At 39.5% G+C, this 218,078-nt stretch overlaps 6 protein-coding genes, 1 long non-coding RNA gene and 2 other non-coding genes across 15 annotated transcripts; 2 read left to right on the top strand and 7 right to left on the bottom strand.

Annotated features, from left to right (window-relative positions):
- Nucleotides 1-3,156: 3,156 nt before the first annotated feature.
- On the bottom strand, nucleotides 3,157-3,238 carry trnal-aag. Its single transcript has one exon. It is a non-coding gene; the product is annotated as a tRNA-Leu (tRNA).
- A 1,193-nt stretch (nucleotides 3,239-4,431) lies between these two features.
- Nucleotides 4,432-4,513, bottom strand: trnal-aag. The gene has a single exon. It is a non-coding gene; the product is annotated as a tRNA-Leu (tRNA).
- Nucleotides 4,514-5,153: 640 nt separating this feature from the next.
- Nucleotides 5,154-29,275, top strand: LOC121508799 (E3 ubiquitin-protein ligase RBBP6-like). 4 transcript variants are annotated; one of them, XM_041785886.1, is made up of 20 exons: nucleotides 5,154-6,275; nucleotides 7,762-7,861; nucleotides 8,015-8,054; nucleotides 10,577-10,618; nucleotides 10,746-10,834; nucleotides 10,967-11,063; nucleotides 11,152-11,294; nucleotides 11,421-11,593; nucleotides 12,053-12,156; nucleotides 14,460-14,845; nucleotides 16,354-16,417; nucleotides 18,026-18,083; nucleotides 18,176-18,230; nucleotides 18,316-18,645; nucleotides 20,169-20,264; nucleotides 20,397-22,011; nucleotides 23,174-23,787; nucleotides 23,915-23,985; nucleotides 24,101-24,188; nucleotides 27,037-29,275. In XM_041785886.1, the coding sequence occupies exons 1-20, from the start codon at nucleotides 6,110-6,112 to the stop codon at nucleotides 28,004-28,006; spliced, it is 5,301 nt and encodes a 1,766-aa protein (XP_041641820.1). In that variant the 5' UTR covers nucleotides 5,154-6,109; the 3' UTR covers nucleotides 28,007-29,275. The 4 variants fall into 4 exon arrangements, with proteins under 4 accessions (XP_041641820.1, XP_041641822.1, XP_041641819.1 ...); XM_041785888.1 differs by having other exon boundaries at nucleotides 20,166-20,264; nucleotides 24,104-24,188; XM_041785885.1 differs by having other exon boundaries at nucleotides 20,166-20,264; nucleotides 27,037-29,274.
- A 4,608-nt stretch (nucleotides 29,276-33,883) lies between these two features.
- On the bottom strand, nucleotides 33,884-45,745 carry LOC121507828. The gene is made up of 4 exons (XR_005991760.1): nucleotides 45,636-45,745; nucleotides 45,493-45,554; nucleotides 45,252-45,332; nucleotides 33,884-34,032 (listed from the first exon to the last, which is right to left on the bottom strand). It is a non-coding gene; the product is annotated as an uncharacterized LOC121507828 (long non-coding RNA).
- Nucleotides 45,746-46,209: 464 nt separating this feature from the next.
- On the top strand, nucleotides 46,210-157,371 carry LOC121508361 (voltage-dependent T-type calcium channel subunit alpha-1H-like). The gene is made up of 35 exons (XM_041785157.1): nucleotides 46,210-46,466; nucleotides 48,532-48,821; nucleotides 68,892-68,985; nucleotides 69,167-69,300; nucleotides 69,658-69,755; nucleotides 73,594-73,753; nucleotides 79,937-80,249; nucleotides 80,357-80,449; nucleotides 82,226-82,808; nucleotides 88,049-88,425; nucleotides 98,486-98,637; nucleotides 99,159-99,344; nucleotides 99,624-99,741; nucleotides 103,504-103,659; nucleotides 104,379-104,466; nucleotides 109,419-109,609; nucleotides 116,863-117,174; nucleotides 117,621-117,721; nucleotides 119,478-119,601; nucleotides 120,224-120,292; nucleotides 120,463-120,647; nucleotides 123,750-123,876; nucleotides 129,625-129,750; nucleotides 129,865-129,954; nucleotides 130,351-130,543; nucleotides 135,033-135,184; nucleotides 135,313-135,422; nucleotides 135,505-135,638; nucleotides 135,716-135,786; nucleotides 142,484-142,562; nucleotides 142,874-142,995; nucleotides 145,159-145,458; nucleotides 145,558-145,708; nucleotides 152,001-152,560; nucleotides 155,287-157,371. The coding sequence occupies exons 1-35, from the start codon at nucleotides 46,434-46,436 to the stop codon at nucleotides 155,968-155,970; spliced, it is 6,756 nt and encodes a 2,251-aa protein (XP_041641091.1). The 5' UTR covers nucleotides 46,210-46,433; the 3' UTR covers nucleotides 155,971-157,371.
- Nucleotides 157,372-159,219: 1,848 nt separating this feature from the next.
- On the bottom strand, nucleotides 159,220-172,585 carry LOC121508666 (synaptogyrin-3-like). The gene is made up of 4 exons (XM_041785659.1): nucleotides 172,387-172,585; nucleotides 167,897-168,131; nucleotides 165,562-165,707; nucleotides 159,220-160,161 (listed from the first exon to the last, which is right to left on the bottom strand). Exons 1-4 carry the CDS (start codon nucleotides 172,489-172,491, stop codon nucleotides 159,934-159,936), a joined length of 714 nt encoding a protein of 237 aa, XP_041641593.1. The 5' UTR covers nucleotides 172,492-172,585; the 3' UTR covers nucleotides 159,220-159,933.
- A 2,401-nt stretch (nucleotides 172,586-174,986) lies between these two features.
- Nucleotides 174,987-185,613, bottom strand: zgc:136472 (uncharacterized protein LOC678514 homolog). 4 transcript variants are annotated; one of them, XM_041784517.1, is made up of 13 exons: nucleotides 185,459-185,597; nucleotides 182,594-182,654; nucleotides 182,274-182,505; nucleotides 181,976-182,173; nucleotides 180,798-180,922; nucleotides 180,578-180,712; nucleotides 180,239-180,346; nucleotides 177,883-178,008; nucleotides 177,591-177,788; nucleotides 177,369-177,489; nucleotides 175,529-175,710; nucleotides 175,345-175,434; nucleotides 174,987-175,221 (listed from the first exon to the last, which is right to left on the bottom strand). In XM_041784517.1, the coding sequence occupies exons 3-13, from the start codon at nucleotides 182,443-182,445 to the stop codon at nucleotides 175,138-175,140; spliced, it is 1,539 nt and encodes a 512-aa protein (XP_041640451.1). In that variant the 5' UTR covers nucleotides 182,446-182,505; nucleotides 182,594-182,654; nucleotides 185,459-185,597; the 3' UTR covers nucleotides 174,987-175,137. The 4 variants fall into 4 exon arrangements, with proteins under 4 accessions (XP_041640451.1, XP_041640450.1, XP_041640453.1 ...); XM_041784516.1 differs by lacking the exon at nucleotides 182,594-182,654 and having other exon boundaries at nucleotides 182,274-182,370; nucleotides 185,459-185,613; XM_041784519.1 differs by lacking the exon at nucleotides 182,594-182,654 and having other exon boundaries at nucleotides 182,274-182,489; nucleotides 185,459-185,596.
- Nucleotides 185,614-190,241: 4,628 nt separating this feature from the next.
- Nucleotides 190,242-192,179, bottom strand: si:dkeyp-75b4.8 (lipopolysaccharide-induced tumor necrosis factor-alpha factor homolog). The gene is made up of 4 exons (XM_041786400.1): nucleotides 192,041-192,179; nucleotides 190,770-190,877; nucleotides 190,442-190,643; nucleotides 190,242-190,347 (listed from the first exon to the last, which is right to left on the bottom strand). The coding sequence occupies exons 1-4, from the start codon at nucleotides 192,177-192,179 to the stop codon at nucleotides 190,242-190,244; spliced, it is 555 nt and encodes a 184-aa protein (XP_041642334.1).
- Nucleotides 192,180-198,557: 6,378 nt separating this feature from the next.
- Nucleotides 198,558-211,187, bottom strand: pdia2 (protein disulfide isomerase family A, member 2). Its single transcript, XM_041785663.1, has 11 exons — nucleotides 210,868-211,187; nucleotides 210,012-210,218; nucleotides 207,564-207,697; nucleotides 207,338-207,475; nucleotides 205,268-205,384; nucleotides 205,058-205,183; nucleotides 204,752-204,946; nucleotides 202,402-202,522; nucleotides 200,305-200,486; nucleotides 200,029-200,217; nucleotides 198,558-199,939 (listed from the first exon to the last, which is right to left on the bottom strand). Exons 1-11 carry the CDS (start codon nucleotides 211,157-211,159, stop codon nucleotides 199,883-199,885), a joined length of 1,758 nt encoding a protein of 585 aa, XP_041641597.1. The 5' UTR covers nucleotides 211,160-211,187; the 3' UTR covers nucleotides 198,558-199,882.
- Nucleotides 211,188-218,078: the final 6,891 nt, after the last annotated feature.

Here is a 218,078-nt window from a genome sequence, read left to right as displayed (position 1 = left end):
AGAGCCTCACGTAATGCGCATTGAAGTGATCACTGGTGATCTGGATTTGGGATTCTTTGATTAGCTGGTCTTTTCCAGTTTGGACAAACTTTGAAACAACCAGGCCAGGGCAGAACTAATCTGCATCTATTATTTACTGTCAGTGGAGAGAAATGAGATTAAAGTGTAATTGTTTTGTTATCTGCAGAGCCTATGTGAAGTATTCACCCCCTTAGATGTTTTACCCTTTTATTAATTTTATAAATCAGTCATGGTCAATATAATTTGGCTTTTTTTTGACAAAAAAAAAGCTACTAAACAAATTACTAAAACAAATTAATGTCAAAGGGAAAACATATTTCTACAAAGTAATATCAACTAAATGAAAATGTGTAATGTAAAATGAATGACTGCATGAATATTCACCCTTTTCAAGTCAGTATTTAGTAGATGCACCTTTGGCTGCAATCACAGCACTGAGTCTGTGTTGATAGGTCTCAATTAGGTTTGCATATCTGGACACTGATGTTTTTACTCCATTCTTCTTTGCAAAACGGCTCAAGTTCTGTCAGGTTGCACAAGGTGCTGCCACCACCATGCTCCACAATGGGGATGGTGTGTTTGTGGTGATTTGCAGTGTTCGAGGTCCACCAAACATAGCGTCTTCTTGTCTGATGGCCAAAAAAAAGCACCACTTTGGTATCAACAGACCAAAGAACTTTTTCTACTTGACCATGAAGTCTCCCACGTGCCTTTTGGTGAGTTTTCTTCAACAGTGGCTTTCTCTTTGTCACTATCCCCTAAAGCTTTGAGTGGTGAAGGACTCAGGCAACAGTTGTTGTCTCCCATCTCAGCTGCTGAAACTTGTAACTCCTTAGAGTAGTCCTAGGTGTCTTGGTGGCCTCACTCACTAGTCTCCTTCTTGCACAGTCACACAGTTTTTGAGGACAGCCTGATCTAGGCAGATATACACATATGCCATATTCTTTCCATTTTTTAATGATGGATTTAACTGAACTCTGGGGGATGTTCAGTACATTTGAAGTTTTTTGTATCCATCCTCTGACTTATACTTTTCAATAACCTTTTCTCTGAGTTGCTTGAAGTGTCCTTTTGTCTTCGTGGTGTAATGCTTGGAAGGAATACTGATTAACCTGAGACTGAACCTTCCAGACACAGGTGTCTTTATACTAAAATCACTTCACACACATTCACTGCACATAGGTGATCCTCATTTCACTAACTGTGAGACTACTAGCACCAACTGGCTGGACCTTTGTTGAATTTGGTCCATCACTTCAAAGGAGGTGAATATTTATGCAGTCACTTATTTCACATTACATGTTTTTGTTTAATTGACATTACTCTGTCGAATTCTGCTTGTTTCTGTTTTTTTCCACTCAAAAAAAAAAAGATAAGATATATTTACCAAGATTGATTTATAAGGGGTTAAATACTTTTTATAGGGACTGAATGTACATCTTCCTCTTGGCTGGTACATGTCTATATCTCCAGAATATCTGTGTTCTAAGTGGTTGCATGAGTTTTCAGTAACATGGATGTGTGTGTAAGAATAACAGCTTATGTTCTTGTCTTGTTCTTCTTTCTGTGGACTAAATCTCAAAATTTAAAATCCACTGAATGATTTCTTTTTGTCTGTTTTTGTGTCTGAGTGTGTTGTATAAGCCTTTGTGTAACAAAAGGTTCTGCCCTCATGATTCTGTCAGTGAGTCTCTGTTTACATCAAATAAAAATTATAAATTGACACAAAATGTTCTTTTGAGAGACACGAGTGTGGTTCAAGGTGAAGTGCTGCTGCTTTTGTAGCGATCGCTCGTCTGTACGGAGAGAGAGAATTGAAAGAAGATATTCAAACGTCATTGAATAAGTGGGAACAGAGGAAAATGCCAGGTACAATTATGTTAATGAAGAAGTGCTCTATTTCAGAAATAATTCATCCCTTCTGTACTGGGAACATAAAGGACTTCATGTGTGTGAACATGCATGATCAAGCTGCGTTAAAGATGATTGGACGGTATGAATGGCATAACAGCAGGCAGACGAAGAAACCTGATGTGTTGCCATGGCAATAACATCATTCAGACGAACATCCAAGGCTGTGATGACTAAAGAAAAAAATCACTGGACAACCCCATCAACTGTGCATACATTATCAGTGTCTGTGGTCCGTTGTGTAAGTCTGTAGCCATAAGAAATAATCATATGTCAGTAAACGCGTTCTTTTCTTTCACATGTAATTCTGAGTCTTCGTATTTTGGTAGTTTTTATTGTCAGTTGCTATCATAAAAACCCTGACAGCAGTGAGGTTTTAATGAAGAACACTCTGGACTGTTCAGCCAACAATATTTCCAACAGTCACAATAACTGCTAAGACATTTAATCTTAAAATATTAGATCTTTTTGATATCTGATATTACCATGGAAAAATCCAAAAGACAACAATATCAAGAATAGCTGGAACAAGATGAGGTAAAAACGAACAGACAACTGTAAGACTCGGCTTTATTATTAAGGTATTTGAACCCTGTATAATTTAAAATAAGATTAACATAATCATTCAAAGCATCTTTAGTTGTTGTGTATTGAAAAGGTCCATCCCCAGCCAAGTTAGGAGGGCATATTCCCCTTAGAACATTGATATCTTTGTGGTTTCTTTCATCAGTTTTGAATTGATTTTGAGCTTTGAATGATGTACTGTGTGCCACATGCACGAGTCCTCAACATGATTAGTAGTAGAAGAAGAAGAAAAGTGGTGCTTTTAACTAAATCAGGGCTTCTGTTTAGTTGAAATGTTTATTTTGTGGTGGTTTATGGTATAACCCGTGGAGCAGGTCATCAACTACATTTTTACAAGGGCAACCTTATGTGTATGCAGACACTGTGAGGACCGGACTGTACTTTTGAACCCTCTGAACTCAAAGAGTTTGAAAGGTAAGCAATACAGATAAGAAGGCAAAGTTTGAGCATAGTTCAGACACAGTAGTTAAGTATTTCCTCTGGTTATGCAGAATGTAGAGAGACGTTCTTGTCTAGTCATCATGTAGTAGCATTAGCAACACTGTCACTTTTCAGCTACACTAGTAAGCATTTAGTTTGTGCATTATACAGCCTTTCTAACCAATGTATGATATGATGGTCACAATCATCACAAAACCCTGGCAGCGGTGGGATTCGAACCCACGCCCCCGAAGAGACTGGAGCCTTAATCCAGCGCCTTAGACCGCTCGGCCACGCTACCTCTTCAGGTGACTCCAAAAAAAGGCTGAAAAATTAAATTAAAGGCATCTAATATGACATGATAATAAGACATGTACTGTGCAGTGGTGCATCTAAAAAAAAAATAGAATATCATAAAAAGTTTTTCTTCCTGTGATTTAATTCAAGAAGGGAAACATATATTCTAGATTAATCTCATATGAAGTTAAATATATCAAGACTTTTTTTGTTTTTTATGTTGCTGATTATGGCTTACATAAACTGGAGGCTGTATCAAAGCATAGTTTATGCTTTGATACAGCCTCTGAGAACAGCCTTCCCTTTCAGCAGTGACCTTCTGTGGCTCACTCTCATTTTGGAAGGTGCCAATGATTGTCCTCTGAAAAACAGTCGAGTCAACAGTCTTCCCATGATTGTGGTTGTGTGTACTGAACCAGAGTGAGAGAGAGAAGCTTCAGGAAACCTTTGCAAAGTGGACTTTTACACAATATTCTAATATTTTGAGATAGTGGATTTTTTAGCTGTAAACTGTAATCATCAAGATTTAAACCAAAAGTCTTGAATTGTTTCACTTCTGAATGAGATTAATCTGGAATATCCAGAATCTAGAATTTTTACATGATATTCCAATTCTTTAAGATGCACCTGTAGTTGTGGATATTTGCAGGTATGTGGAGTATACCCATTTAATTTTTGATCTTCATGGAGTGTACTCATCCCTACGGAAGAGTATTAGGGCCATTTAAAAAAAATATTTGAGATGAAATTTTTTTTTCACTTGTGAGAAAAAAGTCAGAATTCTGAGTTTAAAGTCAGAATTCTGAGATTAAAGTCAGAATTCTGACTTTAATCTCAAATTTTTTTTTTCCCAGTGGCTTCCGTACATCTCTAAAACCCCTCTGATGCTCATCACACAGTAGAAGCCTGTACTGTGTTTTATTCCACAAATAGGAATGGCATCAGTGCCTCTAACTTGGGCTTGAAAAGGTAAGCAGTCCAAAAAAAAAGGCATATTTTGAACACAAATGTGCTAAGGCAGTAGCCATTAGAAATGATTAGCTATGACTGGTTTAGAGGCATGCTTTTACAGGAATTACATTGTTAATGATTTCTCAGGTAACACAGAAGGCCTGCGAATTGTGCATTATACAACCCTTCTATTTATCGTAGATGTTCTATTTGCTTATATGATGTTCACCAAACATCACAAAACCCTGGCAGCGGTGGGATTCGAACCCACGCCCCCGAAGAGACTGGAGCCTTAATCCAGCGCCTTAGACCGCTCGGCCACGCTACCTCGATGTATAACGTAATAGATCCAAAAAAATCAACAACAACAAAAAACAACACACAAATTGAGGGCGAATGATGTAAGTAGAAGTAAAACTTTGATGATATATTACCGGGGAATGCTACAACCACTTCAACTGCCAAGTATGGATTGCTGCGATGATGATACGGGTACACATGGCCTTCATGACAGGACATACCAAATCAAAGAGGAGAGGGTTAAGATGGTTCACATCTACTTTGACTTTATACGCCTAAGAACTATGTAGTACTGTAAGGGAAAACACGTTAAGGATGAATATACCCCAAGTCATCCGCCATGATTGTTTAATCAAAAGCACTTTTATTAACACTTAAATGGCTGAGGTCAGGTGCTACAAGTACTGCGCAGCTGTTACGACCGTTAAATTTATAGCCGACAATGCACAAAGCGCAAAAGGAAAGAATGACAGAACGTAGACTAGATTTCATGTCAAGTAATGGAATTAATACTGCAAAAGCTCTTCATGTTCAGTCTTTATTGAAACAAAATTAAATATACAGATTTTATCAGCAATGTTGTCACAGTAAAGCTGAAGGTAAACCTCTTGTCTCTGTGTTTAATCTTTGGATGGACCCTGGATACATCCGTTTCCGCCAGACGCCATTTTGATGAAACAGCGAGGAGACGAGCAGCTCGGACAACCGAAGTGGAATTTATGGATTAAAATTCAAGATAAAACTGGATTCAAATCTGTTTTTTTTTTCATGGAACACGTGAACGTAAAGAAGAGGAAACTCTACGCCCTGGTATCATAACTGGTGGATTTTGTATATATTTTGTTAGCTCTACGGAGCAGCACTGTAAGCATTTCCCCGTTGACCATTAGCGGTTAGCTTTTGTTTGGTTGGTTTTCATATTGTGTCGAGGTAACGTAAGCTAATCTGGAGGTGTAGCATGTTAGCCTCGGTGTTGGCTAACTAGGTAACAGTTATTCGATAAATTTCGTTTTACAAACAACATTTTCAAGCTGTAACAGCGACAACGTCAAAGTTGTGGACTTGCGGAGCCTGTCACATTGTTTCATGGACGCTTTGGGGAGCTCGGTAGTGTTTGTCTTGGCTTTTGAAGAACTGCTCCTGTAAGGCAAACATCACCCACACGGACTCATGCTCGGGAAACCCCAGGCCCGCTTCGAGCTACATTAGCGGCTTGTAGCGCGGCGGCCGGGGCTTTCCACCAAGGACCATTTACTACGGACTTGTAAAAATTCTCTATTCTGCTTGGACTCTTGTTGGATTTTGTGGCATCCTAATGTGTTTTATCGGACTCTAAAGAACTGTCGGGTACACTGCGCCGCTCAATGGCGCTCTGGCCTTACATCTCAATTATTTTTCTTTCGCAATAACACGGACTCTGTCGTCATCTGCGACATAAACCCTTTCCTATTTAGTCCCTTATTTGTCCGCTGTGTATTCAGTGAATATAAAGAAGGTTTACTAATTAAAGTCAGCAGATTTAGCCTCCTGTGTGTAGTGTTAACGCTGTTTGATTTGGTTATATCACAGGCCTGTGTTGTTCTCCTCTTGTGCTTGGTTAATTTAAGTTACTAGACCTGTAAAAATGTCGTGTGTTCACTATAAGTTTTCTTCCAAACTGGAATATAACACAGTCACTTTCGATGGGCTGCATATTACCCTCAGCGAGCTAAAGAGGCAGATCATGGGCCGAGAGCGCCTCAAGGCCACAGACTGCGACCTGCAGATCACCAATGCGCAGACTCGAGAAGGTAGGTTGTCAGCTGATTTAAAATAAGCGTGCAACAGACATGTCATGCGTCATTTTAGGGGCAATAGTGTTTCAATTGCGTATGTTTTTGTACATTTCTTGCAGATATGTGTCTTTAAAATGATGATTGATCAACGCAGCCTTTTTCAACCTTTTTCTGCCAAGACACCCTTAAAAATTAGGAAAATCTTAAGTCACCCCTTTCAAAAAAAAAAAAAAAAAATTAAGAAAATAACCACTTCACATCCCTATGACTGCCGAGGAATGTATGCAGAAATATAATCAATAAGATAAATCTCTGAAGCATTCTTGTGAAATTATCTCAATGCTGTGGATGAAATGCATTGTGGTCTTGTGTTGACCAGTGGTTCCTTACCTTTTCCACTGGAGCTGCCACTACATGTATGTGAAAAAAGCCCAGCCTCCCAAAGCCCCACACAAATTAAAAAAAAAGATAGATTGCTGTCAAAGATCAACATAAACTCAAATTTTTTAGAGAAAATTGTGAGAAAACACATGTCTACACATGTTTATCATACCAAAGGCATTTGTATGGACCATTTAAGTAAAGTTTTGCATGATCTTCGTTAAAATATGCCAATCTAATTGTGACAACCTGAGGGCAGAAAAAGCATCACGTCCTCCCTGAGATCCCCGGTTAGAAACCAATGGTGTAGACCTTAAAAACACTAATGCTTTTCTCACTCCTTGGCAACCTGCCCAAACAAACGAAATCCCTAAATTGGTGTGATTTCAGGAGCATATGAGACTATATTAATTGTTTGTACAGGATAGCTAATGACCTTAATTTTCATGATGATTCTTGGTTAATAAGTAAACATTTTGAAGGCACTCCCGGGTGCCATGGCATTGCTGTTGAAAAAGGCTGCATTCAATAATAATACTTCTTATTTTTAAAGGTATATTGTGTTGTTATTACACAAAGGGCTGTACTTATGACTTAAAGTTGCTGGTTTAACTGTTGTCAGGTAAATCAAAAACAGAAAATCCACATTGAAATTTCACAAAGCCCAAGATTGCTTTCAGGATTGCTTGTTTTGTTCTACAATTTCTCAAAATCCCCCAAAAATATCAGAAAATGTTATAATAGATCAGATATATGATTACATCTAAATCATGACGTCTGATTTGACCTGAGCTTCAACAATATTTATTTGTTTTATTTTATGGAAAGAACTTTGTACACTTGGGTTTAAAAGTGCTATAGAAATCTAAAAAAAAAAAAAAAAGTGTGCTTAATTTTTATATTTATTGATTAATTTAAAACTTTATATTGAAATTGGACCAATCCTCCAGTAAAAGTGATCCCATCAAAGCCCTCTGTGTATTTAACAGATGATGATTTTATACATTGAGATGCAATCTGTTTCTCTCAATATATCTGTCATATTTAGTTAATCTTAAATTTTTTTGAAGGGTGAAATGAGTGTTTTCTGTTTTCTAATGAACATTTCTCGTGTTTCTAGAATACACAGATGATGACGCCCATATCCCGAAACACTCATCCGTGATCGTCCGCCGCATTCCGATTGGTGGAGTAAAGCCTGCTGGCAGGACGTTCATTGTGTATGTATGATTTGATAGATAGTGAAAACAGAAGTAACGTCTCTACGACATAATGTCAATTCAATCCTATTGTGCCATTAATTCCTGGTTGGCTGAAAGTTGTATCCACAGCTCCTGATTAATTCCTGTCTGTTTGTTTGTTTGTTTCTGCAGAGATCGTTCTGACACAGCTGTGGTGGGATCTTCTAGACCCGTATGTAAAACAAACCCAAAATCAACACTCTCTCCTCCTCCTCCTCCTCTCACATCTCTCCCTCTCCCCCTCTTTCTGGCTTTAGTCACCTCTCTTGAGAACATTCTGTCAACAAAGATCAAGCTGTGTGTATCTTCTGTTCACTGTGTGTTGCTTACATTTGTGTTGAGATCTCAACCTCTACGTGTTATTTGATGTGTTTGGGAGGGTTTCTTGAGGTACCACACTTAAAGTAGTTTGTTGTTTCTCTCATTAAAACAGGTGTTTGTTTTGAAATGAGCAGATTAAAGTTTTTTTTATTGTGGTTTAATGAGATGCGACTGAACAGAGAAACAACAGACTAGCTACCATTTTTGAATGCTGCCAACATATAAATTGTTGAACTGTTTCCACTTTATAAGTGATTGAGACACTATTTAAACTGTAAATGAATGTTTTTCGTAATGAAATGGTTTTGTAGCCTGTTTCAGGCCAGGTAAATGTCTTTTTAAAGGGGTTTGTATACAGAAAATATGGTGCTTTTGTATTGATAATTCATGTCATTTTATTTTCTGTGAAAACATTTTATTTATTATGTGGATTCAAGAACCAAATGGTGTAAACTTTGGCTAGGATTTATTGTGTTTAACTTTTATAACAGTTACAAGACTCACCAGTGATTTTTATTTTAAACCTCACCCTGCTAAACTTAAATATGCTGACATATGTTTTCAGTAACATCTGCCAATGTCAATTGTTTTGTCCTGTACAATTTCATCATGAGGATGTTTTCTTCTGCATTAATATGGACTGCACATAACACTTAAACCTTAAAGGTTCACAGATTCATTTCTTTAATGTTTTGAAATCATTCCAATTCTTAACTGTCTGTTTTACAAGGAAGCAGAAGATGCTACATCTAAGTGTACTGTTATAACTGTAGTTTGGGGGAACAGTGAGAAGGTAGTTTTGACTGCTGAGATGCTGCCTGTGACTTTGTCACTGACATGATCACAAAGTATGACACATTTTTTAGTAAACTTAAATCCTTGTTAATCTCTGAAGGCCTATCATGGTTGCTGCAGTGAGACGTATACTGGTGTAGTGTGTCCTGTAAGCTGTAAGCTGCAGAACCTGTCAATAAAGTTGTTCAGTGGTTCTGTGCTAGAACCGCTTGCACCAGATCCCTGTGTGTTCCCTCCACAGCCTCTACAGTACCAGTCTTTCCTCCGAGTCCAACTGCTCATGACAGACTACCCACTTTGCCCGCTTAGATTTAAAAGTTTCTCTTCCTATTTTCAGATTTAGACATATTTTTCAATAATCAGACACAACCGTAATTTTGTTTTCTGTAAACACAGGATTTATTTTTGTTCTTGGGACTTCATGACAGAAATTTCATATGACACTGGTGTTTGAGGGTTTTTGTAGGTTTAAATCAGAAGTCTTGATCTGTAGTGATGATGTGCTTTTAGAGAAACATCACTACATTAGCTATTTTTATCAGTACCTTTTGCACCTTTTATAAGAGTTTGCTTTTTTTGGTTGAAGACTCTTGGCACCATGTCCTGCTGGCTCGTTAGCGTACAGAAAGCAGCATGGAAACTTTTTTTTATAAGTCTAGCATTTTTGACAACCTTTTCTGACAAGCTGGTGCGAAAAAAAGTTAAATCACAGCAGCGTGGTGAAGAGACACTGTCCTAGAATTAAATGTCAAGTATTTTCTCTGACAAACTGCCCTCTTTCTAGCATAACTCAAGTATCTCAACTAAAAGATGTGCAGGGACTGTACATTTTAAATGAGATGAGCTCAGAATAGACACAGGCCTCGACTTGTTAATATGGAAAAGTGGGTGTAGTTTGCTGTCAAGTTAAATGTACATGCAGCTTAATTTTAATGCAGTTTAGCGCTAAAGAAACTCAAGACTTTCCATAAAGAGGCCGTTTTCTTTTTTTAACTTTATAACTATCTGATTATTCTCTCACTGAGTTCTTTTCTTTTTCTAACCAGTGGTGAAATGCCTAAAAAGTTAAATTTTTGTGAGAGCTCTTGTACTTGACATTGGAAGGGAGTAGACTCTATGTTAAGTATGGATACAGCTTTTGAGAGTAAAAATAACTTATTGCTTATAAAACACCTTTATGTTAAAAGTCACCTTCATTTTTGTAGACAGCATTACAATGTTTCCAAAACTTTGGGACTTATTCTGCAGACGATTTAGATCTCACCAATCTAAACAGCCCTGAATAGACTCAGCCATAGATGAGGCTTTCAAAACATTTTCCTAAAGGATTATGACTCAGCGCTGTCAGCACAAGGATTATCATCATACAGCCAAGCAAACCCTGTCTTTATTTAAACCCCCACCCTCGTATACCTGTGTATTCCATGCACTGGAGTTTTTAATTTTGGTGAGAAGACGGAGACACAAAGGGACTGGACACAGATGTGGTGGGGAACTATCTGGGCTTATAGCTTCCACTGTGTATCCATTACACGATGTGTTAACACTTTTAATATCTGTACTCTGATTCTCCTGCAGACTGATTCTTCTCCTTCTTTGTCACTTGCCCAACTCGCTAAGGTACTGTTAGTATGCATGCGTGCTGTACATCCTGAAATAACTGAAATGAAACCAGTTTTTTCCTTTTTTTGTAGCTGACTTCTTTTTTTTTGTCTTTTTTCCTTCCTCTTTCTGTTTTGTATTTAAGACTGCTAACCTGGTCGATGCAAATGCGTCAGAAGAGGACAAGATCAAAGCCATGATGACCCAGTCAAATCATGAATATGACCCCATACAGTTAGTATACACAATCTAAGGGCTTTTATTGGATTAAAATCAGCTGTTTGGTGTGGCTCATGAATGAGCGTATTATCCAACATCACTTTCACATGTGTAGTTTTAAAATAATTGTTCAACTTGTCTGTTTAGTTACTCCAAGAAAGCAGTAGGACCTCCACCTGCACACTACACCTGCTTTCGTTGTGGAAAGGCTGGTCATTACATTCGGCAGTGCCCTTTATTGATGGTAATAATCGTTTGATTTTTGTAGCCTCTGGTGCTGTTTGGTATTCACTTTATAGATGGTGATTTTCTTTATGTGTGTAACTTTTTAGGTCCAGGATAAAAGTGTGGAAGGTCCAAAGCCTGTAAGAACTAGTAAGGGCATCCCTCAGAGCTTCATGGTGAAAGCAGAGCCAGGCACCAAGGGAGCCATGCTAACCAGCACTGGAGAATATGCTATACCTGCAATAGATAAGTACGTCTATACCAAATACTGTGTATTTGTGGGAGTTCTTGGTAAAATTGCATAGCACACTGAGAGGTGTCAAATTTGTCCTTTTGGATCGTCATAATTCAAGTAAATATTTTTCAATCAATACAGGGAGGCGTATGCACAAGGAAAGAAGGAGCGGCCACCGTTCGTTCCACACGATCAGTTGTCATCTGAAGATGATGCAGACCCAATCCCGGATGAGCTCCTGTGTCCGATCTGCAATGACCTGATGACTGATGCCGTAGTTATCCCCTGCTGCGGAAACAGCTACTGCGATGAGTGTGAGTTCTTTATGCACTTGTAGGAAAAACCCTAAGTGGCACAGGCCCAAAAGAGTCATGTACAAAAGGAAAAAAAAGATATTTTCCAAAAACATTAGTTCATATTTATTACCGTCTGCTTTACTGCTATTTCATAAGTGTCTTAAAGTGCCTTATTATGCACAAACAGGAAAAATCCCCTCTGGGAGAAGCTGAAACATCCATTTATCCAGCAGTGGCCGCTAGAGAACTACAGCCCTAGGACATACTGCATCTTGAGAAGCTGCTGAATATCGGTTTTAGATCTTTAAAAACTTGTACCACTTTATTCCTCAGTGCATTGGGTCAATTTAATGCTTATTCCCTGTGGTTCTGAATATGCTCTACAGAAATGTAGATTAGGCAGGTTGAGGGAATGTTATTTTCTGCTTAGACACATACTTTTTACAATGTGTTAAGACTTTAAATTATTATTTTCAGGTATCAGAACTACTTTGTTGGACTCGGAGGAGCACATCTGCTTCACATGCAAACAGTCCGATGTTTCACCTGATAATCTCATTGCCAACAAGTTTCTACGACAGGTAACCATCCAAAATATTCTTACTACTTTTTTCTCAGTTATGTGCAAGTCTCATAGTTTGTAATTTGAAATTTAAATTGGAGTTTACAGTCCAAAATATGCACTAGTTCAGTTTTTCCTTTTTTACTGCTCTGCCTGCTTGCAGTAAAAGAATAATTTCATTGTATTGCTCTCTCATCTGCAGGCATCTGCCAATTTAAGGCCACATACTGTTAACTTAAATGTTTTGGTTTTATCTAAATATAACAAAGACCAACTCAATACAGGAAACCACAAAGGGCTGTGTGCTTAGCTAAGATATAATTTAGACTAGGAATGGGCAGTAATATGGTAATACTGTATACTGGAGTATTAAAAAATAGCCACGTTATTGCCTCAATTACCGTCATTAAGACTGGACCATGTGATAAGTGCAGTTTTTTAAACAAATGCCTTGAAAACGTGTCCCTCTCCACCAGCAGCACCACTGCCAGTTAGTGAAGATGCTTTGACATGATAAATGAAATCCTGCTTATGATTTCATTTCAGTTTGGTAAATGATGAAGGCGCTCAGAGCTATACCGGAGTATTTAAACTCGTGCGTGCGCTGCGCACAATGGCCTGGCTCCCATAGCGCTGGCCCAGCAGTGTGCTCCTCGCTTAAATCATTGTTAAAGTGCACTGCTGGTTGTACTGTGATCCACGGTATTGTAAGTTTAAAAAACATGCTAATTCTTCATTTTGTGTGTAGATTAGTGATGAGAAATGTTCACATTCAGGCTATTAATAATCACAGGTGCTGCAGCAGCAAAGTTGAGCATAACTATCCCATCAACAGATTATAAAAACAAGGTCGATCTTTATCTGTTTTGAAGCACACGGGACATTGCTTGACACTCACAGATATAGAATAATAACAATTGAGGAATTTTATTTTAATTCATCTTTGTACAATAGGATAAAGATGTCATATGTAAGTTATTAAGTACAGAGACACAGAGAGAAAGAGAGCGAGGGAGAGAGAGAGGAGAGAGAGAGGAAAAGGGAGAGGAAGGATGATTTCATCCTGAAGTATCTCTGATTACCTGTAAGGTGTGAAAACAAAGGCTTCAAATTAAAGTCACTTCCAGCTAGGAATGAGCTATAATATCACATACCGGAGTACTAATAAACATCCACGTTATCACTTAAATCACAGTCATGAAGACAGTACTGCAAAGCGCACGTTTATAAAAAAATGCCTTGAGGGTCTGTGTCCATTCCAGCAGTAGCGCCACTGTGTCTGTGTGTGGAGATGCTTCAGAGGTGATGACAGAATTTCTGTTAATGCTGTCGGTCAAATTAAGCAAATGACGAATGCGCACATACATACCGCCGCATGGAAACTCGTGTGTCATGGCATCAGCGGTGGAAGTCTGTTAACGCGCTGCATCCTGCTGCAGCAGCAACGTCACGGTTTTAAAAACGTTCAAACTCATTTTTACTGCTTTGGATGTTAAATAGATTAAGTTAATTGTTGCTAATTGATTATGTTAGGCACTGAAATCCCCAAGTTTTTATAAACTTATAAAATGAACTCATGGCAGGACGGAGCTTGGCATTTTTGTGCTACGAGAAAATAATATCAAAGGCCAATCTTTATATGCTTAAAAACATGCTGGACATTACTTAACATTCCCATATCTTGTATGTTGATTGGTTATTATGTCTCATAATGATCTGAAAGGAGCGGAGGGAAGAGAGAGGAAAAAGCACACGTCTGTGTGGAGAGGAAAAGAGAAAAACGTCGTTTGCACCAGTGTCCTGAAGTAAATGTTTACTTCTATGATAAACATGTTCACCTGTTAATCTCTTCATGAGCCGCTGCAAACACGCCTCCCTATAACCTTTTTTCAAACTGAAGCGTTTTGATAAAGAAACAAATGAAGCACTGTAGAGGTGTGCGCTGTCCCTCTGCTCACATGTCGGGGGGGGGGGGGGGGTAATACCGTATACCCCCGTAAAATTTGGGGAGGGTATCATGGTGTTAAAAAGTGGATACTGCCCAAGCCTAATTTAGACATATCAAAGTATCACACATTATTTTACACTCTTTTCTTTCAGTATATGAGCGATCCTTGACTTTCTTTAGAGTGAACAATGCCCACGTTCCTCTTCATTACCTGAAAGTTGAACTGTTCAGTCCACAGTTTACCAAAAAGCACGAATGCAACCACTGTATGCTCTATTCTTCGGCCCATTTAACAAAAACTCGAACCTAAAGCAAATCTATTGCTTTTATTAACACCTTGATTTAAAGTGTCGTCTTTATTTCACTTTGTACAGGCTGTGAATAACTTCAAGAACGAGACTGGATACACCAAACGTGCTCGCAAACAGGTCCAGAGTGCAGCCCCGCCTCCGCCGCGCCCTCACCTGGTCCAGCCTCTGCACTCGAGACAGCAGGACCCATTGATGCCCAGCATCTCTCAGTCAGCTCCTACAAGCATCCCCCCTTCAGCCCCTCAAGCACAGCTCCCAACCCCAGCACCTACACCTGTGCCTGCACCCACTCCTGCTACCCCTGTTGCTGCTCCAGCTGCTGCTCCTACTCCTCCGCATGCAGCTGTTGCTGCTACTGAAGAACATGTGCCCTCACCAGCCCCTGCACCAGCTGTTGACCACCAATCTCCTTTGCACTCTACCAGCCAGGGTGAACCACCTCCACCAGGGTAAGTCTAAGATATAGTAAAGTACTCTCTAAACTACTGACATTGAACGTGAAGATCCATTCTTAAGCCCAGTTCAGACCAAAGATTCGCAATGAGACGAGTTGAAACTTGCAACTGCTTGCAACGTTCCACTCTGCAACGCTCTAAACACCTCCCAGTTCACACTGCTGCGATTGAATGAAACGATGCATAATTTCCATGGCAACGACTCTTACTCTCACTCACTTTAAAGAGATTTACCTAAGTTTTGCGCAATAAATATGTATCTAAAAGAGGGAAAGAACTGCACATTCACAGTTTTTGGCCGTCATGATCATGCCTTTATTTCACATGCAGATGCATGAGAGTGATTACTCCTCCTTGTCATCAACATCGTGCAGCTGTGCAGTTTCAAGGCACATATGAATACAATTTTTTGCCTCTTTGAAATGATTGCGTCGATCCTCTTTTTTGTTTGGTTTTACTCAGAAACTTTATTCTGTCAGCTGTGCATTTAACCCTGATGCGCTGTTGCTGGAGGAGACAGGAGTTTAGGCAGAAGTTTCACAGCACTGCAGCGCATTTAATGGCACATATAAACATAAAAATGCTTGTCTAGCTCACTCATGTCATAATGAAGATATCTGTTGAAAGCTATTATTTTTTCTTGACAAGTCGGGCTTCTACAGCCTTAGATTTCTCATGGATTTTCACATGAAGTGCAGCGCTTCCTGTGTACAAACACAGATGGAGAATGGGAGACTTTTCAAAAAGGTTGTTTCTATTTTCTTTTATCATATATCTACTCCTTGAAAATGACTGTATATATCCTTTTTTTTAGTTTTCACACGTAAATCTCAGTCTGAAAGCTGATGCCTCCTCTATCAGCTGTTAAGCCTGCTGTGCAGCCGATGGAGGAGACTGGAGTTCGGCAGGCTGAAGTTTTCTTGTTAAATTATTAAAAAGATCGACGTTTGCCTAATTATTTCCAAGACGCAGATAAATATGATAAATTGAAATAGAAGTATTGTTTATTTAGCGGCGCTCATAAGAAGGAAGCGCTGTGCTTTACAGGATAATCTATGAGAAATTCAAGAATGTAGGAACTGAATATGTCAGTGGATCATTAATTATTCTCAGAGAATATCTTTGTTATAACAAGGCTGATCTAGAAAAGCATTTTTGAGTTTATATGTGCCGTGAAATTTTGCTGCAGTGCTGCGTGGTGATAATAAGTCATCAGGAGGATTGATGAGAAAAGAGATATTTTTAAAATTAGTAGCAACGGAATTCGCGTCTATAGCCTTGTAAAACGAGATTTATATTTCCCTTTTCACGTTTCTCTGCTTGCTGCGTTCTTAAACTCGCTCTCTGTGACTTGACAGGCTGAATCGCTGGTGACTCCATCAGACGGTTTCATTCCAGCTGCAATGCTCAGTTCAGACTGCTGTGACTCATTCTAGAACCGTCTCGTTGCATGGCGAATCTTTGGTCTAAACTGGGCTTAACATGTCTTCTTTATTTTATAGAGAGCCAGAGTCAGAACCTGCTGTGGCACCAGACACATCCAAAACAGCTGACAGTGGATCACAGGTGAGTCTGCTTGATTTCATGCAAACATGCATTGATGGGTTTTCATCTCACTGACTTTAAAGATCTTTAATAGTAATCTGCAGTCACTCACTCTTTTTTTTAAACTCCAGTATAAAAAAGATCATAACTTAGGGAGCTGAGAGTTATCGCCAGTAATTTAACACCAAGAAAGTCAGGCTGTTAAAATCTTACTTTTTCAAAAACCACATGTCAAACCAATAGAATCTGTTATTTGAATGACCTGTGGTGTTGACAATGTTTTGTGAAATTTGGACAGCATGTAGGAGTCTGCCTTCAACTTTTGTTAATAGAAAACAAAATTACCCAATTTGTTGCTTAGGACTTCTGTTTATGTTACCTTGGTATCAAAACTTTGGCTACCCTTTAAGAAAATTTGATTCAATGAAAATGGTTGCCAATCCTTCATGCACTCTGTAAAGGCTTCAAGTACTTATCTTATATGTTCTGGAAATGCTCTCTAGTGGCCAGACCCCAGGTCAGTCCACTTTTCGGGAGATATTCGAGATTATTACACCTAATTTGCATGATAAGCTTATTTTAAATTCTCTTTAAATTGGCAATAACAAGGATGTTGTTATCTATCCACATGTGATGACATGATGGTAGATAATTTCTCTGTAATTCCTGTGAAGCCTGAGTCTAGTGCTGAACAGCTTCCCGTTAAGATGTTTTTTCTGTGTTGTTGAGACTGCAGGAACAAATGCTGTCTTTTTTTGGCCCATAGCATTGCAAAGTAGCACTCATTCATCAGTTAAGACTTGGTACAATTCAGTTGAACAATGCAAGTTACACAGTGGCTTCATCCTTCTTCACTTGAGTGATTTAAGCCCACAAATGAGACAAATTTTCTGTTTGCTGGAATCAATCTAGCTAAAATAATGTGAATTTTAGAGGAGAAGAAAACAGCTTTAAATCTTGGCTGATTGGAGGTCAGATCGATAATTTCTGATGCGCTTTAGGCTGTCAGAGAATCAGAATCTGCTTTGGCGGGGCAGTGTCATGCAGATTTGTGGCTCAGGTTGAAATGTTAGACAAATAAGGTCTTCTTAGCCTTACTTTTATGAAAATATTTGCTAATAGGGATAAATAAATCACTTTCAGAGCCAGGGTATTTCTAGGGCAGACAACGTCCGCCTGTTTTTGCTGTCCTCTACTGCGTACAACAAAACCTGCTGATATGCAATTGTCAATACAGCTCAGGCTTCAAATGAAATACAAATCAAAAGTAGAATACTTCTCTTGCTGATAATTCAGACCCCAACATTTTTAGATAGAATCCTGAAATTGTGATTAATTTGTACCAATTAGACCAATTACTGAACACATTATCTACTTTGTCTACAGGCTACAAAAAGATTTTCATTCTTGGGTAGTAGAGACAATGCATGTTGGCAGGTTTACTGAAGGCAAACACTATTCCTTGCTGATACATTTGTTAGGGAAAAAATGGAATTAGTTCTTGTTAAACTGATTTGAAGACCTGAAGGTGTTTGACTATCCTTAGTACACACTTATGTATCCCTAAATAAGAGAAACTGACACTAATGTTTGCACTAACTTGATTTTCCTCACTTGTTTCTCCCACAGGGCTACCATTCAAACTTCGTTGGCCACCAGGCATCTATGAGACAAGCTCATTCATCAGGTAAGAAGTTCAATGCAGGTCTTTGACAACAGACAAAGTAAGCTTTTAAAAAAACTACCAGAAGCTAACAAGCTCTCTCTTTGCTATGTTAGGTCACCAGTCACGGCCGCACCACTCTAACAGAGGAGGAGGCAGACACTGGGAGAGGTGAAACATTACTCTAGGAATACGGGACAATTAAAAACTCAACTGTAACAGGTCTTAAATTGTTTTGTTCTTGTCTTTACAACAGATCTTACAGAAATAGAGGGGAGCATCCTGCCACTCAGCTCCATACAGCTCCACCCCCTGCACCTGTTCCTCCAGTGTACCCAGCTCCATCCTTGTACCCACCCCCGCCGCAGCCATACCCCCCTCCATACACTTCTGGCCCTGGACTCATCCCTCCTAATGCCCTCACTTTCCAGCCACAGCCTGTTTTTGCCCCTGGACCACCAGTGCTCAATGCTCCCTGGGTGGCTCCTGGTGCTCAGCCTCCTCTTCTCCCTCTCCCTCCTTCCATTCCACAGCCACCCCTCTCTAAAGAGGAATTCTACAGACAGCGGCACCACCGACAGGACAAGTAAGTCTTTTCTTTGGGTCATTTACACTGGCTTTTGTGTGTTTTTTTTCTTTTTTTTTAAAACAAGTCATCAGCAGCAACTCCAGCTAGTATGCAGCGTTCTGTGTCTTACATGTGTTTGCAGAATCAAATATTACTAAGCTAGGCAGTGAGCATGACAAGTGGTACTTAACATGTACACAAACTCCTAAAAATTTCCATAAATGTTCTTGTTGATTTGAAAGTGTGAATGCAAACATTTTTTCTACCAGTGAAATTCTGTCTTGGTAAGCTAAACTGAGAATGTAGGAGGACACTGAGCAGTACGTGGAATTATTATTAATTCCATCAAGTGGATGGAATTATTGACATTTCTAGCACATGACCAGTATGATTGTTGTGAATGTAGCAGAGCTGCTTTAAGACTCATTTATACTCCCTTACTCAGGAAAATAGATGTCATAGTTCAAATAGTAAAACTGAAACAAACCTATATACTCATGCATGAATATTAGGGGGGACAATAAAACAACCCACCAGAGGTCAGGTCTCACACAGACCTCCACTTTTTCTTTGCTGCTGCTCCATACAGTAATTCTATTGTAGAGCCAGCTTCATACATATGGTCGTATTTTCTAACAGCTTGTACAAGTTTTGACAATATTTCTTCAAACTTTTATTTTCTTAAGTATGCTTCTTTCTTGTATTTGCTTCCTTGGTTTGAAGATTTTGCTACACTAGTCAAAACTTTACAGACAGTCATGTATGGTATTGCAGTTTTTTGTCTGTATCTGTAAGCTTCAGTTCAATCAGATATACAAATGAGACGAACATAACGGACCGACAGAGAGCCCCAACCTTAGGCGTACTAAAAGCAGAGTCAATACTTTATATTAGTTTTTGCAAGTGTGTTCTTTACATTTACCAGCTGATACTAAGAATGGGTTTGCACTAGAGCCCAACCGATTGATCGGCGGGCCGATTATAGCGTATCACAGATTAATCATCTGCCAATATGTAGGCCATATATTAACCCTTAGAGCTCATGTGGCACGGATACGTGCGGCAGGCACATCCCTTTAAAAATCACTTGGTAGCGTTTGAACCGTAAGTTGTGGGCACCAACATTTTCGATTGAGCCTGGAACTTGGCTGACTTTCTGGAGTCTCTGAGGACAGTGTTGTCCTATACAACAATACATAACACAGTTTATAAAAACCTTGATAACTTTTGAACCGTATGTCATAGAAACTTACTCTTTTATTCCTCTGAAAGCTGACCATTTTGCTGTTCGTTCGATTTCTAATGTGATGTTCTGCCTATCGAGAGCCCTCTGCTTAGCAGTGAAGCCTCCTACTGTTATATGCATGTGTGAACAGACAAATCAGAAAGATTTATCATCCTTTCTAGAAATTTTCTAGAACAATCAGAATTTCATGTATGACAAGGGTTTTAGAGTTAGGATTAAGAACATAGTCAAATAAAAATGATTGGTTGATAGAGCTGTAAATAAAGTGTTTCTGTTTTTTTTTTTTAATCAGCAGAGTCACCTCCAAACTAGATGAATTTACTAAAGACTTCCACAAAGAGCTTATGAAGTACAGAAATGCACCGAAGAGACGGAGACCATCCTATTCCAGGTAAATTCGCTAAGACTGCCTATCTAATGAGGTTTAGGTCTTACATTAATTACATACACATAATCCTTAAAGCCATTTGTTACTCCCTTCCTGATTTGCTTTGTTTCTGGTCTCCTGAATCCTCTTTTCTAGGTCACGCTCATACAGTCGCTCTCCATTCAGCCGTTCCCCTTACTCTCGCTCTAGATCCAGATCAAGATCTCGATCAAGATCCAGATCTTATTCCTATTCCCCCAGTAGATCACGCTCCCGATCACGCTCCCATGGCCGGTCTTATCCACGCTCCCCTTATTCCAGACGCAACGGACGCAGCTATGGACGCTCACGTTCAAGGTCCCGCTCTCGTTCAAGATCCTTTGGGTATCGGCGCTCTGGCTCGCCGAGGACTCCTCCTTCCTACCGGGGAGGAGCCTGGGAGGGACCAGAGGGAGCAGGACCCTACAGGTCAAGGTCTCGCTCTCCTGGTGGGTACAGGAGTCGAAGCCCTGGTGCACGAAAGCCACCTCCACGGGAGCTTGAACCATATGAACTAAAGAGTTTAAGTCCTGGAGGCCGTGAGCGCTGGGAGAGAGAGAGGTATCGACAGTGGGAGAAGCAGTACGCAGACTGGTACAACAAATACTACAAAGACTATGAAAACCAGCATTCCTCACTGCATCACAGAGGACGCAGCAGCAGAGACAGAGAGAGGGACAGAATGTCTCCCTTACCCAGAGATTACTCCCCCCAGGGGAGGGGGAGAAGGGGGAGAGAGGAAAGAGGTCCTCCACCTCATCCACCCCACCCACCTCACCATCCTCCAGCCTCTTCCTCATCTGGGACCAAGTCCAGCACCAAAGTCCTGAAGACAAAGAAAGTCAAAAAGAAGAGGGCTGGGGAGGATCCAGAGCTGTCACATTCAATGGACAGAGGTGATGCTACACCCGTCAGAGATGAACCAATGGATGAAACTCCTTCACTTGTTAAAACACCTCCCACCAAGTCTTCAAGTGGAACTGCAACCACTAAAGCTCCAGCCTCTAAAAGTTCAGCTTCATCTTTGAAACCCTCAACCAAAGCAACATCGAAGACTCAGACAGATAAGACGAAAAAAGAGAAGACTCAGAAGGTGAAAGCTAAAGTTAAGACAGAGGGTGTAAAGGCAAAGAGTGACAAAGTGAGGAAAAAGACCACAGAAGGAGTGGCCACCAAAAAGAAAGAATCCTCCTCTTCCTCCTCCTCTGCTGTCTCTAAACCTTTGAAACCTGTCAAAAAATCAGAAGAAGCTCCCAACTCCACCACCCCTAAAAAGGAGAAGAGTAAGAGCTCTACAGCGAGGCCGGCCCTCATTAAGACTCCTCCTCTGCCCTCCCACAGCCTCCCTCTACATCACCCTGCCCTTCATGATGGCCCTCGACTCAGCCACGACATCCGGGGGAGAAGAGATCTCCCCCAGGGTGGTGGTCTCCTCCCTATCCCCCATCAGCATGGACTCCCTCTCCTTCACAGACCCACCTCCCCTGTGGAGTGTAGGAGGAGGATGGGAATGGAGGGTCGTGGTTTCCTTGGACCTCCTCCTGGAAAGCTGAGGAGAATAGACGGATTAGTAGGTGACGCCATGCCCCTCTCACACTTGTCCCATCAGCCCCCCCTTCACAGACTCCCACCCCCCTCAGAAAGGCCCGGTCTTCTTCCTTTGCCTGGGACCCGTGAGATGAGCCGGGATGATGCAGATCGAGCATCAATCAGGCCTCTGATGGACCTTCAGGTGGGTCCTCTGCTTGTAAATTGGTTACAAATGTGTTCTTGGGGTGACCCCAAGACCCCTCTGTTACCTAAGGTAACAACAGTTTAAAGCCAAAATATATGTTTTAGATAACATCAACGGTTTGTTGTTGTGAAAGAGAAATAATTATTCTAAATAAATTTGACTTGGAGGAACAATTACATTATTTGTCAACAGAGATTATCCACCAAATCTTTAGAAAGGATTTCATATTCTTAATTAGAGATGCATGATATTGGAACATTGCTGATATCAGATATACTGATAATTCCAGATTCAGTTTGGGTGACAGAGATGAGGAGGCAAAGTTTGGACCTTAAACTTCAGTCCTTAGAAAACACTTTCAAGTTTATTGAATGAGGATAAGAAAGAAAAAGACTTCATCCGCCTGCCTATATCAACACAATATATATGGCTGATATTTACAGTCGACACAATTCATATAACAAACAACAAACTGTTCATATATGTCAAAACCAATGTGAAAAAAAAACCACTTTTATTAAATGTCTGCAAATCATGCCAATAACATCATGCAACCTCGTTATAAATATGAATTTCCTCTGTTTTTCCTCTCATATGAAAATAAAGTTGTTTTTAATTGGGGTTTTGACTGAATGGGAAATTTAAAAAATACTTTTTTGGCTTTTGGCTGACATTCTGTCATTTTATAGACCAAATATCTTATCAAATAATAAAAATGACGGATTAGACCCCAACAGATAAGGAGCTAGCTCACCTTTAAACAGGTGGTTAAACTGTTACCAAGAGCCCTGATTTGCACAATGTGGTAAAGTGTGACAAGATTGAGAAGCTGAGACTGTGCAGGGTAATTACAACCTCAGGAATAGGATAGGTGGGCTTTCCTTTTTCTGTGACAGTCTCATTGTCCATTTCAGGCTTTTCAGTAGAGGCTCTTTAGGTCAGTCTTGTGGGGACGCGATCCCCACACTCATACCAAGTATAGCGGCCAAAAGGGAACTTATCCTTAGCAGAAAAATCTAGCATTTAAATGGCTTGTTAAGAAAATTCCACTTGATCTGTAACCATTGGTTCTAAAAGGCTGATCATTTCAGAATTGATTAAGCAGTTTTTCTAATGAGAGACTGAAGAAGTCATGTTTCTGATGTTTTTCCACATCCAGGTGAAGCCTCTGGCCCAGAGGAGGATAAAGCTGAATAGAGACATGGGGAGAAAAGGCAGCACTGACACACCACCCTCAGACAGAACGCCATCTGGTCCTGAGAAAACGACTTCTACCTCAGATCGATCTGCTTCTCACACTTCTGATGGAGAGCGACCCAGCAGCAGCACAGCGGAAAGTGCTGGAAGGAAGGAGCGACCGTCGTCTGCTGAGAGGGGAGTCTCCAGAGAAAGACCAGGAAGTGCTGGTGAAAGACTTCAGGGCTCCGACAGAGAGCAGAACAGAAGCTCAGGACAGGACAGAGAGCGAGATAGAGCTCCAGGATCAGATCGGGAGAGAGACAGAGGCGGGGTGTCTGACAGAGAGAGGGACCGGGTCTCTGGTTCGAGCTCACACAAGGTTTCAGTTACAGTGGAGAGAAATGCTGACGGAGAGAGGTCAGTGAAGACGGAACGAAAGAGCTCCAGTGCAGGAGGGAGATCTGTCTCTCTGGATAAAATGACCATCGGGGAGAAATCTGCTGTCACCAGGAGAGCAGCAGAGCATCAGGAGAAACCAAGCGTAACCTCCAAAGAGAGAGGGGAGGGGTCAGAAAGAGCTGCTAAATCTGACAGGTCTGTTAAGTTTATTCCCTCCTGCTTGTCAAATCAGCATCCCTTATCAGTGATAGAAAGAAAGCGTTTTATATTGGCTCTGTAAACACAGTTATTAAATGTAATTACATCCTCCTATTTCTCCCAGGAGTGTTTCCAAGGACAGAGCAGAGAAGAGTGTGCCCTCAGGAGAGAAACTGGCTCCTGCTCACCGTGAAGGTAATTTGAATCTCTATGTATGTACGCCTCAGTGAAGAGATGATATCTTTGATATATTGTTTGGTGCTGTGTAGTTAAGCAGTTTTTCCTTTCTGCGTCTCCTTTTCTCTTCCAGCAGTGAGAGATGGTGAGGAACCTGTTGTGAAACGCAAACCGAGGATCAGCCGTAAAGTCCTGACGAGCAGTGCAGCCAGCTCAGTGAGGTGAGACTGTTAGGCCTTTTGTTACTCATAAAACTTCAGTTTTCATTTTCAAACCCAAAGTATATTCGTACTGTGTAATTCCTTTATGTTCCCCTTTGCGTTTTTGTGTTGCTCTGATGTGTGCTATGCTGGGATTAAAATTTCCTTCAAAATCACAACATAATCGAAGAGGATATAACTGGGGTTTCTTTGAAATGTCTCTTTTTGCTCTGACTTTATCCTCTGTCAGCTATTGGGAAGCTATAAGAAACAAAAAATAAACATCCTTAGAGAACATAGCAGTAGTCCTAGTCCTTGGATTTTGGCCTTTTTACTTTCCTACAGGTCTGAATGCTTTTTAAGTCTGATTTATATTTTCGTGTTGGTGTCTCTGCATTGCTTTGCAGTACTTCACAGGGGTGTAAATCACCAGTATCATCCCGATAAGATATCGATATTTTGGACAACAATATGACATTTCCTGATATCACAAAATCTGCTACGATACGATTTCAATTCAATTGAATATAGGGGCCTACAATCGATATCAGGCGATTTTGTGCAAAAAATTTCACACAGTTACAGAAAAATAAAAAACGTTTCTGCAATTAAATTATTGACAGGTGTCTGTTTTTAATAAAACATTTCTTTAACAAAACAACAAAGACCTGATTACCTTTAAATTTGTAACACAACTATGAACATTTTCTGTAGGCTACCAAATTTTTGTTTCCTCACACCTCCAGATCACTTTCAAGCACCAATATGGACTTTTTCTGCAACCCTTTAATATAATGATCCAAATATTTGGCCTGTGTTCCCATTTTAGATTTTTTCTTGAACTTATCTACACATGTTGACTTGAACAGATATTTCTGCTCTATGTCAGCCCTTCATACTTTACACAGGGGCCTATTAATGTGGCAGATAGTTCATTTGTAGTTTATTCACCTTATGAGATTTAAATGAGGTTAAATATGTGGCATATGATGTTATAGTGAGGAATTTTTCTTTCTTTCTTTCTTTCTTTAATGCAACATTGCTTTTAATAAATGGAGAGGTTAGATTGGAGCAAAAGTTTTATTATAAAAGACTCCTGTGATGAGCAGCCTCCTAACAGGAGCGAGGAGATGGGGGTATACAGAGAACAGCTGTCCTGCTTGAACCACATTAAGTTTGGACAACTTATATTTTCATTATAAATCTAACGTGAGACAACAAAATAAAATCAGTGTATCACAAGAAACTTGCAGCAGCGGACTGTTTATTTGGAGTCTGCTGCAGACAGCACTTGCCCTTCCTAAGCCATAACGAGATGAGTGGTTTTGTATCAGTGAACGATCTCATATGGCAGTTGTATACGTATGAAGATGTAGTCGTAATCGGCAAACTAACAGTCTTGCAGTAGTGTCTGTCTGAATTATGTCCACACAGCCGAGCAAGGACAGGATATCCTCTTTCTAAAACTTGAACCCACTGCTGCTTGTTACCTAGCTTGCAGATAGCTTGTTGAGGACGCTGCCTGGGTCAGAAACTGTCAACAGGCGTGCTGAGGAAATTTCAAAATAAAAGCGTAGCTTGAAGCATCGATTTAGATCGATGTTTTGACTTTCCATCGATCTGATTGGATCATCAATCATCCAATCGATGTACATCGAATTGTTACACCTCTAGTACTTCACTAGATATCCTTGGGATTTCTATGCTGGTTTAAACACCAGTCTCTGTTTCCATTCTCTGCTTTTGTGTACAGGAAACCATGACAACTGAAACTAAGTGTGTGTTGTTGGATTTGGAGCTTATGCATATTAAGCAGCAAATGATTATACTGTGGTTATTGTTAGGGATGCACCAATACTATGGCAGGTATTGGTGCTAATACCAAGCCGAATAAAACATCACAGATACTGTACTTCTTATCATTTTAACCCATTAATACATAAGGCATCCTAAAACAAAGCCTCTATAACTGAAGTATTTCTTTTGTAAATAACCTCCAAAACCAGGTTTTCTTCAAATCTGCACACAATTTAAAGGTTTATTCAAATATTTTTCTTGGCATTATTAGCAATTAGACATTGAATAAAAAAAAACATTTAAAATCTTCAACCCTTGGCTTTAAACAAGTAAATGCCTTTGCATTAACATTTGATAACATTTTTTAAAATCATTGATCAATCCAAAACCATCGACCTCCTTCTTCTCGTCAAAACATGTCTTCTTTCCACTAAACCTCAGTTGTCAAATCTTTGTTGTTCTTGATGTCTGAAGTTGTCAGTGCTCAGCTTTAAAAACCTTTCCATCCATTTACTTTTCCATGTGGTGGCTAAAGGAGCCTAAAACAAAATATGTGTGTTGTATCTGCCTTCTACATGTGTGTTTTAGCAAATCATGTTGCAGTTCATTATGTTACATGTCTTAAAAGCAATAAGATCATCCAAATCACACTGATGTGTCAGGTCCTAAAGGTATATACACGGGGAACGTTGCATCCAGTAGGCAGTGGAAGGTTGATGTTAGCCTCTGAGTAGATGAGTAAGTTGTCAAATTTTGGACCTGTCTCCAGTTTGGTGATATTGTAAAAGATGATGACAATTGTCTTCTACCACACACATGTGCAAACTGCATCTTGTGTTCACATGGCATTAATTTGTGAGGATGTGCACAGCCCACACATCAAACTGCTGGGGATGTGTTGCAAGTATATCTCTGGCCTGAGACTGACATAAAACCCAAATTTCCCTGTTTTACATTAAAAAAACACAATTGTTGGTGATGAGGCCATAACTCAGGCTTGGTTTCATACATTTTGATCATGGTGCTTAAAACTGTACATGTTGAGTCATACAGCTCTTTTCTTTTTACCCAGCTCTAGGTCAACTCAAGAAACTAAGCAGGACCCAGACAGAGACCAAAAGAGTGTCTCCTCCAAATCCACAGAGGAGCTGCCATCCAGCCCTGTGGACAGCAGAGACCGCAGCCCAACCGTCAGTCCCCCAGTCAGCCCAGCCAGAGATGAGCCGCTCATCCAACCTCCTCCTCGCTCCAAATGGGAAAGAGAGGATGACGAAGAGGGTCAGGAAAATGGACTTAGTGCTCCTAAAGAGCCGTCACCAATACCACAGAGGAGCCGAGGCAGAGAAGTGCAGTCTGAAGCACCAAGACCTGTCAGGAGTGAAGTCAGGGAGACCACAAGGGAGGAGAGAAGAGGAGTCGTTAGAGAGGAGAGAAAAGGGAGAGCACAGAAAGAGGAGGGAAGAAGTGGCAGGACAGCACAGACAACTTCTGATAAACCAAAAATAAAGCTAGTGAGGGATGATGGGAGAGGAGCAAGAGAAGAAGGGAGAGCTGCAACAAGAGAGGAGGGGAGAGGAGTGACAGTAAAGGAGGAAAGGGCAGCAGAAGGGAGAGGTGGAGGAGGACGAGAGGAGACTCGGGGCCCGGAGCCCAGGAGACAGCGTCTTTGTTCTGATCTGGGCCGTGAGACAGACGAGGCTGCGTTTGTTCCCGACTACAGCGAAGGAGAGGGGTCAGAGCCGGAGAGAGGAAGGAGTGACAGCCCCAGCCCCTCCCTCAGCCAGCCCTCCCACAGTCCCACCCTGAGCAACCACAGCGGCTCAGGAACCACCACTACTACCACCACAGACAAGAAGAAGAAGAAACACAAGAAGCAGAAAAAACACAAAAAGCACAAGAAGCACAGCAGCCAGGACAAAGAAGGGGAACACAAGGGACACAAGCATAAACACAAGAAGAAGAAACGCAAAAAGAACAAAGACAAAGACATGGAGGAAGAGGAAGAGAAGATGGATAAAGCAGAGGAAGGGGCTCCATCCTAACAGGGGCAACAAAAAAAAAAAAACTAACCTTGAGATAATGATGTATCTAGGAATAATGGCTAACAATGTCATGCTGCTCTATGTGCCACTCGAAGGGAAAAATGAAACGTCTCTTTGACAGTCTGCGACTCTGAAGGAGGGCTGTGTGACTGTTACTTTACACACTTCATGTCACTGCAGGACCCATACACTCACATGGTACTTTGTTGTGCCTGACTCACAGCTGCTCAAGTTTCCTTAAGTGTTCAATTTGAGCCTCTTTGGTGACTTTAGGTCAGGAATGACTGGAAAGACATGCTGTGCTGCACTATTGTGATCAGCCTAGAGTGAGCCAGAAAGGACTGGAAGATAATAACTGATCACACAGCTGTCTGTCCAAACGATAGGAATAAAAAACCACTGTACTCAGGGATGTGATTGCTTCTTTGCAGAGGAGGAATTGCTTTTTCTCTGTATGATTCATTTGTAAATAGCAATGAACTGTTGCTGCACATAATAATTTTTCCTGTTTGTTTTGCTCACATCCCTGTGTGCTGTTTAAGACTTAAACGCTGAGTAACCTTCACTGCAGAGAGGATTTTTCAAAGCTCTTTTTCAAGGATTTCTAGGTGTTGTGCATATTGTAGCACATTAACTACAAATCATGTACATTATCAGTTTCTGCTCACCATTTCTACATTGTTAATCTCATTTGTATGCAGCCATCAGTTCCAGTCAAAGCCAGTGCAGTGGTGGTTTGTTGTGACTGAAGTGATGTGAAAAAAAGAATGAGAACATAAGATAGCTAGGCAAAATTTAATCTCTGCAAATATAGCATTTATAATCCAGTTAACACCTGCAGCATTAAGAAGCTCTTAGGAAATGGTCCGCGGTAAAGAATTTGTGATTAATGTGCTAACAGCAGCAAAAACACCAGAATGGTCCTTAAGTTAAATCAAACCTTTATGCATTCATGCAACACTGGATTGTAAACATCTAGGATGTGTTAATTAATAATTGAAAATCAATCTGCATGTTTTTTGTTCCAAAGGTGCAGTAGTTGTCCATCACGTTGTCCGATTGAGTGAATGTGTGTGAGGTGGTGTGAAAGGGAAGTGTGACTTTGGGGCAAAGTGGAGGACTAATGTTCTTACAAATGAGTTCTTTTTTTTTAATTAAAATGTTTTGACCTCATGAAACTGTCAGAGTTTTATTTTAATCAGTGAGCTGTTTAATGACCGCACAAATGAAGGTTACACTGATGCACTGTCATCAAACATTTGGGCTTTTTAGGTGAGAACGTGTTTATGGTGAACAATTTTGACCTCTTTTTCTTAGATTTCACACTTGAAAGGAGACATTGCTAATGTAAACATTTATTCACAATGAATACAATCAAAGGTTACTTTCCTGGTGAAAATTGTCAAAATTAAGCCAACCAGTGATCAGTGATCCCTTGCGTCCTGGAAAACTTGGAAAATAGTTGACCAGTTTTCCAGTCACAGAAAATGAGGAAAAGCAAAATGTGCCAGGAAGTTATTAAACTTTCTCCTAATTTTAGGCGACTATTGCCTAAGCGCTGGGCAATTAATCAAGTTCCAATTTCAGGTGTTATTTTTCCCTTTCCTGATCATGAAAACAGGATAATTGAGATTCAGTCATTACTGTTCTCCAGAGAACATCAACCTGAGACCACATCAGGCCCTTTACAGCCTCCTTTCTAGCCCTCAGGGTTATGTGATGGAGAAAATGTGAGTAGGTTGTTATTTATGAAATGTATAAAAAAATCCCTGCAGCTACAAAAGCATCCTCAAAACTCCAGATATTACTGAAATGAGAGCAGGGATCAGTTCCAGTCCCCTGGACTTATAGAGGGCTAGGCAGTGTGGATCATGGCTGGATAGAATATATCACACCTTGTGACTGCTGTCAAGGCTGAATTAAATAAAAAGATTACATGCATTTAGGATGGAAATAAAAGTATTAAGCAATAAAATGTTCATTAAACCAAAATGTTAATTCAAGTACATGAAAGTCCAGACCCCTACAGCGCTTATCGAAAAAAATAATGGCCATCGAACAAATGTAGCTGATGAGCCCTCCACGCCTTGTGCTCATTTCATCCATAGTTTTCTTAATGGTGTGGCAAATGCTTCAATTGTTTTGGACACAAGAACAAATCACTACCCCACTGATTGGCTCTTGAGATTTTAAAAAGCCAATTATCAGAGAAATGAGAGAAAAATAGGTTATAAATCTGGAACTATTATTGTAGCATTTAAAAATGAGGTGTTTTATGTGTCTTGGTTTATTGGCATTATGTTAAGTATGTTAGAGTTCTATTAAAGCCACAGATGCACATCTTTTGAAATGAACTTCACGGAAAAGAACATAACTGTGTACAAGTACAACACTTCCCTGTCATACTAGCTAAACTGTCAATAAACATGATTTCTAGAAAAGCCTGGGAACTCTCTTCATGTGTACAGCTTTGCAATCCATCTTAAAAATGGGTCACTGTCTCTTTACATCATATCATAATCAATCACTGCCAGAGCAAACACAGTTATCACCTTATTATTCACACAAGTTACACCAGCAGCCCAAATACACACATAAACATAACAATAATTCTCTGACTGTTCATTATGGGCCGGCAGTGGTTTAAACAACTGAAACGTGCATTTAATGATGATTAAAGTGATTTAAGGGATTATCCTGAGGTAATACATGCAGAGGATATAATAAGGATTATTTGACAACAGTCTGATGTCAAAGGAATGATTCTGACTTAAATGGAGATTACTGTTGTGAAAAAGATAGAATACAGAAATGAGAACAGGCATTTAAGAGGGCCATGTTCTGATATGTAAATGATTGCGATTAACTCCCATACACAATTTTACAAGACAGAAAATAATAAATGGACCTGCAAGTCTGACAGTCACCTCTACATTCAAGAGCTTTTTAGTGATTATAATGATACATTGGTTTGTTGAGCACCTTACAAACTGGCTTTAAGCAACACCAAACTATCCAGGACAGACTGTAACATCATAGGTTACAGTGTTGTTAAGAATTCAGGCAGTCAGCAACATGAACAGAGACCAGAAGGATCAATCATGTAAAAATGATGTAAGTAAAAGAGATAAAAAAATCCAAACATAAAATGATAACATTTTCTACACATGATGTGAGGTTATCTTCCCATTTTAGATAGAAAACCCTCAGAAAAAAAAGCTTAAATATATTTTTTAAATAAAGTCTTTGCTGTTTTTTGATCAACTACAATACATTTTGCTGCAATGAATACATAATAGGATAGCAGCTATGCAAAAAAGTGTAGGTAAAAACTATTTATTGTGCTCTTTACTGGAAAAATGTAAAAGCTCTGTATCCATTCAAGCAAAACTACAGACATACAGATAGACTCAGTGATCACTTTAATGGGTACACCTATTCAACTGCTCATTAATACAAATATTTCATCAACCCTGCATCCATGTTGGCAAGACAGTTGGTTTAAGAGAACATAAATGTGCATTTATTGGTTGTGCAAGACAGGCTGGCTGGAGTATTTCAGAAACAGCTAATTTAAGAAGATTTAAATGCAGCGCTATCTTTAGACTTAATAAAGGATGGTGAGAAAAAGAGAGTGGCAGTTTTCTGGTCCACAATGCCTTGTTGAAGCCAGAGGTCAGAAGAGAACAGCCAGGGCTGATAGAAAGCAACAATAATTCAAATAACCATTTATCACACCTGAGGTATGCAGAAAAGCCTCTCTGAACATACATGTGATACCTTGAGGCAGATGGGCTACAGCAGCAGGCATCCAAACCGGATGACACTCCTGTCAGCTAAGAAGAGGAAATGAATGATACAATTCACACAAGCTCACCAAAATTGGACAATAGAAGAATGGAAAAACCTGGCCTGGTCGGATTAGTTCTTTACATGCATGCTTCCTCGTCCTCTCTGAAATTTTGGACTCAGTGTACCATGCTGCCTTGCGATTTGTCACTGGTCTGAGTTTTCGGACCCATCTTTGTGTTTTGAATGAGAGACTTGGTTGGTCTCCCTTAAACAACTAGAAGGATGGAACATTGGTGTATCTTTCTTTATAAGGATTTTTTATATGAATTACCTTCTTATCTTTGTTCTTTATTGACTCCAAAAGCTGTCAATAGCTGTAATCTTTGTTCTCATGGACTGATCATGTATGAGTTTCCGCTAACTTACTCTGTCTTTGGTCAAAGAGCTTTTAATGTTTTTGCTCCATCGTCTTGGTCTGAGTTAGGAGGGTCATCTTAAACTTGAGCGTTGTGTTAGTTTAGGAGAGTTCAAAGCTAGAATTAGGGAACATTTGATCAGTGTGTGCACATATTTTTCTGCTAAAAGCCGCTGACTTGTTGATTGATGTAACCTTTGTTTTTATGCCCTGTTTAATGTCATATACATGACACTCATGCTGCTCTTTTGGCCCAGACTCCCTAGTAAAAGAGATATTTGTATCTCAATGGGAATACCCCTGGTTAAATAAAGGTTAAATAAAAACTAACATTAGTCATATTTTCTGCAGCATTTAAATGGTAGGTCCTGACTTAGGTGTAAACACCATGACTTCCTAGAGACCACCAACAACCGTGGCCCAACTAAAATCTGTTACAACACTTTTTCCCCCATTTTGAAGCTCAGATTGTACTAGAAATCACGACCCAAGTTTCTCTTTTTTTGCCGATCATAACCAACCATTTGGCTGTTTGAACTTGAGATGGAACGAAAGATGTGATGTAACAAAGAGATAGTGACATATCCTCCAAAATAATGGTACATCACTGACTTTTTGCCACACTTCTTCCTCAATCCACTTTTGAATCCTGACCCACCATTTAAAAAGCAAGGCATAAGACATTTTCATTAATGAGCAGTTGAGCAGGCGTACCTAATAAAACGATCTGTGAGTACACACATACATGCATATGCAGGAAAGCTGACCTTATGATATATGATTTTTTTAACTCTTTTTTAAAGACTTAATTTAAGTGTTTTTTATGCCTTTATTGTAAAGATAGGACAGCAGAAAGAGTCTGAAAGAGGGAGTGGATAGGAACTGATGTACAGGAAATGAGCCCCAGGCTAGATTTGATTCTGGGCTGAACCCTCTGAGGACAACAGCCTCTGTACATGGGGTGAACAGACATAACTTCTATTTTACATGTAAACTGAATCTAGTGTTTGGAAACTTCTTTGGTATTTTATTTTTATTTTTTATATGTTGTTTAAATTTCTATTCCATCCCTCTTTTTCTTCTCGCACGTTTGAAATAAAGTTTTAAAATATTACCATATAATATAATTATTTTACAGTACTTAAAGCACTAATGGTGATTTAAAAAAGAGTAGAAAACCTGTTAGTTGTCTGTATTTCAGTTATTTTTCTGGCTTTGAAATTAGTTAAAAGTTTTTCCTGAGATCATTGAAAAACAGACAACATAAGTAGACCTTTTGTCTGTTTTTATCACGTATTTCTGTTAATATTAATGAAAAGGAGGGCCACATACAGCCAACACATATGGGTGATAATGGAACAAAGATGAAGTGCAGCCTCGGATTATCCGATTTATTCACAGATAACTGGATTTATCTGGTAGGGCGTCCTCGAAAGCAGCTCTCTGTCACAATGCTGAGTTTCATGGTCTTTGGCAGCTCATTCCTTTACAAACATGAATAATTTAAAGCAAAAAGCCCCAGAGGGAAGCGGCTGCAGTGAGATGGACTGAACACTGTGTGGAGCTGTAGCTCCTGCATCTTTAAACTGGGGAGGGGAGACAGATTAACAATATCATATCTTCTCCTATATGCATCAGCTCCCAAATACAGCCCTTTCTACCAGCCCCTCTCTTCTCCATAGCACACATCAATAAGCTTCAGTTTTTTTGTGTGTGTGTTGTTTGTGTGTGTACCCAGTTAGGGGGGGATGGCGTGACTGGTGGATCACAGATGAAGCAGGTTGAAGGCAGCAGAGTTCACAGGCAGGTTGAGGGAACTCTGAGGAATGAAAGAGCAGCAGATGCATTTTTTCTCAAACATCAGAACATAAAAGCACATTGTCAGCTTAGGCCATGCATTCTATTGCATGCATGTGTATGTGTGTCTCAGGTCATCCTTAATGGACTCATGGATCAGTGAGACCATTAGAGAAGATTAATATATTGTTTTAACCTCCACTCAGATTATCATCACGACTCATTATTCCTCTCATAGACCCACCCTGTCAGGGTCACTCTGCATGTCTGCATGCCCACACGTGCCCGCGCATGTGTGCACCTGTTAGCCGCCTGTGCATTTCTGTGTCTGCTTGTGTTTTGTCTTACAAGCGTGACATCATTTCCTGTCATCAAGGCCAAAGGTTGCTTAGCAACTTCACTTCTGCCGACTGTCAGAAAAGATGCTCCTCCGCTGACTCGCTCACAAACTAACTCTGCCTTATCTCTCCGTCATAGACGCTGCTGTGTGTGCTTGACTGCCCGTGCATCTGTATGGACCGCTGTGCATTTGTGCTTGTAAACACGATGCAGACAAAAGCTGAGAGAGAGAGAGAGAGAGGGCTGTGGGAATGTATTGTCTGGTAGATTTCTGTTTTTCCAACAACTAATAAAAAGCATGAGTCAGTAATGTGGCTGCATGCCGGAATCACTGTTGTTTATGATAATATACAGGGAATGTGTGAGTATTACAGCCTGTTATCCTGGTGCGAAAGTTACTAGAGAGTCTTCTATTCGTGACTGTAACTTTTGTTGCACAAAGGCTTACTGTGATCAGAAATACAATAGTTTTATATTGCATGCTGTAGATTATAGTGTGTAATATAATAAAGTGTCTCCTGACAATATCAAAGCTTGAAGCACATGTAAACTAGAATGAACATGAAGGGATCACCACTTAACTCTAAAAAAAAAAAAAAAAATCCCTAAACAGTTTTATGGTTATCAATAATTGGTGGATATTAGAGTCTCCAAACCACCACTTAACACCATAACACTGCAAGTCTTGTTTTTCAAAGCATAATCAACTATGCAAGAGCCAAAACAAGTGTTTCTTGCACAACCATTGATTTAACTTTGTGTATCGACTGTGGGTGTCACTGCACAGGGCTAGTTATAAATTCTAGGAGGTCAGTGTCTAGGTCACTGGTTCACTTTTTCCCCTGGAGCTCTATCCCCTCCACACTAGTATCTAAGAAAAGCTGCCCCCTCCCCATCCCCATGACCCACACAAAAAAAGTGCTACATTTCGTAAAAAATTAAAATTGCAATTACTAGTGTTTTTATTGACAAAATCCCAACAGAACAGGCCTAATCACACATTTTCTCACAAATGCACTCAATATAAACTACTATCATGGTTTAGATCACATTTATAATATAATTTTGAAAAACTCAGACTAGACAGAGCCTTGCATCCCCCCCAAGGGGTCCAAAAGATGCAATCCAAAAAACAAATTACAATTTAAAGCAACAATATGCAAAATAGTTTGCCTTCAAATGTCAATATCAATTTCTAAAATGAAAACTCCTACAATATGGGTAAAAGTATTCAGCCGCATGACCATTAAACCAACCAGGGCTGTAATGATATTGCATTCAAATACATGTGCTTTAATATGGAGTTGGCCCCCTGTTTGCAGCTATAATAGCCTCCACTCTTCTGGGAAGGCTTTCCACAACATTTTTGAGTGTTTTTGTGGGAATTTGTGCCTAATCATTCTGTAGAGCATTCATGAGGTCAGGCATGAAAAGGCATGGATCACAATCTCTGTTCTAGTTTATCCCAAAGGTGCTTTGATGAGGTTGAGGTCAGGGTTCTGTTTGGGCCAGTCAAGTTCTTCCACACCAAACACATCAAACCATTTCTTTATAGTCCTTGCTTTGTGGCATCAATCACTGTACCACGCTTGAAGTCACTGAGCTCGACATTTTGTATCAGAGATGTTTGCAAATGGAGAATGCATGGGTAGATGCTTGGCCTGTGGCAACAGGTCTGATTGAAAAACCTAAATTCAATAATAAACAGCTGTGGACAAATACTTTTGTCCATATAGTGTATTTATAGTGTGCATGAGACAATAACTTGCATGCAGAACATAAAAATGTTGACTTTTCAGGACATCGGTGGCAACATACATTTCTGTTTGTTATTTCTCACAGTTATTTTATTCATATAGCTGCACTGAGGGATTACTAAAGGAGCAATTTTAAGTGTTACCCAGTTTGGATTGTCATATAAAAATGTTCACTTCCGTGACAAGTTAATCGACTTGTAAATCAGCAGAAAATTGTCAGCCTCTTTTGAGAACCCATTAACTGTGTCTTACATCTCCAGTCAGAAATGCCGAACATTAGCTGCCTCTTGCCGTGTTTGTTTAAGTACATCATTTTTGGCTCTAAAATAAAGAAAATAGCAAAGTGGATAATTTCCTTGACTTTCACTTTATCCTTTGTTGTTGCACTGATAATTACGTGTTTGCCAGGTAGTTTTAAGTCCTTTCTGTGTTCATTTTTGCAGCATCCTTCCTAACTGCAAATTTTTACCCTCCTACATCCTGTGCTTCCTTCCCTACCTCCCAGCAACTGAGAACTCATGAAAGAACATATCCTAAGTGTATCTTGCAGGCTGTTTAAGAGAGAAGTACACAACACATTTCCAGTTGTTTGATGAGACACATTGAGGTAAAGACTGAGACTGGAAAAGACAGTCAACAGAGACAGATAATGACTTCTGGGTCCTTTACCCCCTGCTCTGAAAGCTGACACTTTAAGATGACACTGCCACGTTTGTGTTTGTGCTCTTTTAACCTCTTCGTGCTCTACGACTCCAAGCAGATCAAGTGTAGTAGTATGCAGGGGCTCGGTGTCACACGACTCATGTGTTCCTGCACATGTATGTACAGTATGAGTGTGTGTTCACATTCTGTATCAGGATGTGCCCTTAGGTGGTTGTCATGGCATTTTCAACAATTGATCAGCATTATTGATCTGTAATCCAATTCCTACAGTGTGTGTGTGACAATGGGACGGAATAAAACACTTCCACATATATAATGTTATATGATGGTCACCATGGAAACACACCCAAGGGGCGCTTACCACACACTGATAATAATGTTTGGCCTAGATACCCATCCTCAGCCGATAACAGAGGAAATGTATTTCTGGCCGTGTGTATTCAGTGACTAATGTAAACCATCATTTGAACAGCGCACTTTCAGAGCTCCAGTAAAAAATGCATGAAATGATCCCGTGGAGCAGAAGGAGTCTTGCAGGAGTTACACGAGACAGTAAGTGTGAGCAGGCTGAGACGAGCTGGAAGCAGAGGGGAAAACGAGCGGGAGTGGGAGTGGGAGTGGAATCACACAGCCAGGGAGACCCAGTAACAACCGATTACTGCCAACGCACACACGCAGAGACACACAGATACACAGCGGCTTCCTACAACGCTCATCAGTTTTCTTCTCTGTTAGCAGTGGAGGTCTGTGTGAGTGTTTGTGCGGTTCAATGTGTCCTAGATATCTTAAACTGTGCTGTTGAGACACACTAAATGTTTGATGTGTGCTGCTGCTGTAAGAGCTATGATAGCAGAAGGAGTCTGTCTGCTGTGGGCGTTGATGGGGTATTGCACGGTGTTTCCCTGCTCTGAGTAGAAATCTTATCTTAGTGTTAAGTCTCAGCAGCAGTAGGGAATCTGTTTGTCTGCAACTCCAGCAATTTGGTCTGCAGAAAAATATTGCCATTTTTTCCAATATAGTTTGGAGCAGACAAAGAAATAACAGGATTGACTGGGATGATCTCCTGACCTGATATATAGCAGATAATGACTCTGATGAGTTCAACTTGTTTAAAGAGTTCACAGCATCAAAACTGATTCATTAAACAAAATATGCACGTCTACAGCATAATGTTGCTCCACTACGTGACTGCAGAACCACCAAGTACTTCTTGACATAGTAATTAAAGTCCCTGAACCCCTAATGGGCTGAAACAACAAAGGAAGAGAAACTGCAAGAACCGCAAACAAGATAGGAACCAAAACAAAAACATGACAACATTAGACCTCAAATTTCATCAGAGCACAATATCAGGACTGGAACAACCTAACAACCCTAACTACAAAAGAAGCCAAACCATATAACCCAAACAGCAGTCCAAATAACAGATGAACCCCAAACAAAGGAACCTTTTTTGCAAAGTGTCTTTAAGAGAACTTTGATTACAAATTTGCTCTATACAAGTAAAGATTGATTATTGATTGACTGAAACAAAAAACAAATAGAAAATGAAGCCACTAAAAGAACCCAAACTACAAACTAATATCAAATAACCCGAACACCAAATGATCCAAACAGGTGAAGAACCCAAACAGCAGACCAAATAACAAATAAACCAAACAGATAAAAAACCTCATCTGGAGAAACCAACCCCAAAAAAACCAAAACAAAAACAAATAACAATAAACCTAAATAACAAAAGGACCCAAATAAAATCAGAACCTAAACAACAAATAAACTGGATGTCTGGAGGGATCTTGAAGTAGAGCCATTGCTCCTTTACCTCGAAAGGAGCATGTTGAAATGGTTCATCTGATCAGGATGCCTCCTGGTCATCTCCCTGTGGAGTTCTTCTGGGCACACCCAACTGGAGGGAGACCCTGGGGCTAGACCCAGGACTCGCTGGAAGGATTATAGACCTCATCTGGCCTGGGAATGCCTCTGAATTCCCCAGGACGAGCTTGAAAATGTGGCTGGGGAGAGAGATGTCTGGGTGGACTTGCTTGGCCTGCTGCCACCGCAACCTGACCCCGGGTAAGCAGAAGAAAATGAATGGATGGACTTGAAGAAGCTAAACAATACAGAACCCAAACAACAAACAAACCTAAACATCTAAATAACCCAAACAACAGAGAACCTAAACATCTGAAGAACCCAAACAACAAACCAAATAAATAAACCAAAACAAAAAGGAAACCAAATAGGTCAAATCAGGTATTGGAGCAAATGCCAGTTTGCTGCTTCACCATATCAACCTTCGTCCTGTGCTGCTCTGGCTTCCTGATGTACATCCCTCAGGCCCTTGCCAGCCCCAATGCTCCATCTCTCAAGGTATCCTCCTAGCTGCTCCTTCCACAATCCATGTAATCGCTCCCGGCATCTGGACCAGCCAACCGAGTCCTGGGAATGCAGTGAGCTTGATCAGGCCTGGTACCCATAAAAGCCCAGCTGCTGTTCCGGTAGCAAGCAGCTGACCCTTCTCATCCCTGCTCTCCTGAGCACGTCGGCATCAGACACGTGGTCTTGCTAACATACTCAGATATGAGCCAAGAAGTGGTTGTCACAAAGGAGTCCAGTCGGCACCTCTGGCTATCAGCCAATGTCCAGGATGCACAAAAGTAGTATAAAGTAAGTTTGATGGCAGCATCCAAGGAATCCTCAAATGCTTGGATCTTTGTTTTGGCCCAGAAGCATTCCAAACTATGCACATTGAGAATTTGGACATCTCCAACTGACACTTCACAGTTCGAAATCAAATAACAAACCAAATATCAAATGAACCCACACAACTAAAGAACCCAAAAAAAATAAACCAAATAACAAGCCAAACAACAAATGAACCAAAACATCAAATGAACCCAAACAACAAACCGAAGAACAAATATAACCCCAAACAACAAAGAATCCAAATAACAAACCAAACAACAACTGAACCCAAAAAATAAATCAGATAACAAAAGAATCCAAACACATAGAAATATGAAGATTCAGTCAATGCATTTGTGTTTTGTGGATATTGTCAGAGAGCAATGTCTGAAACGTCAGGCAAATATCTTTTCTATATGCAGTATTCATAAATATAACTCTTGGTTCCCTCTATGCAAGCTCCTGCATTTGTTATTTTCCTTACTCATTATCTCTGCCATGCGTAAGCCTGGAGGGGATCATACATCCGGTGGAGTGCACGAGTGTGAGTATCTGTCAGTCCGCTGCTAATCCTGCATACAACTGAACCCATCAGCCTTATAATGTTAGTGCAAATTAATGTCTTTAGGTTCAATGGCCTATAGAGTCCATGGTGATTTACAGTTCGTGGAAAAATGGATTTAAATGACTATTTTAAACCATCGCTTCTTTACCAATCTCTACGGAAGTAACAGGACCCCACCACTGGGGTCCTGTTACTTCCGTGAACATTATTTTAAATTTTGCAGACAAAGTAAATGATGCTCTTGGCAATTTTATAAGTATCACCACAGGACCCTACAGCAGGAAACATTTTTAACAGCGAAAAAGACTAGCACCTTTGAAACTAAGACAACAAATAGGAGTTGTCATCTTTTATAAAATCTTTTATCAATCAGGAAGCTTAGGTTTCTTCATTCTCCATTACAAAACCTAGATTGTGGTATTGGTTGATACCAACAACCCTTTTTGATAGTACTTGTATTAACAAAAATGGCCTGGTTTGGTGGCCTGCCCATCAGCACTGTGCTAACTGTAAAGTTTAGTGGAAGAGGGATAATGGTATAGGGCTGTTTTTCAAGGTTTGGGCAAGGCCCCTTATCCCCAGCGAAGGACAATTTTGGACAATGCGCTTCCAACTTTATGGCAGCAGTTTGGGGGAAGGCCCTTTTCTATTTCAACGTGACTGTGTCCACTGCACAAAGCAAGGACTATAAAGACATGGTTTGATGAGTGTGGTGTGACAGAACTTGACTGGCCCCTTGTCCCATAGCCCACCTCTGGGATGAGCTGGAACAGAGATTGTGAGCCAAGCCTTCTCCCTACATCAATGCTTGACCTCATAAATGCTCTACAGAATGAATGAGCAGAGAGATGTGGACTACTGACTTTTTCTTTTGAGATCAAGATCTCGAGAAGTATCACCTCCATAATAGGCAACTGACCATCTACCAATGGGTCTTTATTGTATGTTCAGATTAATACTTGCATATCAAGATAATACTCTCTAGTTATCAGGCTAAAGGTTTATATGCAAGAGCTAAAAATCTTACATAAATGTAACCATTAACAGCTGAGGCCTTAGGCAAAATTTTCAGCTAATACTGTGTACACATTTTCCTTCCTAAAGCCCCCCATAAACAGATAAAATATTGATTGTGCAGCCTTGAACTGTAGCTGACAACAGAGGCTACACCCTGAACATTTGCTTGTAATGGATCTTTGAGTAACTGGATCTTGAAATCAGACCAAAACTTTAGCTTCTTTAACATTCTCTAGTTTTCTATCTTTCATGAGGCATTGTGAATCTTTCTGTACCTCTCTCATTAGGACAGGTTTAAATTCTATGGCTTAAGTTGAGCTTATATGCAGTCGCTCCTCCATTAAATTCTGACTGACGTTAAGTCTGATCACACATAAGGAATGCAAGGGTTGAGCTGGAAAGTCCAAGATGTTTAAAATTTGCCACTGCACAGATGGTAAAACCTTTTAATTTAAGGTTAAAACATCTTCCTCCAGCACAGCTAGTGGGATCTAAGAATAGCAAAGTTGTCTATTTTTAATCCATTTAAATTTGTTTTCTAGCATGTAATGAGCATTATGGCCCCTCAGAGTCACAACCGTGGGACTCTTGTACTCTGTGTAATGGAGTGTAAACATTAAACAAAACATCCCCAGAAAATTATTTGGAGGCTATATGTAGATATTAAAAAATTAGCAGGAGAGTGTCTAAGACAATTGCTCCTAGTAAGCTGTTTGCTGAGACCTTCTGTACACTGTACTGCTTAGGCTATATTAGATCCTAAAGTGGAATCCAGAGACTGCTAGGGGGGCTTTAGGGAATTGGATGGAGCCCCCAGGAAAAATGAGCAGTAGTTGAGTTCAGTGCTATTTTAAGATGTTAAGGATGCCTATTCTGCCGTTTTCCCTCTCTGCCTTGTTGGCATCAACCCAGTCACAATTAGTGTAAATAGACCTCTTTCCCATGCTGAGGGAGTCTAAAATAACTGCAAATTAATAATATTTACAGTCACATAAGAATGCGTGCACTAAAACTTTAGTACAACATGAGGTAGGCTGGTTTTAAATGTCTGTTATATGCCACTTCTTTGGCTACATATCAACCAATACAACAAGATAAAAACAAAACAATGTGGGTGCAAAACACTTTGACACCAATAGTTTAAGTTCATGGACCACAAAAAAGAATTAAAATAAATGTAGCATCCAACCAACATGGAAAAAACTGATCTACTGCTGTGAAAGATTACAGTCAACTTGAATTATTTTCAGTGCTGAAATACCAACATAACAGGCTAACACATATTTGTCATTTCTAAAAGGCCCTTTGTATGAATCATCCAGTAAGTAGGGTTAGTTCGGGACCAGTTATCGGCTTAACTGGCCATTGAGGGTGGTTTCTGGCATTCAGCTGGTTATCGTATCTGCATTTTATGAAGTAAATTCATCAAAAGGCGCACTTCTTTACTTCAACTACAAAGTGTGTCTTCCCGTCTGTATTTATTTTCACTCTCCACGGTCTCATCAAATGTCCTGTATACAACACAATCTGATTGGCTAGATGCCCCATGAGAACAAGCCAATCAATTCTTGGTGCCACTGATACAGTGAACAAATGGCAGCACCTCCTGTTTTCCTGTTTCTACTGTGTTGCTTGTTGCTTATACTAATAGAGCTAGGGCTAAATTGTTTATTTTCCTTCATTTTTTTGATCATGCAATTTTAATTTTGCCACATAAAGTACATTGTGTACATCATAATAATTGCATATTGGTTCCAAATATCTGTTATCAATCTTATACTAATAATCAGTATCGGCCCTGAAAAACAGATATCGGTTGACCCCTAAAATGCAAACCTAATTTAGACAACCTCAGAGCAGATAAAGTCTTGTATTCTCAGGTCATGGTTCGATGTTTGATGATGTGCTGTGACGATGCAGTCAGGGCAAAATCTGGCTGAATCTCTGTAGTCTGAGCCGGCCTTTAGGCGCTGCACACTCAAGGAGCTCTACAGTGAGCCCTGACCATTTTGAATCAGGCCCCAAATTTAAAACAACAACCAGACTGTCTACTTCCCTTCTCCTCTCTCAGCTCTGCTTTACTCAGTTCTTTGCACTGAGAAAAAAGAGGTATAGTTATCAGCAAAAATTAGTTTGGAAATGTTGAAATATCGACTAAGCAACTTTAATAATAACCCAAACAACAAAAACCAATAGAACATGTTTTATAATCTCTATATGTCTCATTCTAGGCTACTATTGGTCAGTACTTCTTAAATTTTTAATTTTTACTTTATTGACTTTTAGTAGGGGGGTTGCATGGTGGTGCAGCGGTTAAAGCTGTTACCTCACTGCAAGAAGGTCCCTGTTTCAATTCCTAGTCAGGGCCTTTTGCCTTTTGCATGTTCTCCGTGTGCAAGCATGGGTTCTTTCCGGGTACTCTAGCTTCCTCCCACCACCAAAAACAAGCTCAGTAGGTTAATTGGTGGCTCTAAAAATTGTCCGTAGGTGTGAATGTGAGCGTGCCTGATTGTTTGTCTCTATATGTCAGCCCTGCGATTGACTGGCAGCCAGTCCAGGGTGTACCCCGCCTCTCGCCCAATGACAGCTGGGATAGGCTCCAGCACCCCCCCCCCCCCCACCCCAACGGAATAAGCGATATAGAAAATGAATGGATGGATGGACTTTTAGTAGGCTAATTAGGGCTACTTTCTTAACCTTTATCAAGGGCACATTTTCAGTCTGTATAACAAAACATGTAGTGTTAGAAATAATCAGAGGTTAATATTGCACTCAAGTTATAGTTACTTTTGTTAAAATCTGAATTTAAATGAAATACGACCCACAGTAGACCATGAAGCTTGTGCTGGACTGTACCATACGTTTATAGTTTCAACACTAGATGGTGCTGCTGTGCCACTTTTGTAAACAAACATTTTGACAAGAAGAAATCGAAATTTTTTTTTTCATGACTAAGATGAGATAGTAGGGTAATTGGAAATCATATTGACAATTGAAATAATGATACCTCAATTCATAACACCATAATGAACGAAAACAAGAGGATCAGAGCAGCCAATAACAGCTATCTGCTCCGTTTCACAGCCAGATTTGCTAACCATCTTCAAGCACCAGCACTGCTATAACGTGTGGCTTCTTTATGTAGTTTGCTCTTGTTTTGAGTCTGAATGTGGAGATGAGATGTCAGCATCTCCTCACCCTGCTGCATGGGGCATCTTTTTCATCTTCACCAGGGTGGATCTAGTTGTACAGGCTGGCAAGGACCCCCCTGAAACCTGATCAGATGACCCAAATGTTGTCAGACATTGATGTGGCTATTATTTTTCTTCCAGCACACTTAATCATTAAGCATATCTTAAACTACTGGGACATCAGATTGGTTTTACTCATTTTAACACACTAAAGTTGAAATGTGTCAAAGTGGACTAGTGGGCCTGATATTTTTCTGAATGCAGCCCTCATTGAAAAAAGTTTGGATTCCCCTGACCTAAAGTAAATGCTAGAGCTGTTTTTGGATGATATGTAGGATCATTCTCTTGCTGTGTGCTACTGACCTTCACATGTTGTGAAAGTCAAACTACTGGCCAGTTTCTTGTTGTTAGGGTTTTGGCTTTTAGTCTTTATTTTTCTACTCAGTACTTTGATGCTTTTAAACTGTATAGTGAAGTACATTGTTTATCCCAAAATATTCTTAAGTAAAAGTATAGATTTTCAAATGTACTCAAAAAATACAATTGCAAAAAAAAAAGCTACTCAATTACAGTGATTTGTGTAAATGTTATTAGTTCCCTTGACATCATTGTGTTCAATATGACCTAAAAGATATCAACATACTACAGACATGTAAATCCAACTGTAACAATAAACTTGTAATATGTCTAACAAGTAACTTTATAAATGCAGTATATTTTTATTTTTGGAATAGCTACTCATATCTAGGTTTGGGATCTGTATTTCTTCCCCCATTATTATGGAAATGATATTCTATACTGAACAGTAACTGTCATAAGTAATTCCTTGTCCTCTGAAACCTGACATGACATAAGCTGATTCAAAGGTATTGTGTTGGAGCTCTGCCACATCCTTGGGTTTAGTGAATCGACATCCCTGCTGAGTGTGACGGTGAAGCATCATGTCTTGTATGACAGCAGCACCCACCCACCGCCCACACACTCATCCACCCCCACCCACACCCACTCAAATACACGCACTCACTGTCCGGGGTCGCAGGCTGGTGAGACTACCGCCCGGCAGGAACAGAGAGAGGGATATTGGGATGGGGTGTAGCAGCAGGTACTGTGAAGCGGAGGAAAGGGGACAAGTCACATGCTTTTACTAGCTCCATCACTGTCAAGTTATCCAACATTCAGAATAAGGCTTTCCAGTCAAAACTGTCAAAATAAAGCTCTTATAGTGAAGGAGATAGTGTCACTCTGACTCTTTCAAATTCACTCACCATTAGCAAGCTTGACTGTGTGGGGCGATATTCCACGGGGTTGGAGCTATGAGGACGACTCACTACAGGAGGTAACAAAGGCCAAAAACACCAGTTTACCAATAAAATAAAAGGTGCTGAGTAAAACAAGTTAATTTACTTACTGCGAAAACTTTTGATTTTGACGGTTAATTGCAAGGGTAACTCATGTAGCCTAGCTTACTTGGTGCCAACCGTTAAATTACCCTTTAATGGTCCAACGGTTTTGTCTGAGACGGCGACCCGTTTTAATAATTTTTTAAAATTACGTTAAGAACGCTTTCAGGACTTAGAAGCTTATAAGACGGTGAAAATTTGACTTTCCCTTCGTCAACAACCAGCAAGTTGTACTGATAGCCAGCAACTTGCTAAAACTAATGGTCAGAACTTGAATACCATTGCATCTGTAGCATTAGCTGAAGTAACGTTAGCATACAAGGTAAGCTAAAGCTTTTTAACTGTCATTTAACAGAATAAAAGACCATGCTACGTGACTATTTCGAGTTTGTAATAGTCTAAACACCAATAATCAATACTGTGGAGTGTAGCTTCCGGGACAAGACTATTATTTTGAAGGCAATCTCCGAGTATATCCGACACGCCTCATTCCTGCAAGCTTGACGCGGCTCTCCGTCTCCCCGGTGCGCCTGAACTCCGGTACCTGACACCGCAGAGCGTGTCCAGCGGCTGAGGGGACGCGGACGCACGGAGAGCCGCTTGGTTCCATTTAACTTAACTTTTCCCGGTTATTAAAACTTCTGCGTCACATTCCCTTTTCATTTTCCCCTCTTTTTTTATCATCACCCCGACTGGAGGACTGAGTTTGGATATCGGCAGGGGGAGGAGGCAGAGGAGCAGCGGGCTGCTCTCAGATGGAGCAGCAGGGCTCCGGGAGCTCAGGGCGCACGGCGGACCCGGAGTGAATGACGCTGGTGGATGGACGCTGCACCTCCCAGGTAAGGACGGCAGATAAAGTTTTTCTTTTTTGGTGCTATAATGTACTTTTTATTTCCTCTGTCCCGGGGTATGCGCTTGGCAAATGCCCGTGGCACAATAGAAAATGCCAAGAATATCCTGTATGATGTCGCTCTTTGTCAATGGCGGTGTGTCTTCAACAAAAATGACAAATGAAATAACACTCTGCTAGGCGATTATAAAGTGTCAGAGGCACCATATAACAAGCCACTTAGCTTATCTTACTTCCTGGAAGGTGTATTTGTAAGCTTCATATGATAAATCACAAATGATGAGACTTGTTTCCAGCTTTATTTCATTTTATATAATGCTGTAGTTTATTATAGGGTTAATTACACTGCTCCATGTCTGTGTGCAGCAAACCTGTGCAATTCTGGGACAAGCTAGAGCCACATATGTCATTGGAATATATGAAACAGGCTGGCCTTCTGGAGGATGTCACTGTATAGTAATTACAGTGAAACTAATTGATTTTATGAAAAAAATGTCTGTTTCATTGTTGTTTTATTGAGCTTAAAGGTACAAATCCATTGTCAGGATTTCAGGCAATTTGTTCACTTGTGTGTGTGGTGCAAATGCAGAACATAATGGGTTACAGAGGTCTTCAAAATGTGTGAATATATTTTGTCCTGGGGACTGGTTGTGATTTAGTATGATGATTTCATTTCCACATGGCCTGGCTGTTAGCAAAGGGAGGCTCATAATGAGTTTTTAAACTGTTTTGAAAGGACTCATCAGCAGGTTTTTAACTGCGCAGAAGAATGCTTTTCCTTTTTTCAACAGGCAATTGATGTTTGTCCAACAGCTACTATTCAAACACAACAAAAAGCCTTAAACTGTGCGGCCCTGGACTCCTCTCCCAGTCTAGGCTATGTGCCCGTAATGGAAATACACAGGAAAGAAGGATACTGGCAGATTCAATCTCATTATTTTCATCAAACGCACTCACACTGATACACTCCTCCCTGCACTGGGATCTTGCATGCCAGCTCTCCTGTTGTCCTGTCACTCTGTTGGGGAGAGTGTGTATCCCTGCATGGACTCATGGTTGGCTCGACTTCTATTGTCCTGAGTCTTCTTTATATTCGTTATCCAAATAATCCAGCTCTTGCTCCAACTCGATAACAAATTGGTATCTTTGGAATAAATTTGCCAGAATCTCTCTGGGGATCAATAAGCTATTGGAATGAGCAGACTGTGGACCTGGGAGAAGCGTTTGCTGTGTACTCGTGACAGCGTGGACTGTGTCATATGCTCAAACTCCTATCCTTTTACTGCCAAACCCCACTGTTTACAGCCCGATATAGCAGGAAATGAAATAACATTATGAAGGAAAAGCGATCTATAGTGAGGCATGCATCTGCTCTCATGATCATGCTGTTAATTTTAACTTAGATGATCATTCAGTTCAACATTTTCTACATGATATGAGATTTTATCACAAAATGCAGCTTCAAATATATGAGAAATTAATGTAAATGACAAAAGAAATAGCTGACAGTGTTAATATTAGACCTCGTTCTATATTCTCCTCATTGCAAAATGAAAAAAATGTCTAAGCTACTTTATCTCTGTATGTCCAGATTGTTCAAAGCCAGTCTGGATTAAAGACATCAGCAGTAATGGCCTGTTGTTATCACTGAGTTGTGCAGCTGTTGGATTATAATGAAGGGGTCGTAGTGCTTCCTGTTGCCTCCTCTGAGTCTCGTGTTTGCACCTTAACTCATCGTCTGTGTTTGGGTTTATTCAGATTTATATTTCCTGCACTGGACTGCCTGCTGGCTCTACTCCTGAAGGTCGCTTTTTTGTTTCAGAGAAAGAGAGAGAAGCGTTTCTTTTTTTGTTGTTTTCTTTCTGTGCTGCTTTGCTAGAGGGTGAAGGGTCTCACGGACAGGATGGCAGCCTTGACAGTCAGCACAGTTCTGGTTTGTTTTGCGGAGCTGCAGTGCCAGCCAAAAGGCAACACAAAAGAAACGCACACACATGCACACACACATGCATCCATATGTTGCCATGTGCCTCTATACCACCCACTTTTTATTTTAGGTTCAGGCTGTTCCCAGCACGGCCATGACGGGCACCCAGGACCCAGACCTGCATGAGCAGCACAGAGGACCAACGCAGGAGGAAGGGGATGAGGAGGAAGAGGGGGAGAGGGTGCACGTGTCAGTCGAGAGAGAGGAGAGGGAACGGGACGGGGAGGAAGATGAAGAAGAGGAGGAAGAAGAGGAGGAAAAAGAGGAGCTGCCGTACCCGTCTCTAGCACCAGTGGTTCTCTTGGCTCTGACCCAAACCAGCCCACCCCGCTCCTGGTGCCTCCGAGCCGTCTGCCACCCATATCCTTTACCTGTGCCCAAAACACTGCGAACATGTGTTTGTGAGCAATGTGTTCTTAGACGGTTTTAGTCTTCTTTTAGGGGTGCTCTAGCCTTCTAAAATTTAGTCTCAGCATCCTTAAAACATAATCACCAAATGCCCTACCAGATATTCCAAATAAGACAGGTATTTTTAGAATATGGTTTTATCTCCCAGCATTTATTTTGAAGGCAGCGTATTAATAATCACTACTATTCCAAATTTATGTGACAAATCAACTGTCCCCCACCTGGGGGAGAGACCCCCACCTCCCTCTGTAGTTGGTTTAAAAGTCATGCTCAGACCAGCACATAAATAGGTATGAGTATTGAAACTCGGTACCCACACATCAGAATAACAACACAAATTTCGGTGCTCCATTTTGGTACCTTGCCACCCCAAGGCAATCCCCCAGCTACTCCAAAAGAAAGGCACAAAATATGTTATGTGATTTATGTGCTCTTGTTTTATTTCAGCAGAGCATGTATGTCCTTTGTCATTTTGCTGTCTCTGTCGCTGCTGTTACTACCGGGCAACCAGGAAATGTGTCAGTCATGCTGACTGACACATCAAATTTTTTATTTATTTTTTTGCCACATCAGTGTATGAATTTAGTTTGAGCCTCTTACATAGGCTCACACATTTCCTTTTCTAAATTTTCTACTATCTTTTTTCAGATATTCCCGAATCATTCATGATGCCTGCCTGGTCAGCTTTTATTCACAGGTTATGTTTACAGACTTATAGAAAGTATCAATTCAGACACTATTTAGGTACTGGTACCGTGTAAGTAGTATCAATTTAGCACCAGTATTATAAAAAAGCTAAATGATACCCAACCCTACACACAAATGGACTTTTATCACAGGCAGGCGTGCTTTTTTGTCTCCTCTTTGAAATGATCTTTTCAGACCTTGCAGAGGAGGATGTAATGGTGATGTGATCAGGCAGGTAAAGGTCCTAATAATGATGCCAACTACATGAAGATGGTGATATGTAGAATTTAATATGTAGCAACAACATATTACATAACAATGTGTTTTTTGGTTGAAACTTGTATAACTTTGCTTTATAGTTAATTTAAAGGGGCAGTGTGCAAAACTGGAGATATTAGCATCACCCAACAGTCAGTTTATAGATTGAAGTGCTCACTTTTGGTGGAAACTGTGGCAACCAGTGGAACTGATAGGACCAGTGCATTGTGGCTCCCGTGCTCCAGAGTGACCGCGCCCCCTGTCTGGGTGGAAACAAGCTCTGTAATTAAATTACAGTCTTTGGTAAACAGTGGTACCAAAGCGATTAAAAGCTATTACATTGGGTTTTGAGCGTATGATAATTAAAAAGCCATAATTTACCACATTTTTTTATCCTCAATTGACAAAGGAGAGTCAAAGAAGAGCTCTGTGGGCCAAATCTAGAGGGGATAATAGTGGTCAAATGTCAGATCGTTATTGTGTTTCTTATGACTTTAAGCAAGCAGTCACTCTGTAACAACAGGAGCTGCAGCCAGCTTACCTATTAACAGATTTTTCACACATTCACCAGCATATTAGTGAAGTTTTAAAAGATGAGATTTAACGTATTCAACATGGTTAAAATACATGCATAAGGCATGTGATGTTGGTTTATGACATCTGTGGTCACATGATGGTGTAGTTTGTTCAGAGTCTGAAGAGACGCTCATATTTACCTCAAACTTTGTTCATTTATAATTTTAAGAGGCCAATCATTACTCTTAAATATGATATTTTTATGCATAACTCACTTTCTATTTGATTTGGGCTCTCAATTACTGTTAAACTATTTGTCATATTTCAAGCTTTGAATTCCTGTTTACTGCCTTTCATTATGATGTAACCTTTTCACCCAGAAAGAGGAGGGGCTGACATTGTTTGGGCAAAGCACCTGGATGGGTTGAAGCTTTGAATAAAAAAAATTGTGCATTTTGGTCCTTCTGTGGTGCTGTAGAAACATGCAAGATAACGTGTGGAGCTTGGAAATGCTTCATGGTACTACTGAGGAAAGGACTCTGTTATTGAATTAATGTTGGACTAATGAACTGTTAAAGGACTACTGTGTTGTTTGTGGGTTTTCCTGTTGTATTTTATGCATTGTGTGTACTCTCTACTTGTTTTATGTTGGGGCTCCCCACCTAAAAGCTTTTGAAAGCTGACTGGGGTGTGCTTTTCATGCGTCTTTGTTTTGCTGTGGTTGTTATATTGGATTCTTGTTTTTCTAACGTATGAAATTAGATAATCCATCAAAATGAAGACAATTTTGTATATCCAGGTACTTAACACTAATTTAGATCAGCCTACTTATTGATATTACATGTATTTTTTGGGGCTGTCAAGATTAATTTAATTAATTGCTATTTACACAATTAGTGCACTAACATTTTTTAATTGTGATTAATTACTTGCTTTATTTTTGCCTTCAACAAACCTTGTTTAAGCCATGTCAGTGTCTCCTTGCAGTCACTGTGATATAAAATAAGTCCACCACTGATCCTTCGCGTCTCATTTCAGTTTGAAAAACTCTCAGAGCAGTGGACAAGTCAGAAGTCACCAGAACCATGTGTTATCAAACATTTACTTTTGTACTATTCATGTATTTCACCGTTTTGCAGGCATGACAGGCTATATGTCACCAAAAATTGAAATAGTAGTAAGCACTAGTGATGTAAAATGTTGGATTTTTGCCGATATTTGATATGCAAAAATTAATCATAGCCAATACTGATATGGATACCGGTATTTGAAAGTAGTTCAGACCTAAAACTTTAGTTTTTAAAACAAACTTTAAAGTTAAGGAATGATGAATAATGAAAAAGACATGAGCTGAAGTTGGTCTGTTGGTCCAGCCTAAAACTCTACACGCTTATTTATCAATATGGCCAGTATATACAGCTGATAAAGGCAGGTTTTGACAGAAATATATCAGAAAATATTATCAGAAACTTATTAATCTGCAGATACAGATATATCACTTTTTTAGCTTCTACTATAGCCTGATACCGATATCATACCAATAATATTGTGCATCCCTAGTTACTAGTACTCCTTATTTGATAAAACTGACTTCACAAAATACCTGTCAAATTTTACAAGTCTGAAACTACACAGTGCACCATGATAAATGTTAAGTTGAATTCTTGTTTTGGTGGACGCACTGAACACTTGCAAAGATATCTATGTCACGTTACCTAAAAGGGGCTGAACACCTCTGAAGGTCTGGTTCTAAAACCTCCCCTGAGTGTGTTGCTGTATAACATGTGAGAAGGCTCATGTTTGTGTTTCAGCTCTGTACTTTCTCAAAGCTGTTGTACTGACAAGGCACCTCGCGCCTTAATGTTTACTCTACATTTAAACACAAGAGAGATCGGAAGAAGGTCAGTGCAGTGTGTGTCAACGTTTGTGTATGTTTGGAATACCTCCAGGTATTTCCTCGGACCCATTAGCTGTAGGAAAAGATGGCAAACATTTCCCCCTGATTGGAGGTTTCCATAGTGACAAGGCCTAATGAATCTCCAGGGTTACAGCCGCCTGTCAGTCGCATTGTTACCGGCCTCCATTTTTACAGGAGGAAGAGTCACAAATAGTAAAAAAACTCACATCACCACCTGCACCTCGCTCTGGTTCTGTCTTCATCGTCTCACCTCCTATTCCCCTCCCTGTCTCTCACTCTGCTTCTCAGCCACTTCTGCTGTAAATGTGAAGGTGCGAATGTGAGTGTGTGTAGTTATCAGCGCTGCAGCGTGTGTGTTAGCAGCTATGAATACTCCGAAGCATGCCTAAACGTCAGCAACACCTCAGGGATTTGTCAAGGCTCTCCAAATTGAATATTTTCCTCTAGTTCTGACTCCATGTGTGCCTGCATGTGTGCAGCTTATGCGTGTCGCTGTGCCCGTCTGCGAGTATTTGCCATCGTCAGCACTCTGTGTACTCCATAAAATATAAATACATAATTGCTGAATAAATAAAATGTACACCAAGAGGATAAGAAAAAGAATAAACTACAAATGCCACGCTTCTCAGAACCCTGCTGGGCTATAACCAACAGCAACTTACCGGACACACTTACAAACGCACACACAAGTGAATGCCCTCACACAAGTGAGGGAATCTCCCATGGAGAGGCTCTTTAGAGGAATCACCTGGTTGCTTGGCAACAGCGTAGCTCTGCCCCAACGGCCCGGTTACTTCCGATTGCATATCTGTTTGTTTTTGTGTGCCGGTGTGTCTATCTTCCTACAGCTGTCCATACAGAACAGCCACTGGCATGCCTCCCTTTTTGTGTTTATCTGTATTAACTTTGAACTTGTAGTGTTTGTGGCTGTTTGTGTGTCTGTGAGTGATCTGCGGGGGAAGTAATGTGGGTGGACGTTGTTCGACAGGGACATTAATGTGAGCTCGCAGGGGTGGGGGCAGCCCCCGAGAGGTGGAAGTCACATTTTCCCTGAGGTGACCCCTCCTTCCTTTCTGCTCCCTCTTTTTTTTTGCACTCAGAACATATTACAAAATTAATTTCCTATCTCCTTTGCTCCCATTTCCTCCCTCTCTGAAAACACACTCATCCTCCTTTTGTGCCATGTTTACAGCGTACTGTACATCTCTCCACCCTGGTGCACATCTAACAAATTTATTTGGAACAAAAACAAGATTTGCTTTTGCTATTATATAACACTCTCTTGTATTCCTTCCAAGCTACATTGATTTCTGTTATTTCCGGTTTCTTCGCTGTGAGAAGCCTACTTTGTGAAGTGCTGAGCTTTCCATGTGGCAGTCATCTCGCTCCTTTTAAGTGTAACATATGACACACAAAGAAACGCGCGCACACATGTAGGCAGTTGCGGGGGAAGACACACACACTCACACAGGACATAACTTATTCAGCAGTGCATGAAACATTCAGAGCGTTTCCTTTTGTTTAAAGATGAGAAAAGCTGTATCTGTCACTCCTATACAAGTACCTTTCTCTTCCTGCCTTTCTTCTCCTGCTCTCCCTCTCTTTTTATTCTTTCTCTCATCCCTTTTTACTCAATATCAATCCCCTGTCCTCCTGCTTATCCCCCTTCCTCTCTGCTGTTTCATAAACTGCCTCTTAATTGGGCTGAGTGTGAGTGCGTATGTGTGGGGGGCTGATAGGGAGACAACGATGGATGGGAGGAGGTCTTACTCAAAGTAGGGTGAGCTGTCAGAACCATTTCAGCCAATTAGCATGATTTCAGCAAGTGTTACCATGGTTACCAGCTGTCACACTTGTAGGGGGTGGAGCTAGAGGAGTTGACAACTTGACAGTAACTTTACTTGTTCTTTGGCTCTCTCTCCTTCTCTCTAGCGCCAACGGCACAGAAACATTTACTCACCACACGTCAAACTTAAGTAGGTTATTTCATCAAATCTCTGAGTATGGAGCCCAGAGTAAAAGTCCAAGCAGGAAAGAGCATGAGGAAACTCCTGAGCATGCTGCTCATTCATTCACAGATTTTAATAGTTGGGGATTACCAATTAGACTCATTTTTATGGATTATTACCATCATTAGATCAATAACAGAAGCTTAATGATACCCCAAATGACACGCCAGAGAGACTGCTTCATATATCCATTGTCTGTCTGTCACATTCATTACAGCCAATCAGAGCAACAAGACAAACTGAGGTAGACATACGCTCGGCAGAAAACTGCTGTCATAGTTTCCAAATGGTGGAGTCTGATTATGGATAAAACCTGTGATAAGGCCAGTCGGGAGGAGTGCAAGAACAACTTCCATGCCAAGAAAAGCTTTCAATGTGGCTCTTTGCGTTTGTTTTATAAAGAAATGTGGACTAGTTCCGATAGAGGTGCTGGAGGAATAAATGATGCACATCAGAAATGCATATATTAATTTCTACGATTTTGAATTGATTCAGAATTTCTAAGAATTGCTATTCTTAAAATTACATTATTGCATCAAAAGTGCTTTTTTAAAAGCAGACCATTTGAGCACAACATAACTGGTACATGTATTTTCCTCTGTATGTAGTTTCCACGTTTCCAAGGCACACGTACAGCAGGAGGATGCATGGCATGTTAGCTGCGCTGCTAGCATTGACAATATTAGCTGTTAGAGTCGGTAATGTTTTTTTTTTTTTTTTTTTTATTGCAAGACAAACAATACAGACAAAGACCAAGACATGTAACAAGACAGGCTAGAGAACATACAAGCAGGCTAGTTTTACAGTTTTACAAAAGTTTTACAAAAAGAGGCTATTCTCTGTATGAATGAGGGTATGCGTGCGGGTGTTGGTGTGTGTGTGTGTGTGTGTGTGTGTGTGTGTATGTGCATGCAGATTTTCTTGAAGAACATCAAACTTGTCAAAGCTGTTATAGATGGTCAGGTGAAGACATAAAGGATGATCAGTAAAAGAAAGGTTGCAGCTTTGGTGATTATGGAGAGTTGGCAATGTTTATGTAAGGGTTAATGCCTGATGAGGTGTCCAGGGATTAACGGACTTCGTGGAGGCAACGTTGGACGGTTCAGGCCTCCACGTCGTCCATTAGTCCCTGAAAATTGGACACCTTGAAGGGCATTAACTGTCTAAATACCATGGTCACTTGCCAAAGAATTAATAAAACTACTAATTTATCATTTTATAAGTTTTGCGATCAAAATACAAAGTTTTACTCAAGCAACGATTCCTTTTCCCGAGCAATACCTGAGGGCTTGACTTATAACTGGAATAATCATTCCAATCCCATAACGTTCTTAGGGAATGTAAACATTGTACAGTACTCCTGTAAATAGGACGGGCCATAGATTCAAAGTCACAACAGAACAGAAAAACTAGTACACTCAGTGAACTTTCTTAACAGATGTATCAATGAAAAGGCATAAAGACGAGGGAGACGGAGAGTCATCTGTGATCAGACTGTAAACCTGTAAGTTAACATGGACGGTCCTCTGATAGAAAGCTTCATTTTAGCAGACCAGCTCTGTTTGTATAAACAGAATAATTCCTCCTTCTGCACTACAAGGTCACAGACCACCACTGCAGGTGCTGATTCTCTGTGAGACACCTCAATTTCTATCAGATATCATCATGCCAGTTTATCAGAAGTGTTTCCTTTGGCTCTACGAAGAAAAAAATAATGGCTTCTTTTATTTTGTTTTATGTTATTTGACTCTTATGACAATAGTTTATAGAAGTTATAACAGGACGGACGTGAGTTTTTCGCACTCATCTCTCAGTGTTAAGGTGGGACTGGAAAAGACATACGATGGAAATGGGAGATAAGACCATCTTGGTCTTAAACCTGGAGTCTGTCATTATGTCAGTTAAGTGACGGTTTATGCCGGTCCGCAGGCTTCTTAGGCTGGCGACACTGTACTCCCTGCTCTGAAAATATGACACCTCAGGTTGCTATGGTTACTTCTGTCATCTAACAGCCGCTGTGCATTAATTTGGAACAGCATAAAGATTTTTTGACCGGAACTAGTTGAGAAGTTCAATCGGTGTCTGTATATCAGAAGCAAATGGACACCGATGGAGCTTCCAGAACCAATCAGAATCGAGTATTCACCAAGACAATGGTATAGATATCTGTGTCTGGCACACTGTCGAACTGCCTACACTTGTAACCGAGGCATCAGCTAACTCAGCCTGTGCTGTTTTCCATAAAGAAATATTTACTAGATAAAGTTGGAATATGGTTGCTGTAAACATGTGAAAACACAGAGATCTACATTGGATTCAGACCATTAGAAAGTTTTTCACCTCTTTCCTGGTTGGGTTTAATTTGGCCAGGGCAAATATAGGAGCCCATGATATCACCAGTCCCTTTGGGGAAGGAGCCTGCCTCTCTAAGGCTACCTAGCAGTTCATCTCAGTCCAGCTTTGATTAAAGGTTAACATAAAGTTAACCTGTTGCTGTTTTTTTTGTTCATTGTGAGGTAAATTTCCCCACATCTATCAGCCTCAGTGGCCTATGGACCATTTAAAGCATTATAGCAGAGATTTGAGCCAGAAAACGGACTTTGTCTCCAGGCAGCTGCACTCTGATCATAAGGTCAATGTAAGGTCAAGGGGCAAGCTAAATTCTGGAGAGTTCATCTAGTTTTTACTTGAACCAGATGCAGAAGTAACAAACATCTTACCTGCCGAAGGTGTGTTTTAATCATTATTTCACTTGTCTTTATTCCTGGATGATTAAAAGAAGCCAACTGTAGCTGTCTCTCCAAGCAGAAACAGTTTAATCCCTCCTGTCTGTTAACATTGCGATACTGAAGTTTAGTAAAGTATCTGTTGATAGAAGCAGTCTGTTCCCGTCAAGTCTCACAATAAAAGCCAGCAATGATAATCATCATTGAACACTTTTACTTTGAGGAGCAACATCAGACAATGGAGTGTTTTCAGCAAAGAAAATTCAGAAAACTCAGAAAATGAGATAAAAGAAATACTAGAAGAGTTAGATACAGAATAAGAAAATGAAACAGAGATTTTTCAGCTCCAAACTGTCTGCCTGTCATGAAATAATGTGTTTTTTACTTCTGGTGGCTGACACAGCTGACAAGTCCCGCTGACTTTTTTTTTTAATTTTTATTTTGAGAGGATCGTATTTCACGTGAGTGGGTATGGCTCATTCAACCAACATGCCCACAGCATCCTTGAGCAAATTTTACTGCCTCATTTTTCATGATTTTTAAGCTTAATTTTATAAACTTAGAGATGGGATTTTTTTTTTTTTAACTGAAATTTGACCTGATGGTTTATTACATACTGGCTTATAATAAAACAAACCTAAACACAGATTTATTATCACTTTACAGGGTCTTTAAGCCTCAGTGTGAATTCTAAAAAGAGGAAGCCTGACCCGACATGAATGTTAAGTGTGCTAAACTAAAGTCATGTAGCCTACTTCAGTAATGGTTCATATGCCTGAGATCACATCATAAAAAAGCATATACCCATTGTAAAAATTAGTAAAGCATCAGCCAACAACTGCTGACCGGCACAGACAATAGAAATAAGAGGCTCTATCATGTATGTCATGTCAAAGACTGCTGTCATGGTTTAATAAGTGACCATGCTAACTGGTGACTACATGTCAAATGCGTCCGTTGTCTAAATAACACAGCTTATAAAAATCTTAAAGGGACCCCCTTGTTAAGTTTTTCATTAAACTCATATTTTGTGTTGATACATATTTTAGACATAAGAGAAAGTGTTCAGTGTTTTAACAATGTTAGTGATACGCCAAACAACACCACATTCAGCTGAAAAGTCAACTGTTAACACAGTCACTAGTTAACACATAACACCTGCTCTCCTGCAGCATCATCAACAGTGAAGGCTTTAAACTTATATTTTTTTTACTTAATGTATTTTCATTATTGTAATCAGCATTATCCTGAACACATTGTATTATCTTTTTTATGTCATAATTATTTACACCTCCTTAGTGCACAGTAGGCAAGAGAAAGCCCTGAAATAATAATATATTTTTAACAAATAGGGACTGTGTTGTGAATTGGGGTATCTGTTTGAATTGAAAACTGATTCTGAATTGAATCTTGACCCCCATAATAGGAATTGAATTGAATCATGAGACGCTGAAAGATTCACCTGTGCCATCCTAAAGCGACATCCGAGGTAATCGCTACACCAGTGGAAGCCATCGCTCTCAGCTTCCAGTACAACAAAAGATGGTAGCTCGGACATAACTGTAGAAAACTTGCAATTTAATCAGACTTGGACCACGCTTCTTTATTAAAACAAGCAAAGAGCCACAATGTAAGCTTCTCTTGCGGGAGTAGAAGTTTTTGCTCTTCTCCAGATCTGTTTCGGCATAAGTTTTACCCACATCATGCCCCACGGTTCATTGATACATAGCATTCATTATGCATAGCTAGTGTCTGTGACTGAGAGAAGCATTTTGTGTCCTGTAGTGTAATTTTATAACGGAACTACCAGCCAATAAGTAGTAACCACATAGGCACTGTGAGGAAATTACCTGCATAATACATTTAAGTACTTGTTCTGAGACGTATTCTCTTATATTTAGTAGACTATTTTTCCTAGGCTTAATAGTTTTTTCAGTCTGTTAATATTTGTGTCAATTCACATAAATTAACTCATGTAATGAATGAATCATTACCTTATTTAATTCCTTTGTCCTTACTGTAGTTTACTTGTTGCATTGCTCCTTCGGAGATGTTTTTGTACTGCGTGGCTGAATAAAGTCAGTCAAAGCATGTCATTGATTGAATAAAGATGACTTTAATCTTCCTTATATCAGGTTAAGCTGCCACCCGTATGAGGTTATACTACACTACAGAGCTAAATAGACTTCCTAACCACTCAGCAGCTGTATTATTTTTTAAAAAACATGGTTGTATCGGCTGATCTCACACAAAGACAATCAGTATAACAGTATCTGCAGAAACAGAAAACCTTGATCAAGGCGTCCCCACTTAAATTGCATTGCAGATCAGCTGAATCTTTCCATAAGAACAGAGTCTGGCTGGGTTTTGAGGCTCCTTTAGTACTGCTTTGTTTTCAAGGTCTTTTAAACCATTTTTTTTTTGTAAATATTTTTGCCTCTTTTCTATAGGACAGTGTATCTGCAGACAGATAACAGATTAATCGAGAGATACTTGAATGATATGATCCATTGTTTCAGAGCTACGATTAGTCAAAACTTGTGTGAAAAAGATGTTTTTCTCTCCAAAACCTGAAGTCAGGAGTATTATTCCTACATTTCTATCCACTGTGTTTTCATCTTGGGTTGCTGAAAATACCAAGGCTGTGTCATGCCTTGTTTTTACCTAGCATAGATGTAAAAGCAGCATGCTGTGTAGGGAAGAAAAGTTTTTAGGGGCTCATAACTGACAGGGGAACCACAGCTATTTTGCTTTCAAATTTAGGTTATTTACATTTCTCCCAAGTCTCAAATTCACTGGTAGTGCCCCTTCATACAAGATGGCTTAAGTTTTTATCTCACAGTTTTCTTTCACTTCACTTAAAACACCCTATTTTGTTTGTTTACTCACAAGAAGTGCTTGGCTGTGGGGTGCTGGTTTAGCTCAGCTGGAGAGCAGGAGCCCCATGTACAGAGGCCACAGTCCTCAATGCGCTAAGTGAAGGTCTGACTGCCAGCCTGAGACCAAAACCAAATACTTGATGTTGATGCTTAAAAAGAGCAAAACATGGTTAAATATGGAGAAACATCACTGGGTGGTTAAACAAAAACACTCAAAATCAATGTTTTTTGTTCCGGTAGGCTTTGAAAAATAAGGTTTCCTGGGTGAAGGTCCTGGTTATTGTTTATTTGTAAATGTATTTATAAAGAATATGATTTGATAAGTTGATATAGTGCTATATCTAATGGTATTATTTGTTTACAGTAAAATAAAATTGGTTGAGATACATTATGATACACTATGATATGATACAACACCATACAATACAATTCAAAACATTTCATTATGATACCATACATGTACAAGGTAAGAGCTGATAAGACGCAATGACAGCTTTTCCAGACTTCAGTGGTCCAATAGTCCATTCTAGAGGTCTTACTGATCAACTTAAGAGTTAGCTAATGGGACAAACAGGTCACACACCTGAGGAGGGTATTAAAGATGGGGTCTTTACAGCCTGCTCAGAAGCTGTTCTTCATAATGGCTCTTAACTGATATATAAGTCTGTAAGACACAACCTTTAACCTTTAATAAAGGCCGTCTTTGAGACAGAGGTACCACTCAGGGAAAAACCCACTCAGGCATGCAGAAAGAAAAAGAAACTTGTCTTATCCTGCTTACATCCAGACGGCTCATGTGTCCCGAGGGATGATCCTTTTAAGTTAATGAATGTTGCATATGAAAACGTTTTCAGCACGCTGGCCTTAGCATGTGTATTAGAGCCAAGGGTGCAGGATGATGCCAGAAAGATCAGTATGATGTGATTTGATTTGATTTATAATGTCTGCCTGACCTTTATTACCTGTTCTGGCACTCAAGGAGAGAGTGTTCAAGAGGGGGAGATCATGGTAGATGATGATGATGAGGAGGGGATGGGTGATTCTTGGAGGAGGAGGAGGGAGAATAAGAGGTCAAGAAGATGAAGCAATTAGGAGGAGAAGAAGCATGTGGGCGACGTTACGTTTTTAGTTGTTTACACTCAAATCTCGATTCGCCGGGGTCTTAACCTCTCTCATGCTGCTGCTCAGCTTTTTCTTCTTTCGGCATCAAGCCAATTTTCTTCACTTCGTCTTTAATTGCACTTTTTCTTGGCTTTCTCTTTCTTTTTCTCCACTTTACTTGTATCAGAATCTCAATCTCTTACCCCTCCATCTCTCTGATGATGTTGATTTTTAAGTGTAGATGAAGTTTATCAGTTGGCTGAGACTGAGGTTCCTAAAGCTCTACCTAGAGGCGACCATATGTGGATGACGATATTGATTTTGTCAGCTGTAGTCTTCGACCCTATTCCCATGGGATTGGTATTACTTAGGGGCCTCTGGTAATTTGTGATAATCACACAGAACGTCTGTGTTTTGAATCCTGTGCGGATTGACCATATCTGTAATTTGCAGAGTGAAAACTCAAGGGTCAGTTACTGACACAATTCAGTGCACACAGAAGTCCACAGGTAATTCTAATCCCATATGAATCGGCATCTCTGTGATTTAGGGTGGAAATTTTGTTTTTGTTTTTTTTTTTGTTTTGTTTTTTTTTTTATGGTCTGTACGGCTTTTGTTGCGCCTTTTTCTGACTGGAAAAAACAAAATTATATATGCTGGGTATGAGATGTTTTAAATATAGTTTTTATTTCCAAAAATCAAAACGTATAATTTATGCAGTTTTTTGCATTTTCTGATTAAGGATATAATAGATAGCAAAAAGATCAGTTAAGGAGTGCACGTAAGAAAAAGAAGATAAACATTGCAGGTGTAGGAGATTGTTAGCATAGTTTCGACACATATAGGCTAGGTCAGACCAGGCTAAGCAGCACCAGCTGATGACTTCAGCCCCGTAGAAGAGGAGATGTTTATTAAAGTCAACTCAGATTCAACAGTATTGCAGTTCAAGTCCCAGACATTGACCGCATTTTGGATTGGAGTGAAAAAGGAGTGGTCGTAGCGAAGCCTTTGCCACACTTTTTCCCTTTTGCATCATCCTACCTGTGAGATGTTGCAGAAGGCTGTTGCCTCTACAATGCAAAATCAAATCATAGCTGGACATCGAAAATAAACTGAGAGTGGCAGTCTCACAGCTGCACCCAAGATGCAACAAGATCTGTAGCACCAAATAAGCCCACAGTTGTCACTGAAATTATTGCAGGAATGAGTGTATTAGTCTTAAAGATGATGATTAAATTTTTATTTTCAGGGAATTGTTTATCATCAGGGAGTCAGGTTTTTAGAACTCAACATTTTTAGGTTTTATGTTCTGGTAATTGTGAATAACGGTGTGTTTGTCGTACATTTAGATGTTTTTACATGTGGATACGTTAGATTAGGGTTGGGGGGGCTATATTTTCATCTGCCAAAGGTGGGCCTGATAGAAAAAGTTTGGGAACCACTGGGCTAGGTAATAAATAGTACTTGTCTTTCATTTAATTTCAGTTTATGTTTCAGCATTGGTTTATTCTACGTAACAGTTATTTTAACTCTGCTGTCCAAATGTGCATGGGTGAACTGCTGCTCTCTTCATACACACAGCTACTCTGCTTCCTACAGTTTCACTTTGCAAGTGCCTGATCTTATATCAGAATTATTCAGCCGTACATTTCATGCTTAACACAATTAACTTTTTTGAAATGTGTTGCTCAACATTCAGGGATTAGGCTTCAACAGCTGATCTGTGCATGGAGGTTTGTTGTTGGTGCGTAACAATCTCAAATTAATAGAGTGCAGAAAAACAGCATCAACTGCATAAAACTGCTCAAAGGAACAGGAGAGGTTCATATTTAATTCTTTTAGGGAAGTTGGGAACATTTAAACGCCTTTCATTCTTCGTTTTTAGATAGGGGAGATTAGATTTTGGCTGTTTTCATGTCTAGGGCATAAATTTTTGCAAGATTGTGTGTTTTTATTTGATCTTGTTATTTCCAGCTCAGCTCCTACAGTAAGTCTAAAATACACTGTTTACAATCAAAAGTTACACCCAAGCTGTTGAGTGCCAAAAATGCAACATTGAAACCCATTCAAACTGCAATTTTGGATCTCATTTCTATTCAAGCATGATACATGCATTTTATTATGTCCTGGTGTCAATCTGGGCTTTTGCCTTGGAATTTTTCATTTTTATCACTCTCTGCCAGATGGCGTGATTTTGACCATATTTGCCATACGACATGCAAAAATAATAATGCATAAAAATCAATGCTGATTCTAATTATTGACATTACCTAGTCTAATAATTTAACACAAAAAAATCGACCTTGCATGTTGTATGTTGAAAATAATTCATTTTTTGTTTTTCTGATGAAAAACGTGGCATCATGACAAAAACCTGGCATTCAAAGCATGAAAATCTTTAAAAATGAATGAATATTTGATATCAATAATTACGTTAGTTACAGGTGAAAAAATTAGATCAGTAAAAGGAGAATAAAATATTAAGTTATGATGTTTGTATAGCTTCTGTATGAAAAGCGCATTTCTTGTGTGTAGCAGCTTGAGTGTGACTTACATAAAACAATCCCTAAGGGTTAACATGAGACGTCTCACTGTCCTATACATTAACAGTCCCCATCATTAACAGTAGGGATGCTCAACTTTCTTCCTCCTCATCTCCTCTGTCTGATCAGCTGTTGATACGCACAGGTGACTTACGTGGCCACAATGCATAATGAAAGAGTTAGGAGAGACTGCTCACGAGTTTAATGGTCATGAACAGTCTGGAATTTACTGACATTATTAATGAAAACATGCACATGCTGCCTGACGGTGGCAATGAAAACATGGTGAATTTTTATTATTAATTCCATACAAAAATGTTTATGGTAGGGTAACATTCATGCATCCTACACAAACTGTTAACCAGAGTTTACAATAGACAACTTAAACCAAAGTATTATTAGTATTATTTTTTTTTTTTTAGGATTAATGTTTGGGCTTTTTGCCTTTATTCAGATTGAACAGCTTGATAGTGACAGGAAATGTCAGGAGATAGTGAGGGGACATGCACCAAACAGCATAGAAACTGTGAATCGATCCTGTGACCAGTGAGGCCTTTTTTGTTTTGTTTTGTTTTTACATTTTTATAACTACTATACTATACTTTATTCAGTTCCTTAGTACCAAACAAGCGCCGTTTAAATGCCATAGCATACCTGAGTGTTGTTGTCCATCCCTTTATGACCACAGTGTCCCCATCTCCTGATGGCAGCTTCCAGCAGGATAACACACAATGTCCCAGCGTTCAGATCATCTCGTTTCTTGACCGTGAAAATGAGCTCAATGTACTCCAATGGCCTGGACAGTCACCAGATCTCAGTCTAATGGCGCACCTTTGGGATGTGTTGGGACGAGAGGTTAGCATCATGGATGTGCAGCCGACAAATCTGCAGCAACTGCGTGATGCTATCATGTCAATAAGAAACAAAATATCTGAGTAATGTTTCCAACACCTTATTGAAATTATGCCATGAGGAATTAAAGCAGTCCTGAAGGCAAAGGGGGTCCAACCAGTACTATCAAGGTGTACGTAATAGAGTGGCCATATACATAATACATGCACAAAATATATGACTTATCTATATGATATGATAATATTACAATATGATGCAAAATGAAATAAGATGATCAGGATAAGATGATACGATACAGCATGATTGAAAATGACACAAGATAATACAAGATGATGTGATACGAAACAAAAAGACGAAATAAACTGCTGGAAAAAAAACGACACATCTGAAATGCACAATGGAGAAATAAAGGGGATTTTGAATGTCTGACAGTCCAGCACTAACATTTTGGTTTAATTTGAAGTCTCCTTGACTAAAACTAAACGACTTTCGTCAGAGTTTTTATCATCAAAGATCTAGTATTAGCTGGTCTTAGTCTCATATTTCTCATGGAGAAAAAGTAGTAGATGAACATTTTTAGTCATAGTTTTATTCAACAAAAATGAACACTGGTGGTGGCTGATGGCAGAAGGAGATGAGGAGGGTGGAAAGGGGAAAGGAGAAAAAGGATAAGAGAGACCCAAAAAAGGATATGCAAGAAATGATATGGAATGAAGATGGGAAATTATACGGGGCGATATAAAGGAAGAGGGAGAGACAGAGAGCAGGAGGAGCGGAGCAGAGCAGAGCAGAGTGGAGCGTAGAGAAAAATAATTGGGCCAAAGAGAGGGGAAAAAGGCTGTAGAGGAAAATGAGAGATGATAGAGGGAAAGGTTGAGTGTTAAGAGGAGGAGAGATAAAGGAAAAGCAACGGAGGGAGTGAAACAGAGAGACAGGGAGGACGTCCCCTCTGTGTTTCATCCTGGATGTTGAATGATGGGCCAAGCGTGGAAAAACTCCCATCTCATCCATCACTCACACCTTGACCCTGCCCCGTCTAGTGTTTAACTATGCACGCTTGTGTGTGTGTGCCATCTTTGTGTTTGTGTGTTTTATAGACGCGCACAGGGTTATCTAAGCTGCTGTAACTTAGACCGATAAAGCGGGATTAAAACGACCCTCCTCAGCTTTGAAGGATGCTGCAGCAGGAGTTGTGCTGAAGGGCAGCATTTTCTATTGTGTGTTTGTTTATGTAAGTGTGTGTGTGTGTTTGTTTGCGTGTGTATTAATTGTGTTCCAGTCGAGACAGGATGCAAGCGGATTGTGAAACTCAGAAGTCAGTTCCCACGGTGAGATGGGGGTTCCCATGGCAACCACAGCAAAGGGAGGACACTGGATTACCCCTGCTCCCTCTCTCCCTCCCTCTCTCCCTCTCTCTCTGTCTCAAGGGTGATAAAGGATTGTACTCTCATTAATTTTTCCGCCCTCTTGAGAGCAAAGTGTCCGGGAAAGGGGACTCTGTGTGTCACATGTGTCCGTGTGCATGCTCCTGGCTTTGTTATGTATGCGTCCTTGCTTCTTGAATGCACTGCTGTCAACCGCTCAGCAGTTTTTCTCATTTGCGAGAAAATGCGAGAATGTGTGCGTGTTTGTTTGAATTCAACACAATCATTCATTTAACTTTCTACTTCAGTCTATTTCCCCCTCTCTTTTAAACCTCCCCTTCCCATTTTCCACTTCTGAGCCTCTCTCTCTCTTCCACTTTGACAGCAAGCAAGCAACAAACACACACCGTATGCAAGTTTACACTTAGTCTGACTTCAAATGTGTTGCAGTCTGTTTCATGGTAGCTGTCTTTCTTTGTAGTTATGAACATGAAACACGTCAAAACGCCCTGTCAGAAGTTGTGCTTGTAAATTAAAGTTGATACATTTAGGCCTATTATTGCAAGTTTCTACCCTTATTAAAGTTGTCATTTTTTCAGGTTGGTACATTGGGTTCTGTGCCCATGAATTGGATTTTTCAAGCAGTGAGGCACAAAATTCCCACACAGATTTGTGTCTCCATGCACGCTCAGATGGATAACATCAGTCCTTGATTGTTTGCTGCACTGCATCATGAACACAGCTAGACTTTCCATGTATACCTAAGTTTCCTCTGGGTGACTTCAGACATTATCACTGCCTAATGCCTTCTTATGGAGGGGAAACGAGTCAAAGGCAAACGCTGAATTAAAAAGAGAAATGTAATTAATGCAGATGATTCCACATAGGGCGAGAAGGGTCACTGAATCATTTGATGAGAATGAAAACTATGTGAATAATTCTCTGTGGTCCTTTCAGTTAGCACATCCCAGTGCTCGTATTAAGGAGGCTATACCTTTCATCTATCAAGATCAGGAGGCACATTATGGTTTGATATTAATAGATTTATGAATGCATGCTGGTTGCTTTGCTCATTTGTGGAATTCATGACAAACTTGTGAATCTGTCACTGCAGAAGTTTAGACAATTTCATGTAATGAGAGGGCCAGTTCTGTTTTAACTGAAGACCTGTGTGTATTTTCAGCTCTAAAAAAATGTTGCAGTTGGATTGGCCAGATTCCATGCCCTTCTTTAGGCAGATCCATCTTGCCAAGCTTTAAACTGATGTGTTTAATTGGACCAATCAGCATCATTTCAGGAGAAAGAGGCATTAGCTACAGGTGTGGTTTAGTTGAAGCGACTGCAAGCCTGTAAACATTGGTGGTTGGGGAAGAGATTAGCATGGATGCAGCTATAGTGGCAGCTGTATCAGAATATTTCTTTTTTAAAAGAAGACCAAGAAACAGCACTGAAAGCTTTTCCCTGTGTAAAAGAAGCTTGATTTATCTGGCTCCACTGACTGTTGTGAACTGAAATGACAAGTGCATTCGAGCATTTAGTTTACTCCTCAGTGCTGGCAAATGCCTCCTATGTTATGCACTACATGGGCAAAAATATTTGTGCCACATCTGTTAATTATTGACGTCAGGTGTTTCAATCAGACCTGTTGCCACAGGTGTTTAAAATCAAGCACCTAGCCATGCAGCCTCCATTTGCAAACATCTGTGATACAAAATGAGTCATTCTGAAGACCTCAGTGACTTCAAGCATGGTACTGTGATGAATTCTTTGCAATAAGATGGTTCGTGAAATTTCATCCCTGCAGGATATTCCACAGTCAACTGTAAGGGATATTAGAAAGTCGAAGAAACAACAGCAGCTTAGACACAGTAAAATCACAGAGCAGGGTCAAGACTGCTAAGACAAATGGTGTGTTAAAGTCACCAACGCTCTGCTGATTCTATAGTTGAAGAGTTCTGTACTTCCACTGGCATCAATGTAAGCACAAAAACTGTATGGTGGGAGCTTCATGGAAGGCCTCTTATCTCCAGTAAGAGCCAATCTTAAGGCTTCATCAAACTAAGACATTTTGGTACACAAAGCAAGGATTATAAAGACATGGTTTGATGAGTTCAGAGTGAAGCAGCTTTACCAGCCCACACAGAGCCCTGACCTCACCCCCATGCAGCAGATTGTGAGCCAGGCCTTCTTGTCCAGCATCAGCTCTATAGAATGAAAGGGCACAAATTCCCACAAAAACACTCCCAAATGTTGTGGAAAGCCTTCCAAGAAGAGTGGAGGCTGGGGGACAACTCCATATTAAAGTACATGTATTTAAATACAATGCCATGACAGTCCCTGATGGTGTAATGGTCAGGCGGCCAACAACTCTTGTCCATCTAGAGTACCTGCAATTAGGGTTGAAACAAAATATTAATACAGCAGTGTATCATGTTCAAGACTCCTGATTTAACTATCCTGGTACTATTGCCAAATATTTGTGTTTTGATTAAAAAAAATTGAACTGACTTAATGACTTCTTACTGCCACACTTATGACATGAATGACAAAAGATTAAAGGGGGAGATTAGAGAAGAAAAGAAGGCAGTGTGATATTGTCAGACAGTACTAACAAGAAGTTAAAGGATAAAGCATAATGAGAAGTGAAAATGACATGAAATTGATGTGAAAGTCAACTCTGATCCTGCACTCTCAGTAGTTTCTTTATTCTTCAGTTAATCTGTTATGATATATTAATATATCAATAATCCCAGAATTGTTGAATCATATTATTGTCATTGCGGTTGGAACGGATTGTATCTCTTATTGCATCTTGTTATATCTAATCCTATTGTATTGTATTGTATCATTACTATGCATTTTCCGTTCCTCAGATATTTTAAAAATTTAAGTTTTCCTCTGCTGCATTTCTTTTCCCCTCTGTCATCATGTTCTGATATCTCGTGTGAAGCCTTTTGAATTGCCTTGTGTCTGAAATGTGCTATACAAATCAACTTGCCTTGCCTTGCAGCAAAGAACTCAGCTTGTTCTGACTGGCTGAGACTCCTGTCAATCAATCTGTTGAGCTTTCGTTACACCCACAGCTTCATGGAAAGTGTTTATATCGAGTACTGTGACTGTAATCAATGCCTAATCTCTGCTGTTACATTTGGCCTTAACTGAGTCTCACATGGTTTGAGCGTGTGAGCATTTTGGCCATCCTACTGAACTGTGTGACTCTGGGGATGTTCCAGCCCTGTGGCCACACCCCTTTCCTACTGCAGGTAAAACCCACACACATTTGGACACACAGACACATTCACACACATAATTACAAACTAATTATGTTCTGCTGTGAGACTTTATTATCAAGGGTCTGGAAAGTTTTTGCTTTAATTTTTTCCTTCTTAATCTGTTGACGCTAATCCTCTCCGCGTGTGTGCACGTGTGTGCGTGCATGCAAAGGCTCTGGATGATGGCATCTTCGTGTTTTTCGCCGGGGAAATGGTGGTGAAGATGGTGGCCCTGGGGGTCATAGGTCAGAGCGGTTACCTTGGCGACACGTGGAACAGATTGGACTTCTTCATTGTTGTGATTGGGTGAGTGTTTGACAGGCTCACGCACGCGCACACACATGCACATGTGACATTAAATATGAGCCAAAAGTGTGTGTGTAGTGTGTGTTTGTGTAAAGCTTAGACACTTGTTTAATGCCAGTTAAATGTCAAGTGTGTGTATGTGCATGCTGGTGTTGTGTGTGCGCATGTGGTGGCTCTGTAGAATGACAATGGCATCATTCGGTCCTAAGAGACAACGACCTCAGTGATTGGTAGTTAAAAGGCGAAGTATCCCAGAGACGCTGCTCTGCGTTCGCCTGGATTCCCTACAGACATTCAGGGTTTGCCAAGGTCAGGCTGATCAGGATGCCACTGACACAACGTGGCTTTCCTTCACAGAATGCTGGAGTACTCCCTTGATGGACACAACGTCAGCCTATCAGCAATCAGGACAGTCCGAGTCCTCCGCCCGCTGCGAGCCATCAACAGAGTTCCCAGTGAGTTTCTCTCCTCCAACTTTCTCTCATAAAGTATTATAAGTTTTATTGTCTTTCATTGTTTTGGCTCTGCGCTCACCCTCATTGTGTTTTAAATTAAACAGTGACTGTGAGGTTAAAGTGCTGACTTTAATTTTCAAAAGCTTTAGAGTGTGTTCACATCCAATTTAGGAGTGTAGGACTCTCTTGACTTTAGGACAATGCAGCAGGTCAGAGATTGTAAAAGAGAGAAGTAAGAGGGCGGCTGAGGAGATTTTTATGGTCAAAGCGTGTAATGTTCTTGACTGGACAAGTCGCTGACCTGACAGCAATCCAACACACTGTGTGTTTGACTCACTGAGGAGCAGATTTAAGCCTCTGAAACAAGCGAGGAGTGAAGCAGACTGCAGTACTGAGCTGGCAGAGCATACACAGAGTTTCTACTGGAGACTGTCGGCAGAGAGGAAATTTCCCATTGGCTATTAAACTCATTACAACTCTGGTATTGCTGAATAAACTGGACATTTAACAAGTACCTGTTATTTTAGAGGAGGCCTGCAGAGAATACCGGCAACAGTTATAAACAATTGACCCAGTAAAACTAAAAAATAATGTGATATTTCCATCTTCTGTGATAGCAAATGCTCGCTCATTGTAGCTAAGTCCCTAACTAAGGTTTTCACAATTCACAGATCTCTAGTACTTTTAATATACCACATAGAATTGTCACTAGGGATTCACAATATTATTGGCATGATATCGGCAGATATTACCTTAAAATGCCAATTATTGGTATCGACCGATATGAGCATTTCTGCTGATATTTACAACCAATGTTTCAGCTGTATGTACGAATAAGTTTAAGTTTTTGGGCAAAACCATCAGACCTACATCAGCTGAGGCATTTCTTTTCTTAAATTATCCTCTTTCCTCAAATTTTAACACATCTTTAAGGGCTGAACTTTGCTTCTTTATTCATCCTTAAACTCTACAAGTGTGTATAAGAACTGAAGTTTTAGGTCATATCATTATCAACTTAAATGAACTTGTAAATATAGACATGTTGGTTATTAGGAAAATCCTATATATTGTGCACCCCTAGTTGTCACGATACAAGAATTTTGAGTTTGGCTAAAATACTAGACACAGACTTCCTAGACACCCAAAACTGGTTACTTTATTTATTTATGATTTTTAAATTACACATTGAAGAGGGTCACCAAACATACAATATATCAAATGAGACACTGTTAATAGTCTAATGAAGGGCAATATATTTTCCAAAAATATACTGAAATAAAATGATTCTCCCTCAGTGACCCTTTATAATCCAAAGGACAGGTATAAGGAGAGTCTTCTCTCTGTCTGTAATTTATTTGTTTTGACCAGTAAATTAAACCGATTAGGCAGCAAGATCTGTGACGGCAGGTGGAGCAGGGCAGAAATCAGCATGTCCTCTGTGTCAGTCAAACAAAAGCTTTGATCCTTCCGTCATGTATTTTCAGAGGTGCTGGCCTGCTTTAAAACAATCAGAAAATAGTATCTTATTTCTCTGTATCACCGCTATGTTTGTCTCTAGCAGTGCTTGCTCTAATGTGATCTCCCACCACTAGGGCTGGGCCATTAATTGAAAATTAGATTAAATCACAATATGGCCTGTTGCAATTTTCAAATCACAGAAGGTGCAATATTTCTTTGACCTGAAATGTCAAAATTGCAGATTTAAACTTTTTTTGCAGCAGAAATGCTGTGCATGATATATCATGCATTCATTCATGACTTTTTTTTTCTGCGAACTTTGTGATTTTTGTACTATCAAAAGGATATTGTATCAATTTAAGCATGTGGTATTAAAAAGTATCAAAGAATGGAAATTTTTAACATCTGATTAAAAAAATACAATCACAGTTAATTTCCTGATCAATAATATTAAAAGTACTGACCAAAAAAATCTTTAGCTCTTTAGTCTAAATTAACTTCCAAAAAACATTTTTTAATCATGAGTTGCTATTGATCTTTGGCTAGTAATTACAATTTGAAATCAAACTTTAGCAATCATCAGTGATTGGTTATTGATCAGGATTCGCTTTTGAAATACAGAGACTAATTGTGGCATTAAGTCTGGAAATTACTCAATCAGATTGGCTATGGAACTGTGACAGTTAATCGGAATTGGATTTTGACATTGTGCAGTTAATTACGCTTAGCTATCGGAATGTGGAAATTAATCACGGTTTGCTTTTGATGCACGGCGATACCGTAACATATTAAGTTTTTGGTGTTGTTTTGGTTCTCCTTCCCCCTTTGGGTCAGCCTCAGAGCTACTTAGCCTATGTGGTCAATCCTAAGAACATCCCTAAAATAGCCAAGCCATCCATTTAGATTTTGCCTTTCTGTTTTTTTTTTAAGTTAATAATTGTTGACATACCTACCCGTTTTATTTTGATTTATAGTCCTTTTTGATTTTGGTATATGCTAGTTTAGGGTGCACCTTGGGACAGCTTTTAAATGATGGTTGTAAGTGGATATATACTGGATTACATAATCACTATCTCATCAGGATTCAATTTTTGTCCTCAGGTGATTTGTTTAGTAAATGCTCAAATTTCCTTTTACCTCCCTGCTGATGATTTTTGGATTTCCAGCTCCACATTGTGACAATTTGTGTTTACACAGCTCCTTCAGGGAGAGCGTTTCTGGCAAAATATGCAACATACTGTATCTCCTGTAGACATCTGTTGTGGATGTAATTATTCTGGCGTTCTTTATATTGAGTAAAATGTTTGTCCTTTTTTTCGGTACCATAGAGAAGCTGCTGTCCATCTGCTGTCTGCATTTGTACGTGAGAATCCAGCAATCTCAAGTTAAATTCTAACCTTCGCCGTAGTCCACTCCATCATCTGTTTATTGACTTTGCTCTGGGTCACTCACTGTGTGTAATAAAAGAAATCTGACTCTTGCTACTTAGAGCTGTGACTCTACTGCTCCTGGAGCGTCTGTTGGCTGACTATTCATAATGATTGCACAATTTAAAAATGGCAAAAGGAGGGCAATTGATTTGACCTGCCTGAGTGAGTCCTTGTTGGTTGTAGAATTTACAAAGCCTTATTCGGAGAGAATGAGCAAATATGATGACTGTGCAGGCTTTTTTTAGCGTCTGTTAACTTGTCCAGTCAATCTGTCCTCTATAATTGGTGGAGCATGTTTCAAATGAGATGCACTTCCTACACTGATCATTGGATGTGGAAGCACCCTCAGCTGAAAGTCAGAAACCTCGTTAGTCAGAGCCCAGACAATGAAAAAGTGTCACTGTCCTTGTGCTCTCTGACTGCACTGTAAATTCCACTTTATTTTTTTAACTTACTCAAGCCGCTGAACTTTAAACTGCTGCAGCTCTCCTTTTGATGGATGCATGTGTAAACAAATCAGGGCACAGGGAACAAAGTCATGGGAATCATTGTGATGCTTGTGTAGTTCCTAACAGCTCGATGCACACCGGCCGGCCAACTTGAGTTTTTTTTTTTTTTATTGTGCACCATGACCTTGGCAGAGCGCAGACTTTTCTTCTGAGTGTGTTGGAAGTAGCCAAGTCAAGAGCAGTAAAGAGGAAGATTTCAGATCTGTGCTCTTCAGCAGAGTGGAGAGGAGGCCAATTATCAGTGTTTGAACTCTAATTATTGCCCATTCAATTAATTGCACTGCTCCAGTTTTCTGCAGAATACATTAAGGGATTTTCTCCTGGCTGGCTGACACTTCTTATGATTGACATTTAGTCTTAAAGGCAGTTTTTCATACACTGTGGCATCTGGTTAATTATATTGTTTTTACTCTTTATGTGTGATTGTTTGTGTGTTGGTAGGTATGCGTATCCTGGTCACTCTCCTCCTGGACACTCTCCCCATGCTGGGCAACGTGCTGGCACTGTGCTTCTTTGTCTTCTTCATCTTCGGCATTGTTGGCGTCCAGCTGTGGGCGGGCCTTCTGAGGAATCGCTGTTTCATGGGAGAGGACGTGAAGATGTGAGTAACCATAGTAACCGACAGATGTCACATAGCAGGACTCCCTGGCCTCATTACTCCAAACCTGGAGTCAGAAGTTTGCTCACAACTGATTAGCTTCTTTCACCCAGCTGTTATTTGTAAAAGGGGATCAATATCACGGATAGTCTGATCCTGTTTGTTCTCTAATCAGCCTCGTCCGGGAGGAAGTAAATGTGCAAATGTGTTTCCCGCTGGAACCTCAAGCATTACAGATCACAAATCAGGGGATTAAAAAGGCTAAGTGAATTCTGAGTGATGTTATTCAAAGAGTCAGGGGCTGCATCTGCACCCACCTTCAGAGTCTTGCTGCCACTCCTGTTCTCTGCTTCATGACCCCTCATGCCAGGCCCAATAACCATCTGACTGAGACTGCAGTGCCCTCCCCGCCCCCGTCCTTCTCACACAGTCTCAAAACAAAGTCATATAATATCACATAACATCAGCTAACACTGTGTTCACCTCCTGGCCTCACATCTGGTCGACCATCCTGCTCGGATATTAATCCCTGACATTGGTGTTCTGGCTTATGTCATTTTTGGGTGCATTTTGGGACAGCTTTTACTTTATGATACTAAGTGGATTGGTTACAGTAGATTAGTAGTATTAATAGCATAAATTGTTACATAATGAGGATTGGCAGTAATTTTATTATGCCAATTTGGGATTTGTTTAATTATTGTTCAAATTTTGCTTTCCAGTCACGATATAACTGAGGTGCCTTTGAATAAAGTGGCACCAGGGATTGTAGCTCTTTTGGCTGATGGATGTTTTTTTTTTTGGTCCTTTTTAGAAAAAAAAGGACTAGTAGTCCTCAATAAGAAATCTAATGTAGTGCTTAGTTCCCACAATAGGAACTAGAACTAATGCCTGATGGTTATAAACCACAGCGAGGTATACAACTGAAATAACAGTGGTAGGTAAAGAAGAAGGGCTGGGCTGGTTTCTATGGTAGCATCTTCAGCAAGTGATGAACACATGACCCAAACACCATGACCTTTGACCTTTTGCTTCCAAAATCTAACAGGCTTACCCTTGAGTCAGAGCAGACATTTGAGGAGAGTTTGAAGAAAATCCCTCAAAGCATTTTTGAGATAGCTTGCTCACAAGCAAGGGATGAATATGAGACCCAGTGACATTTAGTGTATATCTAAAACCTTGGTTCCCAACCTGGGGTCCCGGACCCCTTAGAGATTTCAGGGGGTTGTAAGGCTCTGTCTGCTTTGAGGTTGTAAAAATTAGGTTTACAGATATTCATCATGATAGATCACTTATAAACAAAATTTCTGAGATACCAGTAGGGTGGGCTAATCCTTTCACCCTTGAAGACATTTAGGCAAAATTGGGGGAAATGCCTGAGAATGTTTTTGCTCTATGTTCACAAGAAAGGGGTTAAAAATGAGGCCAATCCGCTTGAACTTTAACTTAGAAAATCAAACCAGTTCATCTTTTAGTCAGAATGGACATTTTTGGGGTAGTTTAAGAAAATACTTCAAAGCATTCTTAAGACACGGTGTTCACAAGGAAAAGAACATCTGTGCACATCTTTGAAGAGAATTCCTCAGAGCATTCTTGAGATATGGTGTTCATAACCAAGGGTTGATAAAAGGCCAAATCACTATGACCTTTGACTTTTAAAATCTAACCAGTTCATCACTGAGTCAGAGGAGAGATTTGTTCAAACCTTTGAATAAAATACCTCAGAGGGTCTTTGAGATATGTTGTTTGTAAGCAAGGGGTTAACCTGGGACTTGATGATCGACCTTTGCCTGTTGACCTCCCAAATTTTATTAGTTCATCCTTGGAGAGTGGACATTTGTGCAAATTTTGAAGAAAATTCCTCAAAGTGATCATGGGCAATCATGTTCAGAAACAAGGGGTGAAACTCTGAACCCTGACCTCCAAATTCTAATCACTTCACCCATTAGTAAGAGCGTTTGAGCAAACTTTGGAAGGGAAAGGAAAAGGAAATATTTCAAAGGGCTTGAGATGTGGTGTTCACAAGCAACGGTTTGGCTTCCAAACTGCCAGTTCATCCTCTAGTTGGAGTGGGTATTTTTGCAAATTTTTGGAGAAAATACTACAGAATATTCTTCAGATAACTTGTGCATAAGCAAGAGTTGAACATGAGGTTTGAGGAAATTGACCTTTGACCTATGACCACCGCAATCTAATCAGTTCAGTCTTGTGTCATAGTGAAAATTTGTGCAAATTTAGAAGAAAATACATCCCTTGTCGTGATGAACACGAGACTAAGTGATCAAGACCTTTGGCCTGCAAATATGTAATGAACATCAGGACAAATTGCCTTGACCTTTGGCTGACGACTTCCAAAATCCAATTAGTTTATTTTTCAATCACAGTTGACATTTTTGCCAAGTTTGAGGGTTTGAATGTTTGTGAGTTATTCTTTATAAGAATAGCTTGGATGAATGAATAGACAAACGGGCAGACAACATGAAAACATAATGCCTCCCCCTGTCTCAGCTATTGCCCGTGCAGAGGCATAAAGTAAAATAAAATTAAACCAGCAACAACAAGTGCATATAGACCAATCTTGGACTTGGTTATGTTTGATGTTATATTTTGGCTCTGGCAGCAGTGGACAATGTTAAGTTATGTCAGTGTAGCTAGTGGTCAGCAAGAAGCAACCAGGTGTTTAGATTAGATGTCTGCAAAGTAAACACAGTAATTTATTGTTATTACTCTTGGAGGACTGCCTGCTCCTTTGTTTTCAGTCTTTTGCACTATTTGGATCGGATAAGTTTTACCAAGGGAGCTCTGGAAATTTGGGATAATTGCACAGGAAACTGTGTTTTTAATCCTGTGCAAATTGCCCATGTCTGTAATTTGTGGAGTAAAAGTTCCAGGGCACATTACCTACCATATTTCAGTGCAAACATGGTCCAGAGGTAAATCTAATCTCGTGCAAATCAGTATCTCTCTAATTTAGAGTGGTAGTTATGTTTTGTTAGGGTCCCTGCAGCTTATCATACACCTTTTTCTGATTGATAAAATTAAAGAGACAGCGTAGGAGACAAAGTTTTGACACATATAGTTCATTTCAGCTCATAAATGTCTTTGTTTTACTAAACTTATTAATTTAACTCTGCTGTCCAAATGTGCGTGCATGCACCAATGCTCTTTTCCACACAGCACTTCTGCTCTGCTTCCTACAGTTTCTCTTTGAGCTTATAACAGTATCATTTAGACATACATTTAATGCATGACTCGATTTACATTTTGAAATGTGATGCTCAACATTCAGTGGCTAGGCTGCAACAGCTGATCTGTGCATGGAGGGCTGTTATGGATGCATAATGGTCCTAAATTTAGAGTGAGGAATAACATCAACAACATAAAAACTGTTAAAAGTAACAGGAGAGGTTCATATTTAACATTAGACGTCTCTCTTTCTCACACAGTTATGGGAGGAATGCTCTCTCATCCTCTGTCTGATCAGCTGCAGATGCGCACAGGTGACTTATGTTACCTCGATGGATAATGGGAGCATTTAAGGAGATATTTCATAAGTCATTGACAGCTTACTTCAGATCTAAAAAACAAACACAAAAAAAAACACTTAAGCGCATGTTGTCTATTGGAAAGTCTGGTTAACAGTATGTAAAGACACATGAAGGAAAAGTCACCTGCAAAATGTGATGTGCATAAATGTGCATTTTTTTGTATGAATTTTAGAAATAAAAATTGTGCAGCATGAAGCAACAAAGTTGTGACAGAGGGAGAAAGTACACTGATGGCATATTAAACTGATAATAATAATAATAATATGTAAGTAAATCAATGAATAAATAATAGTTTTGGCATATATATTTTTTACTCAACCAGTCTATTGAAGCAGTGACTACTTGCACCTTATGTCTTTTGTAAATGTTTCTATTTAAAGTAAAGATTCAGTTAGCACTTTAATATAATATTGTCATGAGTTTTTTTTGATAATGTGTGATAAGTTAAAAATTATAAGTTGACTGTAGTAAGAGTTAGCTACTTGTGGCTGCTGATGACCCTTATTATAGCCATCTTATTTTAATATTTGTTCACCAAACAAACAAATGCAGATGTAAAAAAAGCTTAACTCACGGTGTAGCAACATCTTTTGATATACCTTACATACCTAAACCCCCCTCCCCCACCGAAGAAAAATGCGCCAATGGGTTAACACTAGTCTGGTGTGAATAGTAGTTTTGTTTAAGTTTAAATAGTACTGTAGCTAGATGAGGCTGAAATGAAGCCATTTTTTTGTGTTATTTACTTGGAAATAACTAGTCTTAATTTGCCTGAAATCTCTAGGAGGAGAAGAAAACATCTTTCAAATGTTCTCTTGTTAAACTGAGGTTGGATCGATCATTTCTAATGCAGTCAAGGAATCTAAAAACTGATTGGCCTCTGGGACACAGTGTCAAGCAGATTGTTTGAGAAAGCTTTTGCTCTAAAATGTGTTATTGGCTGTATAGCTCATGTCTGTTTAGGGAGATATGGAAGGTGTTCACACATTTCTGTTGATATGATGTTGCTCTTGATATTGTTCCGCCTGCTTTTGCTCACCATATGGACTTGTTTTTTTTTTTTCTACATACATTAAAGCCTGCTTATGTATGATCGTCCATACTTCTCACACTACAAACATTCTACAAATAGAAACCATAACTCTTCCTATACTAAAAACAAGACCCGGGAGTAAAGATCTGCATAATAACAAACATGTAAATGGGATTAAATTTATTCACATTCCTATATTATGATAACATAAAAACAGGAAAGTAAACAAAACACTACAACATGGGCTTAAATTGATATAATAAGTCTTATGATATGGCTTTGCGCTTAGTTTCCAGTAATTCTCTGTTGTCTCGCTAGAGTAGTTCACTTCATAATGACTGCAGCACAGCATAGTGAATGATATTATGTTTTTAAGATGTTATTATGTGAAACAACTTTTCTTGCACTTTCTCAAGCCTCTTCTTGTGATTTTATGATGTTTTTTATGTGGAGCAGCAAATCAAAGCGCTCAGCCTGAGACTAAATTCCCCTCAGGGATGATGAAGTTTACTCGCTTTTTCTCTTGATGAAAAAAAAAACAGACAGAAACAAAAGCAGTGAACTAAAGTGAGGTATCCAGAGTCTGTGATTACATTTCAAACATACCACAGCTGTATCAAGACAGGCGATATCATGCTGTTGTTGGCTCCTGCTTTGCTCACATCTGGTCACTTCTACCTGCTGCATTTGCAAACAAAACTTATTCTACTATGGATTTTGTGTTCAGTTGGTAATTTGGATTTCTTTCTGCTTCATAAACAACAAAATGACCTTTTCTAATAATAAGAGAGAGAGTAGCGCTCCTTTGTGACCCCTCTCTACAACACACATGATTGATTGTTTATCTCTCCACTGCACCCGCCCTCTCTTCTTTTCCCTTCATCTGTGATTCTCTCTCCGTCTCCTCATTTCCTCCTTTAGCACCTCGGTGTATTTCATGCTGTCTTTCTGTTTTCTTCAATAAAAGAAGACCTTTTGTGCGAAATAAAGGTCAAGGAAATGATTCACCCTCCAAAAACAGTTTAACTTTACCTGAATTTGCCTATGAATCTGTATCTCTTCAGTTTTGTTTTCTTTGAGCCGTTTGGAGAAATAAATCTAGTTCTCTAAATCTCACAAATCCCATCTAAGGAATGAAACCAACACTATATTTACTGAACTTACAAGTATTTTTTTGCAGCTAGACCCATTTCTCTGTTCCATTGAGCTCAAATATCATCCAAAAACTATTAAAACACATCAGTGGATCACATGTTTTTCTTTGAAATTTGCTGGCTGCTTCAGTTTATTTTGAGTCACATACCCTGCTGTTCTAATTACCCCTAACAAACCAAATGTTGCTCCTGAAAATAGTCCCAAACAACTATAATATTTGCACCTGTCTGTGAAATTTCCACTTACGTCCCTTCCCAGCTCTTTTCAGAGGAAGAAACATCTGACAAATCAGCTTAGAGGAAAAAAGGCTGTGAATGGCTTCAAAACTGACTCCAGCATTGTTGGTTTTAGTGTTTTGGGGCATACATGCTGTTGTGTTTGGCACCTTAAATTTATTGAGATTAGCTTTAAAAGGATGTTTTTAATTCATATTTCACCTCTCTTCTTCAGGAGATATAACATTTCCTTCCTGAGTGGCTACTATCGGCCAGATGGCACTGATGACCACCCATTCATCTGCTCGACAGAGAGAGAAAATGGGATGCTTCGGTGCACCGATGTGCCTCGTCGCCGTGTAGCTGGGACTTCCTGCTTCCTGGGTGCCGAGGAGGCCCCACCAGAGATCGGACCTACAGTAGATAAACCAGTGTCATGTGTAAACTGGTACCAGTATTACAACGAGTGCCGTGCTGGGGATGTAAACCCACACAAAGGAGCTATAAACTTTGATAATATTGGATATGCATGGATCGCCATTTTTCAGGTAAACAGCTGCAGTATTCATGTGCAGGATGCACTTTTTCTAAAAGTGTGATATGAACAGGACAAACTACACAGCACTGTGACAGTGGTGTATGTGCTTTTATACAGGTGATCACACTGGAAGGTTGGGTCGACATCATGTACTACGTTATGGATGCACACTCTTTTTACAACTTCATCTACTTCATCTTCCTTATTATTGTGAGTACACACACACATTTACAGTTAGTTGGATAACACTGAGATGTGATGTGATGTGCAGGCCTGCCCAGAAGAGTTGTCAGGGCCCCTGACAAACCCAGAGAGTGGGATCTTCTCAGATGTGATTTATTGATGGTTTCATTGTAGGTGTATTGAACCAGTAGCATTGATGCTAGCATGTGTCCTGTCTGATTGTTCATTTTGGAGCTGAAGAGTGTCAAGCTATTACTGGTTTCTGATGTTGAAATTAATCATTAAGGCCATTTTAACCTCTTTTTACCATTTTTTTTTTGCCCATTTTTGGCACTTTTAACCCCTTTTCACCACTTTTCTACCCATTATTGCCCCCCCAAACAGTTTTTGTCACTTTTAATCCAATTTTGGACACTCTTCACTTGTGTTTTTGCCTCCTTTAACTCATTTTTGCTACTCAAAATCCTTTATTTGCCACTTTAAACCCATTAAAAAAATAAATTCAGTCCAGTTTTTGTCATTTTAAAGCTATTTGTACCATTTTTAAAATCCCATTTCACCACCTTATCCAACTCCCATTTTTGGCACTCTAAAGTAATTTTCATCCAATTTACCCCCTTTTACCACACAATTTTAATGCTTCCTCCCTTTTCTTTCTCTGTTCTTGCCACTCTAAACTCCTTTTTTTTTTTGTTTTTTGTTTTTTTTGTTTTTTTTGTTTTTTTTACCAGTTTTGGTGCCAAGTTGTGTCCCATTTAATCAGTTGTTATATTTTTGCCCCTTTAAACAGATTTTAACCACTTTAGACTTATTTTTGCCACTTTTTACCTAGTTTTTTGCCTCTGTTAACCAGTTTTTTGTTGATTTTAACCCCTTTTTGCCACTTAAACCCAACTTTTGACACCTAACCAGTTTTTGCCATGTTCAAAATCACCATTTCACCCCCTTTCTGCCCATTTTTGCCGCTTTTTGAACCTCTTATTTGCCACTTTATGCTAATTTTTTCCTTTTTTGTTGAGATGATTTAATATTTTCCCATTGAAGTTGTCTCAGTTTCTTCTCTGGGGCACATTATGGCTAAGCTATGAAGTCAGTCTTTACTTCACAAATTGTTATGTTTAATGTGCCCAACCACATAAAATTACCATAAAGAGGTCATTCTGTTTCATGAAAAGTGGTTTACATTTTGGAGAGGGCTTTATACCACAGTAAAAATAAATGAAAAAATATGTTGCTTTGATAAGAGTGGTTGTTACTCAGTTATAAAATGAAATGTGGTTATCACACCTTAACTTTATAATGGACCATAATTTTCCTAACCTCCATGGGCCATACATTTGGCAAGGCCCCAGAAGGCTCTCCCCTTTATCCCCTCTTATGGGCAGCCCTGGTCCTGTGCTACAGTGAATTCGATACAATGTTCATTTTGGCTACTTTTAAAATTTAGTCTTAGTCTTTAGGTGAAAGATAAGATCAAATTTACAGTCCCACTAAGTGAGAAATTTCTCTTGGGCTCTTCACCCATTCTGCAGCCATTAGACAACATTCACATGAAAAACTGTAACATAAGAGATTGATAAATACCATAAGAGAACCTTACTGAAGTGAAGAAGCATCAAGGAGTTAGAATGTCCAATTGTCAAGCATAACATTTTAGTCTCATTTTAGTGTCCGACTAAAACTGAAATTACTTTTCATCAGAGTTTTTATCACAAAAGATCTTTTTTTTGCTAGTCTAAGTCTCATGGAAAGAAAGTTTTTGACAAAATTAACACTGGTTTTATATGTGTGTCTTGTGACCAGGTGGGCTCCTTCTTCATGATCAACTTGTGCCTGGTCGTCATAGCTACCCAGTTTTCTGAAACAAAGCAGAGAGAACACGCCTTAATGAAATCGGAGCAGCATGCCCGCCAGCTCCACCAATCAGCTTCCACGTTAGCCAGCGACAGCCAACCAGGAAGCTGCTATGAGGAGATAATTCGCTACATAGCGCACCTGGGCCGCAAGGCGTGTCGGCGGCTGTCGCGCTGCTACGCCCAGAGACGCAAGCACTTCCACTGCGTGTGCATATGCAAGAGAGACAGGGGGTTAGGATCCGCCAGAGGGAGTGCTGTTGGAGAAATGAACGGACTCGCCCACAGGCACTCGGGCCACGCCCCAAATGACCTGTCGCACCTTCATCAGCTTTATCATCATCATCAGCAGCATCATCAGCAGACTCTGCCGCTGCCGCAGTCAGAGCCAGCTGTCAGTAAAGGAGGGAACGGTTTTAATTATCCCTTCATAGCGCCGCTCTTCAATCCCCTGGATGCAAAAGACCAGGACCAGAAGAGGCCAGTTGCCACGGAGACTGTCAACAGACTGCCTCAGCTGGTGGTGGAGCATGGTGAGAACGAACGTGTGTGAGTGTGTGTGTGAGTGTGTGCATGCTCCCAAGGTCATAGCTTGCCAACACGAGCCTTGCAGGAATGGATGCACAGATGTGGAGGCCCGTGGCAAAGAAAAACATTGGGCCCTCGTATTCTAGCAACTTTAGCACTTTTATACTTTGGCTTCAGCTTCAGTGTGCCTCTGTTTGCATAAATTTGTGAGCGATTCAGGCATTTTTTACTCTTCACTCATTCCTTTTGAGAAATAATCTTTGAGGTTCAGTTCACCGAAGTTACAAAAGAACATTTTTCCCTCTTACCCTGAGTCACTTTAGACATGCAGATCACAGACTTCTGACGCCTCTGACACAGCAGAGGTGAATTTAATTTAGTTTTTTATGTGCTGAAAGCATTTTTATATGAAAGAAGCACAGTTCAGCAGGCTAAAGGCTGCTCAGTTTTCTTATTACATTGACAACCTTTGGGTCACAGACATGATCAGGTCTACAAGGCAAACAGAGGTGTCTGACTATTTTCAGGTAATCAGCCCTAAGCTAACACATCTGTGTATCTCTTACATAAGATCACACCTGGGGTATTTTAGTCCCTTGGCCTTTGTGGAAGTGTAAATACTTAGAAAAGGGATTAAATGTGTAAAAGACAGAAAAGGCAAACATGCATCTACAACAGATGCACACTTCATAAACAAAACTATCTGACAGATGTTTTCATACATAACACAAAAAAGCAAATACATGGAATTAGAGCAGAACGCTTGAACCAAGTCTCCAGACGACTGAGCCCACATCATTTCTATCTGAATTAACTTTCTGTCCAGATCTGCTTCTCTGTGTTACATGCTTTGATTCCCTGAAGTCTGAGGGCAGACAAAGGACAAGATGTGAAAGTCAGAGAGTGATTACTCATGAAAAGCTAGCAGATCTTTGAGAATCTTTATTCTTATAGTACGTGTGATAACAGCCTTGATTGAAAACCCTTTACTTGTATGAAAAATGAAAATTTGCCTCACTGAGATTTTCTCAAAGTATTATTAAATTAAATGTTGACCAAATAAAGAAAGAGCATCTCCTTTCAGAGACAATGTCAAGTTACTCTGAGCAAACCTCACACCTTATTTTGTTTTAAGAACTCAGAAAACACCAAAACTTCCACTAAGAGCTCCCAGTTGGTCCTTAAGGATTTTAAAGGTGTTGATTTCCCAGATGTGAAGGGTTTAAAGGGTACTTGATAAGATTGCTCTTCCATCAAATTGGGGCACTTACTTTGGAGAAACTGAAAATGGATTTTCAGATTATAGCTGCAGAAACCAAGATATCCTGACTTAAATTCTTGGTATAGCCCAGTCTCTGAAATAACAACACAGCTTTCAGACTTCACAGCTGAGTTTCCTCCAAGTCTTCTATTAAAAATGTAATAGATAATCTCTGCGCCAAAGAAGTTATAACCCTGATTATATCGCAAGATTTTGTCTGGGACTGTTTTATTCTTTCCCAATGGTCAGTGTTAAGAAATTTAATTATGCAAATCTAAGAAAAAACCCTTTAGCTTAATGCAATCAAAACAAAAGTCTGTATATGGTGTATACAGTATATATATCACATACATGGATGTATAATTAGTATCTTCACCCAAGCCCATCTTTGGCGACCACAATATATGGGAACGCATCTCAAACTGACTGTAGGTCTAACTAGAAACAGGCATAGAGATGGAGCTGAGGCTGGCCTTTTGCCTACTGTCAACAGCCTCAGTGCACCTGCCCATCAGTCAGATCAGCTGCACCCCTTATTACGAAAGACTCCTATCCATCAAAACATCCAAATAGATGAGTCATAAGAGAATACTGCCCCAGTACAAGGTGTGCCATTCAAAAAATGGGCTATACAGACCAGATTTAGTTCACAAACACATTGATTTCTGCTTTTGAAATATCCACTGAATGAATGAATAGGCACATGTGACTTCAATGACACTTGAGGAACTGCAGTGTTTTGTACTAATGAATTGGCTTCATGTTTCAACACTAGAGGTAGAGGTTGAAACAAACAGATACGTTTAATACAACCCTCATATAGGTTTAACCAAGAAAGAAATTAGAATGCAGAGAGACGGCTCAAGATTTCTTCTTCCACTGAGTAATACTAAAGAGCAGAAACAATTAGTGTAAAAGAAAATATAATATATAGTGTGCTGTATGTATCAGTAGTCATAAAAAATATTTATGTGGTTAACATCAGGCTACATTTGTAAGTGACTTTCTTATTAGGTTGTTGATACCACGAAAAGTCACTGTGGCTGACGTTTGTATGTAATCCATCTTGACCATAACTGTATAAATCTATTTGTAAAGGTAGTGAGAAAATAATTTTTTTCCATAATATAGAATTCATTAACTATATCCTCAGTTGTGGGGGAGTCAGGAGTCAAAGTCTAGTTATGTTCTTCTTACAATCTTAAGACTTTGTTGAAAATCGTTTTACATTTTAGGAGCACAAAAGCTGAAAGATTTACCCAATTCAGAGTAAACCCTTGGGACTTGTAGCATTAGACAGTCAGTGGAGCGAGTTTGGTAATGTCCAGCTCAGCATAGATGTAATGTAAGATGGTATAAGTCCAATCGGGGATTTATAGATAAAAACATACAAGTGTTTATCACACCTCTGTGCCAGAGACGTCCAACCAACTTTGATGTATAGAGATCACAGTGATGAGTGTTATAAGATCCCTACTTATGAATCTATGAGCAGAGTGATAAACTGTGTATACATTGGTATTATTAAATTACTGGTAAAATGAAATGTTGATACAGATATAATACATATCTGCCCTGATTATTGTCTAGACCAGAGGTTCTCAACCTTTTCAGCCCACAACCCCCAAAATAAAGGTTTCAGAGACCAGGGACCCCCACTGTACCTGAAGATGGTTGAACACAGCCATGCACATTCAGGAACAGTCATGTGCAGACAAGGCTGCCCATGAGGGAGGATGAAAGGGAGAGCTCTCTCTGGGGTCCAGCCAAACTGGGGGCACAAGGAGGTCAGCAAAATAATGATCCATTGTAAAGTTAGGGTGTGATATCCATATTTTATATCTTACCGGAATAATAACCCTTCTTATTAAAATAAAAAAAATTTTAAAACTATTTTGTGCTGTAGTAAATAACCTTCTATCCATTTGCCTCAAAACATAATTTAGATTGGTTAAAAATTGCAAAAATTGATGGAAAAGGTGGTGAAATTAACCTGACATGCCAGATGCATTTGTTTCACACATCCATCTGGTAAACTCTCATAGACAGCGTTTGGGAAAGGGCAGAGCCTTTGAAAAAAAACTTGGAGGATGATTGGATGAACGTTCTGTCACGTCTTTACGGGCCAATCAGAGCAACAAAACACGTGACGTAGCCGCTACCAAGCTTTGCAAGGTTAGGTGAAATGGGATAATAACAGAATATGGGTTAGAAGTGGCAAAAAATAAGCAACAAATAGCAAAAATGGGTTAAAGTGGCCAAAAATAGGTGGAAAATTTGGTGCAATAGGATGAAAAATTTGTTTACACTGGCAAAAATGTGTTAACTGAGGCAAAAAGGGAGAAACTGGCAGAACTGGTTAAAATGGTCAAAAAGGGTATAAAAAGTAGTAGAAAAGTGGTTAGAATGGCAATATTGGGTCAACAGAGGCAACAATAGGCAAGTGGCAAGTGAAATTTGAAAAAACAGGCAGAAAAAAATGTGGTGGAAAGGGTTTAAAGCTAAAATGGGTCTTAACTGGCAAAACTGTGTGATAATTGGCAAAATTTGTGTAATTTATAAAATATTTTTAGTTTTTTTAAGGCATCTGGAGATGCCCTCCCAGTGTTTTGTTACCCCCAAGGGGTCTCAGCCCCCACATTGAGAACCACTGGTCTACACCAATAATCAGTCTACCCCTAATAAAGAGATTTGCACAGATGTTTGGAAAAGATGCCCTTCTCCTGACGAGCTTAGGAAAGAGTTTGATTCACTACCTGGCTCCACTGTTAGTGAACGACAATGCCTAATGTAGTTTACTCCGTGGGGTGGCACACACCATACTTTGTCATGTTTTGTCACTCCGATTGGCCCATAATGACTATGACAGAACGTTGTCCGATCACCCCTTAATTTTTTTTTTAAGGTTTTGCCTTTCCCAATCACCGTATATGGGGAATTGCCCAGATAGACCAGAAATATACACCACACAGTGAATTATAAAACAGTCTATCTAGCTTGTCAGGTTGTGTGAGCACACTTGGAAATGTATATAGGAAACCCATTTCTAAAACACCCCAAGCATTTTCCTAGAAAAACGTCCTCTGTGCAAAAATTTCATATCTTCATCCATCGGAAAAACATAAATACTAATACTCTTCCATCTGTGGTATCAAGCGATGATATTGGCATACTGAAATATCAGTCTGGCACTCATTTTCTCAAACACTTAAGAGCTCCTGCAGTCTCAGAATATATAAAGCATTTTTCTGAGTCGTCCTCTCATTGATTATGAAACTAACCTCAATAAGAAACATCAGTTAAATAACACACAAAAGACATCATAATTTAATATTATTCACTTTAAATTTTTATTGTAGTTGGGACCCTTTTCCACAGACAAAAAGTTGAGTAGAAATAATTCAGCATGCTGTTTTATGCACTGGGGATTCTGGGCCCAAACGCTGAGAATCACAGTGTATTTTATGCATATGTAATGCAGAGCCATTTTCTTTTCTCAAGTCTGCCTGCTCAAAGTTTCCTTGCAGCCCACATTATCTATAGACACACACCACAGACCGGCTAGATTGGATTTACTATATCAGTCTCCAGTGAAACATGAATTTGTTGTAATTGTGATGACAAGTGAACTGCTCGTGCAAGATTAGCATTTGTTGTTATGTCATTGGAGCGTTCCTCCCGAGCTGCTGGCTAATGAATTCTGCTGAAATCTTACTCCCGCTTCAAACCCCCCCCAACACACACACATATTCACACATCCCTGTTCTAATAAAAGAACTCCCCCTCTGCACAAAAGCATCCCAACTGCTCAGTTGCTTCCATGTTATTGAATTTTGTCTCCCAGAAATGAAATGACGATGCTCTCCTCTACCGAGCAGCCAATATATATTGTATGACATAATGTCAACATCCTGAATAAACTATTTATAATCCTTCCGTGAATGTATGACCTTTCTATAATGCCTCCTCCTTCTGTCTGTGCAGGTGGCTGTGCTGGACATCCTGCTATAACGTTGCCAGGTGAAGTCCCAGTAGAGTCGCCATCATGCCCGTATTGCATCTACTATAATCAGCTGGGAGACACTGAAAATGTTAATGAACAGACTGAAGAGCAGCAGCATGGGTACGGCAACTCATGCCCTGGCAACAGCCCATGTCATAGTAACAGCCCCTGCCACTGTAGCAGCCCCTGCCGCGGCGATGCACAGGTGTCGGAGCCAAAGAGTAAGCTGCTGGTGCGCTGTTGGGCGGGACTTCGAATCAAGCTGGATCTTATTGTTGGCAGCAGATACTTCAACAGAGGAATCATGATTGCCATCCTTATTAACACGCTGTCAATGGGCATTGAGTACCACGAACAGGTATGTTTATGCTGCTGTAAGAGGCTGCATGTTTCTCTGTGTGTATGTGCATCTGTGTGTGTTTATGTGACCACGCTTTGATTGAAAAAGGATGTGCTAATCACTGCGTGCGGTGGAGTCAATGAACTTACTCTCCAATCAACACTTACAGCAGCAGGCATATGGGATCACAACGTGTGCATGTGTGAGTGGGTGCACACACATGTATCAGGAGATGGAGAAACTCATAAGACCTGAAGTGTTAATTAAAGCCTGACCCTGGGACAGGAGAGAGAGTGAGCTGTGTTGAGATGGGGCAGAGTGAGAGAAGCGAGCAGGGGTGGATGGAGACGTGAGGAGGAAGGGGGGGGGGGCAGATCTGACTTTGTGATTGGCTGAAAGGAAAGAGTAGACTGTGGGAGATGAGGGAAGATTTCATTTGGCCCATTTCCTGAACAATATAACAGATCTGGATGGCCTTAACTTCTTGAAAGACTCAAGGATAAGGCTACCCTTATTTGATCCTTTTTTATAATAGAGAAATGATCTAAAGAGCCAGAGCCAACAATGAAAATGTATAAGTGTGTTTAGTATTATACGAATACGTTCCCAAGGACATCTGTGGCTTTTCTTCTCTGTGCTACAGTAAAGTGAATCTATTCAGTACAAATAAAGAGCCATGCAGTTTCAGTGGACAGCATTCCCTCGTCTCAGGGAACATGGCCAGAACAGCTTAGTCTGAAACACTTCAGGGACTTGTTTTCTGATCTCTGGAGAGTTCAGTCTGCTCTGTGTCAGGAAGATGTCACTGAGCATGCTCAGACACACGGTTACATGTTTGCTTTGCTTTGTTGGTCTAATGAGTCTGGTAGAAACAAGCCACAGTTTTTGTGTTCCCTTTAAAGATAAAATGTTATCCAAAGGCATCATGTCACTCTATCTATGTATACAATCGTTGGAAAAATGAGATAAAAGACCTAGATAGCCTAAGGAGTGATAGAAAACAAGGCAAGGCAAATTTATATTTATAGAGCAGCATTTATTCACAGAGCGATTCGAGGTACCTTATATGGTTGAAGCTGAAAAAATAAAGTATCAAAACATTACAAAGCCAAAGTATATAACCCTAACATCAATTGTTTTTTATATCTTTAGATTGCTTGATATAAAGAACACCCTCTTTAGGCCTGAATCTTCAAAGGTTTTTAAGGCTAAACTAGAATTAGATTGGAAACGCCTCAAGTCAACTCATCAGTTGTTTTTGTTTGTTCCTGTAGGTTGTGTACCCCAGAAGGATATATACTGCTAATCCCCCAATATTTTATTGGACCTCAAACCCAATGTTATGTAATATCTGCAGAAATCAGACATGTTAAGGAAGATCATATGATCTTATGAATTAAAAATTAAAAATTCACTTTTTTCCTGTGGAAAAGTTCATTTTCCATAAATTCTAGATTTATCTCATAAAAGTAAAATATTTCATTACTTTTTTGTTTTAATCTTGATGATTACAGCTTACAGCTCACAAATATCAAAAATCGGCTATTTCAAAATATTACAATATTGTGGAAAGTCCAGTTGCAAAGGTTTCCTGCACCTCCATTCTTTTACTCTAGTTCAGTACACACAACCACAATCATGAGGAGGACTGCTGACTTGACTCTTGTCCAGAGGACAATCACTGACACCCTCCACAAGGAGAGTAAGCCACAGAAGGTCATTACTGAGAGCAGGCTGTTCTCAGAGACTGTATCAAAGTATGCTCATGGAAAGTTCACTGGAAAGGAAAAGTGTGGTAAGAAAAGGTGGACAAGCAACAGGGTTGAGCTCAGCCTTCAGAGGATTGTCAAGGCAGATTCAAGAGCTTAGGGGAACTTTACAAGGAGTGGACTGAGGCTGGTGTCAGTGGATTGAGGGCCACCACACACAGACGGATGTATTGTTCTCGAGCCACTTCTGAATCACAGATGCCATCAGCTTCTCACCTGGGCTGAAGAGAAAAGGAACTGGACCATTAGACCATTAGAGAGATTTAAAATCCTGTTTTACATGAAGTTCAGTTTAATTTATTTTGAAATCAAGGTCCCAGAAAAAGGAGGAGGTTTAGAAAGGCCCAGACTCCAAGGTGCTTGAAGTCCAGCGTTTTCAGTTTCCACAGTCAGTGATGGTTTAGGGTGCCATGTCACCTGCTGCTGTTGGTCCACAGGTGTTTATCAAGTCCAGAGTCAACGTTGTCAGCCATCTACTAGGAGATTTTCATGCTTCTATACTAACTGATACAGATTTCATTTTGGGCAGGACTTGGCACATGCCTACGGTGAAGCCTAAACTACCAGAAACTGGTTTACTGACCATGATGCTTCTGTGTTTGATTGGTCAGCCAACTGGTCTGACCTGAACCCTGTAGAGAATCTCTGAAGAAATGTCAAGAAGAAGATGAGAGACACCAGACTCAATAATATAGACAAGCTTTAGGCTGCTATCAGAACAACCTGGCCTTCATAAACCCCAGCAGGGCTACAGACTGATTGGCACCATGCCACATCACTTAAATGCTGTAAGTTGTGCAAAATGAGCCTCAACCAAGTACTGAGTGTGCAAATGAGCATAATTTTCCTGAAGGTTAACATGTAAACTGTAATGATCAAGATTAAAACTAAAAAAAATATTTCTAAAATGAATCTAGAATATATGAAACTTTTACTTCTTAAAAATCACTGGAGTAAATAAACTTTTTCATGATGTTTTATTTTTTAGATGCACCTGTATATTTAATAGATTAAACTATAACAGACTTCATGTGGATCCTCTGAATGTCTTAAATCAGGGTTTTAAAAGTTATAAAGTTATTTTCTTTTACTTGTGAGAGGTCTTAACAGTAGACATTAAATATTTAACAGCACTTTGACTGAAACGTGTCTCAATACTTTATCAAATCTACATTGTTTTATTAATGTTAAATATATATATTTTATATTATTGTGTTTTGTGGATTTGGTTGTCTGTTTATCACTTCAGTGCATTTATGGCAGCATGTTACATAAAAAGAGAAGAAGATGGGAAAAGCTTGTTCAATTAAATTTGGCTTGAAGAGGAAAAATACCGGGAATGGATGGCAGTATGTGTTTAAACATTCATTGAAGATTTAGGAGCGTGTTTTATGAAACTGGCATTAGAGTGCTGTGAAAGGTAAAGAAGTAGTATGAGTATGTTGTACGTTTGGCTAGTCTGGGAGATGTAATGAAGGTTTGGCCGAGGGGGACTCAGGATGGTGATTCTGTCTCAGGTGTCATTCTGTCTGAGCTGATCTCAACCGGGACTGTACCTAGAATTAGACAAGACATGGGAGAGACGGAGTTAAGAAGAAAGGGAATAAGTCAAAGGGAGGAAGGGTGGGTTAAAAATGATAGACAAAAGGAGTGGAGTGGATTGGCTTTGTTAAAGTTGGCTTGTCGGGTGATTGAGGGTGTGGCTCTGCTCCCAAATTAAGTTAACACCTTGACAACATTATGAGTCGACCTTGAAAATAAGCTTGAAAAGGTTTAGATTTAAAACAGGAGAATCAAAGCAGGCTAGTCTCTATAGGAAATCTGTAAGTCAGCACTAGGAAGTGCAAAACTTTGAATTAATTAGTCCTTGATTTGTTCATCAAAAGGGCTTTATAACAGCGATAACTTTGTTGACTAAAAGTATGACACAAAACAACAACCTTTTTTCCATGAGAAAGATGAGAATAAGACTTGTTCAAAAGATCTTTGATAATAAAAGCTATTATGAAAAGTAAGTTTAGTTTTTGTCAAATAGACTTGATGAGAATAATGGAATATAGTTTTCAGTTGATATTTAAAATCTGTCCAAATACAAGCAGAGATGAGGTAGTTATTTGTTAATGCCTTATTTGATCTACACAGCTTTGTGTTGATCTAGATTATTCTAACTATTTGTAAAGAATACAAAAATTGGACATTCAGATTAAACAGTTTTTCAATCTTGGAAATTACATCTTCAACACAGTAAATTTACTACTTCAGTATTGTAAATTGGTTATCTCATAGAATTATAATCTACCCTTGAAGCTTTACCTAATTAGATTTTTTTCAGACTTGATCAACATGTGCACTGGTTTTATCCTCAGCATACAGTTGGTTTCAAAAATACTCTCTACTTTATCTTTTTAAGTTCATTAATTCAGACTAATTAAATCGGCATTTACTGACATAAATGTAACTTCGCGTGGAGTAGGGCAACCCGTCATCTATGCTCGTCGAGTAAACATCATGTTTGATTAAAAATGCACATTTCATGTAGTCTAATGGCCTTATATTTTTATAAAATATGATTTTTTTCCGAGTAATTGTAAATAATGCCCCTGATACAAACTGAATGGATGAATGAAATGATGTGGAAATATAACTGTGTCTCAGGCTCTGTCAGAGGGAGGAGACAGAGAGAAAATTCCGGTTTATTGAAGAAAACCTGCTTCTGACCAGGTTAGCTTCACAGACTCGGTTACCATAGTAACTGAGTCAGAGCTTAAGTTTCCTCTTCTTCTGAATCAAGCTTGACTCAGCTGTCTTTCTTGGGTTTGAGTTTCCCCATTTTCTCCGAAATGGAAATCTAAGATTTTCCCTCATTTCAGGATTATCAGACTTTGCTTTATGAAACCCCTGGGGGAGAATGTGCATGTTTGTGTTTGTGTGTTTTTGTGTGAAGCCATGTAACAGAGAGAGAATGAGCTGTTAGGTAGGTTGAATCTTCACTTCTTCTGCCTTTTGGCTTTAGAGAGCGGGAACCCCAGGGTTTTGCATGGTGAAATGTGGCACCACATTCAGGCATAGGGAATAAATGTTTGACATAACATTTTAACTAAAATAAGGATTTGTTTTGGACTAAAATTTTACTTTTTTGTTGACTTAAAAGACGAAAACATATAAGGGTAAAAATAACTAGAATATGACTAATACTAATAAACACATCATATTCAGTGGGCAAGGTTTTAGTGCGGGACGTTTCTTCTGATTATGGATCCAAAAACAACTCTGAAAATATTGGACTCCGTATGCAGAGACCTTAAGACTAAGACTAGATTTAAAAAGCTGTCAAAACTATCATTGATTCAGTCTTCAGTCTAATTTTTAAAAGTGCTGCAACCCTGATGAAAATCCAGTAATAAGGAAGAAGCTATCAGTTTCAGGGGGCCGATGGCTGAGCTGTTTGGTCGTCCCTTGTGTACAGAGGCCATCTTCCTCATTTCAGACAGCCTGAGTTCCAGTCCAACCTGCAGCGTTCCCTTTCTTTCTAAGCAGTGTAGTTCTCTATCCACTATCCTAACTCACTAAAGGCATTAAAGCCCAAATTCTCACCTATTTTATACAATCTGTACACTGACGACTGCAGAAGTCCCCAACCAGGAAGACACATTCTAAATTTCACGGATGATACAGTGACAGTGAGAGTGTTTCAGGGGGAGGAGGACAGTACCTGGACCAGTGCTGGATTATTTTATTCAGTGGTGTGATGACTCCTTTTTAAACCCAAATGTCACAAAAACTAAGGACATGTGCAGTGATTTTAGAAGAAAGCTGAATCCAGCTCTCTTAACAACAATTAAGGGGGAGACTGTGGAGCCTGTTTCCAGCTACAAGTACCTTTTTGATAATAAGCTTTCTTTGAACTGATGTGGTTAATAAAAAATCACAGCAGCAACTGCACTTCCTCCAGGAGCCCAAGCAGTTAGGGGTGTGAAGCAAACTAATGACAATGTTTTAACACTGTATGGTTCAATCTGTCCTGACCTTTGCCACTGTCTCATTAGAAGATAAAAAGAGGTTAGAACACATTGTTAAGGTTGCAAATAAAATTACTGGTATTAAATTACCTTATGTGTCTCCAGCTTTACGAGAGGGTAAAGTCTAAAGCTGAGGATCATACAATGTCCTGATCATCCTCTTCATGCTGAATTTGAGCTGATTCAGGTTACCAAAGGCCAAGTCCAACAGGATGAAAAATTATTTTATTACTGAAGCCATTACAAAACTGCATTCTAAAAATGAATAAATATGATGCTCTTTTTTACTACAGATGTTTGGTGATGTCTTCCAATGATGGTTTTGTCTTCTGTTGTCCTTTAACCCCTTTTTGAATTTCAGTGTTTAGTTTGAATTTGTGTGACTGCGTTTCTCATGTTTGATGTTTTCACCTGGCAGCAAAGTAAATCTCCCTTAGGGGACAATAAAGTTGGAGTTCAATCTTTAAAAAGAGAATATATGAGTTTCAAATGACTGAAATGTAGATGGCTTTAAAGTATTAAAAAAACATTTAAATTAAACAATTAATTTGTTCTAGATCACCCTCTTAAACCAGAAACTTGTCACCATTACACAAAAAAACTTTGAAAAACCATCTGCTGGCATCACTGCAACATACTGGGAAAAAAATGCAACTTACTTAGTTTCCAGAGTTCTATACATATGTGTTTCCTCAAATTAGTTTTCAAATATGCCAATATTCTCAGCCCTGACTGTCTGTCGCAGAGTTGTTCAAAGACAGGACAGTAGCGGAGTAACAGGAAGCACGGCAAATGGAAACTGTAACATAAAACATTGTAGAATTACATTTGGACGCTCAGCTTTCTCCATTAAAGATGTTGGACTCACATCACAGATTTAAATCTTTCATAAACAAAGGTAAAGTGCCGACTGAAAACAACCAGAGCTGTACTCATCTTTACTGCTATGTTTTAAATGTCCAGTTTGGACTGGTTTAGTTTGGATTTAATAGGGGTTGACTGATCATCAGCTTGACTAGTTTTTGATGCTGATGTCTTCCATTTAGCCGATTATTCGTAGCCGCATTTTATTTAACAGATAACTAGCCAAAAACAAATAATTCAGAGGTGTGCTACTTTGGCTTCACTGCAAGGTGTGTCTTCCCCTCTGGCTTTGTTTTCAGTCTTTACAGTCTTACCTAATGTTCAGCCCACAGCACTATCTGACTCAGCTACCAGCCAATCAGCACTGACTTTTGGGTGGCACTGACACACAGAGTGTACGGCATCACTTCCTGTTTCCTGCTGCTATTGTGTTGCTCTATGCTGTTTTTCATGTTTACAGAGCTAGTGCTGATTTTTTTTTCCAATTTTTTCAAATGCAATTTTACTTCTGCCACATTAAGTACATTTTGTTTGTCCTAGCAGATGCGTTTTGGTTTCAAATATAGTACTATATTATACTACTAATTATCAGTATCGATATCCAGCTTGAAAAACTCAAATTGGTCTACCTTGATGTGTTGTTTATTTTGGTTATGTATTTATAGTACTCTGTCTTGATATTGTAAAGCACTGTGCTGTTTTATTCTGATGAATAGTGTACACTTGTATTCACTCTGTTTACTCAAAGGTCCAACTAGGGACGGGAGTTGGAAATTAACGATAGCTATAAACTCAGTGCAGCACATGAACTTCATGCTCATGCTGAAATTATGCTAAACTGCATCATTCCCATTTTAAAAAGATTCAAATGTATTCAAATAAGAGGAGATTAAAACCTACAGGCACTCACAAATACAGATGTTTAAAGGCCTGGTTTAAAAGAGCTACCAGATTGGAAAGCATTGGGACCTCTGGTAGCTTATTTTGATTTAAGGATAATATGACAATTTTTGTAATTTTTTTTTTTTTTTTTTTTTTTTTTTGCCATTTGAAAGCATTTCTTGATGATGCCTTTAAACTACTATAAAACTGCATCCTAAAATCAAGTTTTACATTGGGTTCCAAATTATTATGCAAATAAGATACCAATCAAACAAAAATTTGATTTTTAGTTTTTTCAATTAAAGTTTTTAATTGCACTACTTCTCCTGTCAGTTTCCATCATTGCCATCAATCTCAGACAGGTTTGGTAATTAGGTGAGCCTGATTAAAGGGAAACTACTTAAGGAGGTTGTCCCACATTATTAAGCAAGTTACATGTTTCAAGCAATTTAGGGAAAAAGATCTCTCTGCAGATGGGAAGCCTGAAATAGTGCAGCATCTTGCAAAAGGTCTAAAAACTGGATATTTCAGGAGGAATGAAGAGAGATCATCTTACTGTGAAAAGATTTGTGTGTCATTCAGAGCATGGACAGGTTTGTTCAGATAAAGACGCATTAAGGGACGTTTCTGTAAGGCAAATTCATCGTATCTAGAGAGCAGCAGGGAAAAATCCACTAAGGAGTAGCAAACAGGTATTTGAAGTTGTTGGTGCCTCTGGAGTCCCAAGAACCTCTGGATGCAGGATCCTCCAGAGGCTTGCTGATGTGCATAAAGCTGTATTTCAGCCACCATGAACCAGCACACACAAGGAGAAACTATTGCAGTGGGCTCAGAAATATATGTAGACTCATTTTATAAACAGTTTTATTTACTAATGAATGAAGTGCTACACTGGATGGTCCAGATGGATGGAGTTCTGGATGGTTGGTGGATGCCCACCATGTCCCAACACGGCTGCAACATCAGCAAGGAGGTGGTGGAGTGATGTTTTGGGCTGGAATCATAGGAAGGGAATTAGTAGACCCCTTTGAGGTGCTTGAAGGGTTTAAAATGACCCCAGCAAAATATAAGAAGTTCCCAACTGCCAATTTCCTGCCATTGTATAAAAAGGAGAACTATGCCTTCTGGAGTAAAATCATTTTCATACAAGACAACACACAAACCCATGCTGCAAAAAAACAACTGAGACTTGGCCACTGTGGGTATAAAGGGAGAAAAAAATTCATGGTGTGGCCACCATCATCCTTTGACCTCAATCCTGCTTAGAACCTGTGGAGCATCCTTTAAAGGAAGCTCTGAGGATGATTGGCAGTTTATGTCAAAACAGCAGCTCTGGAAGGCAATTCTGGCATCCTCAAAGGAAATCCAGGTACAAACCATACATGGACTTACTAGTTTAATGGGTGATGTCCAATGAGGGCTCCTATGTAAATATGGAACTTGATCTGTGAAGATGTTTTTGATTGAAATAGCTTTGGTCTGAGGAAAATTACCACTTAATACAAAAAAAAAAAAAAAAATTCTGTTTTCAGTCCTTTAGAATCTATTGAGTGTTTTGAAACTCTGTTTGCATAATGATTTGGAGCAGTGTATTTAAGTTATTTTGAAAACAATGCCATTGTCATCATTGGTAATTTTTGTCAAAAAAGTCCAGATTACAATATAACTGTTGAAGAATAAAAAATCCTATTGACTGCCAATTATATTGACTATTCAGGAAAAAATGAACACAAACAGTATATGAATGATAATTTGAAACACAGTGTAGAGACTCATTTAATCATGGATCATTAAATATTCCCAAGTAATGAAGGCTACTGATAAATCCAAACAACTGATGGTTAAATAAATGGTTGTCAAATAACTAAATAATGTGGATGTGACAGATTTGATCAAGAAAATCAGTGTTACGATCTAAAGTGTGACAACACATGTTGAGTTTAATTATCAGCTGTTAATGAGCTCCTGTTGTGCAAACAAAAAGCAGCACAAACAGAGGTGTGACTCATTTATCAATTAACCTGAGAGTGATATTTGTGTGTGTGTGCCGTTGTTGAGTTTCTTGTTCAGTCTTGACAGATATATTGGCTGAAGTGAGCACAACTGTTTCGTTTTTTCTTCTGCTTTCTTCTCTGACTTTAGCTTTGACAACATGAGAAAACTCAACTGTAGATGCACTCCCAATTGTGCTTTCAGGATTGACTGTTTACTTGTAATGCCTCTGAGGACAAAAGTGGGCCGCCCTAAAATTTGAGAGCCACTACTTAAAGTAGTACTATTAATAATGAAAGTGCATTGACTCTGTCTGCTCCAAAGGATTGTGGGAAGAAGCTTGACTGTGTTCACATCCTGGGGCAGCTCCCCTTGGAGACTTTATTCACATAAACCTAAAATGTTGCCTTTGGTAGCATTTTAAATTCATAACATGTTTATTTTACTGTGAGTTTCACTGCCAGTCTCCCAGTATTTTGTTTATTTGTCAATTTTTCTCTCTTCCTGTCCCATATCTCCACATCACATGTCTTCTTTTTCCCTCCTTTTCAGCCCCAGGAGCTGACAGATATTTTGGAGATCAGCAACATGGTGTTTACGAGTCTGTTCAGTCTGGAGATGTTGCTAAAAGTCCTGGCTCTTGGGCTTTTTGGATACATCAAAAACCCCTACAACGGCTTCGACAGCGTCATTGTCATCATCAGGTTAGACTCCAATAAAGGATCTTAGTCTGACAGTTTATTGGAATTTCGTTGAAATACATTCGTCTTGTCATTTGAAAGTCCTCAATGCGAGTCAGCAGTATTGCATTTACATCATCTGAGACTGTCAGAGTGATGCTGGCTCTGGCATTGAGGCCATTAAGTTGGACTCTTTCAGTCCAGAGGGTCTGTATTCACTCCATTATGTAGTACTACAAGCTAAATTATGTATTCACACTTGAAGTCTTTGCTTGTTTACTGTGCCAGTGCACACTGTTTTCACCGTCTTTATTGGCTGGTTTGTTGAAAACAGCATTGGCCCATTTCCCTTTTTTCAGTTGCCACATGCCACAAGAAAAATAATTTATCGCTTTTCCCACCTGGACAGAAGGCGTTTTATGAGGAAAACTAGTGCTGACTTCAATAGAGTTACAGCTCAGTTTTAGGACACAGATATTCCCTGGCTGCTTTAATGTGAATTTTACTTCCTCTTTCTAATCTGTTTATTATTTGGTGTGTTTTAGTGTGTGGGAGATAGTCGGTGAGGCAGAAGGAGGCTTGTCTGTGCTGCGTACCTTCCGCCTGCTGAGAGTTTTGAAGCTGGTCCGGTTCCTTCCGGCTCTGAGGAGGCAGCTGGTGGTGCTGATGAAGACAATGGACAATGTGGCCACGTTCTGCATGCTGCTGATGCTTTTTATATTCATATTCAGGTACCTTTTTCCTTCTAAAGGTGAAGCTGCAGGGCTACAATCACAAGCCAAATTGTTCTCAGCTGCAATTACACTGATTATACAGAACAAAAGTCATAATCGTTACAACTGACCTTATGAAACATTGTTACAGAACATATTACAACATGTACGAGAACATGATTATGCAGCATTACGACATCATGTTGCACATCATCCAAATTAAATTGTAATGAAGGTAATGTTATCTTCTCTCTCTTTCACTGTGTGCATGTGCGTCTGTTTGATTGTATGTGCCAGTATCCTCGGGATGCATCTGTTTGGCTGTAAATTTGGTTTGCAGCATAACAGTGGAGACACTTTACCTGACAGGAAGAACTTCGACTCTCTGCTGTGGGCGACTGTCACCGTGTTTCAGGTCAGAAAAATGTCCCGTATGATGTGAATGAGCTCACAAATGTGAATAAACAGCCGACAATATTTAATTTCAGCACATCTCTATGAATTACAGTCTAATGTAGCTTTTAAATTAATTGGGATGGGATTCATTCAGCAGCTGCTGCTGTCGCTGGTATTAGCGCTGATGATCTTCTACATTATTTCATTTGTTCCGATTTGGGAGAGCAGCACTTGACTTTTTCAAAGAAATGTAAAAATTCTCCCGGTGGGCAGGTGAGCTGCACGAGCTAAGAGGGAGGAAGAGTAATGAAGCACGCACTCCACAGGAGCTCATTTACCACTGATGAGCATCGTTACTGTTCAGCTGACAATAAGATATTAAAGGAATATGCTAATGGTATTATTATTTTTATTATTATTCTCACTACTGCTTCTTTTGATGACAGTTACATGGCTGATTTATTTATTTATTTAGAGAGAAATTTTTAAATTTTGGTCATTATTTTATTCATTTATTACTTTTTTAAATTAGTGATGCATGTCACTTCTATTCTCTATTAACCTTTTAGAGCAGAACAATTAGGAATAAAAAAACACACAACTTAATAGAAAACTAAGTTGTCCTCACAGTATTTAAATTCCACTGCCAATCAAAGCAATGACAAAAGATAAGGAGTAGAGATGCGCTGCCAGCTCCACTGCTTACATCTTGTTTTGAATTCAGGACACTGTTCATTAAAAAAACAGGCTTCCTGTCTCAGCTGCAAGTGACTCCAGAATGCTTTGTTTATAGCTTGCAGTGTGAACAACGACGAACACTTTTAACACCTTTTCCCCCTCATTATGAGAAATTCACCCACGAAATAAAAACGTGGTTTTGCCCTCTCAGGTTGATGTTGTTGCATATGACAAGAAGTGACACAAGTTATAAAAAGTTAAATAACTTTTGAACCATAAATCGTAGCTTTTCATTGTTTTCTCTTCTTGAAGCTAGCCATTGTGCCATTTTAATGACGCTATCCATGCCTTTGAATCCTTTACAGAAGCTTTTCTTGTGATCCTAGAGCTTGGGTGACTTTTCTGGGTTTTTAAAGATTAAATCCACACCAGTTACTGTGACACTGAATGTCTTCCTGTCCATTTTTTAATAGGTTTTTTTGATAAATCTTGGCCTTAGCTGCTGATGCTAATTGCCATATTGTTTCCCCAGAATGCTTTGACAAGCTGTCAACCAATGGCAGGCTGTTCTATTGTTTCATCACGCTGTGTCAAACTTCCCATGTCCTCACACTTAGATCATGAAGCAGATAAGAGGAGAGGAAGAGAGACAGAGAGCCTGTGATGTTGCCCTCTGTGTCACTGCAGACAGGAACTGCTTTGAATAATAACACAAATAGAGTTGTCATACATAAAGACTTCAAGTTTGAATTACTGTTTAGCTTCTTCTTTTGTCCCATAACCTTTTTTAAACTCAAGTGACATTACTACAAATATACTTAAAAGATATGATATGATAGGACTGCACAATGTTATTAACAGTCACTGTGTGTTACCTGTTGATGTGATAAATACAAATACCCCAGACAGCATGCACATATAAAAGCTATTACAGGTATGTTATGTGTGGTATTTTACACAAAAGAATTATCCTTCTCCCTCCTCTGCTGACATTAGCCATGCGTTTAGACTATTTAGCATGGAGGGAGAGCCTTTTATGGTAGAGTGACTTTATATAGGCTGGAACAAGGAAGAGCCTGACAGAACTGACCTGGCATGGCAACTACATGTGTATTACATGTAGACTGTAAATGTCATTTCTCATGAGTTATGTAAACTATTTTGACATTAGCCATCAGAGTCTGCTGAGTTCTTCTTGTGTGGTGGTCAAGCTCCTTAAATTCTGCCAGTGGTATGAAAAAACATGCTGTTTATCCTAGAGGTATGAATATATCTACTTTGATGATAAACCAGAGATTATGATGATAAAAGAATAATAAAATGTTTAGTTTCTTATGACATACAGTAGATATGAATGGCATATAACATGAAGGAAGTTGTGCAATGAACTAGAAGAATGTACACTGCACAATCTGCTTCATAATAAAAAAAAATAGAACATTTAATTTATAAAGTGCTTCCCAAATGACTCAAACACTTAACAGTCATGTTATAAGAGGAAAACAGCACATTTAAAAGAAGCGGGACATTAAAATAATGGTTCAAACAGCAACAAAAGCAATTAAAAGCAGATTTGAAAGATGTTTTTATTAACACTGTTTTTTATTCTGGTCAGTTCAGGCTTGGATGTGTTTGGCAAGACAGTCCCACAAGAGGGGGGGCAGCAATGAAGGAAGAGGAAACTTTGTTTGTTAGATTATTTATTTGTTGTAAGAATGCTTCCTGGCAATAAATCTTGCACTGTTCAAAAGCCTGTTTTTCCTTTCAAATGGTGCCACATTTTTAAGGAACACCCATTTGTGGGATGAGCGGCAGAGCTGAGTATTTGGGTTGTGCACATGAAAAATGTGTCAAATCGGTTAAGCCTACAGCTTATTCTGCCACTCACTCTTGTTTGATGTTGTTTGGTGGTTTGGATGATTAAAGAAACAAGACATATTAGCAAATTAATAATTGATTCATTTAGCAAACTGGAGCCTCAGTAGTGTGTAGAAGAACCATACACAGCCACAACAGCCTGGCATCTCCTCCTCCTCATGCTGGCCACCAGCCTGGTCACACACTGCTTCACATCTTCATCCAGCATTTCTCGCAAGTCAGCCAATGTGGTTGTGTTGGTCACTCTGGCGTGAACAGAGCACCCAAGCTGATCCCACAAGTGTTGAAGTGTGGTTGAGGTCAGGACTGCCGGCAGGCCTTTCCATCCTTTTCACTCCAAAATTCTAGAGGTAGTCTCTGATAAACCCCACTCTGCAGGGGGCCGAGCGTTGTCGTCTTGGAGAATAGAGTTTAGTCCCAGACTGTAAAGATATTGGGTTTCCACTGGGTGCAGAATCTCGTCTCGATATCTCGCTGCATTGAGATTGCTTGCATTGATGACAATCAGGCACTTGATTGGGCTATAGTTGTGCTGAAAATATGTAGTCTGACCCCAGCTTGAGTGGTACTCTCAACATGTAGAGTTGTTGAGGCAATTTCAACCATCTCCTGTCTCTTAAAAAAATGTATCCTTGCAGCATAGACCCATTTCAGGAGGGTCATTATTGAGATCTCAAAAATGATGAAAACATCCATAGTAGCTGCAGGATGGACACCATTGGCCAAACAGAGAATGAATATAAATAAACAAATGTTGACATGAGTGGCAGCTATGGTTGCTGCTTCTTCTCCTTCTTGGCAGATTTGCAAACCAACTACGTACGTACCACCACCTGCTGTATTGGACTTTGTACATATGCAAACATACTGAGGCACAGAGCAATGTTGCTAATGTGAAAAATGAACCAGCTGAGGAGAGGAGAGGGGGAGCAGTCATGCTCAGGCATGGTATAAAATGACCGTCCCTAATGTCAGAACCCCCTAAGGTCAAACAAACATAGGAATGTTTAATCAAGCAGTTTGAAAGTGCATTAGAGAATAAATTGAGCCCAGATATAAACAGAACACTGAGAATCAGTGATCAGTGGAGCTAGAGCATCCATGAAGGCTTCCCTAGTCCTTATAATCATTCTGAGTCTTTTCTTTACTTCAAAAAGAGGATTTTCCTTCAGCGCAGTATAGGCTTTGTTGTGTATGACGTATTCTCTGCATCTCTGATCCACAGATCCTCACCCAGGAGGACTGGAACGCAGTGCTCTATAACGGGATGGCCTCCACCACCCCGCTGGCTGCCCTCTACTTTGTCGCCCTCATGACCTTCGGCAACTATGTCCTCTTCAACCTGCTCGTTGCCATTTTGGTAGAGGGCTTTCAAGCAGAAGTAAGGGCAAAGACGTTTTTTTTGTTCAAGCTACTTAGAGAATGAGATGGAGAGAAGGGGACTAATTGAGCTCTGTTGTGCTGTTGATACCAAAGCTGCTTACATGAGAATAATCTCAACTATCCTGTCTGTGTGGCTGCTCCCTTCGCTCTCTTTATCCATCACTCTTTCTCAGTCAACCTCTCTTCCTCTATCTGTCTCTATATCTGTCTATCCCCTTTTCTCCCTTCCTCCCTATCGCTCTCTATCTTGCTAATACACGCGCACGCACTTACACTCACAAAATACTCTCCAGGGGTGGGATGTGTTTGATATCGCCTGCCATTCACAGCTGGTGAGCTTTTGTTGTTTAGTTTTCATCTTTTATCTCCAGCATCAGAGAACACTTGCTCCCTCTCTCTCTCACACACAGATACCCTTTGCCAAAGCCGTCTGCCTCCATCTTTCTGGCGTGAATTTTAATTAAATTCAGTAAAGCTTTATTGGCGTGACTACAGGAGATCTCTGCCAAAGCCATGCACATAACTCAACTAGAGAACACTGGAGATCCCCTCCGCCCATCCCTTTGTCTCTGAGTCTTTCACTCTGCTCAAGCTCACATTTGTCACTTTTACAACAGTCAACAGACAGTGAGAAAAGGAAGGGGATGATGATGAAGATTATGATCATGGTGGTGATACCCTTGCTGTGCATTTGTGTGTCTGTGTGTGTGTTTTCAGGGAGATGCAAACAGATCTGAGGCAGATGAAGACAGGCAATCTCTCACTTATGAAGACGAGGAGAAGCTGAGAGAAATCTACGCTGCAGGTACAAACGCTCGGACAAAAATAAACACATACCTACATCACCCTTCAGGATCAAGTCAAACTTATGCAGCAAATTTCATACTCAGGGCAACACAATGGAATTGATATTCACTCAGTCTGTCTTTGTCTAGTACCAGTTCACTGAAAATGTTACCTTCTTTACAAAAAGTGTAGATCCGGACTCTGTTACCTTATTTACAGAGACCCAATATGCAGAATTTAGGGCTTCACAGAGCTTAAAAAATAAATTATCAATATTGATAGATAAATTTTTTGCCAGTGTTCACAGCCAGTTGGTTGTTTGCAGATGGCACACATCACAGTGAAGTTCTCCAGCTGAGGGAAAAGAAGTGATTTCTGCATAGAGAAGCTCTATCAAAATGCCGAAGTGATGTGTTGCCCATGGCTCTGCTAACCATTCAAACTGGGAAAGAAAAAAACTATTTAAGCTACTTTTAGTCCCCAAGGTGGAGACAAATTCAGGCAAAATGTTTTAAAAGCTCATGGAAAAATGTCAGCAGACATGGATTATAATCCTCTGACTAAAGCCTGGAGGAAAAAAGTCACGCTACCCTTGTGTATGGTCTGTTTCTGCCAAGTGGCCATCTTTTGTTCTGCACAGTTTGTCAATGTTTGACATGCTTAACCCTGATCTAAATTGTGTTTACACAGATGATGTACATCTGATGCCTTCCTTAGTGCAAATGGAAATCTGTCTGTGTTTAGAGATCCAAAGCATGTGGCTCATCTCAGTAGCAAGAACAGTTTATTGACTCCCAAATGGCTCTTTATTTAGTAGCAGTTTGGCTTTTTAAATTTGTGTCAATGATAAAAACAATGGAGAAAGAGAAATTGGCTCTATAATGGGAGCCATCTCCTGTGGTTTGTATGATCATCATTATTTGGCTGCTTTTTATGTTTTATGTAATAAACTTTTCTATTAAAGGCACCTTTATGAAAAATGAGGGAGAAAAGCTGTTAAAAGGGCACATCTAGCCTCTTAGCTCAGTATAAGACTCTTCAACACTCTTGTTTCCCTTCATCTGATTAGATGTGTGGTTGAAGGTGTGTGGCACAAAGTCATTTGTGATATCAATCACTGTCACATCAGGCAAATCAGTCAACCTGTGGAAAAATCACTTTTTGTAAGGTGTAGGGATCATTCTTGATGTATGTAGAAATTTCCTGTCTGTTATTGCATGCAGGTCCACATCGAAATTTAAAGTCCCTGTAATGTTAATGCTAAACTTTGTGTCTTAACACTCTAGATATGTTGGAATAAGGTTGCTGTAAATATGTGAAAAAATTTATTTAAGCAGGGCAAAAATCTGAGCCCATGACATCATCAGTCTTGATGGGGAATTTGCCCCCATTCCCCTAACACTACAGTGAAATAAAATCACTGAGCAGTTCATCTCAGTACACTCTGTTGTTAGGCGGTTTTACTGCCTTCATTGAAACTTTTTCTTATTCATTGTAGGCAAAATATCTAAATCTATCAGCCATGGTGGTCTACTGATCATTAAAAATATCCTAACAGAGAGATTTGTACCAGAAAACAGTAAATTTAATTTACTGTCTCTCTGCTCTGGCACAGAACCAGGCAGCTGAGCTCTGATCAGAAACAGTTTTTAAAATTTGAGAAGATTTTATTTCTCATGAGTGGGCGGGGCTTCAGCTCATTCAACAGACTCTGCCACACCACTCCAGGACAGATTTTACTGACTCATTTTTCATGATTTTGAAGCTTAATTTTAGAAACTCTGAGATGTTTTTCATGACTGAAATTTGGCCTGGTTGTTTATAACACAGTGCCTGTCATACAACAAACCTACAGTTCAGATTTCCTCTATCACTCTACAGGGACCTTAATGTTTTAGCTTTGGAAAAAAGTGTCTGCTAAAAGAAACTTTAACTTTGTTACTTTCCTCCACTGCCATTGGTTCTTAACTGGTATCCTTCACTTTCTGCTCTCCATTTTGCATTTGTGTATCACTGGGATCACATGACTGCAAACAACAACCTATATTGACACACTGACAGAATCAAATTGGATATTAGCACAATTCAGTGTCATGCATCTCTTACATTAACCCACCATGAGCACAAGACTGAGCAACATTTAGAACTAGAAAAGCACTCGGAGAGCGCAGACCTCCGCCATTAGCCCTATCTCCCAGTAGTGAAGAATCCTTTCAGAAATTTCTGGATCCGTCCCCATGTGCCCCCCACCAAGGCATTACTCCCTCCCGGTGGGGTGGAAACACGGTGAGGCAAAGCATTGGCTTTGCTACGGGTGCCAACAGATGCACCCATGGTCTCACCGGATGACTGGAAGTCATGGCAGAGTGTGAATATTCCTCTGTTCCTCCCAGCATTGTGAATATTCTCGCTACAATTCGCTGTCTTTGTCTCTGTTATGCTCCGACTCGTCTCCTCGACCGGACGTGCATCTTTCAAACTCTATAAACTACAAAACTTTGACAAAAAAACACCCAAAAACTGCTGCTGGGATTGAAATTACTTATGTCTGCCATCTCCTGGTGTAAAGTGGTAACAGCACAGACCTCCGCCATTAGCCCTATCTCCCAATAGTACAGAATCCTTTAAAAAAATTCCTGGATCCAGATGGTGATCCAGATCACTCCCAAAATCAAATCAGTTCTTCCTTATGCCATTTCTGACATTACCTGAAAGTTTCATCAAAATCCGTCCACAACTTTTTGAGTTATGTTGCTAACAAACTAACAAACAAACTAACAAACCCACCCGATCACATAACCTCCTTGGCAGTGGTGAAAATTACGGTTCCAAGGAAAGGCTTCCTTATACCAGGCAGAAACCTTGAGCAGAACTAGACTTATGTTGAACAGCCATCTGCTATGACTGGATTAAATTTATCTTTTGATATTTTTGAAGTTGGGTTGCATGATTTTAGTAAGTGTTAATCCTTTAGACATGTTTGGGTAAGCAAGGCTGTGCAGCACGACAGACAGGTACAGTTTCTTGGTGTAATTTGTTGCTGTCGCTGTTAAAGCCTGCAGACTGCTGTTAAGGTACACTGAGGTGGAAGAACCTTAGCTGGTAGCTGAAGCTTGCATTGCAAAATAGTGCCCAAAACAGAGGCTTTCTGGGTGAAAATAAAAGGCTTTATATTTTTTTGATATAGTACACATTGGCCCATTTTTTACCAAAAACTTTCTAAATTATGCTGAGCAACTGTACCCATCTGCAGCACTGTACAGTTTAGCTTCACCAAAGAACATAATGCTTCAGGGGAAAATATGCGTTGAAATCTCTGGAGACTAATGACCGTACTATTGCAAAGTACCTTATACCCTTACCTTATTACCCTTCGTAAATATCCCTTTAACTTAATTTCTGAATTTACATTATCCTGATAGTAGGATTTACAAAAGGGGGGGTTGGGCTGTCCAGAGAAATGATCTCAGATTTGGGATTGCTTATTTTCAGCATGTGATTGCCTTAAATATACAGTATGTTAAAATAGACTGAAATGAAAAGAAACTTTGAATTAGGACTACTTCCTGGTGGTTATAAGCCTCTGTGACTACAATTGCAGGACTGTGAACGTGCAGTTATGGGTCAGTAAAAAGGGCTGAAGTGGTTTTTGACTTTAACCTTGTGCCTCCAAAATCTAATCCTTTAATGCTTGAGTCAGAGTGGACTTATCAACCCAACTCTACTGTAATTGCCACTTATTTCCAATGCATGGTACAGCTCAGACTACTTGTCATTTCCTCTTGAAAACAGATGAGATTACTCACTTGATCCTCGTATAGTGATGAAACTGCCTGGCAGCATCTTCAGCATAACAAAATGACAACCCTCCTCTCTCGTCTCACTGTTTAAAAATCACACACAAGCTTTTTCTTTTTGTTCTGGAGAAGCTGCAACCTTTATTCACTGACAAACTCTGACATACACTCTACAATTACTTTTCAAAGGACAACATCAGTGCTAACCTTTACCTGTGCTTGGCACAAATTTACTGTCATTCTCTGCTGCACATTGTCTCTCTGACTTCCCCAACAACACACTGGTTTTACACCTTGTATGCTGAGTCAGTGGTCTGCAGAGTTTCAATCAGAGTCCAGTCAATGAAGCTGTACCACGCAGAGAAAAAGCAGCAGTTGTGTTCCTGTTAAGGTTTGTTAGGTTGAAAATGTTTTCTATTCCCATGGGCAGTTTTAAATGAAACAGAAATAAGAAAAAATGCTCTACATAACATTTAAAAACTACATTTTCTTAGAAAGGTATATATTCTGCCTGAGAGCAACACCGCTTATTTAATGTTGGTGAAATCTTCAAACTGTTTCATATAATTCATAGCCTATGAATTGCAAATTTAAAACACAACCTTTAGAAACCTTTGCAGATACATTTTTGATTCCTTTCAGTAAAATGGAATTCACCTCTTTGTCTTTAAAAATGGGCAATCCAGATCAAAATACAGATAAAGCCAAAAACTAAGAAAGAATCCTCAAAGGGTTTCAATGGACTGAAACTTTCCTTAAAGCTCCTGTGTGGAACTCTCAGTTTGTGCTGATTTGGCGCCCCCTGTGGACAAAAGAGTACCTTATTTCTCTTAACTGTTGTAGTCCTGTGCATGTGTCAGTAATGTTTTTTAATGCAGAGCCCCATTCTGCTTTTTTCAAATGTGTCACTTGTTAGATCTTTCTATTAAAACATAAACAAAAAAGGCTGTTTAATGGTGGCTGCCTTTAACAATTCTGTATGATACCTACCCTGCTTCAAAAGTTTCAGTATTCATAAAAACAATTGAGAAATAGTCTCATTATTTACGATCTTGTTCATTTTAATAGCTCATAAAGTGACATTAATGTCAACTTCAGTCTAATTCATAACCACTCAAAATCTTCTCACAGGAGTTTAAAATACTGATGTGTTTCTGTCTTTGTTGACGTACAGAGCTCAAGATCCAGGCCATGATAAGTAGCCCTAACGGTCTCCTGAACCCGAAAGCCTCCATGCCTCCCCCTCCTCAGCCTCCTCTGCCTGTCATCACTCACACTGCTGCCACTCCCACCATAAACTCCAGCCAGTCCCGCCGGGCGAGTGCCGCTTCCATGGACGTCCACAGCATTGAGCGGAGGTCAACGGTGAGTCTGGGACACATGCTAATATGATTCCCACGATAAATTTCAGTCATAAAGTTGATTTAAGGAGACACTCAAACTGAGAAATCAACAATATTAAAAAGGAGATAACCATTAAAATGTATTAAGATATGTTTTTTGCAAGTAAACAAGCTGCAAGGCGGGAAAGAGAAAGACCTTGTATGGAGGCTTGAATTAATTATTTGGTTCTGTGTTTGCCTGAGGGAGAAATTACAAACACTCATAGGCAAACTGAATTTGCAAACAAAATGTGTAGACCCTTTCTATATTTTCAAGATCAGGGGTGTCCAAAATAAGCAGCCTGCATCACAACCTTACTTTAATGACTGATGAGGCTTATAGCCAATCAGTGTTCAGGATTTTTGGGTGGCCCATCAGATTTCACTGTTGTTGGTTACCACTTGCTTCATCCCTGGTTCAGATGAGAATGATGCTTTATAGAGCACTGAGGGGGGATGCTGATGGCTCATCTCTACAGACACAGAAAGAGCTAACTGCACAATCTGCCAAAGTTTATGTTATTGCTGCTCAGAGATGAGTAGAGGGATCTGTTTTGCAAATTGGTCCTTGAGACTGAGCAGTTAGCAGTTATTTGCTGCCATAATCTTTTTGTCTTTATTCATCAGGGCGTTATGAATCAAGATATGTAGTCCTTAAAAAATCATGGGGAGGCAGTCTCCATTTGTAAACATTTGTGATACAAAATGTGTCATTCTGAGGAGCTCCGGGACTTGGTGGTACTGTGATGATGCCACATTTGCAATAAGATTGCAAAGATAGCATGTGGCATTTCATCCCTGCTGGAAATTCCACAGTCAACTGTAAGTGACATTATTAGAAAGTGGAAGCATTTAGGAACAACGGTAACTCAGCCACAAAGCAGGAGACATCCACAATCACAGAGCAGGGTCTAGACTGCTAAAGCATATGGTAGGTGAAAGTCACCAATGCTCTGCTTATTCCATAGCTGAAGAGTTCTGAACTTTCACTGACATTAATGTAAGCACAAAAACTGTGCAGTGGGAGCTTCATGGATGAGCAGCTGCATGCAAGCCTCACATCACCAAGTCCAATGCTAAGCATTGGATGGAGTGGTGCAAAGCACACCAACACTGGACTGTGGAGCAGTGGAAACATTTGGAGTGAAAAATCCCAATTCTCTGTGGCAGTCAGATGGGTGTTACCTGCCTGACTGCATTGTGCCAGCTGTGAAGTTTGGTGGAGGAGAGATAATGGTATGGGGCAGTTTTTCAGGATTTGGTCAGGCCCCTTATCTCCAGTTAAGGCCAATCTCAATGCTTCAGCATATCAAGACATTTTAGACAATGCTATGCTTCCAACTTTGTAGCAACAGTTTGGGAAGGGCCTTTTCTATTCCAACATGACTGTGCCCCTGGCACAAAACAAGGACTAAAACGACACGGTTTGAAGGGATCGATCTGGAAGAACTTAACTGGCCTGCTCAGAGCCTTAACCTCAACCCCATAGTGCCCCCTTGGGATGAACTGGAACGGAGATTGAGAGCCAGGCCATCCGTGCCTGACCTCATAAATGCTCTACAGAATGTATTGTCCATATAGTATATGATGGCTAATGCTGAGGAGTAAACTACATAGTGTAAGCTTGGCATGCAGCTGTTTTCATTACAGTACATGATTTTTCACTTTCAGTGGAGTGTGGTTATAAATTGAACTCTTGCTTAAAGCTGTCATGCTAGTTGGTCCATTGATACTCAGACTAAAAACAAATGTTTCAGCTTGAAGCGTTGTAAATTGATTTGCCAGATGACAGACATGGAATTTGCCCAGTCCGCTGGCTTTGCAATGTAAATATTTCACTTGATTTGCTGCAGGCCAAGTAAGACTGGGCCCTGGGCCACAGTTGGCTCCCAAGCCTTAGTTTGGACACCTCTGTTCTATAGGATGGCGACTTGGATAAAACACCAATAAAAGGATTAGCTGGATCAGTAACAGACTGCTGAGCTTGTTTGCAGCTGTGAAATCCTTTTGACATAATAACTGGTATTTTACACTCTTATTTACTCATTTCTGTTTCTTTTCTTCTTCACTGTAAATCCCCACACCTAAGAAACACCATGTAATTACTTCATTTGTTTTCATCTTTGTTTTCTCCTATTTATGTACCCTTAGTTAGAAGTGGAGACATGTGAGGGTGGGAAATTGTTATGCATTTGTAAACGTGTAAACAGTGTTGGGAAAAAAGATAATGAGACTAAGTTTGGGTTGTGTGATTCTTTTAAAAGTTATGGAAGACTTTTTTCATCTAAATGTACAAAAAGTAACACCCTGATAAGCTTTCATTATAGGCACCATGTAGAGTTTTGTTTTTTACTTTAAAATAAATCCTATTTTAGGTATTTTCTAGACTGCAAACATGACTGAAATGCACTTATTTTTACTGAAAACCTTTTGTAAAAGGAATATTTTGCTCAGTCTATGTTTTAGCTGGCACTTTGCTTGTGAAAGGAGTGTTTTCCTGGCATATGGCCTTCTTTTCTTGGCGCATTACTACGCTTATTGTTGATCATTTGAGTCATATAGTCCTCTTCTTACTGAAAGACAAATGTAGATGTATTTGAGGAAATGCCAGCTGCGTTTATCATGACTTTGGCTCAGTGTGAAATCATTTCTGGCAGAGGTTAGATTATCTAAGAACATTGGCTGACTTCGTTTTTACAACTATGCCCTTGCTAAGGTTGTACTGCTTTGCCTCCTATTTGTCCTCTTCATTTGTATAAAGGCTTACATTGGTGTTCTTTATATTTGTAGTGGAGTTGACTTTTATTTACTAGTCCCACCAGGTTCAAGGAGTATTTAGTCTCCAGCCTAATTGAGTCTGACTGGTAAGCTCTTCTATTGACTCAAGTCTTATTTCTGTGTGTAAATGTGTCTGATGCTCGAGTGGACTGAGGCAAACGTACCATCAGCTCAGATCTCACGCTGAAGGAGAAGAATGTGGTTTCCCAGGCGTGACAGAGAGTGTAACCTGTGCAGTGCAGGCAAAAATCACACGCATTGCTGCTCTTTTCTACTGTCGCTGCCTGTTAATTGGTGGCACGCTGCTGTCAGTGTTGCTGTTCTCTCCAGCTGTGGATGTCTGAGAGCTTAGCAGCGGGGATTTTCCACTGAAGTTTTGCCTCGCCTCTTTGTGTCGTGTCAGGTGATTGTTCTAATTTGCAGTGTTTCTTTTACAGCACATTACTCTTCTTCTTTCATGGTACAATTGCAGCGTTTTCAAAATTTGTTCTCCTTCAGCGTCACTGGTGTTCTTAAGCCTGGTTTTCCCTAAAAAGCCTTCTCTCGTTGCCTTTCATTCCTTTCTCTCATTTTTGATCTATTTACACTGTTTGTTTTTTAAACATTGATGTGCAACCCCCTCCTCTGCAGATTGCCATGTGAGGGAAAGTTGTTGTTTGTTTTGATTCTCTGTGTGTTTGTTTTCCTCTAATTGATCTTCATGCTGATAATTATTTGGCAGAATGATTTCCATATGAGAACAAAATTATAAAGAGGGCTAAACTGAGATCATGTTTGCACTCCCATTAATTGTACAGGCCTTATGCCTGACGTATGCTGAGAGCACAAAAACTACATATCAACATTTTTACACCTATGAGTGTTGTGGCAACTTCAGTAACTGACATTTTGCCTGAAATTTGCTGACGATACTATCATTGTCACCCTGTTTGTGGGTAAAGACCAGGGTTATTAGCTGGTTGTGTTAACTTTGTCGCTCAGTGTGACGAGTCTTTCTTCAGTCAGACATGTCGACAACTGAAGACATGATTGTTGATTTTAAAAAATCTTCTCCCAGTCCACAAACATGTTAATATTGAGGTCATGGGGAGCTTTATATTTGAGTTTTCTTCATAATAAACTTTACTTAACTCTACATTGATTCAAAACTTAAAATAGTCATTTTCAATTCATTTTGACTTTTTTGTTTTCAGTTCAAATTTGTTTTTATTAGTCCTTACTGCTGGTTTGTAAGTTTAGTTTAGTTTTTTTTTTTTTTTTTAAATGCTACATTTTACTTGAATTTGTATTAGTTTTAGTGTTAGTCTAGTTTTGTTGTTATTCCAGTTAACTGAAACAAGTTAAATAACTAACTCTGAAATGTAAAAATTGTTGTAGTTATCCGTAACTAAATAAAAACTTCACCAAAAAAGACGAATAACCAAATCTATTTTATGTTACAAAACTAACTAAAATTAAACAAAATTAAGGACAAAATCTTTAGATTTAGTGTTTGACAAAAGCACACCGACTGACATGTTAGACCAAGCCTGGAAGGAGTCAAATGATCTACACTTTAAACATTTTTGTTGGTAATTCTTGCTGTGCTTTGGCAATAATGATTCAAAACATTGGTCTGATTTGATTTTTGAAGACTTCACACAATGGTATTCTAGGTCTTTAGTTGGAGTCAAACATCAAATCTAAATAAATAAAATGAAAAGTTAAAAGTACCCTGTTTGAATGTATTTTAAAAAATTGCATGATATTTATTTTATCTGACCTTTTTAGTTTCACCCCTGACAAATATAACTTGGATGTGTGAAACAATCCATCTGGAAAACTACTTATAGTCAGTGTTTGGGAAAGGCCAGAGCTTATAAAAAAAAACTCGGAGGGTGATTGGATGAACGTTCTGTCTCGCACATCTTTACAGGCCAATCAGAGCAACAAAACACACAACCGAGCTGCGCCCCTACTGAAGGAGTAAACTCCATGTAGAACTGCATAACGTGAACCATGGCGACGGTAGACATTTTGTCGTTTTTGAACAGAAACCAACTCAATGCTGTTCTTTGTTCTTCTTTTAACAAAGAAATGTCATCAAGTTCTGAAAAAACTGGTGCTTTAGCAGCATCCATGCTAATGTCTTCTGCCATAATTGCACCGGCCTCTTCTTGCTGCTTGCTTACGTCCCGACTCTGCTGCGCCTGAAAGTACTGCCCCTCGTCGCTGATTGGTCCGGTCACTTTCTAACTGGGCCCAAACGGTTCAGATGGGAGCTTTACAAGATGGATTTGCCAGCGAGAAACACAGAAACAGACATATCCATCTGCTTTGCAAGGTTATGACAAATTTGCCTTATTTCTGAAAAAAAAAACCTAACACTAGACTAAAACAAAGCATTTTTGGGTAGTAAAACTAAACTAAACACTAAACATTCATTCTAAGTATTTTTTGTACTCAAATTAATTGACAATCATCCCCTAATCTGCAGAGTTTTCCCAGAATGCCTTAGAATTGTATTAAACATGTTTGTGCCATGAGTGAAGTTACTGACTCAGTAAGACAAGTCCCATGTGTGGAGAGCATCTACATTACACAATAGATGGATGGAAGTGGACTTCTTGGTTTCAGTTGCAGTCACTTCAGTTGGCTTACCTTGAGTGTAATAAATGTTTAAGATATAAGTTTTAAAAGACACAAGGGAAATTTGCAGTGGATGAAGAGCATGTGACTTTATGAAATAATACTTAAACATGTTGGTTTGACTGAATTTTTAAGTGTAGGAACGTTTTCAGTGTAGTTTAACTCAAAAAACTTAAATCAACCCAACATACAAGTAAAACTGAGTAGTTGTAACTTAGTTGCTGAGTACCTGCTGCTAAACAAATACTGTTTAATCAGTCACTTAGAATCTTAGTGATCACTTTCCTCTAATAGTTTGAGTTTTACTAACTTACAGGGATTATGATGTAAATCATTTATTTCAAGTGGAGTCATACTCAAAAAATTATTTCCACTTCTTAAAGACTTTGTAAACAAACATTTTCAGTATTTTCAACTTGTTCAGTTTTACAATACAACATGTGAATTGTGTGCCTGAGACAAACCATGTAGGATGTGTCATTTTTATTTATTTATTTTTTTTAGGTTTTATTTTTGGCCTTTTTGCCTTTATTTGATAGGACAGTTGATAGAGTCGTAAACAGGGGAGAGAGCGGGGAGAGACATGCAGGAAATAATGCCACGGGCCGGATTCGAACCCGGGTCACCTGCGTATATGGCGTGCGCCTTAACCACTCTACTACCGGCGCGCTGTAGGATGTGTCATTTTGCTTGTGTCAAAGACTGAGACTAAAGATATTTTATTTTGTTTTAGTCAGTATTCTTCTCTTTTTTCGAGCACCTCGTTTTTATTTCAGTTCCGGTTAACAAAAGTGATTTTTATATTTAAGTTTCAGTTATTTGGTGACTTTTAATGAACAGTAATAAACTTGGTTGTTGCCAGCTCCAGAAGGATACAACAAAGATTGGTCTTTTAAGGAGAATCAGAATTTTCCATGTTTTCTCTGAGGTGATGCCTTGCTTTTTCCGAAGTTTTAATGAAACTGTTTTAATCGTTGTATTGTTGACTAATTTGGAAACCTAAACTTGGCTAATAAAAATTGTAGTAGGGGCTGCACAGTGGCCCAGGGGTTAGCGCTGTTGCCTCACAGTAAGAAGGTTCCTGGTTTGAATCCTGGTCAGGGCCTTTATGTGCAGATTTTGCATGTTCTCCCCATGCATGCATAGGTTCTTTCCTCCCTAAGACATGCCTGTTAGGTTAATTGGTGACTCAGGGGACCAGTGCAGGGTCTCTCTTGTCCAGTGACAGCTGGGATAGGAAAATGGATGTATAGAGTCGTCTCACAACTACCAGAAAAATCTCAGGAGGTTGACAGGCCGGGTTAATGGCCATTTGTTACAGGCAGGTCCCGAGGAGGGCTAATGCTATACTGGGTTGTCCAAAGCATCAGCTGTAGAATAAGTTTGACCATTTACCCGCAGTTTGTCACTTCAGGGCTCCTGTGAGGGAGACTAAGGGATTCTGGGTCTCATTTATCCAAACTGCAATTCATCTACTAAATGGCAGTTAGCTCTTCTATTGCTCTTCTTGCCCTTTGCATTAGTTGAGAGTAATTCTTATTTTTTATGGGCATTTGGTATTTATTTTGTTCTTATTATTGTTTTATTTCTATTGTGTCGGTTTCTAGTCTTCTTAAATGAGTCTTCGCCTTTACAATTAGGTCTTATTTCACTGTTATTGTTTTGTATGCTGTCTGCTGTGTGTTCCTGCTGCAAAATTAATTTCCCTTTGTGGCACAATAACAGGAATGTGCATCTTATTCTGAATCATTAAAGCATTGTTCTAAATCTCCACATGGCACCTTAAATCTATAAAGAGGTAAATCTTGAAAATCTGGTGTTTTTTCATAGCTGTCCTCTCAGTCTCTGTGGGACAGCGGCCCTGAGAGCCGTCGCTCCAGCTGGACCAGCATCGGCCGGGCCCCCAGCCTCCACAGGAAGAGCCAGTCGGGAGAGATGGAGTCCCTGCTGTCTGACACGCACACCAGCTCCAACCCTAGCAGCAGGGAGCAGTCTCTGGATCAGCCTGAGTACCTGCAGGTGCCCATGCTCCACCAGACCGACTGTAACGGCACCACCTTTCATCTCCCAGACCACAGCTTTGAGGACGCTCCGCTGACCTCTCATTACCACAGCGATCAGGAGGAGGAGGAGGTTGAGGAGGTGCTGCTCTTTGTGTTTTTGTCATGGATTTGTTTGCTAAGATAAGTAATTTAGATATCAAAGTGGTTCATGTGAAGGGCAACAGAAAAGGTATTTTCATAGTCACACTCTGAGTGTTTTCAGTTCATAAAAGAACTTGTTTAGCTGTGCACAAAAGTTCAAAAACTGCTGCTAATTAACTTGCAAAAGCATAAATTCCATTTTCAGTGACCTAAGACACCTCTGTAGCTTTGAAAATATTTAATGAGCTTATTTTCAATTATTATCTGGATGGAATTAAAGTGGGGAACATTGTTTGAAATCCAGTTAGTGACAACAGAAACTCTGAATAATTTTTGTTGTTTGATAAATTCTTATGAGGTAACTTATTTTCATGTAGCTTTATATCTGTGCATGCAAGTGAGCTCATGCTGTTTAATGCAAATGAATGTCTGTGGTCCTTACAGAGTTTCTGTAAGAAGCTGAAGAAGATGTTAGAGCCATATGAGCCTCAGTGGTGCCTGGAGCATGATGAGTGGTCCCTCTATCTGTTCGCTCCAAATAACCGGTAAATACACACAACAGACACTCACACAGAAACGCGCACACACACACAAACACACACAGGCCTCAATATCCTCCTGAGTGGTCCAGGTGGCTTAAGCCTCATCATGTGCGAAAATTCACAGCAGAGGTGTGAAGGATACAGCTCAGGCTTAGTAACACTTTTTCCACTTTTATCAATTAAATGTGGCCGAGTGAATTATGTTGACAAATGCAATGACGTGTGATAATCTTAAGACAAAGATGGAGGAGTGTCTAATAATGCTCTCTTCAGCCTTCTCTCTCTCTCAGTCTAATCTCAAATGTGCTTTAATGGCATGATCAAGTACAGTGCCTATATAAAGTATTCCTTCCCCTGTAATTACCAACGCCGATGAAATTGGCAGGGGGTTATGTAAAGGGTTCTGTGTCTTTCTATCTTTGTTTGTTTGTTTGTTTGTATGTGTACAAGATAACTCGACAACGGAAAGTCGGATCTTCACCAAACTTTCAGAGAATGTTAAGATAGTGACAGGGAAGAATCGATTAGATGGTGATGATCTACGCACCCGTTCGGTTTTTCTCGGATGTCGAATTTTGAACACCATAGTAATCAATGGGAGCGTGACTTCCTTGGTGGTGCTGCTTCGGCATGGGTCTGCCGCCTCAGACGGCCATTCTAGTTTATTTTATAAATCAATCATGGTCAATGTAATTTGGCTTTTTTGACAAAAGAATTGCAAAAAAGTTAAATTAGTCCATTGTCAAGAAATGGAAAGAATATGGCACATGTGATGTGAGACTCTGCTTACAACAGCTGTTTCCCAGCCTCTGTTGAAGAAAACTCAGATTAAATCACGATTAGAGTTCGCCAAAAGGCATGTGTGAAACTCCATGGTCAAGTGGAGGAACATTTTTGGTCTGATGAAACCAAAATGGGGCTTTTTGGCCTTTCGAAGAGACACTGCACATCTCTACAAACACACCATCCCCACTGTGAAGCATTGTGGTGGCAGCATCATGCTGTGGGGATGCTCCTCTGTAGAGGGTGAAATGAATATAGGAAAATCCTGGAGGACACTCTTATTCAGTCTGCAACAGAGCTACAGCTTCAGAGGAGATTTACTTTCCAGCAAGACAATGACCAGAAGCATACAGCAAAAGCTACACAGAAATGGTTTAGCGACGACAAGGTGAATGTTCTGGAGTGGCCGAGTCAAAGCCCAGACTTCAATCCAATAGAGAATTTGTGGCTGGACTTGGAAAGGGCGGCTCATGCCTGATCCCCGTGCAACCTGACAGAGCTTGAGCAGTTTTGCAAATAAGAATGGAGTAAAATTTCAGTGTCCAGATGTGCAAGCCTGATTGAGACCTATCCACACAGACTCAGTGCTGTGATTGCAGCCAAAGATGCATCTACTGAATACTTGAAAGGGGTGAATATTTATGCAGTGACTTATTTTATTTCACATTGTTTTATTTAGTCAACATTACTTTGTAGGAATCTGTTTTCACTTTGACATTAAAGAGGGTTTTTTTGTCATTTTTGTTGTCAACAAAGCCAAATTATATTGTCCACAGTTGACAGTCTAACATCAGTTAAAGAGTAAAACATCCAAGGTTGTGAAATCTTTTTATAAGCACTGTATAAACATAACTTGAGTAGTGACACAGAAGTAATATTCAGAGCGTTACGTTCAATAATGATATCTTGGACAGAAACTTGTCTTGCTTTTTGACATGCAGTAACATGTAACATCAACCTCTCTCTCTCTCTCTAGGTTCAGAAGGTGGTGTCAGAAAGTCATAGGCCACAAGATGTTTGATCATGTCATCCTCCTCTTCATCTTCCTGAATTGCATCACCATTGCGCTGGAGAGACCTGACATACAGCCCAACAGCATGGTAAAGCACATGCCAACTCACACATACGCATGTTTATTCTATTCTCCATACTTGTGAGGTCTGTCATCTACACAAAGCTTTATGCCTTTCACTAAAACCTTCAAAAGAGTTGTAATTTTCTCTTACTTCGTTTGCCTTTTAATATGGCTTATTTTGATATATTTAATTTATTTTTTATATCCTGATAATGTCCTTAAACAGTTTTAATGCATCTTTTTCCTATGTCAAATAAACCTCACCTGCAAAATTCTTACCTTAACACTAACATCCAGTTTACACTTCAAACAGTCCTTCAAAAACGTAAAAGTGGTCAAATTTCCTCACAACAAAGGCTTAAAACAGCGAATCAGTCTGCACTAATGCAAAAGGACACTTGCAAACACACTCCGACCCAACACAAGCTGTTCATTTGCTAATCTGCTTGTTGCTGATGTAAGTGGGGGTCATTATACGAACACGTGCTGCTCTCTGTATGCTTTTTATTATGTTTCTACTACTGTGGTAATGGATTTATTTCAACTCGTTATGTAACACGTTGCTGTGAGTTTGAGTTCAAAATCAAAGCTGAAGCCGCTGTGACACGAAGCCCTTAAATTGACGGATGTGGTTGTGTGTTTAACAGGAGCGCGTGTTCCTCAGTGTGTCCAATTACATCTTCACTGTGATCTTCGTGGGTGAAATGATGATCAAGGTAACCATAACAAGACACGTTTCACTCCAAAGTCATTTTCTCTCCTTACTTATAAATGGCCAATTTTCCTCCTGGTTGGGGAGCAGAATTGCTTTTAGTCTCATTTTACACCTCATATTATTTTGGTAATTCAGCTGGAGCTCTGGGTTTCTTTTTGTGTGTGTATCAAGGTGGTGGCGATGGGTCTGTACTTTGGAAAGGGTGTGTACCTGCAGAGCAGCTGGAACGTTCTAGATGGAGTTTTGGTGTTTGTGTCCCTCGTGGACATCCTGGTCTCCATCGCATCAGCAGGCGGTAATCGAATCCTTGGTATCCTACGAGTGCTTCGTCTACTCCGCACACTGAGGCCACTCAGGTAGGAGCATTGGAGGTTTTCTGTTGTGCTTACAATAGTAATTTGATCATGTGTGCAGGGATGGAGGTTGTAGGGTAACTCATGATACAATACAATACAGGAATTAGTACAAAACAATATAATACTCTAGATAGTGCAATTCAGTCAGATGCAATATGATACAATATGGTGTGATGTAGTTAATACAATATAATATGATATGAAATAATGTTGATAAAATACAAATTGAAATCCTGGTCTTCATCACTTCAGCAGGGGGTAATTGAATCCACTAGATCCTATGAGACCTTAATCTACTCTAAACACGGAGGTGCAGGGTAACCTCTGATATGACAAGATACACGCAATATGATACAATACGATACAATATGATACTAGACAATGCAAGTATGTTACTATACAGTATGATAAGTCATTTACAATTCTAAATGATACTAGATGACTGAGAGGCTGGAGACTTTCACAGACTGTTCATCTGAAATACCGCACAACTCTGAAAGGAAGTGCTGTAATTTGCCTGTAAAACATGTTTCCCATTTTAGATTTTTTTTAAATTCAACTTTGTTCATAAACAAAGTCTGGCAATTACATTCATAAAAAAAACTTTTCAAATATTACAGACTAAGCAACATTTAATAACGATGCATTATGGTTAAAAAGGTCAGAGGTCTAATCCAGTTTTATTTATAAACCTGTTTAAGAAGTATTTACACAAATGGTGGCTCGCTTTAGCTCCGTAAACTTTAGCTAAAGCTAACATATGCTACGTAATTAATGTTACAACATAAACCAATGTAGCTAAGTTAGTTTTAGAAACTTGCAGTTTAAGAAATGTAGCTACAGCTAATGTGGCTATATGGATCTACATACAGTGCTTAACAAATTTATTAGTCCACCCTAAACCTAAGCAAAGTAAAGTTTATGCCACAGCTGCCCTAAATTAACAGCACTGGTAATTACCAAAATCATGTTTTATGTTTCTGCAATGGTTAATACACCAATATGTAGAAGCTCTTTGACCCAAATGATCTTTTTATCGCTAAAATATAATTATTATTGTTATCCATGAATTTTCAAATTTACTGATTTACAAAAAAACTGAAAAAAAAAATAGTAAAGCACATTATTGTTTCTTGACTAATATGTCAGTTAATTCCTTGCATTTCTGAACAGAAAAAATGAGTTTTAGTGGTTGAATGTTATGCTTGATTAATTTCTGACTTCTCAGAGAAGCCCAGTGAGCCGGCTCAAATTTGGGTGAATTCAGTTTGAAATCCCTCCTTCCTGTTCAAAATGGTAAAACTTGGAGAGCTCACTGAAAATGAAAGAGTCTGCATTAAAGCACTTCATGATGCTGGATGGTCTTTGAGACAAATAAGACAGGTGGTCTAATAAATTTGTTAAGCACTGTAGCTTGTATAATTGCTTTGTGGGCTTAACTTCAGCAACATCAGCTATGTTGCTACATTAACTGCATAGCTCTGTGATCCATAGCTAAGTTATCTTTAGTAACATGAGATTTAGCAAGCGTAGCTAATGCTAACTTGGCTACGTAGATAACGTAGATACATAGCTTGCATAGCTGCTTCGTGGGCTTAGCTTCAGCTACGTTGGCTACGTAACTACGATAACCGCGCAGTTCAGTTATCTATAGCTAAGTTAGCTTCTGTAATAAGAGACTTAGCAAACGTAGCCAAATCTTACTTGGCTAAGTAGATAACATAGATACATAGCTTGCATAGCTGCTTTGTGAGCATAGCTTTAACTACATAGTTACATTAGCATTTTAGCTCAGTTTTCTAGGTAGCCTATGTAAATCTGGTTGCTACATTAGAATGTTTTCATGAAGGACGAATGCAGACTGTTTACTCAGCCTCATTAAAGGTCACATATTTTCCCCTTTTAAAACAAGTTTTTGTTCTCAGAGGTCCCTAAACATGCCTGTGAAGTTTGTTTCTGAGCCTGTGGCCTTAAATGTTAATGAACTGTCTGACTCCGCCCCCTGACTCCGCCCCAATCAGGAAATCTGATTCTCGGGGGGATTGTGGACAGGCCAGGGGCACATATTTTTGTCAGAAAAGCCTGTAAAGGTGTATTTTGCATATAATGTGCCCTACTAGCCCACCATACACCCATATTAGTCAGGAACAGAACAAGTCTGAGGTTGAACAAACCATCTATTGAACCTTGATGATGGTTAAATATTGTGCCTAAGCTGTAACGCAGCCACCTCCAACTAACCGGACCTGTAGTTCTGGTAACAGGTCTTCTCTCCTTGCTGTACTACTTGGATGAACAGCCACAATAGCTTCTCCCTGAAGCAACAAAATTTTTTAAGCGTTTTGATCTAGAAAATACAGATAAAGTTGCATGCAGGCTGTGTCAGGTTGACCAGGTGTATGTACTGGGGCTATGTGTCACCATCGCAGACAACTGCAATGAGCACTGAAGTCTAGTGGCACAAGCATTGCTAACATTAGTATCAATAGGCTGATATCAACTAAATCTAGATTGTTTACCCCCATGGTGCTGTGATCCCCTTCAGTTGTGACACATATAATCACAACATTAATTGCACATATAATTCGCCTCAACTAAAACAAATTCTGCTTAATTTTGACTGTTTTCCGAGTGTTTTTTTTTCTTCAGAATTTTCCCCTAGTGAGAATTTGAATGACAAGGAAATTAGTTGCTAAGGGTGTCTATGATTGAAAGACAGTCATCATGATCTCCCATTAAGTTAAGAAAATAAAATACTTCTGAAAAGCTGAAGTGCAGGATATATTTATTTATTCAGTGCAGTTTGGTGTCAGTTTACCTCCTGTCATCCTTTAACAATAATCTCGCTATGTTGTTTTCATCAATGTCATAAGTGCCACCATGGGAAGTCATGGAGAGGTGACACACTGAGTCAAATTGGCAGGGAAATCTGTTCAGAGCGCCATATTTTATATTAATTAAAATATTGATATTTGGCACCGGCATTTAAATAACTGTATCAAATGAGTCAGGGTGACAGCATACTGCCAAATCTCTCCTTTTTTCCTCTCAATCCCAGTGTGTAGCGTGTGTGTAATTTTGTGGGTTTTGTGTATATTCCAGGGTGATAAGTCGAGCCCCCGGTCTAAAACTGGTGGTGGAAACCCTGATCACATCTCTAAGACCTATCGGGAACATCGTCCTCATCTGCTGCGCTTTTTTCATCGTGTTTGGAATTCTGGGAGTTCAGGTAAACATTTATACTGTAAAGTCCCGGTTCATCCTCTGTTGTTTGAAGATAAGCATTATTATTTTGCATGGGAAAATACTTTTTTTTCACCCAGGATTATGTGCCCAAACATCCAAAGCTTGTTGTTTTTCCAGCTACACGAAGACACTGTTCAGCGGGCTTTAAAATAAGCGAGGCATATCTCAGAAAGTGCTTCAGGTAATAAAAAGTGAAGGGGAAAAATTGGGAGAAAATGCAAATGAGCTGCTGATTATGCGGCAGAAATCCCTGAAAGTAATTAAAAAAAAACAACAGTTTAACTAGAGAGGGATTGTGCTGAGAATGTATTTTCTAATTAAATTCTAATTTATTTTTCTATCGGCGGATTAATCAAATGTACTCATTTTAGATATTTTTTCAGTTCATTTATATTCAGAAACAACTGATAAATGATGTTCTTGAAATTAAAACGAAAAGATAACAAGGCCCAATTGTGAGATGCACCAATAAGTGTTGTAAAATGGTGCATGCAAAATAATAAATCTGTTAAAAGGTGGAAGAAAAGCAGAAAAATATGCATTTTAATGATTTTATCCTGTCAATTACTGAATTGTTTCAGTTTTTCTAACCTTGAAACATGTAAAAGTTTTTTCTCAAGTAAATTTGCTTTTTGTTTGAACTGTTCAGAACATGCAGATCCCAGCAGTGTGAGGGGTCCCAAAATCTAAGGTTGTGAATTAGTCCAACTCCCTTTATCATATTTGCTTCATTGAGAATTTGAACTTAGAGCCAGTAGTGCATGTTGTAATCTTTCCTTCTCTCGCTATTTTATAAAGATGTTAATATACTTTAAAGACCCGCTTAGAACTTTTGTGTCATTTTGGCGCCCTTGTCATTGCAAGCACGACCCGGGAAACAGTCACTCTTGTCCAGGATCTGCTGGTGTCTGCTGCTCAGTCATACTAGCATGTGGCTGCCAATATCAAGGCAAAGGGAGGCGGACCTTACATGCTACAGCCTCTCTCCAGGGCAGCAATGTGATGTGACCATGACCAGCTCATTCTGCTTTTGTCCTTCTCAGAGTGTCGTTGGATGACTTTTTTTTTTTTCTTTGACAACGCAAGAAAAATTTAAATGAACTTAGTAAAAGAAAGTAAATGCAAAGGCAGTCTTTCAGTCATGAGGTTATTCCCAAAGCCCATTGAAAAAGTCCAAGAATTTACTCCCTAAGTCTTTTCCTGTCCTGTGAAAATATCAAAGGATCAAGGAAAGGTTTAAGTGAGAGGATAGGAAAAGAGACTTGGTGATAAGAGAATCTGACTGCTCTTATACCAGGCAGATGTTACAAATGTGACCCAGGTTTGTTGTGCAAAAATTAAGCAAAGAGTGAAAAATATCAAACAAAAAGTAAGTAAACTGTGGTTGATTATCTCTTTGTTGTAACAATGTTTCTAGGCAGTAAGTCTTATACTGTTGGAAAGCTTGTTTAGTTCCCTTTTAAATGGTGCCACATTTGTAAGGATCATGCATTTGTGGGATGAGCAGCAGAGCTGAAAATCTTGGTTGCACCTATGAAAAATTTGCCAAAAAAGCCAAAGAACTTATTTTGCTTTTGCTATCAAGTCGTGTTTTGAGCTTCTGGTACCCCCAGGGTACCTGTGAGCATGGGCCCTGCTACAGTGGGTGGTAGGTCTCTGCTCCAAGAATTGGCATTCCACATCTGACTGATCTGGATAGAGCCTGTGTAATAGGGCAATTTTACGCAGGTGTTCTGCAAAACCTAGCTGCAACATTATTTGGACTGAACCCTAATACCATCTCCAAACTGAAGGCCAATATAACGGGAGATTTCACAGACAGGCCGCAAAGTGGGCATCCCAGGAAGACGAAGCTCATAGAAGACAGTTTCCTCATCTCCTCAGAACTTAGGAACTGTAGGCTTTCTTCTGCAGATTTGCAGTAAAAGTCGTGCTGTGGGATCAGCTTGGATTTGCTGTCTAATGCCAGAGTGACCCACACAACCACACTGGCTGACCTGTGACAAAAGCTGGTTGAAGAATGGGATGCCATCCCACAGGAGGTGCCAGGCTGCTGTGGCTGTGTATGGTTTTTCCACACACTACTGGGGCTCCTGGTTGTTAAATGAATAAATTGTTTACGTCTTGTTTCTTCAGACTTCAATCACCCAATCCACCAAACAACACCAAACAAGAGTCAATGGCAGAATAAGCTGTTTGGCATTGGCAGAGAGGACTTGGCAAATTTTTCATGGGCCCAACCCACATACTCAGCTCTGCTGCTCATCCCACAAATGCATGTTCCTTACAAATCGTGCACCATTTAAAAGAGAAATAAACAGGCTTTCCAACAGTATAGCATTTATTGCCAGGACGCATTGTTACAACAAAGAAATAATCTACCAAACACTTGTGCTAAGTTTATATTCTTTCCTACAAAATGCACGTTTACTCAGTGAATTCTCTGTGCTGTTTAATGTGGCAAATGAAACATGAAAACCTCTGTGATATATGTGAGCTCACTCACATTTTTATGAATGTCCCCTCAGGATGAGGCACCTTTAAACCACTGTGACAGTATGACAGAAGATCTGACAACATCTGGAGGGTTTAATATCACCTCATTTAAATTTAGCCTACTTGATAAGAAATATTATCTGATAAATAATTTTCATTTCTATTTTTACTGTACTTGTCTTATAAAATTATCCTGTTTTATTCTCAAAACAGTGACTCGCATGCAATAGGAATTATCGATTGATTAATTTATTGGAGGTTAAGATAAGATAAAAGGAATGAGCTGTGAGTTATATGTGATGGCATTGTTGTCACATCTAGATTATTCCTCTGCTCACTCTCCTCTCCTTTCATATTTATTCACTTGAATCAAAAGTTCACTGGATGAAAATGGTTGTTTAAATCAGCAAGGTAACATTTAAATCTACTACAGTTGATACGTGCGCCACTTTAAATGAAGTTGATGCAGTGAATTTTGGGCCGTTTGTCCTTCTCTCCTTTCTTAAAGGATGGTGCAGTATAGCTGGAGATACTAAAGGAAGCAGTGAAGCTATTTTCCTTATCTTTTAGAGAATTCAAGCAGCTCTATTCATAGCTGACACTTAAATACTTCCAGGTCATTTCACCCAGTGAAATGACCAAGAAGGACTATTTGAACAAACCCCCTGTCTTGCTGCAGTCCTCTCACACACCTGTCTGCCTCAGCCAATCAGTGACCCCCCTCTCTTTTCATCAGCCGCTGGCTGTGAGAACAGGAACACCGGCCCCCTCTATGGTTTGACAGCCATGCCACACAAGCTATCAGGGACGGTGTTTCTGTAACGCCCCAACACAGAAAGATTTATCTCTTTGCTGTTTTGATCGTGTGCATGTCAGTGGTGCCTTCTGACAAAAATCCTTCTCATGCTTCTTTCTCTCAATGTCTGATGTGGAATTTGCAATAAATCTTTGATATGGAACAATGTTTTAAAAGGCTGTATTGCCAAGGTTTTTTAATTGCCTTGTCTGACTCTTACCCCAGGGGAAGGCTGACAGGCATATAAAATAACTGGAACTAATCAGTCTTCTCACTCATGGAGTCGCTTGTTTTTGCAGGTCATCTAGACCTTCAGCAGGTACATTAATATTATGTTGTCACTCACCACAGTGGAAGGCTACTATGCAGTTTAGTGATTAGGTATATTTGGGGGAAATTAAAGTAAGAAAATGTACACAGGCAATTTTTATGCAAAAGCCTTGTCACCTACGTGGCTGTCCAGGAGAATACCCCTATCTGCTGTTTTATTTAAATGTCAAAATATGCTTGTAAAACAAAGAAGCATTCAGGAGGGCTTCTTGTTTTAGCATCCCATTTGGTTGAAAATCACCAGTGAACCAGGTCACATTTTATACCGTAATAGTAAAGTTCACGTTTCGTGGTTCAGATGCAAAATGAGATGTTGCTGTGTAGAATTCTATTTTAAATGATTAATAGGGATTTAAAACTGTCATTTCAAGCTTTCTGAACTTTCTGTGTGCAAAATGTGCACTACACAGATTGATGCGGGAATACAGACAAGGACAAAATTATTAGAAATTTTATCAGGGATGCTAATGTTATTTCACTTTGCACACAGAAACACATTTTTTTCATGCAAAACAAAAACTACCAGGGTTATTAGCCCCCTTTAGAACAGACCTTTTTGTGAGCCATAGCACAAAAACCACTGATTTGCAATGATGTTCTAAGAAAAGAAATAAACATACTGTAGTTATCATAGTGTTTCGAAGTGTCAAGAACTGGAGCTAGAAGTATCATCAAGAAATCCAAAGAGAGCCACAGTACAGCACAAGCCTGACAGAGCTGTCATCTGTCCTTTGGTCAGATAAGAGCTCTTTGGTCGTAGAGATGTTGCTTATGTCTGGAGGAAGAAGGGAGAGGCATATCACCCAAAGAACACCGTCCCTGCAGTGAAACACAGCGGCAGTAGTATTATGCTGTGGGGATGCTTCAGTATGTCTGGAATTTTGAATCTCCTAAAGGTGGAAGGATTTATGAAGAAAGAAGGATATGTGACTATTTTGAAAGAAAACCTGAAGCAGTCAGCCGTAGCAAACTGGGTCTGGGTCATTGCTTTGTCTTCCAACGTGACAACAGCCAAAAACATATGTGGCTCCTGGTGAAGAACTGCCTCATGAAGACCAAAGTAAAAATTATTGACCCGCCTGCTCAAAGCCCTGACTTGAATCCCACTGAAATCTGTGGGGTGAACTGAAGATAAAAGGTCCATGCTAGAAGTCTGGAGAAGCCTGAGAGATTGGCCAAAGAAGAATGGGCTGGGATTCCTCAGGAGACTAGTCTGAGACTTGTTTAATTCATCCCTAGGCCCTTTTCAGTGTTCCAGCTTGAAAACGACATAACCAAATACAACTGAGTATTTCTCTGCAACTACAAAGACTACATGAATAAGCTTGGCATCAATGTAAAGATAACTCTTTACAGATTTGAGCAGATTTCCCTGTGGAAGTTACTGGGACTGATGGAAAAAAGCACAACTGATTTTTTTCTGCCTAAATGTTTACATGTTTACAGTAAATATCTCCGGTGTTGCTTGCTTGATATTGTAAAAGTATTGAGGATACTTTGTTGCAATAAAGTACTGTGTTTATAGGAACACAAAAGACTATCAGCATTAGGAGGGGTAATAATTTAGACCCTGGTAGTTTTTTGTTTTTTTGTGAAATTATTTTTTTTTCTGTGTGCAAAGTAAAATAATATAATTTTGTCATCTGTGTGTGGCATCCAGAGAGTAATATACACTTTATGTCGTCCATGCAGCGGTGCTGGACTGCACTAAAAGGTCTATAGAAGCATCAGTATTCATTTCTGTCTTTTTCATTATGATTTTCAAACTCCTCAACAAAGCCTTAAATTATAGCAAATCAATAAATGCAGATGAACTGATGCTTGATATAAAAGCTGTAGTTAGTTAGCGACATCCTTCTTAACTTAACACTCGCACTCGTTAATCTTTAAATGGGAAATCTCCATACCAGAGTGTCGTAATGAGTGAAGCAGACTGCAGCAGATGGTACTCAGATATCCCAGCTTTTACATACAGTAAGCCCGCAGGCGACAGCGGTGTAATCTTACTGTACACCAAAACATCCATCTTTCCTCGTTCCATGAAGCTTTGTGTACCTCGAGGTTACAGTTTGTGTTTGTGTGGATGTCTGTCTGTCTTTGCGTATGCAGCTGTTTAAAGGGAAGTTCTTCTACTGCGAAGGGCTCGATGTAAGCAACATCACCAACAAAACGCAGTGCCTGGAGGCAGGATACCGCTGGACTCGACGGAAATACAACTTTGACAACCTGGGACAGGTTTGCCACACACACACAGACTCTCAGACGCATACAGGAGTGCTCTGACACATGTTCTGACAAAATGATTGACAGCCTGACACTGATTAATGTTTCTGTTTCTCCCTCTCCCAGGCGCTGATGTCACTCTTTGTGCTGTCATGTAAAGACGGCTGGGTCAGCATCATGTATGACGGCCTGGATGCTGTCGGGGTAGACCAGCAGGTGAATGCAGACTTTGAGAGGGGTTATGGGAAATGAAAAATGAACAAGAAAGATTGTTGAGGCAGTGTTTATTGTATTTCACAACCTTTTGTTCCTGTTTTTTGTCAGTTTCAAGCACAATTTAAGTTATTTTTTTAAAGCAGAAAGGGGGAATATTTCAGAGGAGAAGAGAGAGATGTAGCAAAAGAAAAAGGCAGACAGATAAATAGATGTGAGTTGACAGTGCTTGCTGCTTCACTGCTGACTCAGGATTTACATTGTCTTCTTGTTTATGCTGTTCTTCCTCTCCCCCCTCCTCGCCCCCTGTCGTCTCTCTTTGGTCCTCCTTTTTTTAAACATTTTGTCCCCGTGCTACCTCTCCTTCTTCTCTTCCTCCTCTTAATTCTCCCTCTGCAGCCAATAAGAAACAACAACCCCTGGATGCTGCTGTTTTTCATCTCTTTCCTGCTCATCGTCAGCTTCTTTGTGCTCAACATGTTCGTGGGCGTGGTGGTGGAGAACTTTCACAAGTGTCGGCAGCAGCAGGAGGAGGAGGAGGCGCGGCTGAGGGAGGAGAAACGGCAGAGGCGGCTGGAGAAAAGGAGAAGAAGTGAGAAAACGGGGGGGAAGGGAGAGAGGGAGTGTAAAGCATGAAGAGTACATGGCAAAAAACATATATGGACCTCACACAGTTCTGAAGAAGTACAATCATAGCTCTGAAACCTACTAAGTAATATTTATGTTCGGCTTATACAAGTCCAGCCCTAGCAATGCAATAAGAAGACAGAGACAGTGCTGAAAGCTATTTAAATCTTCCTCTCACACACATCATCACACAAACTACACATGCTTTTAATTAGAATAAGCTTACGATAGACTGGGGTGTAAACAAGTGACAGCTCTCCACTCATCCCTAACGCACAAGACCTACAGCATCTCATGTTCAGCTACAAATCACGACACACAACACAGAGCCAAGAAAGAGACAGACATTTCAGCACCACTAGAGGTGGACAGTGACCATGTCTGTCAGGAACTCACCACTACTAATCAGCAGTATTGTTCATCAATTATATCATTAGATTGGCACAACGGCGAGTTATTAAATATGTGATAAGATCTGTTGTTAACAAAACAGTCATTAGGCAGATTTTCAGTGCATACTGATCTCTGATTAAGTCAATTTACTGACCAAGCAGCAGCTTTGCATAATGATAGTTTTCCAGATAAATGTTTATAAAATAGTGCAGCAGCAGAATGAAATACATTTGCTAAGTGGCCTCATAGATTTCAATTTGCCTGATGTTTGATAATCACATTACTTAAAAATAACATCTATCATTAACCTTACACACCAGATAGACTGTTTCACATCTCCATTGCATGGATATATTTCATATTTAACTGGGAAACTTCACATACAAAGTGTTTGAAAAGGGCAAGACCTCCAAATTCAGCTCACAAATTCCTCATCATTTGCAGATTAACTCCAACTTTTCATTTAAAGTTAATCCAGAATATAGCTATAGATTTATTGAAATAGATTCTGTACATTGCCCTCCTCCATAACAGTTACAGCTTGCAGAGCTAGCCTGCTAATTTGATGAACTTTAAGCAAGCTTTTGATTCATGCACCCTACTTAGAAATTGTCCCAATCTCAAAAATAACAAAGCTCATTCACTAAAAGGAGACATGTGATTGGTTAGAATCCTCTACAATAAAATTTGAGTGGAGGAACTACACTATCTTTTGAGATGGTTCCCCTCTGACCTAACCCTACATTACAAGAATTTTCATCCTAAGAACATGATTGCAAATCTACTCCTAATACAGCCTTCACACTTTTTTTTTCACAGAAGATTTAGTGACCTGGCTGTGGGTATTTGCTGCCATTGAGCAATAACGACATCAATTTTAGGGTCAGTTTTTGCTAACACAGATTTGCCAGTCTTATGTAGCATCTCTTCAATCTTTCAAATCAAGTCTATTTTTGCTGGAGTACTTCTTATTTCTTTGATATAAAATTCTCTCACAAACATACATTAATTGTATCATTATTTTTTAAAATCATGGTTTTAGTAACTTTTCTAAGTACAGTGCCTGCAGAAACATAAACCATTGCAAATAATTTAATATTTATGCATTAAACAATAGAGCAAATGTATTAAAACAAACAGAATATTCCTCTTTTTATTATACCAGAGATAATAAATCAAGACAAGATGATATGTTGTGCTTGGTGTTATAAATAATTTAAGTAAAAGCATTAAGTCTCTAAACACATTGATCTTCTGTTCAACTGCAAATTGTGGTAATTAATCACATAAAATATGATTAAGATTGCTTTAAACACAATTCAAAATTCTGCTGCTAAAAAACAAACCGTTAAAAAAACATCCACCTCTGAAATGCCTCCAGAATACATTGGAAAGATGGTGGAAGCGTGACAGTGCTGTGGTGGAACTGGTGTTTGATGTAGTTCCATTTAGTGGGCATCCAGGATTAGTAAGATGTGGCACTGATTCTCAGCGTTAAGTTCATCCCAAAGGTGGCAGATTGAGTAAAAATCAAGGCTCTGAGCAGGCTAGACAAGTCTTTCAACAACCAGGAAATTTACTTTTGATCTTTGCTGCCATTGCTTCCACTATTAAGTTTAATTAGGAAAAATCTTACATAAACTATTGCAATGTAGGGCTGAATGATACTAGAAAACTGACATTGTAATATAAATAGTCACATTTAATCATTTACACTGCATTCACACACTGATGGGGGAGGCTGCTACTGTATGTCGAGTGGCCATCAGTTTTAACTGATCCCATTCATATGCATCCATACACACCAACATACACCATGCACAGTATGGGAGAAATGTGGAGTTAAGTTTATTGCTCTAGGACATATTGACATGGCTGCAAGAATTGGGGATCAAGAGAAACTGACCAAGCTCCTTTATTTTGCTTTCTGTGATATGAAACTTTGTAGGGAATTATTTCAAATATGCAGTGAGTTTATGCAGGCTTTAATACAGGAAAACATTTGCATCATACAATCACTAGTCAAACCTAGTCTATTCTTATATTTAAGCCTATGAGATATGAAAAAGTGATGTGCAAATACATATAATATAAAAGAATAGGCCTACAGAAATATATGAATATAAGGTAATAAGGATACAAGGTGCAAAAAATCTTATTTCCATAGCTTTCACATGACATCAGACACTCATGGAGCCCCTCCCTGCTGGGCACGATGGGCTTCCTGCTGTTCTCCACTATAAAGAAGCTGACATTCTCATTTGCCACCTTGCCACCACAGTTTTGTTTATTTATTTACTTTTTGAATGAAAGAAAGCTGTTATTCAGTTGGATGTACTCACTGATTGGGAGAAAAGCCCATGTTAAACTTTCTCAGGATGCCATCAGAGAAAGAAAAATCAGAGAGGAGTAAATAGTGAACTAATGCTGTTAGACGCTCTGCAGGGAACAGTACCCTAGCACAGCTGAGGCTTCTTATTCTGACATTAAATATAGTGTTAACATGACTAGAATATAACTTTAAAATGTATTTTAACTAACACGGGAAGTTGTTTCACACAGCCTTATGTTTGTACATTGGCTTGTACATCTTTGCAAAAGTTAGCAAAGTAAATCACTTTTTTTTTTTTTTCTGGTTGATGGATCTGCGACTCCCCTGAAGTCCTGTGGTGCCCCCCCAGGGGGAGGCCCACCTCATACTTTGGACACCACTAGCCTAGTATAATACTACCACAGCATCTGTGAGCACTGCTATCATCTCAAAGAAAGATGCATTTGCATACTATAAACACAAATTCTGTCTGCATTTTCTTGGCTATGTTGTCACATTTTTATCTGCACAAACATGCACAGAATTTTGTAACTAGTTAGAAAGTAAAGATGCAAGCAAGTCTTAAAATAGACTGACAATGTCTTGAAAAAGCTCTTAAAGGTGTTAAATTTAATGTCAAATTTCTGCATGTACCCTGAAAAATGCTCAGTGCCATTGCACCACATAGTGTTTAATGGCATCTACCACAGTACTAAGCTTCCCTTTGTCTTACAAAGCTGCCCTGAAAGCTGTGAATTTAAAATCTGTATTTGCTTTAACTATAGCTGCTTGCAACATGTTTCTCCTGAATGCAAAGTTAATCCAAAAAGCATTTTCTGTAGCCGCACCAGTTCCTCTGAGGGTAGCTGATAGCTAGCTTGGCGTAAAATGGTGTAGAAGCATAGCTGTAACACACATCCTTTTAATAAAAACAACCTTTGTGATGTGTTTATTGCAAATGTTTAAAAATGATAAAACTGTGATTTATCTTGCAGCAGTGCTATATCACTGTATGCTTACTGTATGCTTGAGCATTATTCTTTCTCTAAGGGGGTGTCTTTATTGTAACCCTTACAAAAAAACAGGAAAACAAAGATTGGTGCCCACATTCTTTGGTTAAATAGGCTACTGGGTTATATAAGACCTTTTTATGCCTCTGACCTCTCAAAGAGCTTTACATTATATGTCAACATTCAACCATTCACACGCTAATGACTCTGCCATGCAAGGCTAATCATTTAATTCATTCACACACCAAAGGATATTCCTGTATGTGACAATCCGCTCTGCCTCCTGAGCTACAGCTGGCCCATATATTATAATATATGTATATATGAAACATTACACACATGATAAACTTTCTGCATACATACTGTATGAATACATGCATAATTTCTGCTCACATATGCTCAGATACACTCTTCACACCACTGAGCTTCACTCTCCACCTCTCCTGTGTGTCCTTCCCTCTCTGCGTTGTAATCTCTAGTAGTGCTCTCCTCTCCGTCAGTTTACTGTCTGGCAGCAGACAGCGAGGATTTCTGCCCAAAGACACCTTGAGGTGCCATGAAGTGTGTGCGTGCGTGATGGATAGGGCTGAATTCCTGAGGTGGCACTTTTAGTCTGTACACTCACACATGCAGCAGTGCACCACTTGGCACACTCTCTATCGGTGACTTCATAGCTGGTATCACATTTTTCTCTCTGAAGCATTTTAATGAACCCGTGTGCGTGTTTGTGTGTGGCACAGGGGCGCTGGAGAAGCCGTACTACGCCGACTACTCCCCGCTGCGTCGATCCATCCACACTGTGTGCACCAGCAGCTACATGGATCTCTTCATCACCATCATCATCTTCACAAACCTCCTCACCATGAGCATGGAGCACTACAACCAGCCTCAGGTAACCATGGCAACACCTTCCACCACCTGCCCTAGAACCATAGTAATGAAGCGGGATGCGGCGGTACAGTACAGCCACAGCGGGCCCTTTTGAAGTCTGTGAGTCTCTTTTGTGTGTTTGTCCCGCAGTACCTCGAGGAGATTCTGAAGTACTGCAATTACGTCTTCACCGTGGTTTTTGTCATTGAGGCTATTCTCAAACTCATCGCTTTTGGCCTGCGCCGCTTTTTCAAGGAGAGGTATACAGGTTCTCACATGAATTAAAGACACCCTCAAACATTTTGATCCTCAAAAAACACCTGAATTTTTTTGTGTGTTTAGATGGAACCAGCTGGATCTAGCCATTGTGTTGTTGTCCATAATGGGAATCACGCTGGAGGAAATAGACCTGAACGCCTCCCTGCCCATCAACCCCACCATCATACGCATCATGAGAGTCCTAAGAATAACAAGAGGTATTCCCACAAACACATCACACGCACTAACAGGATGCCATGTGGCTTATTAGAGCTGACACATTGCGATATTTCAGTGCTGAAGCTGTTGAAGATGGCTACAGGAATGAGAGCTCTGCTGGACACAGTCATGCAAGCGCTGCCTCAGGTAAGAGGCAGCAACGATACTGTAAAAATATAAGATGTCTCTTCAACTGCCAGCCTGGTTTCCAGATCCGAAGCACCGCAGACAGCTTGTTTTATTTAGCAGTTCACTGGATGATTTACAAACATCATCAAACCCCCTAAAGTGTTCAACCAGTGTCGCAAAATAAAAACATCCTATTATTAGCTGAAGGCTTATCGCAGGGCTTTTAATTTTTCAGAGTGGCTTTTGTGTCATTGTTTTGCTGCTGGGTATCTGTGAGAAGATAAAATATGAAGCAGAAAGTCCGGTCTGAAAGCTTATCATACAGAAAGACACCACGCAGCAGTTATTCTCCTTTGAGGCAGGAGTGTAAAACAATGTCAAGTTATCACAGCAGCACTGCTTTTTATTCTCTGTTTAACTGCTAACAAAGTGCAGGGAGAAATTAACACAGGGGCGACCAAACTTTTCACAGAGGGCCACATGCTGAAAAATACAAGGATGATTGGGCTGCTTGAGTATCAGTTCTTTGTAGATGACGTCACGCAGCAGTGGAGAACTCCTCTTGGGGGACAAGAATTGATTTCTACAGAGAGAAATCAGCCAAAACAGCCAGTTGAGAAAAAAAAGTCAGAGAAATAGCAGCAGGTGTGAATTAAAAAGGCCTCCATCTAAAGCCTGGACGAGCCGCTCATTTATGATCCATTACCTCAAAGCTGTCTGCTCTAGTTCAGCACAGTTTTGTCATGTTTTAGTTCATTAAACTGTGATCTTACCTGTTTCCTCAGCTGAGTACATCTCATTAATCTCCATCCTTATACGTAGTGACGGTAAATCTGTCTTTGTTAGAAATCCCAATCATTTGGCTCAGGTTATCGATGTTTGGCTCCTTAACAGCTCTTCATTTGGTAAAAGTCTGGCTTTTTTAAACATGGATTTAATAACAACAAAGGATGGAGGAAAGGAAACTGGCACTCAAACAGTAGCTGGCTACTGCAGCTAACAACAAAGAGCCGTTTTGTAGCACAGGCTTGTTCATGAACTGCACATCATTACTTGGTTGCTTACCCCACAAGGTTTTTTCAGTTGATAGTACATCCCTGTTTCAACTAAAAATTGCTTGTGACAATTTTTATATGTTAAAGGAGCTCAGCTAGCCTCTTAATGCAAGACTTTTAAGACTCTCTCCTCCATTCATCTGGCTAAATGCTGCTAGACACTAGGAGGTCTGCAGGACTGAGTAAATTGTTATATTGATCGCCACCATGCCAGGTAAATCTGTTAAACTGAGGTAAAAATCACATTTTTTGTAAAGTGCGAGAATCGTATTTAATATACAGTATGTAGAATTTTTTAGATAATAATTGCAGCGTAGAGATTCATTCAGAGCTGTTAATTCAAAATTTCCCCATCCCTAGTCATTCCTAATGGCTGTCCCCCTCTACCTGACCACCAGTGTACATTCTGGATCACATGATTGCAAACAACCTATAATATGAAATACAGAGTATAAGTGGCCCTGGTATATAGACCACAGTCTTTTTTGGAATCTTTTCCCCAAAAGGAAAATTTTTAAAACTACCCTCCTGTGTGTTTTTTTCCATTTCATTCAGTAAAATCCACAACATGTGCAGCTGTGTTGCTCTTCTAGTACCATAATTTCTCGCCATATGGAGTTTACACATCTACGCTCTACAGTACAGCAGATGATCTTTCTGCCTACAGTGATTTGTGTGAGATGGACTCACAGCCCATCAGTTTCTCTGCCCTACTCATCCTGACTCTTGCTGTCATTATCTAAAGAGTGTTTTCCATCAAAGTAGCAACCCACAAGGTTTATTTACTTAACAATACACTCCCCATTTTCTTAAAATGCACTGTTATGACCTAACAAGGGAGCCTTATGTATCATACATTGTCTGACATTGGCATTAACTTGCAGCAGTGACCTTGTATTTCTCCGCTTTTTTTACTGGCACAGTACTGTGTAGAACCTTAAGGCACATTTCAGCCAAAAATTGAGGCTAGAGTACGGCCTGTACTGGTGGGTAAGCCTGCCTGACGGCAACGTTTGGCAGGAAAGGGAGGATTGACACAACCCAGGTAGTGCTCTGGATGTCCTTTCATATGACCAAGGGCATGGGAAATAATCTGCTGAGAAATAAAAAAAAGTCCACACCTTTAGGGCAGAGTAAGGGGTGGATGTGGTGAGTTAACACAGCCTGGGATATAGACTGATGGGAAGTAAGGTTGCCACAAACCCCTGGTTAGCAGTGTACCACCAGTAGTCTCTTGGTGTATCACCAAGGTTGAAAGGGCCTGGACAGAAGAGAAGCCGTTGAGCTTGACCTTGGTTGTGGATAGACACGTGTGTACACGTGTCAAGCTTGACGCAGGCTGCCCTTTGGCCCCTCTTCAGCTCTGAAATTTATGCACATGACTGTATAAAGGTTGAATCAGTATTTAAATCACGTCTGCATTTTTAAGGTGAAATAGGGATTAAAAGTGCCACTTATTCATAGTACCTAAGCCTATAACTAACCCCTAGAAACTATGAAAAAAAAAAAAGTATCTGAAATACAAACGTGAATACAAACTATTTGTTAATAATTATAATAACAGAAACACAGGAGACCACCTACTTGTTTGAAAATTGATTATAAAGAAAATACATCAACTGACCTCCACCTGTTTCTGTGCAATTTAACTCCTATTGGCAACCTATGGAGCTGCCCTTCTGCTATCAGTCAGAGACAATGCCAGTGTAAGACTCCTCCATATTGGTCAAGCTTTTGAAACCGAGAGTCTATATCCACTTTCCTTTCCAGTCAGGGAATCAGTTCAATCAAACTTTCAGTCCCAAAGGTTTCCTCAGCCTTTTGTTGTCCCATCACATTATGCAATTTAGTCATACAGATATACAAGAACGGAGATGCTCTATTAGTGATTGACAGGCATGTTTCTAAATTCCTGCTGGATTTCATCCTCATTATAAATATTTAATAGAGCCTTAACTTTGCTGTCAGTCCATCTGTCGTCCGCTTTCTTCTTTATCAACATTGATGTGTTGAAGCACAGAGGATGAAAAGAAACGTTCTGGTTTAAGTCTGCAGATTCTGGCAAACGGTGGATAGAAAAATGCTGTGAGACATCAGTTATGATGAAAATACAACAGTAGGGATGTCATGATATTAGTGGAATTTAAACTTTGGTACTATACATGTAAAAATCTAACATACTAGCAAAAAGAAGTTGAATGCATCAAATATTGGGTCATTTAAAGTCAGGAAAATTTGTAAGCAATTTCAGTAGTGAACTGTTGAGTGTTTTCATGCAGTTTCTGGAGTTTTCTTGCCATTTTTGATGTATTAATGCCTCTTCTTTGCACCTGTCTCATAAATAGATGTAGTTTATTTAAAGCTTTGGCACTTTTCCATGTTTTCTATATTTTGAATAACAGATTGTATCATTATAAACAAGAAAAGGTAAAAGACAAATGGAAAAGTTTAGCTCACATAGTTTATGTCTACAGTTTTAACATATATAGCTCACCTATACTGGTAGTATGACAATAAATAAACATTAAATTAATGCTATTTTAGTATTAAAACCAAAAGATACTTAGAGCTCTGCAAGTCCCACCACAGAGTTCCCGTACTTTCCAGCAGTATCGCCCACTGAGCAGGGACTCTTTAGGCCATGAAATTTAATTTAACCACTTTCCTGTTTTGGAAATGTTCTGACTTCTTCGAAAGGTTCCTTGTCCTTGGGGAAAACTCCTGCAGTGGAAAAACAGCATGTGTGAATATGAATATTATGAACAGTGATTGGGAAATGAGAACGGTGATCTAGGATGATGGCTCTGGTGTAGGGAAGTCTTCAGGAAGGATCCTCCACAGCTCCAGTGCTCAGCGGACCCTCAGGGGAACTTGTGAAAAATGAGAGTGTAGAAAAGAAAGAGGGAGGAGGTAGAACGACACAGAGTAAATGAGAACTCACAGGTATTAAGTGCAAATAGATATGTGTTTTGGTGGTCCTTCTGTTTTATTTATCATAGGTTTGGTTGATATCCACCAAAAATCATATCTTGATATTATTTAGCTGAATAGAGATACACGATAAACATCAGGATATTTTTTCTGCTAAGAAACTACAAAATGGTTTTCACAATACCAAAACTTCACATGGTTATAGTAAAAATCAAATGATATTAAAACCTTTTTAGTACCACAGCTACAGTTTAGGTCAATTTTTAAATTTCAATTATAAGAATTTGCAGATTCTCTCCTACACATGGTCTCTATTATTCAAAACCATTGGTAACGTTTCTTTTTTTTAAAGATTTTTTTGGGGGCATTTTTTTGCCTTTACTTGATAGAGGAGGACAGTGGATAGACTCAGAAACAGGGGCAAAAGCGGGGGACAGATATGCGGTAAAGGGCCTCAGGCCGGATTCAAAGCCGGGCTGTACACGTACGTGGGGCGCGCCTTAAACCACTAGGCCACCTGTGCCCCAAAACCATTGGTAACATTTCTGTATCTCTGCCTTTATGGGAGAGATAGGACAGTGGATAGAGCTGGAAACAGGGATGAGAGAGTGGAGAATGACATGGGAATAAAAGGCCTGGAGCCTACATAGGGCACAACCTAACCACTAGGCCATCTGCGCCCCAGATATGTAACTTCTAACACAGCTTCAAATGCTTTAAATGGTAAGGCATTGATAAAGAGGTATGGTTCCTGTAAGGGTAAGGGTTACAAATACTTCACAAATACATCAATAAGGCGTTTATAGCTGTGTTACTTTGTGGCACATACTGATGTTTCCTCTTGTCTAGATCTTTGCTTGTGTGGCACTTACTCTTAGATGTATGTTGCTTTGGATAACAGCGTCTGCTAAATGACACCGTAACATTGTTTATAAATGGCATGAATCATTTATTAATACTTTGTAGATGATGACTTAAGGTTTACTAATGATTTATTAATGCTAAAATTGTATTGATATATAAAATGTTGTCAAATCTGCTATAATCTAAAATACTATGTTTCAGAATAATAATGAATGAATAAATGAATGATTTTTTTCAGTTTAAAAAACAAAAATAAAATCATCATTTAATAGTTTGTGGTATCAGAAAGTACAGAAACTTCCTGCTATTTGGCCATATCTTAACCAAAAGAGAGAGAGAGAGAAAGCCCTGTCTAAACTGTACAGATACACTGGCAGCATTTGGAAAAGTGGGTGGAACTGGAAAGGAGCAGGGGTTTCCTAGCCATTTCCACCCACTCTTATAAATATTGCCAACATAAATGTACTATTTAGACAATGCACAGGACGTGGGGGGTGGCTTACAGGGCTTAAGCCGCAAATGTTTTTCTAAGTCACGAATCTTTTCGGCTGGAAAAAGTATGGAAAAGTATTCAGTCTTGAAACTTAATTGACAAAACATGACATTTTTATACTTCTGAGTGTAAAAGATACTAGATATTGTGATGTCTACATCTTCAAAAATCAATCTATTTATAGAACCACACACTTATCCTTACTTTATTGACTCCACAATTCAACCATGCAGAGAGATGGGTAGCAAAAAGCCAGCACTTCGCCAGGATTGTCAAGTAGAAACCCTCCTCCACCAATGTTTAGTTCAGTAAGTCCCAAAACACCCCTGCAAAAACTCTGAAGAAATTAAAAGCCCTACAGAGAAGACTATGAAGTACTGACCTAAACACATTTGCTGGATCTAAAAAACACTCTGTGTAACTCCCCATTCTTTACCGTAACTGCCTGAATTTGGTGCAAAATCATGCTTGTTGTAAAATGGGCCGTTCAAAACCTCGGATTTTGAAATTATAAAAATCCAGAGCACAAAGAAGTTTAACACGCTTTTCAATCAAAGGTACAGACCTACTTAAGCCGGTGTTGTGATGGCATCAGAGTGATTAATCAGCATGCATTTTTAATCACAGTTTTCACCCCTGTGATCAATTAATCAAAATGGATCAAAGATTTTGACAGCACTGAATAATATTAGTTAATATGAACATAAACTGTGTGAGTATAAACAAGAGTCTCACCCCTTCATTAGCTTTCAAAATGTAATCTAAGAAAATGTTATGTTTTAAGATGTATTGATATATTGCCCCACGACATCCGTTACATTTTTCCCTAAAAGTAACAAAAGGAATTCCAGATCTGGTGATCTCTTCATGTGTGATCCTACAAACCTCTAAGAATCTCTTGTGCTGCAAAACACCCTGGAGACCCCTACACTGCCTCCCCTCCAACGAATAAAGCCAGTTGTCTTTGAAGTGACGGTTCATTGCTGGGGTTTGAACCCTGGTGTTTGCAGCCCTTCCTTTCCCCTCTACACTCCATCTTACAATTCTCCATACCTCTTACCGTGGGAGAGGCAAGCCCAGTCCCTGTGAATTGCTTTGTAATTGGAATAAAGCGGGCAGTTTGTGGTTTGTGAGGACTGGATCCAGGCTATTAAAGTACTTCTCTAACTTAAAATCAGAGCTATAATTGAATTCATGATTATTTTAAGATGTATTCAACATCAATGCAATAAGGCTTAGCATTCTCTGTCTATAGCCTCTTTCTATCTGTTTGCATGTGTGCGTCTCTCTCAAAGCATACTGTACATGTGTTTTTATTTCTGTGAATCATACACTGTATATATCTGTGTGTGCGTGTAACATGTCCGTCTAGGTGGGGAATCTGGGTCTGCTCTTCATGTTGCTGTTCTTCATCTATGCAGCTCTGGGAGTTGAGCTCTTTGGAAAACTGGGTTAGTGTGTGTGTGCTTGACGTGCATGCATGTGCGTGAGCGTGTGTGGGTGTGAACATGTGCGTGCACGAGCGAGCATGTGAGTGTGTGCATGCATAAAAATTGATGGCGTTGTGTGCCACAGCTGACACTGGTGAGATATCGGTGGATTATGTAACATGCATAAATTGTGTTGTTACTTACATTAATTACGTCAATTTAGAATCAGTGTTGTAATCAAAGCTCTAATCTGCACACAGTTCTCTCCCCTCGCCTTTTCCTCTCACACTTACTGCCTCTTATACTCTTTTCCCCTCTTCATCCTCTTTCAGAGTGTTCAGAAGAAAACCCATGCGAGGGTCTTAGTCGCCATGCTACCTTTGACAACTTCGGCATGGCTTTCCTCACACTTTTCAGGGTGTCTACCGGGGACAACTGGAATGGGATTATGAAGGTTATTTTCTCTTTTCTCTCTGCTGCTCGGTGGGAGTTTCATAAGGAAGATGGATGGAGCAAAAAGTCTGTGTTTGTGTCAGTGCATATGTGAGTGTCTGGCAGCATCGGTTATGAGACAAGCATAGCATTAAGCAGAGAGAAGATCACTGTTTTTATGACAGACTAAAAGCTGCTGACATTAGAGGGTTAGGAGTGTATTATTCTTGTGTGACAAGCTTAAAGACTTTTCACACTCAGATCAACACCTCCCCCTGTTGGAGAAGAGAGGAAGTGTGGCATTAATGCGTCACCTTAAATACCTCCAACTGTCTGTCAGTGTTAATTCATCGACTAAAGCCATGAGCAAGGCAAGATGACAACTTGAAAAAACAGATCTTTAATGATAAAAACTCTGATTAAAAGTATGTTTATTTTTCACCACAGAGACTAAAATGGGATAAAATATCAGTGCTAGACTGCTTCAGTATATTTTGAAGTAATTAACGTATTGAGTATTAAGTATTTTATGATATGGCTTATACAGTTAGTTAAGAAATTATTGTTTTGACCAAAAGCAAAGATTAAAATGTAAGGACAATTTAATCAGCTATGCAGTGTGCATTCATGAAGTTCATGAAGTCACAGCCTGATTTTCCAATTGTTAGAATATGTTTATTCTCATGAATCTACACTCAGTACCCCATCATGACAAAATGAAAACAGTATTTTAGAAATGTTTGTATATTTATTAAAAATGAAAAACGGAAATCTCAAATTTACGTAATAATTCAGACCCTTTGCAAAAAAGCACTTGAATTTAGCTCAGGTTTTTCAAATTCCTCTTGATTGTTGCTGAGATGTTCCTAAACCTCAACTGGAGTCTCCACATTTGATGAAATGAATTGATTGGACATGATTTGGAAAGGCACACACCTCTCTTTCGAAGGCCTCACAGCTGACAATGCATATCAGAGGATTATTGCTAGGCAAAGATCTGGAGAAGGCTTCAATAAAGGTTTCCAAGAGCACAGTGGCCTCCATTATTGTCAAATGGAAGAAGCTTGGCACAGTGAGGACTCTTTCAAGAGCAGGTCGCCTGGCTAAACTGAGCAACTGAGTGGTAAGGGAGTAAGAGAGGTGACAAAGAACCTGACTGAGCTCCAGAGACCCTGTGTGGGGATGGGACAGAGTTCCTGAAGGACAAACATCAATTAAGCCCTCCAACAATCTGGACTTTATAGCAGAGAGGCTAGATCTCTCGTCATACATTAAAGCCCACTTTGAGTTTACAAAAAAAAAACGCACCTGAAGGACTCTCAGACTTTGAGACACAAGATTATTATGTCTGATGAAACCGAGACTGGCAGGCACTGCTCATGACCTGCTCAGTACAATCCTGACGCATGGTGGGGGCTGAATGGAGCAAAATACAGAGATATCCTCAATGAAAACCTGTTCTGTAGTACTAAGGACCTCAGACTGGGCCAAACGTTCACCTTCCAACATGACATCGACCCCATGACAGGAGTGGCTTAGGTACGACTCTGTGAAAGTCCAGGAGTGGCCCAGCCAAAGCCCTGACTTGAACCCTATTTAACATCTCTGGAAAGATCTAAACCAAGATCTACCAATGGCTGACTGAGCTTGAGAGGATTTGCAAAGAAGAATGGCAGAAAATCCTCCAATCCAGGTGTGCAAAGCTTGTTGCGTCATATTCAAAAAGACTTGAGGTTGTCATTGCTGGTGCTTCAAGTAAGAACTGAGTAAAGGTTCTGAATACTTGTGTTGATGTGATATTTCAGTTTTCTTTTTTTTTCATAAATCTGCAAAAAAAAAAAAAATTTCTGTTTTCACTTTGTCATTATGGGGTATTTTTACAATTTTTTTTACATTAAGGGATTAATGAGAGAGAAAAATAATCAAATAATTGTAGCATCAGGCTGCAACTTAACAAAACTGAAAGTGAAAATGGTCTTAATATTTTCTGAATACACTGGAACTCAGATAAAATGTTTCTGAGTTTTCATCAACTGAAACTTTCAAAATAAAAATGATTAAACTAAATCTAAAAGGCATTTTAATCTTGACTATGACTTAAGTTAAAACAGCTGCCAAAATTAGCACAGATTTATAATATATTTTAAAAAATAATCCTATTTCTCATCTGACCTTCATTGTCCAGGACACGTTAAGAGAGTGTCGCCCCCAGGACCGCCACTGCCTCACCTACCTCCCCCTGATATCTCCCGTTTACTTCGTCACCTTCGTTCTCACAGCTCAATTCGTCCTGGTCAATGTGGTCGTGGCTGTGCTGATGAAGCACCTGGAGGACAGCAACAAGGAGGCGCAGCTAGAGGAGATGGAGGAGAGGGAGGAGAGGAGAGAGAGGGAGGAGAGGGAGGAAAGGGAAGCTAATCGACGTCACAGCATGGCGTCTTTAGGCGGAGACCAGCAAGGCCTGAACGCTGACGTACCTGCACAGGTAACAGACAGGCTGTGTGGTCACATTCTCGCATGTGAGAGAGGTAAGAGAGTGGAGGTGACAAAAACTTTTGACTGTTATGATGATTTTATGTGGCAGGTGCAGGTGGAGGATGAGGAGTGTTCCCATGGCAACCTACAGAGCTTGGGACGCATGTTGTCTCTCCCTAGCGACAGCTACGTTCAGCCTCTCAGATGCTCCCCCTATCCTGCCATTGGCCAGGAGTCCTACTCCGTCTACAGCTACTCAGGTAGTTGGACTACTATTTCTTTTTAATAGTCGATTAAATTAAGGAACAGTTTTCACTCTGCTGTAACCACCAACTGATGCTGTAAAGATTATTGCCTCCAGAAATAGCATAGGAAGCAGTTTAAGTGTGATGAGGTACAACCAGAGGCAGTGTTATTACAGACCTCAAAGAGGGAGATATTTTTTAATGGTAGTGACAAATTGGTAGGATTAGTGTACGCTTGAAAGCATAAGTTTTTTTTCTCCACTGCTGCTGCTTCTATCCAGCCCTCTGTATTTCTGCTTTTGACATCACAGTGGGAGCTGCTTCTAGTAGATTTATCAAATGCACACAGTAAAAATACTAAGTTTGACGTATATTGAAGCACACTGGGGTGACACAGGAGATGTTTTTGCTACTGGCACATTCCCCTTCCTCAAAAATATGCTTATACCTCCCAACCCAGGGAAGAATGACTCCCATCCCAGTCCTGTTTTTCTTTCTGTCAGTAACATGACATGCCAGATAGCCAGTTACAGTCTTTTAAAAAAAAGAGAAAATCTTAGAGGATGACTGAATGAACTTTCTGTCAGGTGCATTGCAGACCTGTCAGAGCAACAAAACATGACTTTAACGTAAATTTAACTCTAGCAAAAGCCAGCCAGTAGAGGAGCAAAAAACAACTTTTCCATCAAGAAAAGCTTCCAGGGTAGTTCTTTGGTCTCTTTTTATTAAAAGAAATATCCTGATGAAACTGCAGCTCTAGCTACATGCTAATCTCATCACCAGTCGCCATTATTTCAGGCTTGCAGTTAAACTGAGCCCTGTCCGTGTTTACCACCTGGACTGATTGGTCCATGTATTCTCTGGCTAGTTCCAGCTTGAAACTTTACTAGATGGATTCATCTGATGACAGACATGAAAACTATCTAATCCACCAGCTTTGCAAGGTTATTAAATCAAAGTGAAGGAAGGATATCTTTAGACAGTTGGATGATTGTGATTTGATCTTGTTACTAAACTTTTCTTTGATTTGTGTTCCTACTACAAAGTGAGTTTTATTCACACAAGTTGTCCTGATTTTGTCAAACCGTCTTCCTCAAATCTTGCTGAGACTTTGTTGTCTTCCTCAGTCTTTTTATGTGCAACAAAAACTGTCAACTCACAAAGTTATGAACTGATCATGCAGCTTTATCTAAATAACTAAGGCATCAGTACAGGAGGTAATACTACTACCTCTTCCACCACTACTACTACTACTAATGATAGTAATAATGATGATAGTAATGGCTCGCATGGTGATGCAGTGCCAGTTGAATAGGCTCTTTCCTCTGTGAAGTTTTCATGTTCGCCCCGTGTATGCATGGGTTTTCTTCGGGTGCTCCAACAAACCAAAAAAATAATGTTAACTAGGCTAACTGGTGACTCTGAACTACCTGCACGCCACCGTGAATATTTGTTTTTCTCTATACATCGGCTTTCTGATCGACTGGTGACCAGTCCAGGGTGTACCCCGCCTCTTACCCTGGGCTCCAGTCTCCCTGCCATCCCAGATGGGACAAGGGTTTTAGATAAATGATGAATGGAGGTATAATGAAACATTATGCAACATTTATGCACAATAACATTGTGTGCAATAACACTGATAATAACATTGATGTGCATGCGCATAAATGCTGCCTAACATTTGAGGTACAATATTTGTTCCCACTTGAAGCTACACTAATGCTTGAAAGTAGTAACAGGTCATGTGCAGTATTATGTAATAATTATCTGCACATTTTTATTTTGGTATTTTAATGTGAGTTACACTGATAATTGCACTAAATGCAATAGACTTCCCTTAAATTTGACACTGTGCCAAAAATAATGATGCATAAAAATCAGTATTGCCAAAATTTTATGATATACCAGACTCTAATGACCAGGATGAAAAAAATCTACTTTGCATGTTCTATATTGAAAAGAACTCATTTTTACTCTTTCCCATCTAAAACATAGGGGCGCATGGTGACAGACCCTGGCATATAAAGGTTTACATTTCTTGAAAGTTATAATTATTTAATTTTTATGAGTAGAGGGAGAGTTGGTTTAAAAGATTAAACCCCCAAAAAGTTTTGGGTGTAAAATTTTAAGGTCTTCAAAAGGTTAAACTTTCTACTACCTTTAAATCCTCTCATCTAAGTCTGAACTTAATAAGACACAGTGCAGCTAAGTGTGATTTACAGTACTGTGCAGAACAATTAGGCATGTTTGGGCAAAAAATTGAGGCTAAATTAAGGTTTTTAATTGCAAATAAGGATGATTGACACAACCTAGGTGGTGCTCTGGATGTCCCTACATATTACCAGGGGCATGGGAAAACAATCTGTTGAAAAAATGACAAAGTCTACACCTTTAGGGCAAATGCTGAGAGTAAGCACATCTTAGGGTACTGTCCGGGCAGGTAGTAGGGTTGCCACGAGCCCTTGGTTGTGCTGTGGGTGTTCCAAGGGCCCCAAAACAAACAGCGATCTCTGGGCATATCACCAGGGCTTAAAAGGCCTGGGCCAAAGAAATACCATTAAGCTTGATCTTGGCTGTCGAGCGACACACCTGTGTCAACTCTGGCTGCCTTTCCTCCCATCTCCAGCTCCAGGTTGTGGTACATCAAGCCCTGTGATGAATGACTGTATGTTATTCTTTATTTTTTTCCTTGTTTTTAGAGAAGCACAAAAAAAATTGTTGTTCAGTGTGCTATGAGAAATAAAGATACTCTAACTCTAAAGAGAAGAAAAGAAAGAAAACTTTTTCAATGCTAGATATATAAGCACTTTATAACAAGAAGTCAGAAACAGATGGGTACAAATGAAAACAAATAAATACAAGAGTAGTTTTTCATATTGAAAAACACAGAAAAATAAATTACCAGTATTAGACAAGGAAAGATGTGCTCCATAAAGTGATCCAGTCCATGCAGGAACCACACCTGCAGACCTATTCATATATACTAAGTGTAAACTGACCTAAAAGAGAGAGCGATGTCTGGACTGACTTGTTTAGCCTGCCGGGCGGGCCCGGGATTAGCAGGAGCAAAAAGATGGACAGATGATCTAAAAGCAATTTGAAAAAGGCTATTCATACAGGTAGGAAAGATAATAAACTGTTATTTTGTTCAGAATAAAGAAAAATCATGCTCATTCATAAGAGAACTTCATATTGATTTGATATCTAAAACACAACCTTTTCTTATTAAGTTTCCTGTCCTGCCAACTCGTTAATTATGCCCCGTCCCATCTATTTTCCATTAATAACCACTATACAATCCCCTGAATTCCCACAGAGCCCAGGTCCCTCCATTACAACTGACTTCTTATTAATAATTGCATTAAATATGTTGTTCCATTAGTTTTAAAAGGATATGTAGATTTTCCCTGTAACAGCAGAGAGCTGTAGCTGGTATCAGACATTACTCAAACAGGAGTGTGTTAACTAGAGTCTATTTGCAGCTGCAGATTAATTCACTTTTACTGCACCTGTAGTTGTTTATAGTGTTGTTAATGTGTGTGAGACTAACTCATTGTGAATTACAGTTTTTTAAGCTCATGATAACGAAGGAACGTGTCAGCCACAGCAGCATGACTCCTCACTGATGTGTTTTCATCTGTGTTTAGACAATAATGGATTTTAAAAAAAGACTAATGAAGGGGTGTCAGAGTGAGGGGCTGCTGCAACAAAGATAGGCCTGCACAAAGTGGTTGTGGGTTTGTAACCTCACCATAGGGGAGCTGGACAGGAAATGAATAGGTGCGTCACCATCTACTAGACCCAATTCCAAACCTGGTCTAACTGGGATTTAAACAGGCTTTAAATCAGGCTTTACAGTTTGAACTTGTTGGCACTTATTAAGTTTTTTAGGACAGAATTTATAAGCAGGGTTATCACCAAATGTATACTAGACTTTGAGGCCAAGGAGCTTATTTTTGAGGGATTAAAAGTTTCAGATGATTGTTGTCTGTATTACCTCAAAAACCTAAAGAGCCATTAAGTTTAGTCAAACTAATCTGCAGAAGTTTAAAAGCCTTTGAATGCTGCGAGTATTCAACTTTATTCAGCTCTGCCTGTCCTTCACCCAAAGTACCAGTACCTTCAGTTCAAACCCCGCCAGCAGGACCTTACTGGGGTAAAATAAAGCCTTAAGCCCCCTTCACATATACTCTTTAACACCTCAAGGCATAGAACAGCGAGGGCAGCATTGTAGCAGCCTTCAAAGCTCCATGCCACTGGACTCATTCACAGTATGAACAAAATTGTGTAAAAGAATATAGTGGTAGGAAAAATTAAATCGTTAGTTCTTTACTTTTGCAAAGATTGCAGGGGGGGACATGGTAAAAATGTGCATGCACATACCACCTCATTATGACTTCTTGCCGAAAGTTTGACAGTTTGCCTGGCATGGAGAAGTTGGAGTTTCGGTGAAGTGTGTGGCTGTTTGTACTCACATATGAACCCAACCTCAAATTTTAGGAAAAATTGAAAGGGAATAAGAGATTCTATGGCAGTGGTGCTCAAGTGGTTAGGCACCCATCACCTCCTTATAAGAAATTGTGACCAAGCTTTTTAAAAATGTTTAATTGCTTATATTTATTTGATAAAAATCTTGCAGATGGACCCTTAATGGAACAAAACATGACTTAATACAAAGAGGAAATAAACAAAAATGTTTAAAAAGCACATCATTATTGAAGGGCATGCATTCATACATTTTGTTTTAATCCTTTTTCCCGAGACAGCATGGAAATTTGATCGTTTTTCAGTGAATTTCCTTGTTATCTTGAGAAAACCTACTGGCTATCCAGGGAAAAGGTAATAAATAAGTTGAAATCTTAAACAAGACCAAATTTATTCATTATCTCAGGAAAACCTGAACAAGTCAGTCCACTCTGGACTTTAGCACAGGCTAGACTGCTAAATTTTGTTGTGCAACCCACTTTTGGGTAACTTAATCTGGACTTGGTCCCCTTTTGCAGCTTTAATGACCTCCACTCTTCTTAGAAGGCTTTCCACAAGATTTTGGAGTGTTTTTGTGGGGATTTGTGTCCATTTATTCTGTAGAGCACTTATGAAGTCAGGCACTGATGTTGGATGAAAAGACCTGGCTTGCAATCTCTGTTCCACTTCATCCCCAAAGGGGTTGATGGGGTCAAGTTCTTCCACACTGAACTCATTAAACCGTATCTTTATAGTCCATTGCTTTGTGAACTGGGGCACAGTCATGTTGGAATAGAAAAGGGTCTTCCCCAAACTGTTGCCACAAAGTTAGAGGCATAGCATTGTCCAAAATGTGTTGGTATGCTGAACCATTATGATTGACCTTCACTGGAGATAAGGGGCCCAGACAAAACCCTGAAAAACAGCCTTATACCATTATCCCTCCTCCACCAAACCTCATAGTTGGCACAATGCAGTCAGACAGGTAACATTTTCCTGGCATCTGCCTAAACCAGACTCACCTATCTGACTGACAACCTAGAAGTGTGATTTGTCACACTACAGTCCAGTGTCAGTGTGCTTTACACCACTCCATCTGATGCCCCATTGAATTGGTGATGTGAGGCATGCAGCTGTTTGGCCTTGGAGAACCCATTCCATGAAGTTCCCGTTGCACAGTTTTTGTGCTTACATTATTGCCATTATTATTATTGCTGATTTTTGGTGGCAGTGTGTCACTTTTTCTTCTCTCTTTGATCCAGGGGGATGGGGGCTCTGCTTTTCTTAGATGCATGTTGGGGGGGGGGTCCAAGGAAAAATGGTTTGGAAACACTGCTTTATTTAACCAGGAATTCCTGTTGAGATTAAAAATCTTTTTTCAAGTTTCCTAGCCAAAAGTTTATGGCACACAATGAGCAGCAAAGCATAAAAGTATACATTCACCAGTATACTACTGTTACAGCTGCTAAAACCCTCTCCTCCTCAAAGTTATTAGACCTTTCAAACACCATCGCCATGAAAACCAGATTTTACCAAAGCCTTCAAACCTACTGGGAGGTAGATGTTAGATTTAAGTTGTACTTCAGGCCATGCTGAAACTATCTCAGATGATGCAACGAGTGAAACCCTTATCATGAGTTAGAACCTCTGATCAAACCAGGCTTTGATTGAACTTATGCATATCTGGTGTGGTGAAGGAGCTAATGAGGTACTTGGTGAAAGGTGCATAAATATTATCTGTAGAGGAAAATCCACCCTGGCAGCTTTTATTTTAAGAAAAAAGAAGGTGTACATTTATCTTTCTATGCTGTCTATTAAATCTGTATAACTCTGTTTTCTGCAGGCTCCATGTCGTCTCTGGGCTCCAGTGGAGGCAGCTCCCTGTTGCAGGTTCCCGGAGCCCTGCCCACCATCAGCCACGCCTCGCTGGGCTCCGGACGCAGCATGAGGCCGAAGATCTTCCTCAGCACCTCTCAGAGCATCGACAGACACTCTTCTTTCAGACTGAGCCCAGCCGACAGCATGGACGGATACAGGTTCAGTCCAGCTCACAGGATACACAGACACAGACTCAACTCGGCTCACAGCATCGACGGGTACAAGTTCAGCCCGGCTCATCGGATTAACAGACACAGACTGAGCTCCACTCGCAGCATGGACGGATACAGGCTGAACCCCGAACACAGTGCGGACCGACCCACACTCATGTCCAGTCACAGCATAGACAGACACAGCTCTCTCAGACTGAGCCCCACTCACACTGCCAGCAGACGCTCCTCTCACTGGCTCAGTCCTGAAGACAGTTTGGACAGACACATGCTGAGTCCGTCCTACGTTCCAGAAAGTTCCGCCCTGAGGAGAGGGGCGTCCTTCCGCACTTCGAGCAGACAGCTACGGAGACAGGTGAGTCCTTACCTGATTTTGTCTCCTTTTCTCATGGTAGAGCTGACACACTGGAGCTCTGTGCTCCCTCAAATAGAATGTCAAGGGTTCGACCTGGCTCCTGTAGTTGCACGTCGATCTGTCCTTGAGCAAAACATTTAAACCCAGTTTGCCCTAACTGCTGCGTCAGTGGCTTGTGAATGAGTATGAATATGAATTAATGGGATTAGTTCATCCATCAGACAACTAGAAAAGCTTAAGTCTTTTCATTGTATATTTTTCTGCCAGTTAATTTCAGGATAATTCAAATCATTATTTTGTCTTTAAAAGAAAAAAAAAAACTCATCAAAGTTTGAAGTCTTTAAACATTTTTTTCCATGCAATCGTCCATAACTCAAAAACTCTTTAATTACTTTCAGATTAAAAGGACAAGTAGCAAATCCTTACTTTAAAGGAGCTTAAACAAATATTCCTGTTTGATTATTTAAAATAGGGCATTTTTAATTAATGAGTCATTTTTGTGGTGATGCTTGCAGAAAGTTTTTTTTTCATATATTGATTATTAATACTTAGTTTTGTTAACTTTTCTCTGATATTTTGCCACAGTCTTCTTCCACTTTGTCCCTTAATTTTTAGCAGTATCACTCAAGTGTCCCTCATTTATAGAAGCTATCACAGTACAGCAGCGTAGATTTCAATCTTCAAACAAACTGTTTATATGTATTAATAACTTAGCAGCGTTCCTATGTGTTCTGCAAACCCTTGACAACAAGTGACCGATTTTCAAGTCTTGGAAAAAGACAGAAAGGCAGAAAGTGGAAAGAAAAGGGAAATGTCCTGAAAAAGCTTGTACGGTCCTGAATTATTTAAACAGTTTCTTTTTTTTTTTAATGGCATTGTCTGAAAGCACTGAATGATATGAAGGATCGTGTCAAATAGTGACCGTAGGGCATGGACATTGTGTTATCCCCCACCACATCACATCATTTATTTTTGTAGCATTTTTGAGCATAGCGGCCAAATTCTAAAGACCCTGTGAAGTGAAAATGAATCTTTATTTAGGTTTGTTGTATGACAGGTCACTGTGTTATGAAGACCTAGTTCAAATTTTAGTCAAATAAAACATCTCCAAGTTTATAAAATTAAGCTTCAAAATAATTAAAAATGAGTCAGTAAAATCTGCTCTAGGATGGTGTGCGTGTCTGTCTAGAATCCTCTCATATTTAAAAAACATGTTACAATCTAAATGGAGGAAAGCTCTCACACCATTATCCTGACCCTTGACCTCATGAACAGAGCGCAGCTGCCTGGCTCTGTGCCAGAGAAGAGATAAAGTCTGTTTTCTGGTTCAAATCTCTCTGTTATATGATCATTTTAAGGATCCATGGACCACTGTGGCTGGTGGATTTGGCAAATTTACCTCACAGTGAACAAAAAAAATGGCATTTAACTGGCTGTTAACTTTCAATAAAAGCAGTGACATCAGCTAACAACAGACTGTTGTTAATAATATTTCTTATATTTGTTTAAAAAGAGACAGTTAAGTACAATTTGAAACACTGATCAATAGCATAAGTAAGTAAGAGGTGGTTATAGAGAAAAACAAGTAAAGAAAAAGTTCAAATTGATTGAACCATTATTGAAACATATTTGTATTAGTAAAATGAAGTGCTTTAAATCTGTAGATGTATTTGAATTTTTCTATGATCAATCTGTCATTGTTTATAACTTATTAGAGTTCATGGTTATAGCCAAAGACAGCACGTTAAATCAAACCTCCATAGAAAAGAACATATTGGTGTATGAACACCATGCCTCAAGCAATTTAATGGTCACATAAATTTCCATGAAGTCCCGGAAAATTATCTCTTGAAAAGAGAGGGAACCCAGCTCAGTTTAATCAGAATTGATAGCCCTCGTGTTCACTATGGATGAACAAATCTGCTCATTTATTTTCACTTATTCTACTGTGTAAGGAAAAAATGATTCATAATAGGGATAAAATAAACAAGGGTCAAAACATGTTGATATGTGGTAAGTCTTTTTAAATCTCTAAGATGCATTTTTAAATTTAAGGGCTTGTGTCCACAGCTGCCAATTTTTTGCGCTTGCTGTGCTCATTTTCAATATGAAACTGATGTTGGAAATACCAATCTTAAGGCCGGGAAGCATATCACAAATTTAGTCAAATTTGGCCGAACTCCTTTGTAGCAGCCCGTCATCAAACAGGAGTTTGCAATGCCATTTCAGTGAATGTGTCCCTGTAAAGAAAAAGTGGCAAAAGTCCGTTATGTGCTTTGATTTTGAAGGAAATGTCTCCATCTCTTTTGTTCTGTCACATTTTTGTTCCATCTCACATCCAAATTGCCCCACTTTTCATTTCAACATTTGGTTTTAATTGAAAATTAAAGAAGTTTAGGTTGTTTTTGTCGTGGGTCCTGGTGCTGGACCAAAGAACCACTGCTCTAAAACAAATCAGTTTTCCAAACTTCTCCTCACTGAGTCTAGATAAAAGAAAGAAAAAACACACTTTATATCAAACGGCTTTAGCCTCATATTAGCTCACAGGCTGCACAAAGAAGACTTCTTCTTTTCAGACTTCTTTTGTCTTGTAGCTCCAGCTAGAGATGCAATAAAAAATCAATTTCTCTGTTTTGTTGTGTGTATTTTTTCCAGATCATTTAGAAAATGGTTCTAAACCAACACAAACTCATTTAGTTGTGTATTTGTGTGTGTTTGTGTTGCAGGAGGCTGTGCGCAGCGACTCTGTGGATCAGAGCGGCTCAGCCGACGACCTGGCAGAGACTCATCTCACTGTTCCAGCCGCCTCTTCCACACCTCCACGCCAGCGATCGTCCAGCGTGCACACACTGAAATACGCACACGCCCAGAGGGTCATCTCATGCAGGAGCCACAGCCGGAGCCACAGTGAAACCAGTGGGCAGGAACACGTACCTGAGCCGGCCATCTGTGGCTCTCAAGCAGATGTAGAGAAAAGACCCAGCAGCCCGCAGAGCCAGTCCAGTCTGAAGGTCCCCAGCGGTGATTCCACACTATCAGCGCCGCTCTGTAGCTCCAAAATGGCTGGCTCTGACCCCAGCTCCCATTTGGACGCCACAGACGAGGAAGTGAGCCGTATAAACAGTTCTGTTCTCACGCACTCACAGACACAACCTCCTCCCGGCTCGTCACACAAAAGCAGACACCTTTCTCCGAGCCCTGGGGAGCACCGGAGCCGCCTCAGCCAATCGGTGTCTCCGGTGTCGGGCAGGAACAGGAAGCAGAGGATGAGCCCGCCGCCGGGAGAGGAGCCTGTTACTATAGCAACCCAGCTGATGGACAGCAGTGTTGAGCTGAGAAGGCGGACTCTGTCGTTTGATGCCACAACCCTCCCTCCTAATCATGCCGAGGGAAGCTCTGTGGACGACTGAACTAACTCAGACAGAGGAGGGATTATTTTCTCTAGTGCTGCTGCAGCACTCAAGAGGGGAGCGGAGCCACTATCCAAAACAGGAAGGATACCTGTTACCTTTCTATTAAAGGACCCCGCCCCTCACCTCGTCCTGTCCAATCACGATTTTCACAGGGTGTTTGAGCAGGACTTTTTCAGGCAGAGTGTGTCTGCATTTAAGGACCCTTTGTGAAGTTTGCACACGAGATGCACACGAGAAGACGTTTCCTTTTCTTCTATCATAGTCCTAGCTTTAGTTCAGACACTGTAGACCCCCACCCCACCCCACCCCACCCCGCTATAGTCAGTCCAACACTTACCGGCCCCCTGCTTGATCTCCTACTTCTGCTCTTACTCATACTTTTCTTCACACCTCAAGCCTTGGTCAGAGTACAAGATCACACATAGATGCAGCATGGATTAAGCTACTGTGTGGTCTACTCATGTGCACATAGATGTTGACAAAGAGAGAAACTTGGCTACTGAGTGCAGCTTATGATTACTGTAATTATTCCTTAATTTTATGATTTCTTTTTTTCTTGATAGAACAGTTGAATCGTTGGTCCACACATCAGATATATATAACTCAAGATGATGTCTCAAACCTTTTTTTTCTGTTAAATTGTCCAAAATGCAAAGATCTTCTATTTTCAAAGATCCTCTATTGCTAAGCTTGGAAACAATAGGGCTCAACAGCATGGTTCCAGGGGTAAAATTCCCATTTATTTTCTTTTAACAAATTGATTATTAGCCATATCATCAAGATAGACTTAACATGAGCTACATAAGTGTGAACAATGGCATATGCTACTGCAGAAGACTCCAGTGTTAGCTCCAGTGTTTGTGAATTATATACTTATCTACAGGATGTCTATTACCCTGAGTCTATGACAGTAGAAAGATCAAAAAGACACAAAAAGAGTTAAAAGTAAAATAATGGAAGTTGAAAATGTGATAAAAATGATTTGATTAATCTCAGAAATTTTGAAGTGAATCACTATAAAAGTTCTAATTTTTCAGCAGCCTTAATTAAAACATTTTCATTTGAAATGGAAACACTACAGTAAAGATGATTGTACAAAAAAGGTACCTGTATGATTTGAAGGCATGAAAAATTAACCTTAATTAATAAAATATATTGCAATGGGTTGTGGGATATGTAGTTCGTCCATCCTCGTTAAAATATATGCATATATGTTGTACCTTTGCTTTTTCTCTATTTTTAAATGCTGTTTTGCACCAAACCAAATGTTATATGGTCAAGCGCTCAGTAGGGTTGGGCCATAAATCAAAATTAAGATTAATTTGGAATATTTGTTTAAATTGAACAGTTACCAAATAAAGACATTTTTTTTGCAGCAGAGATTATATGCTCTTCACATTATGCAAACATTATAGTGTAGTTTTTTTTAACAGTTTGCAAAAAATCATACTTTCATTTGTTTGTTTTTCTTATCAAAAAATCTAGACTAAGACTGGCCAAAAATAAATCTTTGATGACTAAAACTGACTAAAAGTAAGTTTAGTTTTTATCAAGGTGACTAAAAATAGACTAAAACTAAAAAGGGTAGAAATGACTAAAATGTGACTAAAACAAAAAAGACATTTAATCTAAAGACTAAGACTGAGATTTAAATTAAAAATAGCTGTCAAAATTAACCCTGACTGTTCTAATAAGGATTTAGCGAAATGTCTATGCAGGATTTGAATGGTGAATTTTACTTCAGGAACCAGAGCCGCTAAAAAAGTGAGCAGGCACTGTTGAGCCCAGACGCTCAGTATTCGTCCATTTAAGGAGGTTCAAGCATCACATATTCAATATCTTTTCTTATCAAAATAAAGTCATAATGCTCTGATTTCTTGCTCTCATATAGAAGTACAGTAAAGCTGTACAAAAATGGACCTTTAAGTTAAATAATGTTAAAGCTGATTATGAATTTTCTATGTACAGTAGATGCTTGATTTCTTACCGCACCCTTGTATAGATAGGTGCAAAATTTTGTCCAAAAATAACTGATTAAGTACAGAGCTGTGAAGCAGCTTTTTAAAGATAAGCAATATGAGAACCTTGTATTTATCCAAGTGAGAGTTTTGTGTTTTTAATAAGACTTATCTTCCAATTTACATACCTCTCAATCTTCAGTAAACTGCCACTGAACCTTACAGGTTCTTTGTCATTGTCAAACTGCAGCCAAATGAATTATCTTTTTTGATATATAAGAAAAACTCCCACCTTTAATACATCAAGCCCAACAGTCACAAAAAGTCAAATTGCACTAAGAGTTAAATTGTGTAGTGTGACCTCGGCTTTTGTAGTTTCTACCTCGCTTCTTTTCCAAACCCCATCTATTTGAATGTTTTCGGTCCGCTTCGTTTCTCACCCCCCTCTTGACTTTCTTTTCTCTCTGTCCTAGTATTCTCAGGGTAGAGGTAGTTCAGATGCAGGTGAGTATGATGAAGCATGCAATCGGAGGTCTTCAGATTTAGACTGCCCCCTGCTGTCTGAAGCTGGAGCCGGTTTCGTCCTCAACATCAAACTGTACTGGGTGAAGTTTCGACGGATGCAGATGCACAGAAGGGCTCATTTGGGTGACTTACAGGTGTGAAACTTTGTAGAAAAAGGCGAAGATTATATTTTATTAACACAGCAGCGACGATATGAGGAGTACAAAGATGAATTTATACATTTATGAATGTCAATGTATCTGCTGGTAATGATGGATGATGAGGATGACAGTGCTATAGGATGTTGATTATAATGATGATGATGATTATGATGACTCTGGATGATGCAAATGTTTATAATGTTCCTGCAGAATGAAAGCAGGGCATATGATGCTCACCTGCTGTAACATGATTGGAAAGTGATGGAATAAAACCACTTCCTGACTTTCATTTGACTCATCACCTTGCTTAAATTCTATTTTTCCTTCATATATATATATATATATATATATATATATATAAGGAGAAAAAGGGTGTGGTTGCATTCCTAATAGATCCAAAAATAAAGCTCACACATCTGCCACCTGCTGCTGCTAATGAATTCAACATAACACTTTCTAATTATGGACTTCCAGCAGATGTTGTTCTGTATGCCTCACACATCCCTGGATCTTGGACTCAGTACATAATGACATTAAAAGAGTTCCCATGCAGCATGGAGCGAGGAAAAAATGATTAAAACATAAAGTGAACAAAGGCAGACGCAGACTTTGATCTAGGCGGTGGTTGTGGTAGTGGATTTATTTTATTTTTCATTTCGCCACTTCAGCATATCACAATAAAATATTTAATCACATGAATATTTCACACTGAAACACTACAGCATTCAGAATGCATTAAGCTGCCCTGCCTTTATTTCCTTGCCAAGAAAACGTACCAAATTCACTGCATCTCGTTCCTTCACATTCTATTGGTCAAGCTGCCAGTCCATCTTAACTCCCAGCCAATGAGAGGCCACATATCTGCAGGTAAGCTTGTGATTGGTCAGGCTGACTGAAGACTAACAGAAACAGATAAATGGAGCTACAGAGCTCAGGTTTCCCTCACTAAGGCAGATGGAGCTTCATCTCTGATCTACATCTATGTTAATCTTACCTCACCATATGAACATGCAGTCAAGATGTGCATGTGTGGATTCTTCCGAGTGTATATACACGTATTTCCAGGTGTGATTGTGAGTGGGTACAGCTGTGTTCACGTGCGCTGACTGTGTGTGCATGAGCAGAAGACAGTTATTGTCGACACAAGAGAGTTACAACTAACTAAGCAGAGCTCGCAGTTGCCATGGTGAAAATAGATCATACATTACGTGATCTGAAATTCCCTCCAATCTCAAGAGAGGAGGGGGAAACTGCAAAACAGCGAGGCAGGAAGTGGTGTCCGTGCCCGGGTCGTTTTCAGTGTCGTTCTCGGGCCTCCTCTGTCTGTCTGTTTGTCTCTAGAAAGCAGGAGCCATGGGTCTCTGCTGTGTAAGCTTCTGTGGGTCCAGGGTTTCAGTGAAGGGCGGGGCCTGGTAGGGGTTGGTTGTTACTATAGTAGCTCCGTTGGCGATGGGGTACGGTGTGGCCCGAGCATTGCTAGGGGCTTGCTCCATGTGTTGCCATGTGAATAAGTTTTGGCTGCTGCCAGTTAAGAAGCGTCGGAGAGCGCTCAGCGTCAGTACAGCCTGTTAGTAACACACAAACACATTAATTAGCAAAAGCTGTAAGTAGTGAAAACACTTAGAACATTTGCACTGTGACAAGAATGTTTACTGCTGTGTTAGCTTTGCCAGAAATCATGCATAGGAACAAGGAATCTTTAGGAGAGAGAGTATTTTTGTTGATTTCAGCACCTCTATTATTAAAAAAGAAGCTAGTGCAGAAATGCAAAAGTCTGCAGTTCCCCCAAGTGTCCACTTGAGGCATGTAAGAGCTGCTAATGTAACAACAAGGTATAATGTAACAACGCATAATGTAACAACAACAGGCGATGTTACAGCAATGCATCATGTAACCAACACATGATGTAATGACAATGGTTAATGTGACGACAACGCATAACATAATGACACATGATGTAACGATGCGTGCTGTAACAGTATATAATGTAAAAGCACATAATGTAACAGGTTATTATGTAACAGCGCATAATGTAAGGGCAAAGGTAAATGTGAAAACGATGCATAATGTAACAGGCCATCATGTAGCATCAAATAATGTAATAGCTGTAATGTAATAGCCCACTATGTAACTGCGCATAATGTAGCAGGTCATTATGTAACAACACATAATGTAACAAGCCGTTATGTAACAACACATAATGAAACAAGCCATTATGTAACAGTACATAATGTACAAGGCCATTATGTAACAGCGCCTAATGTAACAGGCCATTATGTAACAGCACATGATGTAACAGGCCATTATGTAACAGCGCCTAATGTAACAGGCCATTATGTAACAGCACATGATGTAACAGGCCATAATGAAACAGCACATAATGTAACAGGTCATTATGTAACAGCACATGATGTAACAGACCATTATGTTACAGCAATGTAAGGACAGCATATAATGTAAGGACAATGCATGATGAAACAGCGCAAAATATAACAATTACGCATAATGTAACAACGCAGAATTACAAAAAAGCGGATTAACGACAACACAAAATGTAACGGCAAGTAATTATGTAATGACACATAATGTTCTAACACATAAAAGTACAATGCATAGTAAAAAAACGCATACTGTGAAAAACACATAATGTAACAGTGCAAAGTGTAACTACACGTAATGCAACAACAGAGCACAGTGTAACAATGCTGCATTATGTAATAATGACGCATAATATGCGTAAGAACTTGAACTTTTATGTGGTCAGCATTTTGTTACATTATCCACCTGTTATTACATTATACATTTTTGTTAGTTTCATGCTACATTATTCATTTTTATACATTATGCGTTGGTGTTTCATTATGCACCGCTACATTAAGTGTCGTTACATTATGTGTTACCTATGAATTAATGTTTTATAACATGCTGCTGCTACATTATTGTCTATTATTGCTATTATTGTCTTCATTACATTATGCCCCGGAACATAATGCGTCACTGTAAAATTATGCATCATTGTTACATTGTGCCTCGTTATATTGTACATTGTTGTTACATACTGAGTCATTACATTATGTTTTGTTTCAAACATAACTAACATTCACACCAATTAGACTCACATAAATGCATAAAGTCACATAGATCAATTAAAGCCTGTGTGCTCATTAACAAGTAGTTTTATTTATTGTAGTGTCACATGGCAACTAACTTTTTGATAATGGCAATCAGTTTACTGTTTGCATGTTTCGTATTAAGAATAAAGATTGAAAGGACTATCAGTATCAGACTGTCATCAGACCACAGTATTACACCAGCTCTGCTTGGTATCTCTCTGTCTTTGAAACTCTATACAGGGTGATACCAGTGTAGTTTTTTGGTTAAAGTTGGCACCCTAAACTCCTGTGCAGAAACATCCCTGATGACATCACCCAGGTAAGTTCCTCAGATGTTACAGTCAGAGCATCATATGCAGAAACCCTTAAAGGCTGAGCTCAGTTTCTCATAGTGAGTAATCTAACAATTCTGTGAAGACTGAGAGAGTTCTTTGTCACATGCTATAAATCCTCCAGAGATGAATCAAGTCATAATGCATTCACTGAAGAATTGAAAGAAAGGCTTGATGCTCTAAAATAAGATCTTATGTAACATACTGTATTTCTCTGACACAATTACAGTTTAACCTCTCCACTGGTTCTGACAGTGAGATGAATGGCTGCTGTAGGCCTGGTGGTGAGATTACTTTAAAAGGCTCCACTGGGTTATCAGTGGATGATGAATCAGGCTGACTGGTCGTGTTTTTTCTTCTTTTTTTTATTAAAGCAGGGATGTCTGGTTGAGAGAAGCTCTTCTCTGGGAGCATTTGGTGCCTGTTCCCAGTCTAAGCTGCTGGCTGTGGAGGGATTATGTGCCTTGGACTTTGGTGGTTGTAGTTATGCATTGCTCCTCCACTTTGAGCTTGTATTGCACTTCTTAGACATCTAAATACTTGAAGCACGTTCGTACCTCAGATTTGGGGTCACAGTTCGGTATGGGTTCAGTTCAGTGATAGAAAAAGAAAAAGTACCAGATTTAAACTTCCAGAGGTCCCTCGCTTATTGTTTTTCTTTTACTAATGTTAGTGCAGCTAATATTTTATTCAGAAGTTCGAAACATAAATTTGAATCAACTGATCAATTCTTTGTTCCATCTAGTGTTATTAAAAATTATCAGTGATAGTTGGTACAGCCTGTGAGGTATTAAACAAAAGACAAAAAAGAGGAAAACAAAAAAAATATGCAAAATGGAAAGCAAACCGAAAAAACAGTCCAATATCTCCTAGTTTACAAAAGTAAAATAAATACCATTGCAAATTAAAATTGTGCTTTTTAGAGCAATATATCATGTTAATGCTTTATGATGAGTGCTGTAACACCATTTTGAATTAAAAAAAAAAAAAAAAAAGAAGCTGGTGCAGTGATTCCTCGTGCAAAATCCTGACTCGTGTGTCAGTGAAGGATCCCAGACTAGCTCATGTAAACACAGGATGGGATGTTGCAACAGAGTCTGAGCAGAGTGCTCAAATGCATATTTGCAGTCCTTGTTCTCTACTTCTACAGGTCTGTGTATAGTCTTTAAATCTATCAGAAGCTGTAATGTCTTTGATCCTCTCTTCTTTCACTTCCGGAGGTTTTTAAAACAACGTGGAGATGAGGAGAGGGTGAAAAAGGCAGTGGGTCTCGCTGCTCTGCCGCTCTTACAACGGAAGCCGGGACCAAACTTTTCTTCTTTGTGTGTTTTCATATGCCAGCTACTTCCTCTTCTTCGTTGATGGTTTAATAGCAGTTAGCAACCACACTTAACAACATTACTGCCACCAAGATTGGCAGATAAATACTGTTATATTTGTTTGTTTTTTTTTAATGGTTCTGACGTATTCGTTGTGGGGCTACAGGCACCGAACCATGATGGTTCAGGACGAATACATAAACCGTTACACCCCTAATGACCAGGGTATGTAATCATAATGTATAAAGCTGCCCTGTGATATATTCTACTGATAAGCAAACAGAGTTCAGCAAGCTTGAAGCTTAGAATACAATGTTTTTAGACCTGCTTTGTCTTGTGACCTTCTCAGGGGTTTATCAATAAACGGACTGCAAACATGTTTTACTGATGTTAAAGCACATATCTGCTAAAATAACGTAAATATAACTCTGTGTTTATCATTTTCCTGTCTATTCAGGTTGAGAGATGCATTCACCCTGCTGTAAAATGTAACAGCCCTCTATTCTCTAGATCAGTGGTTCCCAACCTTTTTCCTTTTAGGGACCTCCCTACTCACATCTAAGAAAACATAAGCATCCACAGAACCCATTTGAAAAAAGTACACATCCGTTTCAATTGTTTTCACTGACAAAATCCCAACATAAAAGACCTACAGACTCTTTTCTTAGAAAAAAAAAAAGGTAAAAAAAAAAAGGTAAAAAAAACTATCCATTATTATGACAGTGTATCAGGGCCAGGGAAGAAAAAATAATTAAGAATATCTGTTACTATTCAAGAAGTTTAAAAAGTCATTAATTCAGATTTTTTTTTAACTTTAACTATTTTTTTACTTTAACTGTAAGTGAACCACAACTTTGAATTTTGAGACTTTAAGTCTAAAAGTCAAAGATCAAACCACTGTTTTCAGTTTGGTTTCTTACTTACTTTGCAGGTTGTAAATTTATGATTTCAGGAACTTCTTTTTTTTTTTCTTTTTAAATTTAAGACTTTTTAAACTCTGAAAATCTGAAATTGTTTGCTTGTAAACATAGACTTTATAATCTCAAAATTTTCTATTTTTCCCCCTAAATTTCCAGTTTTTGCTGAAAAATGAATGGAAACTGTCAAGTTATTCAAATTTTAGGGTGGCTTGAGAACGCTGTCATGCATTATGTTGCTAATCATGATTTAAAAAAAAAAAAACTTATACTAACTGACAACATGAGAACAGACAGGGTCCTGCGCCCCCTGAAATCTTTTGCACTCCCCCAGGGGTTCCTGGACCCCCAGGTTGGGAACCACTGCTCTAGATTCCCTGCATGAGAGTTATGACACTCCCATAGGCAGTCTCAAAAGCCCTGACTTGTTAACATGAACACTAAAATGAAAAGTAAGGTGTGACACAACCTTTGAACAATTGCAAGTCTGAAATGAGCTTTAGCGTTATGCAGAGAGTGCTGGCAGGTAGTTGCAGGTCTAGGGTATATTTTTTCTACTATACAAAATACTTTGAAAAAGTTGCTCATCTGTGGCAAAGAGACTACAGATATTGTCTAATGCATAAAATGTTGATGGTTATTAGCCTATCTATCTGATAAATGCATTTAATCCTCAAAGAAGCACAAAAGTGGTCTTCATTCAGAGAGATTATTATCTGCTTAAACTAAATCTGAGTCATTAACTTTTAATTCCCACAGATCTTAATTTTGCAACAATACAAAACTGCCAATGGCATTTTCAGCCAGGTTCAATATTGATGCTATCTTCTGGGTGGGAACAGAAAAATGTTCCCCCTGCAGTATGGTGGTTACCCACGGATAGGTCCCATCTTATGTTACTAGAGGTACTGCAGGTATGTGTATGTAGTTATTTGTCAGTACTGAAAACATATATACTTGATATTTTACTTCAAAATTTGAGCTGTTTATCCACCTATAAATACAATCTAGGTGAGAGAATGAGTGTGTGTTAGACTAGAGAGAGGGTTTGAGGAGTCCTGGGCAGGAGCCTCTGCTTGTCCTCCATGAAGGAAATGCTCTTAAATCTGTTCATTTCCAGCAGACACTGATAACCCTGAAATACACATACACACATGATGATGATGATGATGATGATGATGACGATGATGATGATGGATTCAAACACTCATAAACATTCACAAAGGCTGAGGAAACATTAACACACATACAAACATACAGAGAGGTTAAAAAACTCCTACAGACCCAGGTGAGGATGGAGAAGAAGCAGAAAGCGATGGTGGCTCTGGCGGCATCGGAGCCCTGAGCCAATGGGAGCTCATCTGGTGAGGTCGCCTGCCACTGATTGGCCAGAAAGCAGAAGCCAACAAACCACAGGAAGCTGGCAAGACCTGGAGGAGGGGAGAATGTATGAATCACCATGCACTAGTATATTACTATACTAGTAATAACTTGAATTTTCTTTGATTTATTGATATTCAAACTGTAAGTTAACATGTAATACTGTTGTTTAAAGTTATACAGTCTGTATCCACCAATAAAAGATCTGCAGTGAAAATGTGTGAAGAGTGACAACAGATATATCTATCAATCTTTGTTTGTTTTTTGTGATCAAATGTTTTTATTCATTATCAGAGTGAGGTTTAGGTCACATATCAACAGACACATTTCCTCACTTTGCCCCCCCCCCCCCCCCGGCACGTTTTTACACCTTTACTGCAGATGTACATGTAATCTTTGTTTGTATAGCTCCAAGTCAGAACTGAAGTTACACTATATGAACAAAAAAATTTGGCTGTACCAGTTAATTGTTTAATTGAGGTGTTTCAATCAGACCCACAGGTGTATATAAAAAAAGCATCCAACCATGCAATCTCAGTTTGCAAACATTTCTGATAGAAAATGGATCGTTCTGAAGAGCTCAGTGACTTTAAGCGTGGTATCGTGATGGATGCCACCTTTGCAATAAGACAGTTTTGAAATGTCATCCCTGCTGGATATTCCACAGTCAACTGTAATGATATTGTTAGACAGTGGAAGCATTTAGCAACAACAGCAACTCAGAAGACCATGTCAAATCACAGAGCTGGGTCTAGACTGCTAAGGTGCATGGTGTCTACAAGTCGCCAACACTGCTGGTTCCATAGCTGAAGCTGGCATTAATGTGAGCACAAAACCTGTGCGGCAGGAGTTTCCATGAGTGAGCAGCTGCATGCAATCACATCACCAAGTCCAACGGCAAGCGGAGTGGTGTAAAGCTAATTGACACTAGACTGTGGAGCAGAGGAAACATGTTCTGTGGAGTGACCAATCACGCTTCTCTGTCTGGCAGTCAGATGGGTGAGTCTGGGTTTGGCGGATGCCGGGAGAATGTTACCTGCCTGACTGCGTTGTGCTAACTAAGAAGTTTGGTGGAGGAGGGATAATGGTATGGGCTTTTTCAAGGGTTTGACTTGGCCCCTTATCTCCAGTGAGGGGCAATCTTAATGCTTCAGCATACCAAGACAATTTGGACAATGCTTCCAATTTTGTGGTAACAGTTTGGGGAAGGCTCTTTTCTATTTCATCATGACTGTGCCCCAGTGCACAAAGCAAGGACTATAAAGACATGGTTTGATGAGTTCAGTGTGGAAGAGCTGGACCGGCCTGCACAGAGTCCTGACCTCAACCCCATCAAGCATCTTTGGGGTGAACTGGAACAGAGATTGCAAGCCAGGCCTTCTCGTCCAACATCAGTGCCTGGCCTCAAAAATACTCTACAGGGTGAATGGGCACAAATTCCCACAAAATCTTGAGGAAAGCCTTCCATGAGGAGTGGAGGCTGTTTTAGCTGTAAAAGTGGGCCAACTCCATTTTAAGTACATTAATTTGCCATTGCTACCGACAGGTTGCATTTCCTTGAGCGTGGAATAATAAGAGATGAATGCACTCATTGAAGATGTAGTGCTGTTTTAATCAAATAAATAAGATAAAATGTGCTTGTAATGGAGAATTTGGACCTTCTGGTTGATGATTTTTCCCAGCGTTTCGTGCACTTGTGCCGAACTCTGTAAAGCTAGTTAGCTGATGGTGGTAGCTTCATATTACTTCTACAAACATACCAAAAATTCCTATATTAAACTAGTCTTTCAAGTTGCTGAAAAGGTCTAGACATCATCAAATGTCAGATGATTAAAGCAAATCAGACTTATGAATTTTCCTTCTTCATATGGTGTCTCATCCTTAAAGCCTTTTGAAATTTACCAATTGCAGTAAAAAAGTCAACAGCAATATAGATCAGGGTGAGTTCAATCAAAACCAATGCCCAGAATGCACTGCACAACTATAGCAGCCTGCATGTGAATCTAGTTCTCAACATGTAGAAATAAGTGTTTCTTTGTACAATATTCACAAAAAAGACTAATAATGTTCGAATAAGGTCAGTCTATCTTTAGAACAGGGTTTACTTTAAAGTTTATGCATTTTCTTTTGAGTTTATGGGTTTTTTTAAGTGCATCCTTCTTATATCTGTTTTATTCAAACTGCTCTGCATATTCACATCATACTCTTTCAGCAGTAGTCTATGTATAATTCAGTGTACCGGAGAAAACGAGGTCCAGCAGGACGGCGCGTCTTCTGTCCTTGACGTTGCTGATGGAGGGAAAGTAAAAGTCCAGGATGAGGAAAAAGATGCTGCCAAGGAAGCAGGCCACGCCGATGGTGATGCCGTAGTTACAGGCGTCGCCGTTGTTGTTGAAGACGCAGAGCAGACGTTCCGAGCCAATGTTGATGTAGCCCTCGTTCACGATGCAGCTGAACACCACTATGGAGAAAACCTGCAGGGAGACACACGTGGACTGATTTATTATCTAACATGTAGCAGAGAATGAAGTCACACTGGAGTGTGAATGCCCGTCATTCCTCATACACACCACAAACAGACATGGCAGCTTCTGGACACAAAAATACACTCAAAAATATTAAAATAGTTATTTTGGGTGAACAAACAACTGAAAGCAAAACTAGACAAGCAGTTTGAAAAGGCAGCAGTGAGGAAAAGAGGGAATAAAGGAAGTAAAAAAACAGCCTGAGAACAGTGGATCAGAGTCGGAGCAGATGAAAAGCTTAGACAGAGCCACGAGAAGAAGGAGACAAGGAGCCAAGTTCATAAAGAACCCCTGCTGTTCATCAAATCACCCCTGAGGGACAGAAACAAGGTCAACAGAGGGAGAGGAAGAGTTTGTCAAGGAAACCTTCAGTGATACATCAAGAAGCTTAGCCTTAGCAGGAAACATCCCCTGCACCTTTAACAAAACAACGATAACGAAGACGAGAAAGACGACAAAGACAACACTCTTAAGACCCCAAAACACGTGTAGAGCTCAAGCAGATGAATTTATTGTTCTGTATTAACATGTTATGCATAAAAAGTGCCCAATCCTCATGAGTTTAAAAGACACAGGGACACTATTATAATGTTGCACTTCAATGCATGTTCATTTAACGGCTCAGAATTGATAGAATATTTTGCCTCTTCTTTCAGGCTTTGCAGATAAAATCTGCAACAAAAACAAAGATCTTTTCTCATGTCGCAACTCAAGCATTTCATAATTCCCTAAACAGAAAAATCAACAATAATGGAAGACATTTTCCTGAAAAGTACATCCCCTAAGTCATCATAAATGAAAGAGTAAAAGAGAAAAGGAACCTCATTCAAATGTATTATTGTGATTGAAATATCTTATGTTTTGAAAAAGTGGTCTTTAAAATCTAAAATATCTTACCACCAGTGACTAGAAGATCATTAAGAAAATATTTCTAATTAATCAATAAGTGGGAAAAAATATGCATCATAGCCATCTCATACCCTTTTCCACCAAGCTAATTCCAGGGCTAGTTTGGAGCCGGTCCTTAATCTAGTACCAAGGCCAGAAAAACTGGTTCTATTGTGGTACCGATTCCCTGCTGGTCCAGGGGAAAGAACCAGCCCAAGCCTGGGGGTCTGCATGCTCAGATTAGGGGCCAGGTGCTGTCGTGTGGCTTGGGAAAAGATTGGAACATACAGATGGCCAACAGAGCTTCAGATGAGATGGTGCAAAACAAACCTGGATGCAAAAACAAAGCAGCAGGGATCTGAGGAGACGAGCTGTCTCCTGGCTGTGAGGGCCTCAGATTTAGTACAAAGAAAGCTTGAGGCAGCAATGAGAGCTGGGTGTTACTTGGAAAACGGGGATGCACATTGACGTTCACAGTAATTTAATGACATGACTCTCTGGTCAGCTTAAGTCCATGGAACAGTAAACCAGTTCTCTGACAAAACCAACTGCAGAGCGGCTCCATCTCTGGCCCAGGACGGGCCCTGGAGCTGGCTTGGTGGAAAAGGGGCATCAGTGACATCACACACTGGTTTCTGAAGAAGCATCTTGAAGCCAGATGATGGCGGTCCACATGTTGGAAATGCTGACTCAAACTAAGCTTTGGTCAAAATATCAACAGGCGGAGGTGGAGTTAAGGCAGGCCTGAGGCCTCCTGATGACAGGCATGGACTCAGGCCAATCCGTCAGCTTTGCAAGGTCAGCACTACACTAGATAAGACAGACCTTGCAGAAAGTCCAGGTCTACAGCACATGCTTTCTTGTATATATGTTTGACCAGTACTTAGGACCCACCACCCCCTCACGTCCGTTTCAGACTGGGTGCGTGCTCGCTATGTGACAGCTGTAGCACTCATCAGTTCCAGCCGTAGCACTCGTCAGTTCCAGCCTATTCAGCTTGTATACCAGACATCAGGCTGTGTGTTGTCTGTGTCTCCCTGCTGTCACAGCCTTGCCCTTCTTTATAAGTTTTAGCTTCATAATTCCCTCTACTATTGACTTGAATCATTGTATAACCCAAATGAGCTGGGAAAAAAATCTATATAAAAGCATACTAACAAGGTGAGCTTCTTCACAGAAATGCAAACCAGGCTTTTACTTTGAAAAGCACAAGTGGAGACAGAGGAAAGAAATAGCAGGACAGAAACTTCAGTGGAAACTGTGAGCCCATGCCGACAAGAGCTACTGTTGTCATAAGTGGGACTTAGTTCTAACACTTCTTCAGGACATTTCTGATAGAGGATAGGGGCTGCAGCCTGCATCACTCCCCATCCAGAGTTCCCTGCCTTACTGAGTGTTGGTGTTTTAAGGACCTTCTTTAAATTTCTGGAGATAAGTTGGAGAAACAAACCCCACCAGATGAGCTGAAGGGAAATTGGTCATCAAAGTAAGTTTATGGCTGTTGCTTTACACTTCTAATGGTGAATTATAGACAAGCTATAGTCAGTGCAATATTTCTACTCTATGAAAACGGCGTCAGCTGTTGAAGTAGAAAATTGAGCTGAAATAACTAGTTTGAAATTAACTGTTTTTTTCTCTGATGAAGCAAGCAGGCACTAACAGCTGTTCAGATACACTGAGGCGGAGGAATACGTAGCCGGTAGCTGAAGCCCAACTGCAAAATAGTGCCAAACACAGAGGGTTTCTGGGTTTAAATTGAAATGCTTTAATTTTTCAATATAGCATGCAATTGAGCCAGCATTGTTTTGTTTTGTGGCCCATTTTCATCAAAAAAACTCAAAACTACATGGAGCAGCTATATCTGTCTGTGGGGTAATATAGGCTAGCTTCTCCAAGCACATCCTGCTTGAAGGGGCAATGCTTGCACTGGAGGCTAATGGCACTGCTATGGCCAAGTAACTGATTTGACCCAACTCCATAAATACTTTAATGTTCTTTTAAAGGTCACATATTATGCAAAATACACAGAAAAATATGTGCCCCTGGCCTGTCCACAATCCCCCCAAGAATCAGAAAAATCCATTCCCTCCCCCCATTTTTCTCCACCTTTCAGAAAATGTGTGCTGAAACAAGCCATTCTCAGATTTTCCCTCCATGATGTCATGTAGGGAATTAGCCCTACCCCCAGGTTCGGTTGGCCCTCCCCACATGGGAGAAAGTTTCCCCTTCCTCTCCTGACATCTACCCCAATAGACCCAACATTTATCCACCTTTGCATGCACTTTTAACAGGCAGAAACCTCGATCAGAGCCAGACTGACAGGTGCACAGCCATCCTCCGCCTTTAAACTCACGCTTCTTGCACTCCATGTCATTAGAAATAATCCCTTTGGTTTCAGCTGCTTTGTGTTGCATTTATTAAAGTGATTGCCTCAATATATTATGTAACAGGATGATGATTGGTGATGCACTCAAGGGGACATCACATTAATGCTGCGACTGCAGAGATTACAGCCAATCTAGACCACCTTTAACACTATAGGTGGCTTATACCTTTGTGATATATCATTATTTTGTTGTTGATTTACATATTTGATCAGTTAATTGAATTTTCAAAGTAACAGGTACCCTCTAAATACAGGAGAGTGCATATATATATTAAAATTGTATTTTAATGGCAGTATTTCAGATAAACATATCTATAGATGTGCTGTCCTGTTATCTGGTTTGTTTTTTTGTCTAAAATCTTCATTTTTACATTTTTTTTTTAAAGAAGCTTTGCCCCCTGGACAAATCAGGTTGTGTAAATGTAATTATAAGACAAAGAAAGAGAGAGAGAAGCTTTCTGTCCTCCTGTTGACTGGCTGTGCCACCTTTAAAAAAAACAAAATTATGGCTCCTTATTCCTCCAGGGCGCACATTCAGCTGTGTGGTGACTCACAGCTGCACTGACATGATACAGAGAGGTGTTACATTTTGGCTAGCGGGCATTTTAATCCAACACATGAGCTCCATCTAGACACAAAGAGGCTCCTGGTAAACATATGGTAATCAGACACTGCTGCTGCTGACGCTCCAGCTGCATCTCTCACACGATTTCTGCTCATTTTACCGCGCTGAAATTAACAACACGTGTGAGATTTGACAGGAAATGACATATTTTCTGTTCAAAAGCATGATTTATGTTTAAGGTGAGCTGGCTGGAGAGATGAGCAAGGCGTGAGCGGCAGAGACAACGTGAATGAGACAGAGGGGGGGAATGCAGGTAGGCCTGTTCATTGATAGAAAACAGCACATTGCAGAGGAAGCTCACTTACCCACGACATCAGTCTGAGGATGGTGCGGGGATGCGTGAAGAAGGCGACCGCATCGAAGCTGACGCTCCCGGCCTTCCCGGCGCCGTACGCGCCCGCTGGCTGCATCCCTCCGGCTTTCTGCTGCACCGACGCCCGCTGAGAGAGAAGAGGAGACGGAGAGAGAGCAGCTCGGAGCGGCAGCGTCCTGCTCCAGCCTCCGTGTGAAGTCACAGCGCGTCACCGAGGGACGAGAGGGGGCTGCGCCGTAAAATGAAGCCCACCGTCTGCTAATTGTGGCACTAAAAGCCTCAATTTAAACCATTTCTATTGTGCAGCTCCATTTTGTGTTTCATTGATTGCTGGTTTATCCAATTTCTTTTTTTCGTTGTCACGGTTAGTGTCTGTTTTCTAGTCTTTTTTTGTCTAGGAATGAAATAGCCTGGAGCCTGTGAAACTTCCCCATTTCACCCATATATGCAATAATCCAAATTTCACTTAGTATACACACTTCCATTCTCAAAAGTACCTATAATCCAGCCATTTAAAGCAAATTAATATTAGCCTTTAGCTCAGAGGATGTATACAGCATGGGCAGCATAAGAGCTCCCTAAAAGTGAAGCCAAAATATTTAGGGCTCCCCCTGCTGACCAACTGCTGCATAATTGAAAATATATGTTGGATACATCTTTCTCAAAAATGGTTTCCATCTTCATAGTTAATTCTTTTCATTTTGATTTATGGCTTAGTGTTTAATATTACATGTTTAAAAGCAGAGTCATCGGAGGACGACGAGGCGGTAGCTAAGGGCGCGGTTGAGTTGCACTCGAAGCCATTAGCTTCCGCCAGTGCCACACTAAGCTCAGATGTAGCTATAGTGTAGCAACAGTTTTATCAGAGCTGTGTACTGTAAGCTGATACATACAGTGGCTGCCACTGCTACAGTGATTAGCTCATAAGTACCTTTAGAAAAGACACTTTTATCAGAATTGCTCCACATTACTTAATAAAAAACAAGAGCAAAGAGCCACACTTTGACGCCAAAACATTTTCACTCTTCTCTTGACCGGCCTGGTATAAGTTTTATCTACATCATAATCCACTGTTCATATCCTTTGGCAGTTTGCATCAGAGCTGCATGCAAACAACCTCATTTTGTCTTATTGCTCTGTCTGGCCTGTAATAACTGTGACAGAGCATTTTTGAAAAGTCCCGCCCCTTTCCCAAATGCTTTGTATGGCAGCTATCTATGGCAGTCTATCCAGCATGTTAGGTAGGGATATTTTAACAATTATAAATGTTATAAATTGCCATATATTCCACAATATAAAAAATACCATTTGAGAAAAATAAATGAACTGAATTGAAAAATTGAATGGTCAGGATGCCTGCGCTTACAACATGAAAACTGCTATTATAAGTTAGTACATTTCCAACATGTCTTTATACTGTACTCTGATTTTGTAACATAAACCAATTGGCTTTAAAACCTGAAGTGGCAGTTCCTTCAGTGTCCGCTAGAGGCTTAACCTTGCAAAGCAGATGGATAGGCCTGTTTCCTTGTTTTTCACTGGCGAATCCATCTTGCAAAGCTCCCATCTGAACCGTTTGGGCCCAGTTAGAAAGTGACAGGACCAATCAGTGATGAGGGGCAGTACTTTCAGGCACAGCAGAGTCGTGACATAAACAGTCCGCAGCAAGAGCTGGTGCAGTTATGGAGGAAGAGATTAGCGTGGATGCTGCTAAAGCACCAGTTTTATTGGAACTTGACAACATTTCTCCGTTAAAAGAAGAACAAAGAACAGCGGTGAGTTGTTCAAAAATGACAAAAGTCAAATACTTACATGTCTGTAGTTGCATGTTTCATGTTATTCCTCAGTAGCTGCCCACGCGCAGCTCGATAGCAGCTACATCACGTGTTTTGCTGCTGTCATTGGCCCGTAGAGATGTGATAGAACATACATCCAATCACACTCAGAGTTTTTTTCAAATCCTCTGCCTTTTCTCAGACGTTTCCTATTGAAGCTTTCCCAGATGGATGTGTGAAACACATCCATCTGGCGTGTCAGGTTACTAGAGGCTTACCTAAAAGAGAGTTAATCCCCATTGAGCTCCATGTTAGACTGGCAGATGACTTATATAAACATTTTGAAACTGGTTGTGGCCAAGTGGTCTTACAGTCAAGTTTGCCATTCGTGGGAACTTTGAAGGGGGAGGTTTGATTACTTACGAAGTTATGTAATCGAGGCTAATTAATTTTTTGCACTGCATAGCTTTGCACCTAAAAACTTTGATTCCGATTGTTTAGAGGCTTTTTGCTAATCTTGCAAGCTGCCTCATAATCCCTTTCAAACAATCATTGCCTTACTTTTCAACTTCAGGACCATTTTTCTTGAACTTGCTCTCCTTCATTAGATGTTTGTGGTATCGTAATATAATTGCCACAAAGTTCTAAAATCGAAGACTTATAACGAGAGAAATTCAAATTTTACAAGACATTCATTTGAACTTTAAACATTTTCCTCAGTCCTTTTCAAAGATCTGAACTCTGTTAAAATATCTGTGTGATAATGACAGAGATGAATGTTGAAATAAATGAAATGAAGAGAAGTGATACCACAGAGTTTAAATCAAAGACTTTACTGGATTGGCTATGATGGACAGCTAATGAGAGCTTGGTAGAGAAGATAAATCTAGAAGTTTTTCAGAGTGAAGCTACTTAAAGGTATCAAACACACACAGACACAAACATGCTACACTGTCTTTGTTTTGGGATCAAAGCTCGTCTTTGGTTTTGTTGGCTTTTTCTGCTTCCTCAGCTTTCATGGCCTCCCTGTACTTCCTCCTGTCTTCATCCTCCTGCAGACATAAAAGAAACAAGTTTATTTTTATCACAGATGGAAAAAAAGGCAGCTCACACAGACAAACCACTGCAGCTGATGTTGCTGTTTCTTGGACAAAGTAATAAAGGAGATAATTTACCAGAGCTCTGTATTTTTTGGCTTCTTCCATCTCTTTATCCAGAAACTTAATGAGGTCCTTCAGCTTCTTTTTACCAGTGTAAACCACCGCCTAACAGAAAAAACAGAAACCAAATACTAGAACTTGTTAGAGTTTATATACAGTATTTAATCAGTTACACTCAAAATAACCAGAAGCTTCCTACCCTCTCAGCATACAGAGCAGGGAACAGGCAGAGAGACGGGCATGAGCCCTGCATCGACATGTCGATGACATTGGCCGAGGCGTCAATACGAGCGATGACGACGTCCTCTCGCTCCTTTACGGCCTCGGCTAACTCCTCCCACAGAGGAAACACAGCGCGGGACGCCCTACTGTATGGAAGATCTGAAACACATTTAGATATCTGTAAGTTTCTCTGGTGATTACAAGCTTAACATTGATACTGATATTAAATCATAGACAAGTAGCATGACCAGTGGAGTAATGACCTTCTTCCTACTAAGGTCACGTGACATCCTGGAGCTTGCTTCAGTGTTTAGAGGTATAGAACTCAACTTTCTGAGTAAAAGTCCTGTAGAAATCAACTTTAGCACTAGTCTCGTAAGTCAAAAAGTTTCATTTAGCCATCCTACGCTGTCCCTCCATGAACAGCCTCCCTTCTACCCCTCTTTCAGTGTTTGGGCAGAGTACAGCTGTTTGGAGGACTGATCTTCATTCATATACTAACCCCAAAATAATCCATGTTTAATTTCTGCAGGATTTTAGACATTTCTTTTCTTTTTTCATTCTCCTTCTACATAAGAGGTAAGTTTCTGTTCTTGAGCCTGACAGAATACCAGCCTGACATGCCCTGTGGTCCAGAACCGGGTAGGAACAGGATTCCAGCCCCTCCTCTCAGACCCAGGCTGGGTTGGGCTTGAGGTGAGTCAGAGACATCCATCCAACATTTATCCATCCACCCATTAATCCTTCCATTCAACCATTTATCCAAGAATCCAACCATTTAGCCATCCGTCTGTCGGTTTGTCTAACCATTGTTCCAGCCGTCTGTCCTTTCATCTATCAATCTGTCTGTTCCTCCGTCCATTTTCCCTGGGGCTAATTTATGGTGGCAGCAATTTAATCCAGACATCTCTCTCCCCAGAAACATCTTCCTGCTCCTCCTGAGGTATTCTAAGACAATCCCAGGCCAGAGGGAACATATAATCCCTCCAGCAAGTTCTGGGTCTGCGCTGAAGTCTCCTCCCAGTTAAACATGCCAGAAAAACCTCCACAGGGAGGCAACCTGGAGGCAGCCTGATCAGATGCCTGAACCACCTCAGTTGGCTCCTTTTGATGTGCAGCTGCTCTACTCTGAGCTCCCTCCAGATGTCCGAGCGAGTCAATCTCTCAAAGGCTGTGCCCAGCCACCCTCAGGAGGAAACTAATTTTAGCCGATTGAATCCACAATCTCAGTCTTTTGGCCACTCATGACCAGAGGGGAGAATTGGAAGATAGACCAGTAAATTGAATGCATGCCTTCTGGGTCAGCTCTCTTACTGGACCATCATTGCATAAGTGGGTGGATGGATGAACTGGACTGTTAGTGCAGACCCAAACCACAAATTACAACACTCACCGCCCAGCTCTGCTAGTCACTTTTGGAGAATTAAAAAGGATTCGAAAAACACATTCCTATATTTATCTAACATTACATCACTGTTTTCTTTAGGTGTATGTTTTAAGTGTTGCGCCATAAAGCTGTGCCAAGTTTGGCATGGTTGAAATATAATCTTGTTTGGCACCACCCTGCTAATGAATGGGTGCAACAGCGGCAAAAATCCCACACCATAGCCTATCTTAAAAACCCTTTAGATAGGTTGAACTAGTAAATATTCAAATCTCAAAGTTAAGAAGACTGAGAAAGGTAATATAAATAAGTCTTGGTGAAAAATTAGGTCTTGACAGATAAAAATATCTAGACTTAGAATATTGTGTAAGCTCAATGTTTACAACTGCATTTTCAATGCCAAGCTTGTATGGTGAGGAGTGTGTTTACATACAGAAGAGGACAAAAACTGTCTTGTTGGGGTGAAATGCGACTTTCTCCAGAGTCGTTCCCACCAGCTCCTTCACCGGCTGGTCCTCCCATCCTTCAGGTATCGGCTCACTCTGCATCTTTGGCTTTGATGTTAGGGAAGGCACATTATTTTTTTTCATCAGGATGAGCTGTCTCTCTGTTTCCTGTTATTTTTCACTCATTAGATTATTGGAGTGTTTGTTACCTTAGCCGTGCCCTGCAGGAAGGACTGGCAGAATGTTGTAATGGTTTCTGCATCCAGAGTCTCTGAGGGCAGGTGGTAGGTCACATGATCTGTCAGGTTGACGAGCAGGATGAGAGGGGTGTCAAAATCCCGAACCCGGAAATACTCCATCACCCTGCCGTTACGATGCTCCTCCACGTTCACCCAGACGAACAGAATCTAAAAACACATGCAGAGGTGAAGAGCTCTGATGGCGTACAGGGACATTATTCCAATTATTCTGTTTGTACAGGATGTATTTGTTTGGTTTTACCTTTAGCCTGAAAGACTCTGCAGCACTGTTAAATGCAGAGTAGATCCCTTTAAAATCAGCAGAGCTCTCTTTGATGAACAGCAGAGCGTGGTTTAACACCGGTGATGTTAGAATCTGAGAGACCGTCTGCAAGAGAAAATGGCTTTAACACAAATAAAAAGAGCACATGCCAGTATTTTTTAAATAGCTGGAGCATTCCCCTTTATCAAATAGCTTATAACTTGATGCTATAATCCTTGATTTTTATACTATACCTCATGTCATTATACTGCTTTTCGAACTACTGGTAAAAATTGTCTGTGGTAGATTTTTGAATCCAACCAAAGTGGCTATAGTGGAAATAGTTAATGTCCAACCCTGGCACTGGCAGTTTTTTTTTTTTTTTTTTTTTTTTTACCTTGGCCTTGTACTTCAAACATGTAATTATTTAGTTGGTCCTGAAGTTAGAGTGGACATTTGTGCAAAGTTTGAAGAAAATCCCTCAAAGCGTTTATGAGATATGACAATCACAAGAATGACCTGGATGTAACTAGAAAACATGATGTGTCTGACCCCTGGCTGTTTCCAGGAAGGAGGCATAAAACAGTCAAAATAGAGCTACATTGGTATGAATAGTGCTTGCTGATTAGTAACTAAACCTAAAAGGTCAACGTGTCAACCTTGGTCCTGTACTACTCTGGCCATCATCCAGGCCTTCACCAGGCCCATGCCCCATCTGTCCAGGTATCTTCCCAGCTGACCCCTCCACAATGCAACGCTGACCCCCCTTGCCGTCTGGTCCAACCCACAGGGTCCTGGGCACCCAGTATGCAGTGAGCGACCAGACTTCACATGAGTATAGCAAGACCGGGAGGACCAAGGACCGAAAGACTAACTTTTGTCTGTATACTCAGATACCATGAATGCAACAGGGATCGATTGATGGTTTACAGTGCCAGGGTTGGGGAACTGCTCCAGATTCAATGACAGCATCCAAGGCATCTCTCATGGATCTTTGTTTTGGCCAAGGAGATGTGCATTCCCATTGTTTCAGCCTCCTCACTCAGCAAGTTACGAGTCCCCACAAGGACATCTACAGTCTCTGCAAGGTTCACTGCATCATCAGCAAAGTCTAGACCTGGACCTCACCAGATGACACTCCGCGTTCACTGCCCCCGTTACCCGCCCCGTTATCCAGTCTATACAAGTAATGAAGAGTGTAGGAGCAAAGACGCACCCCTGCCTCACCGCAGAATCGACTGAAGAAGACAGAGGTGGTGCAACAACACTTCACAGCATTCTCTGTACCAGAATACCAGACAGACATCATTGTCTTTTTTTGTTGTTGATTTGTTTTAAAACCCCATAGCCTGGGGATATTAGAAACAAGCTTCTGACAAGAAAAAATGTTGGGTCTAACACATAGAAAAACCTTTTTATTCAGGTGTCACCCTTAAAAATTTAAACTGAAACCAAAAATCAGACACAAAGGCCTTAGACCAGGGGTGTCAAACATAATCACAGCAGGGGCCGGATTCTGGATTTAGGTCTAACTCGAGAGCCTACTATGGTCACCACAACCTTAAACTGTGAACCTTGTTTTCAGCAGTAATGATATATGAAATAAAACAGCACTGATGATAAATTATTCAAAAAGTTAAAATGACTTAAATTTTTAAATTGTGAGTCTGAAAGGTCAAAATATGGAATTAAAAAGCCAAAGTTAGGAGTTGAAAATGTCCAAATATGAGCTAGAATTCAAAATAGTGACTTAAAAAGTTACAAATATGACTTCAATTTAAAATTGTGAGTCTTAAAGATCAAAATATGATATAAAAAGTAAAAATTATTATTTTGAAATGTCAAAATATAAAGAAAATTGAACTCATGAGTTTAAAAGTCAAAATATGGGATTAAAAAGCCAAAGTAAGGAGTTGAAAGGGTCAAAATATGATACGAAGTTCAAAATAATGACTTGAAAAGATAAAATATATTCTTCTATTTTAAATTGGGAATCTAAAAGATAGAAATATGAAATATAAAGTCCTAATTATGAGTTGAAAAGGTCAGAGGATGAAATGAAAAGTCAAAATCATAAGTCTGAGTCATAATCTTGAGATGCAAAACAGAAAATATAGAATAAAAAAGACCTCATGCTGGTTGGCCAGTTATAATACAAATATGATTAGATCTTGTGGGCCAGATGTAATCATTCCAAGGGCCGGATTTGACCCCTGGGCCTTGAGTTTGACATCCCTGCCTTAGACATTCCTTCTTCAGTTAGCTTTAAGGAAAAATAAACCCACATTATATTTCCGAATATCGGAGAAGTGCAGTTATATGTGTGTGAAAATGTCCCATGAGTCTTCTACTGTACCTTTCCTGTGTACTCAGTGACTGGATCCATCTGGAAGACGGTGATAAAAACCATCAGCTCCTCTTTAGACGTCTGAGGCATCATTTTATAAGCCTGGATGAGCTTAGACTGCAGCACACAAACACACGGGTAGGAATAGATGAACCTCCTGAACTATCTCATTCGTTTCTGCTGCTTCATTTGATGCTTTTATGATTTAAATCCGCTCTCTCACATCAAAAAGGCAAAGAAATGTAAATCATAAGGTAGAGACGACACAAAGGCATGCACAGTACCAAAAAATACACAGCCATTTGTTCGAGGTGGGGATTATGTCAGGTGTGCCTGCACTCAGATTACCTTTTTGAGGAGAAATACATCATGTGAGAGGCCATATCTGCTGATGACTTCTTCGCTCTGTGTCACAGCGAAGTTAACATCAGGAAGTTCAACTGCTGCATCGTAAAACACCTGTACGTACTCCTGATTCAGCTCCTACACACATTAAAAACACACAAAACAGTGATTCAGACACCCATTAACATCACAATACTAAGGAAAAGCGAAAGGAGTTACTCACCTTAAAGAACCCAACAACTGTTAGTTCCTCTGAGGCTTCTAATTGGCTAAATTCAGTGATGAGGTCAGCAGCAGACCCCACCCTCCTCTTCAGCCAGGTCAAGATGGAGGCTGAACTCTGAGGAACTTGAGAAGAATCCAAGGGAATTTACAAACTTAATAATTAATATTTTACATAAAAGAAAACCGCAGAGTTTCAGCTAAGGTGTCTCTAGACTAGACTTTCGATGAATGCCTTTAGAAAATCATTGACAGAGCTGGGGGTGGGGGGCAAAGATGTGCTCACTCCTTCAAAACAGCCGCTGTATCATACAGCATACGTCTATATTACAGCTTCTGGTTGCTACTGCCAAAGTCAGTTTTGTTTGTTGGTTTTGCTGCATAACTAACATAGCCAAAGCAAACTGAGTTATGTTGGCTCCATAAGCTATGTAGGTAATGCAGCTGCATAACTAACGTAGCTCAAGCTTAAAAAAATAAACTTTGTTAGCTACTTAAGCTACGTAGGTAATGTTGCTGCACAACTAATGTAGCTAAAGAAAATTAAGCATTGTTAGCTACATAAGCCATGAAGGAAATGTAGCTGCATAAGTAACGAGCTCGAGCTAAAGCAAACAAAGCTATTTTAGCTATGTAAGCTATGTAGGTAATGCTACTGCATAATGATCATAACTAAAGCTAAAACAAACCTAGCTATGTTAGCTACATAACCTTTGAAGGCAATGTATCTGCATCACTAACATAGCTAAAGATAAAGCAATCAAGCTATGTTAGCTACATAAGCTACATAGGTAATATATCTGCATAACTTACAAAGCTATAGCTAATGCAACCAAAGCTGTTGTAGCTACATAAGCTATGTAGATAATAAAGCTGCATAACTAATAAGCTAAAGCAAACACAGCTACTTTAGCTACGTAAGTTATATAAGATATATAGCTTAATAGCTAATGTAGCCAAAGCTAAAGCCAACAAAGCTATAGTAGCTACGTTAGATTATGTTTGCCTAAGCTTGACCTGTTTTAGTAGTAGTTATATGTACAATGGATCGCTTTCGCCTTGTTAGCATTTTTTTTTTAATTAAAAAAAGGTTTTGCCTCACAGAAATTAGTCGTCTGGTTTGAATCTGCAGCCAGACCTATCTTACTTGTTGGATTTTTGTGTGTCATTTGTACTTACGTGGACAGTGTACAGGGTTGTGTTTATCTCCAGAGAGGTACAGTCTGATTGTGTGATCTGCTGCATTGAGTTCTTTAGCAAGCTCCTTCTCCTTGGTGACATCAATCATTGCCAGTTTGACCTCTGACCCCTGAAGCTCTGCAGCAGCCTCTTTAAACGCCTCAGAGACACGATAGCCTTCTACAGTCAGAGGAGCACCTACACACACAGACACACAGAGTTAGTGAGTAATATAATGAATCTGCTGCGGTGTGAAGTGACTGATCATCTTTCTATTTCCAGTGTGTTTGTTACTTACTGAAGTAGATCAGCAGCTGATCATGCTCTTTCAGTGCCTGACTGAAATCTCTTTTCTCCAGGTGTAGAACCTCATCCTCAGACGATGATTTGTCTGTCTGTCGGTTTGTTTGTGTGTCAGCAGAGACAAACACACATAGACACAAAGCCCCCAGCAGCACCGGTGTCCTCATGACGGTTCAGACTAAAGCTCGCTTTACAGGAAGGTAAGGAGGGACTGGAGGAAGGGAGGGCTGATAGTACAGTATTAGTGTGTTTGTGTCTGTATCAGTGCTGAGCTGGTGGTTGTGAATGTTCTTGTTATCTGCCGACCAGGCCCACCTGTCTGTTGCTGATTAACTTTCCTATCTGTGCCGTGCTGGATCTCTTCTATTGGCTGCTTCTATATCAAGAAAATCACTAATATCTAAATGTCCTTGTGCTAACACAGTTAGCTGAAACAAGGTCAAACAGAAGAACAATGCGGACTCTGCAGCTCACATAAAAATTCCCATGAGCAAAAATCACATTCAAACATAAAACAAGTTCACAGTTATGACAGATAAACTTAGATTTTTTTACTCTATCAATATGAGAGCAATAAATAAGACAATGACATAGAAAATCACATTTTGCAACCCTGCTTATCATATAGTGAGTACTTCTCACAGAGTTTAAGTATATTCAGTGTATTTAAAATCAATTAAAGTACTGATACTGCATTAATATGGGTGTTTTATTCTTTAATATATAAAAGTGTACTATATTTATCACACAATTTGGTGTATTCAATTAGTTTAAATAAAATAAATGTCTTGGCTGAAAGTAAAACTTGACTAAAATGTAAGGACTATTTAAGGACTAAAACTTGACTAAAATGTTTTTCGCATCTAAAATACTAAAACTATAAAAAAGTATAAAATGACCAAAATGTGATTTAACTAAATATCATATTCATCTAGACTAAGACATATGAAATAGCTGCTAAAATTAAAAAAATTTTGACAAGATTAACACACTTAATATGATATAGAGTCAGGTGTGCGGTGTTGGAATTATACAGTGTCTTTCGGGGAGTCCCATTTGCAGATGTGCACCACGGCGTTCGAACTCACATACACCACACGTACGTACCATCAGAGCTAACAGTCATTCTACCACTTCTGTAGTAATTCTGGGCCTTATTTCTGTCCAGCGTTGCCTGTACGCATGAATGACTACAGCAGGAATAGACGCAGAATTTGTTGATTTGTGGGGACAGACAGTCTGAAATTTTAATGTAATATGTAATGAACAAGTAAACAAACATCATTTAGATATTTATGATTCTTTTTTTATTTTGGGGAAACGTAAAATAAAATAACCAAAGATGTTTAAACTACATAAGCTACAAAAGTAATGCAGCTGCATAACAAATGTAGCTATGTTAGCCATATAAGCTATGGAGGTGATGTAAATGCACAAATAATGTAGCTAAAGCTAAAGAAAACGAAGCGATGTTAACTAGGTAAGCTATGTAAGTAATGTAGCTCTGTAACTAACATAGCTATGTTAGATCATGTTTACTAAAGCTAGAACTGTTTCAGAAGTAGTTTGGCTTGGTTTAGCCTTGCTAGCAATAGCAAAAGCTAACATAGCTATACTGGCTTAGGTAGTAATGTTAACTACATAGCAAGCGGAACTATGTTAGCTTTAGCAAAACTATGAAGCTAAAGCTAGCTACTGTTTGCATAACTACTTCTAAAACAGGTAAATACATAATTTAATCCCATCTTAGACCTCTGATCTTTTTTATCCATTTCATTTTAACATCATTGACATATTAATACGATTTTTTTTTCATTTAAGGAAACTTAATGTACATAAAATAAGATAATAACCTACATGTTGACAACTTTTTACAGCTACCTCTAAATGTTTAATTTGAGGCTTTCAGAAGAGCTCGTTCCCTTTTCAGGGGAGCCTAGCTCCCATTAGCTCCCCCGCAATTCGAACTACGTGTAAGTTTTAGGCATGTAGGGTGCTCACGATTAATCACAGTGCCTGATGTGTCACAGTGCGGGGCTGGAGAGGAGTCACTGTCACTTGGCAGCCAAGGTCAAGCTCAACAGCATCTCTTTTGTTTGGATCTTTTTACCCCTGATGATACGCCAGGAGATCGCTGGCAGTTTTCAGGCTCTTGGTACATCCACAGCACAACCAGGGAGTCATACTCTAGGCCAGCGATCATCAACTACATTTTGACAAGGGCCAGGTTTTTCCTCCACAGGCACTTTGAGGGCTGAACTTTCAAATAAACTAGAGAAATTAACATATATTTGTTTGAATATTTTTATCTTCTTTCAATTGTACATACATAATTTTTTCGGCTCTAAAAGTGAAATAAGTCCATATATGGCAGCCAGCCACAAGGGGGAAAACCCCAAGTGGGAAAATTACATTCCCAAAGTGCCTGAAGCTGAAGGTGACATGAAAACAGGCAGTTTCATAAGGAATGAACTTTGTTTAATGTTTGCTATAACAGCTGACAGGTAGATTTCTGAAAAATGGATGGAATATAAAGTAATTCCTGATGAAATGTTTCAATCTCAACCGGTTTTGGTGAGGTTCTAAAGGCAAAATGAAATTTTAATTGTTCTCAATTTGTTAATGTTCTGGGGGCCAGATGGGAAGATATAGGGGGCCTAATGTGGCCCCTGGGCCAAGAGTTGATGACCACTGCCCTAACCAATACTTACATAACACTTATGAAATATGTTAGTAAATAAGTGAAAACTTTATTTAATTTTCATTATTTTTACTCAAATATATATTATAAGGTCAGACTAAGGGCTACTGGTTTGGCCCTGGAGCTAGATGAAAATCAATAGATGGACACAGAAACTGTACGTTTATGCCAGCTGTATTGAAAATCTTAACAATTTAACAAAAAACAACATGAATCCAGAATAAACCAGACAACAAAAAATTAGCACTTCAAAAAAAGTACGATTTTCTTCTAAAAGTCACTTTGAACTGGACCAAAGTGCTGCTAATTTGGGCTGTTCTTCTTCAAGAAAATGAAATTACTTTTCTGCACAACACAAGTTCACAATGAAAAAATGCAGACAACATTAAATTCAGAATTTGCATTAGATTTGAGTTACTGTCAGGCCTGTTAGTGTTGGTGCAACTGTTTGAACTGTTGTTGAAAGGAGTTTAGCTCACCAGGTCCAGAGAGTAACACATCTTTCCAAAATCCAGTTTTCCAGCTCCCTTTTCACTCTCTGCTCCCCTAAAAATCGGTTTGATGTCAAAGAAGAATGAGTGAGGTTTTCTGCTGTGATGAGGCATCTTCTGCTCTCCCAGTTGGTGTGTGTGGAGAGGAGATCAATGAGAGGGCAATTAACAGCAGGTGAGCTGCACAATAGGAGGGGGGGTGGGTCACCTGCTGAAGTGCCTGTTTGTGATTTGTTCTCAGTGATTTTGACTGGCAGGTTTGGTATCCAGTGGGTGAGCAGTAGTGAGAGAGGTGGACAGCAATAATGATGCCTGGACGACCCAGTTTTACCTGGGTTACATTTACTCTCCACATCCACCCCTTACTCCGCCCTAAAGGTGTGTACTTTATTTTTTTCAACAGATTATTTCCCCATTCCCCTGGTGATATGCAAGGACATATAGGGCATGACGAGGGTTGTGTCAATCCTCCTTACTGCCCTCAGGAAGTCAATTGCCACATTTCCTTACTTCAGTCTCAAGTTTAGGCTCAAAGTTTCAATGTTTATAACCGAACTCCTGTTATCCTCATATATGATGAAACAGTGGCCATACAACAGGCTTTGTGAGGATGGTGTGTATTCCATAATGAATGAACAAGTAATGTGGAAACCCCAGGCAGTTGCTCTCAAAAAAACCATTAACCAACAAACGTGGACCCAGAGTGATACAGGTATCTCTAAATGATTAAAACCTCCTAATAAAAGACACTTTTTGGATGTTTTTCATTGTCAATCACAGTTCAGAGATTTATGGGATTGCTGACAGCATCCAATTTCCCGCCTCAAAGAAATAGCCTATTCACCAGTCAAAAATCTACTGAAATGTGTGATTTAGGTCATTTAAAAAGAGCTTTGAACCAGCAGTACCTTGGTATGATTCTACTCGCTGACAAAGTGCCAGTGCTGTTATAAAAATATAGCCTATCTATGCTAGTTTAGTGGATTAATAAGAATGAATAGTCCATTTTCAGAGTGTTTCTGCTACAGCCTGACCATGGAGACACAATAACACTGGCGCTGGCTAGCCAAACTAGTCATTTCCCTCCATAAGCCTTAACACTAGGCCAAGCTATGGTAAGATTAAACACACCAAGATAAGCAAAGATAAGCTAGGACATACTAAGATAAAGTAAACCGAGCGATGCTTAAAAAAACAATTAAAAAAAAAAAAAACTTAGCTCAGATCAATCAAACTAAGCTAAGACAAGCTAAGATAAATTAAACCAAGTGAAGCCAAGCTAAGCTAAGACAGGCTAAGATAAAATAAATCAAGTTGTGCTAAGATAAAATGAATAAAGTGAAGCTAAGATAAGCTAAGACAAGCTAAGATAAATCAACCAAGTGAAGCCAAGCTAAGCTAAGACAGGCTAAGATTAGATAAATTAAGCTGAACCAAGATAAGATAAACAAAGGGAAGCTAAGCTAAACTAAGAAGGCAGGCTAAGATAAATTCAACAGAGTGAAGCTAAGGTAAGATAAGTCAGGCTTAGATCAAATAAACTAAGGTTAGCTAAGCTAAGCCACGCTAAGATTAGCTAAAAGAAACTAAGATAAGATAAGCAGAGCTGTGGTTGAGCTAAATTAAGATGAGATTTGATAACATAACACTCTTTAAAACATGTCTTACTCTGACACAGACACACTTTTCTTATCAATATTTTCCTCTTGCTCTCAGCAAAAAAGCAGCTCATCCAAACGTCCAGACAATTTCACTTAAAAATGCATTAGAAAATATTAAAATAACTGTGCCCTCTTGCTAAAGCTGGTAAAGAAATGGAAAACTTGGAATTGAATTTGGGTTAGTAAGATACATCAGTGTAGGCTACACAGTAATTTAGAATTGAAGACACAAACTTTAAGGGTGTTTTTTTTTAACACAAAAACACACAGTAAACAGCAGCAACGTTGAAGAGATTTAATCAGTTACATTCAAAATCCTCATTTGATCAGTCATAACTTAAGAATAAAATTATAAGCAAGGTAAAAATCTCCTGATGTAAACATTTACATTTAAAGACATAATGTTGTATTCCTCTTTGCATTTAAAATAATAATAGGTAGTAGTGTGTAAGTAAAAGGCTCTGCACAGCCATACAGTGTCATGAACAGTCACAGTCATGAACTTACGTTTAAAAGTTGAGCTTAAGCTGGACCAGTATCAGGTCCCTTCACTTTCATGTACTAAATAATAGCGATAAAGTTGCATTATTTACAGGTGCAATAAAGCTAACGGTAGAGTGCAGAAGTCAGTAGAGCAGTCAGTGCTCGCCCACACAGCGCTGAGAAAGATCTAATAAAGTTAAAAAAAAAACACACCTGTGTGGTTTTATATGCATGTGCAGAGACTTTAAAAAAGGAAATATGCAGATGAATATATTACAACAAGATGAATAAATGTGTCTTTGTTTGCTTTATCAGTGACAATCAAGTCTGACATTCAAGCTTGGACAAGTTCCCATTCATCATCAAAGTAAACACGAGTCTTTGCTTTACGCTGATCAGCTAAAACATTATGACCATCTGTTTAAACTAACACAGTCAATACAATATTTCTACTTTAAATTATACTTTTATGAAGCTTCAAGGTTTAGTTTCATTTTGATCCCTACATGTATGTTAATGAAGAGGTCAAAATATTAAGAACACTTGATATAATGCATTCCAGTACAGTATTTTATCAAGCAATTATAAAGTAGAATTATCACCTTTCTGACCATTTTAACAAAAGCTGAAAGTGTAGAGGATTAGTGAGTGAAGTATATTTTATGGTAGGACTGTTGTACTGAGTTGATTGGCTCATACAGGTGTTCATTTTTTCTATAAAAGATTTGTTCCTTTGGCATTTAAACATAGATAAGTACATATTTTCCTTTAATAACAAACAAAAACAAAACTTCAGACCTGGATCAAGTTCTGCTCACTTCTGTTTAGTTTCTATCATACAACATCCTGCACACACAAAGTAACATCGTGCCCGTATAAAGAAACAAACGTCCTTCATAGTAATTTTAAACCCTGAGATACTTATTATACAATACCAAAAGTGCACAAAATGAATTTGAAGTTGTTCTCTTCTGTGTAAGAAATGCTTGTGCTCTTGTCAGAGATGTCCAGAGATGTCCAAAAAACTCTACCATCTCCACAGGCAAGGATGGAATTCACTTCAGGCAGGCGTACATTTGAGTCAGGGACGAATTCTGTGTTGCCCCGCTCACAAGTTGAGTTTCATCCTGATTGTGCATTGTTTATGGTGCAGTGTACAAGAGGACCGACGGTCAATCACAGCAAAACCAGCTGCTCAAGACTGGCTGGATGGATTTCAGCAGTGTTTGATATTTTGGTCCAATTACTGAAACGTTCCCAAGTGCAGTGCAGAACGAAGAGCAGAATCCTCAAGTTTGAGGCATTTTTCCTTTGTAAACTGTCAGATGGTGTCTGAGATCAAAATAGTGATGGCAGAAATGGCTTTTTGATGTGCCATCCCCATAACTAAGGAAATAAATGAGCAGGTAAAAGGCCTACCAATTTGTATCATTTTGTCCACTTACAGGGCACCACCGAGAGCAATTTGTCAAATTCTGTTCACTAAGAAGACAACACTTTAGGCATTTTGTTTAATTTTGTCTATCTACAGGGCACCACAGATGGGATTTTGTGAAATTTTGGTCATACACAGGGCACTAAATTGGGAATTTGTCTAATGTTGTCCATTTAGAGGACACCAAAGAGGGCAATTTGTCAAAATCTTGTGTACTTACAGGGCATGACAAAATGCAATTTGTATAAATTTGTCAATTTGCAGGGGGCACCACACAGGGCATTTTGTAAAATTTTATTCATACAGAAGGCACTAAATTGTAAATTTGTCAAGTTCTGCCCACTCAGACTGTAAACATGCAGGACTCAAACATTAGGGCACTAAAGGGGGACGATTGCCCCGCTCCCCCTCTGAGTCCACCAGTGTAGTCTGAGCTCATAAGTCAAGCCCAAAGCCCACGACTGTCACAGAGCGGCTCGAAATCACACAATGTTTGCCTGGATTTAGAGAGATCATTATTTAAACATTTGTTATGCACAGGTAGCTATTAAAAGACGCATACGTTGAGAAAAAACAGACCAGGGAGCAGTTCTCCCCCACGCGTTGCTGGAGTGGTCTCTGGTGCAGTCACAAGCACTCTTTAATCAGAGAGGAAAGTGTAGAAGTGGCTAATTCTGGAGCATGGCACAGGTGTGCTGGTATAAATAGATAGGTGCTTCCTTGTAGTGTAATCACATGACAGCTCTAGAGATCATTCCACCACAGAGTCAGGCTGGTCCTTGTCTTGTTTTTTTTCTTAGTTATATTGCCACCACAGAGCACCTTGTTTTTCTTCATATTTACTCACTCAAATTGAGTGTGCCAGTTTCCCATATTTTTGCATGACGGATATTTTAACTTCCATATTTTAGCTTTTTTGAGTATTTCCAAAATTGTCAAAACTGTGACATTTTAGAGGAAACCATTCTTCTGCCTATGTTGTTCAATTTTAACTTTTTAAAGCTTAAATGAGACATTTTTCATAGTCTAAATACACCTTTACCTACCTGAGTAGCTTATGCTTTGAGATATTTGCATTCCTAGCTTGTGACATACATTTTCTCGATCTATTTTGTGACATAAATATGTTATGAATGTTCTGAGATTTTGGCCTGACCCTTGGAGTTGAGGGTTCACATTCATCCTGATGGTGTCATCTCGGGTTTGTGTGCAGATGTCTTTCACAGTGCGGGCAGGAATGATGTACATCCTGAAGGCTGTGTACCATGAACGGGATCAGACAGCAACCGCACACTAACCTAAAACACAGGCAAAGGAAAAAAAAAGCCAGAGATGATGCTTTGTTTGGCTGACTGACTTCAGGAATCATGCGTGTGTGGGTTTGTGTCTCACCCCATCAAAGAGAGAAGTAAACACGTGCACCAGGCAGCCTTCCCAGGATGGTATGTGACTTTGGTGGTGACAATGTGGTGGCAGTGCGGGCAGCGTACCACGGCAGGGACGTCTCCCAGATATGAGAGTGCGACAGGAACAGGCGGAGGCTGCTGGGTCACGACTGGTTGTGTTTGTCTGCTGCTGACAGACGATACACCGACTGACATTCAGAGGGGACAGGAAGGGCGAGGGAGGAGAGCAGGAAGAAAATGAGATGCAAATAATTTTCCTAGCTGTCTGTTTGTGTGCATTATTCTCAGAGTTATAGGAAAGATGGAGATCATACTTTGGGTAACTGGATGGATGATGACTCCGGTGTTTCGTGAAGGTGACGCCGCTTGAGTTTGAATCTGAGGTGGAGTCAGGACAGGAAATGGACCCGGCTGGACTGTTACTAAAAACAAAGAAAGGCCTTGAGTTTGTACATGTTAAATGAGTTTCTCTGCTTTAAGGCTTTCTAGACTTACCTAAATTATGGAAAAATTTACATAAATACACATAGAGCTATTCTAGCCCCTCTATAAGGAAGCCTTCTCTACTAAGTGAGCTAAACCAATTAAAAATCTGAATTTATGTTGATTTTTGCATGAGTGTAGAAGCTGAGGGGAATAGTACAAGCAACTATCAGAGACTTCAGTGGAGGGATGGGCCTTTATTGGGCCTGAATATAAATTTTAATGTGCATGTGACAGGTCCACTTTGACATACCTCACCTTAAGAGCATTAAAGTTGAAAAAAAGTGAGTCTTTTGTTCTCATCAGACCATTATCTTATTATAAATCAAAACACCAACAATGAATTGAATCTTCATGTCTAAATGTTTAAAAACAGAATCAACACAGCTAATCTGATGAGTGCTTCTCATTGTAGAATCTTATGTTTTAACTAGATTTAACAAGATTAATCGCATTCATCACAATTAACTACAATTCACAATTAGTGGACACATTTTTTAAAATGGCAAATTTCTCCAAGTGGGCGGTTAGGACGCCTTTCTAAGATGCCTTAGAAAACTAAGAATATTTTTTAAATACATTTGCCACTCTACACCAATTTTGCCAAATTTGAACTTTTTTCATAACTTTTTCCAATTTGACACATTTCTTTGCTACTTAAAACCCATTTTTGTCAATTATAAACTCTTTCCACCACATTTCCCTGCCTGTTTTTGCCACTTCTAAACCAGTTCTTGCCACTTTCTGCCTTTTGTTGTTTGTACAACTTTTACACCCATTTTTGCCCATTTCAACTACATTTCACTTTTTTATGTCAATTTTCTCCAGTTTAACCCACTACTGACAGTTTTTGCCTAATTTTCTGCCTCATTTAACCCATTTTTGCTAGTTTAAACAAATTTTTATTCCCATTTCATCAAATTTTCCACCCATTTTTGCCACTTTTTAAATCCCCTTTTCCCACTTTCTATGCCTGTTTTTGTCATTTTTTGCTTATTTTTTGCCACTTGTAGAAGAAGAAATAAAAAATGTGTTAATAAAAGGCCTAAACAGTAAATCAAAAATCAGCTTCCTGTCTTTATAATGTGTAATTATGTTCTACCTGCTTCTCCGTAGGTGGGTGGAGGTGTTGGAGGCGAGTGCTGAGAGACATCGTATGAAGGGGGAGGAGGGACGATGAATACCGCTGAGCTGACAACAGGAGGGCTGAGACTGGCCTCCTCGTATGACGGTGGTTCCATCAGGAGGTCATCCGGTCAGACAGGACGCTGAGGAGACAACACAGCAGAGCATTCATGAGTTTATTTCTATTTTGTGTCATAAAAATGAACCTTTCTGTGTTATTTTCTCCAGAGATTACATTTTTGAATATGGGTTCATTTGGCTGCGAAGTGAGGGAGCAGAGAAGTACCAAACATGACCCTTTCATCTCAACCAAAACATTCCTCATGGTTTTATTTATTAACTTACTGTTTCAGTTACAAAACAGTTCTGGCTTCCAAACTAAAAACACATATATGTTTGAAATCTCTTACAACTCACTCAATAATTTGCAGTATTTCCTCAGAAAATTAAAGTTCAAATTTATTGAGGATTTTTCAATATTTGGTGTGTATCCATAAGAAATAAGGCCTAAATGTTTCTGAGTATGGACAGAGAGCTTTGTCTGTATCTGTATGCATTTTATATGTAGAGCATTGAAAGGCATGGATCGCATGACTGGAACTGTACAACTGCTTGAGGAGGGGAAAAAGAGGTGGGTATTTACGCTTCAAAGGTATTTAACACTTTATAACCTGTGTCTCCTCCTGTTGCTAATGGCAACGCCAGTCTGAGAGTGTTAATTAAGTTTATGATATTGCATGTAATTTCTTGACATAATAATAATAATAATATCTTGAATTTATATAGTGACTTTCATGTAATATTAGTCCTGTTTTTGCCTCAGTAATTCCTCAACACATATTTCAAGCTACTGAATGGCAAAAAGCACTGTTATCCTCTCCTTACAGCTACAGGTAGTTTCTATAATTCCTTTTGGTTGGAGGCATTAATGGATACACGGGCATCAGTCACATACTTAAGTGCAGTGGTTTTTTTTAACATGGGGGTTTGGACCCCCTTGGGGGTCGCGAGACACTGAGAGGGGGTCTCATAATACATTGAAAAATCTAAGGATATTTGGAAAATTACAATTAGACACTTTACATCAATTTTGCCAAATGTGGGCCGATTTTCATCATTTTCCCACCAATTTTATCACATTTTGTCATTTAAAACCGATTTTTGTCCATTTTAAACCTTTTCCACCACTTTTTTTTCTTCCTGTTTTTGCCACTTGCAAACCAATTCCTGCCATTTTCTGCCTATTGTTCCCTCTGTTGACCCATTATTGCCACTATTAACCACTTTTTACACTCATATTTGCCCGTTTAACCCATTTTTGCCTATTTTTCTGCCCCACTTAAACCATTTTTGGCCGTTTAGACCAATTTTTTTCCAGTTTCACAAATTTCGACCAATTTTTGCCACTTTAAACCCATCTCAGCAATTTTTTAACCCCTTTTTACCACTTTTTATGCCCTTTTTTGGGCCACTTTAACCTATGTGTGCCATTTTTATCTACTTTTTTTTTTTTTTTTGCTAAAGCTATTGTAGCTACATTGGCTAACATAGTAACATTGACTACACAGCTAGCTTAGTTAGCTAAAGTTTGCCACCATTAGTGTATCTACTTCTAAAACAGGTCCATACATACATAATGTACCCCATGTCAGACTCTGACCTCTTTTCTGTTTTATTTATGAAATGTTGCTCAGTCTGTAATGTTTGCGTTTTGGTTATTTCATGCTAGACTTTGTTTATGAATAAAGCTGGGGTTTTTAAATCTAAAACTGGAAATACATTGTACTGGCAAATCACAGCACTCCTGTTCTGGCAGGATGGCGTCTGTTTAAAGGGGCGTGTGAGATCTGTGGTTTGCTGCCTGACTGTTCTAAAGCAGGTGGGTTCCTTTCTGGAGGACGTAGAAAATGACTGGTCCATTAACTTAACATACTTTTCACCAGAGCTTTTATTATCTAAGATCTATGTTTGGCTTTTCGTAGTCTCGTCTTCCTCATTGCTGACAAACGTCTTTCATCATATTTTATTGTTGAGGAAAATAATACCTCAAACACCAATGAATCTAAATCTGACTGCTTCTGCTGAATCAAAAACTGTTGCTCTAACTTTAATAGAGTTTCTGGTTTCACCTCCTCCCTCTACTACAGAGCAGACAATAGAGAAACACGCTCCACACCATTCTGTATTCATTAGTCTGAACTGTGAGCAGCTTTAAAGTGACAGCAGAAATACACGACTACATTACTGTAAAGTATAAAGCTGTAGTGCTTTAACATTAACACACTATGATTCTGTATTAAAGAAGCTAAATGTCAGAGTTCAAATGTGAATCAGGAGAAAATAAAGGCTGTCTGGTGTTTGGAAATGCATTTAAAAAGTGTACTTTCATTAATCAGGAGCATGGTTGATACAAGAGAACAGAATAAATCAGAAGAGGTTGATTTGAAGAGTTTCTCACCTCTTTGACAGTGATTTGAAGTCTTCAGAGAAAACCATAAACTCCCTGTAGTCTCAGTTTTACACCTTTTTGAGTTTCGGATATGAAAGAGTCACTAAATCATGCTATAAAATACATGTAATCTTGAATCGTGAGCTCCCACTGCACTACTTTACCTCAAGACATGATTTCCTGCCAGCATGTTACTTTAAACTGCCTGTATCAGCCGTGAAATACTCTCTCTGAATGTAGCCAAGTCATTCCACATCACATGGGACGCCTTCCCTCTCTTATGTAAACATGAAACATCCAGAACCCCGGTGTTTGATCCCAACAGGCTCAGACCTGCCACCCTCCCTGACACGTCTAAACTCCAAACACTTTACATTTCCTCCTCTGAGGAATTAAACCCACATTAAGAAAGATGAGAGCAGTGGTCTTACCTGGACAATGAGGAAGCTCGGCTGGCAGGAGAAAACACGTACCATGTTGGTGACAGCCGTGACATCATAGCCTGTTGAACCAGTTTGACTCTGGAATTAGAAACATTTTACTTTCCACAGACTGAAAACCAGCCCTATGTGCCTGTTTACCCGCTCTACTGGGATCACTACACTACATTCCTAATACTCATTCATCAGCTGGGAGCATGTTTATTCATAGAGGAGCATAACCAGGATTAAACATAGTAAGACATGCAAAAATCTACTGACATACATGCAATAATTCATGTGATAAATGTGGAATAAAATCAATTACATAACTATGTATGGAAGCCCTAAGCAGACACAAGGTAGCTACTCTAAAAGAATGCATAACATGTTGGTAAAAAAAAATTTAAAATAATATTTTACATTTTTTATAACCAGTGCTGACAGTAAACTTGTTTCAGTGCTGTATTTATGAAATTTTGACAAATGTTTGCACACCTGAGTATTATTTCTTGAAGAAACTTAGTCCTCCTAATCCTCTACATTTGAAGGACAGATTTGGTATTTTTGACTTTAATTAATTGATCAAAAATTAATCTAATCAATTTCAGACTTAATCAAATAATCACGTTGTGCTCTTAATGCCGATTAAAAATAAAATGAATAAACCTTACATTTACTCACATCAGCACAAACATGACCCTGATAAGAATATACAAAATCTCTATTTGATGCTCTTTAATACAGAAAGGCAGCATTAAGCCTGTATACAGTGCATTCAGACTCTTACCTACTTATTTTTATGTTGCAGCCTGATGCCACAGTCAAAATAAAATCATTTTTATTCTTATAAAGATCCATCACGAGAAAGTGAAAATAGAATTTAGAATTTTTTGCAAATCAATGAAAAATGAAAAACTGAAATATCACATTGACATAAGGTTCCCGAGAGCCCAGGAGCCTCCATAATTCTCAAATGGAAGAAGTCCGGCACAACCAGGACTCTTCCAAGTGTTGGTTAACAGCCGACCGGAGCAATCGGGAGAGAGAGGTGACCAAGAACCTGATGGTCACTCTGACTAAGCTTCAGAGGTCCCGTGAGGAGATGAGACAAAGTTTTAGAAGGACCACTGCCCTCCACTGTTCTGGGCTTTATGGCAGAGTGGCTAGACAGAAGACTCCTCGGTGCAAACAAGTGAAGTGGCAACTCTAAGTTGCAAAGAGTCTGTATACTTGTGTCAGTGATATTTCAGTTTTAAATTATTCATATATTTGTTAAAAAAATCTCAAATTCCGTTTTCACTCTGTCATGATGGTGTGCTGACTGTCGATTGAGAGAAAAACTGAATTTAACACAAAAAGGTACAATCCATCACAAACTTGCATTAGTGTTACTTTGGCAGCTAGTTTTTATTTTAGTCTTAGTCTTTTGATTAAGTCTTTCAGTTTTAATCACATTTTAGTCATTCTGCTCTTTTTAGTTTTAGTCGACGAAAACTCCAAAACATTTTAGTCTAGTTTTAGTCGACGAAAACTCCAAAACATTTTAGTCTAGTTTTAGTCCATAAAAGTCCTCACATTTTAGTCTTTACTTTTAGTCCAAGCATTTTTTCCTTGCCTCAATCTGGTACCAAAACATGGTAGTGTTTTCTCTGCACTCTGCCAGACCTGGGGTCCCTGCGTTCTACAGCTGAGAGGCAGAAGAGCCATAGATGCATTGTTTTTTGACAGATTTACCCACAGAGGTAAAAATATAATGGGTTTTGAATGTCTGACAAAAAATATATTACATTTTAGTCTAGTTTTAGTCATCTTGATGAAAACTAAACTTACTTTTAGTCAGTTTTAGTCATAAAAGATATATATTTGTTAGTCTTAGTCTAGTTTTCGTCATGGAAAAAAAAGACTGTCGACAGAGATTTTTAGTGTAAGTTTTAGTCTATGTTGCCCCACAACTTTGTTTTCTGTGCGTCTTATCAAGTCTTCCATTCTTGGCTGGTTGGTTGAGCTGATGCCTGAAAAACATTCATTCCAGATTCAATCTGGTCCAGGCCTGATGCTTTCTGTTTTAGATGTCCAGAAACCACTTCACCTCCTTCACATACTGTCGGCTTTTTTTGATACTTGAGCCCTTGAGCTTTCAGTGGCTGTCTGGTCTGGAACAATGCATCTCTATTTTATTAGTCAGGCATCAATAACTGTCTTTAGCACTTTTGCCATCCAGTCACTGATAGAGTCTAGTTTTATGTTTTTATTATGGTGCAGAGGGGGAGTGTTGGAGGGTGGAGCCCCCAGGTGGCTTTAATGTGTGCTGCAAACATAAATGTTGCATTAAATATTGAAGGAAACAAATTCAGAAAGCCCATTTGGTGACTCCAAAAACATCTCCTGCTGCCCGCTCTTTGGGAATGACTGTCTTAGATACACTGCATGGTAGCTGATGAGAAACAATATTTAGTTACATTACTTTCTGAGCATGCAAATACAAAGTGAACCTGTTGTTGATTATCAAGTCTTTGCTGATTTTGGATGTTGGCATCATGCTCTTATGTTGAGCCATACTTCAGGTCAGGTGGTCTATCTGCTAGATTTATGTTGACAATGTTGCCTTTGCAGATGCTTAAAAAGTGAGTTCACAGCAGTGGAGAGTTGTTTCTGGTCTAGGCGAAGTCTGCACATAACCCTCACTTTCTTGTCCTTTCATGCAATAAATTCAAAGTAATATGCATATCAGCAAGCTGGTTTGAATCCCATCAGACAGGGTCTGTGTATGAAATTTGCATATTCTTAACATGCAAACACATTTCTAGGTAGCTTTACTTCCTCCTGCAGTCAAACGGCATGCTTGTTAGGTAAATGGTGACTCTAAAACTGCCCTTAGATGTGAGTGTGACTTGACTCAGCTCTGTGATTTACTGGTGACAAATCCAGGTGGCCCAGCTTGTCACCCAATGACAGCTGGGATAATTTCAGGCCCCCTCATAGATGTTGGATGAGTAGAGTAGAGTAGAGTAGAGGTTTTCTAGAGATATAAACCCATTTATCTCATTATCTTGAAAAAACAGTCATTTTTTTCCAGTGAAAAGGGGTTGTTAGGAGTTGATAGTTGAAACTGTTTAAATCCATCATAAAATCTTGAACTTTGAGTGCACACATTAAAAAAAAAAAGATTAAAGTCACATGTTCACAGGGCTGCTGCACACTGAAAATGAATTTCTGACATTTTAAAACCTTGCAAAGACCCAGTCAAGTGTACATGCATTTTAGCAACCCATAGGCTCAGTTTTTTTCTTTTATTTTCCTGTGGATCTTCATGGCTTTCATCCCAAATGTCCAATTTCTGTAAGTCTTTTTGCCTCTCTCTGGCCTAATTTTTTTCCTGCCATCCGTTCCCTGTATTATTCAACTGGAGACCAAATGTCTTTGTACATCTTGCCATCCTCTTTCCTTTTATAAGCTGTGTAAATGCTGTGAATGAAGTGATGCAGAAAATTCACAAAAAAGACTAATAAAAGACAGCTCAGTTTTAATAAAGCATTCAGACATGCTTCATTCAAAGTGGCATCAAAAATTTAACACCTCTTACAGAGAATACTGAGACTTCTAAGACATTGTATGAACAGGAATTTAAGGAAAGCACATTTGAGATAGTTTTAAGGATTAGTGGAAACCCTGGGTTCAGCAGGTGAGCAACACAATGAAACAGATCACCAATAAGGGACAAGCATTTGTTTAGTATAACTTTATTTTTTCTCATTTTATACTAGACTGAAACCAGCAAAAGTTTAGTAAATTAGAAAATAAGTTAAAATCTCTTTTGTTTTATCTTAAAGTTAACTTTCATTATTTATTCACTCAAAAAGGAAAGGAAAAAAAAGACTAGCTGAGTTTTCTGGCAATCAGTTTAGTGAAAGTGTTTCATAAAATGACCTCTGTACTGTCAGAGGTCTCTTCAGCATTTTTAATGACACGTCTGTCTTTTAAACCAGAAACACAAGACTGTTTCACATTTTTGTTTCTAACTCTACATCTACTTTTGCTTGTGTTACTGTTTAGCCTTTGTTACATCTTGTTATTTAACTGTTTCCTGTCACAAAAAAACAAAGAGATTCTTTTGAGGCCAGTTTAACTACAAATCTAACCTGCTAACTCCAGAAGACATTATTGAAGAGATTAAATGACTAAAATGATGTTTACTATCTAGCCATGCTTAAAGCTTGGTTAGGATATTTACTGGTCTACTGTCCTCGTCTCAGTAAACAGTCGCTGTAGAAGAATACATTTTTATGTTATAGTATGCCTGACTTTGCTTGTGGTGATATCCATCCATTCAGCCTGTTACTATTGGATCTAGTTCCAGTTAACCTAACTATTAGGCAGCAGTTAGCCGATTGTCAAACAGTGAAAACATGGTCAAACTTTACATAGCTGCAAATTTTGTACATACTCTGCACTTTAATTTAGAACAAAAACAATTAATTTTGTGCAAGGGGATAGAGGCAAGGACACAACTTGTGCTTTGCTTAGCATCTACGCTGTCAGGCCATGTCAAAGCCTGGCTTGGAGACTGCGGGGCATGTGCAGAACTCCGCAACTGGTTTGGATCTGATTTAGGTGTATACATGCAAGAGCAAATCAGTATCCAGCTACATTATCTAGGTGTGTTTGCACAACTTGAGAAAAATTACTTTAGTCTGATTCCAGTCAGTTGTTGAAATGCATTCTCAAAGTCCAGTATAAGTCAAAATAACGCAGTAATTTGACTTCTTGTGATGTAAATGTTCTCAGTTAAATGTTGTAAACTCATCACATCAGTGACAAAATGATAAGCCCACCAGGCTTTTAAATGAATAATGAGTGCACTGGCATTTATTTTGTAAACCAACTTAGTTTTAATATTAAAAAAATCGAATATGCTAGGTTGATCCCGATTGGCCAAAAACCAGTGACCTCACAGCTCATCTTTAGATGATTTCTCGGTTGATGCTTCCTCAGACTCTCCAGCCTCCTAAAGAAAGAAACATTTAACAGGATGGTGGTGAGTTCATTTACATCTGAGAGGAAAATCTACATACTGTAGTGGTAAAAAATACAAACCTTGCTCTCGTCCTTCTTGACTTCTTCCTTGGCACCATCTTCTTTATCGTCATCATCGTCATCGTCATTATCGTCATCATCATCATCATCATCCTCGTCATCATCGCTATCCTCCTCAGGCAGCTTTCCTCCATTATCCAGGAACTTAGAGAAAGTCTCCAGATCTCTATTTCCAGTGTAGTCAACCACCTAAGTATAACAGAACAGGAAGATACAGATGAAACAGTACATCCCTGATCAAATAACCACAATCTTTGAATGAGTGAGTTTGAATACCTCTTTATTCTCTCCCGCGGGGTAATATTTGAGTGTTGGGAAACTCTGAACATTTACAGACTCCACCTCGTTGGATGTGGCATCCATCTTGGCGATGATAATGTCTTCCTTGTCAGCGTATTTTTCACCCAGCTCATCCCAAATGGGAGCCAGCTGCTTACAGTGTCCGCACCATGGGGCGTCTGCAAAATACACGCACAGAGACACCACAGACAGAGGGTTAAAGGGAATTTTTGGTATCTGGTTTAATTTGAATCAGTTTCCTGAGGGGAACCCTGAAAAAGGGAAACCAACACAATAAAAAACACCTTTATGAAATAAGGGCCTAATGATAGGGGCACCATCCATCCATCTATTCATCTATCCATACATCCATACATAGATTCATTCATTCATAAATGAATACAAACCATCCATCCATCCACCCGACCACCAACCAACAGATCAATAAACAAACTGACCAACCAACTAACCAATTAATCATCCAACAAACCAATTAATAAACCAACCAACTTACCACCAACCAATCAATCAACCAACTGATGAATCAACTAACAAACCAAACAACCAATAAATCAACCAACTAATCAGCCAACTAACCAACCAACTAATCGCCTACCAACCAACCAACCAACCTAGAATAATCAACCACCCTGACAGACTGACCAACCAACCCACAAACCAACCAACCAACCAACCAACCAACCAACCCACCCACCCACCAACCAACCAACCAACCAACCAACTGACCGATTGACAAACCAACAAAACAACCAAGCAACTAATCCACCAACCAACCAACCAACCAACCAACCCACCAACTGACCGATTGACAAACCAACAAAACAACCAAGCAACTAATCCACTAACCAACCAATCAACCAACCAACCAATCAACCAACCAACCAACCAACCAACCAACCAACCAACTGACCGACCACCTGAGCACAACCTACCAACTAACCAACCTGCCTTCCTACCTGCCAGCCAACCAACCAACATACCTTCCAATGTAGCTACCTACCTACCAATCAACAAAACGTCCATCCATCCATCCATCCATCCATCTATCCTCTTATATAAAGAGGGAGATTTGTCAGCAGAACCCAGTTCTTTTAACTCAATTTTTTAAGTGAAATTATTCTTTATAGAGTTAGGTTTTGAGGGTTTTTAGTTTTTTTCCTTCAATTCAAAAGAGTAATAGGTTACACTTTTGTGAGCAGCAAGTTCACAGTGCAAACACCTGAAAATTACCATCATGATAATTCTATTTAAAAACAATAAATAATACCATACAGTAGGGTGTGCCTAATATGTAGATATATTTTATACGCTTAAAGCTGATAAAGACGAACAATAACAGTACTTCAACAAAAAATCTTTTTGCTAACATATTTTTTGGGGGACAGTTTTATGTGAACTCAAATAAAATGGCAGAGAGGCAAATATTTTTTCACTGTCATATGTTGTAATTTGTGCACTTCTTCAGGAGTGGGTCTTACATAAGGTGGGCTCAAATGAGGAGAGACCCCAGAGAGAGAGAGAGAGAGAGAGAGAGAGAGAGAGAGAGAGAGAGAGAGGTGGCTTGACGAATGAATAATGAATGACCCCCATCCCTGAGCTATCTTGGTTTGGTTTCAGTCTGTGTCTATTTGTTAAAGTAAATGAAGTGAAACTAATGCTCACTGCTTGGGTGATAACAGTGTGGGTGAGCAGGCAGAGCAGCTGCTGATAGTCAAGTTCAGCAGGGTTCAGGTAAGGACTTCAACCTTTCTTCTCGATGGCAGTCATGGTGCTGTGATGGTTATTCTCTGTTGGAATCACTGCAGTGGAATCTGCAGCTAGCTCATAGCATGGAGCTAATATGTTTGGAGATGAGACTGTTTCAGATAGAGCCCTCTGTGTCTTTAAAATTTAATTCGATGGAATACCGCAAACCACTCAGGATGATAATTAAACTCATCAAAATCAGGTACATCCTGTCAAAGTTCTTTTCTCCCATGATTTCATTCAAAAGGTAAAACTTAAACTGATGATAAAAGATAGATTTGTCTAAATAGCTTATATTAAATTCTTACAGTGTAAATTCAGACTTACAGAACTCCACAAAGACGTTCTTGGTCGGGTCCAGAGCAACAGACTCAAAGTTTTTCCCCACCAGCACTTTGACTGGATTTTTGTCCCAGTCCTCTGGGATTTCTTCAGACCGATAGTAAGGCTGCAACAAAAATAAGACACATTTTCAGGGTTTATTGTTGCTGTTAGACTGAATCATGGGAAGGAATGTTGTTACTATTGTGGTCACGAGACATTTGACTGAGGTTTATTGTTGCCTCAGGTTTGTAGTGTTGAATGTGTCTGTGTGTGTGCTGTCTGTCTGTGTAAATCAGCGTGTCAGTTTAAAGAGATGATTGGTGGATTGACCTCCTGCCGCAGCAGGTGATTGGCTGTGATGGAGGTCAGTCCCCTGTTTGACGTCACCTGAGTGCAGAGAGAATCCCATCTCTGCCCTCTATGAACCAAACCACTTTTACTGAGTTAGTTTTCTGTATGGAGATGTAGGAGGAATTACCAGTTTAGCTTTGTTTTCTCCTGTCTTTGTTATCTAGGTAAGTAGATTGGATTTTGTTGTATTTGTTAGTTACACTGACCCAGATTTATCCTGAGGTTTATTTCTCATAAATTCATACTTCATTAGACTTCGTGACGCTGGCATAGGTGGAGTTTAGGAGGGTTTGGGGGATTACTGAACTCCCTTTGTTTGCTTTGGACAAATATGCATGAAAGGATTGACTTTTTATAGCACAAAACTAAGAATACTGGACTAATGGTGTGACTGATTACTTTTATTTAGCTGTGATTGTTTTCATAGAGAGCCACTAAAAGCACCATGAATTTCACAAGAGTTGCATTGAGCACTTTCACAGGGTCCAACTTACAATGCATGCAGGCCAGAGCAGGGATTCTCAACCTTTACAACCCACAACCCCCAAAATAAAGGTGCCATAGACCAGGGAACCCCACTGTACCTGAAGGTGGTTGAACACAGCCATGCACATTCAGGAATAGTCATGTGCAGACAAGGCTGCCTATATCTTTTTCAGTCATTTACACCATAGTATATAGCCATCTTAAAAAAATGTAAATAACTTCTTAAAAACAGAATTAAACTGGGTTAAAAATGTCAAAAATGGTATTGAAAAGGGGTTTGAATGGGAGTTTAAAAGTAGAAATGGGTTAGAAGTGGAAACACTAGATAAAAGTGGCAAAGAAGAAACAAGGGTTAGAGTGGCAAAAACAGGCACAAAAAGTGGTAAAAGGAGATTAAAAAGTGGCAGAATTGGGTCAAAAGTGGCAAAAATGTGTCAAAAAAGTGGTGAAATGGGATTAAAAGTGGGAAAAAGTAGTTTAAACTGGCAAAAACTGGTTAACTGAGGCAGAAAAATAAGCAGAAGTTGGCAGAAATTGGTTAAACTGGTAAAAATAGGCATAAAAAAAGTGAAATTACGTTAAAATGGCCAAAAATGGGCTCTACAGTGGTAAAAAAGGGGGTTAATAATGGCAATAATGGGTCATCAGAGGAAACAATAGGTGGAAAGTGGCAAGAATTAATACAAAAGTGGCAAAAAACAGACAGAAAAAGAGGTGGAAAGGGTTTCAAATTGATTAAAAAATGGGTTTAGTTTGGCAAAAATGTGTTGAAACTGGCAAAAACTGGTGAGGAAAAGTGATGAAAATGGGTTAAAACTTGGCAAAATTGGTGTTCAGTGGCAAAAACGGGTCAAAAAAGAGGCAAAAACAGGTTCAAATTGTGCAGAAGTAGCAAATAATTGTAGAAAAATTGGCTGGGAAAAATAAGTTTTTAAATATTCATCATTTCCTCAGGCAACTGGCCCCCTCTCTGTGTCCCTAACCCCCACATTGGGAACCACTGGACTAGAGATACCAAAGAATGAACACGGCCATTGGAATTCCTTCTACTTTATTGTCTGTTGCACTGACACTTGTGCAGATCACGGCTTGGCTTTGACGTCTGACATTACTTCCCTAATTGTTGAGTTCAATGTGTACATTCACAGTGTTAATAATACTGATAAAAGGTAATTCTGTTTTAAGAAAAGGGGTTGCTGGCCTTCATGGGCCCCAGAAAGCTCTCCCCTTTGCCCCCCTTATGGGCAAACTTGGTTCAGAGAAACCAAAAAGAATGAATGAGGCCCTGTATATTCAGCAACTGCTCATTAAAATGCACCAGACATAAACTGGTAATACTTAGTGATCAGTGAAAAATGAAATATTTAAAATGCATTATATGATGTCCATTCTTGTGTAAAGTTGATGATGAATAAAGGGAGTTTAAAATCAATCTCCTCCTACGGTCATAAACCTTGTTCATGGTTTTTTGTGGGTCACCCCTACATGGGGTGTAACAATGTTTTGTCTGTATTACCTTGGCAGTGCCATCCACGACACCCTGACAGATTTCTTCTAGTGACTCTGCTGTCAGAGCTCCAGAAGTAATGGCATACTTCTTTCCTGACTGCATGTCGACAACGCGTGTGGTGGGGGCGTCTTCTTCGGATACCCCGAAGTAATTCAGCACGTGAGAAAGAGCATCCTTCACATCTATGGTAATGAACAGCATCTATGAGGAAAAAAACACACACAGAACAAGTCAGTGGGGATTTAGATCCTTTTTACACCAAGATTCTCTCAAAGACTCTCATGCACACACAAACACTGATCAGACTCATACCTTTCCCCTGAACTTTTTGGCCACAGCCCTCGATTCCTCCACCAGAGTCATGTGACTCTCCACAGACGAGTTGATGAACAGCAGGCCGTGCAGGTGGACACTGGAGGAGAAGATCTTATCTGCAACCTAAAAGCCAAAACAGAGCATATTTTGAATATCATCTTGACATTACTTAAATGTTGTAGACATGTTTATGTATGTATGTTTGACCTCCTGGCTGAATGGGATGATCAGCTGCAGGCTTTTTTCATTGATGAAGGTGGTCAGTGCCTTTTTGTCCAGTGGCTCATCTTCTGACAGAGCAAAGTCTGCTCGGCCTTCATCAAACTGAAAAACACAAACACAAGCAGCTGTTTATGAGGAAAACTCTGGTGGACCAAATCATTTATTCATACTGCTTTTTGGATTTAGTTCTTAAAATCATATATGTATAATGAAAACTAACCAGTTGTTCTATGAAGAAAATAAACTGCTACTTATAGAGAAAAAAATACTAAAAACCTAATGGTTTTTGCTCCTTATTTTAGAAGAATTTTAATTATGGTTTTTATTTTATATGGACAGATTTAATGTATTTTTAAAAAATATTAAATAAAACATATTTGTCCATGAAAAGATGTAAACACAGATGCAGCTCAGCTTTGGACAGGGACAAAGACAGATGTGGCAAATTAATTTGACCATGTAGGCAGAAATGGATAAAATATCCTTTAAATGAACTGAGACTAAAATGGCTCAAAAATTAGCAAAACGTTTGGCCCCTTGTCAGCTGTTTCTTGACTTTTTTCTTGGTGCATCTCTCTTCCAATTATTCCTTAAATATGAAACATTAAAATTGGCATAAAAATATAAAATAAAAACAGATATTAAACAATGATAAAAGATTTAACATTCCAAATAATTCAAAGCCTATACAACTGGACATAAAACATAGATGATCAGAACTAGAGTTCAATAAAAACCTAAAAACCTAAAATAGTAAAAAAGATTTAAAATGTTTTAAGATAAGAAGTGGAATAAAATATAATGTTGAATATTGTTCGAGGTTGGAGTAGAGGGGTGGGTAAGGTGGGGTTAGGTCATGTTATCTTAGTTTTCATGTTTATATTCCATTTGTGGAAAATACCTGACATTTTTAAAAGCTGTAGATTTTTACTTGTGCATAAACGTGATAAATCCCTGCAAAATGTTATAGTAATTAAGTTTGCAAGGAATTTTGTTGTTATGTTTGAACTAGGCAACTGCTGTTACATTTGTTGAAAATATATTACACTTGTGGGATTATCATGTTAAAAAATGCCGATTTATATAACGTCTGAGGTTTATTATGTTCATGGGCTGTTATCACATTTGCAGGTGTACCAGATGAGCCCATTGGACTAGTGCAGTGAAGTTAGTGTAGCCATGCAATGATCAGCAACATTTTTTGTCCAGCCCAAATCTGAATGATACAAGGCCCAAGAGGCCTCAGGGGGCTAGCGCTAACGCTAAAGATCTAATGTACATGTGGGGTAATATTAGATAGACTGTACTTCACTGATCCAAACTGGGAAATTGTGGTTTTTTTTTCTGCAATGTGTATCAAACCCTGGCCTTTTGTGTGGTCAGTGGTGCCAACCTCTACACCACACTGCCACCCTAATGATGGCTAGTGAGGGACTACTGGTCCTCCTGAGATTTTTGGGCAGACCTGGCTGTAGCACTGACAAATCATCAAGTGTGTGAGGGCTCTCATACAGACTCCACCTCACCAGTGTTGGTCCATGAGTCAGCACATCTGCATATTTTCCTGGAAGAATCACTTAAAGTTCACTGCTTACTTGGTGAAAAAAAGGATGATCATTTAGCTCAATTTTTAGACTACTGTGGTTTAACAGAGTTATTAATATTGTAGTGAAATATTCTCATAGGGTACCCCTAATAGGACAAAGATTCAAGCTGAGGAGTGAGAGCTGGATTTTTTATTTTATTCAGTGGCTCATTATGATGCCGGGCAAAGTGTGTCCCATTCCTCATGTTTGTACTATTGCAGCCCTTTAAGACTCACACACTCATGCATCACACACCTGAAGCTATTAAATTCTGTGAGGGTTCAGTGCTCAGGCTTTACAGTGGAGACTTGGATTTGGTTTTCCTTATCTTTCTTTGCTTTGAGACAGACTGTAAGCACCCTTTCTGGACGCTAGATGGCAGCCATGCTAACATCATCACACCTGGGTTTCACCTATCAGTGGTAGATAAACCCTGACTGTCAGGGAGTGCATCACAGCATGCTCATACCTTTTTAAAAAGCACCACAGAGTCTGCTTTTGCTTCATACTTTTGGAAAACCTCAGGACTCGCTGACAGAGCAAACTCAGTGTCAGTAGCATCCAGAGCAAGCTCCTTAAATGCCTTGGCAGCCTCACTCTCCAGATCCTGGAATTTAAACAAATAAAATAAATAAATCTTAAACCTAAGAATAGTAAGTTTAATTTCATGGGAAAGAAAAATAAGATAAACAGACCTCAAAGAATCCGATAACAGTGATGTTATTAGAATCGATGAACTGAGCAGCAGATTTTGGAGAGTCGAGTATGGGAGCACCAGGACCTGCACGCCGCTTCATCCACTGGACGATTCCCTCTGATGACCTCTTACCTAGTAAAAACACACAGTACAAACATTCAAGTTAAGAGTTTGTTTGGATGCATTAATAAATTATGTCAAACATAAAAAGAGGAAACCAGGCCTGCCAAACACGAAGAATGTCACAAATGAGGAAGGAAATACTTTAAAAGCTTTTATTGTAAAGGCCAAATCATTTAAAAAGCCAACATGTTGTGACAGATCACGGCCTTCGTCAGGGCTGACGGTCAAACAATATCAGTATGGTCACACTATATGTGACAATTTCATTGGCTGTAGGTTATAAAAACTTAGACATTCAACAAGTAAATTAACTTGATAAATATCTTAATAATGAGATGCAGCCCAAGGATGTCCATAAGGGGGGCCTGAGGGGGGAGCTGTATGGGGCCCTGCCAAATGAGGGTCCCATGGAGGTCGGCAAAACCATAGTCTATTGTAAAGTTAAACAGTGATAACCATAACTCATTTTAAACCTGAATAACAGTCTCTCTTAACAAAGTAACAAAAATTATTTTTTACCCTTTCAGCTGTTGTACAATATTTCCCTTTTAAAAGAAGTAAAACCCTTTTGTTAATACAGAATAATCTACTTTTGGGTAATGACAATAATGTGGATGGCCATACTAAACTAAAACATTTGAAAAGTAAAGTCAGATGTAAGGGAACCAAAATAAGTTATACAGAAAAAACTGAGACAACATCAGCCTAGAAATAATTTAAAAATTGTGAAATTATGCAAAAAAAAAGGCCAGTAAGTAATAAAAAAGGGATGAAAGTGGTTAAAGAGTGGCAAAACTTGGTTTAAAGTGTCAAAAATGTGGCAAAATGGACTAAAGGTGGCAAAAAAGGCACTTTTATGGATCACAAGTGGAACAAAACTTGGAACTTGTGAAAATGGGTACAATTTTTAGAAAAAGGTAAGAAGTGGCAAATATGGGTTAAACGGGGTCAAACTGGGTTAAAGGTGTGGAAAATAGTGGCATCAATGGGTAAGAAGTGACAAAAATTGGGTGAAAATGGCCAAAAAGTGGGCTTAAGAATAGTGAAAACGGGTTTATGTGCAGCAAAAAATTATTAAAAAGTTTAAAAAGTAGCAGGCATGAAGAAAATAGGGGCAAAATAACCAAAAAAGGGTTATAGGTGGCAAACAATGGGCTTGAATGAACAGCAAAAACTGGTCTATGTGGCACAAAAAGTGGAAAAAATGGTTAAAAATGCTAAAAGTAGTGAAAAGTGGCAAAAGATAGCAAAATTGAATGAAATTGGCAAAAAAAGGTCACAAAAAGTGGCAAAAACAGAGACAAGTAGAAAAAATGTGGCAAAAATTGTAAAATGTAGTGCCAAAAAAGTGTAAACATCGGTGAAAAATGGCAGGAATGGGTTAAAACTTGCAAAAATGGGTTTAAGTGGAAAAACATAATGGCACAGAACTGTTAAAAGTGGCTAAGATAGGCAAAAATGGGTTAAATTGGCTAAACAAGGTGAAAAAATCATAAGTGGCATAAATGGGTGGAAAAAGTGGTGAAAAGGTGTTAAAAAGTGGCACAATTAAACAATTTCAATATCAGAACCAAGAATAATTTGACACACTTTAGAGGAATTACTAATAATTCTAATGGGCAGACCTGATGTAGCTGACTTATTTAGATAGACGTCCATTTAATGTGCCAAAGAATCATGATATTAAAAATGAAAGTGTAGCCTACAGAAGACTTCTGAACAATTAAAGACAATAAAACCAAACTGTCTGAAAGCTGGCTGACAGGTTCAGAAGCAAACAGGTAAAGTAAACACAGACACTCCAACTACTGTGGTGACTGTGAAGGTCACACTCAGCCTTAGTAATGATGCTAACATAGGTTGTCAAAATTTTAGATATGTTTTATATTTTTTGATACCACATGATTTAAAACTTTACCATCTTCATTTGTTTAATGACTGACAGTACTGAGAGGTACCAAAGCTTAAAAAAGTCTAATCTTCAGTCATATTCAAAAGTGCTACAAGAGGAAACAGAGTAGTGTTTGTCTATTCAAATTCACTGATCAGGGAATGCTGAAGTTTTCCATGTTCTTTGTGTTCATGAGCAGACGTTGCCTAAAGCATACCGAAATAAAATCAGTAATTACAAACAAGGTATTATTTAGTATTCAGTGCCTAGGACTTCAGTTCTTTGTTGCTGTAGTAACAAGACAGGTATCAAGTTTAATGTTCTGGTTTTGGGACTATATTCAGTTATGGGGCTGAAATCCTGACAGCAGCTCTAACAGAGTCTCCTACAGATCCATAGTGGGTTTATTTATCTCTTTGTGCTCGTGTTTACCCGTGTACTCTAGAGGCTGTGTGCGGTCTCCGTTGACAAACAGTTTCAGAGTGGGGAAACCTCCGATGTCAAACTCTTCAGCCAGCTCCTTCTCCTCTGTGGCGTCCACTTTGGCCAGACCCACATCAGGTTCCTCGGTCTTCAGTCTCCCAGCAGCCTCGGCGTAAACCGGCTCCAGCTTCCTGCAGTGACCGCACCAGGGAGCATCTGCACACAAACACATAAAGTTAACCTCTTTGTGCAGCACTGGACTAAGTTTACATGTGTTTTCCATGTATCAGACATAGCATGCAGCCTCTTTACATGCTCTCCCTGCTTGTTGCTATCAGTGGCTCATGTTCAGCTAAATATGTAAATAAGCTCCTGATAGCAACAGTGTCAGTTAGGAGGAAAGGCTTCCTTTGTCCCCTTTGCTACCTTCCTCACTGTGACCTTTCTTGCTGCAGCGTTGATCTCAACCATGGGAGAGTCGACACAGAGGAACACCTGGACAGGAGAGGCCACGTGGGCACATTTGAATGATAAGGCCCAGACACTAATCCTAGAGAACATGCTGTAGTTCGACATTTATTTAATTGTCCCTGTGGCTTTTGGTCTTTTCTCCCTTGCTCAAGCCTCTATAAAGCTAAGGATTTATCTAATATGTTAATTTTTCATGCCTTTTTGGAAAAATCCATATCTTCTGAAGCAAAATAAGTCAACGCCAGTCTATTTTTGCAACAAATATGCTATCATTGTAGTTGTTTTCACCTCAAAAAAGTACTTAATGACAGATGTAATTCCACCTTTTGGATATTTGAGACTGTATTCATCTTGAAACAGCAGCTCTTACACCACATATCACATTTATACTTACAGAATTCAACCAGTAAAAACTTGTTTTCACTAAGAGCTCTGGCAAAGTTCTTGATGTGCAGCACCATCACGTCTTTCTCCTCCTCTATCTCCTCTGTTTTCTCCTTCTCTGGCACCTGCTCCTCCTCCTCCTCCTCGTCTGACTCTTCTGTGGTTTCTGTTGATGCCTCATCGTTGACTTCTGCCTCTTTGCTCTCTGCGTCTTCTTTTGTTTCAGCGTCGTCAGCCCGGGTGCAGGAGGCCCACAGCAGCAGGCCCAGCAGGGTGATGCACAGAAGCGTGCGTGTCCTCATGTTTGCTGCTCAGGCCACTGTGCTCAGGTAACAGCACCTGTAATACATGTGCCACTGAGAGATTGTGCCTTTATTTGTGCAAGATGGGGAGTGTGTGTCGAAATGTTACTGGCCTTCCTGTTTAACCAATCAGACGGTGCGCCTGCAGGGGACTCTTTCTGCTCTTAACCAATCAAACTGTGCCCTGTAGATTCTGAATCAGGCAAACTGGCTGATCAACTGTCAACTTCTTTAGCATTTACTTCCTTAAAGTCACATTTTTCTTCTTCTTTTTGTACTTTAAGCCAAGTCATCCTTGAGATGGAAATATTTTGTCTAAGTATCTCCTAACTTAGCTTCTCTCCTGACCTGATCAGAGCCTCATTTTACCTAAAAGAGTCAGAGCAGAGTTGTTCTGGAGCTGAAGCTCTCTTTGTCTCTTTAATTCACTTCACTCTCTTATATTTGCATTTTCTATTCACCCAAACTACAGCAAACACCTCCTATGTATCTCCTTTAGCCAGATCTCCACACTCCACACTGCAGTTACCTGAACTACAACCTTACTTCCACTGAATTGAATCTGATGGCAGCAACACATCTCAAAAAAGTAGGGACATGTACACCATTGTGTAGTGCAGTCTCCTCTGAGCCATGAGGGGACCAGCTGCTGGAGTTTTGGGGGAGAAATGTTGTCCCATTCTTGTCTGATGTAGGTGTCTAGCTGCTAAACAGTCCCGGGGCTATCCCAGCTGATATTGGGTACACCCTGGACTGGTGGCCAGTCAATCGCAGGGCTGAGACAGACAACCAGGCATGCTCACACTCACACCTACAGCCGATTTAGAGTCACCAACTAACCTATTGAGTGTGACTTTGGTGGTGGGAGGAAGCTGGAGAAAACCCAAAGTCTTCACAGAAAGGCCCTGACCGCGAAGCGAACCAGGGACCTTCTTGCTGCGACCCTTGCCCCTCTTTTCTAATGCTGATCTCGTGATCTACAAAATTTCTTAATTCCTTAATGTCTCATTTTACTTCAAAAACCTTCAGACAGCGCAGTTGACTAGTCAGAAGTCATGTGAACCTTTTTAATGTTCTCTTTTTTAAAAATTTTTTACTAAAAAAGTTCATTTTTCTGCATGTTAAAATATTTGATCTACCAATAAAAGAAGGTCTATCCAGACAGGAAAACAATTTACTTCAGTTTAAGACAGCAGAAAAATCAAAAATGCCAAAAGGTATGAAATGCAAAATATAATTTTAAAATGCAATGAAAAGGTTGAGATTAATTGCGATTACAGAAATTCCAAGATTCATCACAATTAAAGATTCTAATCTATTAACTATTTATATCATACTATCTTAGAATTTTAAATTATATTAAATTATATTGTATAATATATTAAATCATATTATATAGTATAGGAATACATTATACTGTTTTATATTGCTGACAAAAATTGTGAATGGTTTGTTAGTGGCTGTTGACTCAGAGGCATATTTGTTTTATTGTTGCTGGATCTAAGTTCTGCTTTTGACACAGTGGATCACTGTATTTTATTGGACCGAGTTGAGAATTACTTTGGCATCTCAGGGCAGGTGCTCCAAGGGTTGAGGTCTTACCTGTCAAAGAGATCTCAAAGTGTTTTCTTCAACGTGTTCTCTGAGTCCTCTGCTGTTACACATGGAATACCACAGGGCTCTGTATTGGATCCACAGATGTTTTCTCTCTATCTGACACTTTTGGATCAAATTTTGGGTTCTTTTGGGATTTCTTTTTATTTCATTTCCTTTAGTCCTTAAAAGCAGATCTGATATTAATAAACTTGGCCTGTCTTGCAGCTGTTAGGAGCTGGTTATCGACAAATTTTCTGCTTCTGAACTCTGCTAAAACAGAAATTATGGCTATCAGACCAGCAAGACTTAATCGTCTGTTTGATCATTTCACTCTGTCTTTGGGTGACTGTGTCATGCATTGCAGAGACAGAGCCAAGAATCTTGGTGTGATCTTTAATCAGACTCTTTTGTTTGATTTTCATATACAGTGAAAGATGTGACAAGAGTGGCCTTTTTTCACCTTAGAAATATCGCCAAGATTAGACCAGTTCGGTTATTTCAGGATGCTGAGGTCCTTTTTCACGTTTTTGTTTCGTCATGGTTAGATTATTGTAATGTCCTTTTTTCAGGTTTGCCAAAAAAAGAGTCTTTGTGGTCTGCAGATGGTACAGAATGCAGCAGCTCGTGTTTTGACTAGAGCAAGTACTGTATATATGAGCACTCTACTCCAGTGCTGGCCTTTCTTTTATTGGCTTCCTGTTCAGTTTAGAGCAGAATTTAAGGTGCTGCTGCTAACTAATAAAATTGTAAATGGAATTGTCCCATCATACCTGGCTAATTTGGTGAAGCTGTATGTACCTACTCGTGTTTTGCGCTCCGTAAAAAGACGGTTGGTGAGCAGGCTTTTTCCTTCCATGCACCAACCTTGTAGACTACTCTACCTGTAGAAATAAGGTAGGCATCCTCAATTGAAGTATTTAAAGCAAAGCTGAAGACCCACTCGTTTATTGTTGCGTTTGAGTCTTAAATTTTTTTTCTTACTGATGTCCTTTTATTTTTTGTTACAGTCTATGTTTATGTGTGTTGATTCTCTAATGCACTGGTTTTCAAAGTGTGAGGTGGGCCTCCCCTGGGGGGGTGCCCAAGGACTTCAGGGGAGACATGGAATCATAAACCAGAAGGTGATTTGCTATGCTTACTTCTGCTGTCTGTCGGGCAAAATGGACAGATTTATAATAACTACAGAAACTGTACTATAAAGTCGACTATTAAAGTTTGGATTTTACAGCAGTAGTCCTGATGATGCTCAACAGCCACAGTGTTTAATTTGCAAAGATGAACAAGCTGATGACAGCATAAGGCTATGTAAACAGAGACAAAGCACTAAGTCTAGAGACCAAATCCAAGCGGAGTTTTTGACAGGTAGTAAAAGGAGTTTTGGTCACTGAGGGTAACAGACATTTTGTGCCGTCAACAAGAAGACAGCCACTGCATGTGCAGGTTCTTGCCACCAAATGGCAAGGCTGAAGGTGGAGGATGAACTGCAGTTATGCAAACCTGCATCAACTGCATAGATGCTAACTGACAGATCCCACTGAATAAAGCATAAAGCATTAAAATCAGGTAGTATTCACACTTAACTCATTACTGAAACTAAATAACTGCCTTGGTAAGATGGATGTTTAAAGACATACACAGACCAAAATATTAAAAAACATACAAAATTTAAAAATGTTAAAAGATGAGACACTTCCCTGTTCTAATGTTTTTATTGTCAACTGTTTTTATTTCTGTTCTTTTTTTCTGTTCTATGTACAACATTTTGAGTGAAAGCGCTTTAAAAATACATGTATATTATCATCTTATATTAGGTCATATTATATAATATTGTGTGTAATATAATATAATATTATATATTTTTTATTATGCTATGTAATATAGTGTATTATATCATATTTGGTTATATTAAATCTTATTTTATATATATTGCAGTTAAACTGGGTCATGCTACTTTACTACCTTATAACATGACTAATTAGTGAATTCATAAGATAAGTGATAAAATTATTAATAATATAATACCAAATGTTTTGTTTCACAACATTTTTTTTATATCCTTTTCCATTTATGCTGCATCTAAAACATCTTAATCACATTAGACCAGTTGGCACAATCCCACCTTCAGTGTCAAATCACTGCTGTGTTCAGAGTTGGCTGCTATAATTGATATGGGAAATGTACATTATCACTTTACATCAACTTGTGCCACTTTAGTGTCGATTGTATTTACCCATATTTTATTTTAATTATGTCACCAACCCTGTATTTCAAATGATCAAAAAAGTCTAATCTTTGTCTCTGCTGACACCCTGCAGCAGCATTTACAGACATTCAAAATAACTACATAGAAATAATCAATGATGGCGATGCTCTTGTTTGTTTTTGAGGTCATAAAAGGAGATTAGTATTAATTCCAGTCTGTTTCACCACCAGGCAAAAACTCCTCACAGAAGCTTTAATGAGCCGTGTACAGCGTTATTGATTTTCTTCACCTTTTATTGAACTTTTTACAAATATTAAACAAGCATAAAGAAGACGGTTTATTTTGTGTGTTTAGTGCTGCATGTGTGTGCTCTCTGTCAGTGTGTTTGTGACCTCGGGGTTGTGATCCCAGTTTGCCAGCAGGTCACTGAAGTCTGGCTGGTCGCTCTCCAGGGCGTGGGTGTTGTGGTGTGGCAGAGGGTTGTAGTTCATAGGTGTGATGGAGTGTGTGTTTGTGCTGTCGTGTAAAGATGTCTCGCTGATTGTGTGTGCATTAAAACCGACCACAGAGCAGCACGGGATCGGCTCAGTCCAGAAACTGAGAGGGAGATGACGCTTGATCATCGGGCGCCCGCGGCTCTGACTCGGGCCTTTATGGTCAAACAGTTCAGCCAGGGGCCCCAAACCGCTGTTACCCTCAGCGTACTTGACTCCATGCTCATCCCCACGACTCACAAGGCTGTTCTCCTGCTCATCTGGACTTCCTGATCTAGCGATTTTCAGCAGATCGTCATAGTAGCGCAGGCGCCCGCTGGTCGTGACAGAGACCGAGTCGCTGTAGACGTCGCAGGCCTCTTGATCACTGGAACAGCGGCCGAAGTATCGCTGGACGTCACGGCTTATGAGGTCTGCAAACCTCAGCAGCTGCTTAGTGACATCTAGGAAAACCTCCGGGAAAGCTTCCTCCTCTTCTTCTGGGGCTTCAGATTCTTCCTCTTCATCCTCTTCTTCATCTACCTCTTTCTCCTCTTCCTCATCCTGCAGCTCTGGTTTGTCCTCCTGCATCACTTCTTCATCTTCCTTACACGGAGAGTGCTCAAAAATCAGAGGGAAGTAGGCTGGCGTTGGAGCATGGATGAGGAAGTTTGTCATGATGCCTGCAGCCATTTTGGTTCTTAAGAGAGTCACAGAAAACCAAAAATAAGAATTGAACAGAAAAGCTGCTTATTAGAAGAATAAACTGTGAAATAAAGAAAGTGTTTTCACCTGCTAGTGAAGGTAGAGATCAGCTTGCAGGTTCAGGTGAATCTGCTCTGAATCAGAGGAATTGTCTGCATCAATCCACCTCTCTGAATGTGTGTGTAGTACAGGGCCGTCAGGATGATCTGTGTATATATACCTCCGCACACCGCCGCAGTCGGTCCTCTGATGAGGCGGCTTCCAGAACAAATATTTGCATGCCGTATTGGCCAAACACACTTTGTTTACTTTATCACTGGGCAACCGGGGAGGGGGTCCAGAGCTAATGGATCCTCTGCTAGGGGATGATGGAGAGTTTCTATACACACATATCACTGCTTTTTCCGTCCCTGTTATCAGGCTAGTTAAAGAATAAAAGAGCGTGAAATCAAATTTTACGCCGTTTTGACTTTTAGAGGAGGAACACTCTGATCCAACAACAAACGAGAAACAACACAACCTCATCAGACACAGTTCAGCTCAAACAGAACGTACTAGGATGGTTTTTAAATCGAGACTAGGCATGAAACTCAAGGAGATGATTTTATACCAACACTGGGGTGTTTAACTAGCTAGCAGAATAAAACTCAAGCCTAGAGCTTGACATGGCATTATACTAAAACACACTCTGAAAAGCCTGTACCTTTGTTTTTGTTACTGAGAAATAAAACTGGTGTATCTGTAGACTACTCAGCACTAACTGAAGATCTTGCATTATCTGACAGTATGTTCTCTGAGATCTAAGTCACTGGGTTTGACTTATCAGTATAGCTCAGTTCCATCGCTAACTTTTACCCCTACTCCTTGTTCTTAAGTGCCCTCATTGCCCCTTGAAGCAGAATGAGGGAGATAGTGTTGAAATCTCCCTTTATAAAAGCAGCACTGTACTCTGATTATTCATTCCCCCTGATCCAAATACTTTAGTCTACAAATGTCTCAAACCGTACTACCAGATCCCAGAACTGGGTCACTTTACAAACACCAAGGTTTAAGACAGAATGGGGTCAGACCACTTTTGGTGTTGCTGCTCCTATTAAATGGAAAAACTCCCAAATGAGGGCTAGGTTTAGGAACTTTTAACAGTTTCCTGTTAAAAGTTCAAATCCGGCCTCCAGCCCCCAAGACTATATCATATTTTCAATTTTGCATCTCACAATTAGGACTCAAACTTAGGATTTTGACTTTTTGTTTTGCTACTTTGAGCATTTCAACTCATAATTTCATAATTTCAACTTCTTATATAATATTTTGAGCTTTTAGAGTCATAATGTCAAATTTTAAGTCATATTTAATGTTTTTAACAAATTATTTTGTATTTTATCTCATATTTTCTACTCCTAACTTTGACTTTATAATCCCATAGTTTGACCTTTTAGACTCTCAGTTTAAGAAATGTAATCATATTTTAACTTTTAATTTCATAATCATAAATTTTACTTTGATTGTGACCTTTTAAATTCATGATTTTGTCTTCCTCTTTTCCTAATATTTTTGACTTTGAAAAACATTATTTATCAATTTTATGTTTTTAACTAATAAATTTACTTTTCTCAGATTGTGAGCCTTTAAACTTTTGTTTTTAATTTTTCAATTTTAAAATCATTTATCATCAATGCTAAGTTTTCTTTTTCATATTCTATTACTGGTGAAACGAGGTTGACAGTTAATGGTTAAAAAGGTGACCCTCGGGCCCTCAGGTTGGACCTGAATCCAGAATCTGGCCCCTGCTGTGATCGAGTTTGACACCCTTGGTTTATAAGTGTGAGTGGATATTCTTGAATGTTTCTGTGATTATTCTATCTGTATTTTCTGCATGGCAGCCCTTGAAAAGAGGTCTCGATTCTCCCTGCTAAAACAAAGAACCAACTGACTGATCAACTAG

This window comes from Cheilinus undulatus, linkage group 4 (genome assembly GCF_018320785.1).
Source record: "Cheilinus undulatus linkage group 4, ASM1832078v1, whole genome shotgun sequence".
Lineage (NCBI taxonomy): Eukaryota > Metazoa > Chordata > Actinopteri > Labriformes > Labridae > Cheilinus > Cheilinus undulatus.
The sequence above is the reverse complement of the archived record's forward strand: the minus strand, read 5'-3'. Positions and strand labels throughout refer to the sequence as shown.

Bases quoted from the DNA above. Each gene is read 5' to 3' on its own strand.
- LOC121508799 (XM_041785885.1), top strand. From the start codon at position 6,110: ATGTCGTGTGTTCACTATAAGTTTTCTTCCAAACTGGAATATAACACA. The intron at 20,265-20,396 runs GTAAATTCGCTA...CCTCTTTTCTAG, and splicing joins CGGAGACCATCCTATTCCAG to GTCACGCTCATACAGTCGCT. The intron at 23,986-24,100 runs GTAATTTGAATC...TTTCTCTTCCAG, and splicing joins GGCTCCTGCTCACCGTGAAG to CAGTGAGAGATGGTGAGGAA.
- LOC121508361 (XM_041785157.1), top strand. From the start codon at position 46,434: ATGACGCTGGTGGATGGACGCTGCACCTCCCAG. The intron at 104,467-109,418 runs GTACAAACGCTC...GTTGACGTACAG, and splicing joins GAGAGAAATCTACGCTGCAG to AGCTCAAGATCCAGGCCATG. The intron at 135,639-135,715 runs GTATTCCCACAA...GCGATATTTCAG, and splicing joins AGTCCTAAGAATAACAAGAG to TGCTGAAGCTGTTGAAGATG.
- pdia2 (XM_041785663.1), bottom strand. From the start codon at position 211,159: ATGAGGACACGCACGCTTCTGTGCATCACCCTGCTGGGCCTGCTGCTG. The intron at 210,219-210,867 runs GTAAGTATAAAT...GTTTGTGTGCAG, and splicing joins GTTTTTACTGGTTGAATTCT to ATGCTCCCTGGTGCGGTCAC. The intron at 205,184-205,267 runs GTCAAACATACA...TTTGGCTTTTAG, and splicing joins TCATCCCATTCAGCCAGGAG to GTTGCAGATAAGATCTTCTC.
- si:dkeyp-75b4.8 (XM_041786400.1), bottom strand. From the start codon at position 192,179: ATGGAACCACCGTCATACGAGGAGGCCAGTCTCAGCCCTCCTGTTGTC. The intron at 190,878-192,040 runs GTAGAACATAAT...CTTTGTTTTTAG, and splicing joins ACCCACCTACGGAGAAGCAG to TAACAGTCCAGCCGGGTCCA. The intron at 190,348-190,441 runs GTGAGACACAAA...CCTGTGTTTTAG, and splicing joins TTACTTCTCTCTTTGATGGG to GTTAGTGTGCGGTTGCTGTC.
- LOC121508666 (XM_041785659.1), bottom strand. From the start codon at position 172,491: ATGCAGCCAGCGGGCGCGTACGGCGCCGGGAAGGCCGGGAGCGTCAGC. The intron at 168,132-172,386 runs GTAAGTGAGCTT...GTCTCCCTGCAG, and splicing joins TCCTCAGACTGATGTCGTGG to GTTTTCTCCATAGTGGTGTT. The intron at 165,708-167,896 runs GTACACTGAATT...CCCCTCCTCCAG, and splicing joins GCTGGACCTCGTTTTCTCCG to GTCTTGCCAGCTTCCTGTGG.
- zgc:136472 (XM_041784516.1), bottom strand. From the start codon at position 185,584: ATGCCTCATCACAGCAGAAAACCTCACTCATTCTTCTTTGACATCAAA. The intron at 180,713-180,797 runs GTGAGTAACTCC...TAATGTGTGTAG, and splicing joins CAGTTGTTGGGTTCTTTAAG to GAGCTGAATCAGGAGTACGT. The intron at 175,222-175,344 runs GTAAATTATCTC...TTATGTCTGCAG, and splicing joins CCAAAAAATACAGAGCTCTG to GAGGATGAAGACAGGAGGAA.